This window comes from Seriola aureovittata, chromosome 5, assembly GCF_021018895.1.
Source record: "Seriola aureovittata isolate HTS-2021-v1 ecotype China chromosome 5, ASM2101889v1, whole genome shotgun sequence".
Classification (NCBI taxonomy): Eukaryota; Metazoa; Chordata; class Actinopteri; order Carangiformes; family Carangidae; genus Seriola; species Seriola aureovittata.
Window position 1 is genome coordinate 1,662,623 of NC_079368.1, and position 244,636 is coordinate 1,907,258.

General features: G+C 41.2%; 8 protein-coding genes across 13 annotated transcripts; 3 read left to right on the forward strand and 5 right to left on the reverse strand.

Annotated features, from left to right (window-relative positions):
* Positions 1–1,530: 1,530 nt before the first annotated feature.
* On the reverse strand, positions 1,531–30,708 carry stxbp1b (syntaxin binding protein 1b). 3 transcript variants are annotated; one of them, XM_056375423.1, is made up of 20 exons: positions 30,637–30,708; positions 25,389–25,438; positions 25,214–25,295; positions 24,058–24,134; positions 23,791–23,869; positions 23,104–23,207; positions 16,854–17,002; positions 16,074–16,158; positions 15,050–15,180; positions 14,602–14,709; positions 14,394–14,454; positions 12,811–12,876; positions 11,294–11,374; positions 9,626–9,764; positions 9,202–9,311; positions 7,396–7,497; positions 6,147–6,232; positions 5,846–6,000; positions 4,847–4,970; positions 2,909–3,039 (listed from the first exon to the last, which is right to left on the reverse strand). In XM_056375423.1, exons 1-19 carry the CDS (start codon positions 30,671–30,673, stop codon positions 4,861–4,863), a joined length of 1,812 nt encoding a protein of 603 aa, XP_056231398.1. In that variant the 5' UTR covers positions 30,674–30,708; the 3' UTR covers positions 2,909–3,039; positions 4,847–4,860. The 3 variants fall into 3 exon arrangements, with proteins under 3 accessions (XP_056231400.1, XP_056231398.1, XP_056231399.1); XM_056375424.1 differs by having other exon boundaries at positions 2,914–3,039; positions 4,835–4,970; XM_056375425.1 differs by lacking the exon at positions 4,847–4,970 and having other exon boundaries at positions 1,531–3,039.
* Positions 30,709–34,881: 4,173 nt separating this feature from the next.
* Positions 34,882–68,951, forward strand: niban2b (niban apoptosis regulator 2b). The gene is made up of 14 exons (XM_056377204.1): positions 34,882–35,198; positions 47,814–47,944; positions 49,726–49,854; positions 49,935–50,040; positions 51,333–51,500; positions 57,042–57,157; positions 59,913–60,017; positions 60,527–60,689; positions 61,866–62,053; positions 62,355–62,510; positions 64,011–64,124; positions 65,234–65,341; positions 66,089–66,200; positions 67,076–68,951. The coding sequence occupies exons 1-14, from the start codon at positions 35,144–35,146 to the stop codon at positions 67,948–67,950; spliced, it is 2,526 nt and encodes an 841-aa protein (XP_056233179.1). The 5' UTR covers positions 34,882–35,143; the 3' UTR covers positions 67,951–68,951.
* Positions 68,952–72,945: 3,994 nt separating this feature from the next.
* On the forward strand, positions 72,946–98,035 carry npdc1b (neural proliferation, differentiation and control, 1b). Its single transcript, XM_056376950.1, has 9 exons — positions 72,946–73,307; positions 85,487–85,654; positions 87,907–87,996; positions 88,089–88,298; positions 89,955–90,021; positions 91,873–91,954; positions 92,498–92,577; positions 93,138–93,237; positions 93,879–98,035. The coding sequence occupies exons 1-9, from the start codon at positions 73,238–73,240 to the stop codon at positions 93,948–93,950; spliced, it is 939 nt and encodes a 312-aa protein (XP_056232925.1). The 5' UTR covers positions 72,946–73,237; the 3' UTR covers positions 93,951–98,035.
* Positions 98,036–102,234: 4,199 nt separating this feature from the next.
* Positions 102,235–108,638, forward strand: LOC130169059 (fucosyltransferase 7). The gene is made up of 2 exons (XM_056375468.1): positions 102,235–102,738; positions 103,712–108,638. Exon 2 carries the CDS (start codon positions 103,750–103,752, stop codon positions 104,791–104,793), a length of 1,044 nt encoding a protein of 347 aa, XP_056231443.1. The 5' UTR covers positions 102,235–102,738; positions 103,712–103,749; the 3' UTR covers positions 104,794–108,638.
* A 9,666-nt stretch (positions 108,639–118,304) lies between these two features.
* On the reverse strand, positions 118,305–219,564 carry abca2 (ATP-binding cassette, sub-family A (ABC1), member 2). 3 transcript variants are annotated; one of them, XM_056376313.1, is made up of 48 exons: positions 219,104–219,564; positions 195,936–196,029; positions 186,151–186,262; positions 182,886–183,049; positions 179,655–179,776; positions 174,792–174,905; positions 166,692–166,913; positions 165,034–165,410; positions 162,610–162,769; positions 161,029–161,157; positions 160,720–160,887; positions 160,022–160,118; positions 158,756–158,929; positions 156,123–156,225; positions 155,736–155,850; positions 154,316–154,506; positions 154,010–154,160; positions 153,707–153,911; positions 153,443–153,607; positions 151,861–152,038; positions 149,980–150,192; positions 149,173–149,369; positions 148,045–148,218; positions 147,134–147,330; positions 145,855–145,999; positions 145,380–145,670; positions 144,054–144,275; positions 141,423–141,525; positions 139,103–139,428; positions 137,513–137,726; positions 134,649–134,754; positions 134,460–134,571; positions 134,264–134,324; positions 132,276–132,450; positions 132,046–132,161; positions 130,866–131,013; positions 130,489–130,612; positions 129,566–129,698; positions 127,624–127,744; positions 127,247–127,425; positions 126,865–127,006; positions 125,273–125,407; positions 124,228–124,331; positions 124,045–124,137; positions 122,513–122,615; positions 121,908–122,045; positions 121,616–121,825; positions 118,305–119,641 (listed from the first exon to the last, which is right to left on the reverse strand). In XM_056376313.1, the coding sequence occupies exons 1-48, from the start codon at positions 219,167–219,169 to the stop codon at positions 119,606–119,608; spliced, it is 7,425 nt and encodes a 2,474-aa protein (XP_056232288.1). In that variant the 5' UTR covers positions 219,170–219,564; the 3' UTR covers positions 118,305–119,605. The 3 variants fall into 3 exon arrangements, with proteins under 3 accessions (XP_056232288.1, XP_056232287.1, XP_056232290.1); XM_056376312.1 differs by having other exon boundaries at positions 151,861–152,041; XM_056376315.1 differs by lacking the exons at positions 182,886–183,049; positions 186,151–186,262 and having other exon boundaries at positions 151,861–152,041.
* Positions 219,565–229,587: 10,023 nt separating this feature from the next.
* paxx (PAXX non-homologous end joining factor) lies at positions 229,588–233,184 on the reverse strand. 2 transcript variants are annotated; one of them, XM_056376573.1, is made up of 7 exons: positions 233,000–233,184; positions 231,373–231,433; positions 231,242–231,291; positions 230,885–231,063; positions 230,695–230,745; positions 229,990–230,080; positions 229,588–229,904 (listed from the first exon to the last, which is right to left on the reverse strand). In XM_056376573.1, the coding sequence occupies exons 1-7, from the start codon at positions 233,098–233,100 to the stop codon at positions 229,856–229,858; spliced, it is 582 nt and encodes a 193-aa protein (XP_056232548.1). In that variant the 5' UTR covers positions 233,101–233,184; the 3' UTR covers positions 229,588–229,855. The 2 variants fall into 2 exon arrangements, with proteins under 2 accessions (XP_056232548.1, XP_056232547.1); XM_056376572.1 differs by having other exon boundaries at positions 230,879–231,063.
* Positions 233,185–234,034: 850 nt separating this feature from the next.
* Positions 234,035–236,351, reverse strand: LOC130169899 (perforin-1-like). The gene is made up of 2 exons (XM_056376947.1): positions 236,236–236,351; positions 234,035–234,558 (listed from the first exon to the last, which is right to left on the reverse strand). The coding sequence occupies exon 2, from the start codon at positions 234,542–234,544 to the stop codon at positions 234,146–234,148; it is 399 nt and encodes a 132-aa protein (XP_056232922.1). The 5' UTR covers positions 234,545–234,558; positions 236,236–236,351; the 3' UTR covers positions 234,035–234,145.
* Positions 236,352–239,287: 2,936 nt separating this feature from the next.
* On the reverse strand, positions 239,288–239,869 carry LOC130170068 (perforin-1-like). The gene has a single exon (XM_056377190.1). It carries the CDS (start codon positions 239,855–239,857, stop codon positions 239,471–239,473), a length of 387 nt encoding a protein of 128 aa, XP_056233165.1. The 5' UTR covers positions 239,858–239,869; the 3' UTR covers positions 239,288–239,470.
* Positions 239,870–244,636: the final 4,767 nt, after the last annotated feature.

Here is a 244,636-nt window from a genome sequence, read left to right on the forward strand (position 1 = left end):
TGACGGCAAACTTAACAAAACAGCAAATGTGCACATTTGCACGTCCTTCTTTCCTGCAGGAGCTTTAGACGCCAACCTCCCATCAGCAAGAAATATTCTCTGACTTCATATTGACTGATGATGTAGCCACAGCATCCACTGTGTTTAAGCAGCGTTGACATTCTCTGAACCACGGCTGCATTTCAACAGCTCCTGCACTCCCAGTGTCCCCGGCGCCGGAGACCCACACTGTTTCAGGTTAGTCCTAATTTGTGTAGTTGACTTCTTGTTTGAGAAACATGATATCAACACGGAGGATAAGAGGCTGAATCCTCCATCGTTTCTAATCTTGAGGCTCTGTCCTGTGAAGCAGCTTCAGCTCCAGCAGGTGGTGATGTTCGCACCCAAGGCTGTTAGCAGCACACCTGTTGGAAAAGGTAAGGTGTTGATGCTCTGTAAACCATCTGATGACATCATTGACACAGCTAACACATTTTCTTTTCTCTCTGCTGCTGCTAGTGTTATTACACTACAAAGATTGTAGTGTAATTACAAAGACTGTAGTGTAATCACCAATTAACACCCTTTAATTAGAGATGATAGGACACAGGGCTCAGTGTTGGAGAACGATTGAACCTCTGGAAATGATATGACTCTACTTGTCACTCATCTGCTGTGCATTACATTGTATTTGTGTTAGTTCACTGATTCACGGGTTTTTAAGACCCTTACAGACACATAATTGTAAGTTATGTAAAATGATATCCATCTTAATGAACATTCCTTCACTACTCTTAGAAACAGTAGAAGATGTTCGGGTGGGTGGAGGTGGAAAAACTGAAAGTGTGGAATTCCCTCTAGTTATATTTGACAAGATGTTGTGCTTATATAAGCTTGTATATCTACATAGCAGAGGTGGACATGAGTTCACCTGCTCTGAGGTTTCCATAGAGTTGAAGTGACTCACATCTTCTGCTGCTCTCTGCCTGCACACTAAAGGCATAAAGAGAGCTTTATTCTGAAAGGAAATGTGATATCTCAGCTGTTGCTGCTTGAACCTCAGTCAGAGTCGTATTCACTGCAGGTAGAAAACACACACTTCTCTCACCTCGCTGGTTTGTTCCTTCACCAGAAAAATCATCTTTCTCAAAAAAAAAGCAGCTTTGAAGGGAAAAGGGGGGGGACTCTAAAAATAGGCACAGCAGAGTTCACACGTTTCCAGAGCCTCATCATCCCACGCTTCCATCAGCAGCTGGAAAAGGCTCCCTCCAGCGACTTTAGTAGGAATTACACCTGAATCTTTGGAATGTATTGTGTAACCAGGTTAATCACACTGAACCTCAAGGCAGGATGGACCCAAAAGAGAGAGACAGGAAAGTTGGGGAGTCAGGGGATGATACGCAGAGGGTTGGAATCGAACGCAGGCTGCTGCAGTGTGGACGGAGCCTAATGGTACGCACCCCATCATTTCCATATTTTGTATTATTGTTTTTTGTTATGTCCATCCTTGACGCCACTGTCCTGAAATGCTAAGTGATGAATGTAAGAAAGAGAAAAACATGAAACACACAACTCTGTTTTCATCATATCACGACTGTTTTAATTGAGTCGACTTTAAATCAATGAAACTTAAATTTTTCATTACACATCCATTTTCAATTCACATGCATTTTAATCACTGTCAATCTCTGTTATTATCAATTCATTTTTGTTACTTCCACCCTTCATAATTTCCCTTTTGATACTTTCAAATTATTCATGTATCTGTATTTATTTATTTTTTGCCTTTGGATAGAAGCTCTTTATAGCAAGTTTAGAATTTTAAATTCATACATTAAAGTTTAAGTGTGTTAAATTTGAGAACAAAGGACAGAGACCCTGCACACTGTGGATCAAACCACATTCCCGTCCTTAGATGTTCAATCATTCGTTAATAAAGTCAAGTACAAGTAATGGACAATGTGTAGGATTTTTGCATTGTGTTTTCAAATGATGGTTTTGGGTTGATAACAAATAAATAAATAAACAAATAATAAAACTCCACCACTACAATGTACTACCTGCAGTTTATTGTATTACACGGATGTAAATAATACGCCTTCTTTCTGAGCTTACAGGGTGGAGAGCCAACGTCAACAAAAACTAAATGAAGAGTTTAATGGAAGCTTAACACACACATGCTGCAGCAAGTATTCTTGGTGTATGTGGACATAAAAACACAGACTTGTGATAATATTGACCTCTCTCTTCATACACAGTGGATCACTAGTTACAGAAAAGCACTATACAACAATAACCAATGACAAAATGATGGTCAAACACGGAGTAGTAAAAGGAAACTGAATCTCTACAGGACAAAAAAACAATGCCAGAAACGCTGCTGAGTATCGAGACGATGCACGAGAGAGACTATTCGACTATACTGTATATTTATCTTTCAAATGCTTCATCTACAGCTAAAAATACTGCCAGAGTACGTTGGCATTTCCAAGGTCAGACACATGACTGTGACTCTGGTTGTTTGTACAGTGTTGTGCGGTTGCTACAGTGTGGGAAGCGCTACAGACATGGAGGCATGGAGCAACATAACAAAAGAAGAAAGCAGTGTATTGGTCGGGGGAGGATTACAGTAGAAGTCAGCACGTGTCAGATCCATGAGTTTGCTCCATTATAACCGTGAAGCAGTGGAATATAGTCTGAGTAAAGTCTTCACTCTCCCTGAATCTCATCCAATCATTTAAACGGATTCACACACATAAGTCATCCCACAATTAACACTGACTAACATTCAACACAAAATTTAGTCTCTTCCAATAAACTTTCATCAGTATCAACAAACTGAATTTAAAACACAGTTTCAGGGTTGAAACAGCTACAGAATGGCGTATATTTGATGTGTCATGCTGGGGGGGTGGGGTGGGGGGGGCGTGGGGGGGGTCATGGCTGCTGTAGAGGGATGAGGGAGGAGCAATACAGGAGCTTCTTAGCCGGTCTGCTCTTCTTTCTCTAAGTTTCTGAGGACTTTGAGAAGGCGAGGTGGGGTGAAGATTTCAGTCGATCCTGGAAGACACAACAGGATGTTTGATCAGCTTTCAATGAAATGATTACAATGAAGTAGGTCCATGATAATAATCTATACACTTGAAGGAAGATCAATCTAACAGCCCAAATTATCCATGTGATTTTAATTAGAGGGGACCTGCGTTTTTTTACAGTTCAGGTCTTAATTTTAAGTTGAATTTCTGTCTGTAATAAAATCATGTGACTGTAGAAACCGAGGTTATTGCTGAGAGCAGTTCTGGGAACATGGTGGTCCCACAGAAGTGGACTGGGCAGTCAGGTGATCAGCCCTGTATCATGATTTACATCCAGTGCCGATGTGTGTACATACATAATTGCCAACCATATCTTATCCATAGTGAAGCCCGAACCCTAACCCGAACCATAATGCAGATGTGCCAGGATAAAAATACTCAAGTGGAACCCAAGCAGAACTGTATTATCCTATAAGATCTTCTCACACATGGTTGGTTGGTCAGTGACATAAACCTTCTGTATCAGACTGAAAGATAAAACAGCCAGCAAATGAGACATTGATGAAGATTTTCCTGAACTAGCATGAGGTGTTGGTGTCATTTTCTGTCTTCTCAAGGATGTGACTGCACACAGAAGAAAAGTGAACTGCACTGCTGTAAACACTGCTCTGCTGGAGGGAATAAAAGGGAGGTAAGGTACAACACAACACAACACAACACAACACAACAACACAGGTTTATTTGGGAACTGAGACCAAGGTGAAAATCAGAAGCTATAGATCTGTCGATCGATAGATCAATAGATCACTGTCTTGAACTGTGGTTTGAGGAAAAAGAACCTCAGGATCATCTCACACTACACTTCCTATTAAATTAGGAATTCACATGTCTTCCCTTGTGGTTTGTGGGTGTTCTGATCAATGATGTTGCAGCATCACAGTCAGGCCAGAATAAATACCGTACTCTGTGAAACCATTGTCCATGTGGTGAAGATGTGGTGGAGTTTTAAAGTTATATAATCTGAAACTTTTCCATATTAAAATCTATAAAAACATCTAGACTTGGTTCTATATGTTGTTGTGTTCTTACATTTTCACAAATGTTTCCATCAATTGTCCAACCAGAGAAATCTGTGATTTTAATCTTGATAACGTTTCATTGGTCGCCTGTCAGTGACATCATATCCTCTATGATCATGTGTCAGTGTGTTTGTCTGACAGAAGCTCAACATTGACTTTTATCTAGTTTTAAGCCACATACACTTTTGACACCTTGGTGGTTTTCACTCTATATTTGAACCAGATGAAGGATTTTAGTCGTCGGACGTCTGGATCTGAAGTTATCAGAGAAACAAGCTGAGGAAATGTTAGATTCATTTGTTCACAAATGGCCAAAATACATTGGTGCTCTTTTGGTCTGGGGTCTAGGGATTCAGCGTGCCTGAAAACTAGTTGATCCAACATGTCAGCCATCTAAAGTCAAAGTGTGTGTTCTGTGTGTCCACACACAGAACACACACTGAGCTGCTGTCACAGCCTCCTTTGATGTTTCTCTTATAACTTTGTGTATTTTCTGTGTTTTTATGTTAATGCCATAAATCGCTCCAACAAGACTGTGTGCCAAAACTCTGAGGTGTTCCTTAAAGATGAACATATGAAACACGAGGACCAGAGTCAGTGACTTCACAGACAATAAGGCAGTATTTAGGCATCAGTAAAAATCACTGACAGGAAATACTGCAGGGGGCAGAGGTCAAAGGTGAGACACATTGGCAGGTGGGTTGATATGGAGGAACACGGATTCACAAAACACATCACGACCTGTGTATTTACTTCCAAAAGTCTTTTCATTCTGCAGGAGGCTCCTCTGTGCCCTCTGGTGGGGCATTGGGGTCCAGGAAGTCTGGGTGCTGTAGTTCCTTTAGGTACTTAGGGGGGGTGAGAATGTGAGTGGAACCTACAGGGGAGAAAAGCCTGAAAGCTCAGCAAGGACTGAAACCCGAGTGAAACCTTGTTAGTTAGATAAGATACACATGAGATTGAGCATGACAAAAAATATGACTTTAGAGAGGTTACCTGGTGCTGCCAAATAAGAGAGATCTCCTGGGAGATCAGCTGTGACTAAAGGCAAATAAAGTCGAAAAAAATCGAATAAAGTCTGACGTCTGCCTGGAGAACGAAGCAACTGCAGATAATTTTGTAGATTCATTTGTTTTCTCCTCCTTCCTGTTCCTGACGCTGCATTGATTTCCTCTAAGTCGCAACATATCAGCTCTCACAGAGACTGTGATTAATGCCTTCACACAGAGGTCAGGCCCTGTTGACTCAGCGGCACACAAACGTTTTCCAGCTGAGTCCGCAAGAGATGTTTTTTAAGTTATGGCTCTGTTATCTGTACTTCTCACATGAAAACAATAAAATATAATGCCAATGCACCAATTTAGTATTGTATTTCAGTTGTGTTGGGGGACATAGTTGTTAAAAGAAAGGTTTGAAGGTTGAAATCTGGACTTGTTGTAATGTTTTAAATTTGCTGTTACCAAGACCAAGCTGATGACATCACTATGACATCATCACAGTAGTCCTGGTGAGTAAAACGATACAGTACGAACATGTATAAATACCCCGCTCAGCTTTATTCTGGAAGGATATATTGCAAAAACAATACGAGTTATTTTGCCTCTGTTTGTTTTGGTTTCTTGTCACCCTTTAATATCTTATTTAGGTTGTCAAGCCTGATTGATATTGTAATGTTGTGTGTTTGTTCATTATTTGGTTTGTTTAGTGTAATAAAAAAAAGCCTGGTCAGCTTATTCTGCCCAGTCAACTCACCAATTAGGGCCTCCCACTTGCCATTGGCCTGAGTGACCTCATACATGCAACGCATCTCGCTGTACGTCATCCCTCCAATAATAAAGACGATGATCCTGGGTCCCGTCTTAATCTCTGTGGGGCCCCTGTTCTTGTGCCAGTTACCATAGCGAGCACTGGATGATGAGAAGAAAAGGAAATAGATAAGTATTTTTCTGGAAAAGAAGTAGTAAGTTTGATTGATTTATTTATTTTTTCAATAAAAAAAATGTAAGCAAGGTGTTCTCTGAAACATGGCACCATGCATTAAAAGACTACACACCTTGATGGGGCACTGGATTTGCTGGACGCTTGTCGCTGGGAGATGTATGGGTACTGCTTGGGGTCAAGTTTGTCCTCAATAGCATCCTATGGGAACACATTCATAAGTAAAACTGTTACTGCAGTTTGCATCAGTAACAGAATCACCTATGTTACAGTTCTCACACACATTACTCTCTAAAGCCTCATTCAGACAGTGTGTATTACTATAGTGCGCTCCTCTGTAATCTAACCCTTTGTTCAGTTCAGTTGTTTTGTCATTCTCTGCCATGATTCACTCAGAAGTTTTTTTCTGTTAGAAAAAACAACCTGGAGCTCCACTTTAATCCTGACCGCTGGCCCCAGGTTCCAGTCCAACCTGTGGCCCTTTGTGCCATCTCATCCTCTCTCTCTCTCCCTCTGCCTGACTTTCCTCTCTCTCTCTCTCTCTCTCTCCCCCCTCTCTCTCTCTCTCACTCTTGCTATCTGGGTTAAGGCAACAAATAACTTCGAAACAAAGAAGTGATGAACCCAGCTGGGACATACTTGTCGTTCAATACTACAAATGCAATGTTTTTTCTTTAAGAAAGGGAAAGCAAAGCACAGTAAAGTTTATCAGTCAAGAAAACAGTTGGTGACATGTCACCTTACCCTGAAGATTTTATCATGAGAAAAATTACATTTCAAGAATTAGCAGAAGATATAACAGATATATTGTTAAGATGCTTCTCTGTAGGAGTTAAAGGTACATTTTCATAAAGCTCCTTAGGTTGATGTCCATGTGTAGTTTGATTATAGATCAGGTCTAGGTTCTATATTAATACTGTGAAAGTATCAAAGCCTCAGTCCACAGAGAAATGCACACAGCCTGTATTCAGAACCTGAGCCTTAAAACCAGCCGTCAGCACTTCTGGAACTTTGTGATGTCACAACAAAGCAGTCACCAAGCCCCGCCCACCTGGACCCACAATCCAACCTTGCAGGATTTGGTTTCTGCTATATTTTTATTGGATCACTCAGAAAACAGTCAGTCAATCAGAAGAGACTCTCAGAGCCTCCTCTCTTCTGATTGGCTGACTGGTCTGTTGTTACTAAAGCTCCAGAGAGAAGCCTGAGAGAGGAGATGTAAAACTACACTGAGATGGTTTTTTGTTCCTGAAACTACAAATACATCTTCTTACAGATCAACACTTCAAATAAAACACAGAAGAAGAGGAAAACATGGAGCTTTAACGGAAAATGTCCAGTAGCACTGATCACACGGGGAGTACCTCAATAAGATCCTTGACAAGAGGAGTCCACCTGGAGAGCTGGTAGGTCTGCTCACTGATTCGTTCTTTACGATCCGGCTTCTTGGCTTTCTTGACGGTGCCCTGTGTATAAATGAGACCAGCCAATCATGTGCTGTCGCTGTTCACATCAGCAGAACATCTCACTGAGACATTTAAAGAGTGGATCAGTTATTTAGCGTTGTTCAGCCTTAACATGATTTTTTCCTACAGGAAGTGGCCATCGTGCTCCTGGTGCTGAGGTGATCGTGCTTATCCAAAGCACAGAAAGATTTGTTGTTTGCATACAGGGAAGGTGAAAGTGAAGGTCTTTTGAAAACAACATGGTTTTACTGTTTCCTGTTCAGGTCGGGGTCATATGGAATCAAACCCAAACCAACATGCTCACTGGGGGATTTTTTAGGTCCACCACAAAATCCATAAAGAAAATAGAAAAAATAAAAACACTAACAATATACAAATATATTTCATGATGCACTTTATCATGACACAGTTCTTTTGACCGATTTAAAGGATGTCTGGTGATATAAATTATTTTCTTGCTGTCAACAAATCCCATGAAAATATCAACCATCAGTGCGTGTGTGTGTGTGTGCGTACGGCGTGAGTGTGTGCGTGTGTGTGCGTGTGTGTGCGTACGGCGTGAGTGTGTGCGTGTGTGTGCGTGTGTGTGTGTGTGTGTGTGTGTGTGTACGGCATGAGTGTGTGAGTGTGTGTGCCACAGAGCTCCTTTGTTTCCAAAAACTATTAAAAAGCCATCAGTGAGCCACACTGTTGCACTATTCATGAGCGTGAACACACACACTGTCCTGCTGCTGGAAATACTCATTAGAACACCAAATGTGAATTAATCCACTACTAAAAATAGTTCCAAACAATGCATTATTTCCTCTTTGTTGAGTGATTCTCACTAAAACTAAAGTGTCCAGCTGTTTTAGGAAACTGCAGCACCTTTTCTAAGACAAATAAAGATTGATATCCTCACTAAGAGCTCAAGCACGGTGGCACTAAGAGCTGAAAGCTCTGTATCTTAAGAAAACACATTCAAACAAATTCAGAAAATATCTTCATCAGACAACACATGGGCGGCAGATACTAACAACACAACACAAGCGTTTCCAGGCAACAAGATCACCTGGTTGCATGTAAGGTAACGGCGTAGTCTTGAGCTGCGTGGGGTCAAGTCCAACCTGTGGCCCTTTGCTCCACATCATCCTCCCTCTGTCTGATTTTCCTGTCTCACCGTCGCCATCAGAATAAAGGCAAAAAATGCCCTAAAAATAACTTTGAAAAAAAAAAAGATGAACCTAGCTGGGACACACTTGTTCAATGCTTTGTGACATCGAACAACAATGTTCATCACTTATTAGTGTCCCCCCCTTCTGTTGTGTTGTGAGTATTTTCCGCACATGTGTCAAATTGATGAAGATGTGTGTTTGCATGTGTTTTCTTAAGATGCTGTGTGTTGAGCTCTCACAGCCACCGTACAGAAAAATACAGAATAACACCAGCCTTATCCTTAACAAGTGATTCTGAAAATCTACATTATGTGGTCTCATGTTGTTGTTACACATAACTGTAGCTCAGGATATCTGAGATTGAGGAATCATGTACACATTCTCCTATTGAAATAGCGACTTCATGACCCACTCTGTTGTGTTCTGCTCAGCAAGAAGAAGGAAGAAGGTTTTATGACCCTAACCCAAACCCTTACCCTTTTAGAAGGACATGGGGACGACCTGCCTGAGGCCAAAGTTTATAATGAGGCAGTGGGTCAGGACAGCTCACCTCAGTGACAATGGGAACGCCCATGTGGGCCATGTTGGAAATGATGTCACTGTCCTCTGGTGGGATGTTGGCATGCTGAAGGAGCTTACACAGGTTCTCCTCAGTCACCCCTGTCACACACATGCAAACACACAAACACACGCACCAAAGTTTTCAGTCCATACATGCAACACACACATGCATGAGAGCATGCGCATGTACAAATGTGGTGTAAATCCACGTCAACACAAGGAAAACTGAGAATGGATTAGCATCAAAAAACAGACGAGCACAACATGAGTGCAAACGTGTGTTAAGATTTAAATGAAACATTATGTTAAAATACTAGAAAATGTCTCGGTTTAAAAGCTTTTCTTCTGTTCTCATCATAGTGCAGGACTTCCCTCCTCCCAAATATGAAGTGATAAGAGAAACAACAGCTGACCGTTCTTAAGGAAGATGTAGAGCAGGATAATGCGGATCTTGTCGGTGACACCGACGTTGGCGTCCAGTAGAACGGGTACAATGAGCCTCATGGGATCCTTGATCTTCTCTCCCTCTGCATCTGTGCCCATCGCCAGATCCTTGAAAACAATGGAGGACAGAAGAAGAAGAAGACAGAAGCTCAACGTGACTGTCCAGTAGTTCATTTCAACAGCACACGGTATCATGGGAAATCTAGCTTAGACAGTAGGAGAGCTTTAATAAATAGCTATATTAAGAGTAGTGAAGTAATTACTTAATTATTTTATTCATCTACCATTTTAACAATAAAATGAAATGATATATTACTATAGATAATAGACATAACTGTGGCCCTGAAACTGCAGCCTTTGGTAGGCTCCTGCAGGAACGTAATATTGCCCAAGGTTATATTATCAACATTAAACTACTAAATTAAAGTGGCAGGGAAATTTGTATTGAGTTAGTAATATAACATGTTATTTCTGTTCTCTCTCTCTGTTCTCTCTCCGTCTCTCTCAGGAGTTGCTGAGGTTCTTGTTGGTGCTGCACACAGTTGCGGGCATCATTCATTTTCTTTGTAATTGTTATATATATATATATATATATATATATATATATATATATACATGTTTGTGTGAGTCATATAATCTTGAATGTCTGAATGTCCTTGTGTCTCTCCAACCTTTCAAATATCTGGTCGAGAGCTAGTGACTGCGAAGGCCATAGCATATGATTCCATCTTTATTTTATCTGATAATTACCTAATAATGCTAATTACACAAACTACCCAACGTGCAACTCCTTGCAACCACAAGACAGAAAGTAGTATTTGGGTGGAACAAAGCTTTAAAACTACATAGAAATAGAGTCCTGACACTGCAGGAACCTTCCATTGACAACATCCTGACATCAGCTACAGACGCAATACACAGACATGAGATTGCTGTGAATGTCATGGACAGAAAGCAAATAAGCACGTGACGCACACCAGTCACACACACAGTCACACACACAGTCACACACACAGTCACACACACAGTCACACACACAGTCACACGCTGCCATTAGTTGTTCACATTGGAAGGACACGTTTGGTATGTGCCATCACTTAAGCTTATTATTATTACACAGTCTAAAGCAGTGGTTCCCAACCGACCAGTACAATTTTGGTGAAAAGATGTAGTTATGAAAAACATAAAATTATGTTTTTAAATGTTTTAAAAGAAAATGATCTTTAAAAACATAAAAAAATTTTATCCTTTCTTTTTTTGTCATTTTTGTGATAAACTAATGATAAATAATGAACCTTTATGTTGTTGCCGTCGGGAACACGTTGAATACGTGTTTGCTATCTCTGATTCAAGCTAAAAGATTGCATAGATAGATTTCTGTTTAGCAACAGGAAGAATTCAAAGGAAAGAGAGTCAAGAGACAAATGATCTCACCCCATCAAAGACTCAGCTTCCCTGCTTTCAGTTCAATTGTTTTACAATAAAAGTTGCTCTGAGTAGCTATTATTTGGCCACCGTATTTCAGATGTGGGCCACCAACATTTTACAATTTTTCAAGTGGGTCATGACTTGGAAAAGGTCGGGGAGCACTGGTCTAGAGACAGATCTAACTAAATAACGAGGTGTCTCTGATTTACCTGTTCCACACGACACAGTTTGTCTATAGTGCCCTGGTAACGGTTCATACAGTCTTCAGCCAGGTGGAGATGGGTTGAGTACTGAGGTCAGAGAGGAGAGACGCTGTTCATGAGTTTGACAGAGAAAATAATCAGCTGCAAATAATATCAAAAGAAGCATGTTTTTAAGGGTTCATGTATGTTCCTCGAGAAATCTGCAAAAAAATCTTCTTGTTATTACCAATTACCAACTGTTTATTATCACATCATACACTGTGTCATTTCCTTTTTTGCTGAACAATTGTTTCAATGTGTTACAACTGCACTCGGTTGACAGTTTATTAGGTACACCTTGCTGAAACCAGTCTCCTACAGATATAATATATATATCTCTCTGTACAATGCAATACAATTCAAATAACCTCTAAGATACTTGCAATAGAAACTGAATATTATGAGCCTCATGACTGCAGGACTGATTTATTAGACTGCATTAGTTTGAGCAAGGTGTTCCTAATAAACTGCCTCCTGAGTGTAGATTATACAGGTGTCTGTACATACATGCACATACAGTGGCCTCAGACCTCTTCACTTCATTGTGTCATGGATTTCATTTTAAATGGATAAAATTTATATTTTTACCCATCAACCTTCTCAATTGTCCATGATGTCGCAGTTAAAATTAGTTTTTAGAAAGTGTTTCAAATCTATTAAAAATCGAAAACTGCAATTTCTCATTTATAGTATTCAAAATCCTTAATCCAGTATAGTAATTCAGTCTTCTTAGTAAAGTCTCTACAAGCTCGCTAGACCCGTGTTTGGGCAGTTTATCTCATGCTTCCTGACAGATCCTCTCCGGCTCTGTCAGACCGGACAGGAAGCGTCTGTGAGCATCGTCCTCAGGCCTCTCCACAGATGATCTGTGCTGATCTGTGCTGATCTGTGGTGACCTGTGGAGTCAGGGCTGGGTCACTCAACAGTCAGAGACATGTCCTGAAGCAACTCCAGTCTTGTCTAGACTGTATGTTTCAGGTCATTGTCGCGCTGAAAGACAAACTCTCGCCCCTAGTCTCATCACGGTCACTCTGAAGACCTTTGCATTCATGCTTCATTTCTGAACCAAAAGCCCCCAGCTAGCTGCCACCAGCGTAGGGATGGTATGAGTCCGCTGATGAGCAGTGCCTGGTGGTCACCAGGCAATAGTGCTTGGAGTTCTGCCCACAGAAGCTTTTTCTTCATGCTGTTTAACACTGTGGCTGCCAGCCTTTATTATAGTGGCTGTTCCACTCACTGGAATGGTCTACCATCTCTGCAGAGGACTGTGTTACAGTGACCATTGGGTCGGTGGTCAACGCCCTGACGCTGCTGACATGCAGTGTGATTGTGGGGCCGTACGTACACAGGGGTGTGCCTTCCTAAACTGTCTTGTTTTCCACAGATCCGGTTGAGTTCAGACCTGACTACATCTGCCTCCTGCCTCTTGGGAACCATGACAACATGCCGTATTTATAGATGTACAGTAACACTTCAGCTCTTACCTTGCTCAGCTCTTTCTGATACTGAGGCATCTTCTTCAGCATCTGAGACAGTTCCTTCATGGTGGTCTGAAAGACAGAGATGAGTCATAGACCTTATTATGAGTTATCTACTTTATTTTAATATAAAGACTATAGTGTTGGTGGTGTAAATAACACATTTACTACAGTACTCTACTTTCATTGTAAGTTTGTTCTTCAACTTCACTAGTATCAGAAGCAAATATACTGCTTTTTACTGCACTACATTAACATTATAGTTATTTGTTACATTACAGATGAATATTTTAGGAACAAAATCTATAATTTATTAATAATTTAATAGAATGATGACTAGATGAATAGCATTTGTTGGACTGGAGAACCCAACAGTATATAAAACTGTTTCAAAGCAGGCCCCTGCAAACGCAGCTTGCATTAGTAATAATTTGATAATGATACACTGACAGGGGCCCATTATTCTCCCTGCATGATGAGCTCAGCTATTTTGATTCTTTGGGTCCACTTGACTCTAGTAGGTTCATGTTTTCAGGACTTTTCTACATCGTGGTACTGATGCCTTCACTGAAGTAAAGGATCTGAATACTTCTCTTATGACTATATTTATACTTGTTAATACACTTTCAGCCGAATGCTGGCATAAATATCTAAATTTGTCATCTTGGAAACTCAGCCTCCGGAAGGGCAAATTGGAATGATCTAATATGACTTCACTCCAAACATACTGCGAACGAGTTCACTCATATATTGGTAGGGACATGTCGCTACCATCCATATGCAAATCTACGCCCATGCTCTATACCCAAATCTTACAGGTCCCATATTTTACCTTCTCACTATAGCCTATACATTATTTCAAGTTTTTTCCATAAAAATATATAATTGTGCTTTTAAGTACCAAATGGCCCACCACACAGTCTGGGTGGCCGTGTTGGGGGTATAGCCGAGGGCGGTGACTGTATAGTAGTGACATCACAAAGTTCCAGAAGTCCTGACGGCTGGTTTTAACGCTCAGTTCTCGTTCTCTGTGGACTGAGGCTTTGATACTTTCACAGTATTAATATAAATCCTAGACCTGATCTATAATCAAACATGTGGATACCTTTATACTGTGTGGAGCTTTAAGCACCATGTTCTAACCTCCAGTGATGTTCTATCACAGAATACTATGATGTGATCTCATTAAAAAGAAATTCCTATTAATTGTTTTGAGCTTATTAACAGTCACTGTTGTCTTAGTGAATGAAGATCTGATTCAAAATATTGTTTGTTTGGCCTATAGAGAGAAAAATGAACAAGACATGGATTTCTATACCCATATCAGACCAAACTTCATTCATCCGAGACATGACTATGACTATGACTATGACGCCCAGTATCAGGAAGTTATAAAAATAAATGTTTTATTTAAGTATATTTTTGTTGACTGGGTCTCTTCAACCATCATATAATTTTTACTTGAAGTTAAAGTAAATGTCCAGGTAGAATACAGGACTCTGGTGTATGTGTGACTGTGTGAAGGAGCTGGGAGCAGAAACACAGTAACAGATCCTGAAACCTGAGCACAGTCACAGTGTGTCCTCTACCTTTTCTCCCGTGTTCATCTTTTTGCTGGCAGAGAATTCTTTCAGAGAACGAGTCACAGCCCTGTGAGGACGAACGAGAAAGAGAGAAGAACAAAGACAGCGAATGAATGAAAAGTGTTGCTGAATAATGTTCCGTGGGAACTTTTCACAGAGCTTTATGTTTACGGTAGAGGAAGACGCATGTGAGGAGGGAGTGAAAGCCACTCACGTCGACACCTCAGCGATGTGTTTGTGTCTCAGACTCAACCACAGGTCATCGTCCTCGTCCAGCAGCACCTCCTTCGTCCTCGTCTCTCCCATCCCACTGGTCTCAAAACTGAGAGGGGGCGAGAGAGCACAGTCTGTATGTGTGGATCGAGGAGAGAGAGTCTTCTATTTGTTAAAATAAATTTAAAAAAATGCCAGTGGGAATTAAATGCTTTTCCAATGGAGACCGACACTGAAGAATTTCATAATCTTTATGTTAGTGCATTAACCTTTTGGCTTCTTCCTTGTACTAAGACAGGGCACTGTTGTACCATATTGGCTGGGACATTTGGGTTGACTTAACCCAAATACCACTGAAATACATAACCCAAAGTAAGTGACAGTTACAGTAAGAAAACAACAAAATAACAGACAAATACTGAAAGGTGCGCGCTGAACTGCAGCGTTACCTGTACACGTCATTCTCGATGCCCAGCAGGTCGTAGGCCATGGCCTGCAGCGTGAGCTCGTGCAACAGAGGTGACACGGGGTCAAAGCCACGATCCAGAATGAGCAGCTGGGTACGTGACTTGTCTGGACCCTGAAGGCATCAGAACAGACACACAACTCTGCACACACTGTGGAGGACTGACACACTCTTTTCTAAATGACACAGGATCTGCTCAAAAGAAGTTTAAAATGTTGCAAACCACAGACTTCAGCTATCTACACCTCCCATTCTTTAAACAAGGCTAGTTCTAAACCTAGTCTCTGTCTGGATCGCATGTGGTGGATCCTGATTTTATAACTGCAACGTTGTCTGACAAAATCACCCAACACATAAATGAAAGTCAAAAACTGAGCTGTGATTTCAGCTGGATTTACTGTGACATGATCAGAGAGAAAGTTAAGAGACAGACTATATATTTTTTTAAAGTTATATATTATTTGCAGCAACTGTAGCAAAAATGTGATTGTATGAGTTACTGAATTTGTGATTTGTAAAACAGGATTTGTGCACATGCAATGAAGAATTTGGGAAGGTGCAACTGTTGTGTTGTGTTTGTGGGAGAGAAAAGAAAATCTACAAGTGTCCTATAGCATCTTTTCTCTGTGACCTGATTTGCTGATACACATGTGTGACTCTTTTATATATTACCACTAATTCCACAGTCACAGGTGCTCAGCTGTTTTGCACTTCATACTTTAGATTTACCATTTTAACTACTCCAGCTCCGTCCTTGTTGCCTGTCTCTTGGATCAACCTCCAGTCTGGCTGTGTTTGGAAGTATTTGCAAATAATCCCTGTATGTATTGTAACCTGCCTGCTATAACAGATTATACCACGGTGATGTCGGTCATATATGACTTTATGTGAATGCTGGGCAATGTATTCCCTGCACATTATCCAAAAGAAACTGACATAGTGACTTTTCAGAAATACATCTGCTTCTCAAAACTAGTCATTTAGTGATTTAGCTCCTAAGCTCCTACCTCTCCCATGGCGGGGTCATCGGCCTTGTAAGCGTCCAGCTTCTCCTGAAGCATCTGGGCCAGAACTGCACAGTCTTTGTACTCCCTGAACCAGCACACACACACACACACACACACACACACACACACACACACACACACACACACACACACACACACACACACACACACACAGCATCACACAAAAACAGGTTTTTCAATCTGGAAATGCCCTTATGAAAAAAGCAAATGTTTCAGTTTACATGATCACATTTGTGTTTTACATGTTATCAAAATTCACATGTGAAAAAAAGACATGTTTTTAACTTTACATGTGGATACAAACGTTGCATGTGGAAATGATAGTGACACATGAAGTAAACCTAAGTTTCACGTGTGAAATCACGTGATCTGAAAATCCATGTGGTAGAAAAAATGTTTTTATCTTTATATGTGAATGCAAATTTGACATGTTTTTAAATTGAAGTTTCATGTTAACGTGGGAAAAAACATTTCAGCAATATGAATGCAAACTTTAAATGCGAAAAGGATAGCGCCATGTGTGAAATGAAACATTCACATGTGATGTGACTTCACACGTGATCAAAGGTGAAAATCAACATTTCCTATGTGAACTGATATTAAATATGGACATAAAATGGAAAAGAGTCCAATGCATGCTGCTAATGAGATGTCTATTGATAATTACTTCCTGAAGAATTGCTGTATCAGTAGTAGTAGACTGAAAAGGTATTAAAATCAGCAACAAAAATAAGATATATTGAAATCAGCTGGTCTCACGCTCTGTATCGGACTCCAGGATACTCTTTAAGTGTGGCGCACAGGGTGGCCATCTGCTCAGCGCATCGCTCCAGCATGTTGTTCTTCACGTCAGCCTTGAAGGGGCTGTAGAAGTCCTGAAAGGCATCGACTTTATCCAGGGAGAAGACCTGGACACGTGGGACGTGACAGAGACACAACCTTGAGGTTTAATCTCAACTTTATTCCTGTGCCCAACATTTACACTGATTACTGCTGTACTGGTTGTCTATAAGGATATCTTAAGCACTACAGCACTTTCCTTTGGTTCTACATTTTTTAAACTGCTGAACGCCGCAGCAGCACGTCAGCTGAGTGAGTCAGAAAGAGCTGAACTTCACTTTGTTTGGACGGGGAGATAAAGTGCTTAACATATTCTACATGAATCGGATATTGGATTGTTTCGGTCAGCGTCTTTTAAAAGCGTCTAAAACACATTTTTTTCTGCTGGCCCCGCCCACAGCGGCACAGCACTCTGCCAGTGTACCGTCTACCTGACGACCTCACACAACCCCACGTCAAATAACCCCAACTCCACTTTAACCTCAGTTGATTGAAAGCAAGGATGGATTGTATTTGACACATGTATCATCATCATCATCATCATCAACCTTTATTTATTTCTCGGAGATACATTGAGGGGTCACCCTCATTTTCAACGATGCCGAGATTAGAAAGAAAGACAATAAGCAAATAATCAGAATACACAAAATCAGTTCCTAATAAAAGCAATTACATTCAGGATCATTATGATTTAAGAGATTTAAAAGCATATTTCTAAATTGTCCCAGTGTTTTCAGGGAGTCGATATTTAAAGTGTGTTGACCGGCGGAACATGCAGTGTGACCCAGTCCGCTTTGATGAGTGCCTACATTGAGGTCTATCAGTGATGTAAATTTGTAAATTTGTAAATTAATATATATACTAGTGCTGATCTCACCTCACAGAGAGAGAGGACCAGCTGACCTTTTCATACAGAGTGCAATGATGGGTGTTGCAGGAATCCCCAGTGACAAATGTGAGAGCAGAGTGACATACAGTGTCTAAGGACTTATGTGTGGTGACAGCGGCATGTCTATATATGACATCACCATAATCCAGGGCAGAAAGAAATACAGCTTCAACAATACTTTTTCTACTGCACATGGGAGAGAAGGTTCTATTCCTATACAAAAAAGCCAAGTTTCATCCACAACTTTTTTACAAGATTGTCCTGGTTAACTCTAAAGGTAAATTTGTCATCTATCCAGATGCCTAATTATTTGTAGTGCTAATCTGGATTTGGCTAAATTCAATTTTCTTAGCGTTTGAAAACAGCATATATTTTGTTTCACCAGGATTTACTTCAGTGAGTACCTTGTGAAATGCATTAAAAGAGAGCTGTAGATTGTCAACAGTCAACTGTATGGAATCTGCCCAGCAATATAAAATTGTGCTATCTGCATACAAATGAGCCTTACAGCTAGTTAATGTTTGAACAATGTCATTGATATGAATTGTGAAGAGAACCGGTCCTCAAATTGAACCTTGGTGGACCCCTTTCATTATTGGTAAGAAAGTTGATCAAATATTACCTGCTTTCACAAACTGTCGTCTATCAGAGAGGTAGTTTTCTAACCATCTAGCGGCTGGGTCACACCCAGCATTCAATACTTTTTGTAGAGGCAGGGCAAGGTCAACTAAATCAAAGACCTTTGACAGGTCAATGAACAAGGCAGCACAATGCTTCTTTTTATCCACTGCAGTCACGATACCATTTCAAATGAAAGATGGTGCAGAGATGGTGCTATGGTTGGCCCTGTATCCAGACTGGAGAGAGTTTAACAAAGAATATTTAGTTAGAAAAGTCTTAAGTTGATTGTTAATGAATGTTTCTAGAATTTCGAATGGACAGGAAAATTTAGAAATAGGTCGCTATGTGGTCACTATGTGTTCCTCCTTTATGTAATGGAGTAACATGGGCAACCTTCCATACTTTGGGAATTATATCTAATAAAATGGTTGAATTAAAATAAGTGTTATACATTCTGAAATCATCAGGGCAGAGAATGTCTTCTCCTGTAGCTTTCTTGGAGTCGACAGCGAGAAGTTCTGCAGTGACTACATTAGGAGTGAGAAGTTGGAGGGCAAACTGAGGAACATGACCATTATCCAGTTTTAAAAAGGTGACCAGCTGCAGCAAATGTTTATCAAAAGCTTTGCATATTTCCTTTTGATCGGATATTACAGTTCACTACTTTCCAGAATTTAGCTGGATTTGAATAACAGCTAGAGATGGTATTTAGACAATAATCAGATTTAGCTTTCCCTACTGACGATGTGAATTTGTTTCGTAACTGCCTAAAAGCAAACCAATGAACAGGGTTTCCAGATTTTCTAGCAAGGACCCAAGCCTTATTCTTTAATTGGAGCAAGGATGATATATGAGAGGTGAACCAAGGACATGACCTATCTTTAATCCTTTGCTTTTTAAATTGGGAGCGTTTATTTGCCACAGAGTTAAAAATATTTATAAAATGCTTAATCAGCATCTGGGATATGTAATATATTTAAAATGTCCCTATGATTACGATCATGTAGGAAGGAAGGAAGGCTCATTAAAATTTTTAAAGTTTCTCCTTAAAACAATTTGTGACTGAGCTTTCTGCAGCCGCACAGCTCTAATGCGAGCTACTGGGCAGTGGTCACTTCTTCCCAGGTCAAAGACGCCAGAAGCAGCAATTTTGTCACTCCTATTTTTCTGTAGCCAAGTCTCAGTCGGCACCAATATGTCAAAATTGGATCATCTCAAGATCTCAAGACGGTCCGTCTGAGAAACCAAAATCTTGAGATGATCCAATTCTTGATATTGAAGCAAACTTCTAATGTTTAGATGAATTACACCCAGCCCCTTTCTGTTTTTGAAGGTATAAGGATTAAACAGGAGGGCTTTGTTAGACTTGCACAAAGAGGAGGTAGTGGTAAGGGGGATCTTAATCAGATTTGAAATTGTTACGATACGATTGGAGCGATGTATATAAGGTTTAACAGTTGACCTAATAGATATGATTGAAGGAAGATCTTGTTCAGACTTGGGAGGAGTGACGGTAGATAAAGAAAGTGGCTTGGAAGCTGATAACAATCCAAGCCGGGAACAATTCTAGAGGTCTGTGCAGTTATTGTAGTTCATTTAGAAATAGTAGCAGTACAGTCTGAATAATGACTAGGATATCTAGCCTTGATAATGACTGGGATACCAGCAGGACCTGGTTTTGGGACATAGTGACATCTATGAGTGATTTCCCCAGAGCTGCTGGAAATAGTTTTTGATCCCAGTCCAAAGGAGAAGTGGTTGTTGTATGTGGAACCAAAATATGGACTGGGACCCGGTGAACATCATTCATTGCTGGACCGGTCAATTCTGGTATACACTAATATACTTTGATAAAGAGTGTTAGTGTCCTGTGATGATAAAAACGGTGTTTTAAAAGGTTCCATCTATGACAGAAACAGGAAATAATAAGAATTTGGGCTTAAAATGGTTCAAGGTACAATAATAAAAGAAGATATATTGGCTTCCAGAAGCTTCTGGCGCCGGCTGACACTAATTAAACCCTTTTCCACCCACACTCACTTACAAACAACAACAAGTACACATGCACCCATCTGTTACTCACAAGACAACAATCCCTGTGCTTTCTCCTGTCACACAGCTCATCTGAGCTCCCATTGCCTGCGGAGTATGAGCATTGGTCCCGTCAGCCAATGAGGCAGAGGGGTTGAGAAGAGGGCGGGGCTGTGGGGCTGGTATGATTTGTTCTGCCCTCTCAGGATTAAAACTACAGGACAGCAGCGGAGGATTGACGACTAAAGCTGATCCAACACAAAACAGTCAGTCTGCTCCTCTTTCTCCCCTCTGTTCAGGGACTGTGTTAATATCCCAGGCCCAGGTGGGGGGTGGGGGGGGTGGGGGTTTAATATATTCTCACTTTGCTTAGGAAATGGTGCTCTGACTTTTCCTACAGCACTGGCAGGCGCCTCCTGCTTATATTTGAATTCATCCTTTCCTTGAACATTTCTCAACCCACTTTGCAAACAAAACATCTTTACAAATGAAATTATAACTATTAGAGAAAAAAATGATTCACCCCCTTTCCACAACTGGCACTTAAAAAGCCTACTCTTGATACAGATGTTTTAGCCAACTATAGATATCCAACCTCCCCTGATTATTTGCATATTATTTGATTTCGGATCAGGATTTAAAGTGCATCACAGCACAGAAACAGAAACATTGGATGGAACACCTCAGCCTCCTGTGCTACCGTCAGAAAGCTTGGGGTCACTTCTGACCAGGACATTTACTTCACACATAAAACAAGTCTCTAGGACAGCCTTCTTCCACCTGTGCCACACTGTGTCCAAAAACTAGTCCATGTATTTGTTTCCTCTAGACTGGACCACTGTAATTCTTTATTATGAGGATGTCTCACTAACTCAGTGAAAAGCCTCCAGCTGATTCAAAAATGCTGCAGCATGAAAACCAACAGGAACCAGAAAAAGAGATCATGTTCCTCTTTCTTAGCTTCTCTAAATTAAACAAGAAGCTCACAGTAATCTACCAGAGCCTTCAGCTATCAGGCTCCTCTCCTGTGGAACCAGCTCCCAGTCTGGAATCAGGAAGCAGACCCTCTCTACATTTAAGATCAGACTTCGAAATGTCTTATAGTTACAAGTAGGGATTTTAATAATTAACCATTTAACCGTTAACCGACAAAAAGAATTCTGACCAATTAATACTATCAGTTAAACAATTAAAAAATATGTTTATATGTATATGAGAGACGATCCCGCTCATCGGACACTTATCCTCTTGACTGGTGGGAAGCGAATCAGATGTGCTTCCTGAGGCTGGCCGCTCTAGCAGGCGCTATCTGTGCATTCCTGGGACATCGGTATCATCCGTCTCACAGTTAACAGACTGACAGCAGACTAACCCCACAGCAGGTCCACATGTTGCTATTTCTGAACAAACACCAGTAGACAAGCTGTCCGCCATGCTGAGGACGGAGGTAGACCTGCTCTGTTTCTTTTATTTTGAGCTCTGAAGATGCAACTGCCAGTTTAGGTTTTGTTCACCTGTTGGCTGCTTTTGATCATTAATTAGCTGAGAGAGGAGGAGGAGGAGGAGGAAGAGGAGGAGGAGGAGGAGGAGGAGGAGGAGGTTTTCCTTACAGCACTCTCAGTGCTGGAGGATTCAGTGTGTGTTTTCATTTTGTTAAACTGTTTATACATTAGAAAGTCTGGCTGCGATTTGCTATTTATTTTAAGTTATAAGTATATCTAGGCTATTATGCTGATTCTGCACATGTAAAAATTAACCCATACATATATACGTATATATATGTAAATATATTGATATATATATTGGTATTCCATTCTAAATGGTACATTTTGATCTTGTCGGTTAACGAGGGTCGGCTATCGGTCAGAAAAAAAATTCAAAATGAGCATCCCTAGTTAGAGGACGTTACAGAAGATGTTAAGGGGGAATTCTTAGACCTTGCGATATATGGACAAACTAGAATTCCTGCCTGGTGGTTGTATGCCTCCACTAAGCAGCCAAGTATCAGGAAATATGCTCACAGTCTCTCCTTCCTGAGTTACAGCATTGAAGAATGGCAAAGTGTGTTTGCAGAAAATGATGATGTCACAGTGAAGGTGACCTTTGACCATTTGGATATAAATGAACCGTTATAGACATTTGACTTAAGTTGTGTCATAATTAGTGAATGAATTTGTGAGTTATGGCCAAAAATGTGTTTTGTGAGGTCACAGTGACTTTGACCTTTGACCACAAAAATCTAATCAGTTTGTCTTTAAGTCCAGGTGAATATTTTTACCAAATTTGAAGAAATGCCCTCAAGGAGTTACTGAGATGTCATGTCCATGAGAATGAGACAGACAGACGGAAGGACAGACAACCCGTAAACAATATGTCTGTGGCTCTGGCTGTCGCATGTGCGGAGGAATAACAAAAATACATCAACGTAAGTTAATACATCCATCCAAAGTATGCTCACACACATGGTTCAAATAATGCAACAAGAATGTCCCACCCAACATCTTAGCATGAGGAAAGTGACACTAGAGGAAGGTTTCTCTGCAGGTTGACTGACATCCTTCATCATATCTGAGATAGATGGTTATGAGCGGCTGCCGTGGTCTAATCCCAGACTAGACAGTGACTCACCTGTGATTCATAGGGCAGAAAGGCGACGTGGATCTCAGTCAAGGCCTTCATGGCTTTTGAGGCTCGGGATTTGGTCAACAGCCCAAACAAGGAGTCTGGGATTGCTGCAGAGAGTCAGAGAAAAACACTGTGAATGTCAATCTTGGATATTGTTATTTTCTTAGATTGGAAAACATTTTATTTCACATTTTATTTTTAAAGAAAATAAGGTTGTTCTCTTCAAGAAGAACCGGTATTACACATACACAAAATCAATGAGTACACCGCCATACAAATTGGGACATGGAGTTTGAAAGAACATTGCATTATGGGAAAAGTAGAACCGAGCATGACCCGGAAGCCACATCCACAAGTCCAGTCTGAGTACATCGAAACAGGCACAGGGCACTGTAAAACTATGAGGAGGGATTTTATCAGTGTGACAGTCGTTTTATCTTTCATCACAACCTTCTGCATCAGCAGAGTCTCATTCAGATGAGATGCTTCACAGCAGTGTGGTTCTCCTGAGCGAAGCAGTGGCCAGTTTCAGGCACCTTTCCACTTTTTTCATATTCTACGAGCTCCTGATCTCGTAAGTACGAGATAAGGTGTCTCTTTTATTTTTTTACTCTGTCTATGCAATGCGCTTCCGTAGTTTCTTGTTGAGCTTTGAGTTTGTAAATGTCGGTGTGGACTGGATTTACTCACTGTCGGTGAAGAAGACGTGAGCGGCTCGGTACTGTTGAGACTGCGGGTCTCTGAAGTCGGCGATCAGACCCTCAACAGACTGAGACAGCAGAGAACAACGCTTTAACTCACAAGTCATCGCTCTTAAAAGAAGAGCAACACCCCACCACACAAACTCACTATAACACCCACTAACAAAGCAGCATTTTCAACATTCTGTAGGATGCAGAAATTCAATGAGACGTCAGTGGGTTCTGTTTAATAGGATTATCAACAGCCTTCATTTACCTCATCTGAGGGCGTGATCAGGTAGATGGCCTCCATGCTGGGTAGAGGCTCACGCCGCTTGCCTATGTCTTCTACAACTGGAGAGCACAGGGAAACAAACATAATCAACACTTTAACCAATATTCTATTCTAACAGCTTGATTAAACTGGAGCTCAGCTGTCGGAGTTTGTGGTTTGTAGGACCCTCACTGCCGTCAGGTGAGCCAGTGTTTAAGGTTTACGCAGAATCTCTGCATGAAGGAACATGAGTGACCTGAATACACAGCAAACAGCTGAAGCTTTTCATTTCTCAGTGCAGCCTCTGCTGGGACATTTTTATTCTTCTGTATATCCGGGCAAGTAACAGCTAATGGTAAATCAGTCACTGTGTTATTTGCTTATTGGGGTGTAGATATCATTTCAGCCTTTCGGAGTCAAAGGGGCTTTTGTTTTTCTGGATCGACTGTTAGACATTTCTCCTTTATTAATGACTAACATTACATCATATGTCTATAATCTTGCCAGTTTACATCGATGGAGGGAAACAACAGGGCAGATACTTAGTGTCTACTATATTCTTTTTTTTTTGCATTTGAACCAGTGATTCTTTTTTACTACGCCACATTCATTACATCATTATTACACTAAATATTTATAATATAACATAATAATAACATAATTATGTTATTCAATCCAAATGATTATTCTTTCTTAGAAGCACAGTTTGACATTTTGTGAAATACACTTATACTTTTTTTTCTTTCTTTGTAAGAGTGAGATGAGAAGAATTCTACCAGTTTATAATAATAATAATAATAATAATAAAAATAATCCTTGTTTGTAGAGCAGTTTTCAAAAGCTACGTTACAAAGTGATTGACAAAGACAGCAAAAACCAATAGATTTCAAAGAGAAGAAAAACAATCAGGGGAATAAAAACCAATGCAGAGTTATTTTAAGAGAAATAAAACAATTCAAGAGGAAAGTAAAAACAGGAAAAGCTCTCGTACGTTTTAAGACGAGTCTTAAAGGAGGTCACGGATTCAGCCGACCTGATATCCTTGGGCAGATTGTTCCAGAGCCTCTGAGGCCTGACTGCAAATCCTCTGTCCCCTTTAGTTTTTCTGACTTTATAGTTACAGGTGAAGTGAGCTGAGGTGACCTGTGGTTGGACTTACTGGTGATTCCTTCTGACATGATGTCTGTCATTTTACAGCAGGAGGAAATCATCCTCATACTCAGCTTGTCCACCACCAGCACCTAAAACACAGTTACACACAGAAGGATTTTATTTCAAGATTTTGGGTGATTTTATTAGTATTCAATGAATGATTACAACAACAGGACCATTACCTTCCATTTCCCTTTTTCTCGTGCCTTCTTGATGACATTGTTCATTATCTCTGTAAAGAAAGAAAATGTAATTACACGTCATTTAAGAAAGCAACATAAAACCTGAAACCTTCACCAGTGATGAATGACCGAATCATTCTCAACAGTCTGGTGTTAAACCCAGGATCACTAACCCTTACCATGAACAAGCATTATGTATGAAAATAACATTAAGAAATTCAAATTTCATATTATGCTTGATTTTAGAGAGCTGACTGTAACTCACATTCAACTTCCATCTGGTGTTTGTGCAAACATTTCTATATATATACAGAATCAAACCTTGAAAGATTTGGTTTCTCTGAGTGTTAACTGGAAATTTCCTATATTATTTACTGGATCACTCAGAAAACACAAGAGACTCTCAGAGCCTCCTCTCTTCTGATTGGCTCACTGACCTGTTGTTACTAGAGCTGCAGAGAGAAGCCTGAGAGAGGAGATGTAAAACTACACTGAGATGGTTTTTGGTTCTTAAGACCACAAATATATCTTATGGATCAACACTTCAAAATAAAACACAGGATGAGAGGAAAATATAGAGCTTTAATTATATTTTGCCAATACATCAAATGTGTTAATGTGTAATGTTGACTGCTGGATTAAATAATCTGGGAAAAATAATGAGTGAGCCTATTGATTTCCCCTTGTCTCCCACTCTCTGTCCATAATTTGTGAAAACATGAGAATAATTGTTTTAGTAAGATGCACAATGGAAGTACAATATATCATTGCAGTTATGATGTCTCACTTCAAAATGTACACATTTTCTTCAAAATATGGCAAAGGATTTGAAGCATATCGCACCCAGTATATTCAAATATCATGTCATTGTTGTCAAGAGTTAAAGGAATATAAACCTGAAAACAGGTCGAAACTACAGCTGCACAATATGCAAAAAAAAAATTGTATTGTGATTATTTTGGCAGATATTGTGATTTCAGATGGAATGATCATTTTTTTCATTTTATTTTCACTGAAAAAAAATAAAAATGATGATGATGATGTGATTCTTGTTGGTCTTGTACCCAACAAACATGTTCCTTTACAACTGGAGAATATGATTTGTAGGCCACCACTACACTTATGGTGCTAACAACGCAACAAAATGACAGCTCCTGAGATTTGCATATTGCACTTGGCCATATTGCGATTTGGATTATATTTTGATTAATTGTGAAGCCCTTGTTAAAACACCTGAACACTGCGCTTTTGATGTGACCGCCTTGACAACAGTAACTTGACTTTCTGAACACATACTGTACGTACATGTCACGACAGTGTGATCGTGCAAATCCTTTTCCACTGGGAAAAAATGCCTCTACAGCTGCAGTAACTGCACAGCAGGAAAACACAGGAGCATGATCCTCTCATGAGGAAAGTGTACAGCAGCACAGCTCGCAGCAGGTAAATCAAACCTTATATAATGTATTATAATCTATACGACGGAGGGAATAAGAGAAGGAGGTGAGACAGCTCCTGAGGTGTGATGTTTGAGAGACAGAATCCCACGTTTCACAACATCCTGTCACTCGTGTTGATGAGCAGCGTCCCAATTTTCCCCACTGGGGGTTTTAAGTCCTGTCCAGTCTGTCAGCCTGAACATGAAGGGCCCACTGCAATCACTGCATCTAATCTGCTCCCAATCCTCTTACCCCATCCACCATTCTGGGCCGTTTCTGTGTCAGCGGATGTGATGTCATGAACACACACACACGCACACACACACACACACACACATACACACACACACACCCACACACATTCTCATCCTCCAAAACAAGTCAACATGTCCTGTTTCCACAGAGGGATGGGGTGACATTTCACATAAAGAGCTGCTCCTGAGATGTTAGAACGACATCATCATGACACTCAGGACACGTAACATATAACATGAAATATGAGATAGCTCTTAGATGTTTGTCACAGATTGAGTGAAACATTTACATGATTTATCATAAACATTTCCATAAAGGTGGATCAGATATTTCAAAACGCAGTCTCCAGTCAGTCAGACTCTGTTGTCTGACGAAAACTAGTGATGACAGCAGGCTAAACCACATATACATCAGTGAATGGGCCTGTTTATCCAATTAGTCATCGGGATTAAGTGGAAGTGTTGTGAAGGAATGGGACACCTGACAAGCAACTTTCATAAGCAGGATAAACAACAACAGGCTGCTGCAGCTGACGGATCGGTCTAATCCAGGTTTATGATATAGTGTTTTATCACAGTAACTAGCTCTACCTATCTGGGAATAGCTCTTCTTCAAACCTCGACAGCCCTGCCACAAGCACTGCTGTGTCCATGTTGAACAGAGAATCAACATAACATTCTTTTCAAATAAGGTCAAACTAATACACATGGCACTTAGAATATATATTTTTTGAATATAAAAGCTACAATCGTAAAAATGTGGAAGCTCGGTTCTGTTAGTGAAAGAAAAAAGAGAAATACATGATAGAAAAATATACATATATATATATACATATATATATATGTATATATATATACGCAGAAACATTGCTCTGTTTGCCTTGTGCTTTAGTTCTTTTCTTTATTTCATTTGTCTGGTTCTGAATGTTTTGCAGATACATTCAATTCAAATCCTGATTATGTTTTAGTGTAATCTGTGAGATGTAATCTGGATAGCATTGCATTCTTTAAATTAGTTGTCTATAAATATCATTTTAATGATACAGGATGTGTATTTTGATTAAATTGATAATCTGACTACACTGGCAGTTTGTTTCACTTCATTATCAGTGATTCTGTGGCAACTCAAAGGTCTTTGATCAAGTATTACCTCTTTAAAAGATAAAGCTGCATTACAGTTATTTCTTTCTTGGGGCCAGCTAATCAAGCTGACACTAGAATAACAAACTAGTCAAGTTACAGGAAGTTACAGGAAGTTACAGCGTTGAATAATGGTCAGAAGTATTTTTACAGAACATTTTGATGTCACGGTGAAGTTGACCTTTGACCTTTTGGATATAAAATGTCATCATTTCATTTTATCCTATTAGGCATTTGTCATAATTAGTGTATGAATCCATGAGTTACGTTCAAAAACATATTTTATGAGGTCACCGTGACCTTGACCTTTGACATTTGATCAGCAAAAACGAATCAGTTCATCCTTGAATCCATATGAATGGAATGGACAGACTGACGGACAACCCAAAAACAGAATGTCTCTGGTCCTGGCACGAACACAACAGTGACAGACTGTCAGATTATCTCACTTGTTTTAGAGCATATCAAATTGTTTTCAAAGTTTTGTATTGGGACTCGAGGCGCTCAGGAACCCGTAAGAGAAATCCTGCATTACCTGTCAGAATGTATACAGTGCATTTTCCTACATATTATCACACACAGGAGTCATTAGAGGCCCATAGCTCATGTTTGAAGAAATAAACTCTTGCTACGACAGGACAAGTCTTCTTACTCTTCTGTGTTTCAGTTTTTGATTTTTTTTTCCCAATAGAAATTGCCATGAAAATATTATTCTATTGATATTTTTCACTTATATTACTGTAAAACTGATCAGCTCTGAACAGCCGAATGAGTCCCTGTTCCCTTGACAGAATCTGTTAGCTTCTAGAAACTGACAGGCTGAATATTTAATACATCCTGTTTCTGGGAGATCTGCTGACTGCCGACTACATCTGTTCACGAGATGCCACAGCAGAAATGACTCATCCTGACACGGCTCGTAATGATTCAAAAAATATGGCGTATACTTGGAAAGTAAATTTATCCTTTTCCGGAATGATCACTGAGATTTCCACAAGTTTCACATGATTGATGTCACTGTGAATTCGTAGCCTGTCTCAAACAGTAAAATATGAACCAACAGAAATATCCTCAGCCGCTGCAGAGAGTTCACTTATTATTACAGAGTATTAATTACCGAAGTTAAAGAGTAAAGTATAGTAAATGGCATTTTTACATTTGCACACTGCACAGCCCAACATCTAAAGTTGCAACTTATGACTTTATTAATGTTATGAGATCACTGACTAAAACTTGGTCGCTGAATCTAAGGCTGCCATAAACCTGAACCAAAATCAATTCATTAACAACTCACTGAGCATTTATTCATTGATTACCAATATTATCAACTTATTACCAAATAAAAGGGATAACCACAGGCTAATTGAATTTTTCATGACCGATGCGCCAAAAAAGTTTGGTATTGACATCTTTTTCTTCTTTTCTTTTTTTTTTTTTAATTCATTAAACCTTTATAAAAGAGTGACTCATTAGGAAGAGGCAGCATTTAATCCAACACTGAGACTGGAAATGGTAAGGTTTAACTTTAAGTCCCCATATTTAGCATTTATTAGCATTTATTAGCACTAATAGTTTATAACAGACTATAATGTGTTTATAAGCAGATATAAGGGCATTGCTTGTTCATTAATATACAGTATAAGTCAACAAATATAAATTCTCCTCCAGGAAGATACATTGACAGTATTACAACTGTCTGAGTGTCATGTCATTCATTATCTTGCCATACAGCAGCCTCCACTCATGCGTCATTTACATTAATAAACAAAGAAAAAACAACAATCAATGACATGTAGTCTAAAATAATGACTGCATGATGTTTGATTATGGACTATGTGCAGCTGACAGTAGAAACAAACGCTTGTTTAGTTGTTACTGTGGATCTTCCCCCTGCACCTCTCCTCCTCTGACAATGATGTCACAGCACTTAATCCACACAGGCAAAGATTAGCGAGGCAGGATTTACACCGGACCAGGACCGGGCTCTTATATGAAAGACAAAACGCCAAAAACGGGCCAGTGAACACAGAAACTTCCATTAAAGTCCAACCGAACAGCACCAGACTGCTTCGTGTTTGTAGACTCAATCTCACTGACAATAACATGTGGAGAAACTACCGTCTGCGGAGTCGCACGGTTCGAGAGAATCTGCGCTACTTTTGCGCAACGAACTTCCCAGAATAAAAAAAAAAACAAGCGTAAGCAGGGCTGCGTTGTGTTATATTAACATTAATAATCAGAACATGTACATAGCGCTCATCTCACAGTAAAGCTTTGGGGTAGCCCTTCATGCCTATGCAATGGGTTTACACGTCTGTGGAATAATACTCATTATATCAGCTGTGCATGATGACTTTGTCAACCTTTTACAAAAGTGAAAATGTTCTAATAAATAAAATAATAATCAGTTCTTACTATCTCCAACAACTGCTTTTAGTCCCAGTGGTGCCATGATGACCCCTGTGTTGCGCGTCCAGTTCTCCTCAACTGAGCGGTGCACTTGTGTCAAGCTGAAGAGAACAAGCCACACATTTCCGGTCCACTCAAATTCAAAATAAAAGCCTTGTTATTAAACGTATATCAAGTTTTATAAAATTGCTAAAAAAAACTAATTTCTCACAACTGAGTCCGCTTTTTCAAAGCTCTTTGCACAACAGCAGTCTGTGCGGATCACTTTTCATCACTATGACACAAAAAGCATTCAAGCACCACGTCAATTTTATTTGTATAGCGCCAATTCACGACATACGTCATCTCAAGGCACTTTCCAAATAGAGCAGGTCTATTATTTACAGAGACCTAACAATTCCCACCAAGAGCAGCACTTTCAAAACTCACCAACTGTTTTCTTACTCAAACTTGACCAACCCCTGCTCTGTGTGTTTACAGAGCATTCTGCACACGCAAACTCAAACTCAAATAGTTTCAAATTTTTTCAGACATTTTGGTTTTTGTATTTGAAGTCATTAAATTTGATTTTTTTTTTTTTTTTTAAGCAATTGTCGGTGGGGCTCTAATTCTGCTGCTGAATGCAGTCCAATTTAAGACTATTGTTTTCTGGTTTTTATTTTGAAAATAACATGTCAAAACCAGAAACCCAATGTCTGCCATTCAGTTAGGACCTACCAAAACAGAGGGATGTCAAAAGCCATTGTGATATATTCATTATATAATTATTATCATAATTATAAAACACCATAAAAATGTAAAAAGGACAAATAAAAGTGAATTAAGATGTTTTAAAACCCAAGATTTGATTTATACTTAAATATAAAAATGTTAATATTTAGATATAACTCAAATCTTGGGATTCCTGCTGGATGTTCTGAAAGTCTGCCTCAGATTACGTGTTAGGACTTTATGAAGGGTATTAAAAACTACTCCCTGGTGCCCACAGAGCTCAGGCCAAGGATGTGGCACCAGCCAATGATGTAGGAGCGCACTCCAGACTGTTCCAGAAAGAAGAGACAGTTGTGTTTGGCGGCCATGAGAGGGCGGCAAAGGAGAAGTAACCACAATATCAGCTCCTCAAGTGAAAGTGTCCACACTGTTTCTCTGAGCCATTGTTATGTATATTTTTCAAATATGCTTTTTTCAAAACTGTGTGTATAAATATGAAACCCAGTCCTCTTTCATTTTAATCCTGAGGTTAAACTAATAATAACCAGATAGACTTTGATTCCTGCCTGATTAAATGAAACACACGAGTATAGAAACATATAAATAATGTGAGTTTTCAGAGAGGCCCTGGACTGTATCAGTTCACTGGTGTCATGTTGAGGTAGATTGTAGGATTTTAATTTGCAGCATCTAACAAATCCAGCTGGGGGCAAAAAATTAGCTAGTCAATATTTTTTATATTAAGTTTTCAATTTCATAAACCAGTGAAACAAATACAAAGGGATCTACCACTCCAGGAGACAGACAGCAAAGGAAAGAAAAGAGAAAAGATGAAATAAGATTAAAAACAAACCCCTCCTCTTTCATGGTACAAGGTATAACAGTTAAGATAAGAATAAGCGCCAGCTAGAAAATGGATGTCTACAGTATATTACATTTACCAAGAGAAGCATATGTAGCTATATACATATACAAACATACCATTTATACACATCTGAATGCTCAAACATATCAGCACTTGCAGAGATGCTTTAGACCACTCTTGATAAATAAGACAGAAGTGGTTGCCACATTTTATCAAAGGTTGTGGAGTGAAGACAGACAGTTTATCTAATCCTCTCCACATGTAACAGATTAGTGACCTCTGATAGCCAAGTCTTAAAAGAAGGCACATCTTCTGTTTTCCAAATGTTAACATGTTCCTCTTTGCCGTGACTGTGCAAAATCATATTGCCTTTTGTTGCAAATGGGTTAAAGTTGAAGAGTGATGGGCCCGACCTAGAATGGCAGGATATGGGTACGGTGTAATAGCACAGTTATATACTTCAGAAAGGCACTTGAAAATATCTGACCGGAATTTGTTTACTTTGGGGCAAGATCGGAAGAGGTGCCCTCTGCTGATTCACATTTGGGGCAGATTGGAGTAGTGCAGTCTATGGATTATTTTGAATTGAATAAGCTGGTGTCTGGAATTTATAAAGCAGCTGTGAATAGCTTTAAGGCAAGCCTCCCAATCTTCATCACCGATCGTCACACCGAGGTCATTCTCCCAGGCTTCCTTTAAACGCTGTGTGGAAAAACGGGTTATGCGATGCAAAAAGACTGACAACCGGAGACACGAGTTTCTTTGAGTCAGGGGCCTGCTTCATTAGAGTTTGGTTGTTGAAGATTTGGGTTGGCGAGAAGAGGAGAGCGGGGACAGAGAGGAGATCCTGTTCTATTGCCAGCAGTGAAGAGGTGGAAGTGGTGACTTTACCTGGAAATGCATCTTGCCAATAAATGAACGCTCTACAGTTTGCAGCCCAATCATATTGCTCAAAGTTAGGCAGGCTAAGGCCGCCCACGAGTTTGGGCTTGGTTATATGTTATTCAGAGATGCAATGTGAATCATCTTCTTACACTGCCAGTCTTTAGTTGACTGAAACTTCTGGAGTTTTAGGAGTGAATGAGCTACAGTTCGTTTTTTCTAATTTCTCTATCTGTTTCCTCATACGCCTGTAAACACACCGGCACACTGACATGAGAAATGTGACATTTGTTTTGTAATCTTTAGCTTTTTCCTGATGAGAACTGTGATCCTGGCAGTGTGGACAGGCCTTTCAAACACCTTTTAAACCTTCATGTTGAGAGATCACATTTACAGAGAGAAGCTGAACAGGTGATGAAAAATCCAAATAATTCAAACATTTCTTTGGATTTATCTGTTGGTTTCAGGATTGTGACTTATTTAGGGCGTGTCTATGTCCTTTGTAAGATTAAAGGGGAAAAAACAGTCGCTGCGCCAGACACATGGTTCAGGCTCCTAGTCTCTTAAAGACACTCTGATGAAAATCCAGTTTAACCATGTTAACATCCATATGATGTTTTTATATAATAAAGACATATGATGAGTGAAATAATCATCAACACCATGACTGAGTGTTTCCACCTTGAACTGCAGTGAACCAATGAGTCTCATAAAAGCAGATTCAGACAGCCAGGGTTTCATTCGTCACAAACCTAAGGAACCAATCATGTCAACTTGTGGGGACGGGGGGCGGGGCTAAATAAACCTGAAACCTTGTCAGTACAGAGAGAGAGAGTTAGCATTAGCACAACTACTAACCCTGTTTCAGCCACTGAGTCTCTCTGATGTTTCCTCCTCTAACCATCTTGATACTCTGCTCTTCCTTCTGTCCACCTGGAGCCAGCAGGTGGTGGGCGGGGCACAAGGCCTGATCCAGATTTCTCAATCAGGAAGTAAGAGTATGAGCTTCAGACCGGTTTTTATGTGTGAAAACCATGTTAAACTAAATATGAATCATAGCAGAGGATTTTTACAGTTTAAAACACGTCTGTATTCATGGGAGTGTTTCGGGTGAAAAATACAATAAACCAATCACACTGCCATCTCCACTTTCCTTTAAAAGTCAGGTGCGCTTGCACATTGGCAAATTGCTATTATAATAGTGTAGTGTTTCCCACAGAATTAGATTCAATGGACTCTATTTTAACAGTCCCAAGCGCATGGTCTAAAGTCCATTTAATTCATGGGCAAATGAAAGTGTTTTTTCTCACATCTAGTTTTCGTTAGTTAGTTGGTTTTAGTTGACGATAATAACCTTGATTATTCTGTATTTAGAATGCTGCGACCCTCTGAGGTTGTGCTGTGATGGTCCAGGCTCCAGAGCGGGAACCTCCAGCTGTTGTAGGAAGCTACTATCCTTAAATTAAAACAGTGCAACACTGCGCCTTTGACTTCAGACCAGGTTTTGGTTGGTCATTCACTTTCATGCTCCAACAATGCTCCTGACAACACATTCATGGTTGCACAGACTGGTGCGAATGTATTTGCTATTTAAACAACGCGGGAAAAATGACAACTGCATCAGTCTGAAAGTAGCAGAGACACTTGCGTATCGCTTCTTGGTCTAAGATGTAGCCACCCTTAAACCTACGACCTCAGTATTTCTCAGTAGCTGCAGCTACCTGATGTATTTTCAGGTCGGAGGCTCGTCTCTCCTATTCCCCACACACACTGAACGCACCGCCGCTGGAGGGTGGGAGTTCCTCTCCTTCTTTGAAGGAGGGTGTGTCTCTGCGAGAAATAGTCCAACGTTTGTTACTTGACCGACTTTTTTTCTTCCCCTCCTTGTCTGGAGTGTTCGCCACCGCCCGTCTTTTCCTTCAGTCAGTTGGGGAGAAACAGAGGAGGAGGTGAAGTGTCCGCACTTCTCTTAACGGATTCTCCGCAAATTTGTCTTAAAAGACTAGTTGTAGACCTGCAGTGGAGTCTGTCTGGGACTTTTGAGTTTCATCCACCATGGGGGACGTCATTTCCAGTCACCTGGATGAAGCCAAGCGGGAGATTATCACAGGTGAGGAGCAGTCTAGTGTGGTTTGTTTGGTGTTCGCTGTTCTCGCGTTTTGGCACATGTGCGTTTTTACGCAGCGGCCAGTGCGTGGAAGAGTCACGTTAGCAGGATGTTAGTGTGTGTGTCTGGCACTGCTTACTGCTGTTTTAACAGACTGAAGGTTTCTTAACCCGCCTCTGGTATCAGAATGATCTCCGCAATAAGCTGGAGGTCCGTGTGTGTGTGTGTGTGTGTGTGTGTGTGTGTGTGTGTGTGTGTGTGTGTGTGTGTGTGTTGCAGGGCAGTGGACAGGATTTTAAAACACTGGGTCATAAGTTTGGTCAGCCCCTCGCCACCCCTGCTGATAGCAAACAATTACAATGACTAAGCTTTCCACTTATTTTAACACAGTTGTGTGTCCCACAGTTTCCCATCATACACCATGGTCTAAAAGATGTTTTCTAAGAGCTTTTAATTGTCTGAAATTAATTTCTTGGCATCAAAATTGTTGTATTCCTGAAGTCTTCTTGGCCTGAAAATGCTCAAATGTTCAAACATCAATTATAAAAAAATATTGTATCTGTTTTTTAAGAAACTTTTCAAACTTAAGTTTACATTTGCATCATATAACATAAATGCATTGAGGTCCCCACTTTGGTTTATTGTCTTCTATCGTTTCTTTTAGTATCTCTAATGTCACCAGTAGATATAGAGAAACAGAGATAACATGATTGAAAAAATCTGTTATTTCTCTAGAGTCTGTCTTCTGTTTGTTTGTTCTGTCATTCTTGTACATGTTTTCACAGTTGGAGCATTTATCGGTTTGGACCGTGCTTCCTTCAGCGCTTTTACTCTTGTACTCTTCACTGTTGAATGTGCTTTGTCCTTTGGGGCCACCATATTATTTTCATTATCAGCTGATCTGCCTGTAAGTTTCATGATTGTTTGGTCTATATAATGTCAGAAAATTGAATGTTTGCCTGCTGACAACAATTAATTGATTATCAAAGTAAGGGCTCCATCACACATCATTTTCATTATCAATTAATCTTGATTCAATTAATTACTTGGGCTATAAAATACCAGAAAGTTGTACATTTTTTACAACCACTATTTTTGAAAGCCCACTGCAACATCTGAAAATATTTAGTTTTTCTGACCAGTAGTTCAGAACCCAAAGATTCTTACAATGGTGGACCTTGAAATAAAGATTTTTTTTTGGTTGAAAAATGACATAACTCGACTCTGGAACTCTCTTCCACAAGACATCCGTAATATCGATTCTGTTCCTGTTTTCAAATCCCACCTCAAAATACACTTCTTCAAACTTTCCTGTTCTATTTAACTCCAGCACCAGGGCTCAATCATGTTTATTTTTTTTTATGCAGTTGAATTTATTCAGATTTATTCTGTATTTTATGCTTGTACTAGCTTTTTATCTTTTATTGTGTATTGTAAGGTGTCCTTGAGTGCTTTGAAAGGCGCCTACAAATAAAATGTATTATTATTATAATTATTCTTATTTTTAAAACAATGAAATTATAATCAAAATAGTTCATGATGAATCATCGGACAATGATTTTTGCTGTATTGAGCCTCCATTGCCTGATTCAGCTCAGTGTGAATGGTCTGTGAGGAACAGACTGCAGATAGTTGCCAGGTAGCTTGATTTTTATGGAAATCTGGTGACCTAACAACCACCCTGCACCACCCAGTGAACATTCAGGGTGGAGCAGCATCCGCCCGCCCCACCTCGTCTGTTGACCTTATCAGCTCATTAACCTTACAGGTCATCTGGACTTTGATCAGACTTTGAGTAACAGACATAAATATGAATGTGGCTGGCGGGGCCCGATACTCTGATCTCTTGTGTGGAGCTGTTGAACTCAGACATTTTAACAGGTAGAGTGGGAAATGAATGTGTTTTAAGTAGGAGCCACATTGACCAGCAAAAGTGTTAAGCTTTGGTTCCCAGCCCTGAGGATTGATTACCAACAAAACTGGCAACTAGTCTTTGGCCCAAAACTATAAGGGACACAAAGGCTCCATATTTACTGCATGCTAATTGTAATTATTGGTACAATAAATGGTCTCATAAAGCCCCTTTTCCACTGGTCAGAACAACAGTGAAGACCTGCTAACATTGGGTGTTTGTTGGCACTCAATGAAAACACAACACCCGGGTGAACTCACAAATTTTCGCCCCTTTTCCTGCTGAGCACACAGACACTGTAGATACACCTGTCACCTGTCCAGCACAGTGCTGTTAAACACTGCAGCTACACTGCAGTCTGTGATGAAAGAGTGAGCTGCAGCCCCAAAATAAGTTTTAAAAGCATGCAAGCATCAATTGAAGCATCTCACAAGGACTTTTACTTGAGCAACAACTCGGAGATGTGTTGCATGGTGGCTAGCAGCTCACTTACACTGTCTGTGTGTGTGCTCTGAACGTGCATGTGATGACATCACTCCTTGTAGTTGTGTATGTCCTCAGTCCAATCAGAAATAAAAACTTGATTGACAGTGGGAAAGGAGTCAATAGGCTTTTATTAGCAGGTTTACCTGTGTTTAAAAACCCCACTTGTACCTGATAATTTTGGTGGGAAAAGGGGTATTACAGAGCTGCCATGCTTGCCTTCTACCTGATGGGAGCCTGAACACAACAGGATACAAAAACAATGCACAGAAAATGGGAGAATCTGGGAGATCAACAGCAGCTCAAAGCTCAACTTTACACTAAGGTCCAGTGGATTAATTTGCCCCTGTGCAGACTCATGTACGCTCTGTACAATTCTGTATTTTAGCATTTTCACAATCGTGGGAAATAATTATTTTATCGTACATTAACTGAGCCTGTTGGCCTGAGGATCCACTGACCTTTGCGTTTTATAGAGTGGATCACGTATTTTTATGTTTGAAGCCTAAATACAATCAGCAGAAGCAAAAAGCTAATGTTAGGCTATTAACCAACTACACCACGGTCAGATGACTTCAACGGCGCCACCACTAAACTTCAACTTGTAGTTTGATTTATCTCTGACCTCTTGTACAAAAGCCTTTCCTCTGACACAGTTAGTAGAAACACAACGAGGCTGTGAAGGTGGACTGGTGAGTCAATCAGTTGTCATATTCAACGTGACGACGTTTAACGCCCCCGACAACCTCTGTAGTCTCATTTAGACACTTGTTAGCAACCTGCCTTTTTAACAGATGTAAAAGCTTCAAGAAATCAGGACTGGGGTATTTACTGCCGTATTTTATGTCATGGAATAAAAATGTCTTGAGTTTGTGTTAACACAGACCTTATTTCAGTCAATGAACCAAATGCACATTCAACAAACCAGAGACTTCAGGACAAAGGAGTAGGAAGTGCTAAAAGGCTAACTAGTTTCCAGGTTTTCGGACTAATTCCTGCGCCACTCCATTTCCACCCTTTTTTTTTTTTTTTTCAAGTTTTAGACGAATACATGCAGGTGAAGGCAACTGAGAGATGAAGCGATGTTACAGGTCAAATCACCTTATTTTTTTATTTCTAATGCCTTGAATTGCCAATTCAGAGTGAGACACGTGCGCTCGCACACACACACATGTACATATGAGATGTGGAATCTGAGGAATGCATGAAAAAGTGTGCGTGTGTGTCTGTGCGGCTGGAAGGACGCCTCCTCCTCCAGGCCTTGAGTTGCAGCGCCACACAGTCTCTGTAGCCAAGACAAGCCCAATGCCAGGCTGGCTTCAAGGGAAGTGCCTGGATTTATCATTAGAGCTGTACACACACACACACACACACACACACACACACACATACACACTTTCTCTCTCTCGTTGCATTGAGAAGGCAATAGATGACAATAGGCAATAGACAGAGATCAAATGTGTAAAATACATTGTGTAGACATTGTTCCTTATCACAGCTGATGTAATCACATTCATACGTAGCTCATTGTATTCAGGCAATGATTCATGACCAGCTGGTGAATGGGCTGCACCTATCTGTTGTCATCTGACAGGAAAGAGAGTTGCCTTGATCACTGATATAAGAACTGTGTGAGTCCCAGAGCAGAGCAACATGCTCCACATGCCTCCATAACCTCCAAAGTTGACCTCATTCAACTTCAGAGGGAGATATGGGGGTGGGTAGCAGGGAAATGACCAAGACCACCGGGCTAAACTGTCATTTCCTCTTTGGAAAGTGGCATGAGTGCACCTGTGTGTCACACCTCTGCATCTACACTACCAGTCATACGTTTTAGAACTTCCCATTTTCCTGTTTTGATCGACCAGTCCAGTGAATAACATTAAAAGTAGGGCTGTTATACTTCAACCTTATTTTTTGTCAGATACAGTATATGATGTTACAATATCGGATGTTGCCGCCCTTGTGTCTGGGAGACTGTTGGTGGTTGATGATACAGTAATGTTTTATAGAGATTAATTAACCACAGTAGGTAACCACGGTTATAGTGATAATTAAAGTTTACACAGTAATACTGACCGTCTGGCGTTTTTACCGCCAGTGCAGATTTACTATACATTACTGTGCAGACTGTTTGGTCAAGGCTTCTTCCTACCGCAAGATAATGAGCCACAACATTAGAAGAGCAGAACCAGATGGAGGCTTCACATGATGATGGACAATGGAAATGAAATACCGTTTGTTAAGTTCGTCCCAACAGTTTCAGAAGTTCCCTCTAATGTGTGTCACTTGCAGATTTCTTTACCTGCACCTTCTGTCCAGTTCATCCCAAACCAGCTCCATGGGGTTCGGGTCTGGAGACTGTGCCGGTCTTCATCATGTGAAGCCTCTGTCTGGCTCTGTTCTAACAGGGCCCTCCAAACGTGATAAAAGCCCTTGTGCTTCTTCCTTGAATTTCAAATTACATTATCATTTGTGGCCCAAGATAACAGCTCATTAAACCACATACAGTAGATACAGGAGGGGGATTATTATCCTTCTTTCCAAAAGAGGACAATACACTTACAATACACTAGCTTTCGGTAAAGATAGAATATAAGGGCTGTAAGTTACAAGGAACTAATAATTTACATGGGTGGGTTTTATGTGCTGTAATTAGTCAGGTTTTCAATATCTTTTCCAATGTATCTGGTTGCCTACATTCACTAAGTGTTCCTTTCTGTAGTTGTACACAGAGCGGTGTGAATGTTGTCTGTGAGGGGCCAGGAAACAGGAAGTCCTAACGTGGAATGTTTTTCCCTGGCTCTGTTAAATCTCCAGGCTCTGGAGCGAGTGCGAGGTGGTCAACACGCTGGCTCTCTGTGGCCTGGTGATGTGTCACACTCTCACATTCACAACACAGTCTTCTCAGCACATACAGACCTAAAAAATAAAATAAAACAGATACCTGCTGCTGCTGGGGCCCCACAACACACACACACACACACACACACACACACACACACACACACACACATATATATATATATATATATATATATATATATATATATATATATATATATATATATATATATATATATATATATACACTGTACACACACTTCTGGAGGCAGAGCAAGTCTGATGAGGTTAAACTCAAAGAACAGAGTCTGAGAATGCCTCTGCTGAGGTTCCATAATAATAAAACCCAGAGAGGACGGATAAGTTAGAGGGGAGAGCGTTTGATGAAACCTAGCTTGTATAAATAAAAAATGTAATTCATAATGTCTCTGTAATACTGAGATTTCATAAACGACACATCACAGTTAACCAAACATGGAATTTCTTGCTCAGCAAATTTTACGGTAAATCTGCTTTTACAAATTTTACAAATGCTTCTGCCTTTACAAAAAGATGAATTATTAAGCCATAAAAATCCATTAACATTAATGCTGTTGCTACCACAGCTGAGCCGATGGTGAAGGCTTTCTGAAGAGGGAATGTTGTGGTGGGCACTGAAGGTACATTCTGGGCTGCCTGAACAAACCTGTACCACTTTAAAGTAACATGCTCTTGAGAGATGTTTGAACTAAAACTGCTGCTCTGTCTCTAATTACCTCACTAAACATGTTTACATCTAACTGAATTTGCTGTCATTTGGTGCTGGAGATCCTTCCACAAGTGCAGCTGCAGCTCCGGCCTCAGCTGTGATGGGAACAGTCTAAATTTATGAGTCAGCCTATGGGTCTATCTCAGTGGAATGTCTTTGTTAAGACACTGTGGAGAAAGGAGGAGGGGGGAGGGGGGGGGGGCAGGGGTTCTCTGTGGGTCTATTAAATCGCAGTCTGGTCTTAACTCAGATCTCTGTAATTAAGACATGCTGCAACTGTAGAACTGATGTCTGATAAAACAAGCTGCCATGTAAACATGAGGTGGTGTTGGTTAGATTAGATAACCACGGCAGTGGAAGACAGCATAGTAGTATCATTAGAGCTGAGAGCTGGCCTCAGCACTGCTGAGGGCCCCTGGACAATTAGTGTGGAAGCACAACAAAGAGTCTGCTGGACTCAGAGCAGCAGCTCATACAGATCCCTGATATGTTCTTACAACCTCTAAATCTGAAGTTCTTACTTAAGTAAAAGATCAATATTTGTACTTTGATACTTCTACTTCTACTTGTATTTGTACTTTACTGAGTATATCCATTTCATGCTAATACCCATAGACTGTAAATAAAGATGGACGTAGCCTCTGTGACATCACCCACAGGTTTCTAAAGAGCGGTGTTGAAGCTAAGAGTGAGCTGCTCCGCCTTTGCCATCTTGGCAGTGTCTGACTCCGCCCCTAACTCCCAGCTGATCCAAAAATGGTCAAAGAGGTGGGACGGGTGTGGAGCTGAGAAATCGCGGTAATCGACAGCGGTTATAGTGATAAGTAAAATTTAAACGGTAATAGTAACCGCCTGGCATTCTTACCGTGAAACCGTTAACCCTTTCATCTCTAGGCCTGACCCTAGGGTGGGAAATGTGACTAACTGTAATATAAAGTTGTTGAAACTAAAGTATCTCCATCTCGAGCAGCTATAACAATGAGTTTATAATATATGATAATGTTTCAGTCACAGGAGAGAGTGCTTTAACTTCTGTACCTTCACTTAAAGCAAGACCCTGTAACTTTTTCTCACCAGTGGAAATGGTTGCCTCTTCAGCCACAAGTGGTGATTACAGAACACTGATGTATTAAATGTAGTTGGGCTCCGAGCAGGGCTGGGACAGTGGAAGCAGTGTACCACTAGAAGGTACCGCCTTAAAACAAAGCCTGTCAATCACTCAGGCAGCAAACACAAAATCATCATCTCAGTACAAACCAGCAATCACACTGTCCACTCACTTCAAGTCAGCATTCGGCTGATCTGATTGGCATATTAACCCTAAATTTCAACTTTTACTCACTGACTTCCCTTGTACTTTTATTTGAGTACATTTTTACAGAGGTTACTTTTACTTCTCCTTCTAATTCCCCAGTTTTTCTTTTTACCCCTGATCTTTTGGTTCATTGTGTAACTGGCGGCACAAATTAATTACCTAGACTGTGACGGACCGCCGCACTCTACTTAATTAAGGGGAAGCACTGACTGTAAGTGGAATCATTGATCTTGTGAACACTTTGTTTTAAAGAGGACAAGATGATAAAACTGACCATTGCTCCATCCATAGTTCATGATCTAGGAAGGCATCCATCTTTAGGTTCCAGACTCTTTCTGGACTTGTTCTCTTTATTGTTCCACAGAAACAAAAAAGTGTTGTTTGTGAGTAGAAGTACTTCAATACATCAGCTTAGTCTCCATATGAATAGGGCTGAAGACAAGCATGGCAGAATCAGTCCTTGTCCTTAACTAATGGTGGGTAAAGACACCCCCCCCCCCCCCCCCCCCCCCCCACAGTATGAAGAGAATCTCACATACAAACGTTCACACACTCATGTCCCAGGCTTCCTGAAAAGGCCCCATCAACGCTGCTCAGGAACAAATACCTCAAACAGTCATCACACACCCTCACGTTGGTGTGAGCGGCCACTTTGTTGGTGCTTCTCTGTTCTGGCAATGAAATGTGCCAAATTAGGGATTTTCTAATTCAGGAAGTGGACAGTCAGTGGAAATCCTGAAAAGTTTGCTGACATGCATTAATACAGTCAGGACGGTTAAATAAGGGCAGCACTATCTCTGAGTGTATCCCCTGCCGTCTTTAGTGTTTTTAGATGAATGAGGCCTTTGATTCCCCTCGGCTGTTTGATGCGGTCTGGTTGTCATGTGATTACGCCGAGTGACTCGTCCAAACCACTCTGAAGCAGCCGCTGTCAGTCAGATGGATGAAACAGAAGATCTTTAAACGCTGCTACGAGTCACGAATATCAATACTGATACAAATATCTTTGTACTGAGCTTTTCAAACAGCTCTTACATTATAATAAAGATGCTAAAGGTCCATATTTAAGTTATTATAGCAGTGACTTGAAGGAAACTGTAAAGGGCAGAGGCCAGCAGGGTCCATTCTCTGATTTGAAAGGTGCAGTTTTCACGCCTTCAAGCTTTCTCATGTGTAGTCATGGTCATATGCTGTGTGACTAAGATGAGTGAGAAAAAAATGCAGACGATTGCATTGTTTACCGTCTGCTGTGGATATTAGATTAGTCAGCCCTGACTGACCTATGATGTAGTCATCCTGCCCCTCCCACCCAAAAGGAGGAAGTCAGTCTGATGTGCACTAATGTTTGAGAGCTACAGTTCAGAGAGGTCACTGTTGGGATGAGGTCTATGGTTGACAAGTCATAGATGACATTCTCTGGAGTAGGAATTGGTGTTGGCTTGGTACTGACTGGAGCAAAATGTGTCATTGCTTCATAACAAAGGTCCATGTTGACGCATCATTTCTGCAGATTTGTCAGCTGCACATTCATCCTTGTTCTAGCACATCACAAAGGTCTTCTACTGGATGCAGGTCTTGGTACTGGGGAGGCCACTGAGGGTCACTGAACTCACTGACATGTTTGTGACGTGGAGCATGATCCTGCTGGAAGGAGCCATTAGAATATGCTGACCTGTGGACATGAAGGGATGAGAACATGAACTGAAGCTCCTCAGCTGTATCTGCAGGGTTTCATGCACTGCTGCTACATGATTGGCTGTTTGGATAATTGCTCGAATAGGCAGGTGTAAAGGTGTTCCTAATAAAGTGAGTGTCTTTATTGAGAACTGAAAGCTTGATGGCTGAATAGATTTGCACAGCCTTGTAATGAAAAATGGCAAATGTGGAAAAAAAAAAGAAAAAGATGAAAAAGAAGACGTGGCATTTTCCTCTCCATCTCTCCCCTTCCGCCATCTTTTTTTTTCCCTTAGCTAAAGTTCACATTCCTCTTGATGCTTCCTGTCCAAATGGCCAGAGGACAATTCACTTGACTCTTTAAGCATGTGCCTGTTCAGGAGCGAACACACTGCGATTATCACACTGATCTTCAGGGATTACATTAGACGGCGTGGCCTGAGAGACACACGGGATATCCTCGCTGCTTGTTAGCTCTTAGTGTTTTTTGTCGACCCCTGTGCTTACAGAAGCAACTGTGTTTCATGAAGTGTGATGGACTGTATGTGGGAGAGAGGTGAGGAGAAGGCCGACTGTGGTGACTCATGTTGAGGGAATGTGGAGGAAGAACGGCTCTCTCTCTTTGGTCACCAGGATGTTTATTCAAGCCCGGTTGGATGGAGGAGGAGCTGATCGTGGAACGATTTACTACAGGAACGTTTACACTTTCACCTGATTCATCTTCGTTTCACACATATACAGTTTAGTACACACCTTCTAATTCAAAGGGTTTTCCTTATTTTTTTTAAAATTATTTTCCACATTATAGAACAAACGGAAAACATCTGAACAATGAAATAACACACATGGAAGGATGTAGTGTAAACAAAGCAAGATTTTAGACTCTTCAAAGTGGCAGTCGGAAGGAGTTCATATATGTTGAGCACTTCTTGCAGCTTTTCTTTCACTCTGTATCCAACTCATCCCAAACTGTCTCAGCTAGGCTTAAGTCAGGTGACTGTGGAGGCCAGGTCATGTGATGCAGCACTCCTTCACTCCTCTTCTAGATTAAACAGGCCTTACAGAGCCTGGAGGTGTGTGTTGGGTCATTGTCCACACACACACACACACACACACACACACACTCGCCATCAAATCTCCTCCAGGCTTCACGGCGGGAACCACTCATGCAGATACCATCCGCTCCCCTTTTCTGCGTCTCACAAAGACACAGTAGTTGGAACCAAAGTCTAATGTCCAGTCCTTGTGTTTTTTAGCCCAAGAAATTCTCTTCTTCTTCTTCTTCTTGGCCTCCCTCAGTTGTGGTTTCTTTACAGCAGTTTGACCATGAATTCCTGATTCACACAGTATCGTCCAGACAGCTGATGTTGAAATGTGTCTGCTGCTTGACCTCTGAAACATTCATGTCGGCTCAAATCTGAGCTGCTGTTAATTGGCGATTTCCGGAGGCTGGTAACTAATGACCTTCTCCTCTGCAGCGGAGGTCAGTCTTGGTCCTTTCCTGGGTTGGTCCTCATGAGAGCCAGTTTCATCACAGCGTTTGATGCTTGTTGCAGATTAATTTGGATTTATTCAGTCATTCTGACTGAGCCTCATGTCTTAAAGTTATAATCTATAAAAACAACTAGACCTTTGTTCTATATGTTGTTGAGTTGAGTCCATCAATTCTCAAACCAGAGAAATCTGTGATTTTAATCATGGGAACATTTCATTGGTCGCCTGTCAGTGACATCATATCCTCTATGATCATGCGTCAGTGTGTTTGTCTGACAGAAGCTCAACATTGACTTTTATCTAGTATCTACTTCTTACACCTTGGTGGTTTTCAGCTCTGTATTTGAAGCAGATGAAGGAATGATGGGTTGTTATTTCTCTTTACTTCATTGATCAGTTCTTGACGTAATATGTATTAGTGCAGTTCTCCAATAGAGCTATTTACTGTACACCGACATTACAACAACACAACTGATGGTGTCAAACACATCAAGAAGGCAACAAATTCCACTAATGAACTTTTGACAAGGCACACCCATTAATTGAAAAACATTCCAGGAGACAACCTCATTAAGTTCGTTAAGATAATGGCAATATTGTGCAAAGCTGTGGCCACTGAAGAATGTGAAATATGAAACATATGTTGTTGTTTTTCTTACACTTTTTTGTTTACTACATGATCCCATATGTTATTTTATAGTTCTGGTGATCTATTGTTCTAGAGAGAGAGAGAGAGAGAGTGTGTGTGTGTGTGTGTGTGTGTGTGCGTGTGTGTGTGTTAAAATATGTCTTTTTAAAAATCTTTTCAGGATAAGCGGTGTAGCTGATGGACGGCATCAGTAAACTCAGTTCAGTACACTCGGAGGTTATTTGTCTGCTATGACCATGTCGTGTATGGGGGCTAATTTTAGAAGTTAACAAACACACTCACAAACACACTACATCAATATTTCTATGTAATCAATTCAGCACTGAATCTGTTTGCTTACTTTTCTCTACTTGTGCTACTGTTACACAGCTTTTTAGTGGTTCAAGCATGTAGTGGAAATCTTTCATTGTGTTGTTGAACTGTTTGCTATTGACTGTAAATTCTTGTGTCTCTTTGGAAGGTGCCGAGTCCCACCCATATATGGCTCTCAATGTCCACCATATAGTATTGTCTGCTATTTGAATTATACTGAACAAAACATTTTTCATGAGTTGTGATGATAAATAATGAAATAAAAATAAAGATAAAATACTTTCTAAGCTCACGTGGGCTTCTTTCTCTTACATTTTGTTCTCAAATCTCTTCAAATCCATGCGAGTCAGCATTACTCCTTTGCATAGATAATTCATCCACCTGACAGGTGTGGCATATCCAGATGTTGATTACAGAGCATGATTGTTGTGCAGGTGTGCCCTGGTCTGGTCACAATAAAACGTCACTCTAAAATGTTATAGTTTAATTTGGAAATTTATTAGACATTTATTGTAATGTGCAGTGTTTTTGACCACATGTTGTAACCTGTGGTAACATGTTTTCCACATGTGAAAAGTTGAGTACATGTGATTAAAGGTGGGAAACACATGGGAAAAACATGGGGAATTCATGTGGTTTTTCTACAAGGGATTTCCTTTTTATGCTTGATTATGTTGATTATGAGAGTGGCTGCAATTTAACACAAGTTACATGGTCCTCATTTGAACTTTTTGCAATGGAGAGGGTGTGTGTGTGTGTGTGTGTGTGTGCGTGCGCGTGCGTGCGTTTGAACCATGTGTTTATCGGATCTTGTCTTGGCCTGTGGAAATGTTCTCATTTTTTGAGCGACTGTATTTGTTGATGTTTCCTAAATCATCTTGATAAGACACTGATTAGAATGACTGTTGTTGTATAACCATGCCACCCCACCCTGGAGCTGTAGCGCTCACTATGCTCATTGTTTGAAACACAATGTGATACACAATGAGCATTACAGTCATTGCACACACACACATCCGTGTTCAATGTCTAAATATGAAAAATGCCTAACACCACAATGTAGAACATTTCTTGAACTTAGTGACCCTACTTTCCTAACTGTGTGTGTGTGTGTGTGTGTGTGTGTGTGTGTGTGTGTGTGTGTGTGTGTGTGTGTGTGTGTGTGTGTGTGTGTGTGTGTGTTGCAGCTCGGACTGGGGAGGTTATCGGGGAGTTTGGGCATCTGTATGAGCAGCAGTACGCAGTGGCTCTCTTCAACAATGTTCGCCTTGACATAGAAGGAGGAGGTGGCCCTCAACCTCAGCTACTACACCGCAAGGTAAAGCATCCCCCCTTCCACCTCCCCACCCCCACCCCCCCTCTGTAAGACAGTTTCCACTTTACTCTACACTGGTGTTGTTTTCACCTTGTGAGTCATGATGACAAAATGTGTTCCTGGAGACTCCTACTACAGCAGGGATTACTTTATATTGGCAGGTGTTCTTATGTCTGTGAACAGATTTTGCAGCCGTGGAAGATGCACTGTGAGCTTGAGATCAAATTCAGGAGTCAGAACCAGACTACTTTATAGATCCCCCGGGGGGGAAATTAGGTTAGGTTACAGTTGCTCCCTTAGCAAGGAATAGAGAACAGCAAGTGGATACAAAGGTAAAGATACAAAGATAAAGATAACATATGACGTAAAATATAAAAATATGTACTTATGCTTTAATATATAAATAAAAATATGTAAGGATATGAGTTTAAAAGTGCTCTTGTCTGAAAGTGTAAGAATTGCACAGTTCATATAATTTAATAAGTATAAATTAGTAAATTATAATGTGACGTCTGCTGCTGGTGAGAGAAGTCCAAGGGCCAGTCTATTGGCTCTGAGAGTCAGACGCTCGGAGGGACAGGGTGCAGAGTTTGATGGCCACAGGGAGGAATGACTTCCAAATTGTCTGAACCACTGGAGTCATGTGACCCTGAGCCTTTTAGAGGGTGGGCCTATACGCTCACTACGCATGTTGTGTAGCGCTCCGCAAATTATGCAAGGACAACACCTCCCCCTCATGTTAAAGCGGGTGTCAGTGTTTACAACTGTGATGAGAGGATAAAGTGCAACTATCACAAAAAGAGTGAAAAACACCATGACAGTAATCAGGTGACCTTGTTCTCTCCAAGTTTAATGTCACTTAATAACAGGGGGGTAACGTTAGCTGCTAGCTTAGCAGTGAAACCTGAGGGAGCCAGTTTGAATGGGCCTGATGCAGCTGTAGTCTATAGGCTTGTGTTTGCATTGTCAGGTGTGACAATTTAGAAATTTAAATACAAATTTCATCATATATCAAAATACTGCAGACAACAGAGCCAGCAGTAAATTACCAAAGTGCTTACAGAGATGAGATTTTTTTCTCCTGGGACGATGGGGCACATTGACGGGGGGGTTGTGTCAGAACCTGGGTAACTAAATCCTGAGATGAGCACTAATCTCATCCATCAAGCGGGTCCTCACATCTCTGAGAACACCACAGAAAATTATACATAAACAAACATATACATCATACAATACATGCAATTACTCTCTCACCTGAAAAATATCTTATCTTCTTGAAGTCTTATTGAAGTGATATAATAATAATAATAATAATTATGATGATTGTCATTAATATCAAATATTAAGAATTCTAGTAAAACTTAGCCTAAGTGCAGCAGGGCGGTACAGTGAATACTTTCTGGTGCTATAGAGATGCTGGAAAAGCTCATATGAAGACATTTTTTTTCTTTGACCATTGACAAAACCCTAAAAAAACACATAATAGTGTGTCGTGATTGTAAATAGCTTTATCTGCTCTTTACAGTCTGTTGACACACACTGACTCACACACTGAAGTTACGTCTGGAGTCCGGTTCAAGAGTCTGCCAAGGAATGCAGTCGGCTCCCTTGAGGAAAATAATGCTAATTGACTAACGGATTCATTAGAGATGTGCATTTTTATAAAACACTGGCTGTTTCCCCGCTTCTCTAGCAAAAAAGCAATTCTTAAATGATCTGAGCTGCATATGTGTCTGTTTGCCTCTGTGGATTATAAGGTTTGAGCTGAAATGTGCGTTCCACAGATTCCTCTGGAAAACAAGTCCATCTTCTCTGGCTCACTCTTCCAATACCTGGAGGAGAACAAGAAATGGAGGAACCACTTCCTCTTCGTCCCAGACTCCTATAACATCAACTATTATGACAACAAAGCGGTAAGGGGAGAAACGGTCCAGACAGTCTGTTCTTAGTTGATGCCAGATTGATTAACTCTGCTCCCTGTCTTATCTACCAGTCCCATGACAGACGCCTCCATCCCAAAGGAACCATCAACTGTGCCGGCTACAGAGTGCTGACATGTATGGAGCAGTACCTGGATCTGATTAGCAGTAGCCTGCCTGGTAAGGAGTTGGAGGAGGAGCAGGAGGTTGATGAGGATAGAAGGGGAGGTGGGGAGGGGAGGGGAGTTGATGAGGCTGAGGCTGGTACATTCATGCTGGTAAATTTACACAGGATATTTTTATGTCACTTTATATCATAGCCAGTGGTTTCTAACACAATTGTTATTCTCTGGATCGGCAAACAAATTGTACAAACCCACAGACCAACATAAATAATTTAACGCCGTATAATAATAATTAAACACCATATAATAATTTTTAAAAATTGGCACAAATCAAGGATGAACTGATAAGATGTTGATGGTCAAAGGTCGCGCTGACCTCAAAATAAGTAAATAAATAAATAAAGTATTGTGATTTTGGGCTTGTGAACGCAACATGTACATAACGCCTTGAAAGAATTTCTTTTAAATTTGGTAAAAACGTTCACTTGGAAACTTATTAGATTTTTAAGGCCAAAGGTCAAAGTCACAGTGACCTCACAAAACATGATGCTGTCCTTGTGAATGTGACATCTCTAGATCTCCTGAAGGGAATCCCTTTGAATTTTGCACAAATGTTCACTTGGAATCATGGATGAACTGATTAGAGTTCATCAAAGGTCAAATGTCATGATGACCTCAGAAAACACTTTTTAGTCATTACTCAAGACTTCACAGCAATTATGACAAAATTTCACACAAATGGTTCATATTTTCTATGAGTGTGGATGAACAGGGATGTAACCTGAAACTAGTCTGAGTGGAAGAGGCAGACGACCACCAGGAGGTGATTCCAGTTTGTTTTTTTGTTTTTTTTACATTAAGATCCAAACATTGCTTCCTGAGAAACTGACAAGAATGTAAAAATATTCTTCATCTCACAGTGTAAAGGAAAGTGATACAACAATTTCTGGATCTGCCACTTTAACCAAATCCACACCTAAACTTAATGGCCCTTGCCCCCTCCCTCCACCAGGTTTGGTGCCAATCAGTACAGTACTTTTTGGGTAATGCTGCTGACTGACTGACTGACTGACTGACACAGGTGAAAACAGGAAATAAAATGATTATGGTGGTTGATATTATATTGTATTATGTTACGATTGTTGTTCCGCCATATATTATCAGAGTATTAGTGTTATCACGTGCTGTATTCCTCCAAACACCAACCTGTTGAAGATTATTTATCATGTCTTCCATGTCATCTTCTATGTTTCTGTAATGCTGGACCTGCTGAAGATACTGTACATCAACATCGTCATGAAATGAAAATTTATTATAGGAATTCTAACATCCTGCGTGTTTTTCCAGGTGTGAAAGCCAAGGTGGGAAGTTCACCCTTCCTAAAGTGTGCCAGCCAGTTTCCTCTGATCCTCTGGCACCCGTACACCCGTCACTACTACTTCTGTGTGACGACAGAGAAGGAGCAACAGAAGTGGCTTGCTGTCCTTCAGGACTGTGTTCGACACGCCAACGACGGTGAGCCCTGCCACTGATCCACACAAGTTCTTCTTCCACACACACGGTTATAAATGCACTGATGGACAAAAGATATCAACGGCTTTTAGGATGAGTGGCAGTGATTGGTGGATCGCTGACAAAGCAATGACAATTTCTGAGTTTATAATGATTGTGTATTGCACGAAATGTTCAGAGGCCAGAGTTCACGACATCACATATTTCATTCTTCACTCATCATTTTTTTCCCAGATCGTAGGCAAATGTGTCTTCTTTCAGACAATGTGTTTATCCAAGCAGAGAGAATTACAGACTTTGGACCAGGAGCCTTAGAGTGATGGGAGTACCAACTTCTCTGATGTCTGTGCTGTTGATCAAACATTTAACTGTCCAGCCACACACTGCTTCCACACCACAAGACATGGATTTACACACATTTCAACAGTAGTCTCTGCTTTGGCTTTAGCTGATAGGATTTAATAGTAGAGTTCGAGAGGTGTCTCTCAGCTGAATCCATATCTCACTCACTAGAAATTGAGCACTTAGGATCACCATGGCAACCTCTGGGTGGTGAGAGACATACACAGCTGATTATGATCAGTTAATTTGACAACTTCCGTGATGTCTGTGGTGTTCCACTGACATTTGGCTTTTTTTTCAGTTTTCAGTTTATTCTGACTGACTCCACACAGTCAGACAGGCAGGCAAATTCAGCTTTATTTAATGTTCATTTCTGGCGTTTGAAACAATGAAACTCAGCTTCAGACTTTTCTCAGCACACAACGGTGCAGTTTAGCTTCAGCTTGTCTAGTTATACTAATGCTCTAAATGAGTTGAGGATTTATTGATGTTATATGTGGCACTTTTTTAATAAGAAGGTACACAACGCTATACTTTGTTAAAACAAATTAAGATACAAGGTATGCATGTCACTAAGAAGCAGGGGATAAATGTGGACTTTGATTTGGTGTGTGGCTGCCCAGGGCTACAAGCTGAAGGGAGTGACTCAAAGCCTCCTCACAAGTGGCTTCTAGAACAGTCTGAGACTGAATAGCTGTGGCTCACACGTGCCGGGTGTTTGCTTGCTGTACTGCCACAGAGACGTTTTGGGGAAAACATTGAATTGTGTTGAGAGCAAGAATACCTTCATCCCAGAACAGGACCTTCAGATTCTGTATTCTGCACAGAAACTGTGGATTGGTGTTGATAACAGCTGTGGGTTCTTTTGCCATCATGGCACATGGAAATGAAAGTCGTCAAAGTCAAACATTCACTTGTACTCAAGGACGAACTGATTAGATTTTGGGGGTCAAAGGTCAAGGGCACGGTGACCTCACAAAACACAGTTTTGGCATTGTGAACACGATATCTCTGTAACCCCTTGAGGGAATTTATTCATTTTTTGGTGGTCAAAGGTCAAGGTGATCTCAGAAAACACTTTGTAGCCATTACTCAGGACTTCAACAGCAATTATGACCAAATTTCAAACAAATGATTCATACTTTATATGATTCTGGAGAAACAGAGATGTAACCTAAAAGTAGTCTGAGCAGGCTGAGGCCGACAACCGTGAGGCGGTTATTCCAGTTGTCATATTTTTGAATTGAGGAGCAACTCAATGTTTGTGCTGTTCCAGTCCCTTTCCAATGTGAAGCCACATTCCTGAAAGTAAAGTAATATATGCACTTTTCTTTGCACTCAGTATCTTGTATCAGAATGGTTAAGCTGGGTGGGTTGACCAAACATTTTTACTCTGTTGTGATAAATCAAAAGTTCTCAGTGAAGATTTAACTTTATCTTATCTGTCAGATAGATGATATACATTCTAATCCTCCAGGTACACAGAAAGTGCAAAGGCATGTGTGTTGGTTAAAACTAAGCACATCATTAAATTGAACACATGGGCAGGTGCTGAAAGGAGTGGACAGCAGTGCCAACATAGCCAACTTTTTCAAGCAAGTTGTTTCCATAGTGACACAGTCAGTAAGTCGCCCCAGTCGCTGGGGATACAAAGGTCAGCAGTTCAAAACCCCAGATGACCAATGTCTACTTTTAGCAATAATACAGCAATTCTTGCCCATGCATGTGGTATATACTGAAGTTCAAATTGCCCCCAATGTAACATTGCAAAAGTAAAAGGAGCAGTTCATTAATGCTAGGTTTAAACACAGCGCTCCTCATCCCAACAACAACAGTCCCGTACAGCGGTCTTCTGGACTTCATGTGAGTATTGTAAGTGATTGTGTGGCAGCAGCTGGGACATGACCTTGGTTGTACTTGATAACCTGCTCAAAGGTGAAGCTGCTTCATAAGTCTAATCAACTCTGACTAAAGAAGTAAACATACAGCTAGCATCTCATGTGTTCCTTCATGACTGTGCTGTGCACTAAACTGCTGTTGTCTGTGACAGGCTAACGCTGGCTAGCTAAAAGCACAAAGTCTAAGAAATAAAGTATGATTTTGATGTAATCTCTGACATAGCAATAATAATAGTTTAGGGAGTCCACGACTGAGCACATTACTGCGGATACTCAGCTGTATATATAGCTGCTACAGTAATAGGTGAATGTGAAACTGGCACAGGACTGAAAGCAGAAAGAATAAATACACCATGGCATCATGCCATGACTTATGTACCTGGTTGCCATGGCTCTCAGGTCAGATTAGCATTGTCCAAGAGGTAGGAGCCACGAGAAACCTGTGACTTACAACAGGAGCTTAGTTCTAACTTCACCTCTGCTGTTTACTCTCACAAAGTGTTCATTAACTGACAGCTGCTGCGTTTCTTTCACCAGACCTGCACAAACACTATCAGACACACAGTCCGTAGTTATTTTAAGGTGGAAATGGAAACTGACAAATGTGTTTTTGGGACTGTGAGTGGTGTGCTTTGATAAATGAGTAATTACAGTGTAGATCTGTACAGCTTTGCAAACTGTTTGTATTTGAGGTATACACAGACACAACTAGTGGAACTTCCTACAGTTCAGACTGATTAAGGACGTGTTGGACATCCAACAATCAGGACACTTGTATAAAATAAATAACCCTTGATCTACGACTCCTGAATAACCATCTCATAGAACCTGGACATTAAAGTCACTCCAGCTTTCTTAAAAAGTGGTTATGGGTAACAAGGTTTAAAAGTGATCAAGTGGTGGACAGCGTTATTGTGATTTATGAGGTGTAAAAAAACATTTAGTCAGGTGAGTCAGTTAAGTGGAATCAAAGATGGAGATATAGTCCTCACTCACCAGCCGTGGTGCTTCTCAGCAGTGAGTTCAGTGCTGCCACTGGTGGCTAGAAGCCATGTTTTAGAACAGTGGTCCCCAACCACTGGGCCATGGACCAGTACTGGGCCGCACGAAAGAACAAATTACCTTTTGTTTTTGTTTGTTTTTTTTTAATTGATTAAATGCAACAGTTGCCTGATAATAGGTGATTATTATCATACAGGCCATTTGTGCAGTAATTACAGGCCTACTGAACTTGTTGCAGTGCGGTGAGAAAATTCTCTGATTTCCTTGTTGGGATTACTTTCGATGTTGACATGGACCGTGAGCCTGTTGTGCCGCTGCTGGAGTCGAAGAACCTGGATGAATTACCTCAGATTGACTCGTTTCTCATACTCCATTTCCCATGATGCAGCTCAAAACACAGCCACTGCTGATGTTCTGTCAAGAGCACCAAAAATACAGCAGTGAGGGGTGGCCAGACAGATGTGTTACGAGTCCACAGTAGAAAAGGGAACACTAGACACCCACCTGTCACTCACAGAGGCCACGCCCTCAATTATATATAACATTAATCCTTAATAAAATGTAAACAGGTGAGTTATATAAACAGGTGTCATGAAGGAGGAAATTAGCTCTAGAGACCAAAACTGTTCTTGTACCAGGCTGTAAACATGTTTATTACTGCTGTAAAGTTGGACATTTTAACATGGGAGTCTATGGGCTGGGCTCAGGTGGTCAGAGGAACTGCAGTTTTTGACACATCAGTGTTGGCTTCATTTTTCAGCCTCAGAGGTGCCGCATGGTTACAAATAGTAAAGGCCAATAAAACGTCCATACATTTTCAGTCCTAAAACCTGAATATGAAAACCAGGAAAGCACACAAAGTTGTGCAGTTGAACAAATTAAAACAAGTGGATTTTAAGATTTTCATTTGCTCCTTAATTTCTCACCAGTGCAGGGCATTGATTGGAGGGCTGTGTGAGTTGTGAGGGCAGGTACTGTGAAGAACCTGAAAGAGGAAACACCACCAATAGTCAACATGCCTGAGCTGTGACACACCAGCTGTGACGTATGAGCAGCTGAATGATTCCATATGTTCTCTGTGTACCACACGAAGCACTTCGACCTGCTCTGACTTTTAACAGCTCTGTTAAACAAGGTGTGAGAGCACCAGTCACAAATCATTCTTTTTCACACGGGGGGTGCTGTTAGGGGGTTTTCACATATAGCTTAGTCCCAGTCCACTGAGGCTTCTGCTACACTGTACACAGACAGAAACATCAGATAGTCTGGAGTGATGAGGAAATGGTCACGTTCCTGAAATGAATACATGAAAGAAACACAAATGTTTGAGGTTGAACGTCAGTCATCTTTCATCTTGTTACGCAGTCTTCAGCTACAGTGGCATAATGACACCTGATTAGCACCATCAGCTGTTTATCCCATTAAAAAATCTCCTAATACTCACATAATGGTAGTGGATGGAAACGTGCATTGACATGCAGTCCTTCTGTCTGTAGCTTGTATCTCGAGGAGTTTGTCTTTCCATGCTGAAAACACAGTTTACACCTTGACGCATAATCCAATCCAATTTTATTTATAAAGGACTTTTAAAAACAACGCTGTTGACCAAAGTGCTGTAGAATAACAGTAATATACAAGAAAGACATGAAACACAAGCAGAAAATCTCACATTAAAAGTACAAAAAGACATAAAACAACAGTTAACCAATAAAAGGCAAGATCTCAGACTGTGTCAGAAGCGAAGGAAAAGAGGTGTGTTTTAAGAAGAGATTTACAGACGGTGAAGAGGCCTGACGTGTAAAGGCAACTCGTTCCAGAGTCTGTTTGCCACAACTGCAAACGCCCGATCCCCTCTGACTTTCAGTCTAGTTATTGGGACCACTAAGAGAAAGCTGATCAGCAGACCTGAGAGACGGCGAAGGTACATACGGTTGAAGCAGGTCAGAGAGATGGGATGGAGCAAGACCATCCAGGGATCTATAGGCAAACAAAAGCATTTTTAAACTGATCCTGAAGCGCACAGAGAGCCAGTGGAGGGAGGCTAGAATGGAGGAGATGTGCTCTCACTTGTGTGCTCCAATTAAAAGACGAGCAGCAGCATTTTTAACCAACTGCAAACGTGAGAGGGAAGTCTGGCTAACCCCAACATAGAGAGCACTGCAGTAGTCCAGACGGGTTGTAATCAAGGCATGTGTAGAGTACGCATCTTTCTGCCTCAGGGGTATATAAATTTGACTGTCATCCACATAACACTCACCCTAAATTAAATGCTAACCGCTAATAGCTGCTATTTTCACCCCAGGTTTGTCGGAGGAGGATAAAGTCCAAACGCCGGCCTTCACTGACGCAGTACGACTCTACCGCCAAGCTCAAGGGCACTATGGCAGCTGGGAAATGATGTGTGGTGCACCATCACAGGTAAGCGTCGCCGTAGCAACAAGTTGTCCCTCTCCTGGGATCTGCCTTTTCTTTTTAAATTGAAACAAAGTCGTACAGCTGGTGAAATACGCCAGGCATTGGTTCAGTGTTTTAGTGGTTAGAGCTTTTTACTTGACTCCAACAGGATTCATGTAAACACGAGTTACATTAATCCGGTTATGTAAACACATTCTCCACATTCCTACCTTAACTTGATTTCTCCTAGTAACGTGATTTTTTTTGTGTTAATGTAAAAATGGTGAGACTATTTACTTCCTGTTAAGTGTTTCCACTTCAGACCTATTCATTCTCTGTGAGCTTTGAAGGGCAGTTAAAAAGCTGACCCAGGTTTTCTACACCTCTGGCACTGAACAGGACCATTTATATTATTCTAAACATGAGAGATTTTCCTCTTTAATGGCAGAAATTGATGAGTTGTTTTTTGTGTTGTTATTACCAGCAAAAAATATTTGAAGGAAGTAGGACTACCTTAAGAACTGACAGTCAGTAATATTGAAGTATTTAGTGGTTTTTGGCTGGTGTGAATTTCCCACCCTGAAATTCCTCTGACATGGTAAGTGAGCTGACTTTTCAACAGAACCTGTGTTCTCCATTCAGCTACTGTGAATAGCTTCTTTTTATACTGCAGTCGGCCTGTTAAGCTGTGAAGGCATTAAATGTGTGGGAACACTATTGTCAGGCAATACATTGTAAATGTAGTTTTACATCTCCTCTCTCAGGCTTCTCTCTGGAGCTCTATAAACAACAGGTCGGTGAGCCAATCAGAAGAGAGGAGGGTCTGAGCCTCTCTTCTGATTGGCTGACTGTTTTCTGAGTGATCCATTTTAAATAAAACACAGATGAAGAGGAAAATATCACAGTATTTATTCCTCAATGCTAATTCCTGTCTGGTAATTTATCCAGTTGCACCACATATATACAGAATATCACCATCATGACATAAAATTACATATACTGTGTTGTCAATATCACACACCCACCCACCCTTAGTGCACACCATATGTTTTTAACAGTGGTGTTCACCCAGCATCACAAATTACAGAAAATTGTGGAGGAGTTGAGGTTTTTAGTGTATTGTTCAGTGCTTGTAGCTGGAATCAGATGTAGGCTGAGTATTGGATTGGATCCATTGTGAGTGCAACAGTAGCACAATCAAGCAGAGGATGCATGAACTGTAGTTACCCAGTGGAACGCAGGCACAGGGAGAACATGCAGTCTCCACACACAGTTGAGACGGTGCTAACCACTACACCACTGTGCCACCATTGAACTAAATATGTGGCGAATAAAAACCCTTGTTGTTGCCCTATGATTTGCATTTGGTCTGCAATGACCTAATACAAGCAGACATTAAAGAAATAGGAATCTTGGTGTGCGCAGAACAGAAGATGAACTATTATCTATCGTGAAGAACTTGTGAAGAACCAGCGAGCATATCGTGAGTGTAGTCTCGTGTGTCTCACGGAGACCTGGTTAAACGACAACACTCCTGACCGTTGTGTGGATTTACCCGGCTTCACTGCAGTACGAGCGGACAGAGACGCCACTGAGCCAGGCTGCAACCACCCGCTCATTCAGGAACTGGACCCTGGAGGCCAGTGAGTGTCTAAAGGACTGTTTTGACACTGTAACACCAGCAAGGACTGTACACTGCTTTCCAAACAACAAACCCTGGATCACCAGTAACACCAAGACCCTCCTCAACCCTGAGAAGGAGGCCTTCAGGGATGGAGACAGGGAGAAGCTCAGGTCTCCATGAAACACATGAGACTACACTCACGATCTGCTCGCTGGTTCTTCACAAGTGCCTCCAGTTCATCACACTTGTTATCCAGGGAGTTGACATTTCCCATGAGGATCGATGGTAGAAAAGGCTCCATCTGCTAGCCTTTAGCTTAGCCGCGGCTCTGCATCCACGGTACAGCTTCTTCAGCTCAGCTGGTATGGGATGTTTAATTCCCAGTCTGGTAAACTTTAAAGCCAGGAATCGACAAAAAATATACTAATATGTGCTACTGCCACTTGTTGCCAGCGCATCATTTAAAAAAAAAAAGGTAGTAATGAAGAAATAATGAAATTCCAAATTTGGCACAAACATTCACTTGGACTCAATGATGAACCGATTAGAGTTGTGTGGTCAAAGGTCAAGGTAAGTGTGATGTCACGAAACACTTTTAGCCATTACTCAAGACTTCATTCAGCAATTATTGACCAAATTTCACACAAATGGTTCATATTTTATTTGACTGGATAAACAGGGATGTAACCTGAAACTAGTCTGAGTGGAGGAGGGATACGACTATGAGGAGGCGATTCTAGTTCTATCTATCCATTGAGAGTCCCACAGTGTTATAGGAGAATTCATGTGGAATGAGGTGGCAACACTGAAAACATTCTACTCATTTCATGCATTTTCCTCTTCTTGATAAATTAGTTTTATTTGATTCTGAGCAGATGGGCTCACCGCTGCAAACTTGGTGTGGAGTTTGGTTTCTGGAGGCTGGACGGTCAGTGGTTAAAAGATGAAATTCAGTGCATTGTTTTTTTTGGGATGTCTAACATTAGACTGAACCCCAGGAACAAGCCGGAGAGAAACTGAACCACGGTGCCCCAACTACTAATTTGAAAAATTGAAAATTGAAAGACACTCTAGTTATACCTATTTAGTAAGTTGATGTGGTGAGTGAGACGATCGTGATTGTGATGAGCTGTGTGTGTCGGTTTCTCCTTGTAGATCCTGTCTAACCTGGTGATGGAGGGTCTCCTTCCTGAGCTGCGGGAGCTCATCTCACCTCGCCTCAAAGGCAAACTACACGAGAGGCAGAGGAACTGGATGCTGGTAAGAAGCGACTTCACACACACTACACTAAATAAAGGAATGTAAATATTTGTAATTTTAACTCAACAGCTGATGTTTTATATCTTTAATATCTTACTCACATAAATTCCAAGAAATATCAAATAAAGAATCCTATTAAATTAAATTTACCTTTTTATATCTTTACCCTTCACAGGGTACAAAAGCATCAGAAACAGCATGTAGGAAACAGGACAGTAAATATACTCCAGTGCACAGTTGTATTGATTAATTCATATAAAGTACATTTTGATTCATACATGTCACATGACTGACTTTGTTGACTGTGTGCAGGACTTGATTTTTTTTTTTTTTGCCCACCAAGTGTAAAAAAAAAAAAAAAAAAAAAATCCTTTTGAGTCCTGCTGCAGAGACAGACGGGCTGAAGAGACTAGTGTGATCAACTCCAAATAGAAATACCAAGTACTGTAGAAGTGTAAATGTGGTTCATTTACATTGAGTGTGTGTGTTGGCTGTGTGTGTGTGTGCAGATCAGCGATGCGGTTTACAGCCTGGTGCAGGAGCAGTGCCAGACCCAGTATGAGGCCCTGCTGCAGAAGTGTGGGGCGGCCCGCTCCTCTCTAGACGCCTCCATACGAACAGACATGGACCAGATCATCACATCTAAGGAGCATGTCACCAACAAGATCAGGGGTCAGTGAGAGAGCAGCCATTTTTAATACTGATATATTTTGTTTTTCATTTCATCTTTTTAGACTTTGTGTGATGGTCTGAATTATCACATCATTCTTTACTGCTAAATAAAATGTGTGTATGTGTGAAGTGTGCACCCAGAGTGATGACAGACTGATAGGCTACTCTTGTGTGCTGCAGGAGTTTTGTATGACAGGATGTATGTGCGCACCTGTGTTCTTAGATTGATGAATGCCAATCTCCTGGTAAATGGAAAGTGTGCGCCAGTTGGCCCTAATTAGCACAGGCAACGCCCGAAAATGCCCTTAAAAGGGCGTGAGACTGAAGGGTCGTGTGCAGACTCAGACAGAAGTCACAAAGAGATACCGTAAGGAAAGTTGAGAAAACGCCAAAACAAAAATCTAAAGACGGAGCACCGGAATCAAAACGCAAAAGGAACTTCAGTAGTTCTGAGGTGGAGGTACTGCTGCAGGAAGTGAGACAAAAACGAGCGCTCATTTATTTTAAAAGACCATAATGCTTTGTGAAATAACCAAAGTTTTTTTTTTTTAATTTATAAATGACAAAATTTATTATTGTAATTTAAATGATTTAAATGATATAATATTATATAACTGTAGAACGGAAGAAAACGCAGTCACCACTTATTATGCTCAAACCCGTCAGCACCCAAAGGTGCGTAAGAATGCTCTTGAGTGTGCGTAGATTCTCACCTGAGAACAAATCCCAAATAAGAAAAAATTGGCGAATGTCAGAGTCTTCGTAAAAAAGTACGTAAGTGGGTTTTAAGAAGAGATTTCTTCTCAGTAATGGTTGGAGAATGAGGCCCATTGTTTATGTGTTGGAAGATGTCAGCTGCAGCCATGTTGGAATGGCTGTATGGAAGGAATCCCAGAAACGTAACATGTAATACATAGAATAACATGTAAGTGCCATTAAAGCCACCAAATAAAACACTGCACCATATAAAGTACAAGTGTGAATTCAAATTGTATAAAAATATCTGATATAGAATCTGGCCCATAGCATTTATATTTAGGATTATGCTCCATACTTGCTGAGGGAAATGATTTGTTATGTTTAATTACCAGCTTTTACCATCAAAGTGGCTCAAAACTGAAGGAGAGATTTGTTTGTTGTTTGTCCCAGTATGTAAACCTCCATCTCCCCCCACAGCGGTGGTTCTCCCCAAAGCGGAGAAGCTGTTGAAGGTGAGCATCCAGCCCTACATCAGCTCCATCCTGGACGCCCTGATGGAGCCGACCAGCAGAGGCTTCTCCGAGGTCCGCGAGGTGTTCTTCAGAGAGCTGGTGGACATGAGCAAGAACACCCTCAATGATGGCACCAAGGAGACCATAGCACAGGTAGAGAGGTAGAAGAGCAGGTTCAGGATGAGGTCCTGGTGTGTGTTGAGAGCCGTGACAGCAGCATGATTGATGTGCAGGCGCTCAGACCTTTCAAAGATTTTTAGCTGCGTGAACCGGTATCAGCATCAACTGTCCAGTCATTTGAAGGTGGTGTAACTATGAAATCATGACTGTTTCAATAGTCCAGTAAGGCTTGTGATTTTTATGGTTTTGTGGTTTTTGTACAAGTAAACATCTCTGTCCGTCCATCCCTCCCTCCCTCCCTCCCTCCCTCCCTCCCTCCATTCCTCCTCCTCAGCACATGGAGAAGATCTCCATGCTGGCCTTCCATCCGGTGAAGATGCACAGCTGCTATGAGAAGGTGGAGCACCTGAGTCTGGAAGGTCTGCAGCAGAGGTTTGATGTGTCCAGCCCCTCAGTGTTCACCCAGAGGGCCCAGATCCTCATGAGAGAGGTGAAACTCAGAAACTGCAACTACGTCACAGTCTAGTTTACAGAATGGCTTTTAAATAGTGCACTGTGTTGATCCACAGTTATGTGATAATTCTCTTATTTTCATAGTTTTGTTTGTCATTTCCATCCATTATGATAAGTTTGTGCACAGTGTGCATGGAGCAGGATCCTGGATGATATCATATATGACCGCTGTTTCAATTTTTTAAATGTCATTTTTCTGTGATGAGTCTTTGTTGTGTTGGGTCAATGCAGAAACTGTTAGACAGGGCTCTAACAATCCTTTACAGTTAAGAACAAAACTATCTTTGTTCTTCCATTAGATCTATTAAAGTCATTTTTTGTAATTTCGATGAACTGTTTTTGAAGACTAGCCTGAGGCGGGCATATAGTGTTTTTTAATTTAATTTATTCTTTTGTTTAGTTAAGATTTAAGTAAAATGCTAATGTAATGTGATGACAAAGAATGTTGTTTGCATGTGTAAGCGAACACAGCCACTGTTAACTCCTCTGATATAAAGGCCAGGGCCGTGAAATATCTGTGTCAATCCTCCATGTGTGCAGACTTGTGCACATGGATCTCAGTCTCAGGAAAGAAAGCCGAGAGACGAGCACTCTGGCATTTAGCTCCCCCTTGGACAAATTATTTATCCTAACCTCTGAGGGAGGGGGGGGGGGGGGGTCATTCAGAGTTCAAGTACCGTTTAAAAACCACATACACAAGTTCAGCCAGTGTAGAAGCTGTTCTGGAGTACATGTTTGAAACGCACAAGGTCCTTGATGTTTAGGATTTCATCATCAAGGATTTTTCCTGTTTCCAAGGTCAACAATGAACTTTCAGTCTCAACTTGAAAATGTAAGAGAATAATGACACAAATGATCCCCCCCCGCCCCCCCACCCCCCCCCACCCCACCCCACCAGTGAAATCAATGTACTAGTGTATCTCAGTGTCAGACCAGAGTGAAAGACCTGTCATGACATGTAATGAACTTTGAGTCCAGTTCCAGTCAGTGGAGGCTTCCAGAAACCAGAAGCACGTTTAACATGTAAATGAGTGTATCCTACAACAGAAGCAGACTTTCCAGTGGTGTCAGATACAGTGATGTCATTCATTTCCTGGTCAGTTTACTGAGCTGTAGCTTCCTTCTCGTTTGTGAAGGGATTGGACGAGGTTCAGCTTGTGCTGACACTGTAGAAAGGTGAACGCCCTCTAGTGGTGGTTTAGTATGAGACAGAGACAGCCTACACACAGTCCATCAGTCAGTTTGTCCAAATGTACATGTTACAAAGTTTATTGCTCTAAAAACATGTTACTGAAAAAAACTCAAATCCATGCCATTTTTTACCTATCAATAATAATATGATAATATAATAAATATGATAAAACTTACTGATATATTTGAATATGGTCTCTGAAATGTAACAGATTGGCCTCTCTCTCTTCGTGCGTGTGTGTGCGTGTGCGCGTGTGTGTGTGTGTGTGTGTGTGTGTCTCCACAGCAAATGGACGATGCAGTCTATACGTTTGAGCAGATCCTTCACCAGAGTCTGGAGTCTCAGGGCACAGAGGAGCTCTGCAAGACCATCCAGCGCTGCCAGGACCGAGTCATCAAGGTAAAACCAAACACAACCGGATGAACACCGAAACGTAGAAACCTTTGGGAAGTGACTATAACCCTATGACTTGTCCTCGTGGGAAAAGCACAGGTGTTACTAATAACATTAACAATGTGCACAATACCAACACCCTGGAATTCAGTCGTAGTTCACTTTATTATCTACACTTGTGCTTTCCCTACAGTCAACACTGTGGCTGTCTGAAACATAGTTACCGTCCACCATTGTCTGAACTCTGTGTGTAGATTTATTCTGTAAAATAGTTCTCTCTACAGTTCCATCATGTTAGTGATGATGATGATGATGTATTGGTGTCCAGAATCTCAGTTTGCTGCTCACTGTAGAGAAAACAGCTGAGTGTGTTTTACAGACACAAGTGAGGGAGTGATGTCTCATCTGATGATGCACTGTGTAGTGAGGAAGTCGTAGTTCTCACATCCTTTACTCTAAATACTCTCATTACAAGTTAAATCCTACATTCAGAGGTATCACCAGCTAAGTACTTGCTGTGTGTCTGATGTATTATTATATTATTATATCTGACACAGGCAGATGAACTGTCTGGTGATCAGCTTGTCAACTTACTTTTTATCTCACCTCGAACTATGAGCTTGTTCATACAGATGCATCAACACATATTTAGCATGTTACTGTTGGAGCTGGTGAGGTGGAGCTAATTTGACACAGTTGTTGAGTTCGGAGGTTCCAGACTGAGATTCACAAAATAACTGTGAGATGATTTAAAAAAAAAAAAAAAAAAAAAAAAAAAGTTGTCCAGCACACATTTGTTTCCATCTTTATTTTGGACAAAAAATGAAATGGCAAACTTTTGATGTGATGAGGTGCACGAGGCAGACACCGAACCAAACATGCAGAGAACCAACGGGATAATGTATTTTATTATCTTATACATATGTTGTATTTTAATGTAAAATCTGGGTAACTATGTCTGTCAATTAAATGTACTGTAGTGGAATAATGTTTCAGAAGAGGAAATGTGACCTTTTTAAATTTAGTTTTGGAAGGAAGTGAATGTAAAAAACTGTGTGTGCTAATAATGCTTATCCCTGTTTTTCTTTTTCCTCTTTTGTCTTTTCTTGGTTCAGAAATTTGACTATGACAGCAGCACAGTGAGGAAGCGCTTCTTCCGCGAGGCTCTTCTTCAGATCTTCATCCCCTACATGCTGAAGCAGCTCAGCCCTTCCTGTGCTTCGGTGAGAGCCACAGCACTTTGTCACCAAAAAATATATTCATCCATTTCTGTGCTCCATCCTTTGAAAGTCACGGGGGAAAATATCCTAAATGTTTTGGCAGTGATGTTTCTGCATTATGTGCGCTTAGCAGTGTTACATAGAGCCCTACTGATGCAGGATTTTTAAGGCTAACTAATTTAGCAGCAGATAAGTTGCAGGCATGTGTTTGACAGTGGCGGTCATGGGTGACCTGACGAGGGAGGAATCATTTACTCACTGGAGTCGTCTCATTGGCCACGTTATCACTGTGCTGTTGAGTGACACGACTGCTGTCAGGCTTACTGAGGTTACGCAGAGGAGTCACGGATTACACATGAAAATAGGCACCTTACCAATGAAGACACAGATTCACAAACACAGACCCCATTCTGCTCTGTAGCATTCACAGCAGTGGAGTTGCATAGTTTCCTTTGGCTGCTCGTGACTTTAATTTCTCGTTTGTCCTTAGATATCGAGTTATCTAAAATGAGCTGGTTTTGTATTTTTCATCTAGCTATACATGAAGAAGGTGTAACAACATGTAATAATACTGTGTGCCTGACAGTGTGCCAAGTGTAGATAACTCTCTTGATCTGTATTGACAAAACCTACCACTAAAAATGAGTGACTCCCTGAGTAAGACAAACCCTGAAGCCGGTGAGGACGTTTAGAAAGATGTTGAGTTAAGAAAAAAGTGAGAGTAGTTGCTGTTGTTGTTGTGAACACCAGGAGCTGCCGCGCTTCCAGGAGCTGATCTTTGAGGATTTCTCCCGTTTCATCCTGGTGGAGAACATCTTTGAGGAGGTGGTGCTGCACTCAGCCATGAAGGACATCATGATGGGTCAGTCTCCTACAGTGTCTCTTTTCTACACGCGCATAGTTCATTATATTTTTCTAGTTCATGTATATTATTCGAACCTGTAGATGCATTTAACTCAGAATCAAACTTGCTATGTGGTCGGAGCAGGAGCGTGGGAACGTTTTATGTTCTACAGTGTGAAAAACCTACAGTTCATTGAGTTGCTGCTGCAGCAGGACTGATGTGCTGATAAACCTACATCCTCTGACTGGAGAAGTCCACTGCCATTACCTTCATACAGTCACATGCTACAAAATAACCACACACACACATCTGCACACATCAAACGGCTCTGTTATAACTTGAATGCCAGTTAATGCAGGAGAGCGATTAGCGGGGTTCGTTAATGCCGTGCATTATAAGCTCATTTCCAACTTCTTTATGCAGCTTTTCAGCGTTCATGTTTTCCTCTTTCAGTGTGTTGTTGTACGAGCAAACGCATAAAATGCTTTACCAAAATCTTTTTTTATATTATTTACTTTTTTTCTATGTAAAACCAGCTGTTTATATTGTAACCATGACAACAAAGATTGTCTAATGTTGAGAAAGTACTTATTTTAACAAAAACAAACAATCTTTTCCGAACCTAAACAAGCCATGACCATGTCTGGCTCCTATGGGTTGTATCAGAGCGTTGGTGAAATATAGTCCTTTCTTGGAGATTTCCTAAGAAATGAAGTTAGTTTGTTTGGGTTCAGAGCATCTTTGAACATATGAGCTCCTTCCCAGGGTTTTTCAGACAATCACCACACAACACCAACACACAGAATCCAAGAACCACTCATAGTTTTACACTTTCAAATGTTTCTTTGTGACTCATGTTGATGCACATTTTAATCTCTTATCTCTGCCTGTAGCTGTGAAGGAGGCGGCGGTGCAGAGGAGACACAACCTGTACAGGGACAGCATTGTCCTCAGCAACAGCGACCCCAGCCTGCACCTACTGGGAGAAAACCCTTCCATCGACTGGGCTAAAGAACACGGAGGAGCCAAGGAGGAGGTGGATGGAGCAGGGGAGGACAGTGAGGGGGGCGACGAGAGTGAAGGCGGGGATTCCCAGAAGAAGAGAAGGATGAAGCAGGTTGTGTCCATGATCCAGGTGGAAGACTCCCCGGTCCTGTCCACCGAGTCGTGCACGGAGGTGCCCTGCAATGATGACATCCCAGAGAGAGATGAGGACGAGGAGGAAGAGAAGGAAGGAGATGGGGAGGAGAGCTCAGATGGTAAAGCTTCTCCTGACCAGAACGGATCCGCTAGTCCCAGAGCTTCAGAGAACTCAGGCCTGTCAAACGGCTCCGTGTTGAAGGAAGAGGAGGCCGGAGCAGAGGAGCAGGTTAAAGAAATCCCGCTGAAGGTGGAGTCTGCTACAGCAGGTGCTTCGGCCTTAGAGGAGGAGAAGAAGGGAGAAGACGGACACCTGGTGCAGGAAGAACAACCCCCCACCGACCAGGAGGTGTCAGAGGAGGCGTTGCCCCCAGCGCCTGCAGCTACAGACACAGCTCGAGAGAACCCTCCGGAGGTGACCGCTGACTTCCCCCCACCTCCCCATGATGACAGCGGTTTCCAGTCTCCCACCAGTGAAGGAGCAGAGGAGGAGGAGGAGGAAGCGGCAGCCCCTTGCACAGTGGCCCCACCCCCAGCAGAGGAGCACCTTGAGGTGAAGGAGACAAGTACCACCATTACACCAGAAGCTGAGGCCGAAACCATTGACTGCGAGACCAGAGACCAGTGATGAAACTGTTTCCATTTGTTTGACTGAAACTGAACCCCACCCTGTTTTTGTTTCTTTTTTTGACAAACATGAAAAAAAAAAAACACTTGATGCTGTTTGAACCACATCAGTTTCCCTTTTCCACGAGTTTCAGACATGTAATCACTCAGCAGATTAATTTCACCGAGCAGGGCTCAGGTACTGTCCTCCTTTTTTATTCATATTGTTTTTTTGTTTGTAACTTTCACAATTTTGGATCTGACAGAAAAATGCTCAGTGAACTCTGACCTGTCAGTCCTCATAAGTTCTCTTCACCTGGTATGAATGTGAGCACAGTGGACGACCTCGCGTCCCTGATGGTTCTAAACGTGACACCAACGGCCAAGCTGAGATGCCTTCGGTGAAAGAGGTGACTGATACGTTTGTGGCCTAAGGTAGAAGGAGATGAGTTCATTCAGCTCTGATCATATACACGTGCAGAGTGATTATGCAGGAAGGTTAAAGTTCATAACTTTTTTTTGGTATTTCTGTTTCAGCTGATTGTAGATCGTAAGTGTTGTGTCGGTGTAAACTCACTGGGGTGATGATCATCTTGAACCAAGTGTGACAAAAAAAACAGAGAAAGAAAAAAACAGGACACATGTTGGTTGTTATTAAACCTGGTGAGCCAACAGACGAACTTCGCAGACTTCAATCATAAATCATCATCTTATCTGTCTTGATGTTCACGCTGACGTCTCAAGACTTGACCATTTCTCTTGCATTGGTGGGAGTAAAACTATTTTATGAGTTTATCCCTTAACAAAGATATTTTATGTAAATATATGAACCGCTGAACTACCAAACTATCATTTTACATAATTTTATATAATTTTATCAGTGCCGTTACTGATCTCTCCAACACCCGTTTTATTTATTATTTTGCACCCCCTCCCTTTTTTGACCAATTTACTTTAAGATATATTTTATTGTTGTTTAGAAATGACTGTTATTCATAATAAATCATTATTGAGTAAATATTATCATTTTGTCTTGATGGTTTTTGTTGTTACTGAATGAATGATAGGTGTACTGATACTGTTTCCTCACATGTACTTACACATTGCATGGCGCCGGTGGAGCAGTTCACTCTTCAACACGGCGCTTCAGAAACCTGTGGGTGACGTCACAGAGGCACTTCCTTATTTACAGTCCGTCAGTGGAACCAGTGTAGGTGTTATGATGTGTGCATACTGGCAGGGACATCATTAGACATACAGCTGTGTGCAGCAGTGCTGGAGCATTTAGACCTTTTACAAAAAAAGCAGCACACCTACTAAAAGCAGGGCACCTACAGTGCATTGTATTACGCCGCAGCCACAGGTCAGCTGAGTGAAACAGAAAGCGGCGTAATACAGTGCACTGTAGGTGCGCTTGTATGTAGGAATACAGTAGTTCAGCGGTTGAAAAATGTAGTGCCAAAGGAAAGTGCTGTTCATGGGAAGGAAAACCGCTGAATTTATTCTACATGAAGCGTGCGTTTAAACGGATATTGGATTGTTTCGGTTGGCGTCTTTAGTTGGAACCAGCAGGAGGGGAAAGACAGTACCACAGCCTGGTTGGATTTCAGTCGTCAAGGAGTAGAGGGTGCACAAAAAAGTAAGAGCTGATCTGAAAGGCAGAGCACAATGGGACACGGAGAAGAAGTGGAAGGTTATAATTATGGTTGAGAGGGAGATGGAGCTACTTTTTTAGGGCATCTTTGCCTTTATTCTGATAGTGATAGTGAAGGAGAGCAAGAATTGGCCAGACCACTGACTGGGAACCGGGAGAAGATGTTGGCTGCTCCCAACTCAGGAACAGCCTCAGGAACTGATGAAATATAAGCCGGGAAAGCCACCTCAGGAACAAGCATGGCAAGGGTCGTCTCAGAAACACATAGGACATCGGCTGGGGACATGAGACTCAAAAAACAGAAAAAACATGCAAGCCGGTATGGAGTAGACAGGATATCAGAAGAAACATCAGCAGAGACCCCCGTTACTGGAACAGGCAAGGCGTCGGCCAGGGAGGTCGACTCAGGAGCAGACGAGACATCAACTGGGACCCGCCAGTGCTGGAACAGGTTCAGGAAGAGGCGAGGATGGCCAACTCAGGATCCTAATGGACGCTGATGGTGTTGCGTGACAGGTGAGGCTCTGCTTTGAGGGGCAGCTACATGCAGGTGAGAGGGAACAGGCTACACACACCGTTTATGCTTACCTGCCTCACTTCAGTGACGTCAAGCCTCCAGATGGGTTCTCCAGGAGGAGACAAACAGACAACAAGAGACAAATCTGTCAGAGTTTTGTAGGGTACGGTTAATGGTACAAAGACCTGTGTCAGGATGCTAAGGCGGAGCCTCAGGGGGATTAACCAATAGAGAAGCTGTATTGAGGGTGGAGGGAGAGGGTGGAGCTCATGCTAAAATAGGACAAGAGAGCTTGTTAGTGTATGACTGAGATATCTGATTAATACGGGGACCATTCAAGAGCAGCCGGTTTGAAAAAGATCTGTGTGTGAGAGGGATATGTCGACCAACACTGCCATCCCTTAACACACAGTCTCTAACCTCTGCCTCTAAGGCTCTCAACAAAGGGCTCAAAACAATAACAAATGACGGCTTTGGATGATGTCATGATATAGCGTGGGATCATGGGAGTCGTTATCTTCACCACCATTACCATAAGCTCCTCCAGGGTTAGATTCCTTCAGTGTGAGTGGTTCAGGAAATCAAACAGACCCAGTGATTCTAACTGTTAAAAACACTGAATGAAGCAGTTTGACATTTAAAGTCAGTGTTTGAGCGACGCTGTACGGAGGACAGAGACTCAGGGAAGAGTTGGAGCTGACATTGATGCTAACCTTTGTTCTGATTGTTTCTCTGATAACTTATGAAGCAGATGTTCAGCAGGTTTTTACCAGCAGCTGAATTATCCACAGAGGTGTCCTCCTTTCCATAACACACACACCAGGGGATTAAAACCAGTAGAAACACCCAGAAAGCAGTTTGACTTTAAAACTCAGAGATTCACTGACGCTCTTCAGGGACACAGGACAGGACGTCTCCAGCAGCTGGGAGCTGAGCTGTCTAACATTTCCTCAGCTTGTTTCTCTGATAACTTCAGATCCAGACGTCCGACGACTAAAATCCTTCATCTGGTTCAAATATAGAGCTGAAAACCACCAAGGTGTCAAAAGTGTATGTGGCTTAAAACTCAATAAAAGTCAATGTTGAGCTTCTGTCAGACAAACACACTGACACATGATCATAAAGGATATGATGTCACTGACAGGCGGCCAATGAAACCATGATTAAAATCACAGATTTCTCTGGTTGGAGAATTGATGGAAACATTTGTGAAAATGTAAGAACTCAACTCAACAACATATAGAACACAGGTCTAGATGTTTTTAGACATTTTAAAGTGGAAAAGTCACAGATTATAATTATAGGCATCCAATGGAAAGTTATGCTTATGTATCACATACAGTGGTTTGGTAAGAATTTATTTAAATATTCCCTAACTTTTTATTTCAATAAACTGTTTGTTTCAGGTTAATTTCTTAGCTTACTTTAAAAATACTTTTGTTATAGTAATAATAATAATATATTATGTATATATAATATAATAATCCTTGACAGGAGTGATTTCAACAGTAATTTTAAAGTAAAAGTAATATTTTAGGGCTGCAAAGAACTTTTTAATCATGATTAAATTACTGCAATGTCCGTTGAAAACTCGCTTGTTACGCCAACAATATTTCCACATTTTATTGAGTCATCTAAAAATCTAATTTCCACTTCGCTGCTGTGTTATGACATCATTAATAACAATAATAATAGATCCTGTTTGTCAGATAGCTGATCAGAAAACTCTGCACCACCAATTCATATGACATACACTCACTTGCCAGTTTATTAGGTACACTGAGACAAACTGTACATGTCATTATAACGACATAAAGTACAGTAGTGTTAAAGTCAGCTGATCAGTATGCAAAGAGAGAATATTTGAAAATATGACTGGAATACAATGATTTTGATGAACAGGACCCAGTTTTCTGCTCTCATTTATTGTATTTCCATATGATTCGATACAAGCAGTTACCTGCAAAGGGCTGCACCATGGATCTAATGAGTGTGCCGTTGTGAAGTGAAAAGCAGGATGATTCAGATAGATAACTATATGTGGCTGCTGTGTGAAACCTCGTCACTCATGTTTTGCTGTCGCCACAGTATCTGTGTTCTGTGGGAGGAATAAATACACATGCCTCCGTTCCTGTTCGAGGCCTTAAACAGCTGCTTAAGTAAATAAGATTTCATTTCCTCATCACGAGAAAAAGCTTGAAATTCTAGAAATGTAATATTGAATTATGAAATCCATATTGGAGGCAAATGCTTATAAAATGAGACCCAGTTCTGTACTGGCCCCAGATACGGATAAAACACATGGATCCGTGCTGGTCCATTGTGCTAAATGACATTAGTCCAGGTCCGTTGTGCGGATCTGGGCCAGATCTTATGAAGGCTGTGGGCCAGATCTGGGCTGAATCATGTTTGCCAACTTTGGCAGAAGAAGTGGGATGAGGACCGTCAGTGCAAAACATACTCTTGGGTTCAGGTTACATTTAAATACACCATACACCAAAATACACTGTTTGTTTGGGGAGAAGTAAATTCACATATATGTGCACTTTGTAATATAAGTGAAAATGCAGAACATGTATTAATGCACTGTGTCAAACATAATGAAGGTAAATTGTCAATACAGTGAGAGGGATTTGAAGGGACACTAAGAAGGGGGGGGGGGGGTCTTAGTAAACACCGCATCGTCTCATAGAAAATCATTTATTTGTTTTTTATGATGGACTAAAGTAAGACTCAACTACATCCTGTTCTACACGACAGGCGGCGGTATGCACCTAAAAGTTGGTAAGGCAAAGAAGAAGAAGAACGAGTGGAGTGCAGCGTGCTGACGTCACGAACTGGCTTGCCTCTGCTCAGTCAGTCAGAGGAGAGCATCAGTGCAGCAGCTGCCGGGAGCAGCAGACACAGGGACCCGGGGATCTGCTGCATCGTCTCCCGCTCTGCCGTCATCTTCTGACCGGTGGTTATTTATTCCGCTCCTCTGAGTCTTCTCCTCCCTGAGCACCAGGGGATGGGGGGGATGAGGGAATGATCAGCACCGACCACCCTCCGCCGTGCCCGCTTCCTCCTCCTCTTCCTCCTGGTCCTCCTCCAGTCTGTCTCTGTGTCCCTTGACAATCGTCGGAGCTCTTGTCCAGGATGTGGGCCCCGCTGCTCCGCCAGGCTGCGGTGTTTGCGGCCCTGTTGGCGCTGGGCATGTGCCTGACAGGTAAGACCTGCTGCCACCTGGTTGGTGGGTTGGTAAAGCTGCACAGGGCCTCCAGGACCGCTGTGCATCACCCTGTAATCCTCTCACGCCTTGGATCAGATGATGATAATGTTAGTGTTTGTGATGCTGTAGTGTCTCAGTGAGTGTGTCACGGCCTGATTGTCTGTTTGTATAATATTTTGGTAAACGTTTAATATGAAATAATCCGAATAGAATGTGTCTGACTGACAATATAATGAGTCTTTAACAAGGAGCAGATCAAACAATTCATGCATTTATTGAGAAATAGTTGACATTAATTGATAATCACTCATTTCAGCCCTAAAAAAATAGTTTAATTATTTTTTTAATTAAAGAATGGAGGATATAAAAAATATGTATCCATGTAATCCATGTACCTTTACTGTGAATGGAGAGAAGCCTTTTTGTCTTTTTTTCCCCCTTCATTGTTGAGATCTAGTGTTATGAACCCTCCAGTCTTAAGATAAGTGCTGATATGATCGGTCAATCAATTGATTATAGGTTAATTAAAAAAAAATGACACCAATTTTGATAATCATTCATTGGGCGTCTTTATCAACATAGAACCGTTATCTGGCTCCTGGTAAAACCATCACCTCTGGGAAATCTCAATAGGCATTTTCAGTACTTTATAAGCTGTTTTCCATAACGACCTATGTTCTTACTGTTTCAAGTCATATGTCACTTTTTTATAATGAATGATTTCACTCCTTTGACTTCTGGATCTTAAGTTATCCCTTACTTGTACTTCTACTTGTACTTTACTTATTAAGTATATCCATTTCATGCTAATACCCATAGCCTGTAAACAGAGATGGACGTAGCCTCTGTGATGTGACCCACAGGTTTCTGAAGAGTGGTTTTTGCAGTGTCTGACTCCGCCCCTAACTCCCAGCTAATGCAAAAATGGACAAAGAGGAGGGGTGTGTGTGGAGCAGAGACTTCGGTGAATGTTAGTTTGTGACAAACATACGCCCACCCACCTGTCACTCAAAGCAGCACGCCCTCAATTCTCCATAACTTTAAGCCTTAATAAAATGTAAACAGGTGAGTTATATAAACAGGTGTCATGAAGGAGGAAATTAGCTCTAGAGACCAAAACTGTTTTTTGTACCAGGCTGTAAACATGTTGATTTCTGCTGTAAAGTTGGACATTTTAACATGGGAGTCTATGGGGACTGACTGTTGGAGCCAGACTCTAGTGGTCATTAGAGGAACTGCAGGTGTTGGTGCTTCAGTGTTGGCTTCATGTTTCAGCCTCAGTGGTTGTTGTTTGGTTTACCCTGATGAAAAAAGACAACAGTAATGCTGCAGTAGAGGTTAGTGTGATCCTGTGTTCATATCGCAGCCAATGAGACTGTAAGACCTCATGGGAACATTTAGTATCATGACAGAGGATTGAAATATTAAAAAGCAGAATGTTTAGGTAAGTTGTGAAAACACCTTAGAACATACTGGTGATTTTTAAACGCTTTTACACGTCTTTGAAATGTGAAGTTGTGGTGCTTTGTGTGTTAGTACAGTCACGAGCAGCCATGTGCACAGATGACGGCCTCAGTGACTCTGGGCTTCTGAACCCAGTGATGATGTGTGCTGCTTCGTGTGGCTGTGAGACCGTACAATAGAAAAAAATCACATTAGGCAGTGAGGTGGGAGAAGGATGATTCAGGGCCACAGAAATGGACGGAACAGGATGTTTTTCAGGGTGTGTGAGTGGGTGTGATGGTGGTATCATGGCAGAGGTGTCGGCTGCGGCCTGGCTGTCCTCACAAACGCATTCCTAATGTCAGAGCTCAAGAGCTCCCCGCCGCTGACCGTAGATGACGACCGTTTCACTTCCCACAATTTACCATGAGATCCACACAAACCCTTTCCTAACCTCGTCAGCTCGCAAACAGCAGTTTGAACATCATCAAACAGGCCAAAGTTAAGTGAGTGTAAATGGCATTTAGAGCATCATGTGACGTGACTGTGCCACTCTATACGGAAACAAGGATAGTCATATTGTTTAATGCACGGTGACACATCCTGATTACAGTCAGGCAAAGCCATGAAATAAAATGTACTGATCCATATGAAATTACACACCATAATGTAAACAGAGCCAGGGTTAAAACAATAGTGCAGTGAAATCTCAACACTGCTATGAACCTTCAAGCTTAATCACAATCTTTTTGAATTCTATCATTTAACCCAAAAGTCATGGTGTAAAGAACCGTGAAGAACTGAGGGAATTTCAGCTTCTTTAAAAGTATGAAATGCAACATTTTTGTGTCTTACGATAGTACTGGACCTCTCAGATGATCAGATATCAGTCGAACCTGAGAGTTCCCACCAGTGTGACTCGGTGACTCAGCCAGAGACACACACACACCTGTTGTTGGAGTGTGAGATGGTGATCCGATCATCTGCTGTGTTCTGTCTTGTTGCTCAGTGCAGCTCTGCTCTTAACCTTGATGTCCTGACTGTCAGCCAGCGTTGTGTAAATGTACCACGCAGTGCACCTGTGTGCCATTTTCCTTTAACAGCCTATATATGTATGTATCAGAGTGGTTCATAACCGTTATTAATAGTATAAGTTAAACAGTTAAAATATCCTTATTTTGAGGTTTAATGCTTTAGTGGTGAGAGCAGTATTCTGACTGTCACACCAGAAGTGCATTATCCAGCACTGATCTTTATAATGACCTCATGAATTTATAACATAGAGCTTTTTGTATGTTCTTTAACCCCGTGTATTGATATTTGTAATGGCTTTCAGAAGCTCATCTATTCTAAATAGTACATTTTAATCTTGGCAGTTAACGAGCGTCAGCTATAGGTCAGAAAAAAAAATCCAAAATGATGTTCAGTGTTGATGATGTGAAGGCTCTGTGTGGTTTTGTTCTTGTGATATTGTGCCTCCTTGGAGTAAAGTATTGTCCTAATAATGCACCAGAGGGTGTAGTAACAGTAGGGCCTTCACCCTATACATACATACATAAAGAAATAAACGGGTCAGTGTTGTAAGTCATGTACAGGGGCAGAGGTAAAACAGATCTTTGTTTGTCCTCTGAGTTTGTAATCTGTGAATTGTTGATTTAGAAAAGCTCTTCCTTCAGGCTGTTGCTTTGGGATGTGGTGAGGTTCATAATTTGAAGCTGCCAGATAATGTGGTTCATCAACATGACTGCCACAGTGAGCACAGTGAGCTACACTGCCACGTCTTCTTCTTCCTCGGACGTGTGTTTTATAATCTGTGCAGCCCTCACAGGCGTCAGCAACATGCAGCTCGATCTCATTAAACAGTCGGAGGCACCACCTAGTGGCACAACCAGGTACCACAGCAAACTGCAGAACTTTTTCTAACCGTTAAACTGCACGTCCTCATCTTCTGTATTGTCGGTTAATATATTTTTTATCAATTCAATTATTAATGGCAGTTAATCAATAATCAATTAATCATTGACGACCCTCTTCCTTTGGGAGTGATTACCATGAAATTCTGACATCTATCCCCGTCACTGCAAGTGTCCTGACACGAGGAGGACTCCTTAATTTGCAACTTAGAAGAACTTACATTTCTGTATTTAAGATTAATTAATTTCAGTATTTTATTTAAAAACTCCTTCAAATATCACAGAATTTTCACCATAATTTAAAATAAGGCTCATTGCCCCTAAGCTTTCATGTTACTTCACCAATTTTAATATTTTTTAACCCATAAGCCGATAATTGAGAGAATAAGAACACATTAATTTATTCTATTTTAGATCCTTAATCATAAAATAATCAATGTGCAATCTAATGGAATTTGAATGTGAACACAGAAGAGCAGATATTTAGGCTCCTTGCTGATTGTCAGTTTGCAGTGTCTCTCAGTCTGTATCTTTCTACATTATTGGATCAGTCGAGGTCCTACAGATGATTTGATACAGCTAATTAATCTAAAGTACCATTCATTCACCCAAATCTCTGTATAAATTAGTGTATTCAAAAATCCCAATTACTGTTATAGAAACTATTTAAATATGCATTTTATTTTAAAAATACATTCACACCTTTTTAAGATATCTGAACATTATTATTTTTCTTAAATATGGATTTCAAATATATATTTGCATAAGTGCCTCCTGTGCCAGGTTGTCTGGTGACACATGATAAGTATTTGTGCACATCAGTGACTCGGGACAGAATATGTCGGGGTTTCATAAAGGAGTTTCACTTTCACACAGTTCGTTCCATTCCTGTCAGTTTGTGTCATTTCTGGAGTCACAGTCTTCCACCATTTCTTACAGTGCTCTCATATTAACACCGAAGCCGACGGCCTTTAGTTCGGCTTTCAAAGCAACAAGTCGTGAGCTTGAGCAATGTACACAATGCATTTGAACATGCATGGCCGTCATTCATACACACACCTACACATACACACACACACACACACTTGTGCCAGTACACCATTGTCAGCGAGCTACCATGCGGGCTTAGGCCTGAAACATGGGGAGCAGTTCTGGGTTCAGTGTCTTGCTCAGGACTCATTGACGTGTGAATTACACTTGGGTTTAGGTCAGAAGGAGCTGGTGATGGTCTCCAGCTCAGCACAGCTCAGCACGTTTCAATTTAAAGACACAACTTTAGATAATTAGCTCTAAAATTGTTAATTTTAATATTCTGATTCTATTCTTTTATATTCATTAGAGTGTTAATATTTTAAGTAGAAAAAGAATACTTTTTACGTATAATGTCTTTCATTTGGAAAAAAAACACAATACCTACTCTTACCGTAGTTGTAATGGAGCAGTTGATCATCTTTATAGTGCTTGATGTGAAGTTATTCATGTGTGCAGTAGCAGGAACATCCAGCCATGTTTTCTGGTGCAAAATCCTCTTCTGTTACAATAATTAATGCAATTTATGGTTGGATTTTATCTACAACAGTTGCATGAATGTTAGGTTTACAGAAGGATTAGCTGTATTTCAGTATGCACAAACAGGGGACCATGTTTTTCCCAAAGCGTCGGATCAGATTGTGGTGAGATCTCCCAGGAAATACTGAAACCTCTGCAGCTGGGCCAGATGCATGAAACTCTGTAGATTTATGACTATGAGAACTATGTGACGCACAAAATCAGAAATATACATACGCATTCTTTTCATCAGAATTATGAAGCCGTGCGTTCACATGGTTCCACTTCAGAAAATCTTACTCATTGAGAAACTGGGGGCATGAGCCTCATTTCCACTCCCACAATTATCTATAAATAGATGGACACTCTCCCTTAATCAAGGGAAAGTGATCAGACACAGAGAAGAAAGATGAGACAGAGGCGCAATTTCACTGACTGTGAAACAGAGGTAAAGGTTTACTTTAGTACAATCGCTCTGATGTAAAGTCCTGTTTCACTCTGAACTTCATTTATTGGGACTGGAGAGTCTTAACGAGGCTCCAGGCTCTAACACTGAGATGAGTCAATAATCAAATAGTATCAAACAGTTACACAATGACTCACAATGTATAATAAGTACTTTAAACACAATTATTTCTGTCTGTTATTAATTGTAAAATTGTTAATGCTGTGTAAACAGGCTCTGTGAAGTTGGTTATTTTATTTTATGTTAAATTGCAAGTCTCAGCTTATTTTGTATTTTCACTGTAACTTGGATCACTTTGTGAAACCGTGTGTACGCAGGTCTTTATAAAGATTCATTTACGTGCAGGAAATGACGTACGCCTGGTTTTTGTGTGTACGCATCATCTATCATCTGGCCCCTGGTGTTCAGCTCTGCCGTGCAGCGTGCACACATGGTTGCAGGATGGAAAGACATTCATGTTATTTATGTCGTTCATGTTTTTCATTCCCCTCGTGTTTTAATGTTTTTAAATGTTGCGGATGTCTTACATTGCATTACTGCAGACGTGTTAACAGTCCCGGCCTCACGCCCGCCCACCATGCAGCACCACTGTGTCTCTGCACCCTGTTGGCTCAGTGTGAGGATCAGCAGTGCCTCCACTCTCTCTGCTGCCTGACGGCTCCCTCTCAGTCAGGGCTGAGAGCTGCTCCCCTTCTGCTTAGTGTCTCCTCAGTTTGCCTGGAGCACTGCAACACAGCAGGTTTGAATGAGGCATTTTCATGTTTAAGGATTTAATAGTAGACAACAGAGCACTGTAAGAATGATGATTCATCAAAATACACTTCGTCATGACTATGCACTGTTACTGGAAAAGATGAAGAGTGACTCACTGATCATTGATCTGAGTATTCTGACAGAAGCTTCAGTGAGTTTTCTATTTCTGCTGAATTTACTGGGAGCGGTCTATTTTAAGACTCTTACTGTGACCTCCACTTGAAGCCGTGGATGGATGGAGCTGCTGTTATTCCACAGGATGTGAATCAGGAATAGAAAGCAGTGTTAATTGAATTTCTTTTATAATGTTCTTTTCTCTCCTCGGCTCATCTGGACCTAGTGTAAGGCAGAGCCGTCTTCTTCAGGTGATACAGATTCAACAACAGTCTTTACAGCACAGGTTGGGGATATGTTACCTTGCTGGAGGGCATCAGAAAAAACAAGCTGTTCTTTTCTTAAAGAGTTCTTCAATCTACGTGAAAATCATTTAGTCGACTGCTACTTGCTACTGCAGCTTCACTGACGTCAGCTGAGCAGATGCTCACTGCTGACTGGTAATCGAAAAACTAAACAGAAGTAAAAATGTTTTGACAGTTTGTGTCATTTGCCATCACCACAGCTGCTGACTAGTGAGCACCCCCCCTTTCTATGCAGGAACTGCACAGGTGATCAAAATACATATGAAAATACAGCAAACTAATTCAAATAGTGTCCATTTAGTGGCAAGTGGTTAGCCTAGCTTGCTAGCTACCGCTGTCACTATGCGTAGGAACCTTCAGTATGAGATTCTCCAGTCAGTGGCCCCCCATGAAAGGTGACAGTATGGCTGAGGTTGGAGGTTCAAACTGAGTGAAATGAGCTGAAGTCTCTGAGCAGCAGCCATGATCAGAGCTGCTCCACTTCTCTGCATGATAAGGAAAGGAGCTTCAGTGCTTCCTATCTTATTTCCTTCAGCATAGGAAACACTGAACCCTCCTTTAGGAAAGGAAAGGAGAAATACCATCCCACAATTCCTTGCTGCAGCAACATTTGAAACGACACAACATTGTAGTTTCACCTTGGCAGACCTACGTAAATGTAGAAACAACAGAGCAGCTGTTTTATGTTTGAGATGACAAATATATGTTCATACTGTACGTTCTGGACTGTGTTAAACTATTTACTTAAGTCTGAATATAATATATTCTGGTTTCTTATTTATATTAATGGCTCAACTTCATCTCATATTCCCTTCACGTTTGCTTTGTTTTTGTGGTTGAAGTAAAAAAAAAAAAAAAGAAGCTAGTGTAAGTGCAGTCGGATTCTCTCCTTCACATCTTTCCCTAACCTCATGATGTTCTCTCTAAGTGAGATGAAACCAACCAACCAACATTTAGAGACTTGAGGCCTATAGAAGTTGTTTCTCCAAAGATAATATGCACAATATTTGCGGTATCATTTTAGTTGATATATTCTTGCACGTGACGTGAGGATAACTGTAATGCAGATTGATTTTGTATCAACTCACTGCCACTTGGGGAAAATGAAAAACAAGCTGGAAACACAACGTACTGTATCTGATGAATGGTCAGAGTATAATTCTGTCACTTCTGCCACAAGCGGCACCTTTCATGTGATACATTTGATCCGCAGTTAACACGAACATATCGACTAGTGCAGCTTCACGATCTAGAAAGAAACCTTTTAACAAATAAGACCATGAGTTAGACTGATGTCTGCTTCAGTGTAATACATTTATAAACCAGCAGTCCTGCCAGGGTCAAGTATGAGTTGAGACATTTGCAGCACTGTTGGTTGTAATGCATCTGAAGGCTTGAAGGACATGTAATTCTCTTTAATCAGTAGAATTCATGTAATTCACTGGAGATGAAGAGAATGAACACATTTCACTTTCTTTGACCAAACAAGGGACAGGAGGTTGCTAGGAAACAGTGACTTTTGAAGAAAGTGTATTTAATACACTGTGATAATGTTACCGGTGCTCGGAGAGTTGGTGAACACCAGTGCTGCTGACTGAAGCACAAAAAGCCTAATAGCACCTGCTCTAATGTGCTTTACAGCCTTTTTTCAAAATAGCAGCGATAAAGCTTCTCAGCAGTGGCTTTTATTTGCATGTGGAGGTATTCAAAGCAGTGCAGCTGAAAGAGTTTTCACAGTGTGTGCAGCACACTGTGAAAAGGTGCACACAGACTTTGTCTCTTCATGTTGGCACAGTTACACAGTGCAGGGGTTTTCTGTTATGCAAGTTGTACGTGCAGCACAAAACAATACAAAATCTCTTATTAAGATGTGATCAGTCTTTGTGACAGTTTACTATGTGAACATGTCAGACTGAGTAATGTGTGTTGGTTTGTCAGCATGACTACACCAAAAGTAGTTCATTGACATTTTCGTTCATTTCTCAGGAAATCATTTACGGATCGTGGTATAAAAATATGCGACGTGTAGGATTGTTGTTGATGTAGTTGATTATTGTATCACCACTCATATCAACATACATCATGGTGGAGATATTTGCAAATGCTACTCGCCTGCATTTCACTGTCTTTGATGTTGAGTCAGGTTGGTGCTTACACGTCTGCAGTATTATTCTCACTGAGGTGTGACATCTGTGTGCTTCAGCCCTTTCCTGTCTTTGGGTCTGGCAATGAACTGAGCGCATGAACCTCATCTCAGGCCCACAGGATCTGACAGCTGAGAGAAACAGGGAAGCACACCCTCAGTGCCTCAGTGCCTCATTGCATCATCCAGTTGTAAAGCTTTGAATAGATTAGCGCCACTGTTGTAGTCTCCGAGGTTCGGCCATTGTGAGTGTGTATGAGTTGCACAGTTTGCTAGCTGCTTCGTCCATGGCATTAATTATAGTGCAGCTATAGGACCAAAATCCATGTGCACCCACATAGTGGTAAGCCATAAAAAGTATTAAAGTTAAAGTCTGTAATTCTATAGAAATGTGCACTTCACCTGCTTCCAGCTCACTGACAGTCTAATAATCATTTTCCTCGTGCATTTGTCATCCTTGCCTTTCTCTGCTCATTACAATAGCCTGAGACAAACCTTCCATCCTTGACTTGTGCGTTTGTGCAGTGACTCACCCCTTGATGATGTCACAACTCCTCAGTTGCCATGGAAGTCGTCATGGCAACCAGTGTCTAGGTTCCAGTAACAGAGACAGGAGGGATTCTGACGAGGAAGCTGAAGGGGGTTAATATTGATAGCTGGGTCTAATTATTTTCCACTCTGCAGGATGAAGAGTCCAGCTTTATTCTGCTCTTCACACAGGTGCTGTGCTCACAGGTTTTCTGTTATCTTCACAAGTAAATGGATGCAATATTACACCAAAACAACCAGTGCAACAGATGAAGTATCTGCAGCAATGCTCTGACTGCTCAGTCAGACTAATGTAGAGGTACAATGAGTCCCTTGTAACCTCTTCACCCTTTAAAACTGGTGTCTTCTCTCTTTTGCGTTTTAATTATCTATATCCATCAAAGAATTAAAGTGATGTATAGAGGATGAGAAGATTATAATGTATGATATACACCATGCACACCTCCTTTTTCATGCATAAACTCCTGCCTGAGGTCAGGAGCCTCACTTCATTTTCATATCAGAATGAGAACAAATGTGATCTGAGTGAATTTGAGTGTGGCACGATGTTGGTGTCAGATGAGCTGGTTTGAGTTTTTCTGAAACTGCTGACCTCCTGGCATGTTCTCAGCAGTCTGCTAATAGAAAAACAGAAATATAAAGATGTCACTTTAGGCACGGCCCGGCCAGCTCTTTACCCCAGTCTTTATGCTAAGGTAGGCTAACCATATCCTGACGAACAGGCACAGTTCACAGTTTACTGAAGTTTCATGTTGGATATCCATGTAATGCGTAATACATTGTTAATAAAGCAGAGAGAATTATGAGGCGGTTGCCTTTGTCAAATTTTGTGCCGCTTCCAGCACTATTATTTTTCTTGTTTTTCACTCTGTGGATTTCTGTGGATCGGATTTCCGATGTTTTCCCTTCATACAGGTGTTGTAGCCCAACCCAAAATTCTCCTGGTCGACTAGTAGTCCTTAGTTTAAACCATTATTCGACTATTCATTGCACCTTTATGTTATTCATTTAACTATTTAAATATAGTATATGGGGGTGGCATCAGAAAATGGTTTGAGTCCAGGGTTGAGAGTAACACTACTAACACTGCACTATATTACAGAGAAATACATAATAATGATCCTTTAGAAACGAAGCTGTAATGAATCCGAATATGTCGGAACAACCAGCAAAGAGAACGTTAGAGTAAGTGGCCATGCTAAGTGGCTAATATTAGGCTACTTACATGTTTGAAATGATAAGCCGTGTTTGAGCTGATAGATGGACGATAGTTTGCGTGCTGCTTTCTCGGGGTTTGTCCTCGAGCCTCTTGAAATGATCCCAGACTTGTGATTTCCTGCCTGACATGCTGGCCTGTGTTTACTGTGTGCTGCAATGAACAATGTCTATGATGACTGTGTGTGACAGTGGCCACTTCATGTGGAGTTTTATTTATTTCTTTTTTCCCTGTGACCAAGCGACTAATCAAAACTTGGTTGACTAAGACTCTTCTCATCAACTAATGTTTAGCCCTTCCTGTCGACCCTTAAACCCCCAGGAATATCCTCTCCCACCCGCACATTGTCATATATCAGACCAGGTAAGCAGCAACGGCCTGCACCCATTACAAAACTGCATCACAGCAGCAGCAGCAGAGACAAGGTCAGGTTTCCCGACCACATCTGCTCTCAACTTACAGGGGATCTTTTCCAAGCTGGCATTTTCCTTGCGATGTCTTGTCATCATCTCTGACCTTCACATACCAGTCAGTTTGTTCAGTTTTAGGTTGACTGCTTTGACTTCTGTGTCACTCTAGAATCAGATTTCCAGCATTGACTTTGTACTTTTTTGTACATGTATGGACTAAATGACCGTCTAACGAAAACACAATATAATCTTACGTTTGTAAAATGCATTTCAATGAACAACAAACAGAAATAGTTTTTTGTGCCATGATTAAGCTTTGGACAACTGATGTCACGGTCCATGTGATGTGTATCAGTATCACAACCACTAGGTGAGGACTCAAAAATCCTGGGAGGAAGCCGGAGAAACCGGAGAGAACTCACGCAGACACAGGGAGAACATGCAAACGCCACACAGAAAGGCCCCAAGCTGGTGCTTTGAACAGGGCTAACCACCGCACCAACGTGCCGCCCTCTGGACTGAAAAATACACGACTCAAAGCAGCAATCAGAGGCAGGGTCTTTAATGGAAACCAGGTCAGTACACAGGAAGCCAGCCAGGCAGGGCAAACAAATCCAACGGCTGAGGCAAAAGACTAGGTCGATCAAGAAACAGGTCAGACACACAGTAGACAGAGAATGCTGCAATGCTTGCTACTAAGAATGATGACGAACAGGGAGCAAGCAGACTAAATACACAAGGAGGGGAAGACGAGGAGACGCAGGTCTAACACATTAGGGGCGGGGTCGACAATCACAGGAGCGGGAAACACACAATGGCAGGAAGTGTAAGTCTGAAACGAGAGGAGAGGTTAGACGCACCAAAATAAGACGAGATGAAAAAAAAATATGACGAAAACAGAAAACATGACCTAGATATCAGGACGGAACATGACAATCAGTTTATTTTTGAAAAGCTTGATACCGCTCACGTGTTTGTATGGTAAATACAAACCAGCGGCTGGTTAGCTTAGTTTAGCTTAGCACAAACACTGGAAACAGGGGAAACAGGTAACAAAATACATCTACAGCAAAGTTTCTGTCTTCTATCTTGTTTACAAAAAGTGTTTCCTCTGGACTTAGTCAAGCTAGCTGTTTGTGCTAAGCTAAACTAACTAGCCTCTGGTGGTATTGCTTTAAAAACTCAAATTGAATTACATTTTCTATAATTGTCTCTTTTGTTTTTGAAAATATGAATTAAAGAATTTGGGTTGTTGTATTGAAAGTAAAATTTCTCCGAACGTTGTGTGAAGTTTTCTGTTATAACTTTATCCACAGGATCTCATCTGTGTCCCCGGAGTTTAGACTGTGCCCGGGCAGGACGCTACTTCTGCCAGCCGGGCAGCTCACACTGTGGCCCCTGCCTGCGCTCTTTGGTGGAGGACTCCCGTGGCCGATGTGTGGTCAAGAAGAGACATTCTTCTCACTCTGCTCAGATCATTAAAGGTCGGTGGTCAGTCCTCACTGTGGCTACATACATAGTACCAGTTCAACTTTTACAAAATAACAAAACAACATGCACATTTTGCTCAAATACAATTATCCCATTTAGAAAATGTCATGTTAGATTTTACATTATCATTGCTGGGTAAACACCTGTGTCTTCCATACCCTGGTTTATCACACAGACTTTATTTTAAAAGCCTAGGCTGAATGAACCCTGAACACATCATCAAGGTTATTTTCTCAAACTGATTTCACAGATTTCACATCCTTTTATTTATTTTGTTTCTTCTTTTCCCTCTTTCATTTTTTTCTTGCACCATACAGATAATGTAGAGGCTTCTTTACCTTCTCATCCTCTCTGTCCTCCTGTTGCTGTTGACCCACTCCACCCCCCACACATCCATATATCCGTCTGTCCTTGTTTTTCATTTCTCTGTCCTTTCCCTTCCCCTTACTGCCGTCCACCCACACACAGTCTCACACACACACACACACACACACACACACACACACACACACACACACACACACACATATATATTCCTCCTACACCACAGACCCCAGGCAGTGAGATGATGCTCTGTAGTGCAGCACAGGATCACAGGAAGTGAATGGGCACAAGCAGTGGTTCCCTCATTGAAACAATCAAGACTGCAGGGTTTTTTTTTTCAGTTTTTTGCCACATGGGGCTGCGTTATCTTTTTGTTTTTAATGCACTGATTTTACCCTCCACAGTATTACACACAGTAACTTAAAGCATCAGTACTGATGGTCAGGTGATCTGTGTGGCTCAGATGATTTATTTTAGGAACAAAGATCATTTTGAACGTCAGCCTGACACATTGTCCAGGTTTCAGGTTTGTTGCTCCAGAGGTGCCTGGAGTCAGACTGAAGTCACTACTAGAATCACCTCCTCGTGGTTGTCTGCGTCCTCCACACATCCTTGTTTATCCAGAGACATAGAAAATATGAACCATTTGTGTAAAATTTTATCATAACTTCTGTGAAGTCTTGAGTTATGGCTAAAAATTGTTTTGTGAGCCCACACTGACCTTGACTTTTGACCTTTGACCACCAAAATCTAATCAGTTCGTCCTTGAGTCCAACTGAATGTTTGTGCCAAATTTGAAGCAGTTCCGTCAGGGCGTTGAGAGACACTGGGATATTGTGTCCTTGAGAATGGGACAGACGGACAACCCGAAAACAATAGGCTCTGGCTGATGCCGGCGCAGAGGAATAAAATCTTTAAATCTTCTAGCCAAACTAAGACTGGACCAACGCCACAGACCAGTCTGACATATCTTTGTGGAACCGGCCCCTGGTTGGTCGGCTGGTCAATGTTTCTGTTGATGGTGTCATCTGTGGCTCTGGGGGAGCTTTATCAAGTCTGAGAAAATAACCCTGATGATGTCATCAGCTTGAACTCTTAACAGAGTTCTGTGTTGCAAACCGGGGGTGTGGAGCTGGAAGAACATGGCTGTTTCTCCGATATTCTGGACATTCTAACAAAAGACGAATTGGAGTCTTGACCTTTACTAGAGTTGGGATTTCTCTTTCATGGGTGGAAGCAGCACAGGCAGGGAGGAGCCACAGGGAAGGATGACACAGGGAAGTATTCTGTAGCCAGGTGTAGATAAGAAAACAGGTGAGCAGGTGGGTAAAAAGACAGGAAAAGTGATATCTGGTGGGTGGAAACTGGCATGCCTGGGGATAAACATGGCCAGGGAGAAGTAGGTAATTAAAAATGTGTCATGTCTCTTGTGACTTCTCCAACTTTATGGAAGTACATTACCAAATCACTGAAGTGCTTCTGTAATTTATTATTTTACACCAAATGCTAAAAGACTGGATTTTGACCAACATAGGTTTCTGAAGGCTGATATCAGAGCCAGTATTTTGTAGATACTAAACCAGTGGAACAGCCACGTAAATACTGATTTACAACTTTAAGTAGATGCTGATCTTCTATGCATGAACTCATATACCACCCTCACCAGCATCAGATCACCTCAGACCAGCGGGAGCCAACAAAATGCTGATTAGGCCATCAGCCATCTCTAGCTGGGCTGGTTTTTCAACAGGTTTCTAGCAGCTCTAAAGATAAATGTTAAGTCTGTCCGATTTACTTGAAGTTTGGTGCATAAACATGCTGTTAATGTAGCACTGACAAAGTTCCCATATGTAGTAAATAGATAATATGAGATGATGACTCTCCACTCACTGGTAATTTTGTTTCGTTTGTGTTCCTCCAGGTAAGATGAGCACGTACCCTGAGCTGGATGAGGAGATCGACTTCCTGTCTGCCATCATCAGTGAGCAGAGAACTGAGGCCAGGCTGCCAGGTAGTGGATAGGCTACTACTTTACACCTGTTGGTATTTTCTACAATACCTCTGCTGATGTAATGGCTCCAAACTTTTCATTTCTTTTCTCAGCTCCGCCCTCCCAGGATGTCTCTCAACACATATCCAAGCAGCTCAGTGAGTCTGGCCACACCCACAGAGCTTCAACTGCAGCGCAGCCTACAAGCCAGAGTGTCCAATTCACCAGAGTGGCTCCTCCCACCACCACCACAAACCACACGCCTGCTTTGCTCAGCGATCCCATCATCCTCCCCTACCCCTCCAACGACCGCGTCTTCATCAGTAAGTCTTTAACCACAACCTGCTTTGCTCAGTGACCTGAGCTCTGTGGTCACCGAGATTTGCTTTGATGATTCACAGGCAACAGATTTATTAAAAACACTAAAAATAATATAACAGAGGACAGCAGCAAGCATCGGTCTGGCAGCGATGCACAGGAAGTTTCCATTATGACTTTGTGTTGTAAAGATGGACTGAAGTCCAGTTCCGTTCACATCTTTATTGTCCTGTGAGAGGACGTCTTTGCAGCAGGGCAGCAAACAAACAAAGTCATAACAGTAAGACAATAACACAAGCAAAAGTCCTATACATGCAATATAGAATACAATTAAGATTCAGGAGATAAAAGCAAAGACGAGCTGCAACAAATAAGAATACAGATAAGATGATATGCTAAGTGCTGGAGCAGATCTGATGATCTGAAATCATGTCATGCACAGCAGGTCTGTCAAGGAATATTCTAAATCCAATAACGTAAAGATTGATTGATTGTGATTGTGAAAAATTGTCTGTCTCATGAGTTCTCACATAGGCCTGGGCTGCTGCACTGAATACACTGCATGACGGAGTCACACAATGTCACTTTCACTAATGGAAAATGAAAGCCGACCTGGCTGCAGAGAGAGGGACCTGCAGTCCCAGCCCCGTTTGGATTTTGGTCAGTAGATGGCAAAGTTGCGAAGCCTGGAGAAAAAGTTGTGCGCAAGCTATTTCCAATAGTTTGTTCCTGCAGTATCGGAGGCTGCATTTCTAGGACCTTACTTTTTCGCTCCAGCACCAACTCATGAAGAGGAGTACTGGAGGCTGATTTTAGGACCGCTCTCATAAAGGCTTATTCCACCCAAATACTACTTTCTGTCTTGTGGTTGCTATTAGCACAATTAGGGTTATATACAGGTAGTTGCATCTGGTTGTATTGGTTTGCCAATTCAAATGGTTCAAACCTGTGTTTTCTGTAGTAGGAAAAATTAAATTTTTAAAATTAGAAAATGATATCCCAATATGAGGTAAGCCACCTACGTATCTTTTATTTTTTTACATTGGCAGAGCGGTAATTCCTGTTACAAGTGTAAACAATGGGAACCATTCAGAATCGTTTGATTCTGTTTCCCAGCACGTCCTAATTTTTCCATTTAGCTACGTCACCATGACAACAGTATTTGAAGGTCAAACTTTAGCATTTATCTGTGGCAGTGGCGCGGTTTGGTTTTTGCTTCAGTCTGTATGATCAGTGTGTAAAACACACATGCGCACACACACAAGCAAAATCCCAGGAACAACCAGGATCTTGTTTCCTGGTAGTCAACCTGGAAACAGAGATGATGGAAAAAATCCATCTTTATGGAACATCAGACTCCAAAGCGTTTCGATCAGTTCAGTAAAAGACCTCCTTTGTCAGACCAAATGTTAGCACTGCACGCTGGGAAATCTCGTGGACTGTCCTCGAGTTAACAGAACAGAACTTGTGTTACTGTCAGTTAGTTCTGCTACACTCCATTACTGTCATCAATGCTGGTTTCACTGTTGTTGATAACCAGCTACACACACACTCCGCTTCAGACCCGTCTCCAGAGCAGTCAGGCATCATGTCGTCCTCTAACACCTTCAGACCCGCACAGCGTTCTCTTGTCCTGACTGTCTGTATTTTTTTCTTCTCAGCAATGAGCACCATCTTCATCGCGGCAGGTTCACTGGCTTTAATCATGGCCGGGGCCTGTTGGGTCAGGTAAGAATCTTATTCCTCTCTTTCTACTGCTTTAGACTCTCACTACACTGTACAGCCTGAAGGTCTGAATCTAAAATTATTGTTATTATTGATTAATATGCTGATTATTTTCTCAATTGAAATGATTAATTGGTCTATGAAGTGTTAGAAGAGTGACTTTTTTCCCTAACCAACAGTCTAAAACCCAAAGATGTTCTTGGCTGTATTTTAACAGTCCAAAGCACATGGTCTGAAGCTCATGGCACACATGCTGTTTTAACGGGAGAAAAATCAGACTCTGCTCCAGGTACATGGTTCAGAGGGGTTGTACTGAACCCCTTCATTATTCATGGGAGTGTGTTTGGTGTAACATGCAATAAACCAATCACAGTGCCATCTCCAGATTCCCTTTAAAAGCCAGGTGAGCTGCACCTTGCCGTATTGTTATTATAATGGTGCAGTGTTTCACACAGTTAGATTCTGTCTGCGGTCAGTTGATCACATATTGTGACTGACCAGAGAGTTTGGTCCAGACCAGTAAAACCAGTCCTGACCACTGAGACCTGGCCTGACCAGTGAAACCAGTCCTGTCCAGTGAGACCAGTCCTGACCAGTGAAACCAGTCCTGACCAGTGAGTCCAGTCCTGACCAGTAAAACCAGTCCTGACCACTGAGACCAGTCCTGACCAGTGAAACCAGTCCTGTCCACTGAGAGCTGGCCTGACCAGTGAAACCAGTCCTGTCCACTGAGACCTGGCCTGACCAGTGAAACCAGTCCTGTCCACTGAGAGCTGGCCTGTCCAGTGAGACCAGTCCTGACCAGTGAAACCAGTCCTGACCACTAAGACCAGTCCTGTCTAGTGAGTCCAGTCCTGACCAGTGAAACCAGTTCTGACCACTGAGTCTAGTCCTGACCACTGAGTCTAGTCCTGACCACTGAGTCTAGTCCTGACCACTGAGCCCAGTCAGACCAGTGAAACCAGTCCTGACCAGTCAGACCAGTGAGACCAGTCAGACCAGTAAAACCAGTCCTGACCACTGAGACCAGTCCTGACCAGTGAGTCTAGTCCTGACCAGTGAGTCCAGTCCTGACCAGTAAAACCAGTCCTGACCACTGAGACCAGTCCTGACCAGTGAGTCTAGTCCTGACCAGTGAGTCTAGTCCTGTCCAGTGAGTCCAGTCCTGACCAGTGAGTCTAGTCCTGACCAGTGAAACCAGTTCTGACCACTGAGTCCAGTCCTGTCCACTGAGACCAGTCCTGTCCAGTGAGTCCAGTCCTGACCAGTGAAACCAGTCCTGACCAGTGAGTCCAGTCCTGACCAGTGAAACCAGTTCTGACCAGTGAGTCCAGTCCTGACCAGTGAAACCAGTTCTGACCAGTGAGTCTAGTCCTGACCAGTGAGTCTAGTCCTGACCACTGAGACCAGTAAGACCAGTGAGTCTCCTGACCAGTGACACCAGTCCTGAACAGTGAGTCTCCTGACCAGTGAGTCCAGTCCTGACCACTGAGCCCAGTCAGACCAGTGAGTCTCCTGACCAGTAACACCAGTCCTGACCAGTGAGACCAGTCAGACCAGTGAGACCAGTCAGACCAGTGAGACCAGTCAGACCAATGAAACCAGTTCTGACCAGTGAGACCAGTCAGACCAGTGAGACCAGTCAGACCAATGAAACCAGTTCTGACCAGTGGGTCTCCTGACCAGTGAGTCTCCTGACCAGTGAGTCTACTGACCAGTAAGGCAATGAGGAGTTTACAATGCCCTAACTTTGAATCCACCACTGGTAAAATCACAGAGACACAGCAATACATGCCAGTCAGTTCCAAATGCATTCAAAAAGATCTCCTCTAGTCATTTCATTTTTTCTGACAGGTTGCAGAAAGGTGTGCGTCTCACTCAGAAGGTGGACTTTGCTGCGTATGGACTGATTAGAGCCCAAAACTTTGACAGTTTGGTAAGCAGAAAAACTTCTATCTCTCCTCGATATAGTAACAGTAATGAGTCTAGTAACTGATAGTATCATATACCACAAGTACTATATTGTAATATATTGAAAATTCTTTAAGCTTATAAATTTGGAATACTTTATCAGCGGCACGACTGTAATAATATAACTTACTGATGCCACTGTGGCCAAAACATGCAGATGTTGAATGTGACAGATCCTTTTTACAGATTACAGACCTGTTGTCCTACTGCTACCAAATCTGGAATTAAACCTATGTGCTTAACAACTTTCCACAAAGAACAATAGACCAGCATATCATAATATCTTCATCACCAATTGTCCGATTTCTTGCTGGGTAGCATTAGCCATTAAGCTAGTTCTATGTGTCTCGTGCCCCAGAAGGACCTGTCCTTTCAGCTGTGTCAGAACCCTGAACATGTGCAGTACAGACACATGTCAGAAAGTGCATATCACCTGAACCGTGTGACTGTGATGTGGATGAATACCACTGACTTTCTCATGGCCCCTCTGCCCCTCGGTGTGCTCTAGCCTGGGGACAAGAAGCTGGCTCACAGTGCTCAGATGTACCACTACCAGCACCAGAAGCAGCAGATGCTTTCCCTGGAGAAGTGAGTCATCCTCCACACACACACACACACACACACACACACACTCATCTTTCCTTGACATGTGTGATTGGCCCAATCCCAATGTCCCACCTAAGGCCTGAGCCCTGGAACCTCACAGATTTAATTGACGTCACCTGGTAAGTTACTGAGTGCAAGAGGCTGATAGGGTTCAAAATGGTATGAAGAGGAATTGGACAGCACTTCGTCACATATCACGGACAACAAGCCCTCATGGACTTACCGAGAACACACCTCCAAATCTGTGAGTCTGTGAGGGTGGACATTGGGATTGAGCCCTTGTCTCCTCTGTCATCCTCCCCTGCCTTCTCTGCCTCCATCAATCTGTCCTCTGAGTATTGTGTGACTTTTATATGTCTTTAGATCTACGTGTCTGTGCTTGCTTTACTGAAAACTGGGAGTCCAACATACTTGTGGGGTCTGACAACTTTGTTGGGCTTTATGTCAATATAAAGTGCGTGCGTGTGTGTGGGTGTGTGTGTGTGTGTGTGTGTGTGTGTGTGTGTGTGTGTGTGTGTGTGTGTGTGTGTGTGTGTGTCTAGACACAGGGATGAGCTCAAAGTTCCTGACTCAGGAGCATCAACAGACGAGGAGAACGAGGACGGAGATTTCACCGTATATGAGTGTCCTGGTTTGGCACCTGTGAGTAAATGATCTCCACTTTCATTACGTTCTGTGTCTATCATCAGATCAGTACAATCATCCACAGTGAGGAATCAGTCTTCAGTGGGAAACCCTCAACCAGACTTAAAGAACAAAATCATGGCAAATAAATGTATATCTTTCATTTTCAGTCATAATATTCATTTAACTTAAAGCTGCACAAATCAATAATATTTATATTAGCAATGGCTCAAATGACGATAGAACTGCAGTTTCCAGCAGTTCTATGGAGCATTTGCTTTAATTGTCCAGCCTGCAGTCTCAAGTGTTAAGGCCAGGCTAGTGAGCCCAGGAGACTGGAGGAGGATAGAAGAACATTTATCACCGTGTTATAGGAACAGCATTTGAGCCGTGGATGAGCATTCGGCCTGGGCTTGTGGTTGGTTGTAAGCAGGGTGTCAGGAGAATGAGTATTAGTGCAGTAAGATTCTCTCTGGACTGTGGTTGTCCACAAATTCTGCTTCACATCCTTCCACATCTTTCCTTAACGTCATGGTGTTTTCCACTGAAGTCAAAGACAAGTGGTTAGAAAAGGAGATTATTTAGTTTTTTTGACATTTGATTTCTGATAATGGGCTATGTTACCCAGAATCCTCTCCCCTCTCTCTGTCCATCTTTAGACGGGGGAAATGGAAGTGAAGAACCCGCTGTTTGATGATTCCACCCTCTACCTTCAGAAGTTCCACAAGTAAACCTGGACATTCAACACTGCAGCACTTGTGTGTACAAATAGTTTAATTTACACACATCCTCAGTCCTCAGTCCAGTCATTTAATGGAGAGGATGGAGAGTATGAGGTACACGGAGGAGCAAGAGCAAGAGGAAGAGGAGTGCGTGGACAGTGAACGGACGTCACAGAAAGGTTTCTTGTTTGAAGCAGGACTGAATCTGGGACCAATGTCTCCCACACTACAGTCACACTCTCTTCTTTTTTATGTCATCACTCATTTTTCCTAGTTTTGTTTACAACTGACTTCTGTCAGGTAGCAGACACATATTCAATATAATATCCTTTGTCGATAGAGCAGAGTCCCATGCACATCCAGTTTTCTGATGCCACTAAGTTAAGTGCTTCTGTCAGTTAATTGATAGATATATATATTTACGAATAAGTCAGTACTAATTTATCAAGTTGTCATTGCAGGCTATGGTTTGACTGAAGTATTTTTTTAAAGAAATTTGATTTTAATATTTCATGCAGCACCCTGATCTCACTGTTATGTAGCTATTCAGTCTAGTTGCTCTATGCATGAATTGATGATGCTGTGTATGAAACATGGGAGCCAATATGCATTAACAGGTCTTACAAGTTTCTTGCTAACTTGAATGATTTCAAAGGAATTTGAATCTCTCTATGTAGAACTGGGAGACTGAGCGAGGCCGTGCTGTATTTATGCTATCTGACTAACGCGGCTGGTCCCCATGGTTTTGTGATCTGTATTTAGCTGCTAACGTGTACAGGAGAGAGATCTTACCTCTCACTCTGTGTTCATACACATGTTCCTCTAGATTCTCCAGTGCTGTGTCAAATATTGAGCTGTTTGCTTTCTTATCATTGACTGTGTTTGCAGGGTTCCTACACATGTGGACAGTCTCAGAAAAGTTGTGATGTTCAAGTTTTGAAAACATTATACCCATTATATGTGTTGTGCATAATCGTTTTTAACTGAAATGTAATAGTTTTGTAAATTAAAGGTGCTATATGTAAGTTTTTACTATCGCTACATAGCTAGCTTTAGCATTAGCAGCTAATTACTTACTTATCAGTGTAGAAGAAACGTTTGCAAATTCAGCATCAGACTTTATTCCTTTATTCACCAACAGCTGTCTCCAGAAGTGGAAAGCAAGTGCGATTTTAAGCCTCGTTTTGCTTCTGTTTCTATCACGTCTTTTCTTCTACTTCAGTAAGCATGCTAATCAGCTCGCCCTGGCCCATCGGTGCCAACACTACTTTGCGATCGTGAGTCACTGTAGCATCTAGTCTGCCCTCAGTTCAGCATGAAAGGACAAAGAAGTAGCACTGCCAAGAGGGGCGTATTCTACGACCGAGTATTGGGGCCACATTGAAGGAAAATATATCGGAGATTTCGAGAATAAACTCGTTTAAATTAAAAAAATTCATAATATTTCATAATATAATGAGAATCAAGTGGTCATTTTAGGTTCTGTTTGTTTTAGAGGGGAAATATAGGGGGTAGGGGAAGCTTTAAAATGAGGAACGTGTAGCATCCTGTGAAGTTATACTGCAGCAGAGGTTTCACAAATAAAGAGATACTCACCATAATCATCATCATCATCATCATCATCATCATCATCATCATGACATTGAAAAGATTGTCAAGAAACTGAGTCTATTCTATTGTTAGACAGACAAACAGCAGCTGCCAGAAGCAGCTCAGGCTGCCACTGACTGTCCTTTCACCCGTTTGATTGGTTGATTGTAATATTCCTAAAAAATTATGTTATTTTCAACTTCAACTTTTCAACTTTATGAATTTTTTCTTGAAATATTAAGATTTTAGATTTCCTGTTTCCTCAATGTGGCCCTAATACTCCGTCGTAGTATTCTGACCTTTTGACTTGTAAACACACCGTCGGCTGAAACTTCTGGCAAGTGACCATTATCATTAACACCACCCACTTAGAATAAACTTAGATATAGCACCTTTCAGGGGAAAGCAGAGAGCATCCAAACACTGTAACACAAGTCCTAAACTTTTATTAGAAGTGAACAGGCGATGTTTCAAGTCTGCCAAGTCTTTATCAGGCAACACATGACAAAATGGAAGGTGACATCATGCTAATGTCAAGGACAGGCAAAGCAAAATGACAAGAGATAAATATTTGTGTATTTTCACACATATATTAGTATTGGAGAATATTTCGAAAAGAAGGGTCACAGCATAATGTCAGAATATTGTTGAAGATGAAATACACTCAATACACTCTGAAAATAATGGTAAGACAGACAGAAATGTAGGGCATTGTTATGCCTAGGAGGAACCTGTGCATATCATTAAAAAAAAGACTCCCCTCTTATCCCACTACTAGGACGACCAGTGCCACAGCAGATTCCAGTCCAACAGAATAGGTTTATTCATTAATTAAGGTAGAAATAGGTGTTGGGGTGACCATGGCCACAACAACAAACAAAACCATCTATAACAGTATCCACTAACCTACTTAAACTAAAGGGAAAAAAGAAAAGAAGGAAACATGCATCAACAATATGGCTTCTCACCCCTACAGCTGCCAGGACTGCATTTAGAGGATATTGACATTATTTACAACAAAGATCAATCAATCAAGATAATACTGAATCGGCCCGTTTGAGAGCCAAGTAAAAGACAAAGAGAATCTGGCATTGGCAGCTGCCATTTTAAAGCAGCCGCCACCTACAACTCAACATACTTGCATACATGCTCAAACACAGAACAGGTAAACAGCACTACCCTAAAGCAGGGAGGGACAACAGCTGTTGTGCTGCTGTTTGTGATTCTTAAATATTTTGAAGTTGAGAATTTTGAAATTAAACTTACTGGAAAAACATCCAAATGTGCTTATACAAAGCAGACATGGCAACTGTGGCCAGAAACCAGAGCACCCAATCAGATGTTCCAATTTTACAGGTTTACAAGATACTGTGTTTTCTTTAAGTATGTTGAGTTGTAGATGGTGAAAATGATCAAGAAATACTCTATCTTACAATCAGGACATAATTAGTACAATTCCATTTTCACAGTGTTACATTAAATTTCATTATGGCAATGGGAACTAAAAAGTTATATTTAACCTCCACTGTGGTAATTATATATTTTCAAACAAAAATAACATTCAGATTTTTACATTTGAATTTTCTCACACACAAGTTGCACTCAAATGAAAAATAAAAGGTATCTCAGAACTTTAGTGGGCAGATGTAACAAATGGACCAATGTAACTTTGGTTTCCCTGATACCGATTCAGTGCTAACACTGAATGTTTATAATGATATATATGACACATGACAGATTGGATTGGTGCATCTACATTGGATATTCTCTGCTTTTTCCTTTACTGGACCTGCTCCCCTCACCTGGCCTAAATACTGCATAGGACTGGAAGTGCACACCCACCTTTCTGTATTTTTGCACAGGCCACAGATGATATTACACACCCAGGATGACTCTTCAACTCCAGTGGCCATGGCTGTAACTGTGGCCTCTCGCTGTTGTTTCTCAGGAAAGCCGCACTCTGTGGCACCTCTCTTCAGCCTGCCCCCCCCCCCCCACAGCATCTCAGCTCTCCAACAGTGGAAGAGCATAATCAACTGTACTTGACCTGCACACGTACACAAGTGTCAGTATGTAAAAAGAAACATGTGGGAGATGCTTCAATTGTGTTGTGAAGATGGTTTATTCTAACCCACTGAGCTTGTAGAACAACACGCAGGACAAATTATTGGTTGGATGTATAAGGAATTAGCAGAAAAGATATCATTCTCATGTTGTTTGCCTTTTTTTAATGATACCTGGCTCTGCTTTCCCTTCACCAGTGCTGAGAGCTAAACAACCTAAGCTGCTTGTCTTGTATTGGTCATTCTCTCTCTGATGATGACGAGGTCTTGTGAAGGAACTCTAGAACAAGTAATGAGGCTAGCTCTCTTTGATAAAGAGAGTTTTCAGACTACATATAATAAGTTCTATACACTAAAGAGGACTTCTTTACCACTATGTTTAGCATGCATGTGGATATAACAGAGCTGAAATGAAAGAAATAAATATTTATATAATCTGAAGTCTAACATGGTTTCTTGTGTGTCTTGTTTTTCAAATGAAATAATCACACAGATGTTGGGGGAACATTATTTTCATATTTTGAAGGCTTCATTCACCCCAACCACTTCACCCCAACCACAACAGGGACTATTTTATTCCTCCGCACTGGCGACAGCCAAAGCCAGAGGCATATTGTTCTTGGGTTGTCCATCCATCCGTCCCATTCTTTTGCACAATATCTCAGTAACTCCTTGATGGAACTTCTTCAAATTGGTAAAAAATGTTCACCTGGACTCAGGGAATGGATTTCACAACACTTTCAACAGTCATGACAAAATTTCACACAAATGGTTCATATTTTCTATGACTCTGGCTAAACAGGGGTGTAATCTGAAACTAGTCTGAGTGGCGGAGGGATACAACCACAAGGTGGTAATTCTAGTTTCTCTCTTTTTTGAGGGCATGTTATGACTTTATTGGAGACAGGAAATGTGGGGAGACGGTGGAGAGTAGGGGAATGACATGCAGCAAAATGTGTCCAGCTGGGAGTCGGACTTGCTGCTCAGGGCTTTTGTGTCATTGTGGCATCCCCCATAACCATTTGGCTCATGTCACCCCAGGGACTATTTCTTGGGTTGACAGCAGTTCCAAATAAAACCAGGCCATTTCTTGTGGAAATAGATACTGCTTTGGAATTTTAAATGTAGTTTTTCAACACTTTTAGCAACAAAAATGAAGCTTTGGTGAAAGTTGAATCAGGAAGATCTCTTCCCTCACTCTCCTAGTCCCAGTCCTATCTCTTATCTTTTTATGGGCTTACGCTTGATGACGATCAATGGAGTCTAACTGCCAACACCCTCCCTGTTGCTTACCTCTATAAATTTTGTTATTCACTTCCATTTCATCTCTCATTATTGACTCATGACTGCAGTGCTTTGTAAATGAGACACTTTAAAATATGCTTCATAGAGGCTAAAAAAACAAAACAGTGTTGTTTAAAAACTGGAGGATTAAAACAGTGGTAAAAAGCGCCATCTGGTGGCACAACACAGTAATCCCAGCCTACAGTGGGATTAAATCATCTGTTAGAATGATCAGATGTGTGGCTCTCGTCTCAAAAATGAGAAGTAATAACACAATGAAGCAAAAACTACATGTTCTGCATTGATCATTTTAATTGTCTTAATTTAGAATGGCACTTTATTTATCAGTGGTGGAGGAATGGCCTCTTTTAGTGTTGAGGATTAGTATATACTTGTTATACGGGACACGTCCGGAGGCCCCTAATGTAGAGCCTCTGTGTAAAATGAAAGAAACAGCTAGCAGTGTACTGTACCTGTTAACTCCTGTAAAGCTCACTGATATACACATCGTATCAAGTTTGTTTCATTTGTAAATAAAAAAACAGAGTATTAGTATTGTTTTCCTGTGTATCTGTTTTGATAGGTCTCGTATCAAGTGAAGTCATTCCTCTCTGTTTTTGTTCACTTGTTTAAAACTTTAAATAAAATGTTACTTCCTGCCATTCCAGGTGTCTATCACTGTCAGGTGTGTGTGTGAGTGAGTGTGTGTGTGTGTGTGTGTGTGTGTGTGTGTGTGTGTGTGTACTTCTGCTAATTTAATCACAGAGATCATGTTCATTTTATTTTGTTCCCAGGAACAAGGGTCATTTGAAAAATAGTGATTTATTTGTCAATCATTACCAGAATCACATTTATGTTGATGTTTTTTTTTATAGATCATTCTTATTCTGAAAATCACATACTAAACATTAAATATTTTAGCCCACGCACACACAAACCTAAAGGTTTGGACCTTTTCATTGTGAAGTCATTGGAGCTAATAATATATGAAGCATCCTTCCAGCTGATTCGGTCTAGCGTTTGCCATCAGTCCTTCAGGGTTACGTCCTGGGCTGAGTATGGCAGCCATCATGTTAAGCCACCTGTTAATAAAATAATCTCCTGTTATACATCAATTATTTAATAATGTGACTAGAAAGACAACAAGAATCTGAAAAAACTGACTTTAATATTGAGCCACAAAACCATAACAAAGGTAAAAAAAAAAAAAAAAATTGACTGAATGAAAAAACGGTTAAAGTCACTTTCTTCATGAACTACCTGCATTAAAATAAAAGATAATGAGAGGTAAACAGTAATTGAATAAATAAAGATTTTTTTTAAATTTGGCTCAATTCACCCCAAAACTCAACTCATCTCACCCCAAAGTACAATGTCACTTATGAATTAAGCTGTGTCGCCTCACAAATGGTAAGTATACCAATCACTTTTTGGTGACTGACTCTTTCAAGCACCTCTCCTTATCGATTGACATCACAGCCAGGTGCTGGAGTCTACTTTGCCCCATGGTCCTCCTAAGTCAGGTACTTGTCGCCATCTTCCATTTGTTATTGCGGCTACACCTGCAGCCTAGTGGTGGAGGTTCCTCATCCTCCCTTAGGCAGAGGCCGAGCATGTGCCAGAGAAACTGTGCTCACCTGTGTTCCGAGTCATTCAAATGTTGCCAGTGATGCAGTAATTTGTGTGAATGTTCTTTGACACGTTTTTTGGTAGATTACTGTAACTCTTGAGGTAAGACACTTTTGCACCATGAGATAAGTTGCACATACAGTTAATGACATCCTGCTTGTGCGCAATGAGAGCAGATGCACGAGCGGGCGTGAAGAGCACTGATTCAACTGCCTCCCTGAACAGGATGTCAATCTTATATTACTTCCTAAGAGGGTGACTATCAATCTCGTCATGTGTCGGTACTTTTCGGTACCTTTGATACCACGAAAAAACGGGTACCGTTCGGTTTTTTGCCACGTGGCACCGACTTGGTACCGAAGTATCGGTTCTGGTGACAACCCTAATGATCGTGGCAACCTGAATAGCTTTCAGCGAAGGGAACATGGAGAGCATGTCTTGAACAGCACCAACCTCTCTCTTGCGCCTCAGATCTCAGTCTTTTGCAACCATCACTTCCTCTGACTTCAGGTCAATATGGTAATGCAGTGCCAGAATTCCATTAAGCAATTCTTCATTCACATCAGCAAAATGTTTCTCAAGTTATGAGATCATTCTGTTTCGGACAAGGAAATAACAATTTTCTTTTGAGTTTTTCTGACTCTGAACAACCATTGACTTCCTTATCTGCCCCACAAGTTGACTCAACAACAAATCCATCCATTCGCTTTGTCTTTGCACCTGTCCAGAAGATAGCTCTGGAACTGCTATCTGGTTAGCCTCACATAAGGCATTTGTTCTGGCATGAAGATCTGCAGCAGTGTCATCACCGTGCGTCTCCTTAAGGGAGTCAATCACTGCATCTTTGTATGTCACTGCTTGGGAACGATCAATGGTCTCCTTCTGTAGTTATCTGTGTAAACATGCTGTGACAGACAGGAGAGCCTGGAAAACGAACAGCAAATACACTGAGGAGAACAGGGGAAATTGTCAAATACTGCATTTACTGAACAAAGCTGGCATGCCCAATGTGTGTTTTGCAACAGCACAAGTTCACCTGTCTGCAATGTTGATATTTGATGACTTGTTAAATGATCTTATTCATCTGATTGTACAGACACACATATATACATTACACCAGTTGTTGAGGACCAGTTATGAATGTAATGTAAGCATGGCTGAACATAAAGTCAGCATTTGCCTAAGTTTAAGACATAAGGAGCTCTCAGAAAAAGGTTGGAGACCCCTGAGCTAGACATTGTAGTTTTGCCTAAGCAGGTACAATGTTAATATGAGAGAGGGTCAAGCTGGATATCTGCTCTTTGCTTGGGTGACAGTGGCTCTTAAAGGCAGTTACAGGCATTAGGTCAGGGTAAGAGAATGGTGCCTTCATGACAGCACAATTTGACACCCACTGCAGGGCCTGAATAGTTCAAAACATTATATAATATCAAAACTGTGCTTATACAGGGATGTTAATACAAAGCAATGCATTGGGGTAAATCATTGAGAAAAGTGTGGGAGTATGGAGAAGGCACAAGAACTCAGAGGCCAGGGGCAAAGATAATTCGTTGAAACGGTTATGATGTGGTTGGTGCCTACAGGAGCTGCGCAACCCTGTGCCCCTTTCCTCTGCAGAGCTGTGAGAACAGGAAGAGGAAGACCAGCTTGTGGTTTACAAATCTAAACCATCAGTACTGAGTGCTGTTGTGCCAACTCTGCAAACAGCAGATGCACGAGCAGTTAAACAGGAAGATAAATGAGTGTGAAACAAGGTGGCACGGTGGTAGGTATATGTGGTGATGGGCGAAGGTTTTACAATCTCAAACAAATCCACTGTCAAATCCATATTCAAATTTCTCTCTGAGAGGATAATGCTATTTCATAGTTAAATTAAGTCAAGTCATTTTTATTTATAATATACCAAATCATAACAGAAGTTATCTACAGAGCAGGTTGACTGAAGTCTTCACAGTGTATTCCTTCAGTACACGGAACATGTCAAATCTGTACATTTGAAATTTCAGCATGATAAGATGGTTTACCCTCTCTGTTCTCAGTCTACTGACCACCGACAGAGCTTGTACATTGACTTGCCACACCCTGACAGCGAGAAGCTGGGTGGGTATGTGTCTAAACTGTCAAGCAAGAAATGAGTCAAGCATTTAAGAGGGCAGGATTTCGTTTATATTCTAGGATGCACTGAGCAGGATAAAGCTTTACGGACAGCAGCCTGATGCCATGTTACCCAGGTAAGTTTATTTCATTCAATTATTAACTAATTCATTCAAATCTGCTGAACTGATATCAAAGTTGATCAAGTTTACTACAGATTCACAGTGTACAGAATGCTACAGTATGTGTCCTCAGCTGATGGAAAATGTGTAAAACAGGTTTTTTATTTTTCATTGATTTTTATTCTGATTTTCTTACTTTTTTTTTTTTTTCTTTTTTTTCTTAAAAATGTTCTGTTTTTAAAACGATGTTGAGTTTGTGGTGTACCCAGTTATCAGGGTGTGCCAACGTTAGAGAGCCGTTTCCTGCCTGGTTCATTTTAGAAGATGCCTCATCATCAGTACACACAAGAAGAGTTTTTAGAATATCAATATCAAGTTATTATAAGTCATTATTATAAGTCAAACTGATGCAAATCTGTGCTCTGTCAAAAATGACTCTGACCAGTCTCCATTTTATATGATAGTTACTTGATTTGATGGAATTATTTTGTGCAAACTGTTTAATTTGTATTCTTTCTTTTTAACCTTGATCATACATTTTCTTAGGCAATTAGGAGTGTGCAATACTGATGACGAAATCCTAGAGAGAACGAACAGAAGCAGAAACAGAACGTATACAGAAAACACTGAGAGGACACAGGCAGCAGTGCACATTTCATGAAACCATCTGCTAATTTACTGTTTACTAGTTTACTGACAATCTTTTCTCACAAATTTTCCCCCAAAATTGACCATATTAGAAAAAAAAAAAGATTTTATTAATGTTTGTTACATCTCTGCTGTTAGCTCTCTTGTAATTAATCTGTCACAAATTAGCCAATTGATAAATTTGTCTGAGAAAGCAAATAATCATTTGAGTTAAAAAGAATGAGATGTTTTCTGCAGTTGGAGTTTTTTTTGCTGTTAACACCATGCCCTCAGCAGTTCCTGCAATGTAACACTGTTAACAGACTGTCATATCTCTGATCTACCCCTCCTTCCTTTCTAGTTCCAGACCAGTGATCTGTGCCATTTTGCCCAGTTGCCATGACACCATCTGGATCCCAAGCCTTCCTCTTCTTCCTCACCCTCCTCAGCTTTCTCTCGTCCCTGTTTTATTTCAACTTGTTGGACCAGAAGTTTCATCTGCAGAAAAATCATCCAGGTGTTCTACAAAGAAACATCAGCATCCTGCTGTGGCACTGGCCATTTGGCCGCTCCTACAGGCTCGATGGGGACAAATGCCTCCAGATGTACAACATCAGCCGCTGTTTTCTCTCTGATAACACCTCTGCCTTCTCCAGTGCTGATGTGGTCGTCTTCCATCACCAGGAGCTGAGTAATGGTTTATCGCCACTGCCCTTGCACCTGGATCGTCCAGCCTCCCAGCACTGGGTGTGGATGTCCATGGAGCCTCCTGTCAACAACATAAACCTTAGTCAGCTCAATGGCCTCTTCAACTGGACAATGAGCTACAGACATGATGCAGACATATCCATCCCTTATGGAGAAACCATTCAAGGAAGTGATGAGCTCAGCTTCCAGCTTCCTGTTATAAATCGCTCCTGTCTTGTCAGCTGGGTTGTCAGCAGATATCAGTCTCGCCAGGCTCGGGCTGGTGTTTACCAAAGTCTAAAGAAGTATATCCCCATAGAAGTGTACGGCAGGTGGAGCAGGAAACCTCTGTTGGACAAGAAGCTGTTGCCGACCATTGCAAAGTGTCTATTTTACCTGTCTTTTGAGAACTCTGAGGCGAAGGACTACATCAGTGAGAAGCTCTGGAGGAACGCTTTCCAAGCAGGAGCCATACCGGTGGTTCTCGGCCCCAGCAGGGCCACATATGAGGCCCTGGCTCCCCCTGGTTCCTTTATCCATGTGGATGATTTCAAGAGCACAGCACATCTGGCTGCCTACCTGAAGCGTGTGGCTGCAGACAGACAGGCCTACGAGCAGTACTTCCAGTGGCATCGCACTCACAGAATCAAAACCTACACTGACTGGAGAGAGAGGCTGTGTCAGATCTGTGTTGACTACCCCAGTTTACCAGCCAGTAGAATCTACCACAACCTGGAGAGCTGGGTTAACAGCTAAGATTTTAGCTCTTCTTCTCGCTTTGAGTTCAATGAGGTGTGACCACATGCAAAAGTGAAGTACTACACGTGATGTGGGAATACTCAGTCAACCATAGAATTTTGGTTATAGAGTGAGGAACTGCACACAACAGAAACAAGGTTCAGTCTGAAAAAGCAGAAGTGGGAACTTGTGTGTAACCATAAATAAGCATGTAACATTTGCTTCAACCACAGAGGCGCGTTTCTCTACACACAGTGTGAAAAGTGTGGGATATTTCATTCTTCAACTGAAATGTCTGCACATCAAATTATGACAGAGTCATTATGTTTTCATTTTCCTGCCTGCTCAGTGTGCTTTCACAATGATTTCATTTTTGCAGTTTGGTTCAATTTAGGCAGCTGAAAGTACTTGGTTAAGCACAACTATAAATAATATTTGTGTAGCACTCTCAACATAGTTATAAGTGATCTTACAAAGTACAAGAGAGACCTTAAATAAATGACACAGTAAAAAGTAAAACCAGATAAATGACATAGAACGCCATTTTGTTCAGACTGCGATCAGTAATTTATTCCACAGTTTAGAAGTCATGACAGTAAATGTGTGGTGAGCTTTGATACAGCCTGGAGCTGAACCATTTAACTCTGTAAGTGATTAATAGAATTTTGAAGGTATTTTTTTCTGGTAGCAATGAGAAGTCAATGCATGAGGGCTAAAAATTGGGGAAACATGTTTTCTTGTCATAGTTCAAAGTTGTGGACAATTTGGTGCTTTGTGTGTTTTTGCTGTGTAAAAAAATATATCAGAATCTTTTGTACGACATTTTGTACACCCGATCGTTCTCCCTAAAGGCCTCAGGATGCTTCAAACAAAATGTTGATCAGACTTTCTGAAAGACATTTTGATCAACATTAACGTGGTCTGATACAAAACCTGCATCTGATCATATTTGTGACTTTGAAATCAGCAATCCGACAACCGCACCCATGCAACAAACGCCTTGTGTGTGGAGGTGTGAAAGAAGACTGAGCAGGGTTCTCTCTCAAACTCTCTTTTGTCAGGCTTGACATGTTTTTTGCGTACAGTGAGATTGACATTTGTACAATTCATCACCACGTTGAGAACAGACAAGCAAAAGACACGGAGAGCTTGGAGAGATCGGGGAGGACATTTGCTGTATGAGATCAGTGGGTGGTGGAGGAGGATTATTCAGAGCAATTAAAACCTTCCTATGTTCCACAAAAAGAAAGAAAACGTGGCAGAAATCATACAAAAAGACTAAATTGACAGTTAGCTTAAAGCTAGGTTAAAGTTGCCAACTGTCAATCAGGATTGTATCTACCACTGATGACATTGAGGTCCTCTGTTTTTTATCTGGGAATGTGGGATCTGTACCATCTGAGGAGCAATTATATTCCACACCTACACATTACACAATGTGGGTTTTCAATTACTTGAATCCAGTGTGGACTCTTATGTTTAGATTTACTTTTTGACTTTTTCAGCCAACAAAATAAATAAATAAAGCATTCAGCATTTCCCATCAGAATCGTATTCCCGGCCTCCACAAAACTTTGTGCATTGGAGGGACTTGGACTCGTGAATTCAATCAACACAATTAGCAGGCTAATAAAAGGGTCTCAAGTTGCACTCCTGTAACACAGTAAGACATTGAAAAAGCAATTTAGAGTCACCGTTGAACCTACTCTGCAAAGGAAGAGCATGAAGCTGACCAGCCAGTCAAACCCAGAACCTGCAACCTTCTCACTGTGTGGTGACAATGCTAACCACTGCGCCAATATAATGACCCCAACAAATAAAACTCACCTCCTGATCCAAAAGTGGCTCATGAAAGGGGAAGGGTAGTAATAGTATAATATATATGCTACACTGATGAAATCAAAAATGACAACTTCTTAAATGCCAATGATGCATATATGATGATGAAAACCAGAAAACCACTTCCAATTCAGCTTCCTCTGATGAAAGTACTGTTTGTTTATTATTCTCTCTTCTTCTTGGAGACTCAGGAGAACACAGGTTCAATTTCTTCCATTTGATTTAATTTCTGCTGCTGTTGAGAGGTGATGGTAGTAACATGTTTGAAAACCAAATTTTGAAAAACATTAAACTCGAATTAAATGATGGATCAACTCTAGCGCAGTCATCATCATCGTCTTCATCATCACCTTCAACATGTCCCGATTTGACATCATGACAAGGCACACCCATCAGTAGAGATAAGCTTTTAGATGAAAGGGAGGCTCATCTAAAGGAAATGTCTATCTGATTCTGGTGTTGCAGCACTTTGATAAGGACTGCAAAGCAATTGTGATGTGCATGGAGTGTAACCGTGATCACATCTCTGCATTACATCCAGGTCCAGCTCTGTGATCAGATGAGGTTCTGCTAATGGCAATGCATGGCAAGGAGCAAAACAGTGGCTCATCACCTGAAGCCACATCCAAGTGCACACAAATCTTTGGCCAGTCTTGGGCCCAGATCATGTCCCATAATCCGGCTGGTTCATTTGTACCAGACAGGACATGAAAACCAGAACCTGCCCCCCAAGTGTTCCTGATGGTGGTCAGAACATTCTGGGTGCACTTAAGATACATGAACAGTACAATGGTGCATAACATAACACACCATATGCACAGTGAGCGGATTTAGGCTGAGGAATTGAAACAGGGGATCAAGTTGCTTTTGACTGAAGTGACAGTTTTAGTAGCCATAACTGTGGATGTTGGGCAGATGTTTTACTGCTTTATAGTCAGAGAAAACCTCCGGACCAGAATCACAGAGTCGCCCCTAAAGGTGCATGTTTTTGGAAACTGCCGCTCACCAGTTGTGGCCATCTATGGACTGAAGGAAGTAGCTGAACTGGGTGAGAAGGAACATGGATCAGAAGTCTCCCCCTTTGAAACTCCTGTGTGGCTGATGGCCCGAACTTTGTGTCCAGACTGTTTCTTGAGGAAGTGGAGGCAGGAGTATCTCGCAATGTTGCAGACAAGGAGGAAGTGGGAAGAGAAGGTGCTGTCTCCTTACTTAAAGAGAGTCAAGTGAGTTGTAATGAGTGGTCTCTGGGACCTATTGTCAAAGCCATAAGGGGCGACAATAAGGTGCAGAAAAGTCGAGGTCAGATTAAAGAAACAAGGGACTGTCAAACATCTCAGGCCTGTTACAGTGGTCTACTGTACTTAGTAGTGGTATACTTGTTACAGTAATATACCAGGCAGGGAGTGCTCTGATCCCTGGTGGACATTTTATGTAGGGTTTTATTTGTCTTGACCGCCATTTTGTTTTCACTTGATCAAAGAACAACCCACAGGGAGCTCTCCTTCGGTTTAGCCGAAGTAGATTTGTCTGTAAGTACATATCTGAAATATTGTCATAATGAGTGTTTTCATGGGGAAATTGTTCTGTGGAAGGAAAATGATTTTAGCTGTTAGGTGAATGTATGTTTCACGTTACCTCCCCTTGAAGCTTACTAGCTAACTAAGAGGGGAATTTTTTCTGTGGAGGTGTTAAGCTAATAACTGTATAACTCATATGCTAATTCCTATCTGAGTTACTTATCATGCTGAACGTTTGTGTCCGATTGAAATACTGTACTTACCTTAGTGCAGCAGATATCAGGGAAGTCTTTCAAATGTGGATACAAATAGAAAACTTGGCACAAATCCTCATAATATCCATATTACTCATGTATGTATGAATGATGTAGGTGTGAAATCATAAATTTGAACAACATATAAATATAAAGAATGTTAATTGCATATGAGCACATTCAGTAAAAATATCAGCAAACTCACAAAAATGTCCTAATAAAATCATGAGTTCGTGGTGATTTATGCATTTAAAAATAAAGAGATTTTTTTTAACAAAAATGTTGATTCATTTTGCAGAATATTTTTCTTTAACTGGGAACACTACAAAATGGATCTTTCATATTAAAATATTAGGATGTTTTTTTTTTTTGGTGATGATGGCTCTAAATGTTGCCTAATATTCCCCTTATCTTGTGGGACAAGACAAGGATGTCGCTTGAGCACCCAGATATTTGATATCGCCATTGAACCCCTGGCAACAATGTTAAGAGGGACCACTAGTCCGGGTGGAGTGCGAAGGCCGGGACAATTACATAAAGTATAGCTCTACATGGATGATCTTCTCCTTTTCCTCTGTGACCCATATGCCACCATACCGATTGCACTTGATCTTATCACTGAGTTTGGACGAGTATCAGGATATAAGATAAATTTAAATTTAACATGAGTGTGTTATTCCCCATAAATCATAAAACACGACAAATGTCGTTCCAGAGTTTCCCCCTTTTCAGTTAGCAGGGATAGCAGAGATTAATTATTTGGGTGTGTGTGTCACCCACAAATTAAGGGATCTATTTGACAACAACATTAAAGCAGCATTTGATAGGGCCAATCAGGACATGGAGAAGTGGTCAACCCTCCCCATGTCACTTGCTGGCAGGATCAGTTCTGTAAAAATGACTATAATGCCCAGATTTGTATTTCTGTTTCAAACAACACCAGTCTTTATTCCTAAATCCTTCTTTAAAGAATTGAAAAGAAAGTGTAAATCAAAGTTTCAAGCAGAGAGGTACCAGCTGTGTAAGTCTGACCAGGGCCAGCAGTTCACCTGCTCCGCCTCCTTGCAAGGCAGCTAATCGCCGGGAATGACGTCTGGTACGATCTCTGTATGGTTAAAGACTGAGCAGAGGGAAGTTAAGTATTATCTAGGTGGCAGAGATGTTGCAGAGATGAGCACAAGCCCAATCGCACTGAGCGCGCTGCCAGGGATAGGCAAACTAGGGATGAGCCGCAGACGGACTAGCCCAGGGTCTGCCTCTGACTTTTTCATTTGTGAATGAGGGGTGTGTGTATCTGACGTGGGTGCATGGCGGGGCGTGTGACGTCAGATGCACGGGGCGTGGATCGCCACTGATGATGTGGCAGAGTTACGCTGGCAGATTGCTACATCTCTTCTTTGAGAGTCTGGTAAGTTATGTAACAGCAAAGATCCTCTCTGATAATTACAGAATTAACAGAGTCATGATGTTCCTTTCCTATTGAACTTGAACCAGGGAAATGGTATCAGATGGCAATATTCTCATGTGGCAGGATGTTTTCCCCGTTATTTTGCCGTTATTTTGAAAATTTTTTGAATAGCAGTATAATTAAGAATTAGAGGCCAGAGACCTTTAAAAGAAATAGCTGGCAGTTTACTGAGATAAAACACACAGCACACAAACACAATCAAGTTTAACTCATTTAAGCCTCTGTTTCAAAATAGACTCTACTAACAGTTGTATTAACCAGAATTTTGAATCAAGATTATTAACTAATATTTGGCTAATATTTGGCCTTTAGAATTCTTTTAGGGCTAATAGGCTAATTTTCATAGGTTAAGCTAATGATGATGAGCAGTCTAATGTTCTTATTTATAGGAAAAAAACCTTTTTCATTGTGTAACTCAGCCGAGCGTTATTGGTGCCATGTTGCTGTCTCCGTCGTCCTTCAACAACTGGTCTCACAGATTTCAAGGGTTTTACTGCCACCAACTGGCATCACATAACAACACCACCTATCATTCCATCCCTGTACCACATACACCTCCTAACTTAAAATCTGAACAGAACTTTTTACTTTCATAAGTGTAAACATTCTTTTTAAAGTTATATTTTTGGGCATTTTTTTTCTTTATTTTTGATAGTGAAGAGACAGATAGACAGGAAAGTCAGGGAGAGAGAGAGAGGATGACATGCAGAGGAGACTGGCTTTGACCACATGACTCTAAAGTTGTCAAAAATCTTCAAAAAAAACTAATAAAAAATAATAATTAGAAATTACTCTGAGGCACTTCTGTTGTTTTGGTTCAGTTGATCTTGACTTGGCTTATAAAAATACAAGATTGCGCATGTAGACAAAAATGATGTTACTTGGAGCTTGTGGCAAATTAAAATAAAAGACGCGAAAAACTGCAACTAAATGACTAAGAGCCGTGAGTTTGTGGCGAGCAGCTTAGAGCTAAGAGTTTCCATGGCTACAGAGCCGGGACTCTGAGCTTTGAGCAAAGTTCTCAGCTTCTAGTTTCTGCATCGTTTTCTAGCTTCAGCTTTTCAGCCTCTAGCTTTTAGTTTCGTTTCTAGCTTCTAGCATCTTCTACCAGTTTCTCAGGCATCTAGCTTCTTCGCGTTTCTAATGTTTCTAACTACGTGTGAATTGTTCACAACTGTTTTATCCCCTGGGTGCTGGCGCACGTTTCAGGGACGTCACCCGTCTTCTCCTGCGTTTCCACTTGGAGGAGAGAGTGATTTTCCACTGAACTTTAGAATAATTTAAATCTAGAGTTTACTTATGAACTCGCACATCCTTCTTCCACCATGACCACAAAACATTTAATGAAATAACATATAAACCTAATGGCACTAATAATGACAGATAGGAATAATACAAGTGTGGATTTCATATTACATCCTTCAAACCTGGAATTAATCATGATACAAGTGGTTAACTGATCAAACAACAATATAAACATTTCCCAAAGCTAATAGTCTATAAATGTGGATTACACAGCAGTTCTTCGACTGTAATAATAATAATATGGACGTGCTGGATGTCATGTAGTGTGTGTTACCTTGTGTGAAGGATGGTGACAGTATGGTCACATGAAGGACAATGTCTTAACATCTACATGTTACATTTCAAACATTCTATGGGATAGAAGTTTGGGATTAAACTATTACATAGGAACATCTCATGAGTTACAGAACAGCTAGATATTTCATTTTACATTCTTCCTCAGATCTGTGTCTGTGAAGAGAGTTCTGCTGGTCACTACCCAGGATTGGAATGTGGGTTGTAGTTTATGACTCTTATCTAGAGAGGGACAGAGGAAGTGAGGTTGGTGTGTGTGTGTGTGTGTGTGTGTGTGTGTGTGTGTGTGTGTGTGTCTGTGTGTTATCATGCATGGCACAGAGAGGCCAGGATTCACACCTTAGTGATAATCCGTCCTTTTGGTGTTATTTTTCTTATATAAAAAACAATCAAATATCAATACACAGTCTTAGTGTTACAAACTGCAGATTTTGCCTATGCTTTCCAGTTTGCCTGGTGTCCATTGGTTGACCCTCTGGAGCTGACCCTTTGACCCTTGGTCTGGTTGTGCATCTCTGTGACATGCTAACAGCATGGTCTGTTTGTAGAGAAGGGTCCTCTGTCTCTATTTCATATCAATGTGATAGTTTGATGGTGGGAAGAATGACAACATGTCAGTTTTGGATCCATAACTCTGCATGTCCTTATAATGAACTTCTTTACTGGCTTGTGACTGAGGCCAGGCCAGGTATGTACACTACACCAGGGTTTGCACTGACTTGCTGTTGAGCCTCAGTATCCATCCAACACTTTCCTTCACGTTCTCCTGAGTCTTCAACAGACTCTTTCTGTTTCTCCTAAACACTTGTCCATCCTTTGTTTTTTACAGTGAATGACCTTGGACTCACTTCCTCAAGGACGGTTGCCTTTCTGTTCCAGGAGTTAGGATCCTCGATTCACACAACATCCCTTTCATGAAGAGATTCCAGTCTCCTGGTTGTCTTGTCATAGAACATTTTCTGTTTGAGCTTGAGTTTTACATTTTTCTTCTTCATCTCTTCGCTGTTGTTTTACTTCACAATGTGTAGTAGTGTGGTGCACAGCTTGCAATTCATGAGGAGCTCAACTGGAGATGCTCCACACTCCAAAGCTGTAGCCCTGTAGCTCAACAAAGCTAGATAAGGGTCAGTTTCACTGTCAATTGCCTTTTCAGCAGTCTTTTTACAATTTGAACCCCTTTCTGTGCCTCGGGCTGTGGATGTAGAGGGCTGAAGGTACTGTGTTGAAATCCATACTGTTTGGCAAACTTCTTGAATTGTCCACAGCTGTACTGGGGACTGGTGCCACTAAGCACACCCTGTGGGATTCCGTGCCATGACAGAATGTGCTGATGTGCTCGATAGCTGTGCTAACTCAAGGAAGCTGCAGTAGCAATCTATTAGCAGAAAATAGTCCTTGCCATTCAGATGGAATAGGTCAGTTCCCACCTTTTGCCATGGCTCACTTGGCATGTCAGCAATCAGCATTGGCTCCTTTGTTTGTTTGTAAAGGTGTCTGAGGCATGTGTCATGTTTCCCAATCACTTTCTCAATATCCATGTTAATGCCTGGCCAATAGACAGCTTCTCTGGCTGTCCTTCCTCATTTTTCACTGCCATGATACCCTTCATGGATCCTGTGAAGCACATCCTGGAGCGTGGATAGTGAATTCTGTGATTGTGTTTGGTCTCAGCAGACGGCCATTAGCCACATTCAGGTCTGCCCTCACTGGATAAAACCCTGGACAACTTCCTTCTGGCCACCCACTCTGGAGCTAGCCAGCCATTTTTTGCAGTGTAGCATCTTTTGCAATTTCTTGCACAATTAACATGACATCAGATTAGGGATGAGAATCGAGAACCGGTTTCAGTTTAGAACCGGTTTCAACTGGTTTGATCCATCGACATCATTTGCCTTAATGCTTAACGATTCCCTTATCGATGCCTTCCACTTAGTTCCGCGTGCCTTGCAAAATAATGATGTCACATTTTCACGAGAGGCAGTCGGCACGAACGACAACAAAGGACTCGAGGAAGTGTGGCATAATTTCAAAACAAACGTGAAATATTTGTCGACGCTGCACGGTATTAAATATCAGGAGCGGCATGTGTTTGACGCTGTACGCCGGCGGTCGACGAGTGCTTTCCGGTAGGTAGTTGTCTGCCCCCGGGCCAAGAGGCTGCCTGCCTGCATGAAGCGCGATGAGCCGGGCCTAGCTGGCCCACAGAAGAATGAACTGTATATAAATTACAATTAATAATAAATAACTCACCATGTGTCACTTCAAAACAGTTCCTCAAAGTTGGTGATGGTCTTCTTCAAACTCATCTACTTGGAAATGGTCTTTGAAATATCTGCAGGTTCTCATCACTTCTCTTTGACAACTAGCTGCAATTGTTGCCGGGGCCAGACCGAGGGGAAATCTGGACCGGCAGCAAAGGTTACCGTGTAGCCAATAAGAACAGTCTGTGGATTAATAAGGGAGAGAGCCAAAGTTAGCGTCTTGCTCCAGCCGATGCTCATTTAATATTGAGCTGCGCATGAGCAGAGCACATACGTGTGATCTCCCTAAGATATCCACAGTGGCATTAGAGTCGTCTACTGACGTCTTTGAGTGTTGACCTCATGTCAAAACTGTATAACAGAGTCAGATTAGTTCAAATAATTAACAAAAAATTAGGGGGTGTCTGTTTACATAAAAAACTTAACATGTGGCATTTCCAACCCACTACACAAGCAAGCAAAGAATTTGCCTCAAACAAAGGGAGCGAACAGCAGATGGAAACAGAGAGTGAATGAATTTAACATAATGTTACATGTAAACATAAAATATGTACATGTTTCAAATGAAGAATGTTCATCCATTCACAGTTTGTCATTCTTACCATGCATGTAAAATAGTATGCAACTGCCCCACTCTTGCATCCAAATTACTATTCGTAATATTTCTCAAAATGTAAAGAAATACCCTCTCATCTGTATGGCAGGCAATTTTTTGACATATGCTACTATCTTTTGGCAGAAACCAATCTCTCCTTTACAATACTTGTGCATGTAGTGTGTAAAAAATCTGTATCTTCACCTTCTCTCAATAACTATCAGTTACCAATCAGTAACTACAAGAAACAAATGATCTATTCCAATTCATTATTTTAATTAAACAAAAGCCTTGAGGTGAGTGTGAGGGACCCCTTCATTCTGGCAACTCTGTTTAGCTGCTGGCCTCAGTAACATCTGCGCACAGAAGCAATTTGGATTGGATAATGCAATCAAGAACAAAAATGTGTTGACACTCTCCATGTTACTGTCCCAGTTCACACATTCAGTGTTTTAAATTCTTACAGGGACAGTTAACTGCGTCTATAATGAGAATTACTAGATGATATATGTCAACCTGCAATTTTTCTGTACTGCTCTCAGCAATATTTGCTCTTAAACTGCTGAAGTAGCATCACATAACATGGTAAAGCTAAAGTTGAGTCAAATGACAGCTAATGGGGAAACTGAACTCCGACTGACCAGTGGTGTGAGTTGATGACTGTCTAACTGAGTGACAGATTTTTGCGTTTAAAGTGAACTGCCCCCACTGTGTTGTGATCTAGTCACACAACACACAAATCACATGAACACTAATATTAAACAACCATACCAAGACAATCATATAATGTAAAACAAAAGAAAACACAAGCACTTACCATCATGAGCAAAAAGGGTGGATACCTGGGCAGTGTCCGGCTGCTGGATGGCAGTGGCAAGCTTCTGCTTGTAGCAGGTGTTGCTCTCTCTGCTCGGCCGCGTGTTTTAATTGAACCTGGAGCACTAACGACTCCATGGCCATCGCATTCACCTCAAGGCTTCGTTGATAAAGCTCCTCCCAGGTAACAGCTGGATCCATGCAAGCATCCTGAAAATACTAAACAACCAATGACCATAACAATCATCAAGTAGCATTTACAAGCACTTTAGACAAGTGACTCTTGAGACATGAGACAAAACACATGCAGAAATTTTTGTTATGAGGCATTAATAAAACAATGTATTTAGCAACACTATCCCGTTCAAACCTTCAAAACTGTGTGTCCACAGAGAAGGATTCATACATTACCATATTAGGACAGAACAATTAAATGAAAAATAATCAAAATCAGAATATGGCCAAGTGTAATATCCAAATTGCAAAAGTTTCAAATTTTTTTTAATGAAGCTAAAATGTCTGACAACAGGCCATGAATAGAACATGGTGGTGCTAGAGACATATCCTGGCCTACCAATCATATTCTCCACAAGTAATGCAACATGTATGTTTGTCACAAGACCCGACAAACATCAAATCATCTTTTTGTTTTTGTTGTGAAAATGAACTGCAAAGATTACAATTCAAACTAAAAATGCACACATTTTGAGGCAAAGCTTTCAGTTTCTTTTTTGAATGATTGGTTATTTCTTTGAGTTCAAATGAAATTAAGTGATGGCATGATTAAAAAAAACTTGTGAGGATCTTTTAAATAAAAGCAAAATGTTAATATTGTCAATATTGCACGTTGTTTGGTACAACTTGTCAACAATCAGATGAACACTAATATATTATAAAACGGACAGTTGCAGTCCTAATTAATTGATTTTTTTTTTTGCTGTTTATTTTATGAAACCTTGCCAGTATGCTAACCGTTACAATAAAAACTATAAGCAACAATCGGCTGTGGAAACACAGTGGTAACAGCTAGGTGTATGTTTGAACGCCTCCTAGCTGTTCTAAAATCACTGTACAAATAACTTGTCGGATATTCTTGCCTTAATAATTTGAAATTAAAATTCAATACTTACAGTTGACAGCTGAATCATTCATACCGAGAAACTTTTCTGAGGAATAACACTTGATTTTTCAAGTGCATTTAACACCAGGACCACCAGTACAAGCTGGAAGGGAAGGGGGTGGATCCCTGCTTCACGTCCTGGATTGTGGATTACCTGACAAGATGGACCACAGGGCTCCATGGGACTGTTCCGGCTCCGTTCCTGTTCACCCTGTATACGGCCGACTTTAAATACAGAGTCCTGCCACATCCAGAAATACTCGGATGACACAGCTATTGTGGCGCGTATCAGGAACAGGCAGGAAGAGGAGTACAGGGATCTGACGATGGCCTTCAGTGAATGGAGCAACAAGAACTGCCTCCTTCTGGACACCTCAAGACCAAGGAGATGGTCATGGACTTTCACAGGTCTAGGTCCTTCAGCCAGTCAACATTCAAGGGAAGGACAGTGAGGTGGTGCACATAAATTCCTCCATTCTAGCCTCCCTCCACTGGCTCTCTGTGCGCTTCAGGATCAGTTTAAAAATGCTTTTGTTCGCCTATAGATCCCTGGATGGTCTTGCTCCATCCCATCTCTCTGACCTGCTTCAACCTTATGTACCTTCGCCGTCTCTCAGGTCTGCTGATCAGCTTTCTCTTAGTGGTCCCAATAACTAGACTGAAAGTCAGAGGGGATCGGGCGTTTGCAGTTGTGGCAAACAGACTCTGGAACGAGTTGCCTTTACACGTCAGGCCTCTTCACCGTCTGTAAATCTCTTCTTAAAACACACCTCTTTTCCTTCGCTTCTGACACAGTCTGAGATCTTGCCTTTTATTGGTTAACTGTTGTTTTATGTCTTTTTGTACTTTTAATGGGAGATTTTCTACTTGTGTTTTGTGTCTTTCTTGTATTTTATTGTTATTGTACAGCACTTTGGTCAACAGTGTTGTTTAAAAGTGCTTTATTAATAAATTGGATTGGATTGGACAGGATACCTAGGTGTGCACCTGGACAGTAAACTGGACTGGTCCCTGAACACTGATGTCATCTACCTGAAGGGGCGGAGCCGGCTCTTTATCCTCAGGAAGCTCAGGTCCTTTGACGTCTGCAGTGAAATGCTGCACATGTTTTATCAGTCAGTGGTGGCCAGTGTATCTTTAATGCTGCAGTTTGCTGGGGCAGCATGTCAGACATGAACACAAGGAGACTGGAGCTGGTCAAAAAGGCTGGGTCTGAGCTTGGCAGGAGTCTGGACTCACTCAGGACTGTTGTGGAGAGATGCATGTAATGTAAGATGGAGGCCATCTTTGACAATACCAACCATCCTCTCCACAACATTCTGGCAGGACAGAGAAGCAGCTGCAGCTGCAGCAAACGTCTCTTCTCATGATTATTATTATTATTATTATTACTAAAGGACTGCTGGACACTGGGGATAAATAAAGTATATATCTATCTATTTATTTATTTATAGAAGGCCGTCCAGACCAAACCCAGCAGCTTTGGTTGAACTTTAAGATGCATTTTTCCACTGACATTCCTTTAAGAAGGGATTTCTTTGTGGCCAGAATGAATGACAGAAGCAATTACAGTGAACCAGTACCTCCTTCAATGTACACATGAGCATGTATTGTTTTAAGACAGACTTGAAAAAATATTTATATATCCTTTACACTGGGATTTGAGGTGAGCACAGAACAGAAACACACAAAGCGGGTGGGGGGGGGTGGGGGGTGGGGGGGGCATTTGAGTCGAAATCAGAATTGGGGTGGAGGGTCACTGTAGCATTTTCACACAGCAAAATAAAAGCACAAGCATCCAACACAAAGCAAAGTTCATACAGGAGCTTCAACGCTAAATGTGAATCTGATGACGCCTCAGGTTTCGACCTGGTCTTGTCATCGTTTTAATGAAAACACACTTTGAAGTTCCACACTTTGACTTTGTTCTAGTCACAGAAAGATCCAAATTAAACTCAAAGTCTTAAGTTTGCAAAAATAATTTTTTTGTTTGGACTGTATGTTATAATAGAAGTCATTAAAATATTCTTCCAGACCAACATTCTCAGAGAACAAATAAATGACAGCTTAGATTTTCTTGTTTAATGACAACCCCTTCAATTCTGAAAAAGGTCCATCAGTGCCATAACAATCATGGAAACATGACTCCGAAGAGCAGTGAAAGAAGTAGTGAAACAGTAACTGTATTGACAGGACAGGTTACAACTCAAACTATCACAAAACCCGTGAGAGAGACCGGTCAAAACCACATGCCAACATAAAGTCAGAGGAACATTAACGTGTTTGTAAGTGTGGATATTTTGCACATCTTGAGTCAAACAAACAAACAAACAAACAAAACAAGATCATCTGCAAATCATAAAACACATCCTGTACCCGTGTTAAAACAACAGAGAGCTCTCTTTAGTATCACAGTGATGGTGTTGCAGTCATTGTCAGGGAACATGAGCAGAGTTCACTTCAGTGTCAGACCGTTAGAATGCTGTTACCTTCAATGGGAATGGAGTTACTATTATTATACACTGTGCCCAGTTTACAGAGGAGTCCACCACTTAATGATATGTTAAAAGCACAAAAGAGAGCCTTCAGTAGAAACAGACCAAATTGTACAGTGTCCGAACAAGTTGTTAGAAGGACCATAACCACGTACATTCCCCTCTGTGTCTCTGACAGGCAGTCCAAAGAAAAGGCCGACAGCTCCCACACGTCCACACCTGTCACTTTCCAAGTTGCTTTTCACTAAATCTTCTGTTATTGCAAAATAAATCACAGGCCTCAGTCCGTAGCTGCTTCTATATCCAAAATAAATCACTCTTCTCGCCACAGAAAAATAGACTGTATTACATTACCAGTGGGAATCAGTTTCATCACAGTATGCTCTCAGGCAAGTCGGGTTTAGTCTATCAACTGTAAATGAGGCCCTCTGGCAGGGAGTGTGTACAACCAGCTCAGATGGGACCTATGGTGCCAGACACTTGGCTTTTAACATATCACCTATTATATGTTCAGTCGCTAGCAAAGGCTCCTGTATTCCTCAGCCGTCTAGTGTGATACATTCTCAAATAAAATGAATATGGAAACATTCCAGGATAAAGTTTCAATCCAAATGCAAGCACTGCTGCTGCTGCGTCTCTACCTGCAGGTCATGTGATCTGACCGAAACCACCTCATTCCTCCTGGGATGAAGAATTTGAGGCTGAAATACTGAACTACTGGTCCCATGTCCCATGGTGCAGAGGGGTTTGGTCTTCCTTAGGGTTAAATAAGCAGCTCTGTTCTCCTTCCAGGCCTCAGAGCTCATGGGTTTGGATTTCCCCGCTCTGCGACGCTGCTCGTCTCTCTGCTCAGTGAGTGGCTCATTTCAACAGAGTGTGTCTGTGTTGAAGGAGAGCTGCACCTGCCAAGACACACACAGACATACACACAGATATATATATATAATAATGGTTATCTTGCGATAAGAATTCAAAGAAGACAAATTTACATGTCACACTCTATTAGTTTTGTTTTGTACTCATCAGTCTGTGATTCAGTTTGTAACGCTGTCTAGCTCTGGAGGAGATGATGTCAAAGTTTCTTCAGGATATTTTACCTCCACCTTTTCAACATGAGTTAAAAATGGGAGGTGGGGTGGGGGGGTGTGTGTTTGTGGCGTTAACTTGCTGCCATTTGAACTTCTTTTAGTAATTGTATATTCACTGCCACTTCATTGTTTACAGTATTTCAGTTATTTCACATGTTTCAACTACAAACAGGAGCAAGCATCATAAATTCTCTTGTTCTATTCTGAGAATCTAACCTTATCTATCAAGTGCAATGTCATTAGTTTCTTTTGCAAAAAATAGTCAAAGAACATCAGCTCAGCCGCTTTGAATTTCATTATTGGCGTGAAAAATGTAAATAGTTCAATGTATGTCTGTGTGTCTCTCAGTTAAGGTATGGGTAGAGGTGGTTAAACACACAGTCTGTAACTTTTGCCTCTAGGGCTCTCTCAATCAAAACAATAGCAAAAGACCGTGTTTGTTGATGTCAGGAAGTAGCGTGGGATCATGAGAGGTGTTATCTTCACCACTATTACCATAAGCTCCTCCCCGTTTAGATTCCTTCAGTGTGAGTGGTTCAGGAAATCAAACAGACCCAGTGATTCTCACTGTTAAAAACACTGAATGAAGCAGTTTGACATTTAAAGTCAGAGTTTGAGCGACGCTGTACGGAGGACAGAGACTCAGGGAAGAGTTGGAGCTGACATTGATGCTAACCTTTGTTCTGATTGTTTCTCTGATAATTTATGAAGCAGATGTTCAGCAGGTTTTTACCAGCAGCTGAATTATCCACAGTAGAAAACATCATGAAGCAGTTTGACTTTAAAACTCAGAGATTCACTGACGCTCTTCAGTGACACAGGACAGGACGTCTCCAGCAGCTGGGAGCTGAGCTGTCTAACATTTCCTCAGCTTGTTTCTCTGATAACTTCAGATCCAGACGTCCGACGACTAAAATCCTTCATCTGGTTCAAATATAGAGCTGAAAACCACCAAGGTGTAAAAAGTGTATGTGGCTTAAAACTAGATAAAAGTCAGTGTTGAGCTTCTGTCAGACAAACACACTGACACATGATCATAGAGGATATGATGTCACTGACAGGCGACCAATGAAACGTTACCAAGATTAAAATCACAGATTTCTCTGGTTGGAGAATTGATGGAAACATTTGTGATAATGTAAGAACTCAACAACATATAGAACAAAGGTCTAGATGCTTTGAGACACTTTAAAGTGGAAAAGTTACAGATTCTTACTGTAAGAAATTGCATCTTCAAAGAGAGTTGAAACTACTTAGTGTCTGGCTTATGATTCACACTTCACACCAGCATCGTACTATCACAGATACAGGATGATGGTGTTCTGTAAGATTGTACCTATTGGGAATTTGATAACTTAAAGGTTTGTACTGGTTAAACATGATCTTTACAGGTACTTACAGGTCTGCCATTTTTTTCTGAAAGAGACCAGAAGTCCCATTTGATAGAGGCCACCGATAATTACCCAGCTATATTTGCGTTCATAATGGTGCCCCACAACATTAGCCTTTTTATAGACTGCTATCACCCCTAACTGAACCGTTAACTAGGGACAGACAGGGATAAACAGCTCTGGATAACATGAGACTGTTATGCTCAGAAAAACTGAAAGTGTCCTCCAGTCTTTTTGAAATGTTTCCTTTTTGTTCCAACAATAAGATGCTGCTGCACCTAAATCCCTCTATACCTGTATCTGTGTACTTCTTCTGTACCTCATTTTAATACAAAATTTACAAATGTTATAACAAATAGAAAATTAAAAAAAAAAACGCCAGGTATGATCCACTCACCCTTTCCTCTTCAAAGCTGATCAGACCTTCATCATCGTCGCTATCCAGCTCCTCCGGTGCCTCGCTGATCAGAGCGTTGAGCTCTGTGTTGGCGGGCCGAGACTTCAGCAAGTTCAGGATGTGCTGCAGGGGGGACTGTGCACCGACGGGGGGTAACGCCTCCTGCTGCTCCAAGTTGTCACTCTGCTTCTTGGCAAAGTTGACGAACACCTGAGAGGAAAAAGAAAGTTGTTTATCTCCACCTGGACGCCACGGTTCCTTGCTGAAGGACCGAGCGTGAGCTTTGACTCACGTTGTCCAGAGTGGTCTGACTGACAGAGTAGTCTTCGATGCCCAGCACCTCCACCACCTGCTCCATCTTACTGAAGACTTGAGCCAGAGAGAGCCATGCAGACTTCAGTTGGTACTGGACCTTGGTGTGGTGACGCTCCTGCAAACATGACAAAAAGTGGATTAATGTCTGACATGAGTCAAAAAAAGGGAGAGTATAATCTCTTCCAGGCATTTACAAACTTCACTCTGCTGATTGCAAAGCACTCCTGGAAATATGAAATTCAAAAACCTTGTCAAACAGGCCCCGACCAAAATATCTTGTTTAACAAGATGCTTTTCATCGGACAAGAAAACTAAAATCACTTAACCCTTGGGGTTTTTTAAACATTTGGTCGGCTAGGTTAAATTTGGAGAGTGATAAACACCCTTTGGATTTAAACACCCGAGGGTGAGATTATAGACTGTAAGTAAAGATGGACGTAGCCTCCGTGACGTGAAGAGCAGTTTTGAAGCTCAGAGTGAGGCATTGTCTCCATCTTGGCAGTGCCTGACTCCACCTAACTTCAGAAGTGGTCAAAGAGGTGGAGCTGAGACTTCAGTTTGTGATGGTCAGTGGCGATCTACCTTCAGCACGGCCTCGGGGAAGTTTCTGTTGAAGAATCGAACCACTTCCTTCACATTGGAGCTGGTCTTGGTCCTCACTGTGATCATGTAACCGTCCCCAAACCTGGAGCATGATCACACGAACATGATGGCAAGTTTGTTTTTGTCTTGCACTTAATTTGGGTTTTCAGATATGGCAACATGACATGATAACATAACTATAATATAACATAGAACAAATAGTTGGCACGGGTCCTCAGTCATGTTTTGTATGTACATTCTCATTTTCTTAAAACAGAAGCACATTACACTTTGCAACTTTTAAAGCAGAAGAGACACTAAGTGTGAAACAGACAACAGACAGACACGAAGAGCCGGTTTCACAAACACATACTGACTATACTATACTATACTATAACAAACAATCAGACTTCAGGTAGACCCTAAATTCATCCATTGCACTTTATCGGACATAACTGGTCTGACATCAGTCACTAGCCAGCAAAGAAGTTCATTGCTTTTAGCATGTCACAGAGATGCACAACCAGACCATGGGTCAGAGGGTCAGCTCCAGAGGGTCAACCAATGGACACCAGGCAAACTGGAGAATATAGGCAAAATCTCCAGTTTGTAATAATAAGACTCTGTCTATTGATATTTGATTGTTTCTTATATTAGAAAAGTAACTGGGTTCCAACCAGGAACTGTGAGATTCATAGTTGGGAGCTTTAATAAAATGGACCAAATCCAGAAGATGTTTCCAGAACCTTCTTGCTCAGCATCTCATGGCATGTAAATCAATTTCTGCTCCGAAAAGATTTTTCAGTTCAGCACATTTCATGAACAAAATGAAGCCATTTTTCATTCCCTGGAGCATCAGCCTCTCCTCAACGATTCTCTGGTACATCACAGTATAGTTGTTTGGAACAAGATATTCCACGACGTCTTTCATGGCTGCAGTTACATTATCTATGAAAAGCTTTAATGTAGTGACACAAATCATGAGAGTGGTTCGTCTCCAGGTCGACACAGTGGTTCGCTATCTGCTTTTGACCTGAGGAGTTAAAGGGAAGTGATTTAGATTCTTGGGTTTCACTATAAGAAGATGAAGAACTGTTGTAAAGCTTCTTGGTTTTTATATAGAATTTGTGGTGGAATGCTAATATCCATTCTGTGTAAGAATGACATATAAACTTGCAACTACATTATTGTAATGGGGAACATTCAATCCATGGAGCAAACTACATACATTTCCTTCAAACATCAGAACCACAACATCATTCCACATGTTTAAATATATTACACAGTCATTTTGAGTGTACGCATTATATTAGTTTTGCTGGGCGTGCATTTGTTCACACTCTCTCTATGGCTTCTACATGGCGTATATCTAGTGGTTGTGTTCACCATTGCACTTGTTTTTTATGTTTGCGTATAATCCATTTACCATTTAGCAAGAAGTGATTGTCAGCTGTTCATCATATCAAACTCTGTTTAAAGGAAGCAGATGAGATCGTTCTACAAAAGACAAACAACATCTTTGTCTTCCTCACCTGTTCTTCAGGTGTTGGATGCTGCCCAAGCATTTAAACCTGCCATTCACCATAATGCCCAGTCTGGTGCACAAAGCCTCACACTCCTCCATGCTGCAGAGGACAGCATGAAATAATATGTAAGTACACTGGTGAAAGAGAAGTTAAAATAAGCCCCAGCATGTGAGAGGTGAGATGTCTCACCTGTGTGATGTCAGCACAACCGAGCGTCCGGTCTTGATGATGTCCAGGATTAGATTCCAGAGGAATCTGCGGGCCTTTGGGTCCATCCCAGTGGTGGGCTCATCCTGAAAAACCCCACAAACTTAAAGCATAGCTACAGAATATTTACACTTTACTCTCATTGAAGTTCTTGTTGCCTTTCTACGACATAAACAAGAAAATGTCAATCAAATCCAAAAATGTATAAAGTGTGAGAGTTTGTGACAGTTTGAGTCTTATTCTTGTATTTGTCCACCTCAGAACCCTGTTACATCACCAAGGAGAAGCCAAGATGGAGGTCAGGCTGAAGTGCTGGGATGAATCCATCATTTCACAAGAATGCTGCTGGTGCATCAACTGCAGTGGCTGTTTACAACCGATGGTTTGGGTAACTTTGATTTTGCCTTCATTTAATAAGTTTGACCAACCAGGGGCAGAGCTCGTGCTCCCGTCGTCCCAGGGCCAATAAAGACAGGATCAGGAAGGATGTAAATTCATTTTGGGATGAATTTGGAACGAGAGTTGGTAACAGTTACAGCTTGAACAGTGTGAGTAACAGTAACGTTACTGGTCTGGGAATCATCCATAATTCAAAAAAAGGTTTGCTGTGTCTCCCGGCACAGTCTCAAGAGCATGGAGGAGATTACACCAGGCCGTTACACGAGGAGAGCAACAGGAGGAGCACTGCCAGAGCTCTACAACATGACCTCCAGCAGGATACTGGTGTTCATGTTTCTGACCAAACTGTCAGAATTCCAGATTAATAGTAATAATTTAAGACTGAATCAATATTGGCTATTCTCACCTATTTTTGGCTGGTGCCCCCAAAAACTCGAATTCTTTTTGAAGTTATTATTTAATATTAATATTTTCTTAATTTATGATGCCTGAGAAATTGATAAACAACCAAGGCCCAACAGGATCATGTTCAGAAAATGAAAGATTGGTAAAATTAAACCATTTCTCATTTTGTACTAATGCTGACTCTGTTTACTGATGCAGGATATAGCAAGGTCAAACTTCTTACCAGGAAGATGAGTGAGGGGTATCCAATCAGTGCGATGGCAGTGGAAAGCTTGCGTTTGTTTCCCCCACTGTAAGTGCCAGCAGGCTTGTCTGCATACTTGGCCAACTCCAGCTTTTCTAATGCCCACTGCACCACCTAGAGGGGAATGAAGGGTAATGTTAGGGAGTAGTGGGACAGAGGTAAAGGGCTGGGAGAAGTGAAGTGTTGCAAACTCCTCCCCCTCAAGTCAGTGTCGATGGCCTTTCTCTGTCCCGTAGGCCTGAACCGGCCACCATCTATGACCAGGAAATTGAGAACCTATTGCAAGAGTGAGATGTCAAACATCTCACCCCTCAGGAGGAAACTCAGTCCAGTGAGTCTTGAAAATCTTAACTATTACTCAACTGTAAACATTACTCAACTTCTTATTGGAGAACATGACCAGAAACTTGTTCAGCCTGGACCTGAGAGTGTGTTTGCTGGTATATGACAACAAGCCATAAGCACCGACATTACCGTCTGGGCTGCAAGTAATCAAAAGCAAAACCTTTCCTCTCAAATGGCTGAACTACCCCCTCACAACTCCTTCTCATTAAGCCACTCTTCCTCTCCACTGACATGGAATGCTTAGAGCCCTCGATCAAAGTTGGCTGTTGTCATAAGAATGCCAGCGCACCTGCTCCCTCTACCCTGAAACCTTGTACCACCTTCATTCCAACAGTTTCCTTACGACATTTCCAACAAGACTTGACCTTTGAGCTGCTCTTGGACCAAGGCACAAACCAAAGTTTTTGGTGGCGAGAGAGAATTACAGGAGGCTTTCACCCAGTTTAGTCCAACCCTGCAGAATCACCTGGCCAAATACACAACTCACCTCATGCACCACGCTCTGGAGGAACCTGCAGTTAGATACTAGCTAAAATTAGGAACTCATACCGCTCTAGGAAGGAGTCCTGCCAGCTCTCACAGCTGCTCTGAAAGGAGCACTCGGCTTAAATCATTACTGATGAGACTCTGAATGAAGAACTGAAGTACTGCAAACCCCCTTCAAAAAATCTCTCTCTCTTTCCCTCTCTCTCTATACACATCTATACACATCACATTATTGCATTGTACTGCTGTGATCACAGCTATACTGCTAACTTTTAACTCTCTGCTCCAGTCGCCAGCCTCACCTCTCCCCCTCTCTCTCTCTCTCTCTCTCTCGTCCACTATGCACATAACCTATGTACTGATCTATTCCTGAAAGGAGTTGCTCTACTCCTGTAACAATATTCTGTCTCAAACGTCTCAAACTTACAGCAGATCTCATACAGAGCGGATAAATCAACTTCTTAATATTTAGGAAGAAAACCTTTTAATTGTGGAAGTTTTCTAATTTGCAAGTTTATTTTCTACATATGTGTGCATGTTTATAATCTGTGCAATATCACAACTGATCTCAAGGACAGCTTGACAAGCACACTTTACAGTTACAGCTCGTCACCCATCAAAGATCCAGGCCAATGCTGCTCTCCTCTCTGCGTGACGAGCCCCAGCCTTTGTCAATGGTACACAGTCCCGTGGAAGTGTGTGTGTGTGTGTGTGTGTGTGTGTGTGTGAGTGAAACCTACCCGCTCCTGGTCCTTCCAGGGAATGCCACGAAGGCGAGTGTAAAGCTCCAGATGTTCCCTGGCTGTCAGGTCGTCAAATAAGGCGTCGAACTGTGGACAGTAGCCAATACTCTGCTGCACATGTAACAGATCCTTCAGGATACTGCACACACACACACACACACACACACACACACACACAAATGCAAAAACACATATGCACAGGAGTACTTAGTACCAACCATTCTACTGCACATTCATCAATTTTATACTTGATTTTACATAGCACTTTTCACAGACACCAGTCACAAAGTGCTTTGCAATCAAATATATAAATTGAAATACAAAAATAAAAATAATAATAATAATAATAATAATAGAGCACATGAAGACTGGCACGGACCTGTTTCCATTAATGAAGGCCTCTCCTCCAGTGGTGCACTCATCTCCTGTCAGCATTTTGAAGGTGGTCGTCTTCCCTGCTCCGTTCACTCCCAGCAGTCCAAAACACTCACCAGGCCGGACGCCCAGACACAGCCGGTCCACTGCCAGGATACGCCCCATCTTCCTGGATTTATACACCTGAGAAAGACGCACATTAAAGGAACTTAACTGTCTTTTTCTTTTGGAAATTTAAACTCCTTAACTACAAATCAGCTACTGTGGATTTCATATGTATGACTGGTAGATTCATTTTCTGTGCTGGCATAATTGGACACATAATGTGAGCTATCGATGCTTGAGTGAAAGGATTTTCTTAATATTAAGTTGACTTTAAACCTTTGTCAGGTTCTCGATCTTCAGCATGTCGTTATCAGCGTCTCCTCGCAGCACTCTTCGTCTCTCACAGGCCACGTCTACATCATCATCATCTATCGGCTGGCAGCTGACTGGCACCCTCCTGGACACACACACATACACACACACACACACACAAACATATTTCACATATCCACTGTACCACTACCTCACCCCAATTTCCCAAAATGCACCAGGTAACAGGTATGAACAGCTGGTTTCACCTTGCTCTGCAGAACATGTAGTAAGTGGTAAAGGTAAAACTACTATCTCTGTATTAATTACAAAAAATATTTGGATTTGGATTTACATGGGAAGTGGGTGTGCCTACATCTGAATCTGGACTGCTTTATTTTCTGGGTTAAAGGTGGAGTAAGTGATGCTGGAAAAAGACTTGATATTTGAAATGAATGGCAAAACAAACACACCCATCCTATAAAATGTCATCAAACAAATGGCATACACACAAACACAACATCATAAACACAACAGACCAAAAACTACTTGTTTTTACAAAGACACAAAACAACAGAGACAGAGGGAAGGACTGTAGGTGTAAAGCTAAGCTAACAAGAAGGTAATGTTACCTACAGCAGCATTTTGAAATATTCATCAATCCAAATAAATCCACCGTGCTAGCAAAGGTTTTTAGGTGTTTATGGTAATAAAACCCTGATACAACAGCGATAATAACAACAAGACAGCAAACTGTGGCTACAGCCACCACACAAGCTGCAGACAGCGATACTCACAACTCTCCTGCTGCTGTAGCAAACATCACACCAACAACACATCTTGTCAACCTTGGATTAGTATCACTTCCTCTGCCTTTAGACTGATGCCCACTCATTTAAGGTGCTAACAAAATATAGAAAATAAACTATCTAAATTAATCAAAAAAGTAAAGCATAAACTGTGGTGTAATCCTATTGTTGATAATAGTAAAGAGTCTGAACTGAGCCTCATTAAAAGCTGTGCTACAGTGGTAAATACCAGTAGAATTGCATTGGACCATACTGCATTACTCGTTTGTGCATGCAAAGGGAGAGAGGGCAAATGAGTATAAAGTTGGTTTGAAGTGTTTATGAAAGCAATAGAAAAATCTGAAAAGCTGTCTTGGCCAACTTGCATGCACTTTCTAATTTCAACTCATCTGCTTCCTGTCTTCCGTGAAGTCAGGCAAATAAATCACTAACAGCTGACGAGCATCAGCTGAGCTTCATGCTGCACTACAACAGATCCAGTGAAGACTGATGAAAGCTTTTAGAGGATGAACCTTGCTGAAAGTCTAAATATCAACTATACAGAACTACCTACAGCTCCATCTACACCATGAAAACACCCGCAGCTGTTTACACTGTACAGACAACAATCAGGTGGATTACTTCAGCACTGAAGAAGAAGTCTGAATCTGATGAATATGAGATGTGACAAGATGCACTTTTCTGGTTTGATTAACCCTCGAGTGGAGATCCTGGTATCACAGTGAAGAATGCAATCATAACACTGTGTGAGTGTGTGTGTTTGGATTTGAAGAAGTGATGGGACATTTATGGCAAACTGTGTCACCTGGGTGACAGGGACAAAAAACTTATTACTGCAAAAATATTGATGTTCACATCTGGACCATGTCCTTTATCTGTTTATTTCAGAATCATGTGTCTGTATTTGTTTACAGCCTCTAGCAAGGGGAGAGAGACAATAATTAAAGCAATGCATTGACTTTTCCATGTTGAGACAACATAAGTCATATTAAAGTCATTACTCCAAACCAAAATGTATTGTGGTTGCATTGCACTACAGTCGATTTTCTGCAGCTGTGGGTGGAGGTGGTGGTGTCTGTAGCTCTAGACTTCTCTGTGATGGATGTTAGTTGTTTGCAAAATGGCAACAACTCACACACTCAGAAACACACATCACTCACAGGGGTTTCCTGAGGAAGTTGTACTGGCATAGGATGGTGATGAGGAAACCAACAAAGCCTTCGATTGTCATGGCAACGAGTCCTCGAGTCACAATGTCCCACTCAAACGGTGACTTCATCTTGTCAAACTGGCCTGAAAGCACACATTCCCAGCATTCTTCTTACTTTGAAAAAAAAACATTTGTCTGTGCCAAAAGTAAAACAGTAACACAATTACAGGTCGACCTTAGAGCAGGTCTAAAGGGGAAATATGTAAGAACTGGCTGACTGTTGGGCGTCTGGAGCTCACCTGGTAGGTTGAATCCTTACTACCCTCTGCTGCATGCCATCCCCTCTCTACTAATATACTATCAAATAGATCTGAAAATGCCAAAAAAAAAATAAAATAGCCAACTGTTGAAGTCACACTCCAAACAAATAGCAGGCAGCATATGTGCACAAGGAAATGCATTCTTTGATCCCTCCTCCTGGGAGTAGCTGGTTAGCATGCTAACTGCAGTAGATATCTCTGCAACACAATACACTGACATCTTAAACATAATGTCAAAACGGTTACTTATTTTTTTGAATATTTTAACCAAATTACTTACATATTGCCCCTTTAAAGTTTCAATCTTTTTCTGTTTACTGTCAAAAACCTTGTCAAAAGACCCAAAACAACAATGAATGTATCCTAGCGACAAGTACTGTGTCTGTATCTGTATCTGTATCTGTATCAAAGCCTGATATGTCTTATTCCTCTGAGCCACAGAGCTTCATTGTTTCCACTATTAAAAACACATCAGTGAGCCACACTGTTGTGCTCGGTGACATATTCCTGAATTACCATGAAAACACACTGTTGTTTATTTACAGGCACATGCTTTAACTGTAGAACAGTCGGCACTTTTAGATGTGAAAATAATAGGGGTGAGCTCAACTACCTATTTTAGCATAGTATTCGTTGATGTATTCGTTGTAGGCCATCTCCATCAGGCCGTGGCCCAGGTTGTAGTTGGGGAAGATGAGAAAACAAGACTTCAGGTAACTGTTGACTTTTTTCAGATCCTAGAGAAGAAAAGAGTGAAGAAGTAAATACAGAAACATCCAAAGTCCATGTCTGATACTGCTACAGAAGCCAATACACAATACTCTGTATACATTTAGTAAGTTTTTTTTTCCCTATCTTAATTCATTTTCTAAATAAACTTAAATATGTGGGAGGGGTGAAGAGTGATGTGACATCTCATCTTGTTATTAAGGTTAAAACCTGAGAATAAGCTGCAGTATCTGAGGTTATAACATCAAGAGTCAAACTGGCCTTGTCATGTTCAAAGAGCTGAAGGAGGAAGGTGGCAACAGTTGCAGTGATGCCTATGAAGAGGTTGATGACTATGAGGAACACGTAGGCTGTACTGGGAACCTCGAACCAGAAGGATGCCGGGTACATGATGGGAGTGATGGACCACCTAGAGGGAACAGAATCATTGAGGACATCCAAAGCTTCAGGAAGTTTAGAACACTTGTTTTTGGTTTTTCAGGTCACAACAAATACATGAAGATGCAACAATTCAGTTAACATGAAGTAGTTTGAATGCTGTGAAACTGGCTATACAGATCATATTGAATCTCACACTAGTAATCGTGACTGGATTCCAAGCCACAGAAATGCTGCTGTTTTTCTAGGTGATATATCAGAAAGAAGGCAAAGCATGGAGGCGTGTGGTCTGCAGCTGTGGTTCTTTCACTCTTTCACTTTCTCATTTAACCACTTTTAGCCAAGAATAAAGGTTCTTTGCTCACAGGCTTTCTGACTTCTTATTCCTAGTCATTTGCAGTTATGCGCTGCACAGGTGTCACTGTGGTATGAAACTTCTCCGCCTACTGGTTCTCACCGTACAACAGCAGCACGAGGAGAGGTGAGAAAAAAACAGAGACTACAATATTGCAGCATGACTGTCAGTTAGCATCAGTCACACACACACACACACACACACACACACACATACGGGCACGTACTGTGTTTACAACAGCAGAAATATTACAGCGAGCAGAACTTGCTATTGATCGCTACTGGGGCCAGCATATGTTGCCATGGCATCTGAAGTAAAATATTATTATTCAGAGAATGGAAAATATTCTCTTAATGCTTTTTAATTAAAAGGTTGGATTTACCCCTATTATGAAAAGAAAACGTTTCACTTTCCTAGTGGGTTTCTTCAGTCGGACAGTTTTGGTTTTATTTGGCGAACAAGCCAAAACAATGGAAATGAAAAATAACATTAAAAAACTAGAACAATCCTCATGGTTGTCTGCCTCTGAGACTTTCATTAGTTTCAGATTACATCCCTATTTATCCAGAGTCAGAAAATATTATTCATTTGAGTGAAATTTTGTCATAATTGCTGTGTGAAGTCTTGAGTTATGACTGTTTGAGGGTTAGGACTTGGTTTTGAGTGTGTGTGTGTGTGTGTGTGTGTGTGTGTCTGTCTGTGTCTTACCCATACAGAAGAAAGAGGGAGAGGACTGCAGGGAAGTTGGTTGAGGAGGTGTAGGCCGGCAGGTCGAACACAAACAGAATAATAACACAGCATGTGGCAGGAACCAGGTAGTTGAGCTGAGGAGAGATGAGAAAAAGGAGGGACTAAAATATTATAGTATGACTGTCAGTTAGCATCAGTCACACAGACACACACACACACACACACACACACACAAGTATCCTCCTCACCATGTCCCATATGTAGTTAGCCAGCCAGTAGATGACAGGGTCACAGCCGCTGACAAACTGCAGGTGTTTGGCCTTAGTGGATTTCTCTGCAACCAGGAAAACTACAAAGCTGGCTGGCACAAAGGACATGGCCACAATTATGAAGATGGCAATCACCACATCTGTCCCCTGGAGCCTGGAGAGGCAGGGGAGTGGACAGGAGAGGACAGGATAGGTCAGGAGGAGAGAACAGAGAGTACGGATATATAAGGAGAGATCACATGAAATTCCCACTGCATGGCAGGGATGTAAACAATCCAATAATAAACATATATGATAATCCATCTATGATTCTGTCTAAATGGATTTTACACTGCTCAAAAAATGAAGGGAACACTTAATCATCACAGTATAACACCACGTCAGTTAAACTTCAGGGATATCAATCTGTACATTTAGGAAACACAAGTGATTGTGAATCAGTTTCATCTGCTTTGGTGAAAATGAAAGTGACAACAGGTGCAATGGAGAGGCAAAACAAGACCACCCCCTCTAGTTTTGTGTTTTGCTAGTGTCCCTGTCACTACTGGTAGCATGAGGAGGTGCCTGCAGCCCAATCAGGTTGCACAGGTAGTCCAGCTCCTCCAGGATGGCACATCCATATGTGCAGCCGCAGGAAGGTTTGTTGTATCTCCCAGCACAGTCTCAAGAGCATGGAGGAGATTACACCAGGCCGTTACACGAGGAGAGCAGCTGGACAACCCAGCAGCAGGACCGGTACCTGCTCCTTTGTGTGAGGAGGAACGGGAGGAGCACTGTCAGAGCCCTACAACAGGACCTCCAGCAGGATACTGGTGTTCATGTTTCTGACCACACTGTCAGAAACAGACTCCATGAGGGTGGCATGAGGGCCCCACATCCTCTAGTGGGACCTGTGCTCACAGCCCAGCACCCTGCAGCTCGATTGGCATCGCCAGAGAACAACAGAATTGGCAAGTCCGCCACGGGTGCCCTGATCTCTTCACAGATGAGAGCAGGTTCACACTGAGCACATGTGACAGGTGTGAAAGAGTCTGGAGACGCCGTGATGAACGTTATGCTGCCTGTAACATCATCCAGCATGACCGGTTTGCTTGTGGGTCAGTGATGGTCTGGGGAGGCAGATCCTTGGAGAATGGCACAGACCTCCATGTCAGAGCCAGCGGTACCCTGACTGCTGTTAGGTACCAGGATGAAATCCTCAGAGTGATTGTCAGACCTGACACTGAAGCAGTGGCCCTGGGTTCCTCCTGGTGCAGCACCACGCCCGGCCTCATGTGGCCAGAGTGTGTAGGCACTTCCTGAATAATGAAGGCACTGATGCCATTGACTGGCCCTCATGTGAGCACCTATGTGCACAGATTGTCCAGGAGCTCACTGATGCCCTGATCCAGGTCAGGGAGGAGATCCCCCAGGACACCATCAGCCGACTCATCAGGAGATTGTCCAGATGTTGTCGGGAGTGCAAACAGGCACACGGGGGCCATACACACTACTGAGCCACATCAGCCTGTGATTTCAATTTTTCACTTTGATTTTCAGTGTGATTGTGAATCCAGCCCTCCATGGGTTGATGATTATGGTTTCCACTGACTGTTGTTACGTCATTTTGTTTTCAACAAATTATACAATGAACATCAGCAAAGATTTTCAACTTGGATCATTCATTCATCAAGATCCGATGTGTGATTGAAGTGTTCCCCTAATTTTTTCAGGAGTGTAAAATCGTGAATTGAAAAGAAGTTACTTTGTAAAACTTTACTGCTGGAAACAAAGTTAACTATGGATAAGTTTAGTTCAACAAGCCTGGAAATTGTCTAAAATCCACAAACACTGTCATGTTTTTGTTGTTGAGACTTGTTCCCTGATATCGGCGATTAACTACAGCTACAGAAATAAGCCCCCAAGTGGTGATTAAGTCCTTTATAATATTTCTAAGGTGATACTACTAGTGCTGAGGAGCAACTCACAAGTAGTCCAAAGACAGGCTGGCGCTGGTTCGATTCATTGGGTGGTTCGTCAGTGTGATACCTGTGAAACACACACACACACACACACAACACAACAACCTCATTGTGTAGATGATAAGAACCAAACCAGGAGCTGACTTAAAACTACACAACTTCATTTAACATCACTGTCAATGATGTAACTGGTATGTGTTACCATAGGCAGCAGGGTTGCCCTTGGATACAGGTAGGTTGGCACGCAGGATGGCGTTGTTGAGGACGTTCAGATATGTCGGCATGCTGTGGTAGCCTTTGTTGTTATACAGAACCTGAACACAAGAGGTTGCTCTGTCAGCTGTTATTTACACTGTGTAAGCCCAACCCTGACTTCCTGTGCCCGTCTCACCTGAGCTGATCTGCGAACCGCTATTTTGCGAACCATTGGAGGAATCTTCCTCCCAAAGGATGCTGGGATTGATTTCTGGATGTTCCCCACTGTTAGACCACCATATCTGTTGAGAACAAAGTCAGTGAACAAAATAGAAAAAAAAAAAAAAAAGTAGCCTTCATTTGCTGCAGAATTATAGTTTTGCACGTCTGCTGCAGGAACACACTGCCTGCGTTGTGTGAGCGACAGCTACTGCAGAAAAGCACATTTCTTGTCATTATTTCATTAATTTCTGATTTATTTTTGACAGAAAACATCATCATGTTATTGTCTCCACATGCAGCTGCTGCAATGGTTTAAAAAAATATATTGGTACCACCTTACAATGAGACCGCCTGAAATGATTTATAATTGGTTTTATAATTAAGTTATTAATTCAGTTGTTAACACTTTATTAATCATGAATAAACAATTATAAACAACTTATAACACAGTTTTCATATGGTGATGCAGACTCACTATTTGGCAAGATCAAGTTACTACTATCCTTACTAATTAATCTCACTAATGAGTTACTACCATTTATAACTGGTAAAAGGAGCCTTATTGTAAAGTGTAAAACCCATCACCATTTATTAATGAGTTACTAGTAATTATAACTGATAATAAGAAGCTTTATTGTAACTCATTAATTAAGTAAGTAAAGGAAGGTTACCACCTGTGTTCTACCTGGAATGTTAAAATCCTAAAGAAGAGAGCAACCAGCAAAAAGCATCTCCATGTTAATCCTCACTGAGCAGAACAGTCTGATCAACAGCTGTGATTAGAATGAGGACGGCTGCTGATCGAGGTCAACAACCCTGCCACGGCCTCAGAGGATGAGTCTGCTCATTTCATATGATCACGTGATCTGCCATAATTTGATCTTCCAAATGAAACTTTTTGACCACTAAGATGTTGATGGTGGTTCATTGCTAGTAACTTAAGAAACATGTGATGAAGCAGCAGCTACAAATGCCGATGGTGGAGTAAAGAGACAGAGAAACTGCTGTTGCTGGTGTGGTGTCAACATGACATCAACAGGTATTTCCCCAGAATGTTTTCACCAAATCTCTAGATCACACAACGCAGCCTTGAGGCAAGAGACACAAGCCACACATATATATATATATATATATATATATATATATATATATATATTCTAATGCAAAAAACTCTCATAGTAAGAACTTCAGGTGTAAAACTGAAAATACACATGTATAGCTTTACACTGGCACTAGATGGTATGTGTTAGGGCTGGATATTGAAACACAGTAGTGGCTAAGTAGTGACCAAAATATGTGTATAGGGATATGTACAATGTATGTTATCTTTACTTATGAACTATGACTGTGCTCCTATTATTAAATATATCTATTTGTATTTTATTTCATTCTCCTTTTTAAACCTTATTTTAATCTGTTTTGTTGTTTGGTCCTAACGGCGTAGTCCTAACCACAGCGGCCCGGGTTCGAGTCCAACCCGTGTCCCTTTGCTGCACGCCATCGTTTCATCAGTCATTCATAAAAAGACAAATGGTGATGTACCTGGCTGGGACCCACCTGTTGTTCAATGCCCGACTGAGACTTTTGAAGTTAAAAGCATTGAACAAGTGCGTCCCAGCAAGGTTCATCACTGTTTAGTGTCCCCCTGGAAACACTTGTGTTGTGCTGTGAGTATTTGCAGCTCATGTGTTGTAAAACTGATGAGGATGTTTTCTTTAGTTGCAGTGTGTTGAGCTCTCAGGGCACTGTGCTTCTCCCTGGAAGGACCACCCAGCTCAGTAACTCCACAAGCACAATGTGATGCTCAACAAGGCAGAAAAGAAACCCAGAGTGACAAGTGAAGGCTTAAAGGAATCACCGGAGTGGAATAACACCTCTGTTTATGAGTTTTATGCAGATCATCAAACAGGTATGGTGTTCATGGCAGGACATGAAAACATCATCACTATGGGTGAGTCAAACGTTCCCCTCCTCTCTCTCTGCTCACTGTTGTGTTTGTGCTTCTATTGCTTGTAAAAATCTAATGTGCAGTGTTTGCCTGAATGTGGCCGTTACCTCTTCATTATGCAGACACTCAGCTGCAGGACACAGTGCCTGCCAGAGCCCATTAAACATTTCACAATTTCACATTTAATATCAGTAGCCAAGCAACCAATAACGGCATGTGTGGTGTGTGAGTGGTTATAGTCTGCAGAAAGCTATGGTGCTTGTTTTCAACCTTGCTGTGGTTTTACTTTTTGCTGTATAATGAGTTTTACAAAGGTACTGGATGAGGAACACTGTAGGTAGGCTACGTTTGTATCCCTATGATACATTTATTCATGTGTTTTGCTGATGTCATGTAAATGTAATCCTTTAAATGTAATCCTTTAAATGTAATCCTTTAAATGTAATCCGTCAGTGAGTGTTGATCTGAGTTGGTGAGAAGCTTTGCTGTACACAATCTAAACAGGAGATACATGTGTAGCTCTTTTTCCTTTTACTTTGAACTTCAATCTGTAGTTTGTAGAAACTCCTCTCTGGCTTGTGTGTTTGACAGTACTTTAAATCTAAAGCATTAGCTTTAAGTACCAGCATGGACATGTGTCCGTCATTTTGCCTTTTAGAGGATAATACCATGTTCATTGGTCTGAATTATAATAACAAGTCCTTCTAGCTTTCCTTTACCCCTCCATTACCCCTTCACTTTGCATATATATTTAGACCTCAGTGATTGTGTCGACACTGATTTCAAACAATGTGAGATGAAGCCCTGATGCTCTGTGAGCCTCTCAACGTCGTCATTATTATATTTCAAATGCTTCTTACTTTATTAAAAATGTTCAGAAGCAGTCCTACCTGTGCAGGCGCAGTCTGTCCGACGTGAAGAGCAGATACTCAGAGACGTTGCGGCCTGTGATGTCCACCAGGATGTCACCTGTCACCACCTTCATGAGGGGGGGGCGCCCTCCCACCCCGCTGGGGCAGGAGAAGCCCGTCCCCTGCATGGAGCAGGTACAACGGACAGGCTCGTGGATGGACAGAGGGAGGGTGGGAGGAGACGTCACAGGCTCTGAGCAAACACAAGAGAGGCGTCTTTAACTCAGTGCAGCTTTTTCATAGCAGACACTTCAAACTTGTCGCAGAGGGGAAAAGAAACATTAACGATGGTTCAGCTCCATTAAATGTCGCATCTCACCCTGTGAGCCAGCACATAAAATATGTTCACTCTCAAGCTTCTCTGCTCAACACAGTTGGAAAGAGTGGTTATCTGAGTGACCACAGTCTTTCTGTCAAGCTCCAACCTGTCCATTCTCCTAGGACCTCTCTCATCAACAAGCTGCTTCAGTCCACTGAACTGTTTTTTGTTTTTCCACCATTCTGAGTAAAAACTACAGACTGTTCTGTGGAAATCCAGGAGATCAGCTGTTTCAGAGACACTGTGTTGATGGTGTAAAGAAATGGTTCAAATCAATAGAGTTAATAATGAAAATGACTGGAAACCAAACTTTTTCCTGACTCAAGTGCAAATGTTTAGACAGTGGCTCAGCACTGGAAAAAAGATGAGGTAGAAACTGACTGAAGTGCAGCTACCAACAAAGCAGGGAGAAGTTAGTTCTATGTACAATGAAGATCAAAGGGGCAACAGAAAATTTGTGAAAAATTAATTGTTCTAATGTTCTTCTTCTTGTTATTATTGTATTATTAATTAAAGATTATTAAAGTCATTTCATTTGTTAACTCATTATTTTTCCTCTTGTTATTTACATTTCTGTTACGAGGCATCGATTGGGCCAGTTTAAAGGTCTATATAGTATAAAGGTAAATGTCCATGTTCTCTTTGATTATAAAAGAGGTTCTATATTAATACTGTGAAAGTATCAAAGCTTCAGTCCACAGAGAAATACACACAGCCTGTATTCAGAAACTGAGCCTTAAAACCAGCCATCAGGACTTCTGGAACTTTGTGATGTCACAACAAAGCAGTCAACTCCCTCAGCCGTGCCCCAATGGATCAAATGAGACCAAGGATTTGGTTTTTCTGAGTGTTTACCTGAAATCTACTATATTCTTATTGGATCACTCAGAAAGCAGTCAGCCAATCAGAACAGAGGCTAAGAGCCTTCTCTCTTCTGATTGGCTCACCAACCTGTTGTTGACAGAAGCTTGAGAGAGGAGATGTAGAACTACATTGAGATGGTTTTTGATTCTTAAAACCACAAATATATCTTCTTATGTATCAACACTTCAAATAAAACACAGAAGAAGAGGAAAACATGGAGCTGTCTGGGCTGGTGAACTCGGGAAGTGGGAGGTATTACACATCTTAATGTCTCAACACATATTGAGACATTACCAGAGCACTTCAGTCTGATTTGTTTCAGCCTGAACTGTTGTGGAGGTATATTTGAAACTGCACATATTACAGTGAGTTGCACATGGACTCACCATGGACTGTGGTTGGAGGGGCAACTGTGAAGTTCCACAGTCCATCTTCAAAGCGAGGGTCTGGGTCATCTGAAGGTGCTGGTGAAGGCGGAGGGGGTACAAAGTTGGAGAGGGGGACCCCCTGTGTGAAGGAGTCCAGACACATGGAGTCAAAGTAACGGGCAGCCAGGGTCTTGGAGTTGTTGGCGCTAGGGTTGAGTGTCTGGGCCAGCTGGTCCAGGGTGCTGTTAAAGGGAGTTTTGAGGACACAGGTAGCACCCACGCCTGAGGGCAGACGGAGGGTGTTGATGATCTTCTGTGGGCTGGCGTCTGGCAACAGCTTACTCCTGAAAGGGGAGGACAAAGGTGCTACTCTCAGACTGTAGTCAAAGTAAAGGTTTATTTCAGTGTTTAAAGCCCTGAACTTCCTCACAAGTGATTTAATTTATAGTATTTGGACTGCTCAGACCTCGGCTTCCTCTGCTGCCTCCTCCTAACAGCTGCAACTACGCTAACAGAATCATAATTTGTACATGCGAGCACTTTGAATCGGTCAAATCAGCCAGAATAAGGAAATGAGTGCAGGGGCTTTACATCTTAATACAAACTGCCCAGAAGTGGATGTCTTTTGTTGAATGTGTCATGTAAAAGATCATTAAAACATTTATGCTTATAACTCAGACCTGGTGTTAACATCAGTCTCAGGTGGTCCGATCACACGCTGACAGCTCTAAGTTCAGTGTGAACGTGCCTGAGAAGCATTGAGGACGCATTTGATATTGGATCGCTCAGACCACATTGAGAGGTGGTCTGGACCACATGGGGCCACACTGATGGACTGCCTACTCCATGACGTCCTCAAACACAGTCTGATTAGTCCCAACACAGTTCAAACAAACTCTATTTCACTGTAGAGCAGATTGTTGATTCACTCAACCCCTGCTTGTCCTGTTCTCTCTCCCTCTCTCTCTCTCTCTCTCTAAATAACAATGCATATGTTTATTTGCATATAAAGCGAAGTAGTGAGAAGACAGGTGTGAACAGGGTGTAGGTCTGCAGGCAGTCAGCCTATTTTTGCTGCCAGTATTACAGACAGTACATATTTACACATATTTACATTTGATCAGTGCATGTTGGACACTGTGCAAATCCCATAAGGCTGAAGATAGAGGACAACACAGGCGAGATGTTAAAGGATAGGTTCACGTCTGTTTTTACACCACACTCACACACTTGAATGTGCTGCACTGTTAGTCAAGTCCAGTTATGCTTCCTCCTGTCCATACTGGCTCCAAAGAGATCCCTGTCTAGTGTGATTTCAGTATAAGTGAAGGGGGACAAAATACACAGTCTTTGTTCTGTGCAAAAATGTGAGGAGTTATTAACTTACAGATTCAGTCTTTTCAGTGTCAAATTCCCTCTTTTTGTTACTGTCCCACCACAGTTCAGCAAGGAAACACTGTGTGAAAGCACACAGTGGAAATCTGGGACTAAAAGACTAAGTTTGGAAGACATCCTCTTGATTTAACTCTCTGACCACTATAGCTGTATATGAGCCTCAGCTGAATTTAAAAATGCATTTCAACAGAATGAGGACTGTGGATTTTGTCTCTCACAATGACATCACTTCAGAAAGCCCAGTATGATCAGGAGGAACATTTAAAGACCAACAGCTCCTCTAGTGTATGTAAGTATTGTTTTGAGACTGACTTAAGGTCATAATTGGTAACTTTTCCGCATTAAAGAGTTGTGTTCTTACATTATCACAAATGTTTCTATCAATTCTCAAACCAGAGAAATCTGTGATTTCAATCATGGTAATGTTTCATTGGTTGCCTGTCAATGACATCATATCCTCTATGATCATGTGTCATTGTTGTGGATTCCTATCCTATCAGAAGCTCAACATTGACTTTTATCTAGTTTAAAGCCACATTCACTTTTACAACTTGCTGGTTTTCAACAATATATTTTAACCAGATGAAGGATTTTAATCATTGAACGTCTGGTTCATAAGTTATCAGAGAAACAATCAGAACAAAGGTTAGCATCAATCTCAGCTCCAACTCTTCCCTGAGTCTCTGTCCTCCGTACAGCGTCGCTCAAACACTGACTTTAAATGTCAAACTGCTTAATTCAGTGTTTTTAACAGTTAGAATCACTGGGTCTGTTTGATTTCCTGAACCACTGACACTGAAGGAATCTAAACCAGGACCCAACCCTTTACATTGTGTTATGGGAATGAGATTAGAGCAACTCCTTTAAAGAGCATCTCAGTGCAAAGTGTGTGCACAGCATAGACAGTATATAAAGATGGACATGAACACAAGTGTCATCTTACCTGTACTGGGGTCGGTCTTCATTAGCATAGGGAATGAAGTTGCCTCTAGGTTGGGTATAGTTATGATACTGAGATGGGGACAGGATCAGGGGGGGCAAGTCTCCTGTAAAACAAAACAAATGGAATCATCCTCCAGCAACATTAAGCAGAAAGCCTTAACCATTTACATTTGATCACATTCTTTTGTGTTAATTATTGTTCCCAATTCAGATTGGGCTTTAATTTATCAAAGCTAAACAAATAAATACTTTAATATTTACAATGGATCAAATGACTATTAGCATGAAAGGTAAAACTCAAAGTGAGTAACTTTTTTAAGCTCACTGGATTTGGTTTCAGATTTACTGGTATGGTTCTGTCTCAGAACTTTCACTAACCATGTTCAGCAGCAGCCGCTGTTTTCAGTAACAAGCTCTGATAAACCCACTGTACCCTATCTTATCAGCACCCAACAGCACAATTAGTAACTAGCTAGTTAACATTGTTCAGCAATTAGCAGCTAATAGTCAGATATTTCCCTCAGGAGCTGGTTAAGACCAAATTTGAGCTAAAAGACTTACATTCACCAGGTGGACACAGACACGTTTCCAAATGAAGCTAATGTTGCTCTGTCTCTGCTAAATAAACTAGGGTGACCAGATGACAAACTGGGGACATTTCCTGTTCGGCAGTCATTATTATATATATTTATTTAAAATATCCAATGATTTTATCTATGAAAAAAAACAGGGACAGTCCTTGTTTGATGTATTTTGACCATGGTAACTGTTGAACTATGGTGAAAGACGACTGATAAAATGACAAGTCCCTACCTTTGAAGCAGTCGTGAAATCTTATTGTCTAACTATTCCTCAATTATTTATATTCCTTTAGTTCATAAGGGTCCACACATCACAAGAATCAACAGAATCTCTCATAAAAGTTTGTGAATATTGTCATGTGAAGTCCTTTACAGACAGTCAGTCAACTTTTTCACTTTCAAGTTCCGGGTGGGAGGCTCTGGGTATGTTTGTTTACTGCCCTGTATGAACTCCTAAGCAATGAGTGAGCGAGCTAACCTCTTCTCTGCCTAGAAACAACAACAAAAAAGAAGATCTGATAGGAAAATCTTTTTTGATAATTTTAGCTTCATTTCTGAAGCTGCTATAGTGAGCAGCTAGCCCCTTCTGTTGGCCAAAACAACCGCAATGCTATAAGTCTGTTTTTAATTTACAGTTAAAAATAGGGACATTTACAGGGACAGCTCCAGCCAGGAACAGGCCACCAAAAACGGTGAATGTCCCTGGAAAACGGGGACATCTGGTCACCCTAGAATAAACTGTTTGCTAGAATGTGAAGCTACAACTATACACAGTGATTATGTGTCAGTATTGTGTTCTACCTCCCATCATTTTCATGAAATAATAACAACAATAATAATAATAATAAAAACTACTTTTATAAATAACAACAGTGGTTATTGTTACAGCAACAATATTATACATGAGCAGCTCTGCCCTGTATTCTACTTGAGACACAGGAGTGACTACTTTCTTCTTCTCCACTACATTTCAGAGAGAAATACTTTCTACTCCACTATATTTATTTGACTAGTTTCTAGTTATTTTGTTACTAGTTATTTGATCAGTTTGTAAAATAAGACATAAAATGTGCTTACTGAGTAATTTTAGTGCATAAATGAACACATGAAGTCTTACTGTTCTGCCAACCCTGTTTTTTAAGCAAATGAACTCATTTCAAAAATTTTCTATTATACATTTTTATAATTATAGTGATGCAAGTTACTAATTTCTCCAGACATTCCATTCTAGAGCATTTTTTTCAACAAGCTGTTTAAAGTGGCAATCTCATAGATTTTCATTTAAATAAGTGTTGTTTAAGTCACTGTCACTGGATGAGGTGACACATTGGTAACTGAGACTATGACACTGTGATGAAATGATAAAGACGCCCTTGCGTTTTGCAGTTTTATGAACTGGGTGTCTGGTAAAAAAAAATGACTCACTAACACAAAGTTAATAATGCGAGTTCACACAAGTATGGTTCGAAAACAAACCCGCAGTTACCATTTATGGCCACAGGTGTCATCAAAGATAATTAAACAGACAGAACTTTGAGATTGCTATTAGTTAAAAACTATAAAAAAATATTGTTACTACAATATCCTTAATGCAATTTCAGAACTCAATCATATAACTACTGTATATAATATATGAAATATAGCAGCATCAAGGCTGATTTGCAAAATGTGTTCTAGTGCTGATACCTCTGTACTTTTACCTAAATGCAGGGCTTTATTGTGAGTGGTAGTACTACTATTACTTAAGTGAAGGCTCTGAATACTTCATCACATTATCTGGGGCAGTAAGAGTCTTTCATGGAGAAGCAACTGTAGGAATTTTTTTGAAATAAGTGTAGGTTAAATAAAAGTGTTTGCTGTTCAATCCCTGTCCACAGGAGAAGCAGTTATGCTTATTTTCATTCCAGGGACTGATTTATAGATGTAATGAACTAAACCGTCATCACCAATAAATAACTCAACAGTGAACTGTCCTCATCAGTATTACCAACAGCACTGAACACCTCAGTACAAAAACCATCTGTATATATAAACCATAATTAAAATCTTACCAATCTCAGGCACAGATAAGGCCACAGTCATGGCCACACAGACAAAGAAAGCAGGAAGGAGGATCTGAGAGAAGAGGCCCTTGGTGTTCCTCTTGGCACAGTGGAACCTCTTGACAATGAGGCCGTGGAACTGACTTAGCTTTAACCACCAGCCCTCCAACTTGAAGCTGCCCTGCCCCTCTTGGACTTTTGGCTCTGGGGACGATGGGTTCTCCGCGTCCCCTGGAGATGAAGGAAACGTCAAATGAAAAAGAAAAAAAAGGAAAAATACTGAAATGATTAGCAGCTGCAATGCACGTCTGCCTGTCTGGATGCTCTACTTCACAAATGTATAAAAAAGGTCACACGTGCCCGTGTCAGGAAACTGGCTCAGATTTCTCTGCTTGCATCTTCCTTTCATGTTATATTACTTCAACCCTTATCAGTCCTGCTTGTGTTGTTTTTGTTCTTAGTTTCAACTGTTTCTTCCTATGAGTAGTTGCTGGTTAAATGTTCCCTATGTTTAAACTGAAAACATCCTTTCTTTAGACATGTGATTCTGTTTGAACTGTAGAGCCTAATCTTTCATGTGTTATAAATAAAGATGGTTTAAAAAAAAGCCCGGTGGAAGTGCAGTCGGGTTCTCTTCGCACTGCGGCGTCTTGTCCTTATCAATTCTCCTTTGCGTCCTTTCTGAACCTCATGATGTGTCACATCGAGGTCGAGGAGAAGTGCTGAGGAGAGGAGCCAATGACTCAAGTGACATCACTTGAGGACATATTGAGATTAATCTCAGCTTAGCTGGACAATTTTTTTCACATTCACAGCAGCACTCCCCTGTAATGACCTGTAATCATATTCATGTGTAAAATAGGAGGAGGTCCCTTTCAAGGGACTTAAAAAATGAGAAAATATCTCTACAACTGTAAGTGCTGTGTCATCACAGACACACTGTGACTAAAATAAAGAAGGAATCAACGAAATACAAAAAGTAATGTCATGATGCCCGTGGCATGGTGGACAATAAATTAAGTTTAAATAACCTTTTACTTAACTTCTACTTCATTTTTAAATGTTTATCTTTATTTGATTTTATTTCAGTAACATATATAAACTCCAGAACCTATGAGAAAATTGTAAATACAAGAACATCGTTGAGTGTTGTTGTTCTCTTGAATCACACGTGCGTTCCACTTAAGAGTGTTTCTTGAAAGAAGCCCAGTGTGAACAGTAAAAGCAAAAACACAGAAATATTATAAGTGATGTATCAGGTTTCAGTGTGGGCTACAGCTGTCCTGAGGCTCAGTGACTGGAATTAGGAGTCAGTGTCAGACACAGCTGTCTTACCCCTCAGGCTGGCAGAGTCAGACTCCTGGCCGTTGTCGAAGAGTGGACAGTAATCTCCATAGAAATCTGCATACAGCCCCCCTTCATCCCCCCTCGTCGAGCCGATGGATGAGGAGGATTTCAGGGAGGACTGGCTGTGGCTCAGCCTGGAACACGTCACCAGATTATTCAGCTCCACCTCCAGCTTCTCGCTCTCCACCGAAGGTGCAGTCTCGCCCTGTGGCCCCCACAGGCCTCCTGAACCCACTGAAGATTTCCCCACTGAGCTGCCCCCTGGGGAACCCTTCATGTCTGCCCAGAGAGAGGGAGGGGAGGGGGGGTTATCACCTCAGCCTGGAGCCAAAGAGTGAACTCTAAAAATGTCTAAAGTTAGAACTTTAACTCAGAAAGTGCACACTGTGCGGAAATCTATTTCTGTGGAGAAAGTCGTGATTAATTCATGAGCAGTAAAAACTTTGTGGTGGTGTTGAGCTACCTGGAGGCGAAGGAGAGGTCTCACCAGCGTCACTGTTCTCCAGAGACTGGTCTTCATCAGACACTTTGAGGAAGACCTCCTCCAGGGTGGTGTCCATCACCCCGAAACTGGTCAGGGCCAGGCTGTCCAGGCTCTGCTCCAAAGCCTGAGGACACACACAGCGGAAGAGAATGATACATTACATCTATCCATCTATCCATCCATCTATCTATCTACAGTATGTATATTTATATATATATGTATTAGAACACCTCAACTTTTCCAGTTGTTACTGACATGTGCATCCTGTCTCAACAACAAATAAATAATAAAGATTTTAACTCGTGACGTTCTTTCTGCGAGGGAAATCAAATATTGTTTCAGAGCGTTCCCACTAAGGTTTCTTTACTTTCACCTTCTGTCCAGCTCATCTAAATCCAGCTCCATGGGGTTCAGGTCTGGAGACTGTGCCGGTCTTCATCATGTTCTGGTCTTAATGTTGTGGCTCATTATGTTGCTGTAGGATGAAGCCCTGACCGACCAGTCTGTCTTCATTAGTTACTTCTGGCAGCAACATACAGTCGTACTTCCTGCAGCACAGTGTTGTCCTAATGATGCTTCAGAGGGTGTAGTAACACATTCTGTAGTTATCACCAACATGGGGGGGGGGGGTGTTTCAGTAACTTTCAAAGGTTCATTTTCTTCACTGCTGCTGGAAAGATGAAGTTCACCATTTTCTTCACCCCTGAAAGAGTCTGTTCTCTATCAGATTTAGATGATTTTTGGATTTAGAAAAGTTTTTCCCACTGACCTTTGTACCATTTCAGGTTGTTCACTGGACTTGAACCGTTCTCAATAAGAACTGGAAACATGGGGGTGTTCTAAATCTTCTAATCAGTCATGTAAATATATACATGTATATTAACAGATGGTGCACATTAAAGGACAAACCTTAAAACTGAACGGAGAAACAGGATGACATTGCCCTGTTCATAGGACACTATAGGGTTCATTGACGGTTTGATGAGTATGAAAACGATGTGAATGCTATGCTGTGACCTTCACGGTCACCACATCTCAACCCAGTTGAACCTATGGGAGATTTTAGACTGACGTGTCAGACAGCGCTCTGCACCGTCATCACAACACAAAATGAGAAAACGTATGTGTGTATGAGAGAGAGAGAGAGAGAGATACATAGACTTATGCCAGATGATGCCCCTTTCACTGTTCATCCAGCAACAGAAGACCAAGAACAGGACGAGGAGTTTCAGTGTTTGTGTTGTCTGTATTTGTGTACCTGGAACAGTCTCTCGAAGCAGCCCTTCTTCACGGCCTCGGAGGGCAGCACGTAGGACAGCTCAGTGTTGGAGTCAGACACGAGCAGGCAGGAAGCCACAAAATGGCGAATGAACTGGGTGACCCGGGCCTCTGAGCAAGGCGACAGAGAGGAGGACGGAGACAGAGACGAAGGAGGCTGCAGCTGGCTGCCTTGGCCTGGAGGATGGAAGGAAATCATGCAACATGATGGACGGATGGAGCGGTGGAGGACAGGATGAGTAAAGGGGAAAAGGCAAAGAGTGAGACGGGGAAGGAAAAGAAAACACAGTCATGTCAGTAAAGAACCACAGGCAGCAGAGGAGATGAACTGAGAAGCGGCTGGAGGCAGGTCAACGACTAGCTAACACATGACCAACTTTCATCACACAAACTTATACAACAAATGTATTAATTCATACATTTTAGAGGAGTGTCAATGTGCGATTCTTTCTCAATAACAATTTCAGCACAAAACACGCTCTCTGTCTCCTAATAGTCAGAACACTGTCACGTCAGGATGCACAGACAAACATGTCACGTCCACTGAGGATCATCATCTACAGATCTGCTTCAGTATCAATCATCCAGGTGATTGTTTTATGTAAGTCCATGGTTAAAGTGCCATGGAAACATTATATTCCCTGTTTACATCACCCATGGCAGGAGGGGGGGCTGATGGCAACACCTCAAAACAGTCAACTCAAATAAGAATAAGTCAAATCTATGAAAATGAGCTTTTTTTGTTTTACACTGTCAGTGGTTAAAATTGTTCAAGGACATGGCCACTGACAATAATAATAATAATAATAATAATTCAATAGGCAGTAATTTACAGTCTGACAGACATTCAGAACTCATATAGAAAAACTTCACACGTGTATGTAAACACACCTCGGCCTTCACTCTGCTTTTTGACCAGCGTCAGTTTGTATCCGTCTCCGTAGGTGCTCTTCAGGAAGAGCGGCGAGCCGCAGCACTTGAGTTTCCCATGTGAGATGATGGCGATGCGATCTCCCAGAAGGTCTGCTTCATCCATGTGGTGGGTGGACAGCAGAATCGTACGACCTGAGGCAGAGACGCAACATACGTTGACACACATATACAGCAGCTGGTTTGCGCAGAAATAATCAAACACACAATCAGAAAAGGACAGGAAGTGCATCTGCAACAATAATGTGAAAACTGAGCTCATTACATTCCAAGAATTCCTGCTATTTTTCACAGATATCTTATGTAGACGACTATACCAGAGTGCTGCAGGAATGACTCCTGACACCTGAATGTAAATTAGCATTTTTCACTTGCCTCAAACTCAGTGGGTTTGTACAACGGGTTTTTGGTTAGATAACTGAAATAAGGTCTGTGGTTAACACAAGCTCAAGACATTTTCACATTTTCTTCTACAACATAAAATACATCAGTAAATCCCACAGTCCTGATTTCTCGAAGCTTTTGCGTCTGTTAAAAAAGGCCGGTTGCTAACAAGTGTCTAAATGAGACTACAGTGGTTGTCAGGGACGTTTAAACCAGTCCACCTTTACACCCTCGTTCTGTGGATACTGCTGAACAAAATGTGTCAGTATTATAAATTGGTTGGTCACAGTTGGCTTTCTGTGGAGGGAACCAGAGAGATGCTAACTTCTGGGTTGGCCCACAAAGATACAGTACGTCATCCCTGCAGCACTCTGCTGCCAGAGTAAAAACCGTATTCATGCCATGTCTTGCAGTCTTTAATTATAGTTTGTTCCTGTTTCTTTGAGTATGCAAAAAGTCTGACTCCAGGCAGCCTCATCCTCTGCAGTGAGGAAAAGTAAGCCAAGAAATTCTTTGATATGCAAAAGATTTATAAGTGGTCTGTATTACTGAAGGATATACTTTAATACAACAGATAGCTGACGTGAAGGCAGCTTTGCTGAAGCATGTACAGCCATTTCTCCTTCAGAACTACCTTGGACACAGTAATAAATAGATGTTGGAGTTTATTTCAAGGTTGCCTTCTGCTGTAGAACTTCAACTCACCCTGTTTGTACTTGAGGATGAGGTCCCAGATGGCCCTGCGGGCGTACGGGTCTACCCCCGCTGTGGGTTCATCCAAGATGACAGCCCTGGAGCCGCCAACGAAGGCGATGGCCACAGACAACTTCCTCTTCATCCCACCGGACAAAGTCTGCACCAAGCTGTGACGCTTGTTTGATAACTCCAGGTCAACGATCATCCTGCACATAAGAGCAAAGAGAAGATCCAGTTTAGCTGCTGGAGATCTTTCCGTGGGAAACTTCTGCGTAGTAAGTGTTGAACATAATGACTGCATGAAAACCATATTTGTGTTAGAGAGGACAAAACTGGGAGCAGCAGAGTGGATTAACCTCAACTTACCGAGAAAACAGAAAAACATAGAAGAAGTGTTGAGTCTGTTAACGTGTATGTGTATTAACTGAGGAACAGAAACAAGAGGCCTGATCCAAATAAAGGCCTTGGCCTCAGTTTTGGGAATTGAAATACCTATTAATATCTAGAGATGGCGTGACTCATGGGACATTTACAGGAGAGGATTACACTTTGAAGCTGCCACACAGAGATCCTTAATTCCTTCTTTTGATCATTTCAGAGAATGATGTAACCTTTCTTATATTCTTTGTCAGCTACAATTAAAAAAATCTAAGTGAATAAGATCATAAAAGTGTGTGGTAAGATTTCAGAGCTGCAATGATAGTATTCAACACTGTTCTGCATGAAGCAAGGTACCTGCAGGTGTTTCATTCATGTACTTTGCACTATCTTTATTTATAATCTTGTGTTGTGGGCAAAGAATTATAAAACACTGACTTGTCCATCTCCTTGCGTATGTCGTCTTCCTCCATGCCTTTGAGTCTGGAGTAGAACCACAGGTGCTCCTCCACGCTCAGCTTGTCAAACAGGACGTTGTGCTGCGGACACATGCCCAGGTTCTGACGAATACGCTCCATCTCCGTGCGGATGTCATGACCATATATGGTGGCGGAGCCAGAGGTGGGCGGGAACAAGCCCGTCAGGATGGACCTGTGTTGGCAGCATTGGTACAAGAGTGAGAGTTTAAATGTATCTGTCAAATGAAAAATGTTGTTCTTTCTCTTGACTTGTAAACAGCTGACGGATGGTGAAACTACAGCAGACATTTTCTCAGTCCTCCCCCTAGTGTCTGTGGTTCAGAGCGCTGCACTCTACTGGGTGTTTTCTCTGTTTTCGGTGCATTAGCAGGAGTGATGATGATGCATTACATGCTTTGAATTCTTTAGTTATAGTAATGCAGTGTTCTCAGCAGACTGGGTGGCGGCAGATGATAGAACACGCTCCACAACCATACGAGACTTGAGACTTGACTTATGAGCATCTCTGTGCTGATACCAGCTCTTGTACAGTCTTGATATCCCTGATGCTTCCTGTATATGCTGAGCCGAAGCCAGTACATAACAGAATGATGAGGAGACAGTCCATGGCTTTGTTCTTGTACCAGTCAGAAGACACAGTACGTGTTGAAAAATCAAGCCAACACTGAAGAACCAAAAAACTGCAGTTTGGCTCCAACAGTGAGTCAATCCCCATAGACTCCCATGTTAAAATGTCCAACTTTACAGCAGAAAAGGCATCATTCAGCCAGCGCGCCATCATGGTTCAAGTGTGTGTACAAGTGTACAGATGTGTTTGGTCCAACAGATCAGCCGAATGCTGACTTGACCTGATTTTGTGTTTGTTGCCCGAGTGTGTGACAGGCTTTGTTTTCTGTACATGAGCCGTTAGCATCTAGTGCTACGCTGCTTCCACCTCCCTTCCCAGCCCAACAACATTTAATGCATCAGTGTTCTGTAATCACCACCTGCAGCTGCAGAGGCGACTGCTTCCACTGCTCCACTGCGTTACATTACATAACTTCTAGAGCCTGTTAGTGTTACTAATATGTTTTGTATTTTGATCTGAATACTTCCTCCAGGTCTTTCTTTCTTTCTGCTACTGATTCAGTATATAGAGCTAGTAGAGTTTTGTTTATTCACTGTAAAGATGCACATGTAGCATTAACACAGTTATCATGGTAAATTAAGTAATAACATTTGATTTCATCATTTTCCAGCTTTATATAGCCTGCTGCTTCATATTTTGGAAGGACGATGAAGCACATTGTTCTATTTCCAAATGATACCTGTATACAGTGTCTTATTGAGGTGTCCTGCACTCTTGTGGCCTAAAAGTTAGAGTACTGGAAAACACTGGGAACATCCCTGCACTAGTGAAGACAAATCATCTTTAAGGATTATAACCTTAAACACTTAAACACAAGTTATCTTCTGAACGTTAACTTCAGGTGCTGCTTATTTAGCCATGATGTGAGATTTAAAAACAAAAGTTTTCTGAGGATTTAAATATGACATCCGTTAATTTTTTCAAGCCAAAATTCCCCCAAAGTAGAAACATTTTAATGTAAAACAGAACAGGATTTAAAGCATAATGTGACACTGAGTTTGAACAATAAAACGGGCTATATTGTAATGACTATGTTACTGCAGGTGCGAGGGGATCTCCTTCAGTCAGACGGAGGGGGGAGCTACAGCCGAGGATGTCAGTATTGGATTGCATAAACATTTACACACTAGTATTTCGGCTGAACACTAATCTTCAGCGCTGACTGTAAATATAACACACATGCACAAGCAGACACACTCTAGTCCCCCTCACATGGTTGTTGTTTTGCCAGCGCCATTGTGTCCCAGGAAGGAGACCACCTGGTTTTCATGGAGGTTGAGGCTCAGTTTGTTGAGGGCCAGTTTGCTGCCGGTCTTGTACACTTTGGTCAGCTTGTCTATACACACCACCAACGGGAGGTGGCTGGGCTCCTCCTCTATGCCCCGCATCTCTTCTGGGGTGACAAAAGGAAAGAGAGAAATTAGTGTTGTACCAAAATGACTGCTTAAATATGAAAACAGATATTTAAGAAGTGGCTGCACGGTGGTGCAGTGGTTAGCGCTGTCGCCTCACAGCAAGAAGGTCCCGGGTTCAAGTCCCGGCTTGGCCGTGGGATCTTTCTGTGAGGAGTTTGCATCTTCTCCCCGTGCCAGTGTGGGTTCTCTCCGGGTACTCCGGCTTCCTTCCACAGTCCAAAGACATGCAAAAATGGGGACTAGGCTAATCGGATACTCTAAATTGACCATAGGTGTGGCTGTGAGTGTGAATGGTTGTCTGTCTCTATGTGTTTGCCCTGCGATGGACTGGCGACCTGTCCAGGGCGTACCCCGCCTCTCGCCCGAAAAGATGCTGGGATAGGCTCCAGCCCCCCCGCGACCCTACTAGAGGATAAGCGGTAGAAAATGGATGGATATTTAAGAAACTTCGACCTTTCTGTTGTTGTCTTAGTTCTGTCTCCTACCTGATCATTTTGTGGTCATATACATTCTGGTCTGTACTACTTTTTTAGTCAAAATGTAACGTATGAAGAGGCACTGAAGTATTGAGTCTGGTGCAGTCAGTGTTCTTGATACAAGATTCAGAAATACAGCCAACCTACAACTTCAAATGTACAGTTCGAAACCTTTAATTCTGACTAAGAACTGATGCTACAACCAAGCATCAAAATCCAAGGCTGAAAAATTAAGCTAACACTGCAGTCCCTCTAATGTCCACTAGAGTCTGGCTCCAACAGTGAGTCAGTCCCCACAGACTCCCATGTTAAAATGTCCAACTTTACAGCAGAAATAAACATGTTTACAGCCTGGTATAAAAAATAGTTGGCTAAGACGTAATGCTCACAAACTCAAACTCACTGGGCTGCCAACAACCATGTTTGTTAAAAAATTTTTTATGGAATCACATCTCTAGTCCTGTTTTTGAACCTGTAACCTTGGGGTGAAATTCCACTAGGTGGCGATGTTGATACAACAAATGACTCCTGCTTCTGCCACATAAAGTAGCATACATGCTAACCTCTTTAGCTAACACAGTCCCCTCTCGCTGCTGTCACACGAAAGACATTAGCTGCCATTGATTCTTCCCTCAAAGGATTCTGATTGGTCCAAACCCACTCTGAATATCTCAGAGCACAGTTAGATGGATTTTCACTTGCTAGAAATCAAGCTGCCTCACAAGGATAGGGTTTTTGCTGTTGATTTTCTTACATGTAACTCTTCAATGCTGTAAGCGCCACCAACTAAATCCTATTCACCTAGCTGTTCCCATGTTGTTACTGAGTTGGTTAGGTGTGTGTATAGAACATGAGAAGCATGTCTACAAGCCTCCTCAACTCCAAATGATTATTTGTCCGTACCAGACTTCCGCTGGTCCATCGCACAAGCCTGATCCTCCTCCATCACACTGAGCCTGGCAGCCCCGCCTCCACACCATGGCCAATCCCAGGTCTCAACACGCCCACTGCCTGACCAATAGGACCTCTGCAGGGGGAAGTACCACGGGCGGGGCAGTCCATACATTCCTGTAAGAGAGGGACAATACTTTTGATCTAGTCTGTCTGAAAGAAATGTTGAAAGCTGAGAACAGGATGGTGGGGACTGAGAGGTTAATGATTTCATACCTGGATGCACCGCCTCTATGTACCAGGTGAGAACACCATACACACTGGCATCAATGATGAGCATCATCATGGACAGACCCAGGTTAAAGTCATCACCTTCGACTGGTGACTGGCTAATGGTCCGCCACTGGATGCCAACACCTGCTACCTCATACAGTGCAAAGTACTTGGAGCCAAGGCCAAAGGCTGTGGTGGACATCAGAGACTGGAGGACACATGTGAAGCAAGATTCACATTGATTATTGAAGTAATACTTTGCAGTGACAACATGAGAAGTTGGGGAAAAAAGATAAAAGGCCTTACAGCGATGCACTTCTCAAAAGCAGTGATCTTATCATGGGCCACCTCCTCCCTGATGGCCACATACATGTAGGGCACGTAGCTGAGGAAGTAGATGATTCCTCCGCAGGCAGAAGCCAACTTGGCCTTAGAGTAGATGACTGACACCAAAAAACTGCAAAGCAAACACTAGTCAAATTCATTTCTGCATCAATTAGTCACCAGTGTTTCTTTGTCTGAACAGTCAACTGTTGAGCTGTAGAAATCAATGCATTATGAGAAGTGTGGGATTCATGGCGAGTTGGTTTAAGTAGAACTTGGTGATCTCACCAGAACATGATGGTGGCCACAGCGTAGATGGTGAGGAAGAGCCAGATGATGAAGGGGTTGCTATGGAGCAACACTCGCCCATACTTCAAGATGGCCGTCAGAGCAGTGACAGAGATGGACAGCTGGACAAAGCCGGTGATGAACCAGGCCACCCAGTGGACTGCATTGTTCAGACCCATCATCTTCATCACCTGAGAAAGTGTCATGAAGGTTACATGTTATATTTTTCACTTGTATTGTTTTGTCTTGATTATCTCCAATAAGTTACTGTCAATGTGTAAAATAAGTGGAGTACCCGTTTCATATAAGATTTACACTGTAAAAATCAAACAGCATCTCTATGTTTTAAATCATATTAAATACGTCCATGTGCATGAGATACTGTATGAAAGGATGTAATCAGAAAATGACTGTTAATATCTTTACAGTGCTGGCACTACTGGCAGATTAAAGCTGAGATAGCTATAAGTCTAAAATATTGTAGCACAAAGGACATTCTGCAAACAGCAACTGTGTCTGCAGGTGGCACGACAACTCTCACTGGCTGTGACTGAGATGTTTGTGCTAACAAACAAAGACATAATAGACTTACACAATAGACAAACAGACAAACAGAGAGTCATAGTGTTCAACAGCTGTGGGGTTTGAAGATATGATGAGTGTTGTTTAATGGATTATGCATGATCATATATAATATGATAGATATTGCCCATTTGACTATTGTCATGTCAACTCTTTTTCATGGATCTTATAAAAAAAATAAAATCAGTAGTTTTCCTGGATTTTTTCTTTCTTATAGGGTTAAAATTGAAACTATTAACAGAATCATGACTAAATCTCTGAGCCAATTATATTATTAATTCTGTTCATATATATTATAATATACTAATACTGCTACCACTACTTAATATTAGAAGGAGAGAGTTTGTGTTATTCCATGTTTTTCTTACTGTCAGCAAAAAGGTAAAAAATACCAAAACCATGTCTGAGGCCCTGTCTCAGTCCACTGGCTCCTGCTGAAGTCACAAATCTTTCAAATATTTAGTTTCACATTAAAATATGGCTGTGTGTTGATGGTAATGATTGAACATGTCACCCAGTGCAACAGTGCGGTTCACTGATGTATTTTTAATAGTTTTTTGGAAACGGTGGCGTTCTGTGGCACTGAGACATAAGATGTTATCAGGCTTTGGATACATAGACAATACATTCACTGTTGCTTTTGCTGTTCATATGGGATTTGTTGACAAATAGAAAAATAAAGAATATTGCCAGACCTATCCTTTAAAATTACAACAGTAACAAACATCACACAAGCTGTGCTCATGGAAAAACACCAAACACCAGCCTGGTGTGTGAACCAGTCGATTCAAGGCCGACCCTCCAGACTGGTGACAGACATGCAATCACACAGACTAACCTCTTTGAGACGGTGCTCCTTCTCAGCCACAATATGCTGAATCATCATGGCTACTGAGTAAACCCAGGAGATCACCATGCACAGAGGCATCATGTGCTCAATCACAAACAGAAAACTGAAAGAAACAACACAGGGGATCGTGTTTTAGACCACACTGCATTTCAAATGTCTGGGATCTTCACAAGTTCTAATATGTACAAATGTGTAACATGTATTAAATATATTTATATTTATTTATTTATTTACATATAAGATTTTAAATACACAGTGTTTTGAGCTGCAATTTTACTTTGCTGCCTAATGATTACTTTAACATTAGACCTAAACAGGAGCACAGAACAGAAAATAGGAGAAGTTACACTTTTAAATACAAAGCCCATTTCTTACTCGTCTCTGGTGTAACATGGGTAGGGGAACATTTGAACGTAGTTACCAGGCTCCACCACATCATGGCCCACAAATGTGTTGATGATGGCTCTCTCTATCATATCTATAGGAAAGTGAGAGAGAAAGAGTTAAAGAGAGACCAAATCAAAGCTATCAGAAGAGTGAATAATGGACTTGGTAATCTAAATGTTTAAATAGGTAGCTGTTTGCTAACAAGTTCATAATATCAACATTGATTCCAGGCTCAGACTAGCAATGTGGTAAACATGGCAAATGCCAGATCGGCCATGAACAGCCCATCTGATTGTGGGTTACATGATTCCAATTAGGCTACCTATACTGCAAGTCAGGTGGAGGACCAAAATCTCTATGTCAGCCCTGTGATAGAACTGGCCAGAGGACCCCTCCCGCCGCCCTAAGAAGATAGACGGCATGAGTACGCTGGTTTCAGTCTAGTGTCAGCTGGTTTCAGCCCAGTGTCAGCTGGTTTCAGTCTAGTGTCAGCTGGTTTCAGTCTAATAACAGCTGGTTTCAGTCTAGTACCAGCTGGTTTCAGTCTAGTGTCAGCTGGCTTCAGTGTAGAGTCAGCTGGTTTCAGTCTAGAGTCAGCTGGTTTCAATATAGTGTCAGCTGGTTTCAGTCTACAGTCAGCTGGTTTCAGTCTAGAGTCAGCTGGTTTCAATATAGTGTCTGCTGGTTTCAGTCTAGAGTCAGATGGTTTCAGTCTAGTATCAGCTGGTTTCAGCTCTTTATCTGTTCTCTCCTCTTATCTGTGCTCACATATACAGTATTTAAATACAGCTGCATTCAAAATAAAGCTGTTCTCATTGACAAGTTTTTTTGTTTCTGCTGTCATGACAACGGAACAAGTTTAAAACGCACTACGTAGTAAGACTACATGTTAACCAGCAGTCACTTCAAAGCTGGTCAACTGAATGAGAGGCATAGATAGGTGTGCTTGCAGTGAGAAAGCCTGACCTTGGGTTCGTGGGGCACAACTGGCAACTGTAGCTAAGTTTGTCCTGAAAGTCGCTAGATTTGTTGCTCATGCTTTTTGACAGAAAGTTAACAAAGGGGCCTGAAAAGTGTATGAATCAAAGCTGGCCAAACTGCCAGTGAATGCCCCCCTGATGATGATGTATTCCCTATCTAAAACACTGGGTAACCAGGGCAATGGTTAATCTTCTTTTTTTAACAAGTTGACATCATATTGACATCACAAAATGTGTTGCTGTGTTGGTGTATCATTGAGTCTGTTACCAGGAGCACACATATGTCACAATATGAAGATGAAGCTTAGAACTTTTACCAGATTGTCAGCAATTATTTTCCAATTGAAACAGGCAATCTAGACTCAATTGAACATTAAAGATTATTTCAGAAATAAAGAAATTCAATATGAAAAAACAGGTCTAGATTTTAAATTCTACCTTCAATGTATGGCATTATGGTAATATTTAATGGCAGATAGTTATGGTCATAATTTCTTCAACATGTCCTAAGCATATTCATAAGTGAATTCTGTTCCTGGCAGTATATGGTATAGTTTGATGTCCCAGACAACAATAAGTTTCCTCTGAGAAAAGTCTATGTGTCATGACAAGAGAGAGTTCTGTGTTAAAAGGGGATGTGTCATGGTCTCAGCCTGGAGGCTCCAGGGTTTTGGTTTTTTGGACTTTTTTGGGACTTTCTTGACAATTTAGTTTTCTGTGTTTTGGGTTTCTGTTCTGGGTTTTGAGTATTTTTGGTTTGAGTATTTCTGGTTTGGGTATTTCTAGTGTCTAGTTTAGTCTTCCCTGTCTTGTGCTCTGTTTCCCCGTGCACTTCCTGTTTTATTTTGTAATTTGTTTCCTTGTGTGTCTCAGTGTTTTGCTTCCTGTCTTGGTCCTGTTTTCTGTGTGGTGATTGTCTGCCCCGCCCTAATGTGTTTCACCTGTGTTCAATCACCCTTGCCTCCCTTGTCTATATAGTCTTTGTGCTCCCCTTTGTCTGTGATCTCTGGGTTTGTCCTCAGTCTGTTCATGTTGCTGTTGTCATCTCCTGTGGTTCCCTGTGCTTGTTTTGTAAGTTCTTTTGTTTAATTAAACATTCTGCACCGTCTCCTCTGTGTTGGCTGCATTTTGGGTCCTGCTTACCACAAACCTTGACAGGATGATGGCATTAATTAATGCATGTGATTTGCCATGATTGTCACAACTTCTAACATGCCCACCTATTATGTATTATAATGTATTCTTTCTGATCCCACCATATTTCCAAATACACAGGTGCACCATGTGAGTCTGGTCACGAAAGAATACACAGGTGTACCCTGGCGCACAGGGCACATGTGACTGCGCTCTGCGCTACACCGACAGGTACAGTGTACACATACAGTACATACATACGTGTGTGGCCTGTTATATATGTACATGTATATATTTGTATGCATGTATGTATATACACCACAGTCTGGCTCCCTGTGGACCTGGGTCTAGGTCTTCATCTTTAGCACAGGCTATTGCCATCTGCAGGCTGCACTAAAACAACCGGGGTAGGACATACAACCATGGAAATGATGTATCAAATCCCTACTAAAGCCTATATCATATATATATTCAGCACTCAGGAAGCATTGGATATCAGTCACTTGCCTTGAATCCAAACAAAACCATAAAGGAAGTAGAATTTCCCCCCAGTGTTGGGCCCAGGACGCCAGTAGGCCCGTCTGATTTCATTGGTCTTCTCTGTAAAGCTGGAATTTTGTCTAATTTTGTACAGAACATGGGGTGGCAGGGAGCCATCTTTGTTAGTCTGGAAAATCACACCTGAAAAGAAAAAAACATATCCTTCAGGATGTACTGTGTTGTCAGGAAGACACATATTAAACGTCCAAGAAATAATTCAGCTGTCTGTTTGGTGCTTAATTGAGCCTCCACATATGTTTACAATGTTCATATACACAACAGAACACTCTCTTCAGCTCGGGTAAACTCGTTGTTTGACGCTAAACGCATCGCTACCAGTGCGCAGAGCGGGAAAGTTGCCGCAGACACCAGATTTAAAACTCTGGTATACTGCAGAATACAGATTGATAAGCTTAACCTGTACTGTGAGAACTCACTTGGCAAAGAGCTTGAATGTAATGGCCATTTATTTATATTTAAAAGCCCTGCACTTCAGCTTTAAAATATATATAATATATATTCTGTATACCATATATCTAAAAATTACCAATCTCTAAAAACTGTATTGTAAAAATGAGCCTTAAAACTGGATAAAACACATACATACATTTGGATACATTTTAATGTTACATATTATACCTTTAAACCACATTTGCTGTCACCACCAGCAATTACAAGCGTCACCAAATCAACCAGGTCTGAAGTCATACTCACATCTGGTTTTAAACTAATACTCAACATTGTTTCTTTTAACCATGACCATTTCTTAATCATATAAACACATTTTTTATTATAACCATGACAATAGAGGTTGTCTAACCTCAACAAAATACCTATTTTAACCTAAACCATGATCTCTCCCTAAATCTAAACAAGCTGATTTGTGCCTCAACTTCACCGAACCTTTGTCATAGTATTGTCCCCCCATAAAGGTAAACTGGTTCATGTGGCACTACGCCAAGCTCACTGAGGCTGCAGAGCAGAACAAAGACTGTCGTCACCAGCTGCAGTTAGCAGGAGAGCTGTTAAACTATTAACAACGGGCTGGTTAGCAGCAACTGAACTTTTGAAATCAAATATCTAAATATAGCAGCTTTGAATGACGTGACCTGTGCGATTCATCGGAAAAGTAGATCATATGCCAAAGTAAGATCGTCCACGATATAAGATCATCAGATCGCTCACGCCTCAACTCAGGTATCATGAACACAACCTGACACAGGGATGACTCACTGGCAAACACAGAAACGTTGTCCTGGTAGGCCTGGTTCAGGGTGTAGTTGACGATGCTGTCCTCATCAGGAAAGCCCTTGAAGACATCCACACTGACCTGAGAGCACAGAGCAGACACTCACATAATGTTCCACAGCAGATGCTTGTGTGTCATTTTATGTCTGAACAACCACTCAGACAGACAGACGGACAGACGGACAGACAGACAGACAGACAGATGGACAGACTCCTCCATTTATTAGCAGAATGTCTGTACATACTTGTATGTAAATGTCACATTGGCAAGCTACAGTATGTGGCGTCAATTTTACAGTAATCATGTGATCAGACAAAATGCATCCATCTTAGAATTTGTTCTCCTTCTTCTTTTGGAGGTGTCAGGGTTGTCAGTCGTGAAAGCCAATTAGGCAGAGCAATTTTGAACAGAACATTCAAACTAGTACTAGAACTTGATGTTTCAACAACTGATACATTACTTTTAGCTGCTTTGATTTCTCTGCTCTCTTGCTAGTGTTCATGAACTCCCAACAGCAGGTGATCATTGTATTACAGCTGACTGGAGCAGGTGAAGCATGTCCTGTGCAGATGGACTGTTGTAGCTGATACTTCACTGGTGACAATATACTAAAGATCAGCCTTGCACCAATTTATTATTATGTTTTTGTTGGGAACCACTGTTCACTATAAACTACACTGACCTTAGACATGAAGTGTGTCCAGCCACAGGCAGCGTTGTCAATGGTGTCCAGTTGTTCCAGCAGGGTGGAGGTGTTAGGAAGACTGTAGTTTCCTTCCATCAGACCCTGCATCAGCTCACTGTCTGTGCCATTCAACACCTTAGGGTGCTGCTGAAGCTCTGAGGACAGCTGGAAAGAGAGGAGGAAGAGGAGGAATGTACTGCAAACAGATGAACCTAATGGGAAACTATCAATGCTCAGATGATTGTTCACATAGTCATAGTTTTGTATAATTAATAATGTCAAAAGATGACTTATATGTAAGCGTACCTGCTGTAGCCACACCAGGTGGCTGTGCAGCCGGCCCTCCTCCAGGAAAGTCCTGAGCTGGGCAGAGATGTTCAGCCACACCCGGGTGTAGTGTGTCACGTTCCCAACAAAAGCAAATGTCTCATTTGCCTAAGTGAAAAAGTTTTCATTTCATTTTGTATGAATTCAGCCATTTCTCCAGCCACTCTCCACTCCTTTCTTTCTCCACCTCCTCCATCCATCTCTCACCCTCCCACGTTCACTCACCTTTAGCCCACTTGCACAGTAAAGAGAGTGATATAGCTGCTGCCATAGTCTGTGCTAACTAACAGATAATCAGCAGCATAATGAGCAGCATCACTTCACAGCGCCACATTAATCAGATGGCTCTGTGAATTCAACATGGTGGACCTTGCATTATTAATGTCTTTTGTGTGGAATACAAAAGACATTAATCATTAATGAGTCATTAAAGATGAAACCATTCCCACAGTATGCTCCATGGTCTCACATAATTCATGCTAGGAGTCTCTGTTTCCTGGGCAGCATGCATCAATGTAACTGCACATGCACCACTATTATGAGTAAAGTATTGTTTTGTTTTTTGTTGGTTTTAGTGTGACCATGAAAAGACCTAAACCAACATTTTAGTCCACCTCTCAACTACCCTGTGTCTCTCAGATGATCCATTAGTTCAATTGAGGATGCCCATCTTAAAAAACTGCTGGAAAATATACAGTTTTATTTTTCCAAAAAAAAAAGAAAAAAAAAGATGGATACTAGTTTAGTTACTCGAACAGGAAGAAATAGTGCATTTGTTGTGAACTATTTTCAGCAGCATATTAATACACATTTAATACACATCAGATGCTTGGTTTTGTATGCAACTGATGATACAAGAACTACTTGCTGGGCTAGTTGGTGCACTGCTGAAGTTGGTGAGCTAACATGCTAACCAGAAGTGAACATACTAGTGCTGGTCTCAGAAGCACCACTGGTTGCTCCACCTTGGCATTTTGGTTTTAGCATTGTCCATAATTTAGTTCAATCAAGAGTTTTATTGAAAAATCTCTCCAAGCTACCAGTTAGCAGGCACTTTAGCTTGATTGTTGACGGGACAATACATTTACGGTGTAATCAGAAGAGATTTTTGTGCAGTTGATTCCTGTCTCAGAACTATGGGTAAACCATGTGTGGAGGAGTTTATACTCCAGCACTGCAGTCATGTATACACACTGCTGATAAGCTAGTTCCCAGTTCTCCATCCTCTCAAGGGTCAGCACCATCATGATGATTTGCCATTAGTCCACAGCACAGATTAGTGTGTGAAAGTTCAAGGATTTACTTTTGCCCCATGAGTGAATCGGCTCATTGCAGTTAGATGATTATACATTTGTTTTAAATGCTGCTGTGACCAGGTCTATATCATATGAAGCTGCATTACTCCGTTCATTTTTAACTTTGAACAAAAGAATTTTAAGTCAAGGTCCACTACTCGTTTTTACCTGAGCTTTCAACCTCATGGTCTTCATCATCAAATGACAACTGCTACAGACTGTAAGATGTATACACCTAGACCAAAATCACATGCTGTGTACTTGCCTTCTGTATCACTTTATCCACCTGAGAGCCAATGGGAGAGTAGAGGATCTTGGGATTTGTAGTCATCAAGTGAACCAGTAAGCCCAGATTCCTTTGTTCTTTGCTGGTGAATCCCAAAGAACTCATATTCCCCTGCTTCAAAGCCTCTGGCTCAATGATCCTGCAACAAGAGGCATTGGTTAAAGGCAATTAACTTCACTGGCCAGTCACAGTAGTTGAGAGTTTGCTCTGCAGTGTGTATGTTAGGCTTATCTGTCACAGGTGCTTAAAATGACTAACAATGAAACTAAAGAATTCTCCCCATAAATCAGGCCTCGAGCTTACTGTGCTCATATCTCACTGCTCCCAGTTTTTACAGCTGCCAACAACGGTATTATCTTATTATTAATGTAATATTGAATGCAAATATATATATATATGTATACATACACGCACACACATACATATATACAGTGCATCCGGAAAGTATTCACACCCCTTCACTTTCCCCACATTTTGTCATGTTACAGCCTTATTCCAAAATGGATTAAATTCCTTTTTTTTCCTCATCAATCTACACACAATACCCCATAACGACAAAGCGAAAAAGGTTTTTTAGAAATTTTTGCAAATTTATTTAAAATAAAAAACTGAAAAATCACACGTACATAAGTATTCACACCCTTTACTCAGTACTTTGTTGAGGCACCTTGGCAGCGATTACAGCCTCAAGTCTTCTTGGGTATGAAGCTACAAGCCTGGCACACCTGTATTTGGGGTATTTCTCCCATTCTTATCTGCAGATCCTCTCAAGCTCTGTCAGGTTAGATGGGGAGCGTTGCTTCACAGCTATTTTCAGGTCTTTCCAGAGATGTTCAATCAGGTTCAAGTCAGGGCTCTGGCTGGGCCACTCAAGGACATTCACAGACTTGTCTCAAAGCCACTCCTTCGTTGTCTTGGCTGTGTGCTTAGGGTCGTTGTCCTGTTGGAAGATAAACCTTTGCCCCAGTCTGAGGTCCTGAGCGCTCTGGAACAGGTTTTCATCAAGGATTTCTCTGTACTTTGCTCCGTTCATCTTTCCCTCGATCCTGAGTAGTCTCCCAGTTCCTGCTGCTGAAAAACATCCCCACAGCATGATGCTGCCACCACCATGCTTCACCGTAGGGATGGTATTAGCCAGGTGATGAGATGTGCCTGGTTTACTGTAGACGTGACACTTGGCATTCAGGCCAAAGAGTTCAATCTTGGTTTCATCAGACCAGAGAATCTGGTTTCTCATGGTCTGAGAGTCCTTTAGGTGCCTTCTGGCAAACTCCAAGCGGGCTGTCATGTGCCTTTTACTGAGTAGAGGCTTCCATCCGGCCACTCCCCACCATAAAGGCTTGATTGGTGGAGTGCTGCAGAGACGGTTGTCCTTCTGGAAGTTTCTCCCATCTCCACAGAGGAACGCTGGAGCTCTGTCAGAGTGACCATTGGGTTCTTGGTCACCTCCCTGACCGAGGCCCTTCTCCCCCGATTGCTCAGTTTAGCTGGGCGGCCAGCTCTAGGAAGAGTCCTGGTGGTTCCAAACTTCTTCCATTTAGGAATGATGGAGACCACTGTGCTCTTCAGCACCATCAATGCTGCAGAAATGTTTTTGTGCCCTTCCCCAGATCTGTGCCTCGATACAATCCTGTCTCGGAGGTCTACAGACAATTCCTTTGACTTCATGGCTTGGTTTCTGCTCTGACATGCACTGTCTACAGTGGGACCTTATTTAGACAGGTGTGTCTATATAAGGTGTGTGCCTTTCCAAATCACGTCCAATCAATTGAATTTACTACAGGTAGACTCCAATCAAGTTGTAGAAACATCTCAAGGATGATCAGAGGAAACAGGATGCACCTAAGCTCACTTTTGAGTGTCATAGCAAAATACTTAAGTACATGCGATATTTCAGTTTTTTATTTTTTAATAAATTTGCAAGAATTTCTAAAAAACTTTTTTTGCTTTGTCATTATGGGGTATTGTGTGTAGATTGATGAGAGAAAAAGGAATATAATCCATTTTGGAATAAGGCTGTAACATAACAAAATTCGGGGAATACTTTCCGGATGCACTCTATATATATATATATATATATTTATATATATATGTATAAAGTGAGGACTAAGTAATGTCAAAGACATTGAATGACACAAGATACAGTGCATTAACAACAATTTAGTTAGAGGCTAATTCCAGCTGATTCCAGCTGAGCAATCATTTTTCATCCGTTGTAATTACCAAGTTAAATGCTTAAATGTGGGAACACGACATTTTAACCAAAAACTTGAAGGAAAAAGAAACACTAAACTATGAAAAGATACTTCTCTGTTCTCCGGTTAATTTTCTACAACAAGAATAAAATGTTCTTCACATAATCACAGCTATCACTTTTTGTCATTTTTGGATTTCATTACTCACCTGTTGTTCCCACACAGGATCGGCTGCAGTCCAGCCCACAGTTGTACAAATGCTGAAAACTGAGAATGAGGATTCTCTAATTCCTCCTTCCCTTTCCCTCCTCTTGGTCTTCCCCCTCCCTCTGATCCTTTCTCCCCCTCCTCTTTGGGGAGGTCCGTCGTGTTGGGGCCCCAGGTGGTGGAGTTGAGGGCCCAGGTCATGTTTGTGGTGGAGGCTGGAGATCGACCAGTACAGGCTCCTTTGGGCAGCAGGCGGGCCAGGCCGGAGAGCAGGTCCACATCCTTGAGAAGCCTCTCTACATCAGCCAGGTCCTTCAGTAAAGCTCCGAGATGGGACTGAGAGAGAGGAGCCCAAGAGTTGGGTTTCTCCAGGTGGAGCTGATGGGATGAGGGTGGAGGAAGAGAGGTAGAGATGGTGGAGGGAGAGAGCCAGTGAGTAAATACAGTGTGCTCCAGACTTGCAGTAGGTAGAGCAGGTGGTTTCGATCCCCAGCTACTCCTGTCCTTGGGCATGACACTGAACCCCACAAAGCTCCCAGCTGCCTGAGCAGCACCCTGCACAGCACTCTTTGACTGTGTGTGGGAATGGGTGAATGAGCCCTTTGGATACAACTTCCATATCAATGCAGCCATTCACTATCATTCATTTAATATTTTTCACACATGAATTCACTGTCTCCCTGTGCTTTCAAGATAAGAGAACTGATCCAGCATTTAACAACTTCCCCTTTTGGAATTTTAAAGAACAATCATAACTTAAAATACAGGTTTTATTCTCAATTGTTCATTAGTTTATAGTGCATCTGAGGTCCTGCTCAGACCTGCATTAACATCCATCTAAGCCTTAGATTCTAAGGTGATCTGATCACAAGTGCACAGCTCAAGCATACATCTAAAATACACTGAGGACGCAGAGATCCGATCACACACCACATGTGGCCACATTCTTTTAGCAGTGTGAACAGTCCTGGACCACACTGAAGGACCGGCGGGGAAGTGAGAATCCATCTCAGGTGGTCACTGAGACACATGTGGAGATGTATTTTAATGCCAGGTGTGAACTGACGTACTTAGAGCTGACCACCTGTGATCTGATGGTCTGCAGGTGTGAACAGGGCCTCAGCCACAGCTCCCTCAAACCGCAGAAAACCTTTTATTTTCATCTTGGAATATCATACATGAAATCCTTTCTGTTGGACTTGTCCTCAGCAGGACTCATCTGTTTTATCTGTCTATGTTGAGTTGAAGTATCAGGTCTCTGATCTTAGGTATAACTAAAATCAGTTTACATAGACTACATTGAAAATACAGACCCCAAAGTACAACCCCAATGCAACAAAGGTGACTACACCTGTGAGCACTGAGACAAATCTGATTACACCTGTGATTTCCAATGGAGCCTAACTCCATGAACAAGGTTATAAAAGAACCTGTGTCCTGTATTGATTCAATACAGGACGGAGCATTTTATTTTCAAATACAGGGCAATCCCATATTATACGGGAAAGGTGGCAACCCTAGTTGTGTCTAATGTAAGATGGCTCTACAAGGTAAGAAGTTTCCCGAATGATGAAAAACAACTTTGGACTCCACAGCACTCAAATATTTGTCATGTAAAACGAAACAAGAAAACAACAGTTGTCTTTGTAGCAGCCGTACCTTCTCGGTGACACTCTGTGTGTTGATCTGCTCTCTCAGCTCGAGGCTCATCTGCCTGAAGCGCTCCGACCTTTGACCCTCCCCTCCGCTGCACAGTGCACTGCGATAGGCCTGTAGCACCGGCTGCTGCTTCTCCGGCACCAAAAGGATATTACTGAGCTCACTGGCCCTGCCCTCCCCACAGGTGAGGGTCTCCAGCATGGCTCCAGTTAAGAGGATCCCCTGTGTGAAGACAGAACCAGCTTGAAAGGCCTGCTCTCATAGAGACAGGTGAGACATGAACAACCATTACATGTGGGAGGAACAGAGCACACTTTCTTTGTTTCCTGGGCAACAAAGGCTCCAATGGGTGAAACCATTGTGGCCCAACCTATTCCAAGATTCACTGCAATGACGGTAATGAAAGCAAACAACACAGACAGAGAGCCACTTCCAAATGTAAGTGAGTTTCAGCTCAGTTCAACAGCTGACGGTACAACTGATAAAAACAAGGGCGTTGCTAGGGGACAGGAGCCGCGCTTTGCAACCAACGGTAAGGGAAGGCACAGCTGGTGATGCACAGCAAACATCAGTGCGGCTTTCGCAGTCTACAACGACTGTGAAGGGCCACACCTTTGTAGACCACGTCCTCTAAAGGAGGCGGCCCCTGAATTGAGACACAGCTACAGTGTTGTACTCTCGCACGAAAAGTTAAGTGTTCAAAGAGAGGTGGGAGTACAGGAGTGGACTGACTGACCCCATTTCTGTTTCGCTAAATTGTTGTTTGTTGGTACTGAGATAAACAAATTTCATCATATCCTCAATTGCTGGAGAAGGACTGAATTATTCAGTTTTATTAATATTAAATGTCTTTCTTAGATGAGTGCGAACAATGGGGGGCCTCGGAGTGTTCTGGTACTCCCTAATTAACACCAACAAACCACCTGAAGGGAGGTAAAAGTAAAGGGATACTTCAGGTTTTTTGACATGGGGTTGTGTAAGGAAGTCGTTAGATTACACACAGTGCAGCACGCTCCCAGTTAGGAAAGCTGACCAGCAGCACTCTTGTTTAGAATTTAAATGTATGCTTCATGCAGAATATTTTCAGTGGTTTATCTTGAAAACAGCACTTTCCTTTGGCACGCTGATCTAGCGTATTCCTAAACACAAGCGCACCTATGGAGCACACTATATCACACCGCTTAACTTCCCTTCTGTCGACTCTCCTAACGGCGAGCACACGGAACAGAATCTACTGCGGGTAATGTAACACATATTCATGAGTACCTCACACAAACCCACGTCAAAAAACCCAAACTATCCGTTTAACTTATCTATTTATTTATTTTTCCTTTTCGAATTTGGTGAAGCAAGAGAAAAGAGAAGAAAGTGAAAACATAAAAAGAGATAACATAAGGTAACATGATGGCATACACTACAACAGAGAACAACTGACAGCTTTTTGTTATTGCTATAGATTTAGATATATGACTGATATAAATATTTGATTTATTGAGGAGAAAGAATAAGAAAGAAAAAAATTATTTATAAAAAATAAATAAATAAGGTGTAAGGTATTTATTTATTTAGCAGTGTACTGTCCTTGCTGGTGTTACAGTGTCCATACAGAAGTTAATGTAGTCCATGGTGCATTCAACCATCCAAGGTCAGGGTCCTTGCTGTTACCATTTTCCTGTGACTCCAACAGGACATTCCAATCCGTCCACTCAAAACAGTCCTTTAGAGACTCACTGGTCTCTGGGGTCCAGTTCCTGAATGAGCGGGTGGTTGCAGCCTGCCTCAGTACACAGGGCTTGTAGGAAGGCTGAAGGAAAAATTCATCACACTTGTTAGCCAGGGAGTTGACATTTCCCATGAGGATCGATGGTAGAAAAGGCTTATATCTCCATCTGCTAGCCTTTAGCTTAGCCGCGGCTCTGCATCCACGGTACAGCTTCTTCAGCTCAGCCGGTATGGGATGTTTAACTCCATATCTGGTAAACTTTAAAGCCAGGAGTTTTCCTCTGTGTACATTATTTTCTCCATCGTCAGACAAAACAACAACATGTCATTCTACAAAAATGTATACTGCAAAAAAAAAATGAGGAGCAATGTGAATTTGCTGCCACTTGTTGCCGGCGCATCATTCGAATTATGTTCTTTTCATTCAGTGAATATGATGAAGCTGCACAGCTAATGCACTGCAAAACATGCAGCAGCTGTTTAGCTCAGATCACCACAGCCTGTTCCACGGTGTGACTGGAGAGAAAGTAAGAGAAAGTGAGGAGCATCAAAGAGCATGCAGACATGACTGCACACAGTTCAGCTGAAGATGCCCTCCAGCAGAAAGAGGAGCACTAGTGTCAGCTTTTTTAATTAAAAGATGGTAAGTCTTCAACATAGCCTACTTCATTATCAAAGAGGAGGCAGCCTTCACCATGTCCCTTAAGCTGGTCGCTCTCCATCATGCAAACGGCCTGGACTTTGGCACAACATACGGCAGTGACCAGGCATGCTGCATGTTCATCACAGCCATTGGTTTGGGCTTCATTAAGGAGCTTCAGGAGTTCAATTTACAATCAGCCAGGTTCTTTCCTACTCTGTCTGACTGTTCGGTTGACTGATCAGTGAAGGACTGGGAGCGAACTGCACCTACTTCCAGAATGGCAAACCAGTGAACCAGCACATCCAGATTGTTGCCCTGGACTACATCCATACCCAGGGCTGCCAGGGACTGTTGAAGATTGGGTGGGTGAAGAGCTTAAATAAAAAAATCTCATTGGCTTTGGGTGCGATAGTGCTGCCATTATACTGGGTGTGAACAATGGAGTTACCGCCAAACTCCAGCCGTTTGCGCCCGTCCCTCGTCTCATTCTGGTGTGTGGCTCACCATCTAGAGCTAGTTTCTCTAGACTGTGTCAAACACATTCCTCAGGTGCAAGACATCAAATAAATGCTATGTGCAATCCACAAGCAGTACACCTTGTCTGCAAAGGCCTCATGGGAGCTTCAGAAGAGCAGATCAGCAAGGCGATGGAGATCCCCATTGTGAGGCCGAGCAACACTGAAGGCCTGAGTGACGAAGTGCAGGCCCAGCTTGGTACACTGTGAGAACCATGTCAGGAATCCCAATGACAGGGAAGCAAGTGCAGCCATGAAGGGGAGGGTAAAGCTTGTGCAGCAGTCCCTGAAGCAGTACAATATGCTGCTATTCACCCACCTCATGCTGGATGAAACAAAAACTGAAGCACCTCAGCCTCTTCCAGCAGGAAGGCCTCACATTGCAGACGGTTTCTGATGGACTGCAGACAGCAACACTGGCTCTCGTGGCCATGCAGGTGAGAAATCTTTTTTTTTTGATTTGTTATTAAGTGCTAAATGTCAGGTAGGAAACCTTATTTGTCATGGACCCATGTACATACATACAAAAAATATTTTATAAATTCATAACCCCATGATTTTATTAAATACTGTCACAACTCAACATGATTAAAGTTTTTGGTGATTAAAGTGAGGAAAATGTTGATGACAAACCCAGGCCTAGGGCTGCAAAAGTCTTTGGATGAAGTTGGGGTTGGAAGCACCTGGCAGGGAGTCCAGCTCACCAGGACCAATGCTGATGATGACAACTTCAACATCCTAAAGGAGGGGTCGCCAAGTAAGTTTGGGCCTCGGGCCAAGTTTTTTCTAATCCATCAGATGGTGGCCAGAACATGATCAAAGGCTAATTGAAGATACTTATGAAAATGCAATTGGGAATTTACTTTGTTATTGTTCACATATGTGGCGCTGTGGCCCACAGGCACAGACAGGGGAGAGCGATCTGGCAAAAAGAGTTTATGAGAATCTTTTTAGGTAGAACAGCAATCCACGATCTTGCTCATCATCTGCATTCTGTTTCCACTCTAATTTTATTGTGAAAGTCCTGACCGGAAGTTGTGATTCCTATCTCTCTGCTGCTTTGACACGTCAGCTCGTCCACCCACAGTCACATATTATACGTTTGACTGACTGATTTACTGAACTTGTGTTATTTTTTTCATATGGCACATCTTTCGTCCGTTCCATCAGAGGTTTGTCAAGCAACTGAACCTTTGGAACTTCCTGTCAGAACCTTTCAGAATAAAAGCTCACAATAGCTCGAAATAAAGCATTGCTGCAAAAAAAACCCAAACAAATTATTTTCCAGGCAAAATCACTAAAATGAAAGTCATTCTGTTGGTGACTTTTTGCTGCTCAGACGAAGATCTATTGTAGCAACAGAGATCTTTTTTATTATTATTTAAAAAATCATATTATTAAAATAATCTGGTGGGCCAGATATTATTGCTTGCCCGTGGGCCACCAGTTGCCAACCACTGCCTTAAAGCTTTGCCTCACCAACTGGCTCTGTGAGTTTGTGTCGGAGCAGCGTTTCCTGTCCAGCAGGCCACGAGACACCACAGGCACCTTTGACCTGAATGCCCTCACGGCGCATTTCCACCCAGTACTTGTGACGTGAGGACTTAGGGTTAGTAATATATGGAGACAACTAAATTTGACCTCATGGTTCTCGTTTCCCGTCATCACAGGCATCTCAATTGCCTCGTGCTGTGGCAGTGGCTGATTCAGGCTGCCACTGGAAGAAACAGCCAGTTCCAGATCTCAGCCTTGTCCTCCCCACGAGTGTGTGGCTTCTCCAGCAAGAGGATCAAGTCAGACTGGAGGAGTAGTGGAGGGGTGTTTTCAAGGCACAACGACCTCAGTACAAAGACTGAGACGATTGAGACAGCGTTCTCTTCTTCTTGTTCTCCTGTTCATTTTTCTTCTCATCATTCTGTTTTTACAGTTTAAAATAACTTTTGTTTTGTTTTGAACCTATTTCTTTAAATGTAGCAAAACAAATATAATTATTTATTTCCTCAACATTTTAATGGTATTTCTATTATGCCACAAACAACTAACAACTACAGATGTTAACATAAAAAGTAAAGAAACCAGTTGGGTCAGTTTACTACAGAAGCGTATTGCTGCCACGCCAGAAAAAAAAAAAACAGCATCATGTTAAAGCTAGGTTAGTTGCCGAGCAGACTGTCATCCCCTAGTTGGAGCTCCTATAAGTGTTATAGTCATTGTGTGTTTCTGAAACCTACCTCGGGCTCCAGCTCACTCTATTTTCCCCGAGCGCGGTGCAGCTGCGGTGCTTCTTGTTTAACAGCACCTTGCTGGGCAGGTGAGGTGAATGCTGATTGTACCCTTTTCCATTGCTGACAAAAGCCCGATATTAGAGGGTCTTTGCAGGTTTTTGGACCAGTGGAAAAGTGGCTGACTATCAACACTGAGTGTAATGTGGTAGGATCAGGAGTGAATGGTTGTCGAATCCACTCTAAAACTAACTTCACCGGGGTAGCCAGCCCCGGGAACACAGTCCGGTAGGCTACCTTCTCATGTACCGTCTCATAATGTTGAATTTTATTGCAACAGCAGGGAAAACAAGTAACGAGAAATAAGAGATGAGATTAAACCTGCTCTTACTTTCTGCTGCTGCAGATAATGTGGGTATTCCCCAAATATGCAACTTGCTGCATCTCTTCCTGTAGAAGGAAAATACCAGTGAGAACAAAAATTAATGTAACGCTTCCAATTTTGAATTTATTATTCCTTAAGACATATGCTCTCTTATGGACTGATGACGGGGTGAGTTGGCCTCTTTTTGTTTAAATCAGGAATAAAAATATCTCTGCATACAGCAATGTGCAGCCAAAGTATGAAGACAGCCGGTCCTAAACAAAACTGTTTTCCTCCAAGATTAATAGTGATGTCTAGGATGAATGCCAACATTGTTGTGAAAAGTAAGCTACAGGACAACTGCTTAGCCTACACCATTATTAACAAACAGCAATAACTTGTAGCCTCCCTGAGGGGTTGTTTGTTATTGTTTCTAATTTCTGCTTTAGTTTCTGCCTTACTTTTATTGTTTAACCCGCTGATTTCCTCTTTTAATTTTTGTTGGACCGTGGCTGTGAGTATAATTTTGGGATCATTTCAGATGCAGCACCTCAATAAACTGGGGCATGAAAGTCACTCATGGATCACTGTCAGCTATAGGTGCACTCCATTTGGACGCCCCTGCTGAGCGGCGAGGGTGGAGCAAAGGAATGTGGGCAGTAGCTGGAATTACTAATTAATTGTTATCATTGTATTATTAAACACATAATACATTAAATAATTGCAATAAAAATCGTAAAAGACAAACTTCAAAAAGCCTTTACACTTGCAGCATTGTGATGAGGATTCACTGAGAATCTTGTCATGATTTTGTTCAAATATGTCGCAGCAGGTCAATAAAATGTGCCCATTTTATAGGCTGTACTTAAGATATTGAATAGCTATTCCCTAGCCTCCTGCTGTACTCAGCATATCTAGATTTTAACTGCAAATATTGGCCACAAAAATGGTGATAAACATAGTAGGGTGAGTTTCCTGAAGGCCTGGTCTCTCTCTCTGCATTTCTGCCATTGTGACATTCTCAGTTCCAGTTTCTGGCAGCTGTCCCCATCCTCTTCTCAACTTCTGCTGCAAAGTAACCAGCGATGACCTTGGGGTTGCTGTTCGTCGAATAAGCACGAAACCACACAATAAGTCTTGAAAAACCATTGATCGCTCCATTAAAACATAAAGCAGATGGTTTTAGTTTGTCGTATGAGTCCACATGCCACATAAAATTCGGCCCAGGGTTAACGTATGGCATCAGGCGTTTTCTCTGTCTATGCTCCAAACCACGGGGACTGAGAAGCTTCAACAAACGTCTCACTCTACTTTGGGTCACAACATGACCAGCTTGGATGCAGTTCAGATGGTGTAGCTTCCGTGGCCCTCCAGCCGATCAGTGAGGAAAAATTCTTCTTAATGTGCGTATTCTTATCACAGTGTCATCCACCTTGTTCAGTAATAGCAGAATCTCTCAATGTCTCAACCCAAGCATGGAACAGAACTTCATTAAATCCTGTAAATTAGGCATATTCCTTAGGTTATTCTCCACATTCTCCAACATGAGCTTGAAGTTATCACGTTATAACGTGAAACATTTCATGTTTTTACAATATAAAGTATTATATTGTTATGATGTGATAAGTTATCAAAGCATATGGTTTGAACAATAAACTTTTCACATTATCACATCATACTGTTTTTCTTTTTTCTGGCTTGGCAGTAATACGCTTTGTAGTTTACATTCACTTCAGGACGGTTAAAATGGTTTTTTGGGATGGGTCCAGAATATTGGTATAAAAAAAAAAAAAAGTTAGTCTGGAGCCCTGATGTTGTCTGTATGGACAGTCACATGATCCATACAAAGAGTACAGCGTGTTAATTTGCTTCACATATTTTTCTATAAATAGTTTGCAAACCTCGCAAAAACCTAAACATGTTGTAAATGTGTAATGATTTAAACATTTGTGTCTGTCTGTCTCACACCACCTTCACCCGGTTTAGTTGTTCCCAGTTCTGGGTTGGTCATCCATCCTTTTTTCTTGCACATATACTTTGTAATATACGGTAATGCAGTGAAGAGGCTCAGGGTTCCAGGTGTTTTAGTGCAGGTGTACTTTGCTACTGTTTTTATTTGAATTAACAGTCAATATCAGGCCTAAGAAGAAGCCAACAACAGTAAGAGCACAGTCGTTAGATGTGAAGACGCCAAACGCAAGACCTGAATCTGAGATTGCTGATTTCTATATTAATTATAGTCATGCGTGTTAGAATGAATGAATGAATGAAACTTTGTCTCAAGTTATTGCTCTCTCATGTGGAGCTACTCATGTGAGTATCAAGGAGCAATACAAAAGGACCATCCTGGTCTGTGCCTTTTGCTCTCTTCTCTATCCATCGTGAGATTTACCAGCGACTCCTAACACTCTAACAACAACCGCAGAGACGACCAGACAACAATCCTCATCACGTCACCATCCAACAGCAAAACACTGTTTCGTTTTCCAGCAAAACCAGCTGATGGTTTGATTGCAGAAGCACATCTTACCCAACACTCAAACTGTTCAGTGCTTCATCTACACTTTAAAGCTGTCACCAAACTGGACCTCAGTGTTCAGATATGGGTCTGTGTGTATGGGAATCTTTACTTACCTCTAGATGAAGAATTCTATCTCCAGGTTTTTGTTTGTTGTCTTCTGCTCCCTGAATCCAACTTTGTATCCCTGCTCCATCTCTGAGAGTTGTCCCAAAGATAAGGCTGTACACCTACAGAACACACACACAACCACACACACAGAAACCGTAAGACATACAGACACCAAACTTGGCAGATATGTTCAAAGTTACCCACGATTTAGGCAACAAAATTCCCATCAACTGAACACATGGTGGCACTATAGTAATAGTAATAGTATAGTAAACGAGACAATTCTTGAAGAAATGTGAATGTGCCTGCTGCTTGGTGCGTATCCATCACACATATTTCAATCTCTACAGAGGTTTAACCTAAATTTGTCCCCACAACCACAGCAAGACATGTCTACACACATGTGCATGCCCATTGAAGTTGTCTGGACTGGCCTATATGACCTCACAAAAATGGGTTCTAAACAAAATTGTCCTCACAATCATAGAAAGACATGAACACACACAAATACACAGTGCTGATTTACCTTATACATGTTCTCATACTTGAGAGTAATAAGGGTAAGAGTTAATGAGTCTAATTAGCAAATAAGAATCAGCTTTGTCCAATTCTACCCAGATACTGCGTTAGTAGTAGTGTGTGTGTGTGTGTGTGTGTGTGTGTGTGTGTGTGTGTGTGTGTGTGTGTGTGTGTGTGTGTGTGTGTGTGGCTGTGTTTTTATCCATCACAGAGATCAAAGAGTCTCTTAACGAGCTGTTTCGCCTTGTGTCTAGCTGGAAGACACAGAGCTGTCACAGATCTGGGTGTCATTTTGGCTCGGCGAGCCTCTCAAACAGCTGCTATTTCTGAAAAAAATGATAACGCCTATCAGGAACATGAGCGGACCATGAGCGACACAAGACCTTCGTGCACAGATATGTGGCTTTGGTGTTTCTAGAGCCAAAAATGTGGAAACAGGAGCAGGTTACAACAAAGGGTCAGTTCTGGTTTTTCTCAGGAAATCAGCTGAATTGAATAACAATAGCAATTTTCTATCCACCCATCCATCCATCCATCCATCCATCCATCCATCCATCTTCATTTTCTTCTGTTCAGCTGGGGTCAGGACATGATGGCAGGAGGCTGAGCAGGGATGGAAAAAACAGTATAATCCCTGTCATCTGGGTCTACCCTGGGGAAGGGGAGGAACCCAGGAGGCATCCTAATCAGATCCTTATCCTGTCATCGTGAACGATCAGTGACTCTGATCCTTTCTCTACGGAGGAAACTCATTTTGGCTGCTTGTATCCGTGATCTTCTTCTTTCCATCACTACCCAAAGCTGATGACCATAGCTGAGGGTTGCAAAGTCGAAGGACTAGTAAATCGAAAGCTTGACCTTCTGGCCCAGCTCCTTCTTCACTGTAAAGGTCCAGTACAACATCCACATTACTGCTGATGCAACACCAATCCCCTGTCCGTCCATCTCACGCTCCAGCAGCAACTCACCCCCCACCCAGAGGGAGCAGTCCAGTGTTTTCTGTCAGAGAAGCATGGCCTCAAACTTGAAGGTGCAGATCCTCATTCTGTCCTCAACCTTAATGAGTTTCTTTCGTCTGTTGGCATCCTTTGCTTTAATGTCTCCACCCCAGCACACCACAGCAAAGAAGATAGTGCTTGCAACCACAGACTTTTACAACATGAGGAACATCATATTGCAGACATTGAAGGACCTGAGCCTCCTCAGGAAGTAACGCCGGCTCAGGCCCTTCTTGTACACGGCCTCTGTGTTGGTGGACCACTCCATTTTGTCACCCAGTTGCACGCCCAGATATTTCTGATTTAACAATGTCAACGTTAGTCCCACTGATACAGACTGAAGAGGGTAGGGACTAGATTTCTGAAGTCCACCACAATCTCTTTTTTCTTTGCAACATTAATCTGCAGGTTATTGTCCCCGCACCACCTGACTATGTGATCCACCAGGACCCTGTCCTGCTCCTCTTGTCCAACACACCCCACAATGACAGTGTCATCAGAAAACTGTTGTAGATGACATGACTGAAGTCTGATGTGTGGGTGGTGAAAAGCAAGTGTGATAGCGCAGTATCCTGGTGGGCCCCGATGTTACAGATCAGACGTTCAGATGCACAGCTCTGTAGCCTCACAAACTGTGGTCTGCCCGTCAGGTAGTCCTCAATCCATGTGACCTGGGGGGGGGGCTCTACCTGCATCTCCTCCAGTTTCGCCTTCAACAGTCTGGGCTGGATAGTATTGAAGGTAGGGATGCTCATTTAGAAGTTTTTTCTGACCGACAGCCGAGATTTAGAATGGAATACCAATATAAATGTTTTTTTTTCTTCATAAGAAGGGGCTTATTTTTACATGTGCAGAATCAGCATAATAGCCTAAATATACTTATAACTTAAAATAAATAGCAAATCGCAGCCAGACTTTCTGATTTATAAACAGTTTAACAAAACGAAAACACACACTGAATCCTCCAGCGCTGAGAGCGCTGTAAGGAAAACCTCCTCCTCCTCCTCCTCCTCCTCCTCCTCCTCCTCTTCCTCCTCCTCCTCCTCCTCCTCCTCCTCCTCTCTCAGCTAATTAATGATCAAAAGCAGCCAACAGGTGAACAAAACCTAAACTGGCAGTTGCATCTTCAGAGCTCAAAATAAAAGAAACAGAGCAGGTCTACCTCCGTCCTCAGCATGGCGGACAGCTCGTCTACTGGTGTTTGTTCAGAAATAGCAACATGTGGACATTGTAACTGTCTGAGAGCCAGGTTTCATTGTTCATTTTCTACATTTCATATGTGTCATATAAATTCATGATAATTTAAGTTCATAAGGTTATCAAAAATAATTAAAAATAGAAAAGGGTAACATGGATAAAAGGTTTGTTTAAAATAATTTTGGTTGTAAATCAGATGCCCTTCATGTAAGTTTTTGTTTAATTTTGAAGAGTAAGAGTCACATCATCAGTATTTGGCTAGATGTATGACTGTGGCATTGTGGGTCAGCGCAGTGGATCAGAGCATCATGGTGGCAGAGGAGGAATGTACAGCTCCAAATTGACATTTTTCTGCACAAGAGGCGCACACAGTAATTGTATTGGATTTATATGTGTATATTGTAATTAACATGTTTATATGGACATTAACGAGAATTTGAAACAACAGAGAGACTTGTGCTTCAACTTGTTTCTTTTCATTTTTTGTAGTTTTCATGGTGTCGTCTGATGTCTTCGAGAGGGAGAGAAATAAATATTGAGACCCGCGGCGGAGAATAACTGCTCAGATGGTACCGATGTCCCAGGAATGCAGAGATAGCACCTCACTACCCGTTTCAGTTCTGCATGGTCCCCAGACCTAAAGGCCCTCATTTCTCTGGCTGGGCACTTGACAAACTGATAGAAGGTGGGAAGTGTGGAGGAGAGAGAGACTTGGTTGAAATCACTAGTGATAGTGATGAAGGGGCCTGAGAGTTTTGTTTGTAGGCAGGCAGTTATGCCGTGGATGACGTCACAAGCTGCTTCCGCATTTCCAGAAGGAGGAATGTAAACAGTGACGGCGATGACAGTGGTAAATTCCCTTCGGCAGGTAATATGGGCAAAGCCTGGTGGTAACCAGCTCAGTGTTCAGGCTGCAGAAACGCTCCTTAACATAAATATGCCCCCCCCCCCCCCTTCCTCTTGTGTGCACGCAGGGGTGACTCTGTCCGCTTGGACCGTGTGGAAGCCGGGGATGGTAACATTAGAGTCTGGTATGTGGTCACGTAGCCACGTTTCAGTGAAACACATGATACTGATAAATAAGGATTTTATTGCAAAAGGCTTTGGAATGGTTGGTGTATGGGGGAGTGAGGACTATGGTTTTAATTGATTGGTTTATACGCAAGTAATCATAAATTTAGCAATACAGCACTCAAAATGTCAAAAATCACCAGAAAGCCACTTCACTCTGTTTGAAACGTGCGATGAAAGACCACTCTACTGTTTTCAAAATGTGGATAATTAATCAAATTTTCATAGTAAAGTATAAACAGTCACAGACTGTTAAAAATCTGAATGAAATGTGATAAAAACTTTCAAAATCTTTTGAATTGAGGACGTAGAGACAATAAATGTTTTAGCTGTCCTAGCTTGTTAAATGTGTGATGAGAACTTTTCTTATCTAATCTTAGAAATAATTTAAAACTTCCACTGCATCAGTTCTCATTGGTCTCAGTTATAATTAATTTTTAAGGACACTCAGTTCATAAGCCAAGCTGAGAGTCTAAGACAAGCCTCAACCTCCAAGACTTAAGCCAACACTGAAGAACCAAAACCTGCAGTTCCTCTAATGACCACTAGAGTCTGGCTCCAACAGTCAGTCAGTCCCCATAGACTCCCATGTTAAAAGGTCCAACTTTACACAGGATAAAGACAGGAAGTAAAATAACCGCAAGACACACAAGGGAAGTAATTCCAAAATAAAACAGGAAATCAATAAAAAAAGTCCAAACATAAAGAGTCCATGAGGACACACAATGACAACATGGCTAATTTAACGGTGGAAAAAGAGTCGCTGCACCAGACACATGGTTCAGAAGGGTTGCAGTTAGTCTCTTAATTGATCATGGGAGTGTTTACTTTCAAAGATTCAGAAACAGTCTTCTCTACTGACACAGGTTGCAACCTGTTGTTTAAGTAGGAGCAAATAAAATGACTACTGAGTGTGAAGACATCTTTGGCTGCTCGTGGATGTTGTGGCCATGCAGATTATTCTATGACAACAAACAGGAAACAAGTAGGCAAATATAATGACCGACCTGCAGTGAAGTGAATGAAACTGAGCGGAGCAGGCAGTAAAGTGATATTAGTGTGTTTTTAAAGAGAGTGAATCACCTCTCTGACGCTGACTGGGATGTTGAGCAGGAAGCTGGTCGTGGCGTTGGACAGGGAAAGGTTCTTCACCAGGAACTGATGGAAAGCCGACTGACTCTTCAGCACACTAGCCAGAGTGAACCCTGCTTCCAAAGACACACATGCAAGATGACACACAAATAAATACACACAAAAGTATTTAAAATTCATCTTTCATCACTGAAACATAAAAGCTTTGATCAGCTTCCAAACAAAGCGAATGGCGGTCAGTCTGACATCCACACAACAACTGACCTGAGGAGTGTAGTTTCATGTTACGTATCAGGCAGATCGTACATTGTTAACTAGTTAGTTGTAGGATTCCGAGTCTCTGGAGGAGTACCTGTCATGGCATATCAGGCCAATCTGGAGATGAACTCTCTTTTAAACATCTTTGATTCAGTCAAAGATTCAAGGTCACTGTCTTACTTCTGTCTGCAATGATTTTGAAGTAACAGTAAGTCTATCTTAATATTATACTAATTCCTACATGTATATTGATCTTGTAGTTGCTGTAGTCATTGTTCCTATACTGGCCCTGAGGAGATCCTCTCCTGACATGGGACACACATGAATGTGAGGTGTCAGCAGTCCATCTGTTCTCTCCTCTGTGTTTTCTCTGAACACAGCGTTCTGCTACATTTTACACAAAATAAGGACAGTGGAGTCGCATCTTCCAGTAGAGCAACAGTTAAAGCAACCAATAATGGTTTTAGATTTACATATGGGCATGTGAGTGGAAAAATATCCTTGGCTGTGGCTCCAAAGTCAACGGCAGGAAGCAGGAAGAAAGAGGTCCAAATGTATATGGCAGCCGGTGACTGGACAAAAGCTCATATATTGGTCTCTGCTTTGCTTCATGGTTAGGGTATGTCCTCAGGCGGAGGATTGAGGATTGAGTTTAGAGATTGATATTTTCTTCCCATTTATTTCATCTTAATTTTGCTGAATTCCATTAATTCATTAATCCAGTTTTCTGCTTCCCCTAATATAGCAGTTCATTGACCTACTGTTTGTATTATCTGTTTTCCCTTCACAGTGTCGATACAGCACAACAAACTGCACTCTTCTAAATTCTGTTTACAATCATTCCTGCTGCTGCTTTTACAAAATTGAGTACCATTAAAATAACGTGAACGCTTCAACAACTAAAAAGAAAGAGAGTGAGAAAGAGCACGTGCATATGTGTAGTATAGTCCACCTGTGCTCTCATTTGTTTTCTGTTATATTGGGCTCCTGCGTGAATCATGAACCCACACAGAGTACAGTGTGTTTTTTGGGCCATGATTTGCATAAAAACACACAGATGTTTTTTTTCGGTGTTAGAAAATGCAATCTGTATTGTTCACTTAGCACAAATACAGGACGATACCTTTGTGGCTTTTTGAAACTCTGACTCTTCTCTCTGTGTCAGCAGGAGACATCTGAACACAAAACTACACAACATCAGGGCTGTTCATGGGTTTTCAAACCAACATTTTCAGCTCTAAATTTGACAAGCTCATACATCTGCCCTGAAGGACACACTGTTGATACTCTCTCTCACACACACACACACACACACACACACACACACACACACACTGGTTCACTTCAGAATTACTCACCATTACCCACCCACACACGGTGTAAGAAATACAATACTGTTGACATAAATCTTATGTTGATGTTCAAAGTTGGGGTGATATCATCTGAAATCAGCGTCATACTTAATTGTCACATTTACATTATAATTACTAAAAAACATCTTACTAAATGACCCTGATTCTCTGTCCATGCAGTGGAGCAATAAACAGAAAATCATGGATCATGACAAAGAATGAAGTATTTGTTAACTACGGCCGGGAACACACTGGATGCGAGGCACGAGCATGGCGGCTGTGGAGAATCACGTGTGTGTGTTCACACCGGCTGCGTCTCTGCTGCATTGCTGCTGCTGCAGCTCTGTCTCTCTACATAGAGTTTGCAGGTTACTGGAATGTTGGATTTCTCTTCATTATTAATTAATTTCTGATTTATTTTTGACAGAAAACATCACTAAATTGTCTCTGTCTCCAATGCAGCTGCTACAATGGTTAAAAAGTACATTATATATAATATAATATAATTCATGTCTGTATCATAATTTGCTTCAGCCTAGACATAGAGATTGAAGTGGAAGGTGTCAGTTGTAATGTTGCTGTTATGATGTTAATATGAAAAAAATGTCAAAAATAAATTAGAAATTAATTCATAATGAAAAGAAATCAAACATCTTATTAACCTGCAAACAGAGCTGCAGCAGCAGAGACGCAGCCGGTGTGAACACACACGTGTGATTCTCGGCAGCAGGTCAGCGACGCAGCCGCCACGCTCACATGTAAAAACAAGAAAATGTATGTATCTCTAAACCATAAGTAAAAAGTATATTTAAATTAGACTTTTTTTAGCCTCAGTTACGTTATTCATGTCATCACCCTTGTGACCTGTGGTTACCCATAACACATTTCTCTGCCTCGGTTTGCAGACCTGTGAATCTTCATAGAACAATAATTGCAGCTTGAATCTTATCTATACCGCTCACAGGAGATTGTAGCTAACCTCAGGATTAACTGAATTTAACCTCAACTGCTACTGAAATACATTTGGGAACTACAGTATGTCTGGATCTTGAGAAGTTGTGGCAGTAACTTTGTTCTGTATCGTGCTGAATGACGTGTACCAGCTCTCTACCATCTCTCATCTGCATGGCTAATGACATCACTTAAGACTGCAGCGTGGATCAATGCCAACTCTGCTTACTCTGTATGTTCGAGCAGCCTGTGTGAAGGAAGGAATTCACTGAACATGATCAACCAACTGTAAAGTCACTAAACCTTCCAGATATATTCTAAGTGCCAGCTTGGACGTTAGGAACATGATATATGGCATAAAATGATAAAGTAAGTCAACTAGTGCTGTGTGTTTATTTCCTGTGCTACTCGTGTTTCAGACTTCCACACCAGTAGGAAGCAAAAGAGTAAAACACTGTAAACCGCTGCACACTGAGAACCACTGGTGATCAGTGGTCTCAGACTGTGTATCACAGAAGCTTAAAGGTTTGCAGGGTTTTTTGCCGAGTCGAACACTTTAGCAAGTGATTCACTGATGCATCTGGAGTTCTCAAGTAACAGAGACCTGTAGGACAAAGTCCTCGCACCAACTGGTCAGATAAAGCATGGCCATGCGTTAGACCTTGGCTGTTGCTGAGGTTGTAGTCTGGTGGTAAAGAGGTGGAGCTAAGACTCTCCAGGTGCTGCTGCAGGGTCTCCAGCTCTTGACCCAAACCCGGCCGGTCAGACGTGAAGAGTCGGTTCTGTTCAACCACTTCACTGATCTGCTCCAGCAGCTGGGTCACACTATCAGACGGAGATTTAGACATTAAAACAACAGCACTGAAAAAGAAACAATCTCAGTGTTACAGAGACAGACACAGAGTTCCATTCACAAATAGTTCGACACAAGGAAGCACACAAAGTATCAAGACAGAGTTTCTCATAGTAAATGATTCATCTTTGGTTCATTAAATAAGAACAAAACTCGCGGTTGTCTGCCTTCTCCAGTCAGATTACATCCGTTCATCCAGTCATTTAAAATATGAATCATCTGTGTGAAATCTTGTCATAATTGCTGTGTGAAGTCTTGAGTTATGGCTAAAAGTGTTTTGTGATATTGCATTCACGAGGCCAAAACAGTGTTTTGTGTGATCACCATGACCTTGACCTTTGACCACCAAAATCGAATCAGTTTGCCCTTGAGTCCAGGTGATGCTTGTACCAAAATTGAAGAAATTCCCTCAAAGTGTTACGGAGATATCACGTTCACAAGAATGGGACATACGTGCACACGACCTTACTACCTGGCTGTCGCCAGTGCGGTATAATTAGGGAAAGAAGGATAGGGCAAAAAAAGTGGAAAGAGGGAGGGCAAAAAGAGCGAGGGTGTGAGTGAAGTGGTGAGTGAAAGGAAGAAGAGAAAGGATAAGCAGAGACAGGGGAGGAAATAAGGAGCCTCAGAATTCTTCCCGGTAAACATACTGAAAGTTAAACAGGACTAAAACCAGTCCTGAACATAAAGGCTGGGCACAGCTCGCCTGGCAACAAGAGCCCCCTACAGGCAACTCCAGAGCTCACCAACATTATTTCTCATCTGTTTCATCTTAAAAACGTCACATTGTGGTGTTACGGTTTGTTACGTTTGGTTGCTCCTGTTTTCAGTCTTTGTGTTCAGCCAACTGGGAGCTGACAGTAGCTTTATATTTAGGGCACAGACATGTTAGTAGTAGCAATCTTCTTATCAAAAGTGAATGAGCGTATCTCTGTAACAATTAATGAAACAGCATCTTGTTAAATACCGCTCTGCACAAGATCATCTGTCCTCACAGTGACGCTCTTGAATATTGTTCCTTTAAAATGACATTTAAAATACTGAGTAGCTAAGATAAAGAAGACTCTGCCTTGACTCTAAAAATAAGCATTATCATTTAATTGAAAGAATCCTCTTACTGTTTGGTTTCTGTTAACTCTGGATGTTTGAGGTTTGAAAGAACATTATTTTAACACTACAGTGACATTAGTAATAAAACAAATATATAAGTGTATTTCCCAGAATGTAAAACTATTCTTTTCAAAAATGAACGGTATTCAAAATCGTAAAGTGTGTGAAATGACCCTTGTTTGCACAATGTAATCACATACAGGATATCATGGTAGACTGATTTAGCATTGCCCTCTAATAAAGTAGTTAGAGTTACGAGGGGCAGGGAAATCAGAGATATTGTTTTATTCCATTATTCTCCTTTATCATGGTGCCTATAATATAAGTCAACTGCAGGTTTGTTTAGTAGGAGGCAGCCGAGCGTCTTGCCTCAGGCGCTGATGAGGAGGTGGCTGCAGAGAGCTCAGCTAACCTTTGACTCATCACCAGAGGTGGAATTAGCTCCAACCCTGAACAAAGATTTCAGAGGTTGATAGTTTTATGAAAATTACATTATTGGATTTATTATTATTGATGCATTAACATGTAAGTAGCACTTTAATTTTAACAACTTAATATAGTTTTGATCATTTGTTTCAGTGCAGTGTGGGGGCCCGTCAGACACACTGCTCCTCTGTCTCTCATGCAGCCCTACGGATATCTCCACAGCCTCTTACCTGCAGACATTCAGACATCATTAACAGTGAACGAGAGTACTGCTATCTTTACCTGTAGAAGGTAACCACTGAGGGTGTCTTCACTTGACGTCTATTTTCTCACAGCACACAGAGCTCATCAGTCTGCTGCTCATTGATGAACTTCTACAGTCCACTGGTTAGACTGGTTTGGTTTATTTTGACATTACATTATTCACAGCACTTTGAGGACATTGTTTATAAATGAAATGACAAAAGTATGGCACAAATTGGGACCTGTATTGAATCAATAGAGTATTTTATTTTGAAATATGGGACAACCCTGTATTAGATTAATTTCCTTTGTGCTAAAATTCTTTTCTTCTCTGCCTGAAAGCAGAACCACAATGTGACAGTCTTTGGTCATTTAGGACTGATTTCTTACTCTTGAAAAATATGAGATGAGAGCACATACAATTATTCAATTAGCAGCATTTCATGAAAAACAGCCAATGGCTCTGTGTATGTTGTGTCTCTGTCTATATTTAGTTGCATGAAGGAGTGATTCTGTGTCTGTGTGTTTACACCAGTGTGTACTGACCCTCACAGAGCCACATGTTCCACATGTTAAAGGGTATTTACCATATAATAATATATAATTTGGCATGTTTGTATGTTGGCCCATTAGATGTTTTAGATGTTTCCTGGTTACACCTACTATACATCAGTTACTTTTGGCCTCGTTGCAGTAAAACTCTGTGAAATCAACATAGTCTCACTGATGCAGGTCTGCATACTTAATTCTGATTGTGACTTGTATCAACTGAGGTGAGGTGGAAAAGCTGTCGCATGAATAAATCATGTTGGACATGGCATGAGGCTTGTGTCGTAAATTTCTGCTTCAATGGAAACGTCAGGTCGGTGTGGAGCAGTGAAGAGACAGTAGTCTCCTCAAATATACACAGGAAGCCAACAGACATGTCTCCATCACGTTTTCCACATTGTTTTTGTTCATTTGATGTTTGACTGGCTCTCCTTTAATAACATCATCTTTTTGTGCACTCTTCTTCTGCAGTTATTTTATCTTGGTTTCCAGTGGTTGACAATGTAACCTACCAGGAATGTATTTGATTGGCCAAGGCAGCACCTTACTGTTGAGCCTGGTTCAGCTTTCTTGCTAAATGTTAAATTAATGACTGGGGTGGATTTCTTTAAAGCTGCCTGAACATGATTCTGATCTTAATATTATCACAGAAGAAGAAATGTAACAAAGAAAACAAATCACTCAAGACAAACAACCACTCTAAAAAAACAAGTTATCAGACTGATAAGTGACAAAATCTACGCACGTGGAGTTCTTGTACTGCAGAAAACCAAATTCATCCCTTTGTCCATCTGGGCACAGCGACTGCATGATGGGAATGATGCCAGCCGAGGTGAGAGGGGCTGCGCTGTAAAAGGCTGGACATGAGGGAGGAAGAACAGGGAATAGGAGGGACAAAAAGAGAAAAGAGAAAACCACAGACAAAGGAAGAGGATGTGGCAATGGAAGGCAGGAGGGTGGTGGATAAAGATTTAGAAAAAAAGGATGAGGAGGAAGAACAGGTAGAAAACCAGGGGACCAAACAGGACAATGATAAATGAAAAAGCAGAGGGAGAGATTCTGTGTTAGAGTTGGAAAGGAAGAAAGATGTCTGACCAGCCACCTGAAAGGCAGCACAGCAGCTAATGGCCAGAGAGGCTCCCACATGTCAATGCCGACTACACAGGCCTTTCATCACAGAAATGGCTCATGATATTTTTCCTCATCTGTCCATGAACGTTGGCTGGACCAGGACAAAAAGAAACTTCAGCTTGTGCTAATAGCTCGATGTTTCCATGGTTACTGTGCGGCTGAGGCTTGTCTGTGAGTGTGGGTCCTGTACATCCGCCCACCAAAACACTTCCTATTGTCCTCTCTCTCTCATATCATCCATATCATCCACACATCATCCACACATCTCCTGCCTGGCGTGCAAATACATCTGCATCTTTACCAGGGGAATGACTGAAAACATTATATAAGCAGCATACATTGTAATGATGTGTAAGTATATTGTCATGTTTTACATGAATACAGAACATGAATGTTGTGCACTGGCAGGAACAGGTTTGGTTATTAGCTAATCGTATTCATGAAATTTGTAATGAGCATTAAAGCATTAATAATTACAGGCCACCACCCTGTTACCAGGGACCAATAACCAAACTAAGGATGCAGTCTCAAGTGGGTGTTTACCTCTAAGCGTCAATACCTGGGAGATATTAAATGTTAGCCAGCTACAGCCTGAGCGAATCGCGCACCATAATGACGATGACGTGTTGGACACTGGTTTGGATGTTCATGGTTTGTTGGAGGACGACCGAGAGGCTTTGTCATCGGGCCAGTACGCTGCTGCTGCTACTGCATCAGTTAGCCAAGATGATCATCCCTCTTCTCTCTATACCGCCGTGCAGCTGAGAAACTGGAGGCTCACAAAGCAACATGGTTCATGGGACAATGACTGCCCATGTTCCCACATTTCGTCTTGGAGTTGACTTCAACATAGAACAAACCCTTGTCCATCATTTGGATTTGAATGGAGCTGAGGAGGCTGGTTTAGTCAATTCCCTGCCTATGGAACCATCTCTGGCAGCTGATCTGGCCCCGTCCCACAACCCTCATGTTCTGTGCTTCTCAGCTGGACAAGAGCTACTGAGCACAAGCTGGCACCATTCGTGGGCTGAGCTCTGTCACCAGAGGAGGAGCTTGGGACACAGGAGCCCCCGATGGTCCACTGGTGCTCCTTCTCAATGAAGTTAGAGTCTCCCCTGACGACATTCTTCATGGGTCGCACTGGGCAGAGAGATGGGGTCTATGGTGAAGGCTGACTCTCTCTGGCGTTCCCCACAGGGATAGAGCGGTATATTGGGATGAGCCAGGGATGGCGGAGGGTTTGTCAGGCAATCACTCGATGCCATTCAGGCAAAGTGTGAGTTGAGGAAGAAGCAGGTGGAAGCTCTGCGCAGCATCATCCTTCGGCTGGATTCAAAACAAGCCCTCCATGATCACTTGCAAGGCTGTATTACCACCACTTCCCTCCATAAGGTCAGCATCAGCCATGAGTACGGGCTCCCAGACAGTGAATCCACCCAGATAAAAACAGCACTCCTCAACTTGGAGCAAGGGCCCTCCTCTGGTCCTTCAAAAGGACTCAACACCTAAGATGAAGAGAAAACACTCCTCCTAGTTCTGGGACTGACTGGAATGGAGCACTGCTTCTACTCATCTGTTGTCGCCCATGAAGCGGTTGTCAAGTTCTGTTAGGCCCGGTCCCAAAAGGCATTGCACTCCACTCCCCTGACCCCTGAGTTTTCTGATCTTGGGCTGGAAATATGCAGTGTCCAGCCCGGCAAATCTGTAAGAGTACAAAATGGCTGCATTTCACCTTTGCACATGCAGACTGCATTTCAAAACTGTTTTACAGCTTAATAGCTTCTTTGATCTCTGTACTGCTGGTGTCCATGTTTGGTGTCCGCGGATAATTCCCTGTGGGGGTAGGTCTCTGTGTAGGGATGGTGAGAGCACACTAGTGGTGGCTCAAGTATGAAATCCTTTCGGCAGGGCAGAAGAGGATCTCTTTGCCTCTGTTCTTTTCCATAACAGACCAAAGTGCCCCCCTGGGAATAGATGCACTAGCACACCGATGGCTCAACAAGCTCCTGTATACATTTCCTCCAGTGGAAATGATACTGCATGTTTTGGAGAAGGTGTGCGGGCAGGGCCTAACCCTGATACTGGTGGCTCCCCGATGGCAGGCAAAATCGTGGTATGCTGAGGTAGTGGGGCTGCTGGTAGCAGGGATTTCCTTTCTGTGGAAGGAGAGGTGATTCATCAATGCCCAGAGCTGTGGCGGCTGCATGCCTACCTGTTGAGAGGTCTACCCCGAAGTGTGATGGCAACGATCGAGAATGAGCTGAGGGTCTCTCCTGTTCCACGATTAAAGATACAGCGGCTATATCTGTCTGTCATGTTGGCTTTCATGGTGTGACACCGTGTGATCATCCTCTCGCTATAGGTTTCTTTGGTTGGTTAAATCCACTGTCCCTTCTAGACTTCTAAACAGTGGTTTAGTCATTGGATTGTAGAGGCTTTCTTTCTGGCTTACAACAGCAGGGATTTGCTGTGTGAGAGCACATTTGACAAATGGTTTAAAGGGGTATATGTGAGTGATATCTGTGCTGCAGTTAGTTGGTCATCACTGCACACTGTTGTTCGGTTTGAACGTGACTTCCCCCTTCATGGCTCACGCTGTCCTTTCTGCTGGTCTGTGATACACAAGGGAGCCATTTTGGTCTCTAGAGTTAATTTCCTCCTTCATGACAACTGTTTATATAACTCACCTGTTTACATTTTATCAAGGCTTTAAGTTTTGCACAATTGGGGGAGGGGCCTCTTGAGTTACAGGTGGGTGAGAATGTGCCACAGTCACAGTGTCAGCTCCACCCACAGCCCTCCTCTTTGGCCATTTTTGGATTAGCCGGGAGTTAGTGGTGGAGTCAGACACTGTCAAGATGGCAAGATGGAAACCTGTGGCTGACGTCACAGAGGTCACATCCATCTTTATTTACAGTCTATGGTTGTACTGAGTGAATCAACTGAAATGGAGCAGCAGTCGTATTATGACTATAACTTCTGTTCCCTGAGGGAGAGGAACGAACACTTGACTGTCCCATCATGCAGCTGGGCACGGTGAAGAGCGGCTGTCAACCGGGATCTCACATACACCGTCAGAGGTCGTCTGCCTTAAAGGAGAGTTAACTGTTGGACATTAGGAAACAGCCAGTCAAATTCTCTAGTAGTGAACTATAGTAACATTAGAAGATGAACCTGATGAATAATGAAATTGATGTCTCCCCTGTGCTCATGACAGTCATTAACTAAAGCTTCAACAACAAGAAGTTTTACAATCCATTAGCGATGCGGCCTGTGAGAGAACTGAAACACAGTCGTAACGTTTAGAAGTCACTGCACTCGCCCATGTCTGGATGACAAACCAATATTACATACTGTATTCTATGTATGAAAAGAGCTTTAATGTTTGCTGTGCCTTCTGACTGTAAAAAACCTAAGGCATAAAACTTCACAAGTTTTGACTGCTGTTGTTTTATCAGTTTTACACGATCCCGTTCTATCTGCTGCTGCCAGGACGCTCCAGTAAAAAGACATTTTTAATGTCAGTGAGGCTCTTTCCTGATTGAACATAACTCAAACCTACACCTCTCCAGAGCAGAGACATTTCTCAAACGGGTTTGAGGACATTAACCAGTTCTACTATGAAGCAAAGAACTATGTTGTGGTACAACAGAGAACCCTGTTGTGAAAAGAGTGAGTACCTCAAACTTTAACAGCTTCCACAAACTCACAAGCCAGTGTGCACTTTAAAAGAAGACAATTACACGGTGGATAATTTTAGTTGTATGCAGTATATCATTGTTTATATCTTAACAGTCTTTGATAGCTTGTTGTTAAAAGCGCATCACATATTTTTAAGACTCGTATTTACATCCTCTATATATCTTCCCTTTATCAACATATTAAAGTTTAGTAATTAAGTAAAGCAAAAGAATGGCTCATGAATTTTATCCTAGAATAGAAACTAAACCTGGACCGCCAGCACTTATACTCCTGCTGTTAGAGACCCCACTGTCATTAGTCTAAACCAAATTTGTTACTGGAAAATCTACAGACAGGAAGAAGGTTAATTAATTCAGTTCATTGACATCTGTCCTCTCTGACCAGCAGCTGAGAATAAAGGCCATCAAGTCAAGATGTTAAACACAGGTCAGAATCCATTGTTAAGTTCATCATGAATTGTAGAGACAGAGCTTTAAGTGCACAACCTGCTGCATGGAACAATAATTACATGGAGTGAGGAGACATTCATTAAGTCTTCATAGACTCAGTAAATACACAAAGCGTCCAACTGACTCTGTGCCGACAAATCATTCACACACACAAACACCACACACCAAGACACACAGGTAAGGACTGCACATTTTGAAAAATAAAGTCTTGGTAATTCAGCCTGATTCAGGACGCTGCAGTGAGGGCCTGTTAGCATCTGTTGTAAACTGCAAAAAAAAAAAAAAAAATGCAAGCAAAAGCATGACAGTATCATATAATGAATAACATAACCATATAATGATTTGTTTGCTATACTGTGCAGTCCATTTCTTTAAAAAGGTGACAGTGTGAGTACAGATTCAATTATTCAACATGCAGACAGTATGTATTCACATCAGTATTCATTCAAGTGTGTTGCTCTCTGTCCAGCAGCCAGTGTTTTTGGATGGTAGTGCTGATATGGAGAGAATAAAGCTCTAGTTGTGTGTGATGATGATGGAGGCCAGTCGCTGGCTTAGTACACACACATCAGGACCAGACATATCAGGACTGAGAGGAACACACTCACAGGGAGGTAAATAAATGTTAATTTCAACTTGTGTACAAACACAGATACAGTTGAAACCCAGACACTTCAGTCATTCAGAGGCTCATGAAACGTGAAGCGTGTTGAAAATATGACCTTACGCAAAACACACACGTAACAACATCAATCACTCTGACTGAGACAGGTCTCCTCCACTCATGTCAATACAACAAGAGAATCAAAGATGGCCAGAAGCTACATATAAAGTAGACCACAGTTATATTTAGCTGTATCATTCTAAATGAGCACAGAATGCACTGCTACCTAGCTGTAGTCCAGCAGGGGTAGAGAAGAGGTGCCATGATTTTGAGACTGTCCTCCCATGAAGAAATTTTGGTGCCCAGTGCAGAAATTTGACATTGAATGTTAAAGCTGGTGTTTAAATCTGGTGTGAAGGCTGAAGACAGCTGAAGAGAGCTGAAGAGAGCGTTCTGCTGTGTATATGAACATTGTAAACATGTGGAGGCTAAATTAAGCACCGGACAGTCAGCTGCATTATTTCTCTGATGTTGATTAAGCCCCCCCCCCCCGACACATTACAACATCCTGAAGGTTCGTGGGTAGGAACCTTCAGTGTAACTGTTTACCATGTTTTGTGATAATTGGACAAACTCATTGATTAATGGCACAATTTGCTTGGAGTTGGAATTTCAAAAAAGTTTTACACACCTGGTTCAGCATTACTGACAATTTCCTGCTAAGCCCCGCCCCTTCTGAAGTTTATTGGTCAAAATATTGAAAAGTAAATAAGATATCAATAAGATCTATGTAACTTTTGATAAATGATGATCTACAGAAAGTTGCACCTATGGTTTAGGAGGAAATGTGAAGAATGTGTTCAGAATGGCAGAAAATCTATCATGCGCACTTTTATGGTCACAGAAGGTTTTTTGTCGAGCACCCTGAGCTGGAAATAATAACATTGATAAATCAACGCAAAAACAACACGGTTCTGACTCTTCAGGGCTTGAACTGTAATAATTAGAAAAAACATTGTTACTTTAACGCAGCAGTTCAGCAAAAGCTTTTAATTTTTTGAGAAGAAGTGTGTTGGAGTCGCATCTAAATGTGTCCACAAATTATTTTGGTAAAAGAGCCGGAACAAGCAGAGTCCCTGTGGAGCAGCTACAGTAGCATATTAATACAGCTGCACCATTTATATTTTATATTATTATAAAATGTATCCACTTCTTTTCCATCTGTGACTTTAAGGAGGAGACCTTTCTTGTTGAGAATAATTTTTTGTTACTTTACACTAGTGGTTGCTAAGAAGATTTTCTATTACACAATGGTATTACAAACCTCGAAGAAAACAAAAGTTATGAGCTGCTGAGTGACTGGAATGTGCAGGTTCCCAGAGATGGGTGTCATGATATGTAGTGAGGCGCAGGGTTAGGAAAACATATAGTGCATACACACAAGCCCAGAACAGAATGAAGACATTCTGGTTCAGTTCAAACATGTAGAACAAAAATGTTTTCGTTAAAGTCTCGTCAGCCAGGATCAGGTGTCGGGATAAAATGATGTGATGATGACACTTACACACTGGTCCATCCAACATGTCGAGAACATGCATCATGCGCAGGAAAGAAAGAAACACAGCCGGAAAGACAGAAACAAAGACAGAGGTGACGGAAAAGAACAAAGACAAAAACCATCAAAATAAAGTGGGTGCCAACATGTAAGTGCACTGAGAGCAAACTAAAACATGAAAAAGTCAACAGAGGACAGTGCAACACAACAGGTGAGCTAAAGACATAAAAAACCCCCACAGCACTTAGTGGAGGCAAATCACATGTTTGTACCAGCAGAAAAACTATGTTTTTTCTGTTTAAAATGCATGAATGACAATACTGCACAGAACTAGGTAATATTAGGCAGGGCTGAGTCAGCAGTGCTTACTTTCTATATTTATAAAAAATAATGCAAGTTAAGGTGGAGAGAAGGACAGAAGACATCACTCTAACAGCAGTAAACCAATGCAGTCCCCCCCCCCCCCCCCCACTCGCTCAGTGCTGCTTCATGAAACATGGATTTACTCTCTTCCTTATAACTTCCTTGTAGCTCTCACTGTTGGAGACAGCGAGTGGGTTGGTATCAATCTTCTGTGGTGGCCCAAATAAAGCTGTGACAGTTTGGGGTTTTCCTACCTGTGAAATGTGCTTGTCCTGACTGTGTGGTATTTTGGCGCCCAGTGCACAGCTCATAGTGCACAAGTGGGAGCAGAGGAACAAAAGCATTTTGTGCTGCTTCATTCAAATGAGGCGGCACAAAATGATTTGTTGATATTTTGGTGGAAAATGTCTCTTAAATTTTGTAAATAAAAGCTGCCATTTTCTCAACAACAGGAAACTAAGAAGTTCACTCACATACTGTACGTAGCAGTGATGGAATAATGCTTCAAATGTAAAAAAAATATTAGAATTAAATCATTTCCAACTCAAAGATGAAATTAATAATAAAATTGGCATAATAATAATAAATTGGCATCAAAAGTGCCGGAGCATTGTCTGAATATATCTATAAATGAACTTCTGGTTTGCATCCTTATAGGAAAAGAGCAGGAAAATGAATTAGACCCAGTTCTGGACTTCATAGTCCCCACAGAAACAATCTGAGCACAGTTAGAGCCACTTCTTCCATCCCCTCAGTTGAAACAGCTCTTTCTGTTTACTTCGTTAAAGATCCCCTGCAAACAGGTTACAACAATATATATATATGTATATATATATATATATTTGCATCACAGAGTCTTGGAATGACGCTGATATGCCCTTCTTGTTAAGTCATTCCCCCCAGAGCTCTTATTTTTCCACCAGCTCAGACTGACAGGTGGAGGCGGCGGCCTTCCAGTAATCCACAGAAATAACTGTTGTTCTCCTTTCACTCGGTTGTTTTTCCACCTTTGAGATATTTATTTGGAGAAAAACATTGTCCATTTTATGTGACTACAGATCTCCTAGATGTAGCTCTGTTTTTTTTTCAGACCGTTTATTGTCATTACATTATAATGTTCTAATGACACTGTTCTTATTGTTGGGGATTTTACCTCTGATTTGATCAAACTGGCTTTTTATTGTGATCTCTATGCTGACATATTTATCCAGAAAAGAAAAGCATATTATTTCCATAGATTATAGAAAAAAATGTTTCCTCACACCTGATTTCTTTTACAAACAATAATCCTGTTTTAGAAACATTTGAGCCAGGTTTTCACTCACTGCTCAGCGCTGAGACTCTGGTCAAGACTGCACTGCATTTTAGTTCTCCTTCACCTCAGCTCACTTTCTATTCTATTCCTATCATCACTGCACTAATTAACTGTAAAAATGTTCACGTCATGCTGCTCTGCACGTCCTAGACGATCATTTGATGTGATCACCTGGAGAAGCTGTTGTTGTCAGGCTTCACACTAACCGGCTGAGATTGTATTTATTCATCTCCACACCATGTTGATGTTCGCCATCATTATAATCAATCCTGATCAAAATGTCATCACCTTAAAACACTGTATTGACTTCAAGATTCTGCTTCTCTCTTTTAAGTCACTTCACAACCTGTACCTCTGTATCTCTGATCTACTCCTGAACACCTGCCCATCCTCTTGGATCTTCCTCTTCCATGACTCTGACTGTACTTCCTGCCCACCTGACCACCACGTGGTTCAGCGGCTTCAGCCGTGTTGCCCCTCGACTCTGGAACTCACTTCCACAAGACATCTGTAACACTGATTCTCTTCATGTTTTCAATTCCCACCTCAAAACACAACTCTTCAAACTTGCCAACTCTATTTAACTCCAACACCAGCGCTCAATCATATTTATTTTTATTACATTTATTCGAATTTATTCTGTATTTTATGCTTGTATTTGCATTTATCTTTTACTATGTGTTGTAAGGTGTCCATGAGTGCCATGAAAGGTGGTTATAAGTAAAATGTATTATTATCATTATCATTATTATTATTACTACTACTATTATTATTATTACCTTCCCTACTTTGTAAACCAAAACACAGTTGAGGGCCACAGGAAGTTTGATTAAAAACAAGAGATTAAACATGTTAATTCATATTCTGTATTTTTCTTAATGTCAACAAATCCCATGAAAAGACCAAAACTAACACATTTTGCAACATTGCAATTTTTTGCAATATTCACTAAGACTACATTTAGAAATGAGGCCACCTGCAGTTTATCTGATTTGCATAAATAAGAATGTGTATTTATATATATCTGGAAATGAATAGAACACAAAAGAGATAATATTAGTCATTTTCTGAACTACAACCATTTATCCCATAAGAAGAAGAAGAGAGCTATAAGAGGGAAAATATCAGTTAATATCAGTAAATCTGTTACAAAGCTTGACGAAAGCTTTAGTTCAACAAAAGGATCAGTGTGATGAAGAAGATTTTCTAAAGTAATAATGGTAAATCTGCTCCCATTATCACGGCATGACATGAGAAAGGAAAGCTTTACAGATGTAACTGTTATAAATGGAAAGGATAGAAATGAAAATAAGTTCTTATAAACCAGAACTATCCTTTAGCCCACAGTAAACTCTATCAGTAGGACCCGACCCACTGCCTTCTTCATCCATGTCCCACCATGGCTGCCTACCTTCCTTGACAGGAATCGCTGGCTTCTTCTGCCTCAGACCCAGGAGGATGAAGAAGAGGACCAGCGGGATGAAGATCTCAAAGGCCAGCACCCACTGGATGGGAAACAGACAGAAAATTGATAACATTAATTGTGCTGCATTTTCAATAAAACCTCAATAAAAAAAAGTCCAGTTTGAGCTCAGTGATCCTGCTCCAAGGTTACTTCTTCTTTCATGGTTCTCCACCATGAAACTCAACCTGTCAGTTCCCATCTCCCTGCTCATGGATCACGCTGTGGAATACATAAAGTGTGTGTCCTGCTGCGCTACATCATTACATCAGGGAGGAGTGAAGGTGTGTGTGCAGTGTGAAGGATGTACAGTCTGCTGAACATGCACAATGAGCTCATGGCTGCCACTGCCAAAACCTTTGCATAGCGCCAGTCTTCTAAAAACAGGATGTGTGGTGTATAACTGCCCACTGTGCCCAATGCAACTGTGTCACTGCCTATTTAAACCAATTTTTTTATTATTACGGGCCCGTTTGCCTATTGAAGTAAAGACAGTCACAAACACCTGTGTTCTTCTTCTGTCTTGAGCCTGTGTCCTTGTCTTGCTTTCGGTCTTTCTTTGTTCCCAGTGCAGGACAAAAACGGTCAGTAGGTAAAATTTTAATTAGCGGGCCACTCAACTGGACACAGCAAGCAGACTGCCCAAACTAGCCATTCATAAATCACATTTAGGCTGTTGGACATTTTTGGCTATATTACACCATGGACAGAGAGAGAGCGAGAGAGAGAGAGAGAGAGAGAGAGAGAGAGAGAGAGAGAGAGAGAGAGAGAGGGAGAGATAGGACAGTTAGGGAAGAGAGAGATAGGGGATGACATGCAGCAAAGGACCGGAGTGGGATTGGAACCCAGGCCACTGCGGTGAGGACTGAGCCTGCAGGGTATGAGCTCTACGCAGGCGTCCCTGCATGGCTCTTTTGAATGTCTGTTTTTTATATTACATCACATTAGACTCCTGAGTTTAAGAGCCTGTAAACAATGGAAATGCCAAGATAGCAGATGCATAAATGAAGCAAGCTGAGGTGATGTCAGCCTGATTTACTTCCCAGCAGGCGCCAGACGTCAGTGAACCAAACATTTTACCAGTGCTACCTGTGTCATGAAACAAATGAGTCACCCTCCACTTTCACCAACCAGCGAGTGGATGAGTGTTTCCAGTTCTACTTTTATCCACAACCCCGATTACGTAAGGAAACATTTGTTGTTGGTGATGTCAGGTGGAGCAGTACAGTCAGTCTGTTCCAGGACAGCAAGAATGTATGACTCCAGGCACTTAATCTGACACAGTGTCTCCAAAGACAATAATATTGTGCAGTCTGACGCATAAGGCCCTGGCAGAATCACCTTCTTCCATATAAACAATGTCTAATACCAGATCTTGCAGGGCTGTGTAAGTGCAAGCATTTTGCTCATGTCGTAACAAGAACAGATGAAATTGTTGTTTCTAAAAGAGAACATGCCACAAAGATTTACTCATGCATGTTTCACACTTTGAGTCATCAGAGCAGCGTGATACAGCAAAGACAAGGACATCATCAAAGAGGGATGTCAACGATCAGTCTGAACCAGACAGCTGTTTCATTTCAGCCACTGTGGATTCGTGTCTATACGATGTTAATTATACTAGAAGTCGGCCAGTTAATCAGTTCGGCTGATTAATCGCACTGAAAGGACGTTACTGGTGGAGGCTCCATTCACAAAGTCAATGTAATGTCATTGTGTACCTGAGATCATTTATATTTAAATGAAATCTGACTTTATATAAGACAGCTTTATTTATAAATTACAAGCATGATAAGATTGTTGGTTAGAGTGTGGCATTATTAATTAATTGATAATCAATGTATTAAACTGAAGGTACCTGCTGCACTGCTCTGCTCTGTTTTGCTAGCAGGCGTGGTCGGTAGAATTTGGCTCACCATAAGTGCACAACTAAACCACATGTCAGAATGTTCGCTTGCTTTTGATTCAGAATAAGAAAAAAACTGCTTTGTTATAATTGGTGTTTGCTAAAGTATCCGGCCCGGGCCACTGCAGGATTAACGCACGTCAAACTCTGGTCATTCACAGGATTCTCCATCCTGAATGGCTTCCAGGTCTGGTTTAACTTTTAGGATCAAGACAGTATAACGGGTCAGCTCTGATGCAGGTGTGTGTTTACAGTTCTAGATTCATGTATCAGTATAAAACTCTACTCAAAGATAGAAAGAGTGAAGCTGAGCTAAAGAACTTGGAGCTGTTCAGTTACAGCCACACAAATTCAATTCCATCACACTTGCTTATTGCATTATTAGCTACAACACAGAATGACTTAAATACAGCAAGGGGAAAGAATTTTAAACTCAACACACAAAAAGATTATATTCTCTATGTATGCAAAAAACATCAAACCATTTTCAGATTAGGCCGATATGAAAATGGTCCAAACGTACAAGGATATTTATAAAAATGGGGGTTTTCCTCCTTCGCTCCGTCCACATGAAATCACAAAAACATGCAGAGGGCTGAAAAGCAGTTCTGACTGGTTCCAGTGGGTTAACAACAATGACGTCCCTGTCTACACATCAACACATCAAACACAGTTTCTGTTTTTCAGGTCACAGTTTGCTAATAAGAACTTTGTGCACATCCACATTTCAATAAACACATTCACTTACAAAGAAAAACAACAGACTGTACTGTCACAATCACACACACACACTCACACATGCACTGCTATTCTAACATGCAAACATGGCACACTCTGACACCAACACACACACATCCATTTATTCATCATCTACAGATTGTCATCTGTGCTGCACACCAGAGACACCATTCACAACATTCAGAGTCACAATGAAGCCAATGTTTGAGGCTGACAGAGTCAGAGTGTGTGTGAGAGTGTGGGACACACACACACACACACACACACACACACACAAACACACACACACACACACACACACACACACACACACAAAGGTCAAATTCTTGGTATTGATTTACACAAGTGACATCTGGGACAAGTTATAACCATGTCTAAATACTTTGTGGAGAGTTGTCTGACACTCCCCTTCACCTCCTGCAGATGTTATTCCACATGTTCCATTGAACTCAGGCTACGTCCACACTGATATGTTTTCATTTTAAAACAGCATTTTAAAACAGCATTTTAAAACGAAAACGATCTCCGTCCAGACCATCACACCTAAAAACACATATCACATGACCATTCACATACACTGGGCATGTGTGAGCAGATTGTCTGCCCTGTAGTTTAATGTTGGCAGTTGATTAATTGTGTGTGTGTGTGTGTGTGTGTGTGTGTGTGTGTGTGTGTGTGTGTGTGCGTGTGTTTGTGTGAGTGAGTGTTTTTATCTCAGCAATAACAATCTCACAAATCCTCCTACCATTTTTTACGTGCACACACACACACACATACACACACCTTTGTACCCCTATCATTGTGGGGACCCATCAATGATATAAAGCTTAACCCGACACCTAAAACAATAAGATCACTGCCTGCCTGTGTGTAAACGTTGACCTGCTAACTTCCTCTGATCAATAACTTATGTAACTATAGTTTGATCACCTAGTATTCAGGGTTATCTAGAATTTATCAAAAATGAAGGATAAAAATGTATTAATTTCTACAACATGATTGATGACTATGGCCAAAACTATTTGGACACCCCCTTGTGCTGCTCTGCATAAGCAGGTCCATAAAGAAATGGGTTTTTTCCAGTTTGGTGGAAGGAGTAGTCTGGCCGGCACAGTGCCCTGACCTGATCCACACTGGGGAGTTGTGAACCCGGCTTCATCTCCCAACATCAGTGCTGGACCTCACTAATGCTCCTGCAGGCCATAAATTCTCAAACACAGTCCTGACCACAAGTATTTGGAGAGTTATACATCTTTAGTTCTTCAGGCTCTGTGCTGCAGCACATTCAATATGAAATAATAAAAGAACACTCCATTAAAGTGCCAGGGCTCAGCCTTAATTTGAGTAGTTTTACATCAATATAGAAAGAACTGTGTGTGAGATGTAGCCCTTTTATCACATAGTGCCCAGACTGCAAGGGTTCAGATGTCACTGGACACTTGGACTAAATGTTTTTTGGGCAGCTGAGCATTGTTTCAACTTTAGTTCATGCAGAGCTCACACTTCAGCTGACTGAGAGACGAGAGTTGCCATTCAGATTGAGGAGTTGTGTGTCAGTGTGATGAGTGAAGAAATGACTATGAAGGTGAAGAAGAGGTCAGAGAGATGTCAAAGGTTGTTGAACAACTGGGTTTATCCATCATCCACTTTATGACTGCACAGTGAGTAAGGAATGTTCTCCAGAGTGAGGGCTTACTCATCTCCATGCCAATGGTGAAGACCGTAGAGGATTCATCAAGATGCAAATCCCTGGTAAACCTCCTAGAGGGAGGCAGGGTAGGAGGAGCATCAGTGATTATGGGAATATTTGTCCTGATAGTCATTATCTTGTTTTGAAAGAATGTTGCAAAGTCCTCGCATTTATGAGTAGAAATAAATTCACCTGGAATTGAGGCTCTGGAATTATTAAAAAGTTTGTCTACGGTGGAAAAGAGATACCTTGGATTGTGTATATTATTATTATATTTTTAAAATATGCTTGTCTTGCTTTTCAAAATTTTATGAATTTTGAGATTATCTAAAAGCTTGGTTTTACACCATTTAGGCTCAGCTCTCCTGCAGTCCCTTTTCATCCTCCTTAGCAATTAATCTACTAGCCATGGATTTATATGGCCATGACACTTTATTTTGATGGGAGCAATGTCAGAGATTAAAGGCATTTAACATTCCATCACAGGATGTCACATTAGGTGTTACAGCATTACAGAATTTGGTTGCAAAAATATTATTAATATATCTATTAATAGTAGAATTAGCAGCTAGGTACCGTTTCTGAATAGTTTTGGTTGAGGTGACCCTTACAGACTGATAAGATAGATTTCAAAGAAAATGCTGTAATGGTCTGATAAGGCAACATCAATTACTGACTCAGAAAATACATTGACTCCTTTGAACATAACTACATCTAATGCATGGCCCAGGTTATGAGTGGGTGCAGTTATATGCTGAGAAAAACCTTAGGCCTCTATCAGGTTATTTAGCTCTTTAGAGTAGTAATCTCCAGGATATTACAATCACCAGAAATATAAATAATATAAAATGAAAATCTGAAACAATTTGGGTCAATAGGTCATTAAATTCATCAATAAAAGTGCTAGTTGGTTTTGGGGGTCGAAACACTATTATAAATAATTAATAACAGGGGTTGTGCATTTCAGGGTAAGTGCGAGGTAGTCAAATGAAATGAGCTCACCAAAAGTGAGCTGTTTGCATAAAAACATCTCAGAAAAAAAGTGCTACTACACCTCCACTTCCTGTCAGATCTAAAAACATTGAAAAAGTTGAAATTAGGCAGTGATGCATCAGTTAGTGTAAAAGTACCACTAAGAGTCCTGCCAAGTTTCAGTAAAAATAAGAGAGAGCAATTCATTTGAGTCAGATTTTGATGGTTGGCTGACCTGTGTACGGTTTTTGGTGTAATAGAATGGGATCGGCCACCTTCAACAACTCGAATAGATATGATGGGATGGGATAGGGAAGCATTCTGTGAATCATTGGAGTGGGGAATATTACTGGTGCAACCTATCCTCTCACATATATCGTATATCACAGGCTCTGCAAACAGAGGACAATGTTTTTGGTTAGCAGTCTGGTGCTTCTATAGTTTGGATGAAGGTTTTTGTACGGGTCCCCTCAGGTCCAGAAATGGTCAAAATTATTAACAAACCCAATTCGAGTTGCAATACAAAAGTTCAGCAACCATTCGTGGGCACTAAAGAGATTTCACCTATCAACAGTCTTTCTCCATTACTGCTTACTGTACTCCACCTTTAATGTTTAAAATATAATTTTCCCTAGTGGTGAAATTAATTTTCTAAAATTCAATTTTTACATTGTCATCATGGGGTATTGAGTATAAAATGATATAATAATATAATGTCCTGTACATTTTATTGTATTGAATATATCAAGCATTATATATGTTTTTCATATTCATACACCACTCTCTCTAGGAATTGATTTGAGGGAGGGTTAAGTTTTTGAATGCAAATTTAAAATCATAAAATATGTTTAAACAAAACACATCTTGGCTTATTTTAGTACAAGAAACTAACCTTTCTAAATTCACACATTTTAGACAGAATCCAGAAATCCCACACCATGAGGAGTCATGATGAAATGTTAAAAACTAAGAGCCCTCCAGAGGAAGAGCAGCAGCACGCTTACCTCACAGGATTTATTGATATCATCTCCTCTCCAGTGCCAGGCCTCAGTGAACCAGCTGCTAGTCTATTAGACTTTACAGATAGCATTTATAATTCATTTAGCTTGTCAGTTAACCTTCTGATACAGATTTGCACGCTCCCTTATCAGTCAGCAGCTGTATCCTTCCACCCCTCCATGTCTTAAGCTTCCTCTGTGTCTTTCTCTTATCCACTCTTCTCCTTTCCTGTTGGGTTTCTTTATTTTCCTTTCTCTCTTCATTTTAAAGCTCTCTGCAGTCTTCAGGGTCTTCTGTGTTTTGATCACTACTTTTCAAAGAAATTATAATAACATTTCTTAAGCTGTGATTGGTTCATGTTTTATATTAACAATGGATTAACAACTTGAATAAGCTTTCGCACCTCTATTTTGGTTCATTTCAATGATGAGCAAGCTACTTGGAAAGTGTAGCGAGCTAAGCTACAGTGACTCCTCACTACACTGAAGCTAATCCAGAAGGGAATGTAGCAAGCTAAGCTACACAAACATAGCAAAATTAGTTTACTACATCAGAAGGTAGTTTTTTATTTATCTGTCTATTTAAATTTAACCAGCTTCATGCCAAGTCAGTGCTACCACAGTCGTCAATATAACTCAGTCAGTCAAACAGATACTTAGTTTAAAAAAATGCCCAAGGATTGCTACATGATGTCCCATCATGCAGAAGTGGTTTTGCTCATACGTCATTGTACGATGGCAGCGTCACACAGTCATCCTTAGCTTGAGCCTCAGAAATGCTCGCGAAAAAGTAGCTGGTGTGAACACTACCTCACTATTTGATCAATAAAAGAGCTTTGCTACCGAAAAAGTATGATTCAGAAAACTGACATTATCACCATACTTCTGAGAAATGTATAGTAGCAAGAAAAAGTCAGTGAACCCTTTGGAATTACCTGATTTTCTGCACTGATTTGTCATAAAATGTGATCTGATTGTCATCTAATGTAGACAAACACACTATCTCTAAACTAATATAACACAAACAATTATAATGTTTTGTGTCTTTATTGATCACAACCGTTACACTGTGCTTCAGCTCAGACATATTCCTAGGATATCTGGTTTGAACGTTTCTCTTCAGGTAAGTCCACAGCATCTCTACTGGATTAAGGTCCCTCTCTGTCCAGGCCCAGAGGCAGCAAATCAGCCCCAAATCATGATGCTCCCTCCACCCTGCTTCACCTTTGGGATGATGATATTGGGATGTTAGTATGCAGTGCCTTTCTCCACCACACATAGTGCTGCATGTTTTTCCCTACAAGTCAACCTGAGTTTCATCAGTTCATTAAACATTTTAATGAACCAGCAGCACTGTGGAGTGTAAAGGTGCTCTTTATAAATCTCAAGGGAGCAACAATGTTTTTTTGGACAGAAACAGTTTCCTCTGTGGTGTCTGTGGCATGACACCATGCACCATGGAACCATGCTCCATGATCTCTGCATGGTGGACTCATGAGCAGAGATGTTAACCAGTTCCAGTGATTCCTTCAAGCCTTTACTCTGAGCTTCTTTCTTTACATTACTGAGCGTCTGAGTTGTGCCTTCAGAGTCAGAGACGTCCACTTAAAGGGAGAGTAGCCACAGAATTAAATCATCTCCACTTATAGACAGTTTGACTGTGGACTGATTGAGATTTCTGATCTCTTCTTTTTGTGAGGCATGGTTCACATCAGCTGATGTTTCTTCTTAAACAGCAAACTCAAAATGTTTGAGTGTTTTTCAGAAGTCAAACTGTCTGTAACCCACACCTCCAATCTCGTTTCATTGACTGGACTCCAGGTTTGATAAATCCTGACTCCAGTTAGCTTTGGTTGATGCCATTAGTTGAGGACAAGAACAATACAATGAATTGTGTGTTAAAACAGATTGTGTTTGATCTTAAATAACCATATTTAAGGACACGTTTATACTTAAATGGAAGTAATTCCAAATTGTTCACTTACTTTTTCTTGCCACTGCAGTTAAACTAGCAATGCTGCTACATCTAGCGACACTACTGCCCACCACTGGCTAACTTGGTCTGGACCAAAGAACACAAACTATCCATTGTTGCCTTTTAGTTATTATCTGGTTTAATGTTAACACTGACTAATTACAAACCACCAAAAGCTGTGAACATGAAGTCATATGGAGTGACAGCGAACTCCTTCATCATTTTGGCGGTGTCATCCTGCATCATCAGCCCTTCATTGGCCCATGGGAGCTCTTGACAGAATAACACCATCAAAAAAAGGGTGTTGACAGCATTGCTTCAGATATTAGGTGTGTCAGTCAGGTAATAAGACACGAGAATAGAGGGATTCTTGAAACTACCAAAAAATAGGACATAAATGGACAAAAAACACAACAACATTGTTTTTTCTTATGATGCCATAGTATCTGTAGTATACAGAAGTATCGGAAAAGCTTAACAAACACTGCAGCCCTGTGCAAGCCCAGTAACACACTGAGGCAGAAGCTTGTCCATCCTACAGACAAAAGGTCCATGCATAAGCAGGTCAATGTACAGTACACTGTTCAATGCAAAAATAATGGACCTGTACAATTGGGAAACAAAACAGTCGATTCACAAGTGATTCAAGTCCTCAGTCAGGACTCAGCAGTTCACCCACAGTACATCTGAAGGACAAGTGTCACATTTGAGGACAGCAGTGTAAACATTTTTACCCAGATAGGACCTACGGTTTGAAAGAGGAGTGAAAGAAGACATCTACATCAATCTGGAACGACCATTTATCAACCACTTACAATGTGGTCTTGAGATCCTTCCCCAAGCACCTTAACACCCATTCACAGAGTTACTCGTGACCCTCACGACTCACGTTGGCCGGGTGGGTCAACAACTCGCACGTGACCTCAACAACTCTCAAGGTGTTATTGACTGTACAAGAGGTTAAATACCTGGTACTCCCAACCAGTCAGTCAGAACTGAAGAAGCTTTCATACCTGCAGCTCGTCACTCCACCGCTCCAAGTCCCCTGTTTCCTGCAGGCCCCTACACTTGCTTACAGACAGGGATGCCCAATGGACCTTCCAGTGGCCCAACTTAGATCTTATCTCCTCACTGCAGGAGATAGGCCTATAGCCCAGTTTTTACGCCATATCATAGTGCACTATTTGCTGACCAATAAAAGATCATAGAATGACGAAACTTTTGAACTAATGGGTCTGAAATGTAATGCTACACTCCTGCATGTAATACATCTGTTGAGAAATAATGTTTTTTCAATTTTGACATTTTTTGAACTGGCAGAGAGGGTAAGACTAAAGTTTTTGAGGCTGTAGTCATGATGGTAGCATCATTCTCCATTTCAAATTCAATCAGTTTCATCGAAATACTCAATGCATATTCAGAGGACACAGAAGAAAAAGACCAGACCAGAAACAGAGAGGGATGATTCTAGGATCCTGAAGGACTACTGAACCCAGACAGTGAAGTTGATCTATATGCTCTCCAGTGGAATTTCCTACCCCAGCTTCAGAGGCACCTTGCCTTATTCAAACAGGGATGGAATAACCATAAACTGTGGATGGAGAGCCAATACATGAAGTTTTAGCAGAGCACTGCTGTCAGGAGGAAGCAACAAGAAACTGCAGTCAAACTGCAGTTTTCAGCAGGAGCACCATGGTATAAAGGAAGTCTTTTTGCATTAAAGTTTCATGTAAAGACTCACACAAAAGAAATTCATAATATCAGTCAATAATTTATGCACTACATTTTTTCTGTCCACATGCACGGTATGTGGCAGCCTTACCATCTTCATCTTTACTGGTATCTTATAGAAACCCTATTTTTGTGCTGCAACTTTCCCAATCACCCAACTGTATGTTTAAGCTTTGGTACGGCTGAGCTGGCCAACATGTCATTTTCATGCATCTCTAGATCTCTCTTGGTATCTGTAGAACTGTAGCAGAACTCTCATTGATGCATGTCTTGCTTGCATTTTTAATGATGTGGGTAACTGACACCTTGTTCCCTCGGTTGGATGAGGAGTTTGTTGTAGAGGAACAGTGGCCTGCCAATACCACTGAGGAACTGTGTGTGCCGGAGGTTCAGCTGCTACACCACCTTACTAATCAACACCCTTCCCTCTCCAGATGCTGCCTCCTCTGATGCTTTATCTCTTTACTGTCAAACGGTTCACACAGTTTATGGGAGGAGTATATTCTTAAGACATACTCTGTAAAAACTGATGGACAGACTGGTTACTCACACGGTATAGGCCACCAACTCTGGACTTGGATTCTTGTTGCTTCCAGTTAGTGTTGGGCAGTTGGGTTGATCAGTTACATTGTAGTGTGTAGCTAGGTTAAGATACGGTGACTACAAAGGCCGTAAATACAGTATGACTGACTAATGTTCCTAATCATTAAACCATTTTATGAAACCTCATGTCCAGTGAATTGCAAGAATTTAATGTTAGATCTTTTTCTCTTGCCATTTTCATTCAAACCTCTGGTCACTTGTACCTGCTCAGCATTTATTCACATGCAACAATGCATGTGTTTTGTAGCGTGTTATGCAGCATGCCTGTACAGAATCAGCTAAATTATTAGATAAAAGGACTTTTGAGTTATAGCGAATCAATGATTTTGTTCAGTCTGCAAAAGACAGTTGAGTCTGTACAGCTGATACATTCTTGTATTTATTGTCCAAGCTTCGGTTATTAAAGACAAACAGCAATGAACTACAGCTATTTCAACATAGACCTGTTTTTTTCATTTGGCGATAATAAGTTGACAGGAAACATGCTGTTGTAACAAACTGATTTACGATGAGACACAAAAGTAAGGTGGAAGCTTTCAGCCATCCCTCTACCTGCTGCTGACCACTCAGGGTGTTAGTGTGCAGCCCTAGCCCTGCTTCTTATTGTGATGAATGTTACCGTTGTCAGCACTGAATATCTTAAGGATTATTAGGAATATCTTAAAGATTGGAATAGAGCACAGTTATATGTTCACCTAAGTTTTGGAAGTTATGTTCAACACAGACTATCAATATCATAACAGTATATAACTGACAACTCACATTGTTTCATTAGCCAATTTTCAATTGATGCAATATATGCCTATGCATTGACATTTTCTTAATGTTTCTACATTTAGATAGTAAGGACTCTGGAAGACAAGTATCCAAAACTCAGAGGGCTTTCCCATGGCTGGCTGTTTTGCAAAGCATCATGTACTTTGTCTCAGAACTCACTTTTTTATTTCATGTTTGGGAGAATAAATAAATTTACTTTGCCTCCTTGTATCTTTGTTTAAAAGTCTGAAACAGAACATCAAACGCACCACTGCTTGGTTGATATGTGAGCTGTGAAATTGCTTTTGTTGTAGTACGACTCTCTGAGGAGTAAAATCCACAATCAATCCACTTGTAACATTCTTGTTTGGTCTTCTCAAAACCACCATTAGACTTCTAGTAAGTACCATGAGAAGTGAGCACATCACCCATGATCTGTCCATGGGTTGTCTCTGGACATACTCTCTTCTTGAAAAGTAGGTAATTGCTGTCTCTGACTGCTATCATTGTCTTTAACACTGCACTATGTTGGTTCATTAGATGTTTTATCAAATTTCCTGTGTTAAAAGAGCTGTTTTTCACTCTGTACTCTTGGCAGTTTAGCAGAGCTTGCAGTATTCTATTCTTATCTTAAAATATCTCCATACCTGCTGGCAATTGTACTCCTCCACCTACCTACTCAACCAATTTAAGGTTACAGTCTTCTACAACTGGCAACACACATCAAACTACTGAGGTTGCTTTTTCAAACCCTATTTTTTCTTTTTGCCATTATTTGACAGCAGTAGAGAGGCAGGCAGTAAACATGGCGGAGAGAGAGGGGGAACGAAGGTCCCCAGCCATATTGTTCATTTTGTCAATGAGATGATGATGAGACAGCATCAACATCAACACTAACTGTGACACACTGTGCAATATTGATATGACTAAAATGTAGATTAACAAGACCAGAGTCTAAACCTAAACCTAGTCTATGTCTGGACTATGACGTTGTCTGACAAAATCACCAAACACATGAAATGAAATGAAAGACACAAAGACTGAGCTGTGGTTTCAGCTGGATTTACTGTAAAATGATCAGAGAGAAAGTTACAGACTCTTAAAGTTATTTTTTTAGGCTTTTGTCTTTATTTCAGCCACCATGAGAGAGAGAGAGAGAGAGAGAGAGAGGACAATACGCAGCAAAGGGCCACAGGCTGGACTCAAACGGGTCATCACAGCACGGACTAAGCCCAAATGTGAAAAGTGTCTCTGTTTGATATGGAAAGTTGGTCATAGTCGTTAGTATGAAGCCTTGTTACGGATGACTTCTCTCTCTCTCCTGCCCTCTCGCTCAGTGTGTCTTATGTCTAGTTATTCCTCTGCCTCCTTTAGTAATAATTTTATAGTCTATTATAATCTATATAATAGTTTATTTGCTGTAATGTAATTTAGCCCAGCCAAAAACTAAAATCTTGAGGAGATGAAGTTACATAGTAGAGCCCGACCAATTTATCAGTCTGACGACTTTATTTTTATAGTTATTTTATTTAACTCCCAGTGAAGTTTACCGTTTCAGTGCACTGATGTCATTCTGGACAATAAAGTTTATTGTTAAACTGTAAAATAGCCTGCTGTCATCACATGTCTTTTTCAGAAGTGTTTATATAGATTAGGACTGCACCTAACGACTATTTTTTTATTTAATTACTTTTTCAATTAATCTATTATATTTTATTACTTGATTAATATCAATAATAAATATATGATATAGTGCAATGTAATCTACATTTAGCAACAACAAAATATTGAAATAATGAAAAACAAAGTAAAATTCAAGTCTGGAGGAATACCTAAACACTTTAGTTTAGCAGTCTATGAGAAAATCAACTTACAGTAAAAATAGTGCAATTTGAGTAACCTAAACTTTTTGAAACAGGAATTATCAAAACTAGTAGTTTAATCAACTCTCAGTAACAAACAACCCCAAGCACATACACAATGTCCCCTTCTTTCTCTCCCCTCACTCCCTCCCTCCTTCTCTCCCTCCCTCCCTACTCTTCTCTTCCTCCTGCCCTCCTCCCCCATCCTTCTCTCTCTCCCTTCCTCCCTCCTACTCCGCCTCTTCCTCTCCTTCTCCCTTCCTCTCCCTCCCTCCTTATTTCCTCTTCTCCATCTTTCTCTATTTTCCTCCCTCCTGCTCCCTTCCTGTAATATAGTTAGGCATTGCGGTGGAAGAAAGTGAGCAGGTCCACGTGCTCCGAGGTCAGGCGTGCTCTTGTTTTTTTGTCAGCTGAAGAGAGGCGTTCAGATGGAGGAGATGTGGCAGGGGCAGATAGGTATGATTTAGCCAGAATAGCTGCATTGTCCTTCCACCATTGGAGTGCGCTCTTATCCGTTGCAATACATTCTTCATTCATTCCAAAATACATGAGTACCTCATTCCTCACACATTCTTCTTCCGGGTTATTGTCTTCCTCAGTGCTGTGCTCCTCTGAGTCTGAGCCCAGCATCTCATCCAGCACAGGCCTTTGCCTCCTCTTTGAAACTTGTGTCTTGGCCCTGGCTGGGCCATCCTGCTCCACACTTGCCTGTTGAAGCTGAAGAGCCTGAAGTTTTACTTGCACCTTTAGGGCTTCATGTGAGGGCAGGAACTTCAGCTTGCGAAACCTGGGGTCAAGGGCAGCAGCAATCACACACTGTCTCTGAATTTGCAGCTGTTTGGAAAGAGCTGACAGAAGCAGACTCAAAGGAGGTTTTCTGTGTGGACTTCTGGAGGCCTTTTACCAGTGGAGGTAGAGCAGAGACTGTTACATAAGCTTCACTGCTGCTCCAAGAGGCGACTCACCATGTAATAGGAACTGTTCCATCTTACAGGTACGTCTTGAATCAACTGCTTTCACCAGCCTGATATTTCTTCTCAATCAGATCCTTAAAGTGGCACCTGGAGGGAAGTGTGTATCCTGAATGAAATGTGTTGACCATCTCATGAAAGCCTTGACCCTCCACAATAGCAAGGGGTCTCGTGTCTTTAAAAATCATCTGTAAGATGCTGTTAGGAAGCTCAGCAGACATCTGGGATGGATTTAGGCTCCTTTTGTGGAAAAAGTCATCCACAGTGCTTTGTCCAGTCCTGCAAAACAGACACATAAAGCATATGGGAATATATATAAGTGTCGTATTTTAAAATCTTTTATAATTTTTCACTGCTGTGTTATACTAATAATACATACATCGATTAAACAATTCACTGTATGTAATTGCAACAGTTTCCCTGAACTGGATTTCATTTCTTAAACATGGCTTATGGAGAAAAGAGCAAATGTAAAACGGCCGAATAACAATGTGAGATGATGTAACGTTACGTTTAACAGCAGCAGCAGTGATGCAGAGGGGGACAAATATTTAACATTAGCAAATCAATTACTTCAAACACCAACACATTCCTCGTGTTTATAATCCAAATATCTATTATGTTTGGGGGAAGGGGGGGGTAAACTGGACTTACAGTGCCGTCTTGCTCCCGCTGCCATTTTGAGAAATTGCCCCGAGATGCTTCCGCTTCAAGTGCTCCAGCATGGCGGTAGTAATGCTGTGATAGGCCATTTCCAGTTTGGAGAGCTTGCAGAGCACCATGATGTTCTGTCTCTGCTTAAAATATTCAAAATATTCCCACACCCATGATGATCATGGGCAATGTTCTTTCGCTTCAGCTTGCTCTTCGGTGTCCATGCTCTGACAATGCGCAGCCATCTTACTTCCTCCTTGCAACGCGTCGACAACATTACATAAATCGACATGTCTCCCCAGCCCTAATATATAAATATCGGCCGATATATCGATATCAGAATTTTTTAACTCCCTAATATCGGTATCCCCAGAAATCCAATATTTCTGACGATCTTTCCCCATGTTCCTTATAATTTATTATTTATATGTGCATTTATTGTTAATAGTTAAAATTGTTGATAGCACTGAAACAAATTATGAGTACTTGTAGTACAAACAGTATTTTTTTATTTACCTATAAAAATATGAAGACAAGGGAATACTGCATGACACATGGGTGTCAGGCTACAGCAGCATGAGGAAGGGATGATGACATCATCACAAAGGCAGAATCAGAAAATAAGGTTTATTGCCAGGTAGGTTTTTACTTAGAAGTGCAGTATCCAATAAACATATTAACAGGAAATAACAATAAAAAGGTAAAATACTGCAACAAGCAAAAAGATAAATATACATAGATACACATATTAAAAAAATAAAACTATGAAAAAACTATGTACAAAAGTGTTGACAAAACTCCTGCTGAGCAGGATGTGCAGAAGATCACAGTATAGACAATATGTGTTCTGTGCAGGGATAATACTCTGAGGTGTTACTGTAATGTGGTTGTTGATGGTTGATGAGGCCAGACACAGAAGAAAAGGCAGGTGCTGGTCCAACACTGGGGAGGACTGGACTGGACTTCTGGTCCTGATACAGACAAACATGTGAGAGGACAATTAGTTTAGATCATACAAGTTCTTTATATTCAAACATGTTAGGTCTGCTGTGTGTCTACAATAAATAACAATAATAATAATAAATATGAATTAGACAGTGGTACAACTGTGGTATAAATATTCATTATTATGAATCAGCAGTATGAACATGTATACACTGTGGCTCTGATATAATCACAGTGGGATAGACGAGTGGTGCAGAGTGGAGCAGGGTGACAGCTGAGGGGAAGAAGCAGATCTGAACCTGTTGGTTCTGGAACAGGCTAAATTCTACTAAATCGCTAAAACTTCTGTCGACATCATCAATCATACATTTATGCCACTTGAAATGTTTGTCAGTATGGTTTGTCATTTGTACTAATTATACTTTTCACTACAGACCAACATTAGATGTTACTCACCGCTGTCTCCAGCGGCGGGAAGCCACACCAAGATTTACTCTTGTTTTCTTCTTTTCTTTGCAGTTGAACGTGGTTTCTTGTCGGAGCAGTCTTCGGGATGGAGATAAAGAACGCTTTCTAGGCACTTCAGCCATCTCTGCGTATCTGTGATGCTAGTCAGGAGCTTTTTTTTTTAGTCGGGAGCTGTTGTGTTACTTCAAGCTCTGGAGGAAGTTTTTCTTCGTCGCGGGACTGTGGGCGGACTCGATGCTAAACTGACTCACACAACATCTAGTGTCATAAAGTGGCATTACAACACGGTTCGGGACACAGCTAGTTTGTTTGTATGCTCAAATTAGTAAATATCTCTGAAATACAATAGATGGAGGTCTTGGTCATGACATTATCACTGTGGCTCCTTCACATGCTGTTGATAGTGTTAGTTCATTTTTTGAACATTTTTAACTAAAATTCTGGTCAGATCTTAAACACTACACCTTTAAAGCCATATGAAGCTAACTACTAAAGGCAGTGGTATAACATTATCTATTAGCATCTCGCAACAATGGAACATTGCTATATTGTGTGCAGATTTGGATTTAGTCTGAAAGTCAGTAGCCCAATGAATTCAATTCAATCAATCTACACTCAATAACCTGTAATGACAAAGTGAAAACAGAATTTTAGACTTTTTGCAAATTTATGAAAAAGAAAACTAAAATATCACATTGATATAAGTATTCAGACCCTTTGCTATGACACTTGAAATTTAGCTCAAGTGTATGGAGGTAGATTTGTCTCAACATTATGTGGGAACAGATTCACAATCTGTGTGTTTCCACAAATACAAAAAATGAATTTGTTAATTCAAAAATATCTGGAAAATACAAAACAGACCTGCCAATACACAAATTCCACGATAAAAACATATGAATGTATTTGAATAGGTTCAATTCATTTACAAATAAATGAAAAATGTGAATATCTCTCGTTTGCAACTTTCAAACAGGCACTTGTGAATGAGTTTTCAATTTTTGAAACTCAATTCCATGCTTGTGGATTTTCACAAATGCTATTCCAATTAACAAATAAAAAATGTATTCATAAATGCCACTTGGCCACAAGCTTTCATCCACATCACACCTTGAGTCTCCTGCAACACACCTTGGAAAGAATCTTTTCTCCCTGTGTGATATATTCTGTTTTAGCAACCTGAATGTGCAAAGTACAAGTAGTAACCAAAGGTTTTTAAATAAATAAGTGGAGTAAATCACATGAGCTTCACCGGTGTTATTTGGTATATTAGAACAGAGCTAAGCTAGCTGTTTCTCTATACTTCCAGTCCATATGCTTAGATAAGAGAATCTAATGCAGCTGTCTTTAACTACTTTATATACTGCTGGCTAGTTTAATCAAGAATGCATCATATCATGTCATCATTTAATGTCATAAATCTGTATTTATATAGTATCTGTTTGATTGAGTAATAAGAAGTATAATATTTACCTCTAAAATGTAGTGGACAAAGTTGTATAAAGTAGCATAAAATGGAAATACAAATTTGAGTAAATGTAGTTAGTTACTTTCCATCACTCAACAATTTTAAATTCCATTATGTACAGTATGTGTGTACCCTTCTTCTCCCAAATCCTACTTGATCATTTTTGAATTCTTTATGCAACTGGGCCACGATGTTCCTCTATGTATTAACTTGTGTCTTACCTCAGGTAAGTGCTGACTACATCATTGTGCTGCGATCAGTCCACAGGACAGCTGTAGTCAGGCTAAAGTAGAGCAGCATGATTATAAATCTATAGGCAGGAATGATGCAGCTGTTGCTATTATTATTATTACAGAGGCTCTCCAATGCAGTTCTCTTGCCTCCTCTCAGTTTGATGTCTGACGGTAGATGGGCTAAAACTGGCTGCCCCCCCACCCTCCCACCCACAGACACAAACACAAACAGGACACCAGTAATGGCAACCAGGAAGCCAGAGGACAGACCCATAATCTTGCACAACTTCAGTCACACCGTGTCTACACAGGAGGCGTATGGCATGAGCAGCAGTTAGCAGAGGAGCAGCAGCAGCTTCAGTCCACACAGGATGCGTTCAGGCACAGTATTGACAGTAGGTCACCCACATTTTGGTAGTGCTCAGACCCCACAGACAATCACTGTAGTTACACACATGCATGTAGCACGAGCTGTCAACACGTGTGAGACCGACAACTGAAAAAGCTGAAGGATATGGAGTGGCCAACTAGTGGGAGGGACATGGACCACCCAAAGAAACATTTTGGCCGTGAAAGCCAAAATGTGGTGCCACCATTCCCATCATATATACTGATCTTAATTATTGCATATTTTAATGAGTATGCCTTACTAATTGTAAGCTTGTGGTGAATTAGGCTATGTTCACACAACTACAATTTAGCTTTAAAACAGATCTCTTTTGCTATGTTTTTGCCTACCGTCCACACTGCTCTGAAAACGGAGACTTTTGGAAACACTGCTGGACCTGATTTAGTTTGAAAACTACGGGGTTGTGTTGTAGTCTGGACGGGTGAAAACGGAGACCTATGAAAGCAATCACATAGACACCCATGATCGCTCCGTGATTGAGTCTCATCAGCCTCAACTACCAGTGGTGAATCATAGATGCTCACAAGTTATTTTTTTTCGAGTCCAAGTCAAGTCTCAAGTCTCTTCTGGTTGTAATAAGCATTCTGCCCCCTGCTGCTGCCATACGCTCTGCTGACAACTTCATCACCATATCTTACGTACTGCATCATCATCACTCCCTTATCTATAAAGTTATACATGATACTAAGGGAGAGAACAGGGATGGAGTGGGAATAAAAGTCAGCCCAAACTTTTGACTTGGACTGACCCACCAGAACACGCCTGGAGACACCGTCGGATACGGTGTCACACTTCACAAGAATCATGTAGCAAACAGAGGAGAACAAACCGAGGAGAACACGTCAAAAAGAACAATCAGCACTTTAAACTGTGGTGCTTTTTGTCACTTTCCTCTGTATAAATTTGTAGTTAATAGTAGTTATAGAGAAAAGTTCAGCCTGGACAGTGCAGAACTAAGAACAGTGTGACGGATGAACAACAGGCTGCACTGGCTCATATTTCAAATTGTCTTTCCTTAATGTGTACAGTTTGTCCTGCACTGGCTGTGTTCTTTGTTGTGCATTTGTGTGTTTTATTTAATGTCTAATCTCTGTGCCTTTTAAATTACCCCCTAGGACTAATCAAGTTTATCTTAATGTCAAGAAGACTGTGCTATGTTTTTGAAAAAAAAGGGCAAATTTGGATATTGACCTTGAGTTTCGACCTTGAGGTCGTACACGAGTTGAAATACTTGGGAATCATTATCTTCACATTTAATCCAGATTTGGAGAACATTGGAACATTGGAGAAAAATAAGGTGTGCCAATTTTAAAAGGCTACAGCTGTTTCTATATAAATGTTCCAGATACATAATCAACATTTCATGTCTGCTGCATTTTTTAAGTCTGTTTATGTTTTTGTCATTTTGTCATGTTTGTGTGCTTTCTGCAAGCTGGTTTCTGCACTTTGGCCAAGGCTCATCAATGAGGGAGGAAGCTCCACTCTGTAACAACACTGTTCAGGGATAAGTCTTCTCTTCACCTGGTCGTGTCAGTTTCAGGAGTCACATTCTCCTAGCTACATGTTTTTGAATCACTTATCAATCATTTAAGCCAATCAAGTAGATTGCAGAAGTGCCTAGTGAAAAATAAGGTGTGCCAAATGTATTCATAAATACTGCAGCAGATGACATGCGGTCATTAATGAGAAATTGCTTGTCCGATTATCACAAAACTCACAGGATATGTTTCATAATATCGAACCACGTGTGTGAAACTATTTAGAAATGGCGGAATAAGGAGCCTGTACATGAGCCTGGTGCAAACTTTGTCATAAATCAGTCAGTTTGCCCAATTGTCACAAAACTTGATAGATATTTATGTTGAACTAGTTTGTCAATTACCAATGGGGGGGGGGGGGGGGCACAAAACTTTTCCATATGGCTTTATAGTATATTATCTTTCTAGGGCTTTTATTTTGAAACTGTTGTTTTGTTCTGTCCTAACGGCTTAATGATTGATTGATACTATCAGTTCAACAGTTAAATATCCTGGGACATCGTTAGCATCTGTCGTGACGATCCTCTGTCGAGGACTGAGGTCGGCCCGTTTATTCTATTTTGAGGTTTAACGTCAGTCCAACTCTGTCGTGTGAGCAGTAGTCTGGCTGTTCACACACATTACTCAGTGATTCTGCTCCTCTGCTCTCACGTAAATAGTAATGACCTCATGGATGTGGGTTTCGCTTCTTTTGCAACAATGAAGTTAAAAGGACCATCATCCTTTGTGATGATCTGACAGGAGTGGCTTTCCTGTGTGTGTGTGTGTGTGTGTGTGTGTGTGTGTGTGTGTTTGTGTGCGTGTGTGTGTGTGTCTTTGTCTGTCTATCTCACACTCCTGATCATTCTGGTCCACTTTAACCCCTGTGTATTGGTATTTTTAATGGGTTACAGACACTCATCTATTCTAAATAGTACATTTTAATCTTGTCAGGTAATGGTTGGTTAACGAGCGTCACCTATAAGTAAGAAAAAAAACATCCCTAGTCTGCAGTAAAACAAATCATTACTTATTCAGTGTGTTGTCAGCCTAACAATGGCAGAATACAGTGAGTCATAATGGAAACGATGTCACTGGATGGATGTTGTCTGTAAAATTTACAGCTAGTGTCACAACCTAACCTTTGAGAATTGCTGTACTGTCATTCGCCTCTCATCTTTATAATTGCTGATGAATTGCACACACACAATCACACACAATCAAGAGATTAATGATGTTACGATGAACCATATGGAGACAGTTGACTGCTAATGCATGACAGCAATAATTTTACTTTTTGCAGCAGCGAATACTTAAACAAATCACTATATCAATTACAGTAATGAGCGCAAATGAGCTTTAACTGACGCTTGCAGCATATTTAAAATATGAATTTTTAATGTGGAACAATTTGGTAAAATATGCAGATGCCAGACTAGTTTTTTTAAATACTGAATAGTCTTGGTCCTTCCATTTTGACTGTTTTTTGTCAAGGAAGTAGGCACACTAGACATGCTGATAGACATGACTGCCTAATTTACCTGGTCACCTAGGTGACTATTGGCCTTCTCTCTCCAAGCATCACATTACAGGAACGCACTTCCAGCTGATTTGAAAGACTTTACAACAAATGGCAGTTTTGCTACAAAGTTGAAAATCTGGTGACTGGAGAGAAACAAGAGCGTCAACATGATGTATGATATATTTTCATCCTGCACTGTCCTTTAATATCTGAGTGCCATATGTGATGTCTAATGATGGCTTGCCCCACCAAAATCTTCATCTGCCACTGCTGCAGAGGAGGAGGTTAGAAGATACCCAGAAGTCACACCACTGTCACTCACAGAGCACCCACTACTCTGGTGTAAGTCACATGAGCAAGTCTGGCCTTCTCTGGACAAACTGAAAAACAGGTACCTTTGTATCCCAGGTATTAGTGTCTCAGCTGAGGGTGAGTCTAGAGACACCATCACAGCAGAGAGGAGCACCCTGACCTCAGAGCATGGGCTCCTCTCTGTCCTTCACTGTCCAAATGTCCCAAGGCCAGCAGCAAACAATAGCACATTTTATTTAGACTACACATTTTAATTCATTTCAATTTAACATTATTTGTTTAATGTAAGACTATGTTTTTTTTTGTTTTGTTTTTTTTGTTTTATTTCATTTCAATTTAACATTAATTTGCTTTCAAATTTCCCAGTTTCTGAAGGAGCTGCTAACTTTTGCTGGACAAGTTACATTGTTCAATATACATTGTTCAGTCGTTCACACACAGACTGTCATACAAACAGTTTATGAACTTTATCTTGTTAGATAAACACATGTTGAAAAACTATGAATAAATCGCAATAATAAATCGCAATATATGTTATGATATGTCAGCATATCACTAAATGTTTAAAATAGCAATAATGTTGTAGAAAGGCTTAAGTATAATGATGATATATCATGAGGCCTCTGGTGATTCCCACCTCTAATAAATACATTTGATTTGATGTGGTTAGACAACAGATACTGTCAAATGATCATTCGCTCTAAAAACAATGTATTATTATCCTCTGTGATTATAACTTAAATCCTTCAGTCAGAACTGAAGTGGCAACAAGCAAAAACATATGTATAATATTCCTAATCCCCTTCAAAATTAGTCACACATCACTACATTTATATGCTCTCTCTCCAGAATTCTTTCCATCAAGTCTGACAATTGAACAATGTTATAGATGTTTTGAGGTTAGTATGAATAATTTCAAATGACTTTAGCATATCTATGATAGCAACACCAGGCCCTTCAAATTATCTGCAGCTTGTGGACAGAATAAAATAAAAACTTGAGCTCATGACAACACATCCTGGGCTCATATTCACTGCATAGGCCTATTCCACATTCAGGCTGTTATTAAACTGTTGTTTGTCCACTAACAACAACCTGTTTGACAGAATAAGCACAATCAGAAAAAGCAGTCTCCCAACAACACCCTGCCAGTGAACCAGTGTGGACATCATTATCACGTTCCCTCTGAAGCTCACTGCAGTGTTATTCTAATGTGTGATGGGAACATTTGCAGAGACAGGTACTGGGAGAATTAGCCCAAATAACGGCTGTGGACGATGCAGCAGCAGCGGAGCAGCTGAACCGACGCCCGTCTGCTCTCCATAGACGGACAACCACACACGACTTTAAAGCATTTCACAGACTGTCATATGAACAGATGTCTTACCGGCCCCCGCCTCTTCAGAGAGATGTTCTTCCACAGCAGGAGATGGAGCTGGTGCAGAAATCCCATTTTGCCTCCCACTTCTGCTCCAGTGTGTCCTAATTTTACCACATTAGCATACAGGCGGTGGCCTGTGACGAGGTTTAAATAACCGGAGAATCTCTATCCCATCCCCGGGCATCCATGTGCCTGCTCTGTTCCTGCGCTGAGATGTGTCGGCCTTCACTAATAACAAATAATATGACGCTTGTCTCCACAGTTTGTTGGAGAAGAAGAAAGATTATGAGCGGAAACAGGTGCTGGTAGAATTAGGCCACAATGACAGTAAAAAGCGTAACGACACTGTTTGTATTCCGTCTGTCATTCTCCGTGTGTCGGTCCATCACCGGCCAGCGTTTCCCCGGTGTCTGATTAGCTTTATTCCGTATGACTGTACTGAGTTGGAGCAGGTACCAGCGGGAACAGCATCACGTGAAGCGAGCCAGAGTAATGAAAACCTGCACTTCCGATCTGCCCTTTCAAAGCAAAAGCCAGAATATTTTGACTAGACACCAAACAGGTGGATTAAAAAAATGATTATTATTATTTTTAAATTTTTAATATTCTTTCAAAAAAAATCCATTAATGGTTATGCAGTATTTGCTGTAAATTATGTTTCCTGCCTTCTCCATACTGTCAAAAGTAAACTCTTGGAAAAATACTAAAGCCTTTATTTATCTATTTACTGGGCTGAAAGTATTCAAATTCACATATTGAGTCTGTTTACTGGAATCAGCCTGTAAAAGACCAACTTTGTACCCACTCTGTACCCAGTCTGTACTGGTTGTTTGTCAGAATGTAAACTGGTTGTTAGATACATGGAGTCCCACAAAAAATACTGTGGAGATGAACATATTAATTTGTTTAATGGTAGAGATGCATCATGATGTGGGAAAAAAGACTCAAAGATGAACTGTTCAGATTTTGGTGGACGAAGATCAAGGTTCAAGGTCACTGTGACCTCACAAAACATGTTTTTGGCCATAACTCACAAATTCATACGCTAATTATGACACAATTTAACTCAAATGTCTACAAGGATAAAATGAAGTGATGACATTTTACATCTAAATGGTCAATGGTCAACTTCACTATGACATCATAATGTTCTGCAAAAACACCGGGAGGCAGTAATTCTAGTTTTATAATATATGATATATATGATACATGATGAGTGAAATAATCATCAACACTATGACTGAGTATTTCCACCTTGAACTGCAGTGAACCAATGACAGTCTCATAAAAACAGATTCAGACAGCCAGGGTTTCATACATCACAAACCTAAGGAACCAATCCTGTCAACTTGTGTGGACAGTGGGAGGGGCTTAATAAACCTGAAACCTTGTCGGTACAGACAGAGAGAGCTAGCATTAGTACAACCACTAACACTGTCTCATACGCTGCCAGTTACACGCTAACAAACAACATAAACAAATAAAAGATGCTAACTATGCTAACCGTTCTGATCCGTCTGCTAGTCTCTGATTCTGGTCTCAACAGACTCCTCATCTGAGTCTGGGTTCTGACTGAGTTTCTCTGATGTTTCCTCCTCTAACCATCTTCATACTCGCTGCTCTTTCACCTGTCCACCTGGAGCCAGCAGGTGGTGGGCGGGGCTCAAGGCCTGATCCAGATGTCTCAGTCAGGAAGTAAGAGTAGATGTGCTTGAAATCACAGGCTGATCCAACTTGTGTGAATTTCATCACAGCAACTCATAATGTGACTCAGTAGTGTGTATGGCCCCCACGGACCTGTATGAGGGCCAGTCAATGGCATCGGTGCCTTCATCATTCAGGAACTGCCTACACACTTTGGGCTCATGAGGCCAGATGTTGTCCTGCACCTGGAGGAACCCAGGGCCCACTGCACCAGCAGTGACAAGGAGTCTAGCAAAACACAAAACTAGAGAAGAATCAGTCAGGAAGGATCAGGAGAGAGCAACTGTCTGTGGCCACCACATGCAAAACCACAATCACTTGAGCTTCCTAAATGGACAGATTGATATCCCTGTTGTTTAACTGACTTGGTGTCATACTATGATGATTAAGTGTTTGTGCAGTGTATAAACACAGGATGAATGACTGGTCTACTCAAACTAGTTAGTGCTCAACAGTTCAGAATACTTGTTTAAAAAAAAAAAGAAAATCACTGAACACTTCACAGGATACAGCAAATATTTCACAAATACTGCCAGAGGGGAACCAGTTCAACTGGTTTGCCTTTGCTACCCTTGTCTGAGTGTCCTCAGCTCGGTGCTGCTCAGCCAAGTCCTGACATGACACATGGCACACTTGAATTTGTGATCGGTTGGATGTTATCGTCAAGTTCGTGTGGCTGAAGACCCTCTGCATGGAACCAATAAGGTACAATTCATCAGTGACAAGTCTCTGAATGCGTTCAGAGTGGACGGATGAAGAGGGTGGAATTTAACACACAGGTTAGTACTGCAACTTTCTCTGTATCCTGGAGGTAGAGGGTCTGGCCTGGATTCACTGTCCAGGACTCTTGTTTGTTCAAGCAGCTGAGTGTACTCCATCTGTGAGTGAACATCATTGGCTCTGAGGGAAGGTGAACATTTGATTCCAGATGTTGCTAATTACACTTGGCAAAAACTGTTGCAAATTGATGCACACAATTTTGGCATTGTCAATTAACTCCACCATCTCAGGCTACCTCTGACTGCTGCTATGTTGGCCTCAAGAGTTTTGGTACCTGGTGATTCTTTGATTTGTTCAATGACTTGTATGCTTCTCCTTATCAGTTTTTCCATGTATGTGGTGGCGATATTGTGCTTTTGTAAGCACTCAGACAGAAGAGCCAATTCGTTTAGGATGTTGTACATGATGGCCAAAAAGCTGACGAACTACTTGGAGCACAGTTTTCTCTGCAAGCCATCATACATTTTCCTGTCACTGTGGGTTTTACGTTCACTTGACATGCCAAGTGTGTTCCACACTGCACCCACTGTGCAGAACAAGCTGGCCACCCACTGTGTATCCAGAACGCACCCTATTTTGCTTTGTTCCAGGTGAAGCTTTTGAGGTGATCTGCTGTAGAGGGTACTACTGTGTATGGTTTGGAAGTGGTTCATGCCTGCTACACCTGAGACACAGTCACCCACGCCAGCTCAACTCTATGATTCAGAGAGTGCCACATCATGATGCTTCGGTAAAGGTTAGAGACACTTGACACTTCTCTCTCCCATTCTTTCCCTGAGGGATCGTTGCCTTCTCTCTCTCTCTCTGTGATGCTCTCTCTCTCCTTCACTTACTCTCTGGTGTAGTAGAATAATATGTGAATTAGTAGCCAGTTGTAAAAGGATGAATGTCACAGCCATAGATAATCTTTTTTTAGGCTACCATATTTCCCCAATAAATTTCCAGTAGTCAAATACAACCCGGGTCTTGAATACGTGCTCAACATGAATTAATAAAGTTTGGTGCCAAATAATGGCCAGGGAAAAACCATGGTGACAAACTCCTGATGGCTGTCATATTATTTGCATGCCAACTAAGCATAATGTGTATTTTCATCCCTTTCATTGAATAAATTCAGTGTAATCATGCTATCTTCAACAGTGGCACAGTGCCTGTAGAATGTGTTTAAGTCTCAGCCAAACTGTATTAGTTAACGTACAAGCGCCACAAGTTGGCAGTTGCCACATTTCAAGTGCAGTTTGGAAACCTTGCAAGTCAGTGACTTTTCCACAACACCTTCCAGCTTGGAAAGCCTTGTTAAGAAATGAAGTATTTCTGTCCACTGAAATGTTTGGGGGTTTTTAATTTGAAAGGGATACAGGAAGTATTGTGTTTGTACTGACAACATAATATAGTAACTTTAACAGGGAAAATAGAAACAGTTGATGTAAATAAAGACCAGTCACTATTTAAGGGAATTGTATTCATGAAAATGAATAACAAACCTCAACATTAATGTTACGTTTTAATGCTAGTTTCAGTTAGCATCAGCCTAGAAGAAGCCAATCCCTTAGGTGGTCTGAGGCATGGGCCTGGTGCCAAGTAAGTTTTTAATACTGATTAACTACATCATCATGTACTTTTAATTCACCTTTTTAGCTCTTTTAAAAAAAATAAATGGATATTTTGCTGACTTAGCCCAAGGGTCGGCAACCTTTACTGTCAAAAGAGTCATTTTTGCCCACTCTCCCACCAAATAAAATTTGTCTGGAGCTGCAAAACATATTTGGCCCTTAAAATGAAGATAACACAGCCTATAAACTTTTATTTATAGTTATACTATATATAGGGCCTACAAAGAACTATAGTTTATGTTGCATTCACAAAATTATAGAACTACATTAAAGAAAACTGTTACATTTTGTTTCTATTTATCTATTTTTACATTTTATTGATTTATTTTTAATTATGAATGGTTGCTCTGACATTTTAATGAACGATTCTTTCATGTATTTTCCATCCGTCAATGACTTTCTAAGCCTTACTATCTCCTGGGCTGGCACAAAACTAGCAGGAGTAGTTGAGTTTGGAGACTTGATCCACTTCTTGAAAGTATGATGATATATTTGCTCTGCTCAGCTTTCTGCTACAGATGTGAAATTGCTCTTTTTCACGCTGCTCCAGCTTGGTACTTTTCAGCAAATGCTGTGTGCTCGTTCTGGAAATGTCTCTCAACATTCCACTTTTTGTTGTTTGCTAATTTCTCACCATAGATCAAGCATACAGGTAAGCCAGCATCGTTGGCAGTAAAAGCAAATGAATCTGTCCACACAGAATTAAGCACTTTATTTTCCTCTTGGAATTTTCTTTTTTTAGATTTATCCATGATTAACTTACCCAGGGCGGGGGTCAGAAACTCAAGACTAATCACCTGCTGTCAGGATCTGTATTCATTTTATTGGCATTTCCTGTTTTATTTTGAAGTCTTGGTTCTGTTGTGTTGCTGTTTGTTTTACTTCCTGGTTTTTCCCTCCTGTTTTGATTGCTGTCTCCGCCCTAATGTCTTTCACCTGTGTCTTGTTTCCTGTGTATTTAAACCCCCGCCTCATTTCTCATGTCTTTGCCAGATTGTCTTTATTACCCTTGTGTTCAAGCTCTCTCGCGTTTAAGTCCTGTTTGATTCCCTGTGTATGATCTGTTTTTGGTATTTTTGTGACCCTCGATTCTGCCTTTTCCTGATCTGCCTTTTTGCCTGGTCTGACTGTCTTTTGGTATTTTGACCTCTGCTACGTTTCTTGGATTAAAGATTTGGATTTCGGACATTGTACTTCTGCCTGACTCTCTCTGCACTTGGATCCACATACACCTGCCTTTACACCTGCAGGGAAGTGCGCTGGGCTGTGGACATAGGATGTGTAGGATGTTTAGGATATTTTAGTTGAGGAAATATTAAAACTTTTTTTTAATTTCATTGTCACAGTATCAGATAAGAGGTGTTCCCTTTGAAAGATTGTCCACTGCGCAACAAAGCTTCAGGGAGCCACTGCAGAAGGGCTGAAGAGCTGTGGGTTGCAGAGCAGTCAACATATGTAGTCTAGGGAAAAGAGGATTGAATTCCCTGTGCTGCTTAAAGGTTACCGGCAGCTACTGCAAATTTTATGGTATAATGTTTTCATTGCATGGTACTCAATGCATAAGTTGACATTGTGAATCAACCAGCACACTTTAAATATCAATATAAAGATTATTCATTCACACCATTATTGATTGGTATGCAGAAAACATTCTCCACACCATAACACCACCACCACCACCAGCCTGGACCGTTGACACAAGGCAGGTTGGGTCCATGGATTCAGACTCTGACTCGACCATCTGTGTTTAAATTCCAGATGAGCAGTTTGAGAAACACTCAGACTTCAAACCAGCCTTTCTGACACCAGCCACCATGACCACGGTCAAAGTAACCGAGATCACATTTTTCCTCATTCTGATGTTTGATGCGTACATGAACTGAAGCTCCTGGCCTGTATTGATTGTATGCACTGTACTGATTGGCTGATGGGATAATTTCATAAACGGGTGTACAGGTGTTCTTAATAAAGTGACTGGTGAGTGCATGCTGATGTTTGCATCGCATGAAGGCTTTCTGTGTTCCAATAACCAGTATTAAAGCTGTTTTTGGTTACACACAAATATTTGTACATATATAATATAATATGGGCAGGAATATTTTTACACAACAATGTGCCTCCACGTCTGTGTTTGGCCCTTTCCTGTTTCAACATGACAATGTCCCTGTCCTCAAAGCCAGCTCCATAAAGCTGGTGTAGAAGAAATAAACTGGCCTGGATAGAGCCCTGACCTATTCCACACTTTTCAGATGAATACTGAGCCAGACCGGGATCAGTGTGAGAAATCAGTAATATTTTTGTGGCTGAATGGGAGCAAATCCCTGCTGCAAGATTTTAAGATCTGAAGGAGAGCTAAAAACCAGAAGAGTGCGAGTCCGTTATGGCAGCTTATATTAATGCCCATGGTTTGGGAATGTTCCAGTGTCCACATACTTTTGGGCATGTAGTGTATCTGAGATGTTTATTACAAGATAGCAGATAACACATTTTCTGTCTGAAGTTAGCGTCTTCTTGTAGATCTTTAGAACCCACATCATGATGGAGAAGCAGGAGAAAGAAAAGAGCAAATAGGTTGGCGCCGATTATTTTACAAAATGTCAGTTTTACAGTCCATTTTGCTACAGACCGCAGAGAGACAGTGTCAAATACAGCAGTTTACTGCAGAGTCCAAGGGCACTGCATAAACTTCAATGTCAACTAGTTCAGGTGTGCATGTTCTTTTACAGTCAGTATAATCAAACTTGACTTCTTATAGCCAGCAAAAAATAAATAAAGGATTCTACAGAGCCCCTGAAGTCCAAAATGATGATCATCATGGTGTGAAAAATTGTTTAAATTTTTAAAATAGAATTAATAATAACTGTTATCTAAATAAATAATATATCTAGCCATCCATCCATATTCTGCTGCTTATCTGGTGTGGCAGCAGGTTACGAGCAAGGGCGTCAAGACGTTTCTCTCGCCAGCAATGTGTTCCAGCTCCTCCTCCAGGACCATGTGGCAATCCCAGGCCAGATGAGACGTAGAGTCTGTCCAGTGTGTTCCTGGTCTCAACACACTGCAACTTAACAAAACACAAAGTCAGAAAACATCTTCATCAATTTGACAACACGTGCTGTAAATTCTCACAACACAACGGGTTTCTCTGATGGCTCCCCCAGTGGAGCGCTAACATCGCTAATATTGCTAATATCGCTAATATTGCTAATATCAAACTTACCCATAAATGCCTAACGAAACAGGCATCATTTTAAACTGAAGTTAAAACAGTTTTACAGTGGTGCAATCATCAGGTGATTTATGACCTAATGCTGGGAAAACTCATCATCCTATTAGTGAGAATTAGCAAATGTTGGCATGCTAACAAGCTAAAATAAAATGGTGAACATGGCAAAAATATACCTGCTTAAAATTAGCATCTTAGCATTGTCACTGTGAGCCTGTTATCAGCCTAAGTACAGCCTCACAAAGCTGCTGGCAGCAAGCTGACAGCAGATAGATGTTATTGTAGTAATGCTTGTGCTCTGTGCTGGTTGTATGTGTCTTCATGTTGAGCTGTCATCATCATCATCATCATCATCATCATCATCAACATGCGGCTCTTCAGCCTTGGTGGCTCCCTGAAGCTTTGACAAAAAATAACATGGAAGTAAATATTTATTTATAATTAATTTTTTTTATTTTATTTTTATGCATTTATTTTTATCTTGGAGTTTGAGGTGATACTGTGACATGTATGTGTTACCTCCTACTACGTCCACAGCCTGGCGCCTCTCCCTGCAGGGGGCTAGTCTTGAGTCTCTGACCCATGCCCTTGGTAAACTAACCATGGAGAAATCCAAAAAAAAAGAAATTCTCAGAGGAAAATAGACAAAATCATGAATAAAAATAGAAAACAAGTATACAAACATGACAATATGGGTGAAAATGGGACGTAAGCTTCAAAAGCTTGTGAGTAGGGGCCCAGTCACGGCATGTACAAAATACAACTTCAGCCACAAAATACCTGAATGCTAAAACCTAAAAGCCTAAAAAGAATTACTAAATGGTCGAGAACATCTGTCCCATCAGTCCTTATATCTATTTGCTAGGCAAGATCAGCAATAAATGGTAGATAGAAATAATGCTAAAATAAATGCTCAGTACAGTAAGCAGTTCTGAAGACCCCAGCCTTTCAGGATTTAGGCGAGTTTAAACATATTTTAGTAGCAACTGCTGCTTTAAGTTCTTTTGAAGAGCAGATAGAGATAGTGACTTTTTAGAGTGTTACGAGGCTCATTCATTTAAGTTCATGTTTCAAGTTCATTGGAATAAGGTCATTTAGGTTAAATACAACATGATACATTATACAAGCACGGTGAAAGATATCACATTCAGCAAGCTTCAAGAAACTGTAACAGTGGAAAACAGCGTCAGTGGGAGCGTTTACTGCAGACCATGATATTATACATATGACTTTTTTCTGTTCAATCTGTAGGTTCTCCTGATAACTAGTGTTGCGTGCCTCTGTGTTATAGTGTCTCTGTGTGTGTTGGTATGACCTGCTCTGCCCTCCCCTCTCCTCCAGCAGGTGATGTGGCACGGCTGTCCCTGTTCCCCAATCAGGAACTGGGGCTTTAAATGCTGTAGGAGGAGGCTTGGTCGGGGCCATTGTGCGCCATTTGTGCCGAGAGAGAGAGAGAGAGAGAGAGAGAGAGAGAGAGAGCTGTGGTTGTCGTTACGTCAGATAGTGATATATATATATATCGTTACAGTTTTCCCGTGCTGTGAACAAAACTCCTCCTTATTTATTACTAGAATCTGGTTCCTGTTCTTTTTCACTGTTACTTCCCTCTATCCCTAAACTCTTTCTGGGAACGTACCACAAGGATAAGTATTACACCATATAATATTACAGTTATTTAATGAGGCTCACATAAGGGCTGATATAATGTTTGTAGAAAATGCCTCAAATTAGAAAATAAACCAACATATTTGGACTTTTTCATCAACTCATTGATATTGACCTTAAAGTTCAAAAATTCATCAGTGTGATCCCTCAGGAATTCGGTGGACTTCCCTCTCTCAGTTTCTTGACCATTTATTCTAATACGAACATGTTCAACATTATATTGACCTCTGTTGGAACGAAAACAATGACGTTTGTCTTGCTTATATTAAATGATATATTATTGCATTTAAACCACGTATCCACCTTAACCAGTTCCTCATTTAGGTTATTTTGTAGTGCACATAAATCTCTGAGTGATCTGCAAATAAAACCTTATGTAGGGTGCTGGAGGAGGTCACAAAATCATTTCTATACAGAATAAAAAGCAGCAGCATGTATAATGGTTGATATATACATACTGCTTCCTGTCTTACATGTAGCTACTGAAGCATCCGAGTGCTGTACCTCTGACACCATAATGTTGTGCCCCTAAAAACAAACATGAAATTAATGAACACAGCCTGTGTTCTTCAGTTTATGGTTCCGTTGTGACCTGTGGTACTTATGGTATATCTGGGATATTCTGATGATATTCTCAATCAATTTATTAATAATTCATTCATTCATTCATTAGTTAATTTTACCTCATTTAAATGACTGTCTGTGGAAAACATTTGTAACTCAGAATAACTGTTATAATTTCAATTTTGGGCACAGGGAAGATTTCAGTCCAGATGTTGTGCTTATTTAAACAGCTTTCAGAGGCTTTAGTGCAAATTTGAAACATTTCCAAACGGAGATTATCTCCCCAGTGCTGTAAAACCAACACAGAGAGCTGCAGGAGACATGTCTATCTCTGTCAGGGTCACATGCAAGTTGAATGAAAATTCTGCTGGTGCTGCTGTTGCATTAATTATATGAAGAATAAAATATATTATTTATCTGTGCCATTCATCTGGCAAGTTTATCAAGATAAGAAGGTGACAGGGTGGGTGTGGTGTGTGTGTGTGTGTGTGTGTGTGTGTTTGTGTCGCAGACGCGAAGAAAACGTGAACTCCACCTAGCTGTCTGGCACATTTGAACCCAGTTATTGCTATTAATTAATATTACTTAAAACTGAACATGCAGATGCAAACTGACGCGCAGAGTGGATATATCAATAACTTCACAAGAGTAAAATGATTTCCTGCCAGACAGGGGATCACGCCTTCACAAGGTGAGGGTTAGGAGGAGGATTTGAATCTTGATACAATGTTATTCAGAGTAGAACTGCCACCTTATCAAATGCGTTACGCACAAGAAAAGTGTCAATAATATTCGGAGATTGCCGTCTAGAAAACAAGATATCTGGCCCTGCTCATAATGTTTAGTCTGCACAGATCTGAAGAACATCTATTTAACCTTTGTTTCCATTAATGATCAAGAATAATTAGCTACTTGTTTGTTTTACACACAGTCAGAGCTAATTTATTGCAAGTTATTCTTTATTTCATTTCCAGATTAAATAACATTCAATTTAATATCGTACAAGTTACTGCATCATTCAGGAGGGAGACACTCGTCATGAGAAATACTAAAATACCATTAAAGAAATCACTTATTTCATTGTGATTGATGTTATATGCCATAAAGGTAGTCAAACAGCTGTGAATTTTAAAAATGATGTGATAATGGACTAAAAGAACAATCCTTGGTGGTTGTACAGCAGCAATGTGACATCATGAAGGTGGATCAGTGTTCATCTGCGTCATCAAAGGCCACGCCAGTCGCCTGCAGCTTTCTGCAGAAAAGACGAACAGTTGCTGCTTTACATTCACAGTGAATCATGTGGATACCGACAGAAGTTCATGAGAGATACACTTTACTTTTTAGCTCCTGGGTTGATGAGTGAAGCCCCTGGAAGCCGTCTCTTCACAGTCACTGACGGAGCACTCTGATGCTGCCGCGGCTCAAACTCTGAAGAAAGAAATCATCATCATCGCTGTAAGATGCTGAACAACTCCATAAGCAGTTCACCATATTTACAATATGGCACTGAAGATCCTGGATTCTGATTGGTTGGAAGGTGTGAATCCCGACGTCTTAGTTAAGTGCTGTTAAGTGCTGGGCCACCATGTGCACCTCTGCATTGATTCCCTCCTCTCTGAACTCTACTGGAGGATGAACCGTTCTTCCTAAAGATATTCCCTCATTTGTTGTTGTGATGATGATGGTGCAGAGCGCTGTCCAACACATCTGTCCAAAATCTCCCACAAATGTTTAACTGGGTTGAGATGTGGTGACTGTGAAGGTCACAGCATATGATCCACATCAATTTCATACTCGGCTATTCATAAGAATTGGACTTCTACGGAGGCCCGAGCTAATGTTGCCTGTTTCAATCAGAGACTCGGCCAGTTTGAGATAAATAAGAACTTTTTTGAACAGTTACACCATACATCATACAGCTGTGCCTCCCAGTACACACCCATGCTAACTAGCTGTAGCTGCAGTGTTGGACCACTGAATAAGTTTTAAAAACACACATTTACTAACCGGAGGATCTCATTCAGAGATTCAACTAAACATACCTGTTGGACGCCATTGGTGATTTTTCATTGGACTGACTGGCAGAGGTCTAACTGGAGGGAAGGACAAAACACACTGAGCATTGATTTCAAAGTGACAGCTGGTTACATAAATGCATAAGTTCCTATAAACTCAAACCCCACACTCGCTGTGAAACAACTGCAATAAGTCACAGAAACAAAGTACATTTACTGTCCAGCTGAGAGAGGGTGTTGGCCATCCTGAACAACAGCTCCCGCAGTTCCTCTGTAGCCTGGGGGCTTTCCAGCCTGGACAGGGTCACACTCGGGTCCCCTGGACTGGAGCCCACCTGGAGCTCCGCTCTGGAGTCATGAACCACAACAGACACGTCTCCACTACTACAAGCCGACCTGAGGAGAAAGACAAGAACATTCAGCCTCAGTTACCTAAAGATGACACTTTAATCCGTACAGTCTCTGACATGGGAGCTGCTCGGTCTCGTTACAAAGGATGTTCTGCTGCTGCTGACCACTGAACTCTAGTAACTTCCCAGAACGTTACACAAAGGAAACCAGGTTGTAATCTTACCTGAGTTTTAGAGCATAATCTTCTGTAGATTTCAAGGCGAACCTCTGTTTCTAAACAGACAGGTACAGTTACAACCAATGTCACAGCAGGTACAGAGTGAAAATCATGAGGGGTCTGCAGGTGAAACTTACAAACTGGTTCAGTGTGCCCTCAGTGTACTCTGTGCTCCAAACATCAGCAGCATCTGTCAAACTGCAGCAGATGAACAAAAACATAATGACGACAACAGTTAAAATCACACTTGGTCACATGTCCTTACAAAGGGGATGCACATCTACAACCTAATTCATTACATGGTCTCAGTGCGTGACACTTATTTTACCAGGTAAAATAGGTGTGTGTCCGGGTTGTTCCAAACTTCTTCCATTTAAGAATTATGGAGGGACCACAGTGATATTCCGAACCTTCAATGTAGCAGGAATTTTTTTTTTGTGTCCTTCCACAGATCAGAGCCTCGACACAATCCTGTCTCTGAGCTCTGCAGCAGTTCCTCCCTCCCTGATCTGGCCTGTCAGCTGTGAGACCTGTTATAGACAGGTGTGTGTCTTTCAAGTCATGTCTACGGTGGCCCTGAGAGCTCAGCACACTACAACTTAAGAAAGCACATGCAAATACACAAAACACAAACAACTTCAGAAAACATCTTCATCAATTTGACACATGCACTGCAGATACTCAACACAACAGTGTTTCAGGGGACACGAAAAAGTGATGAACCTGGCTGTTCAATAACCAATGGTGAATAGCATTGAACAACAAGTGCGTCCCAGCCAGGTTCATCATTTCCCCTGGAAACAGTGAGTATTTGCACTACATGAGAGAGAGAGAGAGAGAGAGAGAGAGAGAGAGAGAGAGAGAGAGAGAGAGAGAGAGAGAGAGAGAGAGAGAGAGAGAGAGAGAGATTCCCGATCTGGCATTTTGATGATATGAGTCACAGACACAGGGGAGATACATGCCCTCTTAAGTTACAGTGCTTTGAGCGCTCAGGGCCACCGTACATGTCCAATCAACTGGGTTTACCACAGGTGGACTCTATCAAGAACATGAGCCAAACTTCAAGCAGCGCAGCAAAGTGTCTGAATACTTATGTCAGCGTGATATTTCCGTTTTTCCTTTTTTCTAATTTTGCAAAAAAATTCTAAAATTCTGTTTTCACTTTGTCATTATGGGCCATTGAGTCCAGATTGATGAATACTCTGTAGAATAATGATAATAAACCGACACATAAAAAAACAGAACCCATGTAATAAAGAAGGGATTTACATTTTGAATAAGTTACATTTTCTCGATGAGGGTTAAAGTGGCTCTGGCTTCAGAAAAGGATCGTCTATTGAAGGGACAATGGTTGGTTGATATTAGTGTGTACACCCCTGTACTGACTCAGTGAGCCAATATACTGTTTTCTAGTTTAATTACCGTCACAAGAAACCTGATTTTAGGGATGACTTTTCAATATTCCTACACTCTGCTTACCACCAAATACATTTGGAGATCGATTGATCGATTGATTGAACACTATAAACCCGACTCCACATTATATGAGCACTTTATGCTACTTGGTGGAGTTGTGTTAAGCTGTCCTCATCAGAGGGGAACAATAATTCAGTTTAACACTAGGTTTTACACACAGCAGTTATTTTCATGTTAAGTCTAATAAACTGTCGGATGTTAAATGGACATTGGCTCGAGGTTCTCTCCGTTCAGTAGTGAACGATTTAAGTCAATTTCCTGTGTATTTTAAGACAAGAGTTGACTCACCAAACAGAAAAGATTCCGTTCTTTCTGTGAGTATAGCAAAGAAATTTAGACTCGCTCTTTTTATCTAACACAGTGTAGTATGACGGCTGGTTCACATCCATGTTCACTTCCAACAAACACCAGAGCAGAAAGCACAACAAAACAAAACCTGTCGTCGTCTTCTTCTTCTCCTTCGACCGCTTCGTTTTCTTCTTCGTTGGGCTTTTAATGGCTGTTGGCAAACGAGCCTAACGCATAACTGCCACCTACTGGACTAATGTGTGGATGAAAAGAAAAGAAAAGAAAAGAAAAGAAAAGAAAAGAAAAGAAAAGAAAAGAAAAGAAAAGAAAAGAAAAGAAAAGAAAAGAAAAGAAAAGAAAAGAAAAGTATTAAATTCTCTCTACCATCACCACAAGACTAACAATTTTCATAACCAGAATCATATACCACAATATCTACAGGACGTTTATTATGTCTGGCGGTGCAGACAGTCTGTAACAATGACTGTCCAAAAAGAACAATTACATTTAATGAACAGTGAGGAGGCAACAAAATGAACTGATAAACAAAAGATCTGCTATCACCATCAAAAATGTATTGTTAACACGATAGCAGTATTTCATTTTTTTTAAATATCATATCACCCAGAGAACAGTTTACCTTTAAAAATCAGAGCTTCACAGACGCTCTTCAGTGACACAGGACAGGACGTCTCCAGCAGCTGGGAGCTGAGCTGTCTAACATTTCCTCAGCTTGTTTCTCTGATAACTTCAGAGCCAGACGTCCGACGACTAAAATCCTTCATCTGGTTCAAATATAGAGTGAAAACCACCAAGGTGTAAAAAGTGTATGTGGCTTAAAACTAGATAAAAGTCAATGTTGAGCTTCTGTCAGACAAACACACTGACACATGATCATACAGGATATGATGTCACTGACAGGCGACCAATGAAATGTTACCATAATTAAAATCACAAATTCCACTGATTGGAGAATTGATGGAAACATTTGTGATAATGTAAGAACTCAACTCAACAACATATAGAGCAAAGGTCTAGATGTTTTAACCATTTTAATGTAGAAAAGTTTCAGATTATTACCACGTCATCATGTTGGAATAATGCTGTGGTAAATACAGGCCACAGGGGTCATGCATCTATACAAGTCTAATGATTATTTCCACCAAGGGTGTAGAAGTAATGGAGGGAGCCACCCTTCTTCAGGAAGCAGTCGTGCTTATGGGTTCCTGGTTTGATCTGACGCTGACAGACACCCAGCAGGTCATCAGAGATGAAATCACTGTCAAACACCTCCAGCCTCAGTATGTCGTTCTCCTGACCCTTGAAGTGGGTGAACTCCTCCTCCCACCAGGGGTTGGCATCGTTGTTACGGATGGACGTCGTACCCAGAGTGGCTGAGCCACAGAACACCTTGACGTAGCCGTCTGTGGTTCCCAGGATGTTGGAGGGAAGACCGCTGGCCCGCAGGTTAAACACCTTCAGCTGGGACTGAGCCACACTCAGACTGCACAAGACCAGCAGGAGGAGAGGAAGACTGGAGGCCATGGCTTCACAGGAGGCTGTGGAGGAGGGTGCATGGATCTGTGAAGATCTTATGACACACTTTCAGCTTTCAGTGCCTATGACTGCACTACCCCAATGTGAGCTTTTGAAACTGTGGCCCATAACATCCAGATTAATATATATATATATATATATACAGTACATATATATATTTCTTAGACTGAATATACACAAATGTTTTTCCCTCTATGACCAAAAATAAGTGTCATTTTGAATTGAAGCAAACTCCAGACAAAACAGCTGATACTGCACAGTTCTCCAGGTTCTACAAATCCTACACGTCCCATTACTGTTAGCACCGCAATGAAGCACAATGAAACACTTGTTGATCATTTCTGACATCACTAAATTAACAACAATACCCAACATAATTCTTTTAGGGATGTTGCTGCTCAAGGACGCCAAGGCAGGGGTGATGGGTTATGACTTGCTCCAGTTTAAATATGAGATTTGAGCCACTCTCACATCAAATTTGATGTCACTGCCAGTAATCTGCCAACCTCAGACCTTCTGTCAACGATCCTGGTGCATATTTCATTCTGACTTAAGCAGTGTTTTTATTTGTTTCACATTTCACTGTCTTTAAACAATACACAAGAATTACAGTACATTACAGTACATAGGTATTTGATCTTTATCTCATTATTTTGAGAAAATTGAGGAAGTCATATTTATCTGTTTATATAAGATATAAATCTTTATTACAAGAAAAGATATATTTTAATTTCCCTTTTGTGAGTACAGTAGACTTATCATGAAGTACAGTGGCTGTACATTGCTGCTCAATAGTCGGGAACTACTGGGAGACGCATCAAATACAAATACATCACAAATATGATGGTTAGAACTGTTGAAAATATGTTTCGCACCATTCCCCTGATTCCTTCTATAAAGCATCTGTGTCAACACTATTCACCACATGACTCGTCACTTATGACTCAATGAATGAGGGAGAAGCCTGATAACAGCTGCATTAGTTTTGACAGTTATCTCTATTCGTTCCAGGAAACATATTAATCCATTTGTGACCTATTTGTTTCAGACTCACTGTGTGCTGCCATCTAATTCATTAATCTCCCAGTCAGACTGTGGATGAGGGATAAAATACTCAAACACACATTCACAATAGTATTTGCCATTAAATTAGCATTTCATTTCAAGGACAGCAGAGGAGAATAATCCCAAATGAAGGGCTCAGAGGGACAGTTTGATTTTTTATTCATTCAGAAAATGTGAACATAAATGAACAGTTTGTTTCATTAGTATTTGAGAAAATGTATATAAACATTAAAACAAAAATGAAACATAAAAAAACAGAAACAATGTGAAATTGGAGTTTAAAAGAGGAGATAAATATAATTTAATGACATGTAATAATGTAAAAAAATATTTCATTCAGCAAGTGGAGGGACCTCAAAAGATCATGTGATCAAAATGTATAAGTGTGGTGAACAGATATGGGAAATGCAGAATAAGTTCAAATTAAATTAAATTAAAATTAAAAAATCTAAATATTAAAATTCAAGCTTTAGCTTTTATTTCTTCTACTTTTTGACATTTTCTGTTATTCAGATTAAAAGTAGAAATGGCCTCTGGGCACTAATTAGCTTGAATAAAATTAAAACACAATTACTAAACTGAGCAGTATGACAGTGACATATGTCAAATCTTACCTGTAGTGCTGATGACTCGTCTCTCACTGCGTTGTTGTTGAAGGTGTTTTTAAAGGCCAGCAAGCTCATATCAGCTTCCTCTCACCCTCCCACAGCACACCGACAACCTGTTCCACTCTCAGCATTACATAATGTGCCAGAGAGAGAATGTTTGGTTTGGGTCGGCTTGTTTGGCCCGTCGGTCACGTTATCCATGTATGATGAGAGGACCACAGCACCACATTCATCGGATTAGATTTTCTTTTACAGTCTCAAAAGGCAAATACACCAAATATTCCAAACAAAGATTTCACAGTTTCTTTCAAACTTTGAATCATAAGCTTTATTTTCCAGATGTAGATCACAAGTTGACACATACTCTGTGCCCTCACCAATGTAAGTCCTGGACACTATCAGCAGATAATAATATAAGTGTTTTTTTTCTTATTCTCCTCTAATGATCTTATAAGCCGGCTGAATGTCTTCCATATATCTGTAAACCTTTGTAAAACCTTTTGTTTCTGTACATATGTCAGCAGATACCACCAATATCTATCTATAACAGTATGGCTACATCTCAGTGTCAGGCCTCTGCTGTTGTTGTTGATGCTGGATTATTGGCAGACATAAATAAAATGGAGCTGTCTTTGCTGTTGTTTAGAATGTCTTGCTCTCTTCTTATTGTCCTCTTTTATTCACGTATTGCTTCTTTACTGTTAAAGGTTCTTGAGTTTTTGACCTTTAGTATCAACGTGATGTTTTTCTGTGTTGGTCACTGTTGTGTTCACGTGCTCAGGTTTTCACAGCGGTGGAAAGTACACATGCATGCGAGCAAGTGATCCTCTATGGTGGCACGCCGATCAACAGGCGGTAACACGCTAACACATGGGGGAAGACTGCGAGCTGGTGAATATGGATGGGAACAAAGCTGGAGTTCAAATACTAAATAGAATCAACTGTTTTATGAGGAAGGACACGTTAACCTGAAGAATACACAGTGTGTTAGAATTAATGTAAACACAACTGTTTGATGTTTGCTCCTTTAAGTCGCCAGGGGTCTATTCCAGAAAACAGGTTTAATAAACTCTGACTGGAACCCTGAACTCTGAGTTGATGAACCCTGAGACGGGAAAAGTTAGTTAGTTAGTTCAAAGTGTTAGAGTTTATTCAGCGTCGTCCACTAGACCACGTTCTTTATCACACTCTTATTTGTGGAACAGCTGGAACCTGCTGTTTGTTAGATTCAATGTTCACATGTAACCTGATGTGGAGCCAGTTCTGCTGCAGCAGAGGATGGAGATATAGATCACACAGATCAGACACAAGTTTATAGATATAGATGAAACAGATCAGACACACGTTTATAGATATAGATGAAACAGATCAGACAAAAGTTGATAGATATAGTTGAAACAGATCAGACACAAGTTTATAGATATAGATGAAACAGATCAGACACAAGTTTATAGATATAGATGAAACAGATCAGACACAAGTTTATAGATATAGATGAAACAGATCAGACACAAGTTTATAGATATAGATGAAACAGATCAGACACAAGTTTATAGATATAGTTGAAACAGATCAGACACAAGTTTATAGATATAGATGAAACAGATCAGACAGAGGTTTATAGATATAGATGAAACAGATCAGACACAAGTTTATAGATATAGATGAAACAGATCAGACACAAGTTTATAGATATAGATGGAACAGATCAGACACAAGTTTATAGATATAGATGAAACAGATCAGACACAAGTTTATAGATATAGATGAAACAGATCAGACAGAGGTTTATAGATATAGATGAAACAGATCAGACAGAGGTTTATAGATATAGATGAAACAGATCAGACAGAGGTTTATAGATATAGATGAAACAGATCAGACACAAGTTTATAGATATAGATGAAACAGATCAGACACAAGTTTATAGATCTATGATTGTAACCTCAGATTTAGATTTTGGTGCTTTTCAGTTGAAAAAGAGTCAAGGTTAAAGCTGAGTGTAAATTTTCAGATGTCTACTTTACATTTAAAAATCTTGCTCAACAGCATGACTGTATTTCAGTGTTTTCAAAACCTGATATTTAAATTACATTTAGTGGAGTTTTTAAATGTAAAGTATTTTCAGCTGCATTACTGTCATCCTCGCTCAGAAGTATCATCATCTACAGCGTAATATGACAGCTGTGATAGGACGGTTCATCAGTGCGACCAATCAGAACATGAGAAATAATTCTTCATAGACCAGAGTCATGTGTGTCTAAAGCTTTTTTTTTACAGTGATGAATGTTTCGGTGCAGAGGAACTGATTCCAGTCTGACAGGCGTCTTAATGTCCACACAGTCTCAGAGTTAGAAAGATTTGATGTGAGGATGAACCCTCCATGTGTAACATATGAGATCTCTGTCTCTGTCCTCACATTGACTGATTGACCAGAAAAGAGCTCATGTTCATAAACACAGGTCTTGGGTAGCCTTTTCCCACATGAACTTCTTTACATGAATGTCTCCGATCTGCACTTTGACGTAGACAGTATGAAGAGGAAATGACGCTTCTGGTCAGAAGCTTCTTAAATCACAGCCTGAGGGTGGAGACGGACAGAAACTCAGAGTAAAAGGGAGTTTCCCTCATCTCAGGGTTAAGAAACTCAGAGTTTTCACTAAACCTGGAATAGACCCCAGTGGATCAACTGTAGGCCAGCAGGAGATCACAGTCACACACTTTAACTGATGAGGCAAAGGGAGAATATACTGCAATACCCAAGAATATACCATCTCACACCTTTAGCAAGGTACTTGCAGCTTGGTTAAAACACACAGAGATGACTTGTAGCATGACTTGAGCAATGTTTATAAGGAGTTTCAGTCTAAGAAGGTTGTAGTAAATAACAATGGTAATCTTGTAACTTCTGTTTCACTCTCACAAAACTATGTTAAATGTGTGGGAACATGATATAAAGTTTGGTTGTTGCAGCACAGTTTATTTTCATGGTCATCCTTGGAAAAGGGGAAAATAGCCAATAAATAAAACGTGACAAAGGAACAACAATAAAGTTTATTGATTGAGTTAATTGACTTTGAGTATTTTTCTGGTCTAATTCTGATGAAATGATGAATCGTAGATTTGGAACAGAGAACCTGAGCACCCACAGTCTGTTACACACATTCCCCAGAGCCAGTCCGAGAGATGCAGGTTGGGTGTAAAGACTGAAGGTCTCGTATATCTATACATGCTCAATGATTCAGCTAAGGGTGTAGGCGTAATGGAGGGAGCCACCTTCCTTCAGGAAGCAGTCGTGATCATGGGTTCCCGGTTTGATCTGACACTGGCAGACTCCCAGCAGGTCATCGAAGACGAAGTCATGGTCAAACACCTCAAGCCTCAGTACGTCGTTCACCTGGGCGTTGGAGTTGGTGAACTGCTCCTCCCACCAGGGGTTAGGGTTGTCATGACGGATGGATGTCATACCCATAGCGGCTGAGCTACAGAACACCTTGACGTAGCCGTCTGTGACTCCAAACAGGTCGGAGGGAAGACCGCTGGCCCGCAGGTTAAACACCCTCAGCTGGGACTGAGCCACACTCAGACTGCACAAGACCAGCAGGAGGAGAGGAAGACTGGAGGCCATGGCTTCACAGGAGGCTGTGGAGGTGGAGCAACAGATCCACATTGTATCAAGGGAAATCTTTTCTTTTAATTTTGTTTTTACTCAACCCTTATCTGTCATTAATATTTCTGAGGTGCTACTGCTTTTATACAACAGCTACCACTCAGTTGTCAGACCTGGCCAGGTAAGGTCTTCCGTGATTGATCACATCTCTTCCTGCTTTTCCATCAGTCAGAACAGTTCTATACCGACTAGCCTGGCAGGCCTGATGCAGCATCCACCTGCAGTTCATCCTGATATCATTCCTGTGAACGTCTTTTTAACTGATGATGAGTTGTTATTGGTTGTTATTTTCAACAGAAAAAGGGAAGAAAATATCTAAGCCTCTCATTACGCCACATTTCTCTTCGTTACTTCTGGTGTCTACTTTCAGAATAAAGTCACCAAAGTTAAGTATTTACAAAACCAGAGCTGTTTTGATTCTTTTATTTAAAAGATTCCACTGCAAGTCTTGGTTGGTTACAGTCTGTCTTGAGGATAGATGGAGTGAACAAAGACATATGTATTTAGAGTCATGAGTTTTCACTGCCCTCCAGTGGGCACATTGAGGAACTGCAACATGATTAAATGTGTTATATACTGATTATATCTATGTTATGTTTTCTTTACTGTCAAAGACAACCAACAGTGTGTTAGTACATTTCTCAATACTCTCTGACTTCATGGCTCGACAGCCTCATCATGATTTGCTCCTAGATTTGAATGTTTAAGCAGTTTTAGTTCCTTCCTTCCTTTTTTTTTTGGAGACTAATTTCGACTGCAGATGAACACATGTGGCGTTCTGTGAGTATTTTGGGCAGCAGGACAGTGATTTAGTTAAAACTATATGAAGGTATGACTTTAATATACAAATCAAGTACTTCTTATACTGAGTGCTGAGAACAAGACTTTTAAATGAGACCTCAACATGCCACAGAGGATTCTGTCTCTGTTGTCTCTGCGTTTCCTTCCCTTTGTTCGTTGCTATAGGAATGACTTTTCTTTCTGTACCATATATCTCATAACACAAACAAATAAAACAAATTACACAACATACGATAAAAACAGTTTTTTCTCTGTGTAGCTGCTCAGGGATGCTGCTCATTTCACAGATCAGGTCCTGGTTATCAAAGTTATGTCTGGCGAATAAGAATTCATCAAATAAAACCTGTGTGACAAACTGTGGAGATTGAAAGACGTGGGCATTTGAGAGCCAGTGTTTATCTCAGGACTAAGAGTCAGGATATCTCGGCCTCTACTGCTTCCATTATAAGAACTTGAGAACTTTATTGAAGTGTAATATATAGATATCTGGAGTAGGCTACTCCTAATTAAAGGCCATTATTGAACATAACTAACTGTGACTAAAATCCTACATACAAAAACAATATACTTTAAACTGGAAGAGGAAACACGTATTGACTCTGTAAATAGAATCTGTGAACAGGCCATGTTGCACATAAAATCTCCTCCCGATAAAGATAAAACCAACCTCACCGTTATCGTCTTTCCACACACGTTGAGTTAAACATTCAGGAGATGTTATATCATCCTCTCTGAAGGTCACTGGGAAAGTTTAGCTCCAGAACAGCTGGATGTGTTTGGACTGTTGTTCCTATCACAGTTGGACCTTAATTCACAGTAAGTCATTGAAATTTGAGACACTTCACTGTTACTTTCTACAAATAGGAAAGCTAAGCTAATTAGCTGAACAGAAAGTGTAGATATAAATCACCAACAATACGGAGCAAATAGATTAAATAACAGCCATAGAATGTGTAAAGAAGATTAGAATGATTGTGGAAACAACAAATTAATAGATGAATTAATGGATGAATTTTGCAGTATGTTATATGAAGGTATGTGACAGCAGATGCATGTATAATCCTCTACAGAAACTATACTGTCAAACTAAATCATTCCTTTTTATTTAAGCGTGAATACATTTTCGCTCCTAATGTTATTTATATTGATTATTAAATTATTATTATTTATTTTTTTATTTTCAAGTTGTTCATTGGATTGAGTTACTAAATTAAATGTTATTTGTTGTGTGTTTGATTTATCCCTCTATATAGACTTCCATTTATGGAGGATGACAGTTTTCATGTTACTGCTTCTTTTTATTAAATATCACTACATGAAATACCTAATAATGTAATCACTTCATTTGTGGAATAATTTATCACTTTGACGTTAACACCAGTGTCTCCACCAAAGTTAAGACGGGCTAAACCAAAACTCTTCGTCCACTTGGCAGCAGCAGACACAAGTTGTGAAAACCACTATGACACATCATCGCCTCTGAAGTTGATATAGTGAACTTGTTATTGACACATCCAGCAGTTCTGAAGCAACATTACAATTAATAAACTGGAGTTGTGAGTCCAAAAGTCCAAAGTCGAAATCAAGCCTCTAGCAGCTGTATTTAACTCCCAAGGAAAATATGTGGCTCTTTAGATGCTAATTGCTCCATCATGTTCACCAGCTAGTTGCTAACAGTTAGCAAATCCACTGATGCCACTAGCATTTAGTGGATTTTTCGAGCTTTTTTCTTCTAAGGATGCTGAAAACAAGCAGAAAACTAAACAATGAGGTGCGGATCTCTGTAAAGGTCCATAAAGCTGAGGGGAGATGCCACATGGGGTGTTAATTCTCTATGGGTTCAATCCCTTTTACATTGTCTCATTGTTTTCACATTTCATGGGATTTTCTTATATTAGAAATTTTGATTATAGTTGCTTTAAAGCTGGAAAATCATAAATAGGCAGAAAATGAACTGCAAAGTAGCAGTAGAGACAGCAGCAGTGCTCCTGCATTAGAGGTCCTGGTTGGCGCCAGCAGTATTATTGGTGTACTACAGTCATTACTTATAAATGGGGACGTTGGGGTAGAAGTTACCCAGGAGAATGGATCAGTTTGAAGAAATGAAAAGGGAAAATGAAAAAACTCAACTGCCCCTAACTAGAAGATTATATGTGAAAGTCTTACCTGTAGTCTTGATACCTTGCTTCTCCCCTCTCCATCTACAGGCCCATGTTTTAAAGACCAGCAGAGCTCATATCAGTTTGATAAAAAAAGCCCTCCCATAAAACCTGCCACACTCTCAGCATTACACAACACGACACACTGTTATACAATAATGATGAGCGGACTCGCACTCATTTTAAACTGAATTTGCTTTATTGGCATTACCATAATTAACAACCAAGCAGGGGTTTGAGAGATGCATTGGTTTTAAACTGACTCAGTGATACCGTCACAGATGCCTGAGGTAGGTTAAACAAAAAATAAACCATTAACTGAAAGTTAAGGCACAAAGATGAGTTTGGATTTAAATGGATAAGGAGCCAGGGGAAGCTAAAACAGGTGTAATGAGGTCCATGTGCTATAGGCTTGTGCCTGCATAACATATTCTACCCATAGTTGGCAGTATTAACCTTTACTAGACTGGGCTGGATGAATGAAAATGTGCTCCTTTGCTTGCTAGCTCCTGTGCAATTAGCAGGCCTGTAAACACAATGTAGAAATAATCAAGTCTGGATGAAGCTGTGAAGTAGAGTCTCTGCGTTAGCCATGGTCAGAAGCCAGTCATGGTGATGTCTTTAATGTGCTGATCAAAAGAGAGGCGAGTATCAGACCTAACACCAAGATTACTGGCTGTCAGACTTTGAGAAGTCATGCACGAGTCAAGAGGTACTGATACTTGATCGGGTCGGCCAAATGACCTGCACCTCAGTTTCATCTGGAATTAGGTGCATGACACATTGTGACATCCAGCTCTTCACAGCGGGAAAAGCAAAAAGCTGCACTACCTGTTAACCGAGCAGGCTGTCTAATCAGCTGTGACCTGCCAAAGTCTGATTTAAACACCCGTCTATATTCCTGGATATTCCAACTTTTATTTACATTCATCAAACATTTTTAAAACTTGCACCATAAAACATTTCAGTTGGGTGACTTTATGCTGGTGGTTATACACGGCCCATTCAAAATGCTTAATAATTCAGAAAACTACCCTTACCCACGGTGTCTATCAGTGGGTCTATGATGCTGCCACGACAACAGCCAACGGCCGTCCCACCACAGCTATTATAACACAGCAAAATTGCAGATCCAGAATTTCTGATCCATACACAAAACCAGGAACCGACTAATGACACAGGGGAGGGGGGAAATTGGGGAGAATATAGGGAGTGAGGGAGAGACAGAGTGTAACCAGTAGCCCCCCCTCAGGATGAGTCTGATGGAAATCTCTCACTATCTGAGGATCCAGAATGAAGGAGCAAGGAATCTATGAGCCCTCCTCGGGTCTCTACAGCCCTCCCCGTCAACCAGGTCCTGCAACCACCTGCCTCTGTGGCGCACATCCAGGAGCCACCGGACAGAAAAGGCAGGGTGATCGTCAACGATCCGGGTAATGTTTAATCTTTCCACTTTCTGATGTTTGTAATTTTACAGGTGTGTGGTTGAGATCAAAATGAAGGCTGAGTTTAAGGACAGATGTGGTCTGACCCATGAGTTCTGAGTACACATATAACAATGTGGTAATAACTACTGAGTACTCAAGGGTCAGAACATCAACATGTTAATGACATGGATTACTGCTGTGATCCCATCAAAAGATGAGCTGTAGTTATTTTTAAATATTTTAAATTCTTTACTTCTGATGACAGATTTGATCCTCCTTTGTGTGGATGATGCTGTGGAGAGATTTTCTTCCTTTCTTCACAGATGATTCTTTCAGCTCCTCTTTGTTTG

Coding starts and splice junctions, on each gene's coding strand:
- stxbp1b (XM_056375423.1), bottom strand. CDS start 30,673: ATGGCACCACTGGGACTAAAAGCAGTTGTTGGAGATA. Junction 17,003..23,103: donor TTCTGCCCTATGAATCACAG/GTGAGTCACTGT, acceptor CCACGTGTCCAG/GTCTTCTCCCTGGATAAAGT. Junction 11,375..12,810: donor ATCAGAAAGAGCTGAGCAAG/GTAAGAGCTGAA, acceptor CTCTGACCTCAG/TACTCAACCCATCTCCACCT.
- niban2b (XM_056377204.1), top strand. CDS start 35,144: ATGGGGGACGTCATTTCCAGTCACCTGGATGAAGCCAAGCGGGAGATT. Junction 49,855..49,934: donor ACTATTATGACAACAAAGCG/GTAAGGGGAGAA, acceptor CTTATCTACCAG/TCCCATGACAGACGCCTCCA. Junction 62,511..64,010: donor CCCAGATCCTCATGAGAGAG/GTGAAACTCAGA, acceptor GTGTCTCCACAG/CAAATGGACGATGCAGTCTA.
- npdc1b (XM_056376950.1), top strand. CDS start 73,238: ATGTGGGCCCCGCTGCTCCGCCAGGCTGCGGTGTTTGCGGCCCTGTTG. Junction 85,655..87,906: donor CTCTGCTCAGATCATTAAAG/GTCGGTGGTCAG, acceptor GTGTTCCTCCAG/GTAAGATGAGCACGTACCCT. Junction 90,022..91,872: donor GCCGGGGCCTGTTGGGTCAG/GTAAGAATCTTA, acceptor TTTTTCTGACAG/GTTGCAGAAAGGTGTGCGTC.
- LOC130169059 (XM_056375468.1), top strand. CDS start 103,750: ATGACACCATCTGGATCCCAAGCCTTCCTCTTCTTCCTCACCCTCCTC.
- abca2 (XM_056376312.1), bottom strand. CDS start 219,169: ATGGGATTTCTGCACCAGCTCCATCTCCTGCTGTGGAAGAACATCTCT. Junction 183,050..186,150: donor CTGCAGTACAAGAACTCCAC/GTGCGTAGATTT, acceptor TCCGTCTGATAG/TGTGACCCAGCTGCTGGAGC. Junction 131,014..132,045: donor TCCCTCTTTCTTCTGTATGG/GTAAGACACAGA, acceptor TGTTCCCTCTAG/GTGGTCCATCACTCCCATCA.
- paxx (XM_056376572.1), bottom strand. CDS start 233,100: ATGGATGTGAACCAGCCGTCATACTACACTGTGTTAGATAAAAAGAGC. Junction 230,081..230,694: donor TCACCAATGGCGTCCAACAG/GTATGTTTAGTT, acceptor TTCTTTCTTCAG/AGTTTGAGCCGCGGCAGCAT. Junction 229,905..229,989: donor ATCAACCCAGGAGCTAAAAA/GTAAAGTGTATC, acceptor TCTTTTCTGCAG/AAAGCTGCAGGCGACTGGCG.
- LOC130169899 (XM_056376947.1), bottom strand. CDS start 234,544: ATGGCCTCCAGTCTTCCTCTCCTCCTGCTGGTCTTGTGCAGTCTGAGT.
- LOC130170068 (XM_056377190.1), bottom strand. CDS start 239,857: ATGGCCTCCAGTCTTCCTCTCCTCCTGCTGGTCTTGTGCAGTCTGAGT.